The sequence below is a fragment of the Electrona antarctica genome (assembly GCF_951216825.1).
Source record: "Electrona antarctica genome assembly, chromosome: 9".
NCBI lineage: Eukaryota > Metazoa > Chordata > Actinopteri > Myctophiformes > Myctophidae > Electrona > Electrona antarctica.
Window position 1 is genome coordinate 11,085,414 of NC_136790.1, and position 288,358 is coordinate 11,373,771.

The 288,358-nt window shown below is 41.9% G+C and overlaps 12 protein-coding genes and 2 long non-coding RNA genes across 19 annotated transcripts; 6 read left to right on the plus strand and 8 right to left on the minus strand.

Annotated features, from left to right (window-relative positions):
- Window positions 1–9,059: 9,059 nt before the first annotated feature.
- LOC306929734 lies at window positions 9,060–240,807 on the minus strand. The gene is made up of 2 exons (XR_013790834.1): window positions 240,757–240,807; window positions 9,060–9,574 (listed from the first exon to the last, which is right to left on the minus strand). It is a non-coding gene; the product is annotated as an uncharacterized lncRNA (long non-coding RNA).
- Window positions 11,682–22,792, minus strand: apobec2a (apolipoprotein B mRNA editing enzyme, catalytic polypeptide-like 2a). Its single transcript, XM_079509635.1, has 4 exons — window positions 22,381–22,792; window positions 13,541–13,762; window positions 12,897–13,205; window positions 11,682–12,021 (listed from the first exon to the last, which is right to left on the minus strand). Exons 1-3 carry the CDS (start codon window positions 22,647–22,649, stop codon window positions 12,902–12,904), a joined length of 795 nt encoding a protein of 264 aa, XP_079365761.1. The 5' UTR covers window positions 22,650–22,792; the 3' UTR covers window positions 11,682–12,021; window positions 12,897–12,901.
- Window positions 34,577–38,636, plus strand: elf3 (E74-like factor 3 (ets domain transcription factor, epithelial-specific)). Of its 2 annotated transcripts, none has more exons than XM_079509869.1 (9): window positions 34,577–34,696; window positions 34,932–35,095; window positions 35,932–36,168; window positions 36,400–36,537; window positions 36,648–36,764; window positions 36,865–36,954; window positions 37,145–37,264; window positions 37,652–37,847; window positions 38,131–38,636. In XM_079509869.1, the coding sequence occupies exons 2-9, from the start codon at window positions 34,939–34,941 to the stop codon at window positions 38,240–38,242; spliced, it is 1,167 nt and encodes a 388-aa protein (XP_079365995.1). In that variant the 5' UTR covers window positions 34,577–34,696; window positions 34,932–34,938; the 3' UTR covers window positions 38,243–38,636. The 2 variants fall into 2 exon arrangements, with proteins under 2 accessions (XP_079365995.1, XP_079365996.1); XM_079509870.1 differs by having other exon boundaries at window positions 35,935–36,168.
- On the plus strand, window positions 82,285–85,130 carry gpr37l1a (G protein-coupled receptor 37 like 1a; the record flags this gene model as incomplete). Its single annotated transcript, XM_079510238.1, has 2 exons — window positions 82,285–82,776; window positions 84,045–85,130. Exons 1-2 carry the CDS (start codon window positions 82,546–82,548, stop codon window positions 85,128–85,130), a joined length of 1,317 nt encoding a protein of 438 aa, XP_079366364.1. The 5' UTR covers window positions 82,285–82,545.
- LOC306929400 (ADP-ribosylation factor-like protein 8A) lies at window positions 112,279–121,765 on the minus strand (the record flags this gene model as incomplete). 2 transcript variants are annotated; one of them, XM_079509920.1, is made up of 7 exons in its annotated part: window positions 121,632–121,765; window positions 119,741–119,821; window positions 119,003–119,076; window positions 117,858–117,951; window positions 114,982–115,049; window positions 114,638–114,708; window positions 112,279–114,134 (listed from the first exon to the last, which is right to left on the minus strand). In XM_079509920.1, exons 1-7 carry the CDS (start codon window positions 121,752–121,754, stop codon window positions 114,085–114,087), a joined length of 561 nt encoding a protein of 186 aa, XP_079366046.1. In that variant the 5' UTR covers window positions 121,755–121,765. The 2 variants fall into 2 exon arrangements, with proteins under 2 accessions (XP_079366046.1, XP_079366047.1); XM_079509921.1 differs by lacking the exons at window positions 112,279–114,134; window positions 114,982–115,049 and having other exon boundaries at window positions 114,655–114,708.
- Window positions 121,622–130,481, plus strand: cUnh6orf89 (chromosome Un C6orf89 homolog). 4 transcript variants are annotated; one of them, XM_079509917.1, is made up of 9 exons: window positions 121,622–121,713; window positions 123,165–123,220; window positions 123,661–123,916; window positions 125,880–126,045; window positions 126,517–126,665; window positions 126,774–126,928; window positions 127,483–127,618; window positions 128,499–128,622; window positions 129,371–130,481. In XM_079509917.1, the coding sequence occupies exons 3-9, from the start codon at window positions 123,728–123,730 to the stop codon at window positions 129,451–129,453; spliced, it is 1,002 nt and encodes a 333-aa protein (XP_079366043.1). In that variant the 5' UTR covers window positions 121,622–121,713; window positions 123,165–123,220; window positions 123,661–123,727; the 3' UTR covers window positions 129,454–130,481. The 4 variants fall into 4 exon arrangements, with proteins under 4 accessions (XP_079366043.1, XP_079366044.1, XP_079366045.1 ...); XM_079509918.1 differs by lacking the exon at window positions 121,622–121,713 and adding an exon at window positions 121,913–122,053; XM_079509919.1 differs by lacking the exon at window positions 121,622–121,713 and adding an exon at window positions 122,952–123,014.
- LOC306929213 (adenosine receptor A1-like) lies at window positions 131,429–132,768 on the minus strand (the record flags this gene model as incomplete). The annotated part of the gene is made up of 2 exons (XM_079509653.1): window positions 131,429–132,074; window positions 132,386–132,768. The coding sequence occupies 2 exons, from the start codon at window positions 132,766–132,768 to the stop codon at window positions 131,429–131,431; spliced, it is 1,029 nt and encodes a 342-aa protein (XP_079365779.1).
- Window positions 142,265–145,728, plus strand: LOC306929214 (adenosine receptor A1; the record flags this gene model as incomplete). The annotated part of the gene is made up of 2 exons (XM_079509654.1): window positions 142,265–142,620; window positions 145,077–145,728. 2 exons carry the CDS (start codon window positions 142,265–142,267, stop codon window positions 145,726–145,728), a joined length of 1,008 nt encoding a protein of 335 aa, XP_079365780.1.
- LOC306929790 lies at window positions 147,814–148,940 on the plus strand. The gene is made up of 2 exons (XR_013790842.1): window positions 147,814–148,187; window positions 148,315–148,940. It is a non-coding gene; the product is annotated as an uncharacterized lncRNA (long non-coding RNA).
- Window positions 150,618–154,537, plus strand: rplp2 (ribosomal protein, large P2). The gene is made up of 5 exons (XM_079509627.1): window positions 150,618–150,767; window positions 152,131–152,254; window positions 152,358–152,406; window positions 152,995–153,123; window positions 154,401–154,537. The coding sequence occupies exons 2-5, from the start codon at window positions 152,132–152,134 to the stop codon at window positions 154,475–154,477; spliced, it is 378 nt and encodes a 125-aa protein (XP_079365753.1). The 5' UTR covers window positions 150,618–150,767; window position 152,131; the 3' UTR covers window positions 154,478–154,537.
- On the minus strand, window positions 157,361–162,177 carry LOC306929344 (uncharacterized protein). The gene is made up of 6 exons (XM_079509790.1): window positions 162,055–162,177; window positions 160,808–161,382; window positions 160,018–160,119; window positions 159,168–159,229; window positions 158,699–158,956; window positions 157,361–158,168 (listed from the first exon to the last, which is right to left on the minus strand). Exons 2-6 carry the CDS (start codon window positions 161,370–161,372, stop codon window positions 158,124–158,126), a joined length of 1,032 nt encoding a protein of 343 aa, XP_079365916.1. The 5' UTR covers window positions 161,373–161,382; window positions 162,055–162,177; the 3' UTR covers window positions 157,361–158,123.
- On the minus strand, window positions 171,994–173,694 carry LOC306929215 (potassium voltage-gated channel subfamily A member 10-like; the record flags this gene model as incomplete). Its single annotated transcript, XM_079509655.1, has 1 exon — window positions 171,994–173,694. One exon carries the CDS (start codon window positions 173,692–173,694, stop codon window positions 171,994–171,996), a length of 1,701 nt encoding a protein of 566 aa, XP_079365781.1.
- On the minus strand, window positions 201,410–202,894 carry LOC306929721 (potassium voltage-gated channel subfamily A member 2-like; the record flags this gene model as incomplete). The annotated part of the gene is made up of 1 exon (XM_079510365.1): window positions 201,410–202,894. The coding sequence occupies one exon, from the start codon at window positions 202,892–202,894 to the stop codon at window positions 201,410–201,412; it is 1,485 nt and encodes a 494-aa protein (XP_079366491.1).
- LOC306929723 (potassium voltage-gated channel subfamily A member 3-like) lies at window positions 229,105–230,562 on the minus strand (the record flags this gene model as incomplete). The annotated part of the gene is made up of 1 exon (XM_079510367.1): window positions 229,105–230,562. The coding sequence occupies one exon, from the start codon at window positions 230,560–230,562 to the stop codon at window positions 229,105–229,107; it is 1,458 nt and encodes a 485-aa protein (XP_079366493.1).
- Window positions 240,808–288,358: the final 47,551 nt, after the last annotated feature.

A 288,358-nucleotide genomic window follows, 5' to 3' on the forward strand; every position in this document is an offset into this window, starting at 1 on the left:
AGAGTCCATGGCGGTCCATGGGGCTGGTCCTGGATGAAGAGCTGTGACATGTTTGTTGCTGTTACACTCGTTGCACCGAATGGTTGTTCTGCAGTTTTTAGCCACATGATGAGTTGAGGAGCAGCATCTGAAACAAACCCCATTCTCTTTGAGAAATGTTTTGCGTTCCTCCAGTGTCTTAGCTCTGAAGCCTCTGCATCGCATTAGTGGATGGGGTTTATTGTGAATTGGACACTGCCTGTTAATGTCCAAGTTACTGCTGGCAGTCTTTGTAAACTTGTTTACTGGATCTGGCATGATTTCTGTTTTGTGGGATGAAACTTGATCTCTAGAGTGTGTGTAACTTTTTACATAGCTGTCTGGTTTTACTGCCATGCCAGATGAACTGAGTTTGAAATTCGGATCATTACGAATATGGGCCTCTCTGCAAACAAAATCAGTGAAGAATGAAAATGGTGGAAATTGAAATTTTTTCAGCTTGTACAAACTACCTTGAGTCATCCATTTCTCTTGGAGCCCATATGGCAGTTTCTCCACTATAGGGTTGACACCCCGAGGTGTATCCAAGTAAGCGAGTCCAGTCAAATAGCCCTCAAATTTAGCTGACTTTTAGGGGCTCTTTGTTGTTAATCTTGGGGAAACTCTCAAGCTTGTCTAAAAGAGCCTTCTCAACGATCTCAGGACACCCATATGTCTCATCAAGGCGCGTCCACGCCATCCTGAGCCCAGCAGCAGGGTCACTAACATGAACGGCTCTGATTCTCCTGACCTGCTCTGATGACTCGGAGCCCAACCACCTTGTTAGAAGGTCAAGCTCTTCCCTGCAGGTGATTTTCAGTCCTGTTATGAAATTCACAAAGGTTGACTTCCAGCTCCAATAATTGTCTGGACGATCGTCGAAGATGGTCATCCCAGAGGTCACAATCTCGCGACGAGCCATGTAGATAGCAAAGTCATTTATGCCTGTGTTGTCAGGAACAGATGACTGTGGTGTCGTATTGTGTACTCTGGCATAAGCCGAAGCGGAACCCCATCATTAGTTGAATGACTATGAATTTGCTTACTGTCTTGTGGTGGAGGGGTGTGAGGGATATTATGTGGCTGATTGGGTGCAGTGTGACACTCAGATTGGGGCGGTGACAACTCAATAGAGTCAAGTCTGGAATGGCATTCAACATAGTCACTTCTGGACTCGCGGTGGATTGATGCAATGTTCAGTGAGTTGGGTTTTGCTTGAGATCCCAGTTCTAGAGCGGCTGATTCAAGAAACACAGCCTCAGCCACGGCAGCTGCACACTCTTGCTCTTGCTTTAGTGTGATTAGAGCAGCCTCCATTCGTGCCTCCTCAACTTTCAACTGAGCTTTTTTGACCATGAGCTCAGTTTCTTTTTTTAACAAAGGTGCTGCGAGCGTGCACTGCTTCGGCTCTGGCGCGTGCTTTAACTGCTGCTAGGCTCGCTGATGAATTGCTGGAGCCAGTAGAGCAACTAGCACGAGATCTTGTTGCGTACGAACTTGAAGATTGAACATCCTGTTCGTTGCCTGTGTCTGCCTCCTTGTCCATCTTGTGTATGCTGGACTCCAGTTATTGTATGAAGACGAAGCAGAGAGCCGCTGTCCTGTTTGCCAGAATAACTGTAATGGCCTCGCTGTGATGCTGTCTTTTCACTATTCTGTCCCCTGCGTGTGTGACTCCACGAAGTGACAGATAGCTAAACAGAAAGGTACTAGGCACTGAAAGACTTGATGAGACGCGGACGTAGAATTGGAGGTTGTTTACTTCACACTTCTTCATCAACTTGTTTACAATGCTTTTCCAGCAATTTGTGAAACTGAAAATAAATGCACAAAAAAGCTCTTAATAAACATAAATGTAATGCCTAAATCAGCTAGACAAGAACACTGCATTACAAATGACAAAGCAAGTAATAGCAAATGGCATGGTAGACAATTGACCATAATAATAATATGCATCATTACTTATTCTCAAAGATGAAACATGTAAGATAAACTCACAGACAAAGCTTCTCCAAGGCTCAAAACAGGTGGATGGCAAGGGATTCAATATTCTGTAACATCTGTAGAACATACTGTGTTTTTCTCAAAACAATGGCTGACCAGGAAGTAAAGGCCTTGTGACATGTGATCACAACTACCAATAAGAACACAGGGAAACTAGAACACATTAGCTGACAGCAGTCTTCAAAGCAACCACTAGATGATACTAAACACTCTTTTCCGTCAAGTGGCATGACAACTGTATTGATTTTACAGTGCATCCATACACACATCTTGTTTTTCAAGACGACTCGCCCGATAAAGCTGGCAGCATTCTTTAAAAGAAGTTAAACTTTTGTCCCCATAAACCTCATACAAAGTATAATTTCCTTGTTCCCACTGTAAATATAGTGAGTAGAATGATGATAATAACATGTCAAAGATGGATGGTGTAAAATGACCTACCGACTGCTTCCTTCTTATCTTCCCTTATCTCTTCTTCTCCATCATGGCTACCATTTCTCTCTCTCATGTCAAATCACTTTCCCTTACACCATCCATCTATATGTACCTTGCTGTTTCCGCCCACGTGCCACAGCACCAGCTTACATTTGTCATCGAGGGAAACCTGCTGGTCTGATGGAGTTGTCAAGACAACTGTGTTTCCAATGGTGACTGTACTAGCACCATGGTGACAAGAAACTCCAGCATGGCAGCTGTGGGTTCATTACCGGGAAGTTGTAATGGCACGGATCCGCTGAATGGCTCTAGGGGACAAACATCTTAACTAGAGAGAACTCTCAGGGCTAGCCATCTGTGTACATGAAAGAATCCATGCACTTGTGACGTGCTTGCATGCATTCACATAATACTACATTGTGTGTGTGTGTGTGTGTGTGTGTGTGTGTGTGTGTGTGTGTGTGTGTGTGTGTGTGTGTGTGTGTGTGTGTGTGTGTGTGTGTGTGTGTGTGCGCCAAATGTGTTATGTAAAACACCCACTTATATTCATTTGCGTCAAACATTGCTGACATCACTGCAAGATCAATGAAATCTCCATAGGCCTAGTAATTGCCAGAAGCAGAGAGACATAGTGGTTCCTAAACTTTTGAGCTCGAGATCCAAAAAATGTGTTTCGTGTCCCAATCACCCAAAGTCAAGGCATACACAGTGCTGCCTTGATCCCGCCTCTAGCTGCCGCTGATTGGCCAGGCCGTTTTGTGGCCGGGCATCAAGTCTGCCTGAGAGTTCCCAGATGGGAGCAGGAGGGGGGAACCCAGTGTACTCTCTGCTGCCCCATCTGGCGGAGTCAGGTTATGTGTCTGCACCATCATGACTTTACCTGACCTCACAGCAACATGACGCGACCACACTCAATGAACGACAGACACAGCTCCTGTTATGATTTTACTTTAAAAGATTATTAACGTTTTGTTGTTGTTGTCTTCTTTTGTGATGGAACTGGGGAGGGTGGGGTATATGTGGGGTTGTTTGTCTACCAACCTGTTAACACATGTCAACTCAATTTCATTATAACTAAGATATTCGCTAAAAATCTATTTTTTTTAATGACAGATGTACTGTAGTACTGCTTGTTTGAAGCATGTCTAGATGACTATGTCTTATCAGAATCAGAAAGTTGTAAATGGTGTTTAATTATCAAGATAGTAGCACACAGTAGCGCACAGTATAGATCAAAGTTTTATAATAACAAATTGTTTATATGGTGTGAAAGACTTAAACAAATACCCGTATATTTGTGGCAGTTGTCAGGTTTTCCTGAACAGATCATTGTCATTACAAGCAGGCGACAGTACAACTGTCATAAGATCCACAGAGGGAATATAATTTAGGCAGTATAAATCCGTATAAGAACAGATATCGAGGTACAGAATGAATACAAATGCAGTCTAATGGCAGAGCAGTTTTATTTCTATTTTATTTGTTTATTTATTCATATATTTTTGCTAAACGCTCGGTTGTCAGATAAGGCTTAATGTTTCTGGGAAGATATGAAAGTTTAGGGCATGAAATAGACAAATCCCCTAGAAAAGTTGACTTTTCCCCTTGATGACATTGGATTATTTTTGAGGGGCGCTAGCCCCTCCTATATACAGGTTTAATGTTTGTGTTTAGTTCAATGTTTGTTTTAAAAACGCCATCGACAATGAAGGGAAAATCTACGTCATCTTGTCCCTAACACAAACATTAAATGCCATTAACAATAAAGAGAATTGAATGTTTGTTTTGACACCGTTTGATCACCTATAATCAACATGAGTTAGACTTTAATATATTAGCGCCCCTCACTTCACACGGGTGTGATTCTTTTTCAACTAGAGCTTCGGGCCGCTACACGGCCCTCACACCTAAGTCGCAGTGTCACACCACCGAATCGACTCATACAGTACCATATATGGAAATCTCTATCTTGTCCATTTTTATGATCATATTGAGATCTCTCTATCTGTCGGACCTTGTCCCTTTTATGCCCATATACTGTATGTAGATCCCTGATGTCATCAGTATAGTCCCATATGTGCATGCTGCCTTTTGTGCCCATATATGGAGCTGACCGATTTGTTTGGGCCTGATGCCGTTGACGACACATGGAGGTTAGACAACACACTCCATATTTAAGCGCAGCTGCATTGGGAACTCCTTACATGGTTATGGCTGAGTTATGGTGACATGAGCGTCATCAGTGGACAAAGAAAGTACTGGGGACTTTTTTTACATTGCAGTTCTACGATGTACGATGATGTAGTGACATGAGCATGATGGCGTGGTCCACCAACCTGCCCTCCCAAAAGCCAATTTTAATATACTGTAAGATAGGATACCTCTAAACTATTATAAAATGTTAATATTGCAAGCAAATGCTACAATATGCATATACACTTGGATTGAACTCTCCTCCGATCAATCAGAAAATATTTAGCAATTACCATATCAAATTAGCAGATCAAATGCCACGATGATTTATTGTTCATTGTATCTAACACGTAAGACATGGGAGTAGCCTATTTAAAATACGCTTATGTGGTTGGGAGACATGTCGTGTGCGAGTGTGTCTGTGCGTGAGTGTGGCTTTATAAAGGGCCACACTCATTAGTAGTTCAACTGTTCGAGAGTCTAAGGAGATCCACAACCTCACTGACAGGCAGACTCTGTAGGTATACCCGCTAACCTAATTACTTTTACATTTCCATTTGTTTAATACTGTTTTGATTATGTTCTGGCTTGATTATGGCTTGATTATTATTATTTTTCTTTAATTTTATACAGTCAATTACTAAGCTTACTAAAATATACATAGTATGGTATATCTTCCAGCTCTAGTATAATTTATCGTTTTTCCTGATATTGGCTAAATTTAATGTCATAAGATTGAAATCTGGATACATGTGTATAATGAAACACACATGTATATAAACTATATGTTATTATTATAATGTATTTTTACCATTTAGATTTATGGTATCAATATACCCTTGCATATTGTGCATGGTTGTGTAATCTATTTGTTTTCTTATTTATTTATTCATGTATTCTTTACATTTTTCATTTTTTATTTTATTTTATTTTTTTATAGAAGATGCTTGTGCGGAATAAGCCACCTGTTCAGTTGCTTGCTGTCACGTTTCTGATTGTTTTCACCACTGGTAGCTGTCTGGAGAATGTAAGGTGAGTGGGCCGGCTCGTAACATGAGTATCATACAACATTTTGTATCTTTATTTGCTTTTTGCTTGGGAGTTACTCCTCCTTTCAATATATAGACCAAACTTACAGAAATAGGTTATGTTTGACTCCTGGACATTGACTGACTTATTTTAAACACTATGCTATAGTACTTCTGTAGACCTAATTCAACAGTATTATATGTGTAATTAAATACTTTTAGAAGGAATATTTGATTAACTCCTGTTCCACAGCCATGATGATACAATATTACCACTAAAATGACTCAGCATTTTCTCACTGGCTATTGGCAGATGTTTTAGCAAAGAATATTATTTTGGTAAAGAGATAAATTAGTGTATGTTGTTGGCTTAACTCCCAAAAAGAAAATGCATATCAAATTGCTTTTAAAAATGAGCCTCCAACATTTTGCTTGTGTATGTATTGCATATAGTGTTCAGTCATAGTAGGACATTGACATAACATATGCAATATTTGTTTACAGTTAATACAAACCCTGCTAACACTTATAGCTATATCTTGTGCCACCCCTATACCTATCCCTACATGTATTTGCCATTTTTTACTAAAAAACCTTTTAAAATAGTTCAAATAGCTGTTCTAAGCTCACAACGTATCGATGTAGATCGGCTAGTTGAACTTTTAAAATGTTTTTCAAAATAGTAAAAAATGGCACATAGGTTTAGGGATAAGGGGCCCTTAAAGGGATAGTTCAGATTTGTTTTTAACTTAAGCTGTATGAAATACTTGTCATTAATATAGTGGTTGCAACTGTATTAATTGATTGCCCGAGTCCCGTGGTGGGAGTTCTGTTCTGGTTTTGGTGAAATATTAAGTAGTTCCGGTTATTTTGTGGGGGTCACTGGGGCCACGCAGTAAAAGTATCCACAAAACTAACGTCATTTGTATTGTTGACTAGTATTGTTTCTAAAATATTATTGCAACTTTCGTTCATTTTTGACACGGAACTATGTTTTTTGTGTCCATATCACTACGCCCAAAAAAGAGTTGTGATAGAGGGGTCAAAGTTGAATGAAAGTTGCGCAAATATTTTAGAAATAGGTCAACTATACAAATTATGTTAGTTTTGTGATTCATTTACTTTTACTGTGTGGCCCTAGTGCCCCCCACAAAATGACCAGAACTACTTAACTCGGACTCGGACAATCAATTAATACAGTTGCAATCATTCATGCAATCATGCAATCACAAGTATTTCATACAGCTTAAGTTAAAAAAAATTAACTATCCCTTTAATGCCTTAATGTGCAATTGTGCATAATAAGTACTAATGTCATGGGTGTTTCCCCTAGTGATACACCTTTTTGAAAATTAAACGAATACATTGGCATTAAATTAATTTGACCTCTCACCAATTCTTTATAGGAACATGTTATCAATGAGCCAATATGTACCGGTATATATTTTGTTGTGTGTGTGTGTGTGTGTGTGTGTGTGTGTGTGTGTGTGTGTGTGTGTGTGTGTGTGTGTGTGTGTGTGTGTGTGTGTGTGTGTGTGTGTGTGTGTGTGTGTGTGTGTGTGTGTGTGTGTGTGTGTGTGTGTGTGTGTGTGTGTGTGTGTGTGTGTGCGCGACCGTGTGTGCGCGACCGTGTGTGCGTGCGTGCGTTTGTCTATTTGTATTAAATTCTCTCTCAGTCGCAGATCAGTAAGCGAACACCAGCTGATGCATGACCGTAGTCGCACCATTCAGGGTCTTAAGAGGCTCATCTGGTTGTCTGGTGCAATGGAAGGCCTCCACACTGCCCAGATCCGCTCGTCCTCCTTTCTCCCTCCGCCTCCACCCGTACAATCCCGTGCCTCCTTGCTCCCTCCACCTCCACCCATACAAGCCCGCTCCTCCTTGCCCTCTCCACCCATGGAAGCCCTAAACACCGCCCAGACCCGTGCCTCCTTGTTCCCTCCACCCGTTCTCTTCAACCTGGGTCTTGTTCCAGCTGTAGTTCCTGTTGCTGGAGGTGGAGGTGGTTCCCAGCCAGCCAGGGTGGAGAGCCAGCACAAGGTGGCAGTAGAGATGTTAATGAGAGACTTCTTTGATCCCTACCTGACACAAGTGCTAGAGAAGCATCAATAGAGCTTCCCGGGCGAGTTTCCAGAAGTATAAATCACATCCCTTTCCTCCATACAGGTCAGGATGCTATGCTCCGTGTTTAATCACTGAAATAACATCACACAAGTTGAAAGTTAATTTTGACATACAACTACTGTATGTTTACTGTTCTTACTGTAATTCTATTCTTGTTGATACAGTATAGGCAATGGCATACTGTATTATATTGAATATTGGTAAGCTAATCGATGACAAAATAAGACGATGATGTTTCCATAATAATATAACATTATCTTAGGAGTCCTGTTGTATTGAGGGAAACATGTTGGTGAGAAGACTTGTTATATGGAATAATGATTATCGGTTATTACTTAGCCCATGTGGAAAGGAATAATGCTGTAACTGTTGAATTAATTGATTCTGTGACATACTGAGTGTTGTAGTGACTACTACTGTTGGCCTACAGTGTGTGGTAGGCTATCTTTTAATTTTTTTCTTCCTTTTGTTATTTCAGGAAACATCTCTGACAAAATTGACTGTAGAGGGTATGTGTGTGAGTTATGCCGGAATGCCTACTGAGTGGCAAAAAACGACTTTCTGGCCATGACAGTCCATACAGAAAAGTCCTATTTGATTGCATTAAACAATGTTAAACTCACGTTGCCACTCACTTTGCCACTCGATTTGCCACTCACTTTATGCATGCGCATACCCTCTATTGTTATGATCTGAAGCACTGTCAGGCTGTCATGTGTGTGTGCGGGCGCATTCATGTGACAGTGTCCATGTCCTACTGTATGTGGGTAGGGTGGCCTGGAAGGGTGTATGACTCCTGGTCTGTATTTTTGTATATACAATATATACAACAGTGTTTTGCCAATTAAGCCCCAAAAAAGAGGTGATGTGATAGGCAGTTTTGCTGAACGCTCAGCCCAAAACATGATTTAGGATTCGGTCTCTATTGGACATAAGTCGGACGACACTGAGTCGGCTGAAGCAGACTTCAATCACAACGTTCCACTGAAAGTCTAATGATTAGCGAAGCACGCAGGCCCTCAAATGGGGTTTCGGGCTGTATTTGAATGTGACCCTGCCCCCTTTTTGGTAGAAACAGCCAGTTTCTGTTCTTTCATTTCAACCAGAAATCAGAAGATGGTATGGGCGGTCCTTGGCAAAACACTGTCGCAGACTGTACACGTCGGGCCCTGTAGCTTAGTCGCTTCTTTTGGTCTTGTTTTCATAGGCCTGGTTGCTTATTTCTCTCGCAAAATCTGGCAACACTGGAGGCCACAATCAATTGTTTTAAGAAAAACATGTTTAATTTCTGATGTCATGGAGCAATACTTCACTACCCACAATCTAGCAGATGTCTAGACTGGAGACACACAAGTAAATTGTTGCCAAAAGGTCAACTACAATATTTTACATTCACAACACTATTAACAATGTAAACACTATAATAAAAATGATTAAAATAAAAAAGAAGCAAGCTATTTGATCGTTTGGCTGGAATCATTGGAAAGCAGAGCATTTGAAGAGAGAGTGCTACAGTATATACTTTGCCATCTTGTTCAGTTGAACAATCATTTATTGATGTATTTATTATAATTGGATAGCATTATCAATTAACTATTTAGGTAACAGAACAAAAACAACTTTAAACACTCTAAACGATATGACGTATGTCCATTATAATACTTTTAATACTGAACCTGGATTGGGTAGTGGGGAGAAAAGATGCAAACAAGTATAAACAGAACACCATGACCGTGGTACTGTATATCTTATATAGTCTTGGACGGACCAACCTAGTGACTGAGCATCCTATAGTGGTGCAGTGTTGTTTTCGTCGACTAAAACTAAGACGAAAAATGTTCTACCTTTTTTCACTGACTAAAACTAAATGGAAACTAAATAAAAACTAAGCTCTGGTGACTAAAGCTAAGACTAAATATATTGACACTTTCGTCAACAAATAAAAACTAGACTAAAATGTTAGGAAGGGACTAGTGGACAAGATATCCAGTATAAGTCATTTTACACTTGGTTTGCATGCTGAAAATAGCAGATCTACAAGCTCACAACGCGTCGCGCTGCGACGCGTTGTGAGCTTGTAGATCGGCTATTTTCAGCAAGTGTAAAATCTGTCATTACAACAGCATCAAGGCCCGCCAAAATACATTTTAGTCGACTAAATCAACTGTAGATTTAGTCGACTAAAATCGCATGACACTTAGTCGACTAAAACTAGACTAACACTAAAACATTCCAGATGACTAAAATATGACTAAAACTAAATTAAGTTTCAGTCCAAAGACTATGACTAAACAAAAATAGAAATTTGCTGCCAAAAACAACACTGTAGTGGTGGCTAGACATAGCAGAAGCAAAATATGAACTATGATACCAAAAGAAAGCTCAGAGGAAATATGTTTTAAGGAACTTCATAATGAAGCCAGTATGGTACTTTTCTTGCGTACTTCTAACAATGTTAGAAGTATAGGGAGAGCAGACAGTATTTATCAAGCATGAACCATACATCCAACAAAAAAATACATGAAATCAGCTATAGGTTCATTAATAATCTTTATTAAAGGTGTATTAGAAACAATCAATTGTTGGATGTAACTTTAAAATGTCTTCTTTTTGATAGTGCAACCCTAATAATATATGTCATAATCTTAATATATTATGATATATTAGTGCACAAAAACAAATCCATTTCATGTAGTAAAAAAGGGGTTTATAGTCAATCAATTCAAAGAAAAGGCAAAACAAAGTTCCTTTCAATATGAATCACATTAGTGCAGTTTATGAAAATAACCATATATTCATGTGACAGAGAGAGAGAGAGTGCAGTTTTACAATTCACAGCTGACAAGCAGTGATTGTGTTTGCTATTAAAGTAGTTTAATTACACAGTAAAACAAACAAACAAAACAAACAGTGATGGTGGCACTCAGGAAAAACCAGCTCCGCTAGATCATACAGACAGCTGTACAGTGGCTTGAATTGATGATGTTGCCATGCTTATGTGCCGGTGTCTCACTCCAAAAATGGAATATCTGCTACTTTTGGTATGAGACATGGCACACAACCAACTATAAATCAGATATTAGAGCCTTAATGAAACAATTAAAGAAGGAAAGGAAAATGTTGTGCCAGAATCAGATGATGTACTTACTGTAACACATTTTCAACAATGTAACACATATTTTCAACAACACATATTTTCCAGGGAGCATGAATGTGCTTGGCAAGTTCCTGGGCAATCTTCCCATAATTTTCCAATATCTTATGTGCAAGTGGAAATTCTGGCCTACAGGTGCCACTTTAGAACAAAGGCCATTCTGTCACCAAAAAGCATTTAGGGCTATGGGCTATATTTTGCGCCATCCCTTAACCCGTATCCCTACATTTATTTGCCAGTTTTTACTATTTTAAAAAACCTTTACAAAAAAGTTCAAATAGCTGATCTCCAAGCTCACAACGTGTAGATGTAGATCGGCTAGTTGAACTATTTTAAAATGATTTTCAAAATAGTAAAAAATGGCAAATAAGTTTAGGGATAAGGGATAAGGGTGGCGCAAGATGGAGCCCATGCTCTTCCTCAGGGAGCATGACTGCACATACAATGTAATTTTGATTGATTGATTGAAATATTTATTAACAGTTTGCAGAATTACAGTACATTTCAAGCACAAACTCAATACAAAGGCTGTTAACTGTGAGTGGACGACCCAATTAAGCATTACACTTGTTTCCAATAGGGTCCACCATGTTAAATTCATCAAAAACATTTAGAGACGTACAAATAGACACTTCTATATAGACAAGGGACAGAACAGGAATTCATCATAATGGAGGTAAAAAGGGAAAAGAAACATATAATGGCAGGCAGTTCTTCAAATAGTTTATACGGCTATTCCAAAATATTTACAAGCTCACAACATGTTGCATCACGACGCGCTGTGAGCTTGTACATCTGCTATTTTTGACATTATCTGCAAAACGTTTAACAAAAATCTTCTCTTCTGGGGGTCCCTGGCACAAAATCTTATCAAATGAGGGTCCGTTTGGCTGCTGTTTATGTTACTAGTCTACATTTGAACGTACGCACTCCTGGTGCAATCGGCTCCAGAGCCTTTCCTGTATCTTGATTTGAAGGACAGTCCACAGATGAGGTCAAGCCAGCGCAGACACATACAAGACAGTGCAGGGATGATCTTCTACTGGGTTGTGGCCACCTTGATTCCTGTGTGGAGAGAAGTGAAGTTAACACTTCATAAACAGTGCACAAACTGAGTCACATTAGGCCTCATAGATATTCTCTTGCTTTGAGCTCGAAGACACTCTGAATATAGTTTGCATTCTGTTTATTAGACTTGATGTAACTATAGGAGCTAAATTAAATATTGGATACAATCTGAAGGAGTATTTAAAAATAATTATACATAAATTGGCCTCCTGTGGTGCTATGCATGGGATGTGCATGCAAAAGTTCACGGAAATCACACAATGTTCTAGATTTGCAGCATTTTGTTCAAAACAGTGCACTGGTGCGAACTTTGGAAGTCAATCTTAACTAATGAGGATAGAGTATGAAAATTGTGGTAACTTCACATCAAGAAAGGCACAAACTCAGTCTTTATGTCTTTGATGCTTTATATCAGATTTGCAGATCAAACAATACAGAAACCATGTGGGATTCAATATGGCTACATTTCTCCATCACTCCTGGCAACCTGGAAGGCAAACTGCCAACAGCAACATCTCCTGTCATGATATAGTATATAGGAAAACCATGGCATGATCATTATAGCAAGACCATACAGTATATAACAAAAATTCTGAAAGACCTGTTTCGTTTAATGGTTATAGAGAGACTACCAATTTGCGTGATGTGTGCGTGTGTGTCCTGCACACGCACGCCACACCACGCATGCACGCGCGCACACGCCACGCGCGCACACACACAGTGGAAACACACACACACACACACACACACACACACACACACACACACACACACACACACACACACACACACACACACACACACACACACAGTGGAAATAGAATGACTTAATTATTCTTAATTGACATTGTTGTGCCAGCACTCTCACTCACCATGGTCACTGAAGAATATCCGCCAGCTTCTCTTGGTACCAGTCATAGTTGTCCTGGCAGTCTTCCCAGAGGTTCAGGGGCTGGTCGTCGTTCTCCACAAACGACTCCCAGGTGTAGGAGTAGTCCAGGGGCTTCATCATCCGCAACTTGCAGCCCGCAGCGTGCATGGCCCTGAGCCCAGCTTGTATCTCTGGCTCCTCCCATTCAAAAAGCCGCGCAGCGAAGATGGACAGCTTCAGGTTCGTCCTGGTCTTCAAGACTTCAGTGATCTTGGCAGCACAGGCTGCGCAGGGACTGGAGGATACATACCTATAGAAAGAGGAACCATGTTTCTGTAAAGGCTATCTGTAAATAAAGGTTAACTAGCAATCCTTTGTTGCATCCTTGGTGTTCCTGCATGCACATTCATCTGCGTATAATCGTCCGTCTGTTAAACCACAATAGTTGCCGTCATGATTATCACCGGCACTGGTGAAGTAAAAATCCCACACATTTCTCCATAGATGTTTCAGAAAATCCTTATATTAAGAATGTTAAGCCTCAAAGCCTGGAATCAAGCTAACCAGCGTCCTGACAAAAAAGGTGAAGGACTGGTACATGACTGTGTCATATGTTAAGATTGAAAGAACTACTTCTCTCATTACCAGCAGACTGTGTATTTGAGTGCAGAGTTGTATTCAGGCAGAGTTTCCATAAAGAAGGCCTCCTCGGCATGACCGAATGCATGTTCATCTTCCATGTAGCCTTTCTTCATGTCCTCTACATCTCCTGTGTTCACCATGTAACACAAGAAGGTCTTGTTACGACCTGACGAGTACTCCACATTCTTGAACTGAAACTTGAAGAAGAACGGGTCGATGCGGTCCCTGTAAAACAAAACAAAACATAAAACAACAGTAATTAGTAAAAAATAACAGTATTATTACTAGTTTAGGCATGCCTCCCATGGTACTTGTTCGAGTTGTAACAATATGTAACATTGTTGTTAAATTAAATTGACATTGATATTTCTCTCAATTAAAAATAAGTTAATAATAATAATAATAATATCTCAAACTTATATAGCGCTTTTCTGAGTACCCAAAGACACTTTACATGGGGGCAGAGGAATAGCAACAAAATAAAAACAACTTTATTGGTTGGAGCTATATATTCAGGTTACATATCACAACTTTCAATTAGCTGATTATGAAATCCACAATATGTTTCTATTAATAATATGCTTTGTCTTGTCTTGTAAAATGTTTATGGCATTTTTGCGTTGTTTCACACTACAGTGGAGTGAGAGAAACGTTGCTTGATATGGCATAACACATTAGTAATCTCGCGTCACCAGGAGCCTGCATGGTCTGCGTTTCTAAATTGCTGTGTGATCCGGTCTAGACCGGATGCTAAAATATATGATACGTAGCTTGCAGAGTTAGTTCAGTCAGATATACTCGATGGGTTTCATGCTGTGCTCAAGGGCGCATACATATACTCAAGGGGTTAATATGCTGCATTACTATGTGGGTGTATTCAGTGTCTGCAGACCCACATGTCATTCGCTGATGTGGCAGTCAGCTGACCAATTGGGCGGGGTATTTAATATAAGCTCTCCTAGACTGCATGCTTCTTCCTGCCTTACTTCTGGTTCCTGGTTGTTGTGATGTTTGCTCCCACCACCACCCCAGCGGGCTCTGTTATTTCTGTTCCCCATAGGGGGTTGTTATTGTATATCTATCTCCCGGCCTGCTCTTAATGTTTAATAAGTAGCCTTGCCGAGCCATGAGGCCCATAGGGCAGGAGCCTATCTCCTGTTTCTGTAGCGTGAGTCAGCTTGATGTACAAGTACACCCCCTGGACATGACGCTAGTATGTCGCAGGGACTTACCCCCAATCCAACCCTTGATGCTGAGTGTCAAGCAGGGAGGCACTGCATGGGTCCCATTTTTAGAGTCTTTGGTATGACCCGGCCGGGGATTGAACCCCAACCTCCCAGTCTCAGGGCAGATACTCTAACCACAAGGCCACTGACCTGGTTAATGTCGTTAATGACGTTAATGAGCTGGTTAATGTTTAATGATGGTGTTTAATTGTGCCGAGCAGGGAGAAAAATGTAGCAGAGCCGAACGCCAAGATAAAATATTATGTGCACACTTGTATTCTCATTCTATAATAAATATTGGTTAAATCTATTCATGAGTTATCTGACTGAAATCTAAAAAGAAAAAAAAACGTATTCCTCTTTGTGGTTTCCGGCTTTTTGGACATTGCTTTGTTTTGGGTTCCCCTGTTTGTTTTTATGTTCGCCAGTTGCTACAAGTTGGAACTATTCCAAGACATACGTGTCAGATTCATATGGCGCAAGCACAAGGTTTTTTTTTATTGGGTAGGCCCTAAAATGACGATGCCCTCACGGGGAATTGCCGGCTGAATTTCCTGGCTGATGACTACAAATCAGTGACTACAACATGATGTAAGTTAATATCCGCTCCCTACTAGATCATAACCCGAAAAGGCATGCTTCCCAGGCTAGGTCATGAGCGAAATTCAAACCTTGATTCAAACCGTGATGAGGTCTCCAAAGCAAAGTGTATGGCGACAAACTTATTAAGCCACCGAGAGGCTAAAAGCGGAGAAATGTACTGCCAGACGCGCTGCATGCCAAGAACTCACTTCTCCAGTGTATTGCGTTTTGTTCATTTATTAGGCAAGGTATATTAAAACAATTGATTTAGCGACATCATACCAAAGTGCGTTGTGCGTTGTGCAAATAATATACAGATAGCAGCATGGTGTTGTCTTAGCGTTTGTAAAGCGGTCAGCAAAGTTGGACTTCCCCGTCGTTCACCCCCTCTCCTTCCATTCATGAAATGCCACCGGTGAACAGCTGACTTTACTACCTGTCTGACGTACCACCCAACACCACGTGACCATAGTAACCATGGCAACCCATCGAGCTGTCTAACCTGTCACCAACATTCCGGCCCCTGCAAAGTAAGATGAGGCCGGCGTTGTGTTTGGTAGCATCTGGTACTGTGAGGTTAAGTGCTTACAGATCAGCACACAGCAGAGCAGGGCAGAGCTAATTTTAGGATGTGGAGGAATTCCAGAGCTATATTCTTAGACCCCTGAATCTGTGACCCATATTGAATGTTACCAGGTCAGATCCAACACTTTAGTTTGTTTCTCCTATTATTCAGTTTTAACCACATCTAGAATATAGTATATACTTGCTGTCCGAAAGAAACACCTACCTCCATTTTTGAGGTTTTGTTTATTTTTCATTTCATTTTCATAAATCAATGCTATTGAACATCCTTTGCATCTGTGTGTTGGTTAAAAAATTACTGAACCAATGGAAAGTATTAAAAACTGCTAACTGCTAACGAAAACCTCCTAACTCCATTGGATCCTCAAACTGCCAGACCAGCTAACTCCAACTCTATTTATTTACTTATTTTTCATAAATCAGTGCTATTGAACACCCTTTACGTACCAATGAAACGTTTTTTTCATTTCCTGAAAAATGAATATTTTGGAGTTAGGTGGTTTCTTCCAGACAGCAGAGATATACACCAGTTGACCAGGTGGTGTATAGTTGGTCACCTCCTTTTTTCAAACCCTCGACTTTGATTGATTGATTGATTGAACCTATTTTTGATTCACCTATTTTTGCAGGAATCTTCGACTATTAGTGTTTGACTTGGCAGTGAAACACTATACAGTTATATTCCTGGTGCAGTAACCAGAGATATTTTTGATTGCAACTTCACTTTTGACTCCTATGGAATTATTATTATTATTATATCATGCATGGAATTTTAATCTCTGAATATCAGTTGAATTACTGTTATGTTGCTGCTATTACTGTTAATCCTTCACTGCCACAATAATTGTGTTTGGCCCTTTGGGACGGGTGGGTCGTGTGGCCCTTTGGGACGGGTGGGTCGTGTGGCATCCATACTGGAGGTGCCAGCCCTTTGGGACGGGTGGGTCATGTGGCCCCTTGGGACGGGTGGGTCGTGTGGCATCCATACTGGAGGTGCCAGCCCTTTGGGACGGGTGGGTCGTGTGGCATCCATACTGGAGGTGCCAGCCCTTTGGGACGGGTGGGTCGTGTGGCCCCTTGGGACGGGTGGGTCGTGTGGCATCCATACTGGAGGTGCCAGCTTGCCAGGACAATGAAGTACATCTGTTGCTAATTGTGTTGTCAACTAGCAAAAAAGACACAGGCTGCGTTTACAATGACAAGATTACCCCTTTTGCCTCTTTATCCTGTGACGGTTCCCTGTGTATTATATTATATAGTTAGGCTATATTACACTTAGGTTATCTGGTTAGGGTTTCTGAAACCTTCTGTATGTTTGCTTTGCTTATTATTATGTCTTCTCATTGGTTCCTAATTGGCGGGCACCTGGGCCCGGGTGCCAAAGCCTTATAAAAGCCTGCCTCCCCAGACCTCTCCCACTTCTGTTCTTCTTCTAATTTCTTGGTTAAAAGTGCGTCTCCCCTGTATTAAGTATTGTTGTGCTCCTTGGCAAACCTATATGCGGCTATGCCAAGGTCTTGTGCATTTGCACATCTGGTGCGGCTGCAGGAGTCTCACAATCTGCAGCAGAAAAACCGCAAGCACCCAGCAGATAAATGTCAGTTTGAATGAGACAGACCCCCCACCCCCCAGTGGATGAGTCCAAATTGTTCCTCGACATATTTGAGAAGTCACCATCGGGCAGGATTAGCCAGAGGCCTAACATCTACTTCCACTTGCTCTCTGGGTATGGCTAAGATAGCAGCCTGTGGTTCACTGGCATCCACACTACCAACTATCGAAAGAAGAATGCTGGACTGACTCAATGGCATAGCCATTAGCCTGTCACCTCTTTGTATGTGGGCAGCAAGTGCTTGGCACCTACAGGTGGTGACAGCATTGGACCAATGATATGAATGACTGTCATAGTCAACAGTCAGCTGGGTGAATGAGTTGCATCCGGTCCTCAACCTTGGCTGCAGCCAGGACCATTTGTCTGTGTAACCTAACCTGGATAAATATTTGATACACTCTTAACTAAGGCTACTACATAGGGATCCCCAGGGGGGTAATTGTTTCTCTGCATCGACCCCTCCGAGGGCCCTGGCGCTACACCAAATCAAAAGGCCCCATGCACATGCGCTCATGTGACTCCCATAGAGCATTGGTTCTCAACGTTTTTGGCCGGGGACCCGGAGATGCTTTGGCAGTGTCTCGGGACCCCTGCCCCGCCCCCTCCAGACCCCCAATATAAATTGACTGCTACAATAACCTTAATAATAGAGACAATACACCATCAATAAATACTGAAACCAGATAATCATTAGGAAAGGTGTATACAGTATGTGTACTATATGTAAACTCTTTATTTTTTTTATATATATTTTGGCGACCCCCAGAGGGGTCGCGACCCACGGGTTGAGAACCCCTGCCATAGAGTTAAGGCTGTTCCCCGACACTGGCTCTGCTATGTTTGAGTCTCCTCCCACCGAGTGGTTAAGAAACTGTTGGATGATCAAAATCCCTAGTGGGTTCCTGTGTTGCTTTACATTGAAATCGGTAACTATGAATTGACGGACGCAACAGCTGTACCTATTTGAAATAGTCTCGCACAGGGCCCTGCAAGCTGCGGGCCCTGGGGCTTAAACGCCAGTAAATTCAATTGTTAATCCGGGCCTGCCCACCCATATCAGAGCAGTGTGCTGGACAGCCCTCACAGAGTGTCTTGCTCATGGACATTATGTTATGAAGATGGAGGCGCCAGGGACCCAGAGACATGTTCTACACAGTACCAGGGACCCAGAGACATGTTCTACACAGTACCAGGGACCCAGAGACATGTTCTACACAGTACCAGGGACCCAGAGACATGTTCTACACAGTACCTTGTGAGCCACTCTCATAAAATACGTTACCAATCAAAATATTAGCTACAAGGCACAGAGAACACTTCTACAGGTGTAGCACTCAGAGATGCTCCACCCACGAACACAAGGGTGATTAAACCATTAAAACTCATTTTGAGATGTTTGCGTCAGCAATTCAACAGTGTAATGACCCATAACAGTACAACGCCCCTCAGCCGGGAAGGAACTCGAAGTCCGCGGCTCACCAGTCCGGCCAACAACCCCCTGCACCATGGAAAGCTAACTAGCTCATTTGTAGAAGTGAGTTGTGAGCAGATATAAGGACGCTACACTCTCCCCATGCACAATTCAAATCCAAAATGGAATAATGGGGGATTTTCACTGCTCTCCTCTCAGAACATTTATAGCTCAAGTTTCAAAACTGTGCCAGTTATCTTGCCCATCCAAGTGAGCTATACATATTGACTGACCCTCGGGTGTTTCAGATCACACGCACGCACGCACGCACGCACGCACGCACGCACGCACGCACGCACGCACGCACGCACGCACGCACGCACGCACGCACGCACGCAAACACAAACACAAACACTGTTCCCTGTTTACATATGGTATAGAATAGATGCAGATTGCATATTTACATGCTATCTCTTTTCATAGAACACTGTTGATGAAAGCTTGGTGTGCAAGAACTTCAGGGTCTGCAATGTTAACTTGCTACTAGTTGGTAACATAGCCCATGACCCCACGTCTATTTTATGGACAGAATGAAATTCCCTCAAATGTTGACCACCATGTCCCATCAAGCCTCAACATCGGGTCCATTTAATAAAGGGCGTTCTAACTTTAGCCTCTCTTTATCCAATGTGAATGGCCAACTTTAGCCTCTCTTTATCCAATGTGAATGGCCAATTACACATTTATAGCAGTGCAGTGGTTTCTTTCTTTTGGACACTACATGTTGCTGATACACTTTAGATAGGTGCATCACCGCCAAATCTAATTTCGTAACCATATTTGCAGCATAAACATATCTAATGACACACACACACACACACACACACACACACACACACACACACACACACACACACACACACACACACACACACACACACACACACACACACACACACACACACACACACAGGACAGTACATTGGAGAGACCAATTAGTCTAGCAGATGGGATGAAAATGAAATCATGGGGGATTTTCACTTCTCTCCTCTCTGAACATTTCATTATGACGTCAGCAGTCTCAGCCCTAGAGCTCAAGTTTCAAAACTGTGCCAGTTATCTTGCCCATCCAAGTGAGCTATACATACTGACTGTCCCTCGGGTGTTTCAGATCAAAACAATGTTGGATAAAAATGCCAAAAGTGTCCAAAAGTATGTAGTGCAGCTGTGTAATTGGACTGTGTAATTGCACCATTAACACATTTTGTCTGTGAGAGAAGAGATACTATAGTAACCGATTCAGTGATCTAACTCAGTGTTTCCCCAAACCTTTTAGCTTGGGACCCAAAGGGGAAATTTGGTGTCTCCCCGGAATGCAAACTTAGGAAAATACCGTACATATTGAATTAACCACTTAAACCCTATTTAAAAACAAAATAGCAGCTATACAAGCCACCCCCCCCCCCCCCCCCCCCCTGACTCCCGACCCATTGTTTGGGAAACACTCATCAAACTGTGTCAATGAAAAGGACAGTAAAAAAAAGCTTGCACCAAACAGCATTTTCAGTGCTTGGTTGAATCAGTGAGGTTCTCATGATACAAAAATTAACTACCCAGCCCATAATGGTGAAGCATTAGTATCACAACATACAATATAAACATGATTCTCTGTTCTTACTTTTTACTATTACATAGCAGAAGTCTTTCAGTATATGCATTTATCGCTATAGGACCTGCAGTACACCCTCCAGACCTCTAAGTGGTGACGTGTACAGTATGTTGCAGGCCGCCAGTAAGCGAAGAAAAAAGAGATGATGATGAGTCGGCACTACTTGAGACTGAAGCACATAGCCTAGTTCAGTTAGCATCATCATTTACAGGTTACTAGACCTGTACGTGCCCGTCAGCTACCGGCCTACTTAGAACGATGCAACTTGGGAACCTAATATTACCCGTTTTTGCGAACGCCAGTGAGCCTTTACAGACAGACAGAACATGTCTGTCTGTCTGTCTGTCTGTCTGTCTGTGTGTGTGTGTCATGCTGTAACACCACCTGCCCGCCACCAGAGGGCGCAGCTGTATCACACACAAAAACACACACAAAAACACGCACGCACGCACGCACGCACGCACGCACGCACGCACGCACGCACGCACGCACGCACGCACGCACGCACGCGAATGTGTGTGTGTGTGTGTCAGACTGCCACAACAGCTGCGTTCGCTTCTCGCGTTCACGCGTTTTACTTGTAACTATCTGTTTGTGTCCATTTTGTGCCCATACTGTATATATATGGAGATATCTGTAGTATGCAATATCTGTCGTCATAGCACCCATTTTAACTGTCCCACATGGAGATATCTGTATCTGTCTGTCTGCCTGTGTGTGAAGAGTGAAAACTGACTGTGAAAAGTGGACTGGTTAAGTAATCAATTGGCAGGTGTGGGTTTGCCATGGCAATCAATTGGCTGAGGCAGAGGCTGGAAATTGCACAGGTGAGGGGACTTAGGCTCATTAGGTCCACTGGCAGAGCCTGACCAGAACCTTTTGTGGCGGTTCTGGACAACGGTGTATGCCACCGACTCAAGGCCGGGCACTGCACTCCCTGCGGAGCATTTATAGTTAGATGTTGTTGTTATACTATTGTTCTGAAAGTCGTGTTAATGGATGACCCCTTAATTGTTTCTAAGCAATGTGAGGCGAAGCAGAGCAGAACCTGAACCCAGCAACAAACGACTATACAGTCCATGAGATAGTAGAGCCTCATCAACATTCCTATTTCACTGATTGCAAAAGCAAAGGTCATTCCAGAGCCGAGGGGCCCTGACAGAAAAAGCACGGTGACTCTTTGATTTCAGCCTTGACTCAGGAACAACCAGCTGGGTGATAAAAATGTAGGCCTAATAGGAGCCAGGCCATGACTTTAAAGTAAAATTTAAAAAATCAATTCTAAAACAGGCAGGCAATCAGTGTAGGAATTTTTAAATAGGAGTATTAAGTTCCCTTGTCTTTGGTTTTGGAAGTTTTCTGCAATGCAATCTATCAAGTACGTTTTGCTTAGCTTAAGACATTGCTAATGCTATGACATTGCTTTGGTAATCAGTAATAACTAATTGAAATGAGTGTTTGAAGAGCACTAAAAGTGAGGGTAAAATTGTTTCTGTCTGATCACAAACTGTAGAGAGATAAAGAATATTAACTAATTAAACCCTGGGGTCCCCCAGGGCCCTACACTCTGCAAATCTATTAACAGGAAATAGTCTGATATACAAGCTTGCAACGCATCGCATTACGCATTTTCAGCTTGAAGATTGGCTATTTTTGACTCAGAACAGGGATGCTCAACAGGGATCATGTTGAGCTTCTTTGCGGGAATCAAGCCTCGTGCTGCAAAACAGTCAACCAGTGAGTCCTCTCGTCACTCACCCGTAGACGATCTCCCATGGGGGAAGTTCTACTATCTCCACCGGTGCCGCTCCATTCTCCCCATTGGCCACGGCCTCGTTAGCTGTGTTCCCGTTGGTGCTCGCCCCGTCAGCCGCCAGGCTCTCCCCGGGCCCTGCTGCATCCTCCGTTTTAACTGCACCACCACTCACCTCCCTTTTCAACTCCTTCTTTACATTCTTGGGTACTTCTGGGACTTCTTTCTCTTTTCTCTCTTTTTTCCTTGTCGGCAGGCGGTTTCTGTCAGCCATGGCGAATGGGGGAACTTCAGTGAGAGTGAGAAGAAGGTGGATAAGGAGAAGAGAACAGAGGAGAGACGGGGAGAGCGAGGGCAGAGTAGGAGAGGTAGAGTGAGGGACAGCCACAGGGACGAGGATAGGGTAAAAGTCGGACGAAATGAGAGGTGATACCGACACACAGAGGCAGCTGCAGCGCCCAGACCAGCCAGGTCTATTAAAAGAACCCATGGGTAGGGGGCAGGGACCCCCTATCTCTCTCTCTCTGTGTGTGTGTGTGTGTGTGTGTGTGTGTGTGTGTGTGTGTGTGTGTGTGTGTGTGTGTGTGTGTGTGTGTGTGTGTGTGTGTGTGTGTGTGTGTGTGCGTGCGTGCGTGCGTGCGTGCGTGCGTGCGTGCGTGCGTGCGTGCGTGCGTGCGTGCGTGCGTGCGTGCGTGCGTGCGTGCGTGCGTGCGTGCGTGCGTGCGTGCGTGCGTGACGTGCGTGCGTGCGTGCGTGCGTGCGTGCGTGCGTGCGTGTTAATGTATGTCTGTATGCCTTATTTTTGAGAGGTGCCTCCGCTCCATTACGGAGCTATATCTGTCCGTCCGTCCGTATGGCTGTCTCTGTGTCTGTATGTATGTCTGAGCATGGACAGCTGCAACACCTAAAGTGGCCAGTAGAGTACAGCACAGAGTAAAGTGGCACAGAGTACACTACAGTACGAGCCCTGGGCCGTTCCTGTGGCTCTGGATGTTCCGGGGACCCCCGGGGACCCCCACATGGTAACTCTGTCATTTCTCGACCGTTTTGGACGTGCAGCAGCTCGCCGGAACCGGACCGGCTCCCTGGGCACGGTCCTGGTGGTCTGGATGTTCCGGGGACCCCCGGGGATCCCCACATGGTAACTCTGTCATTTCTCGACCGTTTCGGATGCGGGGCGGCTCGCCGGAACCGGGCCGGCACCATGCGTGCGTTCATGGTGGTCTGGATGTTCCGGGGGCGGGGACCCCCGCACAATACACTACAATACAGTACAGAGCACAGTAGAGTACGGTAACTATAACAATAAATGTATAGTTGCATCGCTCAGTTCACACATGTGTGATTTTGTTATGTTATTTGGAACAGTGTGACTGTTTCTGTGTCTGCGTCCCAATATTTTTGACAAGGTCATGGAAAAGCAACATTTAACAGATACTGGTGTTGTTTGACACATTGAGTAATGAGTTTGTGTTCGTTGCAAAATTATGGTCCTGAACCAGAACTGGTTGTGAGCCTGTTCTCTAATGGGTAGCAGCAGCTGCATTGGGTTCTGGTTATGATTAAAGGGCTAATGAATAGTGTCAGAGCACAGCTATGACCAATTGCTCATAATCACATTAAATAGACAGGTGACAGAGTAATGGGCTGCTATGTTGTTGCTGCACCATCATAGGATGAATGAATCAACAATCGAGAATCATTTGATTGACATTGAGATCATTTGAGAGATCACATTTGCCTTCACGTGTTGGAAACACTTATTTTACTTACTTACTGAGATTGTAATGCGCACAGTAAATCAGGGGTCGGCAAACATGAAGTGCCATGTTTTTAATGTCTTGATATTCAGTGCCATCAACTTTGCGTTTGATGATACCACATAAAAATAAATATTATTATACATATTTTGATTGTTAATATATAGACCTACATAACAATGCAAATTCTTCTTCTTCTTCTTCTTTCTCCTCCCAGAATTAGAATTATCTGCATTTCACTCATTTGCATACAGATGTGAGGGGACTTCATTTAATTGACTACATTTTTAAAAAGAAAAGGCCTCTCATCCACTTATGCCATGCATGAGTGCCAGCGATCACCCCTCCTGTGCCAAAGTTGGCACCTGCAGCCTAAGGTTGCCTACCCCTGCAGTACGTTATGGAATACAGATTTCGAGTGGCGGAGGATATAGGCTGTGAATATAAAGTGGCTGACGCCTAATGAGCTGTGAGCCGCTTGGGTCCTGCACATGGCGCTCAAGAGAAACGGGGGAAATTCAAATGCATGGAAGCAAGGAAGGGAGAGACATATGGTTTCAGTCATGCAGGCTTGGATGGAGTTGAGGTCAGCAGGCTTGTCAGTTGGGGCCACTGGGTTGACAGTGAGGTGACAGAGGGGATGTTTTCCTGCCTTTCAGGCCCTGGACGGTGGTGAAGGTTACAGAAATAGAACCCAAGAAGACCTATTCTTGATTGCATTATTCACACACCTCTACCAACCATCCGAACCCTCTTCCTAACATGAATCAGCATGGAGGGACACATAATACTCAAACCAAGTCCAGCCGTGGGGGTGGGGGGGGGGGGGGGGGGGTGTAACATGTCAGACCTCTGTGCCAAAAGGACTACAGTAGGGGGGGGGTAACATGTCAGACCTATGTGCCAAAAGGACTACAGTAGGGGGGGGGGGGGGGGGTAACATGTCAGACCTCTGTGCCAAAAGGACTACAGTAGGGCGGGGGGGGGGGGGGGTAACATGTCAGACCTCTGTGCCAAAAGGACTACAGTAGGGGGGGGGTAACATGTCAGACCTCTGTGCCAAAAGGACTACAGTAGGGGGGGGGGGGGGGGTAACATGCCAGACCTCTGTGCCAAAAGGACTACGCCGTGGTGGGGGGTAACATGCCAGACCTCTGTGCCAAAAGGACTACAGTAGGGGGGGGGGGGTAACATGTCAGACCTCTGTGCCAAAAGGACTACAGTAGGGGGGGGTAACATGTCAGACCTCTGTGCCAAAAGGACTACAGTAGGGGGGGGGGGGAACATGTCAGACCTCTGTGCCAAAAGGACTACAGCAGGGGGGGGGGGGGGGGGGTAACATGTCAGACCTCTGTGCCAAAAGGACTACAGTAGGGGGGGGGTAACATGTCAGACCTCTGTGCCAAAAGGACTACAGTAGGGGGGGGGGGGGGGGTAACATGTCAGACCTCTGTGCCAAAAGGACTACAGTAGGGGGGGGGGGGGGTAACATGTCAGACCTCTGTGCCAAAAGGACTACAGTAGGGGGGGGGGGGTAACATGTCAGACCTCTGTGCCAAAAGGACTACAGTAGGGGGGGGTAACATGTCAGACCTCTGTGCCAAAAGGACTACAGTAGGGGGGGGGGTAACATGTCAGACCTCTGTGCCAAAAGGACTACAGTAGGGGGGGGGGGGGGGGGGGGGGGGGGGTAACATGTCAGACCTCTGTGCCAAAAGGACTACAGTAGGGCGGGGGGGGGGGGGGGGTAACATGTCAGACCTCTGTGCCAAAAGGACTACAGTAGGGGGGGGTAACATGTCAGACCTCTGTGCCAAAAGGACTACAGTAGGGGGGGGGGGGGTAACATGCCAGACCTCTGTGCCAAAAGGACTACGCCGTGGGGGGGGGTAACATGCCAGACCTCTGTGCCAAAAGGACTACAGTAGGGGGGGGGGTGGGGGGGGGTAACATGTCAGACCTCTGTGCCAAAAGGACTACAGTAGGGGGGGGGGGGGGGGGGGGGGAACATGTCAGACCTCTGTGCCAAAAGGACTACAGTAGGGGGGGGGGGGGGGGTAACATGTCAGACCTCTGTGCCAAAAGGACTACAGTAGGGGGGGGTAACATGTCAGACCTCTGTGCCAAAAGGACTACAGTAGGGGGGGGGGGGGGTAACATGTCAGACCTCTGTGCCAAAAGGACTACAGTAGGGGGGGGGGGGGGTAACATGTCAGACCTCTGTGCCAAAAGGACTACAGTAGGGGGGGGTAACATGTCAGACCTCTGTGCCAAAAGGACTACAGTAGGGGGGGGGGGGGGTAACATGTCAGACCTCTGTGCCAAAAGGACTACAGTAGGGGGGGGGGGGGGGGTAACATGTCAGACCTCTGTGCCAAAAGGACTACAGTAGGGGGGGTAACATGTCAGACCTCTGCGCCAAAAGGACTACAGTAGGGGGGGTAACATGTCAGACCTCTGCGCCAAAAGGACTACAGTACATACTGTAGCACACATCCAGTGGTGGAAAGTAAATACATTTACTTAAGTAGGCTACTGTACTTCTTGTGCTTTTGAGATATTTGTTTACTTTACTTGAGTATTTTCAATTCGCAATACAAGATTTACCTCTACTTTTGAAAACTTTAGTTGTTACTTTGTAGATTTGGATTATTATTACAAAACATATATTAACCATAGTTTTGTACTAGGCTATAGTACATTTTGAATTCCAGACTTCTTTTTTTATGACTCAATGTTTATTCCTTCAATGAGTATTTCCATATTACAGCATTGATAGTTTTACTTTTGAGTTTTACATTTGAGTATGTATACTTTCTCCACCACAGCACACAACACTCACACAACAAGGGTTTTTTTCATTGCCCCACTAAGCCACCTGCGCTACTCTTTCTGTCTCTCCCTCCGTCTGTTTTTTTCTCTCTCTCCTGACCTCTCTTTGGGGTGCAGTATGTCACATATTGATATACTATATGCAGCGGCTGTAACAGGCAAATGGCATGTTCCATAGGGTTAGCTGTGGTGCTGTGAAACTGCCTGACTGAAAGTCTACATTTGGACCTTAAGCTTATTGCTCCACCAAGATCTCTAGATGTCTGGAGTAGGTTGACCTAGTATGACAGTTTGGAAGGGGATCGTTTTAGGTCATTGTGATTCTTTCCATGTCCACTAGTGGGCAGCAGTGCTATTTCAATCACATGATCTGTGTCTCCTGCTGTATCATGTAAAAGTACAAAGTAGGCTAATGTTTGCATACAGACTGATACAGCCTGCATCAGTCTGTGTATGTAAAGTAAGTAGCCTTGCCGAGCCATGAGGCCGGAGCCTATCTCCTGTTTCTGTAGCGTGAGGCAGCTTGATGTACAAGTACACCCCCTGGACATGACGCTAGTATGTCGCAGGGACTTAGCCCCAATCCAACCCTTGATGCTGAGTGTCAAGCAGGGAGGCACTGGTTCCCATTTTTAGAGTCTTTGGTATGACCCGGCCGGGGATCGAACCCCGACCTCCCAGTCTCAGGGCAGACACTCTAACACCAAGGCCACTGAGCTGGTATGTATCTGTGTATGTGCATAGGGTCAATTGTGAGATATCATACAGGAGTCTCACAATTGACCATATGCAGACAGCAAGGTGCTAACTATAGGTGCAACTTCCCATTGACAGCCCAGAAAAGTCCTATCTAAATGTATTAAACAACGTCAAACTCACCAACATTGCAGCTGTACGAAAAGCTTGAATTATCCTCTTTCAATCTGTAAAGTTTTTGTTTCATAAAAGTCCACTGTAGACAATGTTATGAGCTACTTCCTGTCAAGAAATTCCTTGCAGATGAGGAAGGTTTGGAAGCACTCGTTTTCAGTAAAGCACCTTGCTAGCAAGATGGATGCGGAGTATGTGTGTGTGTGTATATGTGTGTGTGTGTGTGTGTGTGTGTGTGTGTGTGTGTGTGTGTGTGTGTGTGTGTGTGAATATAGTCACTATAGTGGTAGCCTCGGAAACCCAGACGTTTATATTTACTATAGTGGTAACAGTTGAACCTCTTTGGTGCAATATAGTACTGCACCTATATCTTCTATCTTAAAGGTTCTATTTAGCAGCTTTGTCAATGAGGCTATGACTAAGCTGAAGAACCATTAGAACCGCTAAAGCACTGTTTCCCAAACAGTGGGTTGGGACCCATTTGTGAGTCACGGACCAATTTTTATGGGGCACGACACAAGTCAAAATCCCATTTTCTTTTTCCTACATTCAGAAAATTATTATATTTCAAAAGTTGTTGTTTTTTTTTTTTATAAAAGAATGTTAAATAAATTAATACATTTGAAAACAAACAAACAAACAAATCTAAGAAATTCCATAAATAAAAATCACACCCGTGTGAAGTGAGGGGCCCTCTTATCATCGTACATCATCATCTTTTGCCCAGACACAAATGACGTAAATCCTCCATTCATTGTCAATGGCATTTAATGTTTGTGTTAGGACAAGAATCGACACTATAGCTGAATATATAGGAGAGGCTAGGGCCCCTCAAAAAATAGTGAAAATAGCTGATCGTTTTGAGCTTGTAGATCTGGTATATTTACTCGTTAATTTGGGCAAACTTTTCATTTCTCTTTTGGGAACCACAGCTCTAAAGAACAATCCAGGGGCTGAACAGGTCCTTTGTATGACAGCCTGTAGACAGTCCTACTACAGTATACTGTACTGCTATGTATACATAGCATAGCACCATCCTAGACCACACCAAAGAGCTGTTGAACAGGGACGGCTGAAGAGCCCAAAACAACTGCTGTGTGTATGTTCTTGTTTACTGACAAAGCCATGACAGATCAACGTGTCATTGTATAGGAATCAGTGGCAGGATGCAGCTGGTATTCTCAGCAACAGTGCATGCATGATATCATTACTATACTTCGGGAGAGGTTGGGTAATACCGTATAACCCCCCCTTCTCTGTACCCCTCCAGCTAGTTTCTGTGTTTGCGTTGTTGATCTCTGTTTTTTTGTTTTCACCACCCCTCCCCCCTCCCTTCAGTATTTTCCTCCCCCACTCCTCTCAGTAACCTGCTGACCCTGCTCACCTCTCTCTCCTACACATATCATGTAGACCTTTATTTGCAGTGGGTTTCCGGAAGTGAAAATCCCTTCACTTTCCTCCATAGAGGATTTTGTTATCAGCTATAATGTCATAACAATCCAATGTATACTTTACCATGAGGCTCCTGGTTGTAAAACGATATATGCTCCCGTGGAATTTCCTGTTAATTTATGATGTCACAGATAAGACCCCCAATGCTGTAACATCCGGTGAATGTTACATCCGGGGAGGTTTTACGTTTTCCAATTATGTTTAGGAACAGAATCAAATGCGTTATGGTCATTCACCAGGAGCCTATTGGCTTGCTTCCAGGCCTTCTTCAAAGGATTTTCTGAAACGTCTATGGAGAAAATAATGGGATTTCCTATAAATATATACAGTATACACACACTTGAAAAGTATCCACACCCACAAACGTACTCTGTCTGTTTCGACTTCAAAATGCTGTGGAAAACCCCTAACTGAGCAGCAGCTCAGGTGTGGAGGAGTGGCAAACGGGAAGAAAGCACAAGAAAAGTGAGTGATGACATTTTCCATTTCTTCGGAAAGAGCAACAAGTCTGTGGGCTACGAAAGATGGAGCCGTGACAGAAAAGCCTGTCCGGCCACATTCCTACACCTGCACTTTCTCTAAACTCTGCAGCAATTAAGGGGAAAATGGGGAGGAGCCACGGAAACATTGTGAAATTTTGTGGTCACTGACATTGTGAAACTCACCTCGGAAGACCATGGCAGTTAAACGTGGTATGCTTCACGTCACACGTCCAGTCATCTACCCATGCCTTTCGGTGTGTAATAAAACACAGCGGAGACACATGTCTCACTCTCGTGACATGTCATTGTTTTCCAACATACTGTACCCCAGGGGTTCTCAACCCGTGGGTCGCGACCCCTCGGGGGGTCGCCAAATTATTTTAGGGGGTCCCCAAATTATTTAAAAAAAAAGAAAAAAAAGAGAGATTTTTTTTTAATTTTATTTTCACGATTTTTCAAAAATAGCAGACCTACAAGCTCGTAGCACGCCACTCGGTGGCGCGCTATGAGCTTGTAGATCTGCTATTTTTCAATAGCTAAATTATAACAATGCTTAAAACACCAAAAGGGGTTCCCGCCCAAAATGGTTTAAGGTTATTGTAGCAGTCAATTTATATTGGGGGTCGGGAGGGGGCGGGGTGGGGGTCCCGAGACATTGCCAAAGCATTTCCGGGGGTCCCCGGCCAAAAACGTTGAGAACCCCTGCTGTACCCTGTGATGTCAGAGGGTGGGAGATGTGCACAAACCCTAAGGTCAAAGTGAAAATTACACTGCATCATTTTGACTTTTAGAAGCCTGCACGTATGTGGCAGTCACTTTCATTCATTGCAGATAATACTGCCACTATATACGTTATGACTAGATATGAATGCAGTGTGTTGTTATTATTGTATAAAACAACACACACAATATGTATATATATATATTGGCCACATGACGTCTCACGCCGTCACGTCACTGCTCTAAACCAGGGGTTCTCAACGTTTTTGGCCGGGGACCCCCGGAAATGCTTTGGCAATGTCTCGGGACCCCCGCCCCGCCCCCTCCCGACCCCCAATATAAATTGACTGCTACAATAACCTTAAACCATTTCGGGCGGGAACCCCTTTTGGTGTTTTAAGCATTGTTATAATTTAGCTATTGAAAAATAGCAGATCTACAAGCTCATAGCGCGCCACCGAGTGGCGCGCTACGAGCTTGTAGGTCTGCTATTTTTGAAATAAATCTTTTTCTTTTTTTTTTTCTTTTTTTTTAATAATTTGGGGACCCCCTAAAATATTTTGGCGACCCCCCGAGGGGTCGCGACCCACGGGTTGAGAACCCCTGCTCTAAACAAACGCCCTAAAAGTCCATAGACATGGCTGGCTGACGATTTTTGTTAAAGGTGCTCTAAACAAACATTAAAATTGATTGATTGATTGATTGAAATATTTATTAACAGTTTGCAGAATATATATAACAGTACATTTCAAGCACAAAGTTTCGAATTGCAGCGTCCGTAGGTGCCCTTTGAGAGCGGTTTTGAAGGAGTCAAGGGATTTGCATGTCTTAATGACTGTTGGTAGGGCGTTCCACATTTGGGTGCATAGGAGCGAAAATAATTTAGTCCCTTGTGTGTGCCGAATCTGGGTTGTACATGGTTCGTTGCACTCCCTCTGGTGTTGTGGGTGTGGACTTCGTTAAAAGTACATAGACTTGGCCTGCAAACGAGTTTTGTTTAAAGGGCTCTAAACAAACTGCCATATGACGTAATTTCAAAAGCCATGCATTGGCTTTCCCTGTGGGAAAACACGTTTAAATGCAAATTTGCCAGGCAGCTTGACTGCTGTGCTGTCATTAGATATATGTGGGTTGGCCTGGGCCATGGCTCAGTGGTCCAGGCACCTTGGCTGGTAATCCAGTCTAGCAGTGTGCCGCGGGTTCGACTCCCAATCCCGATGGCCTTTACTGCATGTCTCCCCCCCCATCTCTCTCCCCATTTCCTGTCAGCCTACTGTCTGTCCCTCCATAAAAAATATAAAATAAAGACGAAAGCCATAAAAAAAAAAACATAAAAAAAAAAAAAAGATATATGTGGGTCGCATTATGAATGAGAATGGCAGAGATTAAGAGAGAGACAAAGATTACACAGAGACACTAGTCAACCACACACACATAGCAGAAGGTGAGGTGATTAAGGACATATTTTTTTTTACAGTTGCCCGCTGCCTATGTCTGCTGCCTGGTGGTGACAGTGAATCACACTGCTATTGGTTAGGGTCAAGTAAAGTCTGGTATCATAATGTAATACTGTAGTGGACTTAACGTGACCCCTGCTAACTTCATGGACATGTCCAGACTGAAACTGAATATGCATGCATCTTATAAAGGACATTTGGATCCAATTTCTCGAAACCATCAGATATGCACAGCTGTAGATGGTGCGCTGTACGCCGTAAAATCCCTAACCCTAACCGCAGGCGGAGTCTTAACCGGCAAAAGGGGGCTAAGGGGACGTCGGACTAAGGCATGCCCCCCAAAATCCTCAGTGTACTTGTGTGTTAGTCTAACCTCTTTTTTTGCATATATAATGGCATGCCCAAAATAGGGATGCTAAATTGAAAGTGGTTACAGGTTTATTTTGGTGTTTTATTTACATACATTGTACACTCTCCATTTTTTATTCTACAGTTCTATGGCTGCTGAATAGAATTTCAAATGAACAATGCAGTTCATTCAGGACCAGACGTAAACACAAATTAGTAATTACTGATAATTAGTTGTAAGGCTAGTGAATACGGCAGCATGCCAGCAGAGATCAGTTTAAGCGAACTAACAAGTTTGTCCACAAGTTTTTCCATGAGTGTATTCCAGCATGACTCTTGGCAGATTCCAGCATGTTTCTTGGCAGACTGTGGTCTTGTGGTCAGGCTGGTAAAGCGTGTACTATGGGATAAAGACAACTCATGGAATGTTAATCAACCATCTACATAAACATATCATCACTTAATGACGTGGCGTGTTTCCCTTCTTGAGGCTGAGGCCATCAACAACGATTCTCTGAGCAGCTCGGTCCTGAGCCAAAACCTCTCCAGCTTACTCATTTACGTGAGTACGCTGTTTTAGTCTAAAACAATTGATGTGCCATTTGAACACGGTAAAGTACAGTTCAATACAAGGTCTGCTAAGAGGATTTATAACCCAAGAAAGCACTATGGCTCATTTCCATTGGGGTCCTTCATATTTAATTAATCTGAATTCAATTGAACACTCACCTCCATCAAGGAGGTTAAATTTGTTTACCAGTTGAATTTAAGTAGGCCTACCACTCAGTTAAACTGACCCAACTTCACTCCAGGCAAATCCAAACTAAGGCCTAGCTGTCATGCACAGTATGCTATTGACAGAAGAAAAACAAACAAAACAAAGACTAGTCTGATGGTTTTAGCTGAACATATGTCATTTGGTCATTTGATCTGCCATGAGACTTCAAATGTATCCAAACCATGGTGTCTATTATCAAATCCGTGCTTTGCACTAATATATTTGGGTGTTGGCTATGTAAATAATTGAGCATGGCAGTTTGGCCATTCCTCCCTCGCCCTCCCAGAGTGGAATGAGAGATAAAGTTAGTGAGAAAGGCCTGCAGGGTGCAGCTCATGGTGTCAGGGTCAATGGTAAATATTGGCAGCGGAGATTCCATTCCAAAGAGATAAACACAAAGACCTGAATGTGTTTGTAAATGCATATGGTGTGTGCGTGCGTGCGTGCGTGCGTGCGTGCGTGCGTGCGTGCGTGCGTGCGTGCGCATGCCTAAAATTTCTAAAATTGTAGAAATGTGTACTTTCTACAAGTTATGGCAGATTTTTCGAAGCAGGCAATTCAAACATCTTAACGTAAATGTGTGTCACCTTTAAAAACTTGAGTTGCATTATTTTGTGGAAATCTGACTATAAGTAAATGCTCAGCATTGTTACAGTGTAATGTACTGTTTGTGTACTGTTGAGGTGGAACTATTTGTTACAGTGTAATGTACTGTTTGTGTACTGTTGAGGTGGAACTATTTGGTGCAATGAAATTTCCCAAGGACCTCAATGAAGTCATTTTAACAATGACACTATGTAGCTCAATGTTGATTAATGACATCATGGAGGGAAAACAAGAAACAACAAAAAAACCTGACCAGACAGTTGTGTGTGATAACAAGCTGTTGCTATTTATAGAAACGATGTAAAATTGTCCATATCTCCATATCTCACCCAGCTCTTATCCATCAGCCACCCATGTACCCTTTGACTACTGCTTGCCTTTTTTATTATTTTATAGGCGGGTGTGAGAGACAGAAGGAGGCAAACAAAGTGATGGAGAAATGGAGAGAGACTACGGAGCAAAAGACTTAAGAGACAAAAGAGAAGAGGGATTAGGCTGTGTGTGTGTGTGTGTGTGTGTGTGTGTGTGTGTGTGTGTGTGTGTGTGTGTGTGTGTGTGTGTGTGTGTGTGTATGTGTGTGTGTGTGTGTGTGTGTGTGTGTGTGTGTGTGTGTGTGTGTGTGTGTGTGTGTGTGTGTGTGTGTGTGTGTGCGTGTCTGAGTGAGAAGGGGTTAACACCGTTGTAGCGCATAATAGAGGGAAGGCTTGTTTTGTTCTACATAGATTCTCGGCAAAGGGGAAGGCGTGTCCACAGCTCCGGTGGAAAGCCCCATCTCACCTAAGCCCCCCCCACCCCCGCCCTCCCGCCCCCGCCGCTCCACCTTTGACTATAAGACATCCAGGCAGGTAAAAGTAGCAACAGGTGCATCTCTGCCTCTGACAGTGAGATAAGAGGGAGAGAAGACTGAAGGATTTACTCAGAAGAAACAGTGGAATCACAGAGTAGCGGACTCACACGTTGGATTATCTTGGACCTCTATTATTTGCCGCACAGCCTGCTGCTCATCGACTCATCAGGTACTGCATATCCACGAAATTGCATGAAGTGACACTGACACTGAGACATTATAGGGAAAATAACACGTGTTAGTAATTTACTCGACTTTAAATAAATTATTACCCATTCAAACCTGCTTCTCAATAGAACACAATGCACTTGGCCCGCATGTTTAGTTATACCATTATTACTTATTCTTATTCATACGTCGATGCTTATGCTGACCAATTACTCTTCTCTCTTCTTTTCGACCAGTGAATCCATGTCATCTCTGAGCCTGAGCAGCATCCTGACCCACGCCAACCTGACCATGTACCATAATGGCAGCCTGGAGTCCTCCCCGCAGCATCCTGCTGCTTCCACCTTGCTGCCCAGCATCGACACGCTGCACATGCCCAGCCTGAGCTACAGCGTGATGGGTAAGAATAACAGAATACTGAGGTGGAGGTGGTGGCTGACTGGAACAGCACTGCATTGTGTGTTCAGACTGCTCACTGTTGCATTTGCATGCTGCTGCTGGTACTTTTTTTTTTAAATTATAAATGTAAAGCCTCAACCGTAGGTCTACAAATTTCAACAGAACATCTTTTAGAATGTAATACACAGTCAGTATTGTTTCTACGGGGCTTAATTTGTTCAATTACAATTGATTGTAATAATAATAATAATAATAATAAAATAAACAAGTGTAACCTAAGAATCATGTCCTGTCTAGGGGCCATGTTTCTGCTTTTTGAATTCTGATGTTTTTTTTCCGAATCGTGTTTAGGGACTCACTAGTCTATCCAGCATGTGATAACAATGTGAAACTGCGATAGCAGTTTCAGTGCCGTCACTGCGGAACGTTGGCTCTCTAATCTCACAGCAAACATGGCGTTTTATTTCTAAACCACAGACAGAAAGGCCATTAGCTGTGCTGAACCTCGCTATGACCTCATTCAGACACTGTTGGCTCAATCATTCACCGCAGGGCCAATGTTTAACTCGACATACCCGCCCGGCAAACAGCCTGCCTTCTCATTGTTAAAAGAGCCCAGGCTTTGTTTGCCTGGTTTTCGTTGACCCAAAATAAGTGACAAGCCAGTCTACTTCTCAAGTGGTTTAACAGGTAGAGATCTAGTAAGATATACTTCAAAGACAAGTGTTTTGACCCAGACAAAACACAAACATTTACTACCACTGAAGAATTGACACAACTTCACTATACAGAAAAGACAAACAATCCACTTTCACTGACACACCGATTCTCTTCCAGCAGGCCAGTGGTACAAGCAGATCAACCCCCAGAGCTGGTCAGAGAGGAATGTTCTGGACTGGATCAGTGACCTCATTGAAAACACCAAGTTTGATGCAAGCACCCTGAGCGTGGCCTACTGTGCCGTGGACGGGCCCACTCTGTGCCAAATGAGCTATGACCAGATTCTGGCCGTCTTTGGAACGCAGCTCGGCTCACACCTCCACCAGAGTCTCCTGGACCTCAAGATAAAATATGGTACATAAAATGTGCTAATCGAGCACCTCTGGTTTTGCATTGCGTTGATATTATTGACTGAAACACCTTGATATACTTTTGACATTTTATGCAAATGCAGGTCTGTTTATTGAAAAAAATGCTTGTTGTAACTCTTCTTTCTGTCGATTCTTCCATTTATATAACTTACATTAACTTAATTTTATCATGCCTCATGTTTTTCCTCTTTTTTTTCTTTTTTTCCCTCTCCAGAGCTTCAGAGTCTCTCAGGGACAGACTTGAACGATGAGGCATGCCAACTCCTGGACAGCTTCTTGGAAAACTTGGACCTTCCTCTCGGTTCTCTCAGTGCGAACTTCCCTCGCCTCAGCACCGTCAAAGTTCACGAAGGTAGGTAGCCATACATACCAGCAGCAGCATTTCACTGAGCCCGTGGCTCTTCACGGATGACATCACGACATAGATACAGTAGTTAACGTTGATACTGTATCTGTCAACAGTAGACAACATCAAGAAGGAGTTTGAATACGAGACCGCTCTAGATCTATCATATATGGCCATGACTCCACTGCATATGGACTATCCCTCTGACAGTGAATACAGCTCGTCCTCCACTGGTGAGTGTTGCTTAGTTTATTATGCCACAATCTATATCATGTTCCTCTCTATTGTCTTGTCTTGTCTACTTTAAACAAACATTTGTCCCTCCCTCTCTAGGTGGTGTATTTAGCTTCCACAACCCAAGTTCTCCAGAGTCCAGGAGCAGTAGCGACTCAGACCCTGAGTTCTCCTACCCTCAGATTGCAAGTGAGTATACTATACAATCACCAAAACAACATGAAAAGAAGTTGAATGAAAGATTTATAGGTTTGCTGAGACCTTTTGTCTAGGCATATTGACTCATTCCTTAGCCAGCAATTAGTCCAACTCATTCACGTCGTCAAAGACTGCTTGTTATGTCTCCAAATTTATAAAATGTGAACTGCTCTGTTGACAGAAGTGCACATCAAGACGGAGAAAGGAGACCTGAGAACAAAGAGACCCAGGGGACGACCTCCTAAACTGGAGAGACACCATGGCAACAACTACTTCAGCCACCCAAAGAAAAGCAAACATGGTAAGCCCACAGTTTAGACTTTAAGTAGAGTTGTTGGACACAGGCCATAGCATGCTTATTCCTTTTCTTTTCTTTTTTTATTTACCCTTTACTTACTTACTTACTTTACACTCACAGTTAAATTAATATACTGAAGATCGTATAGTGCATGTGCTGTTTTAGTGGGTGTACACTTTGCATTCATTTTGCATGTCTTTTTTTTAATCAAAGTTACACATCACTCTCATGCCACATGCAGACTCTCACACTCTTTCACACGCACGCACGCACGCACGCACGCACGCACGCACGCACGCACACAAACAAACACTCGCAAGCATAAAAGCAAAACAAAACAGAACAAAAACACAACCGTTTTTTCTAACGCTGTCCCTGTGCTCTCTGCAGTACCCCGTGGAACCCACCTGTGGGAGTTCATCCGCGACATCCTGATCCACCCAGAGAGGAACCAGGGGATGATGAAGTGGGAGGACAGGCGCGAGGGGGTCTTCAAGTTCCTCAAGTCCGAGGCCGTGGCTCAGATGTGGGGCCAAAAAAAGAAAAACAGCAGCATGACGTATGAGAAACTCAGCCGTGCCATGAGGTGAGTTAGCCTACATGCTAACAGCTAACAGCTGCTTTAGCCTATACAGTATTAAAGGATATGAAAATAGGTAGCCTGCAAGAGTTTTTCTTTTGTGTCAATTTTTTAATTGACACCAGTTAATTAATTAATTCTTTCATGAAATTGACCAAAAGCAACAACAATGTATTTCAATAAATGTACTCATTATTATTATTATCTATCAACCAGTCATATGCGTATATGCATGAGCTTGAAACTCAATAAAGTATAGGCCTATAACCCAAACTACCTTTCTCCAAAGGTACTACTACAAGAGGGAGATTCTGGAGAGGGTGGATGGCAGGCGACTGGTCTACAAGTTTGGGAAGAACTCCAGTGGTTGGAAGCCAGATGAGATCGGCATGGCCATGTGAGGAGCTGTCAAGCACGGAACGGGGGTGACAGACTTGTCCGTTGTACAGTATATCTTCTAGGATGACAGCATGCACTGTACCTACCCCTCATGTTAAAGACACTTACTTCCCACGTAAAGGGGAGGTGTTGCAGAAAATGTAAGCCAGAGTTATTGGCTCCAGTAGGTTTTATGAACCAACCTTAATATTGTCCAGTGTTTTATTTTTGTATTTTTATTATTTTAACATCGATTCTCAGTACGAACCTCTCAGTATGAGCTACAGTGTGCGTGGTATACTGAGTCACTGGGATATTGCTTTCAAGTGTTATCACAGCCAACTAGCGACTAACAAAGTAAAGAGTTGTATCAATGTATTCGATTTTGGTGATACAACAATTTCGGAGATGATCCCAACAATATTATTCTGAAAGCATTTAGATTATGACTTTTTCCTGTCCATCTTTCACCTTTGGTATGTGGGGCATTGATGATTGTATTACAGCACTGCATACATTTTACGTTGTTATTGACGAATGTATTATTTTATTGTCATATTATTATTATTTTTATATTTATAGACAGGTGAAAACTGTCCACATAGCCCCCAAAAGTAACACTTAATTATTGTTGTTCTACACGTCATCTGCGATTGAGGTATCGTTATCTTTGTAGCAGTAGAAGGGAAAGAAAGAATGAAAGGATGAAGGCAATGTACAGTATAATATACTGTACATATTACGTTAAGACTTTTATAACATATTATGTTAAGACTTTTATAACATTGTATTGAAGTACACCACATTGTTTCTTTCTAATATGGAATGTGTTTACACGAGGTTCCATTTAAATTCAGAAGGGCTTATGTCACAGATCTTACATAATACTGTATCTGTTTTATTTTTATGAATCAGTAAGAAATCATGTGCACCTGTTCTGTATGATTGTTCACTTGCTATCAAGTGCAAGTGGGTCTCCTATCATCTATGGATCACCTAATATCATGTCTGAGAAGTAAATCTCACAATGTATCTTTTGGGATAGCCTATCCCTATTTATGTATGACATATTGTTCTATTTGTTTTTTTAAAATAAATACATTTTGACGGTACACCTGTATAATTGTATGTGGATCATTTCAAATGCCTATGTATGAGCATTCAAAATCCTTGTCACATTCTCAGCTAATAGGATATCGTTTTTGTTCACATAATGGTTCCACAGACTAATCCATCATTGTCAAAACATGGTAACATAAAAACAAAATCCTTTGTAATGGCTGAAAAAGACAAATATTGCGCTGCATTAAAGTAGATATCACTTCACATTGTTTTGAGAAAGATATCTCAATTATTCATTTCATTGTGTTAGACCTGCAGAAGATGTACGTGTGTCAAAAGTAATTTGAGATACAGACTACTACTTGTTTGTGTAGTATAATAACTTCTAGCTTTGCTAAACTCTTTCTTCATCAACAGTTCCCTTAAAAGTCATTTTAACATTATTATTGTATTTAGTAAAAGAAAATTCTAATCTTCCAATGAAAGTGTACAGGAATTTATATTCTTCGTTGTTCTAGCCATAAATCTAATGACACCAATAGTTACAGTATAGTAACTGCAAGGGTCTGGATGTAAATTCCAAGATATTTTGTAGTGTCACTGCATGTGGGCTCGCCTTGACATACAGGTACATCCTCCCAGAGGTAAGTGGAGCTCTCTATCTGACATTCTGACCCTCGGCAGGTTGATTGAGGGGCGGTTCATTCCCCCGTAGGCCCGTACATACTCAATCAGACTGAAATGATGGGCGACACCAACACTTAGCCGGAGATAAAAACTGACTGAGGCCAGGCTGCTTGGTCAGAGGCCCACTCTCCTGGGAGAGGAACACATCGTCGGGCATATGCTACACACACACACACACACACACACACACACACACACACACACACACACACACACACACACACACACACACACACACACACACACACACACACACACACACACACACACACACACACTTCACTGTTCTCAGCAAGATATTCATTGTTACTGAATATATTCTAATTAGCGTTGTCTCTCATTCTGTAGTCAACCTCTGGAGACTCATAAGGAGTAAAGGGACTCTGTGTTGTGAAATGCCCCATTGGGGAAGAAGATTTAAAGGTATATTCAGTGATTTCACTTAATTCAAATATCACTTATTTTTTCTTATTTTTTGGATAATCCTCCCTACTATAAAGTGTGCTGACCATATAAGGAGTTCCTCCCTGTCCCCAGTGAGCCCCTGGGGTCAAAAAACCCTAGTTTCGGTTTGGGCTTTGGGTGGCAAAGCCTTCATCCAATCAGGATGAGAGGGGCCTTCCACCAATCATGATCGAGTGGGGCGGGCCTTGGTGCACGTGCTGTTGGTCTGTTGTACTTCCCCGACTGTAGTGCGTGTGCACGTGCACATCTTGTTACCGGGGTGGACCAGGTTTTTTTCCAAATCACCAAAATCACTGAATGCTCCTTTAAGTTAGTTTGCATTACTCTTAACACTTGCTTTTCAAAATTCAAGCCTCTCTGCCCCTTGGTGTTGTGGCGAGTGTGACACGTTGCTCCACAAAAACTTTGTATTTTGAAGAATGTTGCCGCAATTTGTGTGCACCTTCTCAAAAGCGTTTTTGCTGTGTCAATCATTCTCCACTTATTCCATGAATTCATTAAATAATCTATACTCAAAAGAGTTACATTCCAGGCAGATACAACAAAAGATAGGCTGGCAATATTCAACATGACATCTCAGAGGGTTAGGTTTTGGACCACTGTTCATCTTCATCAGAACTTCCGATACATGCTAAATGATAGTTAACTTTAGCTATAGAGCATGACATGTATTTGTAGCTTAAAGGAGCATTCAGTGATTTGGGTGATTTGGAAAACCACCCAGTCCGCCCCGGTAACAAAACAGTGGGGGGAAGTGCAACAGGCCAACAGCATGTGCACCAAGGCCCGCCCCCACTCGATCATGATTGGAGGAAGGCCCAAAACTGAAACTAGGGTTTTTTGACCCCAGGGGCTCACTGTGGACAGGGAGGAACTCCTTATATGGTCAGCACACTCTATAGTAGGGAGGATTGTCCAGAAAAAAAGAAAAAACAAGTGATATTTGAATTAAGTCAAATCACTGAATATACCTTTAAGCAAATACTGGTTCATATATTATCAGTTTGCCATAGAAGTTCCCACGCTAGCTTTGCTGATACCACAGCAAGACAACACTGAAGTACAGTATGCATGTGATTGCAACACTTTTGATTGGCATTGCACTGATAATTATTGACAAGATACGGTGAGACACTTATGAAGCACTTACTGTAATGGACTCTTTATTTTATTTCGCTCATACATACAGTACGTTGCAATGAACAGCAACATGAGTTTGATATGGAAGGTACATTGTTCCCCTCATCACGCCCATATCCCCCCTCCAAACACAACAGTGGTCCCCAGGCTGATTCTCAACCAGGGTGGAGGGTCCCTGGTTCATAATCAGTTGAAAACCCCTGCTTGTACACTATTTTATTTTATTTTTCCTTACTCTTTACCTACTATAACTGCTGTTCCAACTATGGACGACTGCAGGATAATAAAGGTATAATTTAATTTAGAAAGGACCCTAGTTTAGCTAGACTGCTGATTGTCCATCACTTGTGCAGTTGTAATAACATATATCAATCAATCAGTCAATGTGTCAAACATTTGAGTGCAATGCAATTTATGGCCTTGGCTGGTTGGACGTGAGTGAGTCATTTTCCAATTAAAAAATAACTTACATGGTTAGATGATGTCTTTCTAATAACATCTCTCTCTCTCTCTCTCTCTCTCTCTCTCTCTCTCTCTCTCTCTGTGTGTGTGTGTGTGTGTGTGTGTGTGTGTGTGTGTGTGTGTGTGTGTGTGTGTGTGTGTGTGTGTGTGTGTGTGTGTGTGTGTGTGTGTGTGTGTGTGTGTGTGTGTGCGCGTGTGTGCACACGTGCGAGTGCATGCGATCGCACACCTGGATGAATTTGTGTGTGTGTGTGTGTGTGTGTGTGTGTAAGAGAGAGAGAGAGAGAGAGAGAGAGAGAGAGAGAGAGAGAGAGAGAGAGAGAGAGAGAGAGAGAGACTGCTGAAGTTCATATAACTGTTCCCAACCAATAGAGCGTATTGGCTTGTAAACACATAGGCATGGTGTCCACACAAAGGAAATTGACTGTCTCTGGGTTTACTGCTTTCTTGCTATTTGACAATGAATGGAGCAGCTTTGCAAAATGTGTTGCAAAATGCCAATGAACCGTTACATGAAGATCACTGATATGTAGGTGTTAAGACCAGATGAATTGGTGTGTTCATGACATGTATCTGTGTGTGTGCTTGTGTGTACATGTAAAAAGATTCTTAGAAGAGGCCCCCAAGTCCTTTTTTCATAAACATGGCCAAAATTTACCAATGCTTTGTCTTAGTAGCCTAAAACCTTGATCTTTAATTACAAGGCATTGCCAGCAATGTTAAGAAGCACAAATTCTCCTCCCATTCTGTCTGTAATAAGTTATTTATTTATAATATCACGTATCAAGGTATTGTCATTAACATATCTTGCTGTTTGTCTTGTCAGATGACTGCACAACTATACATTAAGAATTGATTTCTTTTCTCTGTTAGAAATTTGTGTCCTTGCAATCTTGCAAACCACTGGTCCAATCAGTGTCAAATTATGTTTTTACATTTTATACTTTTTGAAATATATAATATATAATATAATAATATACTTCACAGCACAGGTCACAGTGTCAATATGACGTCATCAACATGACGTCTCAGATCCACATGGAAGCCATGTTATTAGACCGGCTGTTTCATTTCTGGGCAATTATTGTCTTGCTTCTTTCATACTTGTAACTGAAGAAAGACTGGTTGATCATTTGTCCATTCATTTCATTCTGTAGCCTATATTGCCATATCTGCTAAAACCAATATCAAGGCAGGGAGCTATGTAAATCAGGGGTGGGCAACTTTGACGATGGAGAGGGCCACTATATTTCCACACTCACTCCCTAGGGCCATATATTACTGTCGTAGCAAAAATAGCCGATCTACAAGCTCAAAACGTAGATCGGCTATTTTTGCTATTTTCAAATTGGAATCCTGAAAATTAACATTTTTATGTCATTTCAAATGCCTTTAATTCTACTTGTGCTGAGCAATGAGCTACTAATTTAGACTGAAGTAATTCAAGCGGGTCATGTTTGCATGTTGTGGAATAGTAACAGCTGAAACCAATATTATATCAGTATTCTGACATTAACCTGAGGGCCACATTAAGTGAAGGTGGGGGCCGCATGTGGCCCCCGGGCCGCCAGTTGCCCACCCCTGATGTAAATGATCACATGATGTATGATTACTGTATGAAAACCATCTTGATTGATCGTTACATTTAATAATAATAATAATAATAATAATAATAATAATAATAATAATAATAATACAACTTTGTTTGTATAGCACCTTTCATGACATGAAATGCAGCTCAAAGTGCTTTACAAAGCAATGGAGAAAGAAAGAAAAGAAAAGCAAGGCATAAACATAAAAAAATAATAGCAGTAATGCAATACAGTGAGGACATGAATAACAAAAAAATGTAAAGATCAATTAAAAGTGTAGAAGTGGGTATTGAGCTGTGCTTTAAAAATGTCCACAGAGGCTGCCTGTCGAAGGTACAGTGGGAGTTTGTTCCACGCCGTCGGCCCGTAGAAGCAAAAAGCTGCTTCCCCATATTTTTTAGTTGCCATTTTTTTAGGCAAAGCGAGCAGGCTAGCAGTGGAAGACCTTAGAGGCGGTTTGGGACATATTTAGGCAGGCAGTCATGTAGGTAGGAAGGTGCGAGACCATTGAGAGCTTAATAAACAAGTCAAATAATTTTAAAATCAATCCTAAAAACAACCGGAAGCCAGTGCAGTGAAGCTAAAACTGGAGTAATATGTTCTCTCATCTTAGTTTTAGTTAAAACTCTGGCTGCCGCATTTTGGTCAGTTGTTTTCTTAGGCAGTCCAAAAAAAAAGTGCATTGCAGTAATCAAGCCGAGAAAAAACAAAGGCGTGGCCGCGTGGATTAGCGTTTTTGCATCGTCATCAATGACAAATAGGCTCTGATTCGTGCAATATTTCTAAGGTGAAAAAACGCAATCTTGGTAACATGATTATTGTGTGAATTAAAATTCAATTCAGAATCAATAATGACCCCCAAGTTCTTTACTGTACTGTTACTTTCTACAGTCAGGTTGCCAAGTCTGCTTATTAAGGGACCAAGAAGTCACGAAGTGACTTTGGTCACTTATTGCTTTTGTGTTTATTTTTCTTCTCCTTCTTCTTCTTCTTCTTCTTCTTCTCCTCCTCCTTCTTCCGCCAAAAATTGCAGTTCTGACTGAACGGTGCAGTCGGTTTTCGCAAAACGCGGTAATCTGGTAGAGGGCCATGCCAAACGGTGACTATGCGAAGCCCATGATGATTGGCCAAATGGTGGCGCTATAGCACTCAATTGAAAATTCAAACTTTGAACGTGCATATCTCATGAACCGTTTGACCGTTGGCAATGACACTTTGATACACATATGTGTTGTATACTTTAGGCAGAAAAGACAAAAGAATATCGTTAAAAAAAAGTATTTAAATGATGTGGATAAATACTAGTACTACTGTGCATCATCGGCATTACAATGCATGAGACACAATCGAAAGGGCTAAAAAGATGAACCATAAAGAGAACAAAATAGGTCAGAGGATTGATCCCTGAGGAACTCGAAATAATAGAGGAGCAGACAAGGACACAACAACATTGTTGACGTTATATAAGCTGTCAGTTTGAGCGGTAGGATTAAAACCATTTAAAAATATCCTCGGAGCACAGATCTCCACCAGGCCAGGTAGGTTATTGTGGGCCAGCAATGTCCAGCAATGTTTGCAGTTCACACACAATGTGTGTGTGTGTGTGTGTGTGTGTGTGTGTGTGTGTGTGCGCGTGTGTGTGTGTGCGACGCATGCGTGCGTGCATGCATGCGTGCATGCGTGTGTGTGTGCTTGCGAAACATATTTGTTTATATTTGTCTAGGCTATAGGCCTACATATATATGTTACAGTAGTGATCAAATTGTTATTCAGCTGTGTGGTCTCTGTGACAACACTCCACACATTCCAGACTCTTCTGCCTTCTGTCTCCCAAACTATGGAATGAACTCTCCATTGCAATTAGAACTGCAGACTCACTCCTAATCTTCCACCGTAGTCTGAAAACTCACGTAGACTCCATCTTAGCCTGTAGCACTTGCAGTAGCACTTGCCCTAGCCTCGACAACCTTGCAGGCGTATGCAAAGGCTATATGTAGTTTAGATGGTATGTTATGTATAGACAGATGCCAGGTCATTGTTGATCTGGCATCCTATAGTGTTTATAGTTTCAATGTTCGGATATTCTACTGTTAGACGTATCACAGATGTTCTTGGTTTACTTATGATCCTAGATTACTATTTATTTCTATGAATTTTATGTATTACGTTCATTGTGTTCTTGTTCTTGCGTATACTTACAGTCGCTCTGGTTTAAGAGTGTCTGCTAAATGCCTAAATTGTAAATATCTCATTCCAAGATTGGAGACATGGAGGATTAGTAAGTTAGGCCATAATGCCTTCATTGTTGTTTTTACCGGCACTCGGCCAACAGGACCATTGTTTGGTAACACATCGAAGTTCAATTCTGGCATTTATACTGTTTACTCTGGCAGACAGGGCTAGCTGGCATCAGCGTGGTAACCAACAGGTAAAGCCAGTTATAGGAGATGTCAGAAGATGATTAAATCTTTCTCCTTTATGCTTTTGGGCAAGATGGATGGTTTGGTGTATGGAAAACCACCCCGGTCGCATAATTCACATTAATTTGATTTCAAGAGAGATGTAGAGAGTTATTTTGGAGGAAGTGGGCTGACTGAAAGGACATGCATGGCTTACAAGTATCGAGTAAGCCTTGGACTTAGGCATTCATCTTCTGTCTGGAAAATATATCATTTTTGAGTGGTGCAACCAGGAACAGCTTTGTCCCTATGTCCCAACCTATGTGACTATGTCCCTGTGTCCCAATGTTTAGAGTGCCAATAGGGGGTGCTGTTGCACCACTCACTTCAGACTGGTCTGATTTTTGAGTGGTGTAAACCACTCCTACAACTGGCTTTGTTAGTTTACGTGTCTGTTCGTCCCAAAAAATGAGCATTAGTTTACGTGTCTGTTCGTACCAAAAAATTAGCATGGTTGCTATATGGTCACCCAGTTCACACGGGTGTGATTTCATTACGTCAGACATTACGTCAGACCACAGCTGATCAGTCTATATAAGACCTTACACCACTCAGTTCACACGGGTGTGATTTTTCCATAATAAATGAATGTTATGATAGAGTAGGAGCTAGAACCACAGATATTTGAGACAGAAAACCACAGAGTGAATGAAAGTAATGGTTCAGTGAATTTATGTCTTTAATGCCCTTAAGGGCCCCAGACGGAGATCACCGTCAAGTTCAAGTTCACGGTCAGTTGCCCGAGACGGAGATTGATAAATAGGACGGAGATTAATGATATCAAAACCGGTCGCATCGCTCCACAGCCTAGGAGCGCTTGTTGCCCAATCCTCGGTGTTGCACAACAGTGACACGTCATCGAAAATGTTCCCTGCCTGTTTAGCGGACGAAAACGAAAATCTTAAAACGTTCATAACTCGCGATCTAAATCATCCCGTCTAATTATGAAAAAATATCCTGTGCGCTCTGCGGTCCAGTCGCTAGTCGCGATAGATGTATTCTTACCTCGATCGACTCTAGAGTGGTGTGGCTATTGTTAGCTGCTACACAGACAACTTCCGGTCCGCCGGTAAAAGTGGTCCGGGCGCTATAAATGATGGGCACATTTTATGAATGGATTAAATAGGCCCGGGCCCTCAAGGTGTTAAATAGGCCCGGGCCCTCAAGGTGTTAAACGAAACCATGTTGAACCTACACTGTATGGTGTAACAATATAAGCCCTCTCTGAGCAGAGTGCACACACACACACACACACATACACACACACACACACACACGCACATGTGCACACACACGCACGTGCACACGTGCACACACACACACACACACACACACACACACACACACACACACACACACACACACACACACACACACACACACACACACACAATGGGGTGACAAAGTCTATTACACACCTTCCCACTAGATCAACATACCTGCTGAACAAGTAGATTTGGCCACATGCCAAAAGTGATTGTAGCACGTAGTTAACTGGAAACCTTATGGTCTTTGCCAGTAAATAGACACAGAGGGGAGGGGCTGGACTTTTCATGGATATGATCTCAGTGTTTTCTTTTTGCCTACATTGATAACAAGAGGCAGGCATAGGGAGAGAGATGGCCATCCACTGTGGCCTTCTTGGAGTCACTTATTAAGCTAACCCTTCTGAACTTTCATTTTCTCCATGTGAACAGAGTTCACGCACACAGACAGACGCACGCACGCACACGCGTACACACGGACAGACAGACAGACAGACGCACGCACGCACGCACGCACGCACGCACGCACGCACGCACGCACGCACGCACGCTAATACAGTATATCACCATGGTTGGTCATTGAACCAATTCATATACAAACTGTGGCTAGCTAACTACAATAATAATAATAATAATAATCTACTATACTACTATAAATGTGCAAAGTCTCTGTACGCCTGTTCATGATTTTTGCTGTGGTCAAATAAATGAGCCCCTGCAGTGCACCCGCAAATGGAAGGCAGTATCACCACCAATCAGAATGGTGTATGATATCAAAACTATAGCAAAAAGTGTCTTTCTTGTTCTTTTCGTCCACAACTACAGTAATTTATTGTTTTATTTTTTTGTCATCAAAGTTTTTTATTAATTTTACAATAAAGCACATGACTTACACAAAAAAATACACATGACTTACACAAAAGAAAGAGACAAGAAAAACAAACAAAAAAACAAAACAAATAGCAGTCAAAAAAGAAAACCCTCAATGGACAACACCCCTTTTCTGTTGTTGACAATAGTGATTATATCCGTAATGTATTACCAATTACAAATTGTTAATGCAACCATCCTTTAATATACAAATAAAAGTAGTCCCATATTTCATGGAACTTCCCTTTGACATTGTTCCTCCTGGCAACTAAGTAGTTTTATTTATTTTGTGTTTGTTTCTCTTAAAACCTCCCTCACGCCAGGTTTCGCTGGCACATTTTATACTACAACACTATCAAACTGAATCAGAAATCATAATAATAATATAATAAAATAATAAATATACATAAATGCAGTGACCATGCTGTACATGTTTGCCTTTAGTCAATTGACGGACAATCGCTGGCATGCCTATAGTTAGTTGTGTTGATTAGTGCGTCACGTGACACTAGCTTATCTCGATGAATTCGTTTTCCCACATATGACGTATAGCCAGACAATGATAACGGTTTCTCAAGAAGATCATTATGCTGCACCCTTCCATGTTATATGTTGTTTATCCAGGCCACGGTTATCAGACTGCCGGGAAAGTCTGATAACCTGATGTTTGAACCCTGTAACCTCAAGGGCAGGCCCGCGGGAAGTACTTTACACTAGCAGGGGCTGTACGTGTACCTGGGGGTGCGCGCGCATAGCGCGCGCCGCAAAAATGCGCGTGCACGCGCATCATGCACGCGCATTTTCGCGCATTTTCACACGCAAACGTGGCCTTTACTTTCCCTCTCCACACGCAAGTTATATATGAACGAACTGACACAGGCAATTAACCAGGATAAGGTGCCAATACTGTGATACAGCATATTTAAATCTCTTTTTTTTCTCTTTCTCTCCTGTTCGAGGGGGGGCTGTGCCTGCGGGGAGGGGGTGCTACAGCCCCCCCAGCACCCCTACTTCCCTCAGCCATGCTCAAGGGTCACAGCCATCTTCATGGAGTACACTATAAAGGACTATAAAAGGACTATAAACGTGTTGCAAGTATTGTGCACCAGAAATAGCAGATCTACAAGCTGACAATGCATTGCAGGCAGAGCGATTTCCGATGCCCGAAACCAGCTTGAAACTAAGTATAAATGACTCTTATTAAGGTAGTGTGAATCAGCTATGATTGATTTTTTTTGCTGCGAGAGTGAGGTCTAGCCAACACCAACTCTGGATTCCTGGATCGCTGCCCTCCACAAATTCCTATCCAAAAACAAAACTATGATTGATTTAAACACAAACCAGCTGTGACAATTACCCCAGCTAACATGTTTTCAATAAAATAGAATAAGTATACCAACAAAGGGCAGCAAATTATTGCAATAATAAGACTCAAAGCTCTGATAGCAGCGCGGCCTTGAGATCATGTTGCTCCTTACACCTCATCGTGTGATCTCTACATGGTTTGAAGTGACCAGCCGACCGACATTACCATCATTAGAGCCCCACGCACGCACTAGCTAGCGGGCTCGCTGCTTTTGATAACAAACAAGACCGACGGCAGATTAACCCACATTGACATCCGCATTGACATCCGCTTCCTCCTCTAGTCTAGTGAAGCTATAAACAGTACCATAAAATAGCCATAGTGACCCCCCCCCCCCCATCGCCCTCTCTTTGTTGAGAACAAGCGGTCCGTTGTTCAAAGAGTACATAAGGTCGGTTGAACGATTGCGCTCTAGACTTTTGGTTTTCTGATGAAGAGTGGACTTTATTTCATTAAGTAGGTCTACCCCCTTGCTCTTTTGCTAATCTATAGACACCCATATGTGGGTCGTGGACACATTTTTACAGGCCCGTTTATTATTACATTTTAAAAAAAACATTCCCAAAAAAAGCACCATTTTTCATGAATTAAATTGAATCTCGCCCAATGTAAAGTAGTGCACCTGAACTTGGTGTTATCTTACTGTTTAAAAACGGAATCTAAAAATAGCTCTTAACAGGACTAGTGACCATTGCCCTTATCTGACCATTTGTTTGTTTACTGTACAGTATATGAGGTGTATTTGCTCTGGTCATGACGGCATGTGTTAAAGTTACACCCTACTCCTGTATATGCTGCATGAACTCTGGACGTCTGTCATTGGCATTTTCTCACGTGTAGTTTGACGTTGATTTTTATTTTCCTGCGTTACTTCAAACAGCATATAGGCTGCTACACTACACTGTCAAATCCTCACTGCTGATGTAACTCTGAGAGGGTGTAATTGACCTCCATGAACCTGTAAGATTCCAAAACCGCAGTGGTGGATAAAGTACTCAACACCAGACGGGGAAATTGAATTATTTTAATGGGTACCCGACCCGTACTACCCGGTACCCAAGCATGTTCGGTTCGGTACCTGCTTGGACCTGAGGTTCGGGACCCGCCCCTATCCTCAGTACAGAGTCAAAGTATAGATACTCCTGGTCAAATATTACAAAGTGAAAGTTGCTCTGTCAAATTTGTACTTGAGTTGAAGTATTTAGTGCATGCTTTTAAAAAGTATTCAAAAGTAAACATTACAAAGTACATTTTCTTTTTAGCATCAATACATTGCTTTATTGACATTTATAACTTAATTTATAACCCCTCCACCCCACCCTGCAAAAAACAAAACAAAAACACATATTTCCATAAATCTTCAAAGATAATAGGCCTAGCAGTAATGTTTGAAAATAGCAGATCTACAAGCTCACAATGCATCGCAGTGCAACACATTGTTAGCTTGTAAATAGGGCTCAAGTGATTAATTCATAATGTACTTTTTCCCCTTCATAGAAATGTAATAATGCACAATATAATAAGTATCCCAAAATACTAATTCTGAAGTAAAGTAGGCTACATATACTCTACATATACTCTATATAGTTTACTCTTACACTTAAAAAGGTTGGAGAGCTGTGTATGGTTGGCATCGCTGTAAATTACGATTAGAGAATCAGGCGATGGCCATTTTATCAGGTGTTTAAAATCCTTGCCCCAAAATGTCTACTTGAATTTTAGCCAGTGTTTTTTGTGATTCAAGTGCCGTCCATAGCCTCTAGATCACCTCATAAATGGATCAATGGCAAAGCGCTAACTTGGATCCAACAGTCATAAAGTATGGATTGGACGACATGGTTCCTGGCAAATGCCATAAAGCAGCAACATGCCGCAATAAAATGGCCCCTGAGACACTGTTAAAAGTCATAGCCGAGGTGTGGCGGCTGTTATCTTCACGTATCTCTTACTGGAGGTAACCTCTTACTGGAAATGACGCAGATCAACACAAAAAGGGAGGGGGAGGTGGCAACATACTGTAGTGTACAGTAGAAGAACAACTGAGATACTGTAGGACAGCATAAAGATCATTCTTTTAAGTCTGTGTTTGACAGTGATTCTCCACCTTTTTTATTTCAAGAACTCCCAGTTTAATAGGCATTAGGCCAAAAAAAACCCATTTGATATGATTTTTTATCTCTGGCACTCCAATCTGCATTGAAAAATCCCCAGTGTTCATTTGTCATTTTATTTATTACGGACCCAGAAGTCCCCAGCTAAATGATTGCGTGTTAGGACCCAGAAAGGAACCTTTTGGTTCCTAACTAGAAACCGTTTAGCTGGGGAACCCCTGGAAAACCCTCATACAGTACTGTAGGTCCAGTATCCTCACTACTCCTCCCCACTAGGAGGCAGAGTATGGTGGTTTCTTGCCCCCATGCATGCCAACAAAGAAATGGAGTTAAAATGTTTTGCTTTAAGAAATATAAATATTCAAACATTGTCAAGATTTTTCAAAAAATAGCAGATCTACAAGTTCATAGCACTGCACAAGTGACGCTATGAACTTGGATATTATCTCCTATTTCTTTTTTTGAATAGCAGATATAATATGGTTAAAGTGGTTAAAAGGATTGTGACACAGAAGCCTTCCCGGTTATACTGTAAATACTGTTCCATGAATGAAGTCTAGTCATCTTATAAACAAAACAAGACATGTATCAATCTTGTCCAAAGACCGATTTTATGATGAACCCATTATAACCAACCATATTATATCTGCTATTCAAACAAATAAATATGAGATAATATAAAAGTTCATAGCGCGTCACTTGTGCAGTGCTATGAACTTGTAGATCTGCTGTTTGAATATTTATATTTCTTAAAGCAAAACTTTTTAACTCCATTTTTAATCTTTGCTTCTGGGGTCCCTGGAACATCACATTTTGAGATGGGGGTTGCGGCCAAATGCATCATTTTGGGGGTCCTTGAGATGAAAACGTTTTAGCACCACTGATAGGCCTATAGAAAATACGTTTTTCTGATCTAGACATTGGTTAAAGACAAGTGCACATTACTATACTTTGCAAGGATGCATCCTGATGGCTTAGCTATCAACTGCAGGTGTTGCGTAGGCCTGGAGTGTGTGTGCATGTGGTGTGCATGTGGTAGTGCAGGTGTTGCGTAGGCCTGTAGTGTGTGTGTGCATGTGCTTTGTTGTTCTGTGTATGAATGAACACACACAATGGAAACAGTTGCATCATTCTGGCAAGAACTGAAATACTCACCGGAAGGCATTTGTCAGTGAGTGACAATAGCAGCATCATCAGTGGATTGACAAAAGCTAATGACTTCAAGTCAGACAGTGTGATGGCATAATAATGGATGTAAAGACAAACTCTTCAAAGAGACGGGTTCGCAAAACGGACACCTTTAGGCAATCCTTGAAGCCTGATGATGGTGAAAGAAGGACATGAAGGCCGTCAAGTGTGGTGATAAGAATACAATATATTGTTTTTAACTTTTTACACTCACGTGCGCACACACACAGTCTACTGTCAACGTCATTCACAGGCCTCCTAAGACCTTTATTCAACCCTCGGCAACAGGTGAAAGGGCCAGAGGCGTATCTACAATAAGGCGAGGGCAGGCCTGTCCAAATCCATTTCTGGCCTGGCCAAAATCCATACAATGAGAAAAAAAGAAGACAAAAACAAGACCTGAGAACTATTAATGGACAGCTGATTGGCCGTTGCAACTTGCGGTAGAGCGCGACCCTCGGTCACCCATTGGAATGTAAATGCATGCCTTTCAGCCTTTGTATCCTACTCGTCTGGCAGGTATATCTCTTTGAAAACCTTTAGTGATACGATTGTGCGCGGGGAGACGACAATTAACACATGATCTTGCCTGCCCAAAACGTAATTCCTACGCCACTGAAATATAGTATGGTTTAAAATCAATTCTAAAACTGATTGAAGGGTATTTCCATACAAGAGGGCACCGACATTAAATGCAGCCAATTAAAATGTATCTGGACTAAAGTGCCACTCACAATGCGCACTATAACTATAAAGATATAACTCCACCATCCATTTGACTTGGAACGATTTTTTAAACTATATTGTTATAGTTATAGTGCTCAGTGTGAATGGCCCTTAACTCTAGTTCTAAGACTAACGCTTATACTTTAATATTTGACATGACGTTTTGACATTCTGAGTGGACTTAAGACCCAATTTAGTATGTGACATCACATTCACTGTATCATCAACCTACAGTAGTGCTGGGCAATATGAACAAATTTAATAGATACAGAGACCCGAAACCCCGATGACCTTGGGATACATCACTGAGGATACGTCCCAGGTGCATCCATGCAATGTATTTTTAGTTATAGTTCTTCTATTTATATAGTGACTCATGGGAATAGACTATGTGACAACCAGGTATAGTCTGGTGACCACCGGAGAGACGGGTGACAGCCGGAATGTAGACGGCACCCGGGTGAGCAGTATGGGTTAGCGCCCCAGCCTGTGTCCTCTGTGAGGAGGAAGCCCAACAACCCTCTGTGAGGCCTTTAGGAGGGCCATGCAAGCAGCAAGCGGAGCCGCAGCACCAGTGCCCTGCGGAACCATTGCCCACCACTCCTGAATTAACTGTCTGGTGCAAGGTCCTGGGCCTGGTGAGAGCAGGAGGGGACCTAGTGAGACGTAGGAGGGGCCCGGACAGGAGACAACCCACAGAGCCTATAGTCCTTCCATGCGCCAGAAGTGTACCTCCCAGCCCTGGCAGAGTAGTTCTGGAGTAGTTCCAACGGATTGTGGCCCTGGTTTTGCCCTAGTGGGACTGATTGAGGGTAGCTACTGGGACGTAAGTCGGGACTTGATCACCCCGGCTGGGTCGCCTGAGTGAGGGGTATGATGTTGAGAGACCCAAAATCCCGATGACCTTGGGATACATCACTGAGGATACGTCCCAGGTGCATCCATGCAATGTATTTTTAGTTAAATTTGATATCATAATACATTTGACCAAATACTTGATACAAATATTGTGACAATAATATATTTGATTTTTAACTTTTTCCCAAATTTCAGAAATAGCAAGCTCACATCATGTTGCACTACAACAAATTGTGAGCTTGTAGATTAGCTATTTTCAAAGTTTTTAAAGTATAAAATAAGTGATAAAATATGTGATATCCAAAATATCGAGCCTCATATTACGGTATCGATATTGCCAAGACCTCACCTTCAATACAGTGCAGTGGAAATTATGTATCGTGTAGTGTATTTTTAAAGTCATTCTGGTCATTCTTTATTTGCCTTCTAGTTTTTATTTGTTTGTTTTTTATTGTGGTTTGCTATGCATATTGTGTTGTTAATAATTACAGGTGAAAGACGAAAGACTGTGAGAAGAGGAATAACATGCAACCTGAAATGGCTTTGCATCAATATGACAAATCTATCAAGAATTCAATGTTTGAATTGTGATTTTAAATGCTGTAGGCTGAACGCTACAAGTCCTGTATAACTACAATAGAGAATGTAACGCAGATACATTCCTTCCCAAACTCTTGCACACTGGGCCACCGTATTATGTTTTGTTGTTGTCGAGCCAACAAATAATCCACCTAAGTAATTGAACCATACTTTAGAGAACAATGGAACCTATTATGACAAGACAAAAGTATTTCAGGTTTCCGCTTACTGATTGTGAACAACAGATGACAAGACAAGACCATCCAGGCTAGGACAATAATGTCTCACCTGCACCGCCAAGGTAGCCAATGGCAAATCATTTCATGCCAAGCTCTAATTGGTTCACTCTCATAACTTTGTCTGACCATCCCAGACAAGAGTCTCCCATGACCCAGCAATAGGATATATGCACACAGAACAACTCTTCCCTACTTCCTTCACAGTCTACACTAGTGGGGATCACTCTCAAAGTGTCCTCCCTCTCTCTCTCTCTCTCTCTCTCTCTCTCTAGGTCCTGCTCAGACGAGCCCTCCATCATTGCTTCCAGTCATCCCGGTTCTCCTGTCATCTGGCCAGCTCGTTGGTGCTTTCTTGAGCACATCCACATATGTTAATGTAGGACGTCCTCGTGGCCGGTGCCCGGTTCCCATAGCACTACTTTGCTGGCTGGCAGCTCTTGGTGTCTTTGGCAGTGTCCTGCTAGTCTCCTAGTGGGTTCCAAATAGCCCCTGTACGGGTGTGTAACTCTGAGAGTGGAGAAATGGAACCAGTTATGGGGGTCCTTGAAATGAAAACGTTTGAGAACCACTATGGAACAGAGCCATAATTAGTATCGTTAACACCTATGAAGGAAGTAGGGAAGGGGCGCGGAAGTAGGAATAGTTCTTTCCAAAATGGCTACTGTGCATACCTTATAGCATCTATTTTGTGATATCATTATAATATAGGCCAAGCCTATAGTGGTCATAAGTAGCTCATGACATCGCACTTATAGTCTTAGTGAAACTTAACTCAGACCAAACAGCCAAAACACACACCGACCTGTTCCATTCCTGGCATCAGGCCAAAAGAAAGACATTCAAAGTTCAAACATAAGGTCGTTTCACCGTGCAAGGTGAGGTTGAGCACAAAGGACATCACAGCTGCTAGCATTCACAAGCATGTAGCCTACATTCTATGTAGCCTACACAGGACAAACAAACACGCATGGACGCATGCACGCGCGTGCACACACACACACAAACACACACACAAATTCTATCAAGGACTGACATACTCACCGTAAAGCATTTTGTCTGATCAGTGATTGACATGGCATGCAGCGTCATAACAAAAGCTAATGACTTCACGTCAGGCAGTATGAGGACATAATGGATGTAAAGACAAACTCTTTAGAGAGACAGGTTTGCAAAACGGTCACCTTTAGGCAGTCCCTGAAGCCTGATGGATGGTGAAAGCAAGGCAGAAGACCATCATGTGTGATGATAAGAATATTGTTTACACACACACACACACACACACACACACACACACACACACACACACACACGCACACATGCACACTTATGCACGGATGCACACATTTGTGCGTGACTGTGTGCCGCACACACACACACACACACACACACACACACACACACACACACACACACACACACACACACACACACACACACACACACACACACACACACACACACATGACTCAGGGGCAGAGCTGGTTTGTGAGCTGGAAGGGGTCTGATGAGGCGTACATGGAGTACACCAGCTGATGTCCTGGGCTCACTTGACTCTCACATGTCACAGTTTGAAAACATGTACATCAATATTACACATTTTGATGGTTTGACTATTATCTAACATGTTGTAAATAGTACCACTGTATTCCTTATCCTTGAAAATGTGGTCTAGAACTGTAGCTATTGTAAAATAACGGCCATGGTCACCACGGGACAAATCTGCGATGGCCCTATAGCCAAAAATAATCCTTATGGCATGCTCTAACTGTGTGCCGAATTTCATACATTTATCGTAAAGTGCACGATTTTTGCCTGTAGGGCCTCCGCTATGGAGCAGTGCCCTGTAAGCCAGCTGTAGCTAATCAGCTTAATGGTAGTGGCTGCGTCCAGGACACCCCTCCTTGGTCTATATCAGTTCCCCATAGTGTCAAAACCTTATTTTTTGGGGCTTTATTGATACATTGTGACAGGAAATGTGGAGAGAGATGGGGGGTAACACGCAGCAAGGTCGTCGGGATTGGGAGTCGAACCCTGGGCACCTAGGATTACCAGCCTATAGGTGCCCAGACGGCTACGCCAGCCGCCCATGCCTATACTTCACAATTCTAAGCACGAGCAGTCCTAGCCAATCAGGCGATGGATGGTCTCCAGTCTACAAATCTCACTGCCTCTGAATGGGTCATTCTCTTTCAGATTGAGCATTGCACAGCCCACCTCCTATACTTACCCCACCTCCACCATGTTAAGGTCTCCGTTGTCCAGGAGTTCAGCAGGAAGGAGGTCCCATTTTCACCACCACCACAAGCATCTAGACTCCAGGAGGGGTTCTCTCTCTCCTACGTCAGGGGTTCTCAACGTTTTTGGCCGGGGACCCCCGGAAATGCTTTGGCAATGTCTCGGGACCCCCGCCCCGCCCCCTCCCGACCCCCAATATAAATTGACTGCTACAATAACCTTAAACCATTTTGGGCGGGAACCCCTTTTGGTGTTTTAAGCATTGTTATAATTTAGCTATTGAAAAATAGCAGATCTACAAGCTCATAGCGCGCCACCGAGTGGCGCGCTATGAGCTTGTAGGTCTGCTATTTTTGAAAAATCGTGAAAATAAATTTTTAAAAAACATATATTTTTTTTTTTGGAAAATATTTTGGGGACCCCCTAAAATAATTTGGCGACCCCCCCGAGGGGTCGCGACCCACGGGTTGAGAACCCCTGTCCTATGTCATCGTGGGCTCATCATCCTATGTGTTCATGCTGGCTGGGGGAGGGGGGGGGACGGGGGGGTAGGTACTGGGGATACTGCCCCCTACTGTAACATCATCAGGAGGCCTACCTCGCATGAAAATTACTAAACCTGGACTAGAATATGGTATCGAATATTCCCGGAAAATCTACTTCACCAAAAAAAAGAAAAACATATCAAGCTGATGCATATTAGACAAGCCAGATTCTCAGTTTCCACACCTGTGTCTCTGATGAAGCTGGCCTCTTTCACACTTTAAAGCCAATCCCAGTGTCACTCCTCCCAGATTCTGTCATCCTGGTAATCTTATTCCCCTCAGAGTCTGGTGGGAACCAAAGCAAAGGAAAGAGGAGACCAATACCCAGCAGCAGCACAGAATAGAGGGGACAACAATAGCACTACACCAGCAATTGTTTATCGTTTTTCCACAAAGGAGGAGGCATATAAGGGTTGCTTACCAGTGCTGGGAATGCATTACATAACATAGCAGCAAGAAAATCAAGTGGGGTTAGTGTGTGTGTGTGTGTGTGTGTGTGTGTGTGTGTGTGTGTGTGTGTGTGTGTGTGTGTGTGTGTGTGTGTGTGTGTGTGTGTGTGTGTGTGTGTGTGTGTGTGTGTGTGTGCGCACACGCGTGTGTGCGTTTGCATCTGTATTGTGTGTACTGTACATGTGCATGTGGGAGTATGTTTACTTTTGATTAGAAAATACTGACCAAAAAGCCACATTTTTATGTCAATATGTTGAAAATATAATTAAGTAGCCATTGTTTTCTATTCAGTACTTAATTTGGTTTAAACTAAAGCTTCACAGAGTAGCGTGTAGCGTTGACAGAGTAGCGAGTAGCGTTGACATACATTTGTCAATGTTTTATCATTAAACATAACAGTAAAATAAATGTTTCCATTTTCTTCCAAGTACCACCTGTACCTCTGCGTACCCCTACCCCCATTTCAGAAACACTGATCTACTTTTGGCTTTTTTCGGCTATAGGGCCATCGCAGATTTGTCCCGTGGTGACCATGGCCGTTATTTTACAATAGCTACAGTTCTAGACCACCTAGGATCTTGATTCTGGTGACTAATCATACATTTTCAAGGATAAGGAATACAGTGGTACTATTTACAACATGTTAGATAATAGTCAAACCATCAAAATGTGTAATATTGATGTACATGTTTTCAAACTGTGACATGTGAGAGTCAAGTGAGCCCAGGACATCAGCTGGCGAACTCCATGTACTCCTCACCAGACCCCTTCCAGCTCACAAACCAGCTCTGCCCCTGAGTCGTGTGTGTGTGTGTGTGTGTGTGTGTGTGTGTGTGTGTGTGTGTGTGTGTGTGTGTGTGTGTGTGTGTGTGTGTGTGTGTGTGTGTGTGTGTGTGTGTGTGTGTGTGTGTGTGTGTGTGTGCGTGTGCGTGTGTGCGTGTCTGTTTGATTGTGGTGAAACTTGTTTTCATAAAATATGTACTCTTTCCAACGAGCTGTCATTCCTGAGTGTCCAGGGGAAACCCTTGTTCTTCTTTGTATGCAAATCAATCCTAAGTGAATATTAACTCTCTCTGTGCAGCTATCAAGGTCACACAGGAGAACAACAGAAGCAATACTTGGTGTTAAAGCCTAAGTTACAGTTTGCAGTAGTGGACACTGAGGGGCAACTGTCCATGGCATGACCTTAAACTGCTCCTTTGTAACTAGCACCGCTAATTAATTCATTGTGTGTGTGTGTGTGTGCGTGTGCGTGCATGCGTGCGTGCGTGCGTGCGTGCGTGTGTGCGTCTGAGAGTATATATTAATAGAGACGGCACCGGATTTCTCCTCCCATCCACTTGCATTGAGTTGCTCAAAAGTGCAATACTATAATACATACATTGGTGCATTAAATGCATGCATTGAATTATTGCATTGATAATATTAATGCTGTTTGTCAGCATATAGGAAGCTTAATTGGGACGACATTATTTGAAAGCAAGAAAATAGGTTTTGTGGCCATCAGTGGTTGAGTTGTTGATAGTGTGTCTCTGTCTGGCCTTTGTTCCTGTCCCTTCAATGTGTTCCTATCCGCTTTCTACAGGATAAGATAAACCATTATTGATCCCCATGGAGGACCCCCACTGTCCCCAGAGGGACATTCATCCTATAGCAGCACCCGCAGTGAGAACATTATGCATTTCACACAACATCCATGATTGAAACAGTGGCGATGACGTCTTTCTCATGATGCAGCAGAGTGTCCTGATCTGATCTGGAGATGATATGAAGGCCAACGGGTTTGATCTGTCCTGATCTGATCTGGAGATGAAGGCCAACGGGTTTGCTAGGAGTACACTCGGTTCAACCCTTCAAATAAATATACTGTTGCGCCTAGAGTTTCCTTTGCGTTACCGTCCACGGCCAACAATTCCAATATGAACGCATATTCCCTCAACACGACCTGTAATGGCACAAACTGAGCAAGTCTGCACCATTGTAAGTAAAAAGAAAGAAAGAGTTTTGCTTTCTTTATATGAGTAATTGTCTTGTAATGTTCATTGTTGTTTTTTGTATATTTGTATTGTCATTTGTGTGGAAAAAGGAAAATCAATAAATACATTGTTGGAAAAAAAAGAAAGAAAGAAAGAAAGAAAGAAAGAAAGAAATAACTTAGCAGTAGGCTACATGTGGCCATTTCTTTATGGGTCCCTTTATTTTTTGTTTCCTACATTTAGTTTTTAATATTTAAAAACATGAAAAAAAGCAATATTTTTCATGAATTAAAAACAAAAACAAACATTATATGAATGAAAAAAACAAATGAAATAGTGATAATAGCCGATCTACAAGCTTGTAGATCTGCTATTTTCACTAGTTTGGGGCAAACATCTAGGGCTATATCTTGCGCCACCCTATCCCTAAAAATAAAACTTCTGGGAACTCAGATTACCCTATCCCTAATCTAATTTACTATTTTAAAAAAACCTTTTAAAATAGTTCAAATAGCCGATCTACAAGCTCACAATGTCTCGATGTAGTTCGGCTAGTTGAACTATTTTAAAATGTTTTTCAAAATAGTAAAAAATGGCAGGTATAAGGGATAAGGGTGGCGCAAGATGGAGCCCCAACTCTCTCTTTTGGATCACAGGCTAAAAGGTTTGGGAACCACTGATCTAGTTAAAACTACAGCGATCATCAGATGAGATGTGATGTGTGGAATGTGATAAAACTTGTTTAAATAAAAGTTCAAAAAGCCACAATGTACTTCCTGAGTGTCCAGGGGAAACCCCTGTCCTTCTTTGTATGCAAATCAATCCTATGTGAATATTAACTCTTTCTGAGCAGCTATCAAGGTCACACAGGAGAACAACAGAAGCAATAGAGGGTATGCGCGTGACATCATCGTACCTGGAAGTTATGCGGGAACGCCCACTGAGTGGCAAAAAACTACTTTCTGGCCTCGACAGCCCATTCATCCAAACAGAAAAGTCCTGTCTGATTGCATTAAACAATGTTAAACTCACCAACATTGCAGCAGTACGAAAAGCTTGAATTATCCTCTTTCTATCTGCAAAGTTTGTGTTTCATTAAAATCCACCATAGAAACCTTATGAGCTACTTTCTGTCAAGAAATGCCCTGCATTGAAGTGTCAGAGTTTGGAAGTGCTTGTTTTCAATAACACAACATTTTGCTGCCTCCTGCATTATGTGACATTTAGAAACAGGTGGTACGGCAGGACGGTTGAGTGATTTCCAACAAGCGCTTCCAAACTCCAACACTCCATGCTGCTCAATGTTTTGCCACTCAGTCTAGATGAGGGGGGTGTGTCCTGATGGGAAGATCATGCATGTGCACTGCATACTCTCTATAGCCTATGGTGTTAAACGTAAATTACAGTTTGCAGTGGTGGACAAAGTACTCTAGGTAGTACTTGAGGTACTCACTCAACTACAAGTAAAGGATGCTCAGTCAAATTTGTACTTAAATAAAGTAAGTTAAAGTAACTACTTATACTTTCTAGGAAAAGGAAAAAAAAACATTTGGGTGTGGGTGTAGGTAAGGGTCGGGACCTAGCTGGATATTGGCACTGGTTCCACTGAAAAAAATGACCCTTCATTTTTCCCATAGAGATTTACCAAAATAATTATATAAATTATTTTAAGCCTAGAATCAAGCCATTCAGGATCCTGATAATTCTTGACCATAAAACCTTTGCTTTTCTTTCTAATCCTGGTCTCTAAACTAGTAAACGACCTCCCCCAGGCCAGCCTGATGGAGGGGAAAGGAACTGGTCGGAATAACGTGTTCCTTCCACGCGCTACATCCGGCCGGGGAAACTCTCCCGTCAGTTGAAAAGAAGCAGCTTGGACTCCTCATGCATAGAAAGAAGCATGAGGTCAGTCCGCTGCCCCCCGAGGTTGGCAGAGGAAGTGTAGCGCCCTGGATTACATTAGATAATTGACACTGGGTGAAAAAGAAATGGGTTGCAAAATCATGGGATGAGAATTAAAATAAAATAAAAAAACCTTTGCTTCTGGGCTACATTTATTTGTTTAGCACAGGGGTGCCCAAAGGGTAGATCGCGATCAGTAGATCACAAAGGCTAGCTGTGCAGGTAGATCATATGACATGTCCCTAAAGAATATTTAATTTAAATATTTATATATTTTGTTTTCAAGTGTACAAACATCGGTAGCATTACAAATTAAATACAAAAAAAGAAAAAGAAAAAAACACTTAAACCCACCTAGCCGCAATTTGCCATTGACAGCCCATACAAAATTTGGAAGCGCTCGCTTTCAGTAAAGAAACATCCTGCTGCCTCCTGCATTATGTGCTCCAACACTTAGAAATAATAATCACAAACACTTTGCGGATAGAAAGAGGATAATTCAAGCTTTTCATACAGCTGCAATGTTGGTGAGTTTGACGTCATTTAATACAATCAGATAGGACTTTTCTATTTGGATGTATGGGCTGTCAATGGCAAATTGTGGCTAGTTGCCACCCTGCCATTAACTTAATGGCAAGATGACCGCGGTCGAAGGTCTGACTATTATATCTCCACACTGATAGGAATGCCTCAGGAGCCCTCAGTTAGAAGTACTGTAGCTAATGTGACCCATGGATGTATGGGTGGATAGATGGATGGACATTAGACATAGTGGGCTCATTTTATCCCATCAAATAGAAAGGTTTGCACTTTAGACTGAAGGCTCAACAAAAAAATAAAGCCAAGTGTGAGAGACCAGAATTACAGCCTACAATCAACAGACAAAGTGAAAAAGTGACATGGTGGGAAAACACTCCTGGTGACACTCCAAGCAGGCCAAGGAAGAACCTCCATCCCAAATCAATCAAATTGGCCTCTATTTTTTATAATTTTGGCTTCTAACTCCGAACCGTACGTACAATCAAAATCTTCCCCTCTAGATTGCTTAGATAGTGACGCAATTCAGCATATTGGCCCTGGTTATTTGTGATGCCCTGCCGGACTAGATTTCCCTCCCTCCTTTTGCTTTTGATGTGTTACTGTTAGATCATATCACACTAGGGACATCAAATTCCATCAACTCTTGACAAAAGTTGTGGTATTAGGGGCAGTACATTTTTCTTATGTTCTGTGCAGAGCAAAAGGCCTAATCTTTTACTCACGGGAAAATTCTACTCTTTGACACTGCTCCAAGAATCTCCAATTATCTATTCTACGGAGACCTTCGGCTCAGGGAGCAACGAAAAATGGTACTTCAATATGGTTGTAATGAATATCAGAAAAATTCCCCTTTGTACCCTATGAGGACCATAACCCACTCACCTGACATAGTGTATGAGGGGAGACAAAGCATCACATTCAGTGTCAGCTGCACACGTTGAGGTGTGTGCTGATAGCAGACTCTTTGAAATAACGTGACTAATGGTTCTATCATGGCAGGTCGATGAGATGTCGAAAGTATACAGTTGCCCCATGGTGGAAATTACAAGCACAAAGAAGACAACTTAAATACAAAGGCTGCTGTTGTGACTACACAATCAACTGTCAAATTGACAAAAGACCAGAAGATGCCAAAGGAACCATCTCATTTAGAACGGAAGGACACACACGCACACACGCACAGTCATGCACGTGCACGCACACACACACACACACACACACACACACACACACACACACGCACACACACGCACGCACGCACGCAGGCACACGCACTTAAAGGGCCACTTTGTAACTGTTTGTTTTGTGTTTTGTTTTGTTTTATTTTCCTTTTTTATTTTCTGTTAATTACCTTGTACTGACTGTATACTGTGCGACTGTATACTTGAGGACCCTCTCGAAAACGAGATATTGTATCTCAAGGGGTATTCCAAATAAAGAATTTCAATATATATACTTTACCCCTTTTGCAACCAGAGCTTATTTTAATGATGTTTAGGACACAAGGAACACTTTCTTGGGGTTTTTATGTGTGTAATATGTATTTTTTAGATATTTTAGTTATGAAGCCATGTTCATGAGGTCATGAACATGGTCTAACTTCCTTCCTGGACTACAAAGTCACACCTCCATGCAGCCTCCTCCCTCTCCACAAGGAGGGGAAGTGCACTGAAGCATTATGGGAAATGTCCCTTTAAACAACAAACTAAGAAACAAATCTATGGAAGACATCCAAGTGTGTTTGAATGTGTGTCCATGTTCATGGAGATGTTCAAATGCAATAATATTATTTGTAGTGGAATATTATGCCATGTTTGTGGCACTGCCCCTTTAATGGTAGTGCATAAAAGGGGTGACCAGGTTTGAGGCCTCATGTTCTAGAGTCTAGACTATGGGAGCATAGTGTTTGGGGCAGCGGCAAAGACACATCTCTTTAAATTAGATCGGGTACAGTCAAAATCGCTGAGAGTCTGCAGTGGAGCTTTCAAAACTACTCCTATTCCGGCCTTGCTGGTTGAAATGGGGGAGGCGCCGTTAAGTAACAGGAGGAAGAAGCTGGGACTTCACTACTGGGTCAAACTAAGTGGGTTCCAGTACAGCTCTGCAGCAACATGTATATTGGACGAGTGTTGGGAGTTTGTAGGAAAGGAGGAACCTTCTTTCACCGCATAAAGCAGCTGGCAATCAACAGTGGCTTGAAACAGGACAGTATTGTTTGGTCGGTACGGTCTCCTGTTCCCTTTTGGTTTCTCCCAGAGTTAGAGGTGGACCTGTCCCTGTTGGGCCGGAAAGATGAGCTCTCGAGTGATCTTGTGCATAGGCACCTAGGGCAGTTCAAGGAAGAGTGTGCAAGGATATTTACTGACGGGTCCAAGGACCCAGTATCTGGGAAAGCTGGATTCGGAATGTATGTGGAGGGGCACCAGATCCAGCATAGTGTCCGCATATCCGATAACATGTCAGTCTTCTCAGCAGAACTGTTGGCAATTTTATGGGCCATGTGGTGGATAGAGGAGGTCAAACCGGCAAGGAGCGTAATCTGCTCGGACTCTGCGGCTGCTCTGGTGGCTCTGAGAGGTGGGGTGTCAAAGGCCCGCTCCGACCTAATCTGGGAGGTTACCTGCGGTGTGTACAGGGCGGAGAAAATGGGCTGCCAAGTTGTCTTTCTGTGGGTGCCTGGGCACTCTGGGGTCGAAGGCGATGAAACATTGGACCTAGTGGCCAAGAGAGCGTTAAAAAAAGAAAGAATAGACCTGAAGGTCCGGCTAGGAAAGCTTGAATGCTTTAGTATATGCAGAGAGCAACTAGGAAGTCAGTGGCAAAAGGAGTGGGCAGAGGATGGAAGGGGGAGGCGGTATTATGCCATCCAACCATCGATCAAAAAAAATAAGACTAGCATGAATTCGGGGAGGAGGGACGACGTTGTTATGACCAGGCTGAGACTGAGCCACTGTGGTCTTGCCAGTTGCCTAAATATCATAGGTAAACATCCAGATGGGCTCTGTCAGTGTGGACAGGCAGAGACGGTATACCATGTGGTGTTCTCATGTGAGAGATATAGGAATGAGAGGCAGCAGATGTTTATGGAATTGGCAGACCAGGGCCTCGAAGTATTCTCCTTTTCAGTCTATTTTTACACTTTGGGCAAACTTCCAAAGTGTCGTGAATTTTCTACACTCCACTGATATTTATTCCAAAGAGTAGGGATAGTATACCCATCGTCTGTGGAGGGCAGCATTAGGCGCGATTCATACTCCTATTTTAGAGCCGAATAAAAGTGGGTTCGGCTCTGTAGAGCCTACAATGTGACGTCATTTGAGGTTCGGGGGGGGGGGGGGGGGGGGGGGGGGGGGGCGGGTACCGTCCTAAAGTCGGCTCTTCGGTGCTACTGAAAATTTCTGACAAGCCAAAATCATTTCGGCACTACAGCGGTAAAATAGGAGTATGAATCGGCCCTTACACTCGCCAGTGTACAGCCTGCCGGAAACCAAACGAAGAAGAAGAAGAAGAAGAAGAAGAAGAAGAGGCCTCATGTTTGGCCAGAAGCCTGATTTGAGTGTTTGTTGGGGACCTGGAGGCATGAGGTGTACGTACAGCCTAGTTGGTAAGAAAACCTCAAACAAATATTGATGCTTTGATGTATTATAGATGTATTAGATGTATCATGTGATCTATTGTAAGAGGACAACTAACCTACCTAACCTAACTTGCAACCTTTTTTTTCCCACTGTGCCATATTGTATTTGAGACTAGGTTTTACCAGATTGTTTGTTGGACCATGTGCCATAGTGGTGTTGAGAACATACAGTATAGGTGTATACTGGGCCTAGCCCCTTTCATGATATAGTTTATCTTTTCGTATTTGGGACGTCCCAAATACAGTGAAGGTAAACTAGGGTCCCGAAAGGGGCTATAGGCTACTTGGCCATTAATTATGAATGCATGGTTCAGATTTTGTTTTGTTTTGATTTTATTTTATTTGCTGTGTATGTTTAGTTCCAGTAGGCCCTGAAGCCTTCACCCTATATCAGGGGTTCTCAACGTTTTTGGCCGGGGACCCCCGGAAATGCTTTGGCAATGTCTCGGGACCCCCGCCCCGCCCCCTCCCGACCCCCAATATAAATTGACTGCTACAATAACCTTAAACCATTTTGGGCGGGAACCCCTTTTGGTGTTTTAAGCATTGTTATAATTTAGCTATTGAAAAATAGCAGATCTACAAGCTCGTAGCGCGCCACCGAGTGGCGCGCTACGAGCTTGTAGGTCTGCTATTTTTGAAAAATCGTGAAAATAAAATTTTAAAAAAAAAACGTTTTTTTTTCTTTTTTTGAAAATAATTTGGGGACCCCCTAAAATATTTTGGCGACCCCCCGAGGGGTCGCGACCCACGGGTTGAGAACCCCTGAACTAGGGTCCCGAAAGGGGCTATAGGCTACTTGGCCATTAATTATTAATGCATGGTTCAGATTTTGTTTTGTTTTGATTTTATTTGCCGTGTATGTTTAGTTCTGAGGACCCAGTAGGCCCTGAAGCCTTCACCCTATATCACCTGCCCTTGCGGGCTCAGTCTCACATTTAGGATCATGATTTCCCAGCTATAAACCCTTCTTCCCTTCTAGCTGCAATTTGCAACACTCGATCTTTTTATAATGGGATGAATCTAGAGTAGAGCCCTGCAAGCCCGCTGGGACCCGACCAGTTCCCGGCCTGGCCCGCCAAAATGGGCCGGGCTCGGGCCCATTCTGTACCTGACCAACGGGGCCCAGGGCCGTTATATTCACTTTCCGATGTGAATTTCACACAGACTGGACTTGCTTCTGCAGGCAGCATTCTCTGCTGTCCGCTCCATAGTGGCGTGACAACCTTCTCTGTCTCTCCATGCAGCATGCTCTGCTGTCCGCTCCATAGTGGCGTGACAACCTTCTCTGTCTCTCCATGCAGCATGCTCTGCTGTCCGCTCCATAGTGGTGTGACAACCTTCTCTGTCTCTCCATGCAGCATGCTCTGCTGTCCGCTCCATAGTGGCGTGACAACCTTCTCTGTCTCTCCATGCTACGGTGCTACTCTCATCCTCTCTCTCTCTTCTAATTAGGCTACTTATGCCACACACATGCGCGGTCGCGCGCGCACACACGAGTGCCGTTCTGTAGTCACAAACCAGTCACAATACAAGCAGATCAGATCATCTATTTGGATAAATCAAATAACTTTAATAACTTGACACTTTTGTTACATGAGTTTCTGCTTCTGTTCATTCTGAACCCGTACCAAATTGGAGAACCTTTCCTTGTTCAGTTACATTGTCCAGCTCATACATACAGATTACAGACCCCTTTTCCACCGGTTGGTTCCCAATGGGAACCGGTTCAGTTCTTTGTGGTTCTTAGTCCATGAGCCAGAGCCAAAATTGGAACGTTAATTATGAATTGAGTGGGCAAAACCATATAAGTAAATTAATACATGATAACCCTTCCACAGTAGTAGTTTTTTTTGCATATTTTCCTATATAATGCCTAATTTGTATATTTAAAAATAAAAAATTTATTGTATTACAATAAATCATTGTCTCCGTGTAAGTAATCAACTGGAGAAGTGTCATGGTGATAACAATCTAATATAGGTATGGTTTTGCACACTCAATTCATACATTAACGTTCCAATTTTGGAGCTCTGGCTCATGGACTAAGAAGCACAAAGAACTGAACCGGTTCCCATTGGAAACCAAGCGGTGGAAAAGGGCTCACAGTACTGTATAATATGGTTGTGCTATGGTTAATGTGTTTGTAGGATCCCTCACTTTAGGGTGGCGTAGTCATTTTATAAGTATTAAGTAAGTATATATATGATATACTTAACGCAGAAGGTTGACCTCTAAAAGGATCCAATTCACGTATTGTAGTGGAAGTGCAGTATATCAGCTAACTCATATTATGCCATGTTACACTAATATCTCTGCAGTGCACACCCCACTCCCTTAGAACAGGGGTTCTCAACCCGTGGGTCGCGACCCCTCGGGGGGTCGCCAAATTATTTTAGGGGGTCACCAAATTATTTAAAAAAAAAAAAAAAATAGCAGACCTACAAGCTCGTAGCGCGCCACTCGGTGGCGCGCTATGAGCTTGTAGATCTGCTATTTTTCAATAGCTAAATTATAACAATGCTTAAAACACCAAAAGGGGTTCCCGCCCAAAATCGTTTAAGGTTATTGTAGCAGTCAATTTATATTGGGGGTCGGGAGGGGGCGGGCGGGGGTCCCGGTCCCGAGACATTGCCAAAACATTTCCGGGGGTCCCCGGCCAAAAACGTTGACAACCCCTCCCTTAGAACAAAAAGGACACCTGTGTTGTACTGTATGTTACTAAAACTTGCATAATTTCAAACGTCATAATTGATGTGACATGAATGGGTGTTTGTATTCCAACAGTTTCTTATTTGCATTCATTTCACATTCAAATAGTTCAGAGTCATCTATTGGTCTCCACGAAATGAAAGTTTTTCAACCTGCATTTGGAATATATTGCGGACTAGATGCATGATATTTCAATGTTGCAGAAAGACCGATTACATATATGGTTATCATTTAAGAATAGCCAGAATTATTTTATGTAACCTTAAATCCTTTATGTACTGCGTAATATTATGATTCATGAATAAACCCTACTGCTGCAAAATAATAATTGAGGTTTTGATTATGGCTAGCATACTGTAACTGTACATTGTTTGATGTATATTGGGCGATAATCTACAGCCCCAATGTAGATTATAATGCAATATGAAATTGTAACTAGAAAAAGTTTCATATTCTCCTCAGAGCGCAGGTCTCTGCCAGGACAGCTAGGTTATTGTGGGGCAGCAATGTTTGGAATTCCCCAATCGGGATAGAATCTGAACGTGACAGCCGGAATGTAGACGCCAACCGGGTGAGCAGTATGGGTTAGCGCCCCAGCCTGTGTCCTCCATGAGGAGGAAGCCCAACAAACCTCGGTGAGGCCTTTATGAGGGCCATTATAATCCACCACTCCTGAATGAAGTGCCTGGTGCTGGGAGTCTGGTGCAACGCACAGGTCCTGGGCCTGGTGAGAGCAGGAGTGGACCTGGTGAGACGTAGGAGGGGCCCAGACAGGAGTCAACCCACAGAGCCTAGTCCTTCCACACGCCAGAATCTGGTTCTCCCAGTCCCGGCAGAGTAGTTCCAGAGCAACGGATTATGTGGCCTTGCTCATTCCCTGATGGACTGATCGAGGGTAGCTACTGGGACGTAAGTCGGGATTTGATCAACCCCGGCCGGGTCGCCTGAGTGAGGGGTATGATGTTGGTAGACCCGAAACCCCGTTGACCTCAGGATACATCACTGAGGATACATCCCAGGTGCATCCATGCAATGTATTTTTAGTTATGAACACATCATGTGTACCAATTTGCGTGCTGTTTGGACAAAACTTGTAGGAGTAATATAAAAAATGTGACTTTTTACACGATAAACATAAGTGAATGCCACTGTCTCCCATATTTGTCAATTATAAATGATAACACAGCCGTTCGCTTATCTATACCATGGAAAAGCCACCCTGTTGTTTGAATTCGCACTTGTCACACGCATCAGTCGTCCCATTCTCCCTCTTTCTCTCTACCTGCATCCTTTAGTCAAATTATCTTATCTGTTGGCTTATGACTTGTTGAGTCATTGATGTGACTGACAGTGACCACAATTCAAAGAGGTGCATAGTAAAGTCACAACTAGACTCTGAAAATAACAACAAAATAAACAAAGATATTTGATACTATTTTTGTTATCGTCACTAACATATCCATGGCTTTCGAGAGCCGTTCATTTGAAGGAAAGTTTACATAATGATATTACTGGTGTTTATCTACAGCACATGACCTGCATAAAATGTGGGAACACCTACCCAGCGGTTTGAATGACTAGAGAGCTTATATAATTGTAACGGGCTATGTCAACAGAAGGAGAGGCCATTAGCAGATCAGTGCATCAGATTTCACAAGACATTCACATCACAACAACATCAACATGCACAGTGCATGCACACCCTGTATGGTTTGTATTTTTACTCTACACCCTTTGGAATATTTTGTTACACATTTTCCCATAATTGTGAAATGTGTCCAACTATTACTTTACATGTGTCCATTGTCCAACTATAACTTTCAAACATGTTTGGGGCCATTTTAACGTCTACTCTGACTTTTGTGAACACCCCAGACAGTTATTAAAGGGTAAGACCACTTTTGTTGAGGTTTGGGTTGTGTAGTTACCTTGCCATGATGTAACTCCAAATGTGGACAAGAAATAAAAAATAATTGCTCCAGTGATTAGAAATTGATAATTCGAAATATGCTCCTCATTGACTTACATTGTACACTAAAACGGCTCTCAAAGTCACTCTTTTAGTACGTAAACAAACACAAACAAAGTTGATTCAGACAATATAGAGCATCACCAAAACTCATGTGGTTTTATTTTTTCATAAAAATGTTAACCTCCTGTTGATTTTACTATTTGAAGAACTGAATCCGGATCCACGGATCCAGTCCGGGTTTTCTTCCTAATAAAATGGACAAATCAACAGGAAGTTAACGTTATTATGAAAAAATAAAACCACATGAGTTTTGGTGATGCTCTATATTGTCTGAATCAACTTTGTTTGTGTTTGTTTACGTACTAAAAGAGTGACTTTGAGAGCCGTTTTAGTGTACAATGTAAGTCAATGAGGAGCATATTTCGAATTATCAATTTCTAATCACTGGAGCAATTATTTTGTATTTCTTGTCCACATTTGGAGTTACATCATGGCAAGGTAACTACACAACCCAAACCTCAACAAAAGTGGTCTTACCCTTTAAGTGATATTAATTTTATCAGACACGTCACCTTCCTATATAAACCCATTGTACCTTAAGACTCCATTTTGATCATTATTGATAAGCTGCAGCCCATGGTTCCAGGGCGGGGCAGACTGGTTTTCTCATGTATAAGAACAGTGGATGACATTGAATTACGGTAACTGTTCACAGGCATTCAACCAACAGGTTTGTGTGCAAGTAATGAACTAATCAATCAAGACAGAGAGAACAGATTCAGAATGGAACAAATGCCTGCATGCAGCCATGCACACGAACGACATGATACACCGATACATTCACAACTAATTGTAGGCTCATGGTTTCAGGAAAGGAATATGAGAACAAGAGATATGAGAACTATTTGAGTCCCCAAAAAATGTATAATTGATTGGTTAACTAGAATAACTACATGAATCCTAGCATCCCTAAATCTGTGATTGTTATAAAGGAGAACATTCACTGAAAATTGGCAAATATTCAGAGAAAAAACCTAGCATATGAACAAGCTCACCGTGTTTAGTCGATACACTTAATTGTTTTAGCTCATGCTCATTTGATTTAGCTATTTTGTCTCATCTGTTTAAGGAAATAGGTAGCTGATATATTGCACTTTTACCTTAGCACTAGGTATACTCTTGGTTGCTTGTTTTTGCAGAAAATGCACTAAAGACTTCTGGTGATTAGTAGTTTTTGTTCCCTACCTATGTTGAATACACTTATTGTAAGTCGCTTTGGATAAAAGCGTCTGCTAAATGACTGTAATGTAATGTAATGTAATGTTGTGAGATTGTACATTTTCAAAGATGACATTTGGTGTAAAGAGAAATAAGGAGAATAGTAGATCAGTGGTTCCCAAACTTTTCAGGTCGAGACCCAAAAGAGAGACAGACGTTTGCCCGGGACACAAACTAGCGAAAATAAACGATCTACAAGCGCACAACGCGTCGCTTCGTGCTGTGTTGCGAGCTTGTAGATCAGCTATTTTCACTACTTCTTAGTATTTTTTTATCTTTATCGTTTTTTCACATTATGTGGGCAGCAATGCTCTCCGCAATCTAAGACCAATCTACCCCACTGATCAGAGCTGATCAGTTCATGATCAGACATAAATGTCTGTTCATGAACATGAAGGTCTTGCAGCTACAGCTGTTTGTTTGTTTTAAAATGCATTAATTTATTTTTTATTTAAATAATTTTGTATTTTTAAATATATATATTTGAAAGAAAATAGGATTTTTAATCGAGTGACTCATAAAGATTTGAAGCCAAACTTGAAGAGTGAAAAGTGATGTAGACCCAACACTTCTTCTGTGTACATATGCATGTGATGTGTTTGTAGATCCGCTAGCTAGCCTATTATTGGCGTGACTTCGGCGTGAAGCAAACATCTGAACTTCTGTTAACAGCGTTGCTATATCAAATTATTCGGGTGCATGATTCATGTGAGAAGTTGGGAACCAACAGTTCCCGATCGTTAGGATGCATGGGCCTAGTTAGAAATGTGTTGCAGCTGTCTTTGATCATCACTTTTCCATACAGTATCAGATAGCAAAAGTGTTGAATAATACACATTGTCACAAACATCACCTCAGCAGAGCAGACCCAATAGTTTGAGCGCTGCATGTTTTCCATGACATTTAGTGAGTGTCAATCAGCAGGTGAACCATCTAACCATATTGCCACGCCAGATCTTATCTGTGCATGGCACATCTAGAAGGCACGCCATAGTGCACCTGCCACACAAGTGGAAATGCATTCCATGAGCTCTTTTGCCAGCTGCTTGTAAAGCTGCTGGACAACATGTTGATCGCCGCAACGTGAAGCTGTGCACTCAGGCAGAGGCTGAGGCACACAAACTGATTATAGATGTTCATAAACGACAGCTTGTTGCACCTACCGATTATTACAGAGTCATTTTTTTCCCCCTCCTCCTTCCTTTTTTCCAGATTTTAACAACGGCAGGCTGTAAGAATGGTTCTTTGCTGATTCACATAGCCTCTGGTGTTAATGCTGAAATAAAAATTCTCTATGGTTCTATGGTTTCTTAATCACTGTTCTGTGCCAGTTAATCCAAATTAAATTGTCCCCGGGGATTAAATGAAGTGTGAACAAAATAATAACAAAAGAAAAAAAAAAGTAATAATCCTGGGGGTTGAATTCAGGAGAATTCAGCTTCACCCAGTTGATGGATAGGCGTGGGGGGGGGGGGGGGGGGGGTTCTGGTTGTTAGGGGTTAATTGTCTTGCTCAGGGACGCCTACTTCAACAAGTATTACTGGATAAGCCTGGGGGTGTTCTGGTGACTTCTGATTATCCACTAAGCTACGGCCACCCCCCAATCATTTCATCGTGATAAAAACACAAAACTAGATGTTGTGACTAGTCTACATCCAGGTTGGAGCAACGCTAAGGCCTGGGTTTACTTTGGAAAGCACCAGCTGTTTATTTCAGCGGCACAATTTGGATTACTGTATTACTATACTTTTATACTACAGTGACATCACAATTCCTAGTACACAGACACAGAAGGTGAAATCGCAGTAACTCGAATAAAACACATATGCATACGCATATGCATGAATGCATACGCATGATGAATGCATGAATGCATACGCATTCATATTATTTGTTTTCTCAGAACTTTTTACTTTTGTCTGAATCACTCTGTTCTTTGTTCATTTTACTGTACACTTAACAATAAGCAGGATTCAGTTCAGAGTCTGAACTGAAATTAATGGAATTAATGAAATTAATCTGAGTTGAACTGAGCCCAAATGTTTGTCAGAGATGTCCTTAGCAGAGGTTAAAGAATATCAAACACAATCTGTCTTCCCTTTAGAATCTAAACTGTCCATGATGCGTCTCGAGCAGCGCTTTCTGGGTCAGCGCTATGATTGAGTGACGACAGAAGCCTCAGGTGAAAGCCACCCAATGAGCTTCTGTCACGGGACAAAGAGCCTACAAAGAAGGCAGATGGTTTATATAATGGATTTGCCGGAATGAAGACGAGGGAATCTTGTTAGGCCAGTTCGGGGGAAAGTAAGACGCAACAATAGGTGGTGAGAAATGGAGATGGGGGGTGGGGGTGAAGCGGAATGGATGGTGTTGGGAGGAGGGGTCCCATTGCGGTTAACAATGAAGCCCCATTGGTCAATTGTGGAGTTAAAAATACCAGCCATGGCCCGGGCGGCTAGTGTAGCGGTCCGTGCACGCCAGCCTGACGGTGTGTCACGGGTTCGACTCCTGATCCCGACGACCTTTGCCGCATGTCTCTCCCCATTTCCTGTCACCATACTGTACCCTATCCAATAAAGGCAGAAAAAGCCCAAAAATATATATTAAGAAGAAAAAATACCAGTCGTTCATTCTATTACATAATCATAAAAACAGTTTTGAAATTAACCACTCTAACATCCCTGTCTTGGGGCATCATTCTTATCTACAAGCTCACAACACATCACAACGTTGTAATCCTGTAGACTGGATCCTGGCCAGGTCAGCTCGGATCAAGAATTTGTCTACAGAGTTATAGAGGGTTCATGTGAAAACGGCAACACAATGGTACGTTCTTTCTAGTGATGGGAGATTAATCGGCAAACACATCGGTATCGGCCGATTTTGTTTTTGTTTTTAGATTAATCGGCATCGGTTCGATTAATCAATCAGACCGATTAATTCATCGGTCAGATTAATCGGTCTGTCTTTACAGATAAACAAGCCCAAAGTAACAGCTTGAACAGATCTACAAGCTCACAATATTAAATATAAAGGTATTAAAGTTAAATCTGACTTGCCTAAGCCTGCAGTGCAGATATGCTGTTACATGTAATTTTCAGAATGGACAAAATTTGTATAATTTTTCAATACAGAAAGAGATCATATCGACATCGGTAATATCGGTTATCGGCCATAACAGCAATTAATTATATCGGGTATCGATATCGGCCAAAATGTCTCATCGGCACATCCCTAGTTCTTTCCTATGAGCTTGTAGATTGGCTATTCTTAGCAAGAGACACTGATTTGAATCACCTTTCTATCCACCCGTATGTGTTCAAATCTGATTTGCAAATCCATTTTTTTCCCCAGACTTGATCAAACCAATCTGATTCCAATTAATAGGCTAAATGATTCTGAATCGGGAAGCCAGTCTAAACTTGAAGTAGATGTATTTACCACACACTTTGTTGTTGACATTTCTATTGTCTCCGATACATTTTTCAGTGGCTTAATATTATATTATATATACAAATTTGAAGATGCATAGGATGTCTTTCTGCTGCTTGGGTTCATGTGTGACTGACTGACTGACTGACTGAGGACATGACTGACTGACTGAGGACATGACTGAGGACATGAACCCATTCACCTCCAGTGGTGGAACATGAAGTAAGTAGAACATGAAGTGGAACATGAAGTAAGTAGAACTCAAATGTTCTACTTACTGTAAGTAAACGTATAAATACTGCAGTATAGAAATACTCCAGAATTCAAAATGCACTTGAGCAAAAGTACAAAAGTTCTGGCATCAAAATGTACTTCACAAGTAAAAGTACTCATTACTCATTTCAAGTTTTCAAATGTCTAAAAATCATTTGAAAATTCACAAAGTTCACAATGTGTCGCATCGCGATGCATTGTGAGCTTGTAGATCGTCAATTTTCAAATGGCTGAAATGTATATTGGGCCGAAGTGATTACTGTAATATTTTAATAATAATAATCAATTTACAAAGTAACTATTAACTAAAGCTTTTAAATAAATGTAGTGGAGCAAAATAAAATATTTGGATCCGAGATGTAGTGGAGTAGAAGTAAAAGTATTGGAAATTGGAAAGTACAAATACCTCAACATTTAATTTAAGTAAATCTAGTGTAAATGTTACTTTACACTGATGTCCTCACATGAACCCATGAATGGGAAAAGATGAGGTGACGAATGAGCAGTAACAGGTTGGGCTGGGAGGCTACATTTGTGTCTGCTACTGACCTCGTGTGGTGGTTTTGCTGTAACTACATTTGACTTATACACAAAAAATGATTCTGGGCTGTTGTACTGCAGCATTTCTATACTGTATGGTAAAATGGCACCAAAATAAAACAATGTGCTCTCAGATTATTATTGTCTCATTGATCCCCATAATTAAATGACAAAGTAAATGTATGGATTTCCTTCCCCCTATTCATCCCTGTGCAACTACGTGCAACTATACGTGTGATTTATATGTGGAGGAGCAGGATTCTGAAATCTATACACACATACCAAATTACATTAGACAAGAGAAGCTAATAAACCAGCTATGTGCGTGCACGACTGCACGTATGGTGACGCACATATGCACACACACACACACACACACACACACACACACACACACACACACACACACACACACACACTCACTCACTCACTCACTCACTCACTCACTCACTCACTCACTCACTCACTCACTCACTCACACGCACACACGATCACAGTGACATGTCACAGCCCCTTACAGTGAGGATTGCCCTGCAGTTATCCTGTACACTTTTCTTAGGCATAAGCCTACTGACAGTAAAAATGACTGAGCTAAAGTGAACTTCGCTGAGAAGAGCACAGGCAAATCATATCAAATTTAACTGAATTGAGCTAGTGGCTTTCACGCCCAATAACATCACATGCCAACGCCTACTGTTACCCGGGTGAATAAAAGAGATTACATAATCTATGAACAGTTTTGTATACAAGAGATGGGCGCTGAATCTTGCAGAAATCTCTTGAGAATCCCACGCGGTACTCCTATAGGAGATCCATGATCCAAAAGATACACGGCTAGGAAGCTGAACAATGGCCAAGCTCAGCGGACTGCACTCTGCACAAATCCCAAGATGTTACTTATACAGCTCGTTCGTTGGAAATATCGACACTCAATATGGCAGTCGTTGTCGTAATTTGCCATGATGGCGTATTATGTTGCTTGTTTATGGATTTAGCGCAGCCCATTTAGAAGTCGGCCGCATTGAATCGGGAGTATGGTCCTTTGGGGTAGTGAGATAATGGGGTCATATGTCATGGACTACCAGAATAGTGGTAGTAACGTTGTTATATTTTACGTAATACAAATTATAAATGTATAAACTTCACAGACATAATCTTGGATTGTGCTGTACTATAAAATGAATGTATGTCTATTTGAAGTTATTAGTGTTCTCTCCTCTAGAAAGAAGCTTCTTCCTGTAATATACAGTACAGAACCTCATGCTATCTAGATATTAAGTCATGTAAGTCAGGTGAACAGCATGTCAATGAGAGAAACGGCATACTGTACTGCACAGTCCTTCCACCAGATAGTAGAACATTGTGATTAAGTGGTATGATAACCCAAAGGGTCATTCAAATAGTTATTTTAATAGCTTAAGGCTGGACATTATGCATACACATGGTTGTCTATATGCTTTCACGTGTGTGTGTGTGTGTGTGTGTGTGTGTGTGTGTGTGTGTGTGTGTGTGTGTGTGTGTGTGTGTGTGTGTGTGTGTGTGTGTGCGTGCGTGTGTGTGTGTGGTGTGTGTGTGTGTGTGTGTGTGTGTGTGTGTGTGTGTGTGTGTGTGTGTGTGTGTGTGTGTGTGTGTGTGTGTGTGTGTGTGTGTGTGTGTGTGTGTGTGTGTATGAGGCTGCGCAACAGTGACACTTGGTTGTGCAAACAAAACAAACACAATTTTCGTGCTCAGACACAGCCAGCCAGGCAGGGACGGACACAGCCAGCCAGCCAGCCAGCCAGAGACACACATAGCTGTCTATAGGAGTGGTTGCACCACTCAAAAATAAAAAGATCAGTCAGGCCGCTCTCTGCACCTACAGTATAGCTGACCAGCTTGAATCTGCCCTGATTTGCCAACCTTTATGTCCTTCATTCAAAGTAGCTACTGATAGTTTTCTATGCATTAAATCCAGCCCTGCCTAAAACATACCAAGAAGAGACAACACATTATCAATGCCACATGACAACATACAACTCCATCTCCCAGAACTACAAAACACAACAACTACACATAATACAATCACAATCACATTCCTATTCCTACTATCACAATCCTGCTGTACTACAGTCACACGCGCTATATGGACAAAAGATTACCGAACATGATTTGTGTGAAGCTGCAGCACCCTGTACTGCTTACGTAATTAGATGAAGTAGTTAACTGTATGGCACCCCTTGGTAAATGTATTGAATACAGCGGTGCCTAGCAGCTAAGGCAGTTAGTGCACAGACCAATCTGCGCCAGTGACCACGAGGACCAGGCCTGCCGACACTGGGGATAAAGGGTACAGTTACTGTGGGGGGCCACAGACCCCACTGCGAGAGAGTCACTGTATTAGATTATTTGCTTGGGAGGAAAGACCATGGGGTCACCAAGGTCATCCTCCAGGGAGCATAAAGGTGTACAGCTTGTTGTTGCAAATGTGCAAGTACTCCCTCTTGTGGTGTAAACGTTAATTGTGAACTCCAGACAGCTCACTGGTAAAAGGTCAGATTTAGCATTTCATCATTCAGGTGAATGGGGGAAGTGAATTTCAATCACATTTGTAAGTTTAGCATGCAGCCTACAAAAAACAAATGTATTGCCTGAATCAATAGAAGACACAAAGGGGGAAAACAGAAAAGTACAACAATATCGTAATATCCTTCCCATTTATACAACTATAAGCACATGATACATTTTATATACATGGTACTTGAAATAAAGAAAAAAGTTAGGAGCCCAGATGTAAACATACTGACATTGCCAGCTTTAACTAGCTTAAACAGCTTCACTAGCAGGCCTAAAAACAAGTAGAAAAGGGCATACATTAGAATTGTACAAGATTTAAGCTGGGTACAATAAATTAGACATGAGATAAACAAACACCAAGCCCGTCCGTGCTGCTGCTTACAGCCGAAGTTAAATAGACCACAATAAGGTTCCACTGTGATTTTACCAGCTAGCCACCCATGAAGATCATACTGTATAATCATTACTAATTTACAGCTAAATTGTACAGGTTCATGATATCTGGCAGAGGCAGAACTTATTTCATTATTTTACTGTTACAACAAATGAAGGTAGTTGCTACCTAATTTGGGATAAAATATATTTTATATTCTCACCTTCACTAACTATCTACGAAAATATCCATAAGCTCCCATAAAAAACATTACCGCATTAAACCAAAAACGTGCAAATCTGTAGTAGAGCGCATAAACTGCCAAACACTCCTGGAAGGGGTCTTAGAATTATCATGTGACTGCCTAGGTCTACTGGCTGAAATGTTCATTCTGGTTGTCTGCCTATTAGATATTACATAATGAGATATCTTGATGTGAAAAGTTGATATTTTGGCTTGAGGGTGCTTAGGCTGATTTAGGGAGGACAGGCCACGAGGTCATTCAAATACTTTAGTTTGTGTTTAAGTGGAAAATTTGCTTTTCCTTTGGGTGGTGCTAAAGGAAAGGCCATGGGTCACCAAAATCAGTATGCATCCTTGCTGAGTGCATCGAGTAATGGCAATCTGCCCATTCGTTTTTCAGATATCTTGTGTGTTGGCCAGGCCTGTGTGAAAATGTTGGCTTAATGGTGGTAGGAAAGGAGAAGGATTCAAGAAAATACACGTGGGAGCTTTAAACCAGTGTGCGGATGTTTTTTACCTTCTTCTCCTTGATATTTGCCTTGATGTCCAGTAGCACCTGGCCTAATACAGGTACAAGATGTGCACACTGCACAACACAATCTCCTATGTGAACGGTACTAGAGGAAAGGTCATTGGGTCTCCAGTCCAACATCTGATTGGCCCTACCGCTCATCGTGAGAGCAACATGAAAGTGGACAGAAAACCCAAAGTTTTCTAGATATGGGAACAAAGTGTTGAACAGAACAGAAGGACAGATCGACCAACGTGGCCATAGAGCTACACACGTACCTCATATATAACAGTATCATCTCTTTCCCTTCTGCTAAAAATAATTTGACCCACTAATTTACACATGTAAACCTGTAATGTGACAAATAAACCTGATTCTGTGTGAAAAATACATCAAATCAACAATATGCCTCTCCAAACAAGATATGGGTAGTCAAAAATGCCATGCTTACGTGTAATAAAATGGAGTCATGGACCATGGGTGAACCAAGTGCTTCAATAGCAAGAACCAGCAATCAGATATACACTAGGGCCTAGTCACTAGGCCAGGGGTGCCCAAAAGGTAGATCGCGATCTACCAGTAGATCACAAAGGCTGTGCAGGTAGATCACATGACATGCCCCTAAAGAGTATTTCATTTAAATATATTGAAGAAAAAAAACGATCAAAATAAAGCATTTGTCTTATACTGTACAGAATGTAACACGAACTCTACTATTCCGAAGCCCCCTCAGGTACATATTTAAACTATTTTCAGCAATGGTATAATAATTGATTTGGTGGGTAGATCTTGCCGAGCTGGTCATTTTGAAAGTAGCTCTCAAGTCAAAAAGTGTGGGAACCCCTGCACTAGGCCTACCTTAACCAGATAAATTAAAAATATTCTAATGATCTTCTCAGCACATAAAATAAGTTTATCATAGTTCCAAGAAAGAACAGTACAGGTGTGTTAGGCTGTATTGCCATAATGTACCTGGCCATTTCTCTGATGAGCTGAAATGCTCTTCTCCACCTTTTAGGCTACAGAGAGGACAACAAGAAAGAACACGATGTATTTGTTATTGTAATAAAGCCATTTCTCTCGTTATTCATTTATCATAACACGGCTCCTGCTAGGCGCTTTCCGCTTTGATGTTTGCTGTGTACCTGCCATTCTCTGCTGCTCCTCTTGGATGTCTCCTTCCTTGTCCAGCAGAACCAGAACCAGTGGCCACTGCAGTTTACAGGCGTTTGTGCATTCTCTTTCTCTGTCTGTTAAGACAGAAATAAGAATACATCCAAATGATGCCATCTTGATCTTGATTTACCCCACATGTTTCTCTCAAAAGAACCGCCAAGTGGCGCTATAGACCTCAGTATACATGTACTGGATCGTTCCCCCAGAGAAAATAATCACTGAATAGATGGGCATTCCAGTTTGAGGCAGATTCAAAAGTTCTACAACTACATCAGAGCGAGCCATAGAGCAGTAGAAGAATAGAAGATGGTCAGTGCAGTGTCCCACCAGCATCCAGGCTATAGCTACAGATGAATCCCACATGTTCTATTTTTCTACTACACTTATCGTCAATACATTTCTTTAAAATAATAAGCGATATATAATACATCTTAACAGTAGGCTACAATTATGGTTCCAGTTTTGGCTTTGCTGTTTCTTTTTCTGAGAGTTACGGAACCCCGTCATGTGCAGCAGCCTGGTGTCCATGCAGCCATGAGGGACCAGACAGAGTCTGTGCGGGCTGCAAGCGCATTGGGCCCGGGGACTTGGGACTCTGATTCCCTTAAGGCTCCGGAGCCAGTTGGGCACCTCTCGGGCGACCCAAAAAGGATCCCTCGCGGAGCGAAGGATGGGAGCTCAAACAAATGGGACCAACATTCTCCAAACAGTTACCGACATCCCAGACCTCCACCCTACGACCCGGACAGTTACTTCACGACACCGAAGAGCGCGCACAGGCAACGGGGCATCTCGGGTTCAGTCTCTGGGGTCTTCTTGCATGATGGGAACTACTCGGACAAAGGCACGGTGTTTGTGCAGAACCCGCTGTACCCCGTGACTGACGGCTCGTACGGGGCTTATGCGGTGATGCTGCTCGCCCTCATCCTCTTCGCGGTTGGCATCGTGGGGAACCTCGCACTGATGTGTATCGTGTGGCATAATTATTACCTGAAGAGCGCATGGAACAGCATCCTCGCCAGCCTGGCGTTCTGGGATTTCCTAGTGCTGTTCTTCTGTCTGCCCGTGGTCATCTTCAATGAGCTCACCTCCAAACGCTTACTGGGAGACCTGTCCTGTCGCATCGTGCCCTACATGGAGGTGAGATTGATTGATTGATTGAATTGATTAATTAAATACTTGATTAGTCAGAAAGGTAAACGTTCCACGTTTTGTTTACTTTTCTGGCTTGACTAATAGAGTAGGCTACAGTCAGACATTGAGGCTAAAAGGAAGTTAGCAAAGTTACTATATTTACCCAGGGTATCTGGGCTAAGCTCAAGAACTTGTTTCCAGCCAGGCCCTGCTCATAGAACATTTCATGGTAGTGGTTCAATGCCTTGCTCAAGGGCACTATAGCGGTGGTAATTTGAACGTGTCGGACCGCTGATTCGAGCTGGCGACCTTCCGGTATCAAGACCGCTCCGCAATCCGTTCGGCCACCGCTGCCACGAAACACAAGTCCTAGGGACTTGTTGCCAATAAAAAACTCCACCACCTCTCTCATCCTCTTATGCAAGTAATTGACATTATATAAAGTCACAATAGGTCTACCAACTTTGTTGAGTCATTGTTTTTAAAATATAAGGTTTTCTTCATTTAGGCTACTGAAAAATGAACTATTTTGAGTTTTTTGACTTTTTGGAGATAATGTTATGTATCATGACATAAAGTTTAAAAAAATAAAAAATAAAAAACATGCTCCCTATAATGACAACAATATTTCAACTTCCAGCTGTGTTCATTCAATAGGCGAGTGTGGATTGTTTATAATAATTAAACTCTGTGCACTGTGCACCAATGCACAACCGTTTTTAAAACAGGCCTGGCAGCAGCCAGCCCTGTCTGTGTTTAGTTAGTTAACGTATTTGTATGCTAATTAAGACAGTTAATTGTTTAGAGGCGTGGGTTCAACTAATTGAGGTCATTGAGCATGCACTGAAGGAGGAGGGAGGGGGTCAGAAGACACTATAAAGATAGACTGTTCTTTTTGTCAACACTTAGTGCTACATGAGTCGCTAATTTAAATTGTAACCATGAGGTAAATTTATAGTTATTTCTTGGCAGCAATAGTTTTAACAGCTTTGTGTAGTCTACTGTGAAACTTTTTTAGATGAATGTACCCTTCTTCACTTCTTTATCCCTATCCTGATTTTCTGCTCTGACTGACCTCTCTCTATAACTATCTTCATTATTCCTTCCCTCTTATCATCATTACCACTTTTTCATATTTCCACCCTCACCTCCAGACATCCTGCATTATGTTAGCAAAAGTAGTAAAGTACTGCTTCTAATGTATTTCATATGGTTATTATTGTATGTCTAGTTTGGCTACTAGTAATAACCCCCACCCTTTGTTCCTTTACCAGGTGACCTCCTTGGGTGTTGCCACCTTCAGCCTGTGTGCCCTGAGTATAGATCGTTTCCATACTGCAACCACCCCAGGGTCACTACAAACACCCAGAGTTGAGCCATGCCAGTCCATCCTGGCCAAGCTCTCTGTCATCTGGATCGGCTCCATGGTCCTGGCTGCCCCTGAGTTACTCCTCTGGCAACTCACTCAGGAAGTTGTGAGCACTTCAATAATAACTCAAGATGGCAGTCCTCCTCTAACTCCCATCAGCTACCAGGCCACTCAACCAGGGAGTTCACCGGTTGCTAGCCTTGGAGCCCAAACAGGTGGCCTGTTAGTGGATATGTGTGTGCGCCAGCCCTCTATCGATCTGCCAGAGACTGTGTATTCTCTGGTGCTGACATACCACGAGGCCCGCATGTGGTGGTACTTTGGATGCTACTTCTGTCTGCCTCTACTCTTCACGCTAGCCTGCAACTTAGTGACGCGACACGTCATCGCCCAAGAGACTCTGCAGAAAGCAAGTAGTCTCAAGGTAGCAGGAGGACGAACGTCCTCCTCTTCCTCCTCCACTTCTTCCTCTTCCTCCTCTCCTAAAAAGAAGCAGCAAGCGAGGCGGGAGCAGCGGCTCAGTTCAACGGTGATGGCTCTGGCTGTCATTTACGCTGTTTGTAATCTGCCGGAGAATGCCTGGAACATCGCCCTGGCTTACATCTCCATCCCCGTCTCCACATCAACTGAGGCCCTCCTGGCTCTGATTGGACAGTTTTTATTGTTCGTGCGCAGCTCGTCTACACCAGTGTTGCTGCTGTGTCTGTGTCGTTCACTCGGCCAGGCGTTCATGGACTGCTGTTGCTGCTGCTGCGAGGAGTGTCTCCCAGATGGCGCATCATCTTCATCCTCCTCAGCCTCCACCACAGCAACCGCGGCATCCGCCTCTCCTTCCGCTCTCTCCTCTCCCGTATCCCTCTCCCCACCATCGCTCTCTCCCTCTTCCTGCAAGGAAGAGAAACTCGAAATCGTCTCAGGGACGACGCCAGCGATCTTCTATGACAAGGCGAAAGACACTTCCTCTGTGGTGGCAATTGGAACTCCCTGTTGAGGTCTCTCTGCTACAGCCAGGAGCCAGCAGAAAAACTCCCAATGCCTTCATTGTTCCAGTCTAAATGAACTGGAGGCGTGGAGTCATCATAACAGCAGCAACTCATCAGATCTTGAATTCTTTTTTTTTAGGAGGCCACAATAGATTCATTAAGTTGCAGAGACTGGTGGCCACAGACTGGCAGACTGGTGTTATGAACTGTCTGGTTTCTTGCTGTTGCTACATTTCAAAAATATATTTTTGATCATATGGGATCAATAGAAATTAAAGCTGTCTAAAGCAAGATGAATGAACAGTCTTCAGCAGTCTTTATGACTGTTTGAGTAAGACAAAAAAAACGTGTTATTTTAGCTGTGATTTATTCTCTGAATTCCTGGTGTGTTTTCTAACTTCCAGTCTTTGTATATTCTTTAGTGGGAACTGGGAATTAACCAATGAAAAGCATGATGCATCCTCTGACTGTGCCTGGGAGCTATGTCCTGTGACTCTCGCTAACCTCTTGAACTCTGTCTTGGAATGATCTGGGTGAAAAGAATGCCATTCAATGGTAACTGTCAATCCTTGTCATAACACCCACCATTGAAGAAAAAGTTGTTTATACTTGGTGTTAAGGTTCCTTGACTTGGTATTCAGCGGCTGAAGGTCACGGCGAAAAAGTCACTCGGAACAACAATTGGCCTTTGAGTTTCCCCAGCCACCATGGACACACAATGTATAAGCTTCCATGGAATTATTCACTTCTGCTACTGGGTATTTTCAGGATTCCTCAACTCCTTCTCCGTCATGATTTACAAAATGTGCCATGTATTTCCTGTCATCTGATATAGCACATTGTTTCATTGCCCAGTTCTTGGTACCCAAATAGAAACCAGTTCTTGGTACCCACTACACACATATAAAGTTCATTGTCTCCACCAGGCTGAAGGCATGGGGAGAGAGTATGTTTTGCACTCAGTCCGTGTGTGAGTCTGTCCGTCCGTCCGTCCGTCCGTCCATCCATCCGTCCGTCCGTCCATCCGTCCGTCTGTCTGTTACCAGCTAATCTTCGGCACCGTTAACCCGGTCGATGCCAAATTTTGCACACACATTCCCTGAACGATGAACCTCTGCCCCAAATTTTCCGGAACGGCCTGTTATAGCGCCACCAGGAGGCCGACTTTTGTAAAACACATCTTTTGATATTACTCCTCCAGATTCTGTCCAAAAATCCCGCAAATCGTTACACAGTATCTCTATAGTCATGTGTTCAAGACAGTTCTGTCCGATATTTCAGATTCCACATGTTTTTTTTCTTTCTTTCTTTCTTTCTTTCTTTCTTTCTTTCTTTCTTTCTTTCTATTTATTTTTTATAAAAAAAAATGTGTGTGGGGGGGTTGGTGACAAGATGACAGTGAAGTGAGAATTTAAGGACTTATAATAAATAAAAGTAAAATAAACAAAATATACTATATACTATAAAAACTGGTCAAACATTGTCCAAATTATCAAATAATATAAGGAATATACCGGTAGGCAAACATTTTGGAAATAGCCTGGGATCCCATTTTCGGGTTTCTGATCCGGTCAGTGGAAATACCATTACATAATCACATGACTAGAACCACCTCCAAAATTATTAATGTAGTTTAAAATGTTGAATGTTTGTCCATTTTCTATTCTAACTCGTAGCACGACTAGCGAGAATACATTAACCCATTTAGGCCTGACATCGAAATTTAAAAAATGTCTTCTAAATCATGACAGTTTTCTGGAATACCTATGTTTATGTCAGTGGTGCTCAATATTTCATGTAAAGGACCCCAAAAATGATATGTATTTGGCCGCCGGGTCGGCGGCCAAATACATATCATTTGGAAATATGTTGTTCCAGGGACAAAAACGTTCACTCTGAAAGAAGATATATTCAAAGATTTGCACCACATTTTCACGGCAGAGTGCCATGAGCTTGTAGATCTGCTATAGATAAAGCATAGATAATGCTTAAAACACCAAAAGGGGTTCCAGCCCAAAATGGGTTAATTGATTTGCATTATGTGGGGAATAAAAACATTGCGACCCAACCAGAACCAACCACCAGAATCACATTTCTTTTTTTGAAACCAGAACACACGGCTAGTTTTAAAACGAATACCAGGCTTTCCTCTGGTGACGCAAGGTTATCGATCTACAAGCTCTACTGTGCTTGTTGATCGGCTATATCAGAGTCAAACTAAATATAATTAATGCTTCAACTCCTACATTCCAAGTGCTTGTCAGGGTGGGCGGGTCCCCAGTTTAATTATGATTATTTGGGGGGGTCACGTCCTGAAAAGGTTGCGAACCACTGCATTATATTACATACAGTATTGTCCTACTAAACATCTATAAACCATGATGTGAGGGCCCCCTAAGTGCAGGGCACTTAGAATTGTCCCAAACCTTTCACCCCTATGCTATCCCTGCCTTGTCGCATTCCCATACTGCGACGGTCAGTGTTCATTTAAGTCTGAGAGTGTATAAAACAAAATGGACCAGTAATTACTTCCAGAATTAAATTAACACATTTGCTGTGCATTCTTTTTTATAATGTTTATGTCAAATATTCAATGTTTTATTAAGTAGTCTTTGGTGTCTGATATTTATCTGAACTCGCTGAAATATCATAAAGCAGTTTGCAGCTACAGTTAGTTTTATTATGTGTGACAAATGTGAAATCTCTCATTTGAAGTAAAAGCCTTAAAAAAGGCTTAGTTTCATGTTTATTTTATTTTATTAAATGGGGAAATTAAGGTTGTCCCATAAGGTCAGCTGACATGTGAAACATAAAAAGCACACATGCTAACTCTTTACATGTGACAAAAATTAACATGTGAATCTATCACTTTTTTTCCTTCTTTTTTCCCCCACAGGTGATATTTTATTTTTGTTTTTATTTATTGCAATTAGTACCAGTACCAAACTTAAATTGATTCTGCCTACATGCGGGGGGATTCTGCCAATGCTCTTCAATGGCCGTTTGTTGCCATTCAAGGATTTCCACAAGAAACCGCTCAGTTCCCATTGAAAAGCATTGGCAGAATCCGCCGGCATAGGCAGCAATAAAGTTCGGTGTGACCGCACCCTTTAGAACTCTAGAAAATACAGTATGTTTCACTAGCTCAGGATTCAAAGTAATGCAAACAATGAAATGTTGAAATGTTTGTATGTGTACAATGGGACATGCAAATGAAAGTGTCCCATTGTGAATATGTTGAGAATATGTTATGATGGAATTTAGGCTTCTAATGTAGTCTATGTAGGTGTGTAGCATAAATATATATAAGTTTAATAAGGACCAGTGATGCTTTGTATCCAGTTTTAGCAAATAAACAGTCAAAGATCAGTCTTGCTTCTCGGTTTGTTAGGGTCTTTTATTATTTTTATGGGTCTCTTAATTTTCTTATTCCTATATTTAGTTTTTAATTATTATTTCAAAACATTTTCAAAAAACACCCCGCCACCCCCAAAAAAAGGAAAATAATTCATGAATTAAATTTAGTTTGGGTCCCAGGGAGACATACAATTTCTCTTTTGGGTCACAGGCTAAAAACTTTGGAAACCACTGTGTTAGATAACTCATGGTTGATGGAAAACATGCATCTCTGAATGCACAAGCAAGTCCATATAAGTCAATGGGGACCACCACAGCTGCCCATGTACACCCACCCACACACGCACATTCTCACACACTCAGAATGCACACACACACACACACACACACAGGAATGGTGTGGAATCTACAGAGCATCATGGAAGCGCTCTAAGCAGTGTCCCTGCTCTCTGAGCTGAAATATTTGTCCTCCCACTTAGTTGTGCCTGGTGCTGCGCAAAGAAAGAAGCAGAGGGGGACAGCACCAATAAGGCCAGCTTTGTTCCCATGTCCCCCCTCTCTTCTACGCAAGCCGGAGCCCCGCCATTGCATTCAGTAGCCAAGCCCCCCTCCCCCAAGACAGTTGCCAAGTTACCCCCACAATCAATGTCCTTAGCAGTGACTGAGAGTGAAGAAAGAAGGGGAGGGTAGAAGCAGCGGAGGAGGAGGTGCACGCAGTGTGCACACACACTGACCAAAACAACCCCACTGCTCTCTCTCCCAAAACCTCACAGTTCCTCTTGGTTTCCCTGGCGATGGAGAGAGGGGAGGGTGAGCTTTGGTTGTTCTGTGTGGGCCTGAAACTCAAGACGCCGCCAGCCATTCGCCTCCCTCCCACCCTCATGCTTCCATGCACTACACACTTGTTGCACATGAATTCACACATAATGGTGTAAGAAAGGGAACAAAATGAGGATTCATTCATGCTCTCACTTGGTTTTGAGTCTAGACTCTAGACTACTTGTTTTTCTCATCAGAAGAAGTAGAAATCCTTAATTGGGAGGTTGAAGTGTGAAGTGCTCCTTTGAGTGGAAATGTATTCTTGCCAGAGAGGCATTGTTGATCCAACCCATTTGGGATTATTTTAGCCTTGCATATGTTTTGCTTTCAAACATGCTGGATGGTTCAACCAATATGCTGTGATAGGTTGATATTGTCTGCCACAAGAGTCCATTTTAGGCACTTTCTTATTTGTATTAAACATGCCATTATAAACATAATTCATGCAGATATGAATGATACACAAATTTATGCCAGTAAAAGCAACTCATATGTTTGGATGACATTAAAGGGAAATAAAACTCTTTGTAGATTGTTTACGTAACATTAACCAATTCAACCCTATACATTTTGGCAATTTGAAAATAGCCGATCTACAAGCCCACAATGCGTCGCAACGTGACGCATTGTGAGCTTGTAGATCGGCTATTTTCAATAGATTTCCTACACATCTTGAACTTGTGAAATGGGACATTCTGCAATATGAATACTTTTACTTTTAGTACTTTAAGAACATTTTGATGCCGATACTTTTGTACTTTTACTCAAGTACATTTTCAATTCCGTACTTTTACTTGTAACGAAGTAGGTCTAAATTGCAGTGTTACGGCCCTATGTGACCTCTTATGGTGTGTTAACCCTCTTGACTGATTCCTGTGATTTCTGTGCCCTATATGGTGATTGGAGGGTGGAGTCGAGTGGAGATTGGGAGTGGCTTGGTGTTTGGAGACACACCTGGGCCTCATCTCCTAATCAGCCAGCAGTATACAAACCTGTGATGAACACCACTTCAGCCCAATTTTGCCATCCATCACCTGTGCTGCTGAACCCTGTTTGTTTGTAGCTAGTACTGTCTGTAGGCTGAGTGCCAGATCCTTTTTTGCTGAGTGCTAAAGGTAAACTTTACTTACTGTGTGTTTAAAGTAAAGACAAGCTAAGCTTTGGTAGTTAAATCAATTGCAGTATTTCAAAACATTTCTTGAGTGTATCACTTTCAATAGGAAAGCATTGGTAGGGGTGTACTGCCATTTCCTTTGAGACATATTTGACTGTTTATATTTAGTTAGGGAGCCTAGATTGTAATTTTTGCTCTTTTCCTTTTCAGGTAGGGTGGGGAGTATTGTTTGTTGTTTTGGCCTTGGCCACCCTGAAGATATAGGCTTTCCCTATTTATACTTTGATATTTATGTTTCTGTAACCTCAATTTGTGCGTAATAAATGTAAAACTATTTTTTTGGTTAACTGTATGTGTTACTCCTTAAGCCTCCATATAAGATCGTAACATATTTGGGGGCTCGTCCGGGATCAGCAACCGTGTGTTGGTGTTCGGATGGAAATTGTGAGTGATCCAACTTTAGTGTAGGACAGCAGACTCGAACACTCTCAGGCATAGTGTTGTCTTGCTAAAGCTGAGCGCTTAAGGACTGGTGGTTAAAGGTGTCATCGTGTTGTCACCTGAACATGGACCTGCTCAGCCTGAACCTGACCGTGAAGACGCACCTCCCAGTGAAAGTCACCCCAAGCCTCATGTGGAGGCCGTGTGGTGACTGGGCTGTTCAAAGTGTGAGAGTCACCCCAGCCCTCAGTGGGTTCCTCTTGGGATCAAAATCCCACAATGAAGAAAGAGACTCTGGCCATGATGTTGCACTGCAAACCTTCATGTCTACGTGGGCTCCAGTCTGTATCTCCAGTGACCATCTACACCGACCACAACTCTGGTGTTTCTGGCTCGGATGTTCAACCATCAACCAATGATGGATGCGCTGGGCCTTGCCGGCAAAGGGCTACAACCTGGACAAGACACCTGAAGTGTGCTGACAATGTGGTGGACGACTCTTTGGTCCATGAGTGTGGGTGAGAATGAGATCCAATAGAACCAATGGTGGGTTCATATAAAATGCATTTACTGTATATATTGTGTATGTTACTGTAAATGCTATGGTGACAGTTACACTTATTTGCACAAGTAATCAGTTGGTAACTACTTTGAAAATGTGTTATCTCCTTGTTCTGTGTGGACAGTCTGGTGTGGCTGTACGTCCAGAACTTGGTGTTTGTGTGGAGTGGACACAGGATAACCTTGAATGACTTTGTGTTCATTGTTGCCAACTGTTCTGATCTGTGTATATTGAAGTGGTACTGTTTTTGTAAACCTAGGGGTTTATTTTTATGGGAGGGGGTGTTACGGCCCTATGTGGCCAAAAATGTTGACGTGCCAAAATCTGCCATTGACCCCCATTATACATTTCTCAAATTTGAAAGCACTATATTTCTAAAACATTTTAAAGATTCATTTTCAGGCAAACATGTCCACCGTAAGATGAACCCATTAAAGTTTGAATGGGGTTTCTAGGTGTAAGTATGTAGGACTAGTAGCATGCCAAAGTTTGTGCTATTGCCATAGAGAATGCATTGGGCGTTTAAGTTAAATAAATCAGGAACTACAAAACATTTCAAAGTAAAAAGTTCCAGCATGTGTCTTACTGTGGAGTAAGCTGAATTGTAAAAAGTGTGAATGTTTCTAGGTGAAAGTGATTTTGACGTGCCAAAATCTGCCATTGACCCCCATTATAAATTTCTCAAATTTGAAAGCACTATATTTCTAAAACTATGAAAAAACGAAATACTATTGTTCATGGTGTTGGAAGGTGTCGTTTTTCATGATTTTGGAGGATTTTAAAAATGGTGAATCATGAGAAAACAACATACTATAGTTCATGGTTTGGGAAGACATACTATAGTTTGTCCCCCAGTGTCCCCCCAGTGCCGCAACATAAGTACAGTGCAAGGAATGAGTGCATTCGCCATGTATTTGAAGGAAGCCTGATCTAACCACTCTTAGATTTTCTCCAGTTTATCCATGGCTCCTCAATTAGCCAGTGGCAGGTTTTATGACTAGCTTGTGGCTTCCTGTGAGGTTTAGGTTTAGCGTTGGAATTTAGGTTTACGTATTTAGTCTATTCTTTAAAACTATATATTTTTTTTGTTATTTGAGTTTTTACTGTTTCCATTTAAAAAAGAAAACCCCCAGGCTCTTCTGTATTTAACCGGGAGCCAGTGTAGAGGCCAGTGATGGTTCTTATCACATGGTTCTCGGACCACTAGTATCCATCCATTTTCATTTATGTATTTATTTATTACATTAACAACATGAACCCTAGAATCACTATTCTGAGGGGAAATGATTAGCAAACAAAAATCAGATCTACAAGCTCATTTTGGAGGATTTGAGAAAAATAAAAAAACATCACGAAAAAACAACATAGTCCATGGTCTCGGACAGCATACCATATGCCGTTTTTAAGTGGTGCAACCACTTCATTACGGAGCTTTGTGTGCCTGGCTGCCTGGGTCTGTCCAAGCACGAAAATAGCATTTGGTTCGTTTTCAAAATCAAGTGTCACTGTTGTGCAGCCTAACACTCACATACATATTAACTGTAACTGATGATTTCAGGTGTGACAGTACAGTAGAGGGACCCCCACACGGTAACTCTGTCATTTCTTGACCGTTTAGGACGCGGGGCAGCTCGCCAGAACCGGGCCGGCACCCTGGGCTAGTTCCTGCGGGTCTGGAAGTTTCGGGGACCCCCCGGGGACCCCCACACGGAGTTGCATCACTTCACGCGGGTGTGATTTTCATGATTTTGGAGGATTTGAAAAAATGATGAAAATCACTAAAAAGGGCATACTATAGTCCATGGTTTCGGACCGCATGCCGTTTTTCATGATTTTGCAGGATTTGAGAAAAGATTAAAAAGAATTACCTGTAAACTACAACAAAACAAACTAAGGCACTGGTGTGGTACTTCTGGTTTACCAGAACGGGGTTCAAGTCCCTGGAGTGCTCTGCTCAATTTGTTGTATTTACATGGTTTATTTAAATTTTCTGCTCATTGTGTTGCCTTTTCATAGATAACCCCCAGGTTCCCTACTGTGTTTGTACTCAAGTCTATTTATTACATAATGATTTCTGCCCATGGTCTCGGAGTGATTTTCGTCTTTTTTTCAAATCCTCATTTTTCATCATTTTTGACCATGGGCTATAGCCCATATCGGACAGAATACTATAGCACGCCATTTATCTACATTTTTGAGGATTTGAAAAAAAGACGAAAATCACTCGAGACAATGGACTATAGCCCATGGTCACACTTTTTCGTCACACTTTTTCGTCACATATAAACATATAAAGTTCATGGTTTCAGAATAAATACTATATTATGTCGTTTTTCATGATTTTGAAGGATTTAAAAAAATGATAAATCATGAAAAAAACGACAGTTCATGGTTTCGGACGGCATATTAGGTAGTATGTCGTTTTTCGTGATTTTGGAGGATTTGAAAATCATGAAATTGGCCTATAGATCATAGTTTCAGACCGCATACTATATAGTATGTTATTTTTTCATGATTTTGGGACACTATGTCAGAGCCAGGACTTGAACCTGCAGCCTCCTGATTCCCAGGCAGGCTCTGTACCCAGTGAGCCAGCATGCTGTTCACAAAAGGCCGAATAGATAATGACAGAAGAGCCAGAGACTTGTTTCCATTGTGGTTCATAAACATTTGGACGTCTAAGAGATAACCCTAACAGCAAAAGAAACAATAGACAAATCTCCTGTTATTTTATTTTTTGTATTTTATTTTTGTATCAATGTTGTTACTCAAAGGGAACAGCAGACTGCATTGTGGCAGGTAGCAAGTAGGTCAGTGACTTAGCACACTGGCTGCATGATCTGGTGGTTGTGCGTTCAAACCCCAGTCAAGTCTTTACTTGCCAAAATCTGCCATTGACCCCCATTCTGAATTTCTCAAATTTAAAAGCACTATATTTCTAAAACTATGAAACATTTCAAAGATTCCTTTTCAGGCAAACATGTCCACCGTAAGATGAACCTAAGTAGGCTAGAATGGGGTTGCTAGGTGTATGTATGTAGGACTAGTAGCATGCCAAAGTTTGTGCTATTGCCATAGAGAATGCATTGGGCGTTTAAGTTAAATAACTCAGAAACTACAAAACATTTCAAAGTAAAAAGTTCCAGCATGTGTCTCCACAATGAGCTGAATAATAAAAAGTGTGAATGGAGTTTCTAGGTGAAAGTGCTTTTTTGACGTGCCAATGTCTGCCATTGAGCCCCATTGTAAATGTCTCAAATTTGAACGCACTATATTTCTAAAACTATGAAACATTTCAAAGATTCCTTTTCAGGCAAACATGTCAACTGTAAGATGAACCTAAGTAGGCTAGCATGGGGTTGCTATGTGTAAGTATGTAGGACTAGTAGCATGCCAAAGTTTGTGCTATTGCCATAGAGAATGCATTGGGCGTTTAAGTTAAATAACTCAGGAACTACAAAACATTTCAAAGTAAAAAGTTCCAGCATGTGTCTCCACAGTAAGCTGAATAATAAAAAGTGTGAATGGAGTTTCTAGGTGAAAGTGATATTTTGACGTGCCAATGTCTGCCATTGAGCCCCATTGTAAATGTCTCAAATTTGAAAGCACTATATTTCTAAAACTATGAAACATTTCAAAGATTCCTTTTCAGGCAAACATGTCCACCGTAAGATGAACCTAAGTAGGCTAGAATTGGGTTGCTATGTGTAAGTATGTAGGACTAGTAGCATGCCAAAGTTTGTGCTATTGCCATAGAGAATGCATTGGGCGTTTAAGTTAAATAACTCAGAAACTACAAAACATTTCAAAGTAAAAAGTTCCAGCATGTGTCTCCACAGTAAGCTGAATAATAAAAAGTGTGAATGGAGTTTCTAGGTGAAAGTGATTTTTTGACGTGCCAATGTCTGCCATTGAGCCCCATTGTAAATGTCTCAAATTTGAAAGCACTATATTTCTAAAACTATGAAACATTTCAAAGATTCCTTTTCAGGCAAACATGTCCACCGTAAGATGAACCTAAGTAGGCTAGAATGGGGTTGCTATGTGTAAGTATGTAGGACTAGTAGCATGCCAAAGTTTGTGCTATTGCCATAGAGAATGCATTGGGCGTTTAAGTTAAATAACTCAGAAACTACAAAACATTTCAAAGTAAAAAGTTCCAGCATGTGTCTCCACAGTGAGCTGAATAATAAAAAGTGTGAATGGAGTTTCTAGGTGAAAGTGCTTTTTTGACGTGCCAATGTCTGCCATTGAGCCCCATTGTAAATGTCTCAAATTTGAAAGCACTATATTTCTAAAACTATGAAACATTTCAAAGATTCCTTTTCAGGCAGACATGTCCACCGTAAGATGAACCTAAGTAGGCTAGAATGGGGTTGCTATGTGTAAGTATGTAGGACTAGTAGCATGCCAAAGTTTGTGCTATTGCCATAGAGAATGCATTGGGCGTTTAAGTTAAATAACTCAGAAACTACAAAACATTTCAAAGTAAAAAGTTCCAGCATGTGTCTCCACAGTGAGCTGAATAATAAAAAGTGTGAATGGAGTTTCTAGGTGAAAGTGCTTTTTTGACGTGCCAATGTCTGCCATTGAGCCCCATTGTAAATGTCTCAAATTTGAAAGCACTATATTTCTAAAACTATGAAACATTTCAAAGATTCCTTTTCAGGCAAACATGTCCACCGTAAGATGAACCTAAGTAGGCTAGAATGGGGTTGCTATGTGTAAGTATGTAGGACTAGTAGCATGCCAAAGTTTGTGCTATTGCCATAGAGAATGCATTGGGCGTTTAAGTTAAATAACTCAGAAACTACAAAACATTTCAAAGTAAAAAGTTCCAGCATGTGTCTCCACAGTAAGCTGAATAATAAAAAGTGTGAATGGAGTTTCTAGGTGAAAGTGATTTTTTGACGTGCCAATGTCTGCCATTGAGCCCCATTGTAAATGTCTCAAATTTGAAAGCACTATATTTCTAAAACTATGAAACATTTCAAAGATTCCTTTTCAGGCAAACATGTCCACCGTAAGATGAACCTAAGTAGGCTAGAATGGGGTTGCTAGGTGTAAGTATGTAGGACTAGTAGCATGCCAAAGTTTGTGTTATTGCCATAGAGAATGCATTGGGCGTTTAAGTTAAATAACTCAGAAACTACAAAACATTTCAAAGTAAAAAGTTCCAGCATGTGTCTCCACAGTGAGCTGAATAATAAAAAGTGTGAATGGAGTTTCTAGGTGAAAGTGCTTTTTTGACTTGCCAATGTCTGCCATTGAGCCCCATTGTAAATGTCTCAAATTTGAAAGCACTATATTTCTAAAACTATGAAACATTTCAAAGATTCCTTTTCAGGCAAACATGTCCACCGTAAGATGAACCTAAGTAGGCTAGAATGGGGTTGCTATGTGTAAGTATGTAGGACTAGTAGCATGCCAAAGTTTGTGCTATTGCCATAGAGAATGCATTGGGCGTTTAAGTTAAATAACTCAGGAACTACAAAACATTTCAAAGTAAAAAGTTCCAGCATGTGTCTCCACAGTAAGCTGAATAATAAAAAGTGTGAATGGAGTTTCTAGGTGAAAGTGATTTTTTGACGTGCCAATGTCTGCCATTGAGCCCCATTGTAAATGTCTCAAATTTGAAAGCACTATATTTCTAAAACTATGAAACATTTCAAAGATTCCTTTTCAGGCAAACATGTCCACCGTAAGATGAACCTAAGTAGGCTAGAATTGGGTTGCTATGTGTAAGTATGTAGGACTAGTAGCATGCCAAAGTTTGTGCTATTGCCATAGAGAATGCATTGGGCGTTTAAGTTAAATAACTCAGGAACTACAAAACATTTCAAAGTAAAAAGTTCCAGCATGTGTCTCCACAGTAAGCTGAATAATAAAAAGTGTGAATGGAGTTTCTAGGTGAAAGTGCTTTTTTGACTTGCCAATGTCTGCCATTGAGCCCCATTGTAAATGTCTCAAATTTGAAAGCACTATATTTCTAAAACTATGAAACATTTCAAAGATTCCTTTTCAGGCAAACATGTCCACCGTAAGATGAACCTAAGTAGGCTAGAATTGGGTTGCTATGTGTAAGTATGTAGGACTAGTAGCATGCCAAAGTTTGTGCTATTGCCATAGAGAATGCATTGGGCGTTTAAGTTAAATAACTCAGAAACTACAAAACATTTCAAAGTAAAAAGTTCCAGCATGTGTCTCCACAGTGAGCTGAATAATAAAAAGTGTGAATGGAGTTTCTAGGTGAAAGTGCTTTTTTGACGTGCCAATGTCTGCCATTGAGCCCCATTGTAAATGTCTCAAATTTGAAAGCACTATATTTCTAAAACTATGAAACATTTCAAAGATTCCTTTTCAGGCAAACATATCCACCGTAAGATGAACCTAAGTAGGCTAGAATGGGGTTGCTATGTGTAAGTATGTAGGACTAGTAGCATGCCAAAGTTTGTGCTATTGCCATAGAGAATGCATTGGGCGTTTAAGTTAAATAACTCAGAAACTACAAAACATTTCAAAGTAAAAAGTTCCAGCATGTGTCTCCACAGTAAGCTGAATAATAAAAAGTGTGAATGGAGTTTCTAGGTGAAAGTGATTTTTTGACGTGCCAATGTCTGCCATTGAGCCCCATTGTAAATGTCTCAAATTTGAAAGCACTATATTTCTAAAACTATGAAACATTTCAAAGATTCCTTTTCAGGCAAACATGTCCACCGTAAGATGAACCTAAGTAGGCTAGAATTGGGTTGCTATGTGTAAGTATGTAGGACTAGTAGCATGCCAAAGTTTGTGCTATTGCCATAGAGAATGCATTGGGCGTTTAAGTTAAATAACTCAGGAACTACAAAACATTTCAAAGTAAAAAGTTCCAGCATGTGTCTCCACAGTAAGCTGAATAATAAAAAGTGTGAATGGAGTTTCTAGGTGAAAGTGCTTTTTTGACTTGCCAATGTCTGCCATTGAGCCCCATTGTAAATGTCTCAAATTTGAAAGCACTATATTTCTAAAACTATGAAACATTTCAAAGATTCCTTTTCAGGCAAACATGTCCACCGTAAGATGAACCTAAGTAGGCTAGAATTGGGTTGCTATGTGTAAGTATGTAGGACTAGTAGCATGCCAAAGTTTGTGCTATTGCCATAGAGAATGCATTGGGCGTTTAAGTTAAATAACTCAGAAACTACAAAACATTTCAAAGTAAAAAGTTCCAGCATGTGTCTCCACAGTGAGCTGAATAATAAAAAGTGTGAATGGAGTTTCTAGGTGAAAGTGCTTTTTTGACGTGCCAATGTCTGCCATTGAGCCCCATTGTAAATGTCTCAAATTTGAAAGCACTATATTTCTAAAACTATGAAACATTTCAAAGATTCCTTTTCAGGCAAACATATCCACCGTAAGATGAACCTAAGTAGGCTAGAATGGGGTTGCTATGTGTAAGTATGTAGGACTAGTAGCATGCCAAAGTTTGTGCTATTGCCATAGAGAATGCATTGGGCGTTTAAGTTAAATAACTCAGAAACTACAAAACATTTCAAAGTAAAAAGTTCCAGCATGTGTCTCCACAGTAAGCTGAATAATAAAAAGTGTGAATGGAGTTTCTAGGTGAAAGTGATTTTTTGACGTGCCAATGTCTGCCATTGAGCCCCATTGTAAATGTCTCAAATTTGAAAGCACTATATTTCTAAAACTATGAAACATTTCAAAGATTCCTTTTCAGGCAAACATGTCCACCATAAGATGAACCTAAGTAGGCTAGAATGGGGTTGCTAGGTGTAAGTATGTAGGACTAGTAGCATGCCAAAGTTTGTGTTATTGCCATAGAGAATGCATTGGGCGTTTAAGTTAAATAACTCAGAAACTACAAAACATTTCAAAGTAAAAAGTTCCAGCATGTGTCTCCACAGTGAGCTGAATAATAAAAAGTGTGAATGGAGTTTCTAGGTGAAAGTGCTTTTTTGACTTGCCAATGTCTGCCATTGAGCCCCATTGTAAATGTCTCAAATTTGAAAGCACTATATTTCTAAAACTATGAAACATTTCAAAGATTCCTTTTCAGGCAAACATGTCCACCGTAAGATGAACCTAAGTAGGCTAGAATGGGGTTGCTATGTGTAAGTATGTAGGACTAGTAGCATGCCAAAGTTTGTGCTATTGCCATAGAGAATGCATTGGGCGTTTAAGTTAAATAACTCAGGAACTACAAAACATTTCAAAGTAAAAAGTTCCAGCATGTGTCTCCACAGTAAGCTGAATAATAAAAAGTGTGAATGGAGTTTCTAGGTGAAAGTGATTTTTTGACGTGCCAATGTCTGCCATTGAGCCCCATTGTAAATGTCTCAAATTTGAAAGCACTATATTTCTAAAACTATGAAACATTTCAAAGATTCCTTTTCAGGCAAACATGTCCACCGTAAGATGAACCTAAGTAGGCTAGAATTGGGTTGCTATGTGTAAGTATGTAGGACTAGTAGCATGCCAAAGTTTGTGCTATTGCCATAGAGAATGCATTGGGCGTTTAAGTTAAATAACTCAGGAACTACAAAACATTTCAAAGTAAAAAGTTCCAGCATGTGTCTCCACAGTAAGCTGAATAATAAAAAGTGTGAATGGAGTTTCTAGGTGAAAGTGCTTTTTTGACTTGCCAATGTCTGCCATTGAGCCCCATTGTAAATGTCTCAAATTTGAAAGTACTATATTTCTAAAACTATGAAACATTTCAAAGATTCCTTTTCAGGCAAACATGTCCACCGTAAGATGAACCTAAGTAGGCTAGAATGGGGTTGCTAGGTGTAAGTATGTAGGACTAGTAGCATGCCAAAGTTTGTGTTATTGCCATAGAGAATGCATTGGGCGTTTAAGTTAAATAACTCAGAAACTACAAAACATTTCAAAGTAAAAAGTTCCAGCATGTGTCTCCACAGTGAGCTGAATAATAAAAAGTGTGAATGGAGTTTCTAGGTGAAAGTGCTTTTTTGACTTGCCAATGTCTGCCATTGAGCCCCATTGTAAATGTCTCAAATTTGAAAGCACTATATTTCTAAAACTATGAAACATTTCAAAGATTCCTTTTCAGGCAAACATGTCCACCGTAAGATGAACCTAAGTAGGCTAGAATTGGGTTGCTATGTGTAAGTATGTAGGACTAGTAGCATGCCAAAGTTTGTGCTATTGCCATAGAGAATGCATTAGGCGTTTAAGTTAAATAACTCAGAAACTACAAAACATTTCAAAGTAAAAAGTTCCAGCATGTGTCTCCACAGTAAGCTGAATAATAAAAAGTGTGAATGGAGTTTCTAGGTGAAAGTGCTTTTTTGACTTGCCAATGTCTGCCATTGAGCCCCATTGTAAATGTCTCAAATTTGAAAGCACTATATTTCTAAAACTATGAAACATTTCAAAGATTCCTTTTCAGGCAAACATGTCCACCGTAAGATGAACCTAAGTAGGCTAGAATTGGGTTGCTATGTGTAAGTATGTAGGACTAGTAGCATGCCAAAGTTTGTGCTATTGCCATAGAGAATGCATTAGGCGTTTAAGTTAAATAACTCAGAAACTACAAAACATTTCAAAGTAAAAAGTTCCAGCATGTGTCTCCACAGTAAGCTGAATAATAAAAAGTGTGAATGGAGTTTCTAGGTGAAAGTGCTTTTTTGACGTGCCAATGTCTGCCATTGAGCCCCATTGTAAATGTCTCAAATTTGAAAGCACTATATTTCTAAAACTATGAAACATTTCAAAGATTCCTTTTCAGGCAAACATGTCCACCGTAAGATGAACCTAAGTAGGCTAGAATGGGGTTGCTATGTGTAAGTATGTAGGACTAGTAGCATGCCAAAGTTTGTGCTATTGCCATAGAGAATGCATTGGGCGTTTAAGTTAAATAACTCAGAAACTACAAAACATTACAAAGTAAAAGGTTCCAGCATGTGTCTCCACAGTAAGCTGAATAATAAAAAGTGTGAATGGAGTTTCTCGGTGAAAGTGCTTTTTTTACGTACCAATGTCTGCCATTGAGCCCCATTATAAATGTCTCAAATTTGAAAGCACTATATTTCTAAAACTATGAAACATTTCAAAGATTCCTTTTCAGGCAAACATGTCCATCGTAAGATGAACCTAAGTAGGCTAGAATGGGGTTGCTAGGTGTAAGTATGTAGGACTAGTAGCATGCCAAAGTTTGTGTTATTGCCATAGAGAATGCATTGGGCGTTTAAGTTAAATAACTCAGAAACTACAAAACATTTCAAAGTAAAAAGTTCCAGCATGTGTCTCCACAGTGAGCTGAATAATAAAAAGTGTGAATGGAGTTTCTAGGTGAAAGTGCTTTTTTGACCTTGCCAATGTCTGCCATTGAGCCCCATTGTAAATGTCTCAAATTTGAAAGCACTATATTTCTAAAACTATGAAACATTTCAAAGATTCCTTTTCAGGCAAACATGTCCACCGTAAGATGAACCTAAGTAGGCTAGAATGGGGTTGCTATGTGTAAGTATGTAGGACTAGTAGCATGCCAAAGTTTGTGCTATTGCCATAGAGAATGCATTGGGCGTTTAAGTTAAATAACTCAGGAACTACAAAACATTTCAAAGTAAAAAGTTCCAGCATGTGTCTCCACAGTAAGCTGAATAATAAAAAGTGTGAATGGAGTTTCTAGGTGAAAGTGATTTTTTGACGTGCCAATGTCTGCCATTGAGCCCCATTGTAAATGTCTCAAATTTGAAAGCACTATATTTCTAAAACTATGAAACATTTCAAAGATTCCTTTTCAGGCAAACATGTCCACCGTAAGATGAACCTAAGTAGGCTAGAATTGGGTTGCTATGTGTAAGTATGTAGGACTAGTAGCATGCCAAAGTTTGTGCTATTGCCATAGAGAATGCATTAGGCGTTTAAGTTAAATAACTCAGAAACTACAAAACATTTCAAAGTAAAAAGTTCCAGCATGTGTCTCCACAGTAAGCTGAATAATAAAAAGTGTGAATGGAGTTTCTAGGTGAAAGTGATTTTTTGATGTGCCAATGTCTGCCATTGAGCCCCATTGTAAATGTCTCAAATTTGAAAGCACTATATTTCTAAAACTTTGAAACATTTCAATGATTCCTTTTCAGGCAAACATGTCCACCGTAAGATGAACCTAAGTAGGCTAGAATGGGGTTGCTATGTGTAAGTATGTAGGACTAGTAGCATGCCAAAGTTTGTGCTATTGCCATAGAGAATGCATTGGGCGTTTAAGTTAAATAACTCAGAAACTACAAAACATTTCAAAGTAAAAAGTTCCAGCATGTGTCTCCACAGTAAGCTGAATAATAAAAAGTGTGAATGGAGTTTCTAGGTGAAAGTGATTTTTTGACGTGCCAATGTCTGCCATTGAGCCCCATTGTAAATGTCTCAAATTTGAAAGCACTATATTTCTAAAACTATGAAACATTTCAAAGATTCCTTTTCAGGCAAACATGTCCGCCGTAAGATGAACCTAAGTAGGCTAGAATTGGGTTGCTATGTGTAAGTATGTAGGACTAGTAGCATGCCAAAGTTTGTGCTATTGCCATAGAGAATGCATTGGGCGTTTAAGTTAAATAACTCAGGAACTACAAAACATTTCAAAGTAAAAAGTTCCAGCATGTGTCTCCACAGTAAGCTGAATAATAAAAAGTGTGAATGGAGTTTCTAGGTGAAAGTGCTTTTTTGACGTGCCAATGTCTGCCATTGAGCCCCATTGTAAATGTCTCAAATTTGAAAGCACTATATTTCTAAAACTATGAAACATTTCAAAGATTCCTTTTCAGGCAAACATGTCCACCGTAAGATGAACCTAAGTAGGCTAGAATTGGGTTGCTATGTGTAAGTATGTAGGACTAGTAGCATGCCAAAGTTTGTGCTATTGCCATAGAGAATGCATTAGGCGTTTAAGTTAAATAACTCAGAAACTACAAAACATTTCAAAGTAAAAAGTTCCAGCATGTGTCTCCACAGTAAGCTGAATAATAAAAAGTGTGAATGGAGTTTCTAGGTGAAAGTGCTTTTTTGACGTGCCAATGTCTGCCATTGAGCCCCATTGTAAATGTCTCAAATTTGAAAGCACTATATTTCTAAAACTATGAAACATTTCAAAGATTCCTTTTCAGGCAGACATGTCCACCGTAAGATGAACCTAAGTAGGCTAGAATGGGGTTGCCATGTGTAAGTATGTAGGACGAGTAGCATGCCAAAGTTTGTGCTATTGCCATAGAGAATGCATTGGGCGTTTAAGTTAAATAACTCAGAAACTACAAAACATTTCAAAGTAAAAAGTTCCAGCATGTGTCTCCACAGTGAGCTGAATAATAAAAAGTGTGAATGGAGTTTCTAGGTGAAAGTGCTTTTTTGACGTGCCAATGTCTGCCATTGAGCCCCATTGTAAATGTCTCAAATTTGAAAGCACTATATTTCTAAAACTATGAAACATTTCAAAGATTCCTTTTCAGGCAAACATGTCCACCGTAAGATGAACCTAAGTAGGCTAGAATGGGGTTGCTATGTGTAAGTATGTAGGACTAGTAGCATGCCAAAGTTTGTGCTATTGCCATAGAGAATGCATTGGGCGTTTAAGTTAAATAACTCAGAAACTACAAAACATTACAAAGTAAAAGGTTCCAGCATGTGTCTCCACAGTAAGCTGAATAATAAAAAGTGTGAATGGAGTTTCTCGGTGAAAGTGCTTTTTTTACGTACCAATGTCTGCCATTGAGCCCCATTATAAATGTCTCAAATTTGAAAGCACTATATTTCTAAAACTATGAAACATTTCAAAGATTCCTTTTCAGGCAAACATGTCCACCGTAAGATGAACCTAAGTAGGCTAGAATGGGGTTGCTAGGTGTAAGTATGTAGGACTAGTAGCATGCCAAAGTTTGTGTTATTGCCATAGAGAATGCATTGGGCGTTTAAGTTAAATAACTCAGAAACTACAAAACATTTCAAAGTAAAAAGTTCCAGCATGTGTCTCCACAGTGAGCTGAATAATAAAAAGTGTGAATGGAGTTTCTAGGTGAAAGTGCTTTTTTGACGTGCCAATGTCTGCCATTGAGCCCCATTGTAAATGTCTCAAATTTGAAAGCACTATATTTCTAAAACTATGAAACATTTCAAAGATTCCTTTTCAGGCAAACATGTCCACCGTAAGATGAACCTAAGTAGGCTAGAATGGGGTTGCTATGTGTAAGTATGTAGGACTAGTAGCATGCCAAAGTTTGTGCTATTGCCATAGAGAATGCATTGGGCGTTTAAGTTAAATAACTCAGGAACTACAAAACATTTCAAAGTAAAAAGTTCCAGCATGTGTCTCCACAGTAAGCTGAATAATAAAAAGTGTGAATGGAGTTTCTAGGTGAAAGTGATTTTTTGACGTGCCAATGTCTGCCATTGAGCCCCATTGTAAATGTCTCAAATTTGAAAGCACTATATTTCTAAAACTATGAAACATTTCAAAGATTCCTTTTCAGGCAAACATGTCCACCGTAAGATGAACCTAAGTAGGCTAGAATTGGGTTGCTATGTGTAAGTATGTAGGACTAGTAGCATGCCAAAGTTTGTGCTATTGCCATAGAGAATGCATTGGGCGTTTAAGTTAAATAACTCAGAAACTACAAAACATTTCAAAGTAAAAAGTTCCAGCATGTGTCTCCACAGTAAGCTGAATAATAAAAAGTGTGAATGGAGTTTCTAGGTGAAAGTGATTTTTTGATGTGCCAATGTCTGCCATTGAGCCCCATTGTAAATGTCTCAAATTTGAAAGCACTATATTTCTAAAACTTTGAAACATTTCAATGATTCCTTTTCAGGCAAACATGTCCACCGTAAGATGAACCTAAGTAGGCTAGAATGGGGTTGCTATGTGTAAGTATGTAGGACTAGTAGCATGCCAAAGTTTGTGCTATTGCCATAGAGAATGCATTGGGCGTTTAAGTTAAATAACTCAGAAACTACAAAACATTTCAAAGTAAAAAGTTCCAGCATGTGTCTCCACAGTAAGCTGAATAATAAAAAGTGTGAATGGAGTTTCTAGGTGAAAGTGCTTTGTTGACGTGCCAATGTCTGCCATTGAGCCCCATTGTAAATGTCTCAAATTTGAAAGCACTATATTTCTAAAACTATGAAACATTTCAAAGATTCCTTTTCAGGCAAACATGTCCACCGTAAGATGAACCTAAGTAGGCTAGAATTGGGTTGCTATGTGTAAGTATGTAGGACTAGTAGCATGCCAAAGTTTGTGCTATTGCCATAGAGAATGCATTAGGCGTTTAAGTTAAATAACTCAGAAACTACAAAACATTTCAAAGTAAAAAGTTCCAGCATGTGTCTCCACAGTAAGCTGAATAATAAAAAGTGTGAATGGAGTTTCTAGGTGAAAGTGATTTTTTGATGTGCCAATGTCTGCCATTGAGCCCCATTGTAAATGTCTCAAATTTGAAAGCACTATATTTCTAAAACTTTGAAACATTTCAATGATTCCTTTTCAGGCAAACATGTCCACCGTAAGATGAACCTAAGTAGGCTAGAATGGGGTTGCTATGTGTAAGTATGTAGGACTAGTAGCATGCCAAAGTTTGTGCTATTGCCATAGAGAATGCATTGGGCGTTTAAGTTAAATAACTCAGAAACTACAAAACATTTCAAAGTAAAAAGTTCCAGCATGTGTCTCCACAGTAAGCTGAATAATAAAAAGTGTGAATGGAGTTTCTAGGTGAAAGTGATTTTTTGACGTGCCAATGTCTGCCATTGAGCCCCATTGTAAATTTCTCAAATTTGAAAGCACTATATTTCTAAAACTATGAAACATTTCAAAGATTCCTTTTCAGGCAAACATGTCCATCGTAAGATGAACCTAAGTAGGCTAGAATGGGGTTGCTAGGTGTAAGTATGTAGGACTAGTAGCATGCCAAAGTTTGTGCTATTGCCATAGAGAATGCATTGGGCGTTTAAGGTAAATAACTCAGAAACTACAAAACATTACAAAGTAAAAGGTTCCAGCATGTGTCTCCACAGTAAGCTGAATAATACAAAGTGTGAATGGAGTTTCTCGGTGAAAGTGCTTTTTTTACGTAACAATGTCTGCCATTGAGCCCCATTATAAATGTCTCAAACTTGAAAGCACTATATTTCTAAAACTATGAAACATTTCAAAGATTCCTTTTCAGGCAAACATGTCCACCGTAAGATGAACCTAAGTAGGCTAGAATGGGGTTGCTATGTGTAAGTATGTAGGACTAGTAGCATGCCAAAGTTTGTGCTATTGCCATAGAGAATGCATTGGGCGTTTAAGTTAAATAACTCAGAAACTACAAAACATTTCAAAGTAAAAAGTTCCAGCATGTGTCTCCACAGTAAGCTGAATAATACAAAGTGTGAATGGAGTTTCTAGGTGAAAGTGATTTTTTTACGTGCCAATATCTGCCATTGAGCCCCATTGTAAATGTCTCAAATTTGAAAGCACTATATTTCTAAAACTATGAAACATTTCAAAGATTCCTTTTCAGGCAAACATGTCCACCGTAAGATGAACCTAAGTAGGCTAGAATGGGGTTGCTATGTGTAAGTATGTAGGACTAGTAGCATGCCAAAGTTTGTGCTGTTGCCATAGAGAATGCATTGGGCGTTTAAGTTAAATAACTCAGAAACTACAAAACATTTCAAAGTAAAAAGTTTCAGCATGTGTCTCTACAGTAAGCTGAATAATAAAAAGTGTTAATGGAGTTTCTAGGTGAAAGTGCTTTTTTTACGTGCCAATGTCTGCCATTGAGCCCCATTGTAAATGTCTCAAATTTGAAAGCACTATATTTCTAAAACTATGAAACATTTCAAAGATTCCTTTGTCCACCGTAAGATGATCCTAAGTAGGCTAGAATGGGGTTGCTATGTGTTGCCAAAGTTATACATTTCTCATATTTGATTTACCGTTTACATATAGAACAGTAGAGGAGCGCTAATCACAGATTAACTAAATCACTAAAATCACTAAAATCACTAAAATCACTAAATCACTAAAATCACTAAAATCACAAAAAAATACTAAATCACAAATAATCACAAATAATCACAAAAAATCACTAAATCACTAAAATCAATAAAATCACTAATCACTAATCACTAAATACACATAATATGAAACCCCACTTAGGCAACCACGTAAAAAAGAGGACAGAAAATGGTACATATAGAACAGTAGAGGAGCGCTAATCACAGATTAACTAAATCACTAAAATCACTAAAATCACTAAAAATCACTAAAAATCACTAATCACTAAAAATCACTTAATCACTAAAAATCACTAAATCACTAAAATCACTAATCACTAAATCACTAATCACTAAATACACATAATATGAAACCCCACTTAGGCAACCCGTCCTATAGCAACCTGTCCTATAGCAACCCGTCCTATAGCAACCCGTCCTATAGCAACCTGTCCTATAGCAACCCGTCCTATAGCAACCTGTCCTATAGCAACCTGTCCTATAGCAACCCGTCCTATAGCAACCAGTCCTATAGCAACCCGTCCTATAGTCCTATAGCAACCCGTCCTATAGTCCTATAGCAACCCGTCCTATAGTCCTATAGCAACCCGTCCTATAGCAACCCGTCCTATAGTCCTATAGCAACCTGTCCTATAGCAAACGTCCTATAGCAACCCGTCCTATAGTCCTATAGCAACCTGTCCTATAGCAACCCGTCCTATAGCAACCCGTCCTATAGCAACCCGTCCTATAGTCCTATAGCAACCCGTCCTATAGCAACCCGTCCTATAGCAACCTGTCCTATAGCAACCCGTCCTATAGCAACCCGTCCTATAGAAACCTCTCCTATAGCAACCTGTCCTATAGCAACCTGTCCTATAGCAACCCGTCCTATAGCAACCTGTCCTATAGCAACCCGTCCTATAGCAACCCGTCCTATAGTCCTATAGCAACCTGTCCTATAGCAACCTGTCCTATAGTCCTATAGCAACCTGTCCTATAGCAACCCGTCCTATAGTCCTATAGCAACCTGTCCTATAGCAACCTGTCCTATAGTCCTATAGCAACCTGTCCTATAGCAACCTGTCCTATAGCAACCCGTCCTATAGTCCTATAGCAACCCGTCCTATCGTTTAGCGTTTTCCCATTTTTCAATTCTGAACAAAAAAAGGAAAAACTATCAAATTGCTGTTTGCTGGAATCAAATTAAACAAACAAAAATCACAAATATGTTTTTTATATGTTGGATTCAGATTCAAAGAAGGCCCATTAAGGCATTTTTTGCATTGTACAGTGGTGTTGATCCCTCCTCATCTGTCAATCAATCCTCATTGGAGTGTTGCTTTCCTGCATGGCACTTTATTTGTGTGGCAAGAGTTAGTAATCAACACGACAACATGGGGAATTTTATAGTGTAGTAGGAAGTGTGCACAGAAAGAGTACAAAAAATGGGTAATTGTAACCCTGTATTACAATCCTTATGGGTCTAGGGGTGGAAAAGGATGCAATAAGGTGGTAGGTGAAGTTTTGCTTTATTATAGGCCTTTTATTGGCTCTTTTAAAGGTCAACTTAACGTACAAAGTTACATGAATTTACATTTAGATTTAATAACAGACAATAAACCCTGGCACAAATCAATAAACAATCAAAATACTTATAATAACTTTTAAGTACACATTCACTTACCTAACATAAAATAAAAAGGACAATTGAGATCAATTATAATCTTACTACTCTAATCTAGCCTCTATCAAAAGTGACTGTTACAAAAAGATGGTGCCAGTAGTTCTACAAACAGATCACATAAAGTCAGACTGCTTAGCAGTAATCGGACCATCAGTCAGCCAAAGGCTGCCCTGAAACTGTGATACAGAATATGTATTAGTCCATTAACAGAAATCTGTTTTGATTAAAATTATTATTATTTTCCCCCTCCTGTCCGAGGGGGGGCTGTGCCTGGGCGGAGAGGGTGCTCCAGCCCCCCGAGCACCCCTACTTCCCTCAGCCATGGTGTGTAGTGTGTAGGTCAAGAACAAGGTGACACCAAACTTTTGGGCAACAGCCTTGAGACCACACACCCACCATCTCCATGGACAGTGTCTAACACACTGCCAACACACACAGCTGATAGCAGTTCTTAAATAGGGCCCAGGTGGACAGCTTTCTTCTGATGATTGGCCGAGCTTGATGAGAGGCGGCACGAAGCAGGTAGGTCTCCTCCCACACACAGGACCTGAGACTGAGAGCTGCAGTCAGTAACAAACTACATACTTGCATGTGTGTGTGTGTGTGTGTGTGTGTGTGTGTGTAACACAGGGGGACAAAACATCTTGGTAACGCAATAGTCTATACCTTTTGGGGACACCAAATAGTTCTGTTCAGAGTTCAGTTTGTGAAATTCTGGGGCCTGTGACCCCAAATATTTGTTCTGGAAACAAAAAAAACAGTATCATGTTAAGTTCTTTACATGAGGTATAATAATAATTATATATATATATATATATATATATATATATATATATATATAACACCCAGGATTCGACCTCAGGCCTCCCGCGTGAAAGTCCAACATCTTAACCACGACCAGGGGAGATATTAGACTTTTGAGGCCATCAGGCAGAGGCTCTGAACCACTCTGCTACACTCACCCCCCTTTTGACCTCCTCCCACGGGGAAACCCGATCCGGGTCACGGGTCGTGGCAGCGGTGGCCTAACGGATTGCGGAGCGGTCTTGAGCCACTCTGCTACATATATATATATATATATATATATATTCTATACTGTGTTCTTTCTCTATGAAGAATTATGCCTCATGTATGTAAATAACTTTTAATTGCCATTTAAATGTGCTATGTACTAAGCTCTTGATGCCAACTGAAAGATAGAATACTCATTGTTCAGATTAATCATCACAGCATGAGTACAGACAACTTCTTTATTGCAAAGATGCTAAACAACAGTGATGAGAGCACAAACCTTCACACTACAAACGGATGAGGATGCAACATTCACAATTGAAAGTGCTATGCTCAAATTGAAATGACTTCCAAATTGGCATTCACAAAGAAAACAATTGTAAAATTAGGTAAAAACAAGAAATGTATAACTGATTGTATGTGCTGTATGTTTTGTTTCCATGCTCTTCTATATGCATGGCTAATTTCTGATGTTTTGTACCATACCCATTTCTATGGTATCAGGCTCAGCAGGCCCAAGAAATATGGAGCAAAAGCACACACTTCCATCAAGTAGTGCCAAGAACTATTACCAAGACAACAGCCCAGTGACTAGCTTTCTCAAGTGAGAAATGCTAACAAACTGAGGATTACAAGTCCAATTCTCTGTGAACCCTGCGGAGACTACTGGGCTTTAATCCCAGAGGGGCCAGAGGTTCTAGATTCTTCCTCTTCCAGTGACACCAGAACACAGAAGCAGTCCAGTACGGAAGCCACAGTTCTGTCAATAAGACAGCAGGTGGTGGAACCGAAGCAGAGAACTCCTCGGCAGGTGGTTGTGCTATGGAACTTGGTTCTGACAGATGGCTCCCTTGCACAGTCAGTGCCCGGACCAGAGATGGACTGCAGCGGGGCACTTCCTTACTGAGCGCAGTTGATTTTGGTCTAGACACGGGAAGCATCAATAAAGCCCACAAGTAAACACTAGGGGGTTTCATTCTTTCAGTCCTAAACAAATAGCGCTTTCATTGATGGGACTGGCTGAAAGCTTGACACTGCTAAAGGCGAGGAAAACCAACATCTGATGGGGGGTCTTTCAAGAGACAATAAAACAAACAATTAATTCAAGATTAAGTAAAAGGGGGAAAAAGAAGAAATCTTTGGTGAGGAAATCGTTTGAAGTTTGAACCATTTGAAAAGTACATTTTCTGTGTCACTGCCCAGTTCTGTCTTCTGTCTCAAAGGATTTTGTAATTTTCTTGGTGGCAGTAGGCTACGCAAGCTTGGTCATTCAGTCTTTCATGAGCTTCCCTTTTGTGTGTTGAGAGTGTTCGAGTTAGAAAGAGGAGAGAGCTCAGAATTCACAAAGTGAGAAAAGAACAGGACAAAAAGCCACTTGCTTAGGCTTAGCCCAGGCTCTTGAAGATCATCTCAATGAAACATCTATATCGCCCTCTTCTGGTTTTGGAAGGCTAGTACTTTAATATAGTGCCAAGACTTGAATAATATACAGTGTGATTGTGGATAATGTATGTTTTGTTATATGAAAATCATTTAGGGTAATTCTGCTGAACTGACACCCGGCTAGGTAAGGCAGGATTTAATATCTAATAGAGAAATAGGACTCCTGAGTTATTAGGCCAGTCAATCTAAAGGTTTGAACCAAAATAAATTGCAATAGGTTTTTTATTATCCTTAGGGTCATCCAAATAACATTAACAATTCTCAATTAAATAATAGTGGATCATGGTAAATTCAGTGGTTGAAAGTTGGGGTACAATTAACAACTTATATAAGGCAACATTTCCAATTTTTCATTATGCTTTAAGTAGCATGTGTAGCATGTGACGTGTCAAACTAGGGGGTTTTCATGATTCTGAACCCATTCCAAGCATTAGTTTTGCACAAAAAACACTCCTTGGGCTAAATGAGGCCATAGCCACAAAATTAATGCTTAAAACTTAAGTGTCACAGGGTCATTAAAACAAGAGATAACTCAATGTGTGTGCTTCCTTTCCTTCACATCTCAACTGAATGTCACCTTTTGCTTTTATTAGTGAGTTCAGTCACAAAATGTACAATAGTTGTATTTATAAATGTACTGTACAGCCTGGTGCTAGTTTGAGAAGACTCCACCATAGCTTGCAAGAATACAGTAAGTCAGAAGAGAGTTGGCTGATAAGTTTACCGTCAAAGAGTCAAACTTTATCCGTTCTGAAGTACATGGCATAAAAAATACATACAGGTAGAAAACAAAATAATTCATAACAGTGCAAATTATACAGTATCTCTCATATTTTGTTTTTACAAGAACAGAACTGGATTGAAGGAGGAGAAAGAGGTAAGTGTAATTCTTTGAAAGGGGACTATTAATAGGAAATATGAGAGCATGGGGTACAAAACAACCCAAAAAGCCATTTCTGTCAGCCCCTACGGTATGTGGTAGGTTTACAGAACTAAAAAGGGATATGGCTATAGTGTCAACATTCAGACAAATCTAAATGTCCACCAGGTCACTTGGCACGGTCACTTGGCGATCAGAGGACGCATTTTAATGCAAGTACAACTTGCATTAATTAACATCAGACTGGAGCTGGACAGAGAAAAAGGCCTAAAGTCCAGGTATGAATGCATCCAATAAGTTTTACACATCTGACCACCCAAAGCAACAGGTGTTGTGTATTTGGCCACATCAGTGACAGACAGTGTAAATGTGATGCACCTCCCATCCACATACAGTAGGGGTGACGTGACATTGTCATTGGCTAGCAAAATGTGTGGGAGGGGCCTATTTATTAGCAAACTGAGGCAACCACACTTTGCAATTTTTCCAGAATTGCATCTTTCTAGTTTTAAATGTAATTTGTAAGTAATATCTTGGCACAATCTGGAGGAGATCAGATGCATGTTAAAGCTGAAATAAGTATATATTATTTTAATAATATTGAATCAAGTGACCATGTGTAACGTTAATGTAGCCTATTGAGTAGTACTGGCAATTCCACCGACATTCAGCACCAGAGTCTATGGCCATATTACCAGTTCATTGTTAACATTAAATGCTCTGTTCCACATAGGCATTTTTTTCCCCCTGTGAATCTCTTACTAACACCAGCAGTGTTCTTCTACTTGAACTTCTATACTTTATTTGACCAAAACAGACGTAAACCTTTAAAACAGTCACCAGACTCACCACACTAGTCAGCATGGCCAGTTTGTCAAAGCAGGCACGCATAGTAACCTTCTGTTGAAAGACTGGACAGGGTAGCCATTAGTAGACTGGTTGTGTCTCAAACCAGTCTCTGGTTCAGCAGGTGTGAGGTAGTAAACTCCCCAGGGAGTAAGGCATTTTCTAGGTTGCCTCAAATCCAAAATCGCTCCAGGGCGCTGGAAGTTCAGCTCCCTAAAGAATTCACAGAACTCACTGTGAAAAGCCACTGAGCGACTTTGCTCACTACCTCCAATGACTGGAAGCCACATATACCCTTCTGAAAGTGGGTGCATTCGTTTAAGGTCTCCCCGACAGACAACCGCTTATGCCATATATCATACTTTGATGTACGTCAGCGTCATATGGCAGAAAATAGCAAATCTGCAAGCGCACACCGCTTGTAGCTTGCAATGTTTGAACAATGACATGCCCACAATGTGTTGTTGTTATAGCTACATATGTATCTTGATGTATTGAGATCCTCTCATGTCACTGACTCAAAGTTCAATGACTCAGTAACCTAATCAGTGCCCGAAATTCAATTCACTGTGACTCACTACCTACGTAACTAGCGTTTGTCTACTTACTGCCGTCTAGAGCCAGACATGGCTTATTGCAGCCTTAGTATATCAGGTCAAATTGGGGCTGACAGAAAAAGGCTTGTAGGTTAAATGGAATCAGGGTTATGGGAAGCAACGGATAGGTGAAGAAGAGAGAGAACAGGTGAAGCAGGAGAAGAGAGGGTACAGAAGATGGTCTTTGGGGAGTGGTCAGGAGATCGGTCCTCATGTTCTCCTGGTCCGAGAATGCTGGATCAGCCACTGTAGTGTGATGTCTAACACACACACACACACACACACACACACACACACACACACACACACACACACACACACACACACACACACACACACACACACACACACACACACACACACACACACACACACACACACACACACACACACACACACACACACACACACACACACACACACACACACACACACACACACACACACACACACACACACACACACACACAGTGTAGGTGTAGTGTATGCATTGCTTCATGTTAATGTGGACAGCTTGTAATTAACAAAAACTAACGATCTAACTAAAATTGACATTTGACATTGACAATTTACATTTTTAAGAATATAAGTATATAAAAAACGAAAACACCAAAACTAATAAAAAACTATTTAGCATTTCAAAAAACAAACAAGCAAATCCGCTTTAAAACCTAATTAAAGCTAACTGAATTAGAAAAACATATTCATACTAAAAACTAAACTAAAATGAAAAATCCCAAACCGTTATAACCTTGGGACTCACCAATGTTGTCTTTCTCCTTACAGGAGATGGAGTAACAGCAAATCTCTCTGTCCTGGATAGCTGACAGGTTCCTGGAGGAGAGAGAGGAGGGGATACAGTAAGAGGAGGAAAAGGAAGGAAGATAAGATGAGAAGATAATAAGTTAATTGCATACAGATGTCTAATCGGGGCTACCGGTAGTTGAACCCGGGACACAGCGTTCATGTAATGACCTACCTGTTAGGATAGAAAATTAAGGCAGCAATATGAACGGTCCCAAGGAACATAATTAGGAAGCCTTACTTAGCAGTGACTGTAAATGAAAATAAATAACTGACATTTGAAATAATGTTCATTGTACTTACATGCGCTCAATTAGCTCCTTCTCATCCAAGGCACCGGATATGTCTCGCTTGTTCCCCAACACCAGTACCTGAGGAGAGGACCCACATGTTACAAAACTCAACAGCATCAGTTTAACTGTATTGGAGGTGAATAGCATGTGCGCACAGTGCATGCACGCGCACACACACACACACACACACACACACACACACACACACTTGGTTTTTTTTTTCATCACTTCTATTTGATGATCTCATCTCAAATCCATTGTGTCCATCACTCCACTCCTGTGCCTGTCCCCTCTCAGGGACAGGCACAGTCTCAGTCTGACTTTTACAACCCTGTGTCCCAGCAAAGCATTAACCTTGGAATATCTCTTTAGGAACACTGCACGCAGGCACGCACACACACACACACCATATGTATCTCTTTCTCCAATAAATCATTAGATGCAAGCCCTTCTTGTCTGCACTCACTATACATTCATTATTCATGTCTGGGCTTAGCCTAACCCTGTACGACAAAGTGTGTGTGTGTATCTTCCCCCTCAAGCTTTTTTCACAATATTTATTTAACTACATTGCAAAAGTAGCATTACTTTTCATGTAAGATTTCTGTGCAACAACTGTAAACATGGTTTCTTGTTTAGAACATAGCTTGTGTTAACATGTAAAAAAAAATATTTTTTGATGGCATCTTAGGATAGATGTAGACCTGAGAGTGCAGGAAAAAAATTGCCTTCCTTGATGTAGCATCTTGATGAGCATCAATGACCATCACCTGGGCACAGTCACAGACACACAGTTCCCCTCTGCAGGCTTCTACTACTGAGAAGTGACTGCATGGAGTCTGTCTCATTTCTCTCCAAAAGCACTTGAATATGATGGAATACACATTTGATATCACACACACCATCATTTACTAGCACCCCTATTTATTTATTTTAATTAAATTGATTAATACCGTCGGGATTCACGACGATAATCGTTGGGATTATCTTTTGTATTTTGCTAATATATTATAAAGTAGGTTGCCTTGCCTTGAGATGCCAGAGTGCAGGTGGAGCAGCGATCAATCACATATTTACTGCTCCAGCATAAGGATATCTGACTAGTTCAACCTCATGTTGATCTTTTTCAGAAATAGAAATCACGTGCTTCATTCAGCACAGTGTAAGGACCGACTGGCTCAAACCAGCAACCCTCTGTTCACTTAACCAACTTTGATGGCATGGGGTCCCCCCAGGGTCTATATTTGGCCCCTTCCTTTTTTTGTTATGTTATGTTTTGTTATGTTATTGACTATTTTCAGTGAACACGTTCTCTCCTCCGCTTTCGCCATACCCTAGCTGGGGTTGGCGAAAGGGCCTTTCTGTGTGGAGCAGAGGCGTATCTACAATAAGGCGAGGGCAGGCGTCCGCCTGTCCAAATCCATTTCTGGCCTGGCCAAAATCCATACAATGAGAAAAAAAGACGACAAAAACAAGACCTGAGAACTATTAATGGACAGCTGATTGGCCGTTGCGGTAGAGCGCAACCCTCAATCACCCATTGGAATGTAAATGCATGCCTTTCAGCCTTTGTATCCTACTCGTCTGGCAGGTATATCTCTTTGAAAACCTGGTGTGGAGTTTGCATGTTCTCCCCGTGTTCCTAGGTAGTAGGTAGCCGGTAGGTACCCTTACAAAAAATGATGCAGCCAGTAATCCTGGTCCCTATACCAGTGGCGTTTCCAGGAATTACATTTTGGGCAGGCAAGAATTACATTTTGGACAGGCAAGATGTGTTAATTGTCGTCTCCCCGCGCACAATCATAGCACTAAAGGTTTTCAAAGAGATATACCTGCCAAACGAATACAAAGGCTGAAAGGCATGCATTTACATTCCAATGGGTGATTGAGGGTCGCGCTCTATACCGCAACGGCCAATCAGCTGTCCACTAATAGTTCTCAGGTCTTGTTTTTGTCGTCTCTTTTTTCTCATTGTATGGATTTTGGCCAGGCAGAAAATGGATTTGGACAGGCGGACGCCTGCCCTCGCCTTATTGTAGATACGCCTCTGCTCTATACTGCATCGCCCCTGGTCAACCAGGGCGCCTGATGGAGAGGAAAGGAACTGGTTGGAATAACGTGCGCTACGTCCTACATGGGAAACTCCCCGCTGTCAGGTGATAAGAACCGGCCTGCTCACTCCACATGCATTGAAGGAAGCATAAGCTCAGTTTGGGGCTCTCCCCAGGTTGGCAGAGGGAGGGTATAGCGCCCAGGATTACAGTTTAGGCATGGGCTACAAAATCGTGGGATAAAATTTTAAAAACAAAAAGAAGATGCATTGGAAAATAAAAAATAAACTAATCCCAATGCTTAAGACTTCAGGTGAGGAGTAAAAAATAACACCCGTGTGAAGTGAGTGGTGCAACTCTGTGTGGGGGGGGGGGGGGGGGGGGGACCCCCACACAGGAACGCACCCAGGGTGCCGGCCCGGTTCCGGCGAGCCGCCCTGCGTCCGAAACGGTAGAGAAATGACAGTTACCATGTGGGGTAACTGTCATCCAGACCCCCAGGAACGCGCCCAGGGGGCCGGGCCGGTTCCGGCGTGCCGTCCCGGGTCCGAAACGGTTGAGAAATGACAGTTACCGTGTGGGGGTCCCTCTACTGTACCCTCTACTGTACTGTACTGTACTGTCACTGTACTGTAGCCTATCGGCACACCCGAAAATCATCATATATACAGTTAAAATGTGCGTGTGTGTTTGTGTGTGTGTTAGGTTGCGCACAGGTGGTGAAAAACAACCGTGCTGTTTTCGTGCTCAGACCCAGCCAGCCAGCCACCCAGCCACCCACCCACATAGCTCCGTAAGGGAGTGGTTGCACCACTCAAAGATGAGGAGTATTTACTGGAATGCCCTGAAGCTGAGGTTTGTCTAGAAGGTTGTGTAGCTCATTCTTGGAGGCCTCAATCTTCTCTGGGTCTGCTGCATCTACCATGTACCTGGGAAATTAAGTGAGACTTAGTTAATCAGAGAGAAAGAGAGAGAGACAGCGAGAGAGAGAGTTTGCTCGGCCTCCAGGACCAGGAGTTATTTAAGGACATATGTCATAATCCCAACTTTATGTTTCCTAACATGGTTATGATATCATCATCAAACATGTTAGTGGGTAATGTAGGGTAATTCCCATCTGGGCGCCATATTAACCCATTTTGGGCGGGAACCCCTTTTGATGTTAGCATTATGTTATGCACCGAGTGCCGCGCTACGAGCTTGTAGGTCTGCTATTTTTGAAAAATTGAAGAACGACTGACATAGAAACATAGCTTTTTCAGAAAACTGTCAGGATTTAGAAGACAGTTTAAGAATCTGATCTCAGGTCAAAATGGGTTAATGGTACCATCCCCTGCTGCTAATAGTTATAATGGGTAAATGCAGATTAATGGGGAGCAAAAAACTACCAATAATCCCTGAAAGAATCCAGGTGGATTTACGCAATTCACAATGCTACATAGTTCAAGTGTTAAAATCTGGGTTCAGCATAACAAGTTGTGAATGTCTTGTAAAGCAGGTATGGCTACTTTTGGAATTCTTAGACCAAAATGTCTTAAGAGGGCTGAAAGATGAGGGGAATGCTGCAATGTGTCCTCACTCCTCACTCACAAATTACTATTTTAGGTATAGGACTTTGGCTTGTGGCTAATTTATACTTTGTTGGTGTATGACTAGCACCAAAAATACCACATTTTCAACTAAAGACACAAGTGTTGCAGTTGAAAGGATGCTATTCTCAGCAGAGATTCAGAGAGCGACATAGGCACTAAGGCATAAGGCAAAACATTATTAGACATTAGACAAAGATAACATTAGGCATATCATAATGAAGGATATGGTTATGCTTACGAGTTAGTGATTTAACATAATCATTGGAAATTGATGGCTGGAGTGGTCCTATAGGAAGACTTGTGTGTGTGTGTGTGTGTGTGTGTGTGTGTGTGTGTGTGTGTGTGTGTGTGTGTGTGTGTGTGTGTGTGTGTGTGTGTGTGTACTCACACAATGGCACTGACTCCTCGACAGTATCTCTCCCACATACTCCTGAATCGAGGCTGACCCCCTATATCCCACAGCTGCAACAACAAAAATGTAATTATTGAAAAACATACTCTAGGCTCCACACTATCTGCTCTCTCCCTGGAGATTATGGGTGCAGTAGCTTCTAAAATACTATGAATACTAATGCAGAATACTAATATTAACTAACACACCTTTACAGCCAGGAAATAACTTAACTTAAACGTATAATACTAAATGTATGGTGTTCATAAATACATCTTAAGCATCATTAATACAAAGAAGAGTTTTGTAATGAAATGAGCAAAAATGTGACATTTTGAACATCAGAGAAGGAATTGTCCAACATGTCACATTGGCATTGTGCTACGCTGGACAGTTTTTAAGTCGCTTGACTCCTTATCAACATATTTGATTCCTCTGCAACAACCGTCCTTGGTTCTGGTGACTGCCCTCCTAATATGTTTTATTTATTTTTCATTCATTTATTGTATTTTTCTTTTTATTGTATGTTATATTTTTCATTTTCAAAACAAATTATAAAAAAAGAAATGAAAAGGTTATTGGGTAAAGTGAATCAAGCAACTTGGATGCTCACAAAAGCTTTGGTAGACTGTAAAATGTCCCAAACATGTTTGAAGTGAAATATCCCTTTAATAATACGTTAAGGATGTGGCAGGATGTGGCAGACAGTACACATAGGCCGGTGCTTGAACTAACCTTTATGGTAACATTTCCTTTTGTGATCTTCCTCATGTTGAAACCCACCGTGGGAATCATGTCTTCACTGAACTGACCTGACTGGTTAACAACAACAAAAGAATATACCAGGTGTTACGGCTGTGGAAAAAATAAAATATCCAGTAAAATAAAATAAAAAACACACATCACCCATTTTCAACCCATCTTCATATAATCGGTCCTCAGACTCATTATAATATGGTACAATTTTTGTCAACTCAGTTCAGAAATCCATCCACAATTAAGTGACATAATTTCTATTCCTGGAAAGTTTGCTATAATGGAAGCCATTTATAGCATATTTTCGGACTAGGTTGTTGTAATGACCATCCCTGGCAAGAGGAGTAGTGACGAAGCTGCTACGTCCTCCCTGGGGGCTCCTTACTGGCAGGTGAGCAGGTAGGGACAACAGCAGTGACAAGTTCAACACACACAAGTGTGTGGGCCCAGGGAGGAATTAATTGGCATATCGACTAAATTGGGAAGGGGGGGCAGAGCTATAAAATATACATGACTGACTGTATAAGTAACAAATTATACATTATTGGTAGTAATAAATAAAACACAATGCTGTCAAGGCCAGGGTTCACATGACAACACAGATCACTTGAGGACACACATCCACGGCCAAGAGTGGGAGGGGAAGAACTGCAGGAGCGTCTACAAAAGGCCCTTTTTAATACCGACATCAACATTTCTCAGTGTTGAACTGTGTCCAAGATTAGCAACTGACATCCTGTGTATAATATGCCTGACTGTGTCTCAGATTATATTTTACACCTGACTTTAAAAAGAAAAGACAACTAAAACAAACATTAAAATCAGACATCAGACAAACATTAAAATTCTGTAGCAAAAGGCAGATGAAAGGCCTGGGCCGTGGCTCAGCGGTCCAGGCACCTTGGCCGGTAGCCCAAGTCTGGCAGTGTGCCGCGGGTTCGACTCCCGATCCCGACGGCCCTTACTGCATGTCACCCCCCATCTCCTGTCAGCCTACTGTCTGTCCCTCTATAACAAATATAAAATAAAAAAGGCGAAAGCCACAAAAAAATTAAAGTTGATGAGGCGATGACAGTTAACTCCCATGTAGTAGTGCCCATGTAGCCTACAGGTGATGACAAAGAATACTGGACATCTCACCCCTGGTGAGTTGTCCGGACGTTCGGGGTGAGTTGCAAAAGGGGTGAGTTGTCTTGTTACCATGACGAAAAGCCTGAATGTCACCCAAAAGAGCTTCATTCATTGCATCAGTGGCTGCTGTCTCAATATAATAAGATAATAAGAACTGTATCAAATGGGCCCGTTGCCTAATACATATCATGGGGTCCATGCAATGAAAAGGGCTCACTGACTTAATAAACACACCACTGATCAGAGGCAGCAACGTCAAATGAGGACACAGCTTCACTTGTCATGGAATGTAGCGTTGAAACCACCACATGGCCATACTGTATTCTAGTTATAGGTCTTTATGCTTTTAACTACTGCCAACAGCAATGGAAAATCTAATCCCCGCCGCAACCACAACGAAACGAAAATTGTCTAAATGGACGTCATCATCGTGATGTCATTATGAAGTCACAATCACCATCATGGTGTGAGAGTATGGGTACACACACTGACTACACACATCTTTTAAACACCCCAGAATGTGCTTCAATGTCGTTTAAGCCTATTCAGTCGCTAACATACTGTCCGTTCACTTGTAGGCTCGCAGATGATCATTCACTATTTTGGGCAAGCGACACCGTCGTACTACATAGTATAAATGTCATTTTTTTAGGGGCGGAGCGCGGCATCTTGATCACAAGACCTGTGTGGAAGTCAGTCAATAAAATAACAATATGATCCCCAAGGGGAAAAAAATTACCGCTATCACGTTGACAAAGGTGGTCTTCCCGGAATACTGCAGCCCGACCAGTGTCAGCTCCATCTCCTCCTTCCAGAACAAGGTTTTAAACCAGTCCAGCAGCTTGCTAAACAAGGCGATCATCTTGACCCCGGTTGGAAGTGGACGTAGATCAGCTGACTGTCTCCTCCGTGGTGGCGGTGGTGGTGATGATGGTGATATTGGGGACAATGTGAAGATGTAGCTTCAGCTTTTCACGGGCACACACGACACACCACGACCGATCAGGCGGCGGGGTTCTGCTCGTTTATTAAACCTGCGAAAGATAAATACCTGGACACCTTTTAGTGTAAGGTTGTTGCTGTCCGTTGACTGGTCTTCATTGGGTGGGGTTGACATCCATGTACAGCTGATCACAAACAATGCATGATCCGTGGTCAAAGGTAGGGTCTACACATCCCATAGCTCGGAAGGACAGTCGTTTGTCTCTGGAGTGCTGTTAGTAGGCAACATGCAGCCACTAGATGTCGCTGCACCTCCCCATGCCACATAACTGGTTTTGGTATTATGACAGGTGGGCACTATACTAGTACGGACATCTGGAGAATGGTTGGACATCTGGGCACCATATTTTCTGGAAGGGGGAAAAAAACCGAAAGAAACCACGACCCCTAAGCCTAAATTGTCCAAGTGCCCACTCGTCCAAGTTGCCCAGTTGTCCAAGTGCCCACATATCCTATAGTGGCTAGTGCCCAGTTGGTTTTGGTCATGGTTTTGGTGCCCACCCAGTCTGCCCACTTGACCTGTTTCCGTTTCCCGGTTTACACATACTTACGTTACATTATTATACATCCATATATTAGCAAGTAATCAGTGAGGAGTTGACATGCATAAACCATAGGCATAAACTGCAATTAATGTGCATGTCCCTTTTGGTTTGCTACTTTGCTTCGGGGGGGGGGGGGGGGGGGGGGGTGTCTGTCTTGTCTAAACAAACATACATACTGCTATTGTAGTTGCTGACCCGCTGTCCACATGGTATTATTTATAGATTGGTACATGTTTTATCCTTGACATGTTTGATGTTATTCGTTTAAGGGTTTGCTGCTGTGTTCACTGTTTACCTACCTAACATTGGAAGTCGCCGGTTGCCTGACAACCATCTAGCCAATCACAGTGTGACAACACACCCCAGAATATGGGATGCGAGACTACTGTCAAATGTTTATTGAATATTTGCGCCCCCTGCTGTACGATGCTGTAACCTACTTTGAGAGACCTCAGTCTAACTTACCATTAGTGCTCGCAGATTACACAATCTACTTGATAGTAGTATTATACCGGTATTTCTTTATTATTCTTTCTTTCTTTAAAACAAATGGCATAAACTAATACGATATTATGGTATTTACATTTTTACTTTAAAAAATATTATTTGGAAGTGAATTTGACGAATGTGCTCATCGATAGATAGTCGGGAAAAGGGCAGGCTATAAGGAAGTAGGCACTATCATACATGGCGAATTAAGAGCTATTTTGTGTTTGTTTTCAAAGATAACATGAGGCGCAAGAAACATTGAAGACTTCAGTGGAGTGGATCCATACTTGAGGTAGACTGATTTGGTGATTGTATCTGTTATTTGTGTCGTTGGAAGGAGTAAACATGCTATGTAAACACCAGCTAGTGACATATTCGTACCTGTTTGTTTCTAGCTTTTAACACCACTATACCTGATTAAAACACTGTTTTTTAAATTTACAGTGTGACAGTTGATTGCTTTTTTTTTTTTAAATCAACTTGAATCTTGAATAGGTTAGGGTTAGAGATTCTTAAAATCAACTATAGCATTAAGTTTATGGAGACTCGCCATCTTGCTAACGTTAGCCAGCCACCTGCTTCAACATGAACTTAATTTAATCTAATGTTCAACTGCTTTTGGGTCGTTCAGTCTGTAATATAAATCTATGTAACATTAGCCTGTCTGAAGAGGACATTTTGAATCCTGACTTCATACCTCGTGTGTGTGTGTGTGTGTGTGTGTGTGTGTAGGTGACACTATGCATGTCCATGGTGGTTGAAGAGCACCAAGCCCATATTGACTGACACTATACATGCTATGGGGACAACCATGAGTGAGCCGTGCATCTACGACAAGCTGTCAGAGAGTATCGACATCCTCCGTCAGTCTGGCTATCGCTATGGCATGTCAGAGAGAGAGATTGAGAAGTTCATCAAGCAGGTGCTAGAGACCAACGAGCCGAGAAGAGACCCTCCTCAGTTCCCCATCCTGCGAGCTACCATCAAGGTTGACACTTCAGTCTGTCGAACAATTGTTGAGAATTTATATTCTGATGAGAGAGCACCATCGATATTCTTTCTCCTGCATTCACTGTAGTTTCGACAACTTCAAATGATCACTATGAACAAAGCAAGGAACTCTAAATCAAAAATCGCACACGTGTGAAGTGAGGGGCGCTCTTATCATCATACGTCTTCATACATCATCTCATTCTGGCCAATCACAATTTGCGTCCTCAGCTTCGTCTTCAATGTTTGTGTTTACACAATGTTTAAACACTCAAAGCTGGCCATTGATTGTCAATGGCATTCAATGTTTGTGTTTACACAAACATTCAATGCTGGCCATTCATTGTCAATGGCATTCAATGTTTGTGTTAAGACAATGTACTGTTTACACAAACCCTCACAGCTGTACATAGGAGGGGCAAGCACCCCTCACAAATTTAATTTCTTGAATCTAGAGTTGCAACACCAACCATTGACGGTCCATACATCCAAACAGAAAAGTAATATCTGATTGTATTATTAACGATTGTATGGAAACTAAAGCTTGAATTATCCTCTATTTACAAAGTTTTTATTTCATAAAAATCCACCACCATATATACCAATACGTTATGAGCTACTTTCTGTCAATAAATCAGGTGCAGGTGATTATTTTTCTAAGTGTCAGAGTTTGGAAGCACTCGTGGGAAATCACTCAACGGTCCTGCGCACCTCCTGGTTCGAAATTGCACGATGCACAGCAGGAGGACGTTGCGTTATTGAAAACGTGCATGAAATGTATTGACAGAAAGTAGTTCATAGCATGTCTACAGTGGATCTTTATGAAACAAACATTTGCAGATAGAAAAAGGATAATTCAAGATTTCCATACAGCTGCAATGTTGGTGAGTTTAATCTCGTTTAAATACAATCAGATAGGACTTTTCTGTTTGGAATGTACAGGCTGTCAATGGTTGGTGTTGCTCTAGATTCAAGAAATTAAAATTTTAATTTAGAGTTGCTTGCGGCTAGGAACAAACCGAATTATTGTGTTATTAGGCTGTGTCTAGTAAATCTTTCATTCTACAAGGCACAGTGGCGGCTAGCCAACCAGAACTCTATCAGCACTTTATCTTTTGAACTAATTGGATTGATAAATAATAAAATTGTATACGTTAAGTTGATCACATTTGTCACATAAAAAGACAACTAATCTATCAACATGGCTTCAGTGCTAGTGATTCAGTGCTCCTTACTCTTTTACCAGTAGTGGATAGTACAAAGTACATTTAATTAAGTACTGTACTTGAGTATTTGTATTTTTGGATACTTAAGTTGTGACTTTCACGCCACTACAGTTGACATTTCAAAGACAAATGTCCTTTTGACTCTACTACATTTCTGAGGAAATTAACCACTTAAGCCTTATTTCAGATGTAGTTTAAATGGCAGATCTACAAGCTTACAACATGTAATGATTTAGATCATACATGGGCAACTGGTGGCCCATGGGCCACATGCGGCCCCCACCTCCACTTAATGTGGCCCTCAGATTAATATTGGAATACCAATATTTATTTCAACTGTTACAATTCCAAAACATGCAAACATGACCGGCTTTAATTACTTCAGTCTAGATTAGTAGTCTTCTAGGTTTAATTTCAAACTAAATAAAAAAGGTTACTTTTCATTATTCCAAATCCAAAATGGCAAAAAATTATTCAGGGTTTCAATTCAAATATAACAAAAATAGCAGATCTACAAGCTTTTGAGCTAGTAGATCAGCTATTTTTGCTACGACAGTAATATGTGTGGCCCTCTGGAGTGAGTGTGGAAATATAGTGGCCCTCTCCATCGTCAAAGTTGCCCACCCCTGATTTAGATCTTCCATCTTCACTATTATTGCTATTTATTTATTTATTTATGTATCTTTGAAATGTTCTTAGAAATGTAATACAGTCTTTCTTTTTTTTACTCCACAGTTTGTTGTAGCTGTGGGCTTTCTGCTAGTGGTGGTGCTGGCCTTCACCTATCCACAGAACCCTCCCCATCTAGGTCTGGTCAACCTGGGGGGACACAACTGGTCCTCGCCTCTCAGTCACATACGCCTGCTGTCTCTGCCTATTGCAAAGAAGTACAACTTAAAAGGTTTAAATGTTGCGCGCGCGCACACACACACACACACACTCACACACACACTCACACACTCACACACACATTATCCACAGTGATAAATTAACATTGAGAGTTTGCAAATGGACCAGAGTTACACACCCTTGTAGTTCTACCCTTGTCAGGATTAATTTCCACTGACTGCAACATTCTTCCGCTAACCAAGAATCACCACTACAAGTCTGGATTCATTGTTGTTCTCAGAATGGACACGGTCAATATTGGCATTTGGCAATATTGTGCAAATGAGTGATTAGCTACATTATACTGTAGATTTGGATGATTTGAGACATGTGGACTTCCTGTGTTGACCCTGTTCTTACTATCATCCCCATACTGTCCAAATTATTTGAGATGATCTCATCCTAACTTATTGAATATGACTCCAATCACTCCATATTAACTTAAAAGTGACGCTTACTTTTATATCCTATTTCTCTCCTGCAGGCTTCCATGAGTGGTGGAGTGCCGGTGCTCTCCGTCAGAACCTAGTGAACTGTTCAGGCTGTGCTCAGGTCTCTTCTGTGCTGGAGGTCCCCGAGACCCTTAGAGATACTGTAGCCTTACGTAGGGGCCCCCAGCCTGTACTGCTGAAGGTAATGACAACACAATGCAGCTATGTTAACCAAGCACATTTGTTTTTTGCTTTACTTTAAAATGGCAAAATTTATATGCTCCTGTAACCATCCGGTCGGTCTGCCTAGGGCGGAAAGTCTCTTTGCCTGCAGCGACAGCAGCTGGAGGAACTCTACTCAGCCCATTCAGGCTCCATGTCCATTCTACTGGAGGAGGACGACGACAGCTTACTGGCCTATGAACAAGGCTTCCCTCAAGGGCCTGCAAACTTCACCCTGCTCTGGTAAATGTCCAAGCATGTTTATTGTCTCCACAAGCCGAAGGCATGGCATGGCGTGCGTGTGTGTGTGCGCGCACCTTGTAGTCTCCGCCTACAGGAAATACGTTGCCTGCGACCATGAGACCCGTTTCTGAATCGGTCTATAGGCACACTCAACAGAGCCAGAGGCCAAGGAAAAACCTTTGCCTTGCATTTTCCTGCCAGTTATAGCACCATCATGAGGCCATTTTTTGCTGAAAACATTTCTTTATATTACTCGTACAGATGTTATGCATACATCACGCAAATCGGTATACACTATCTCTATAGGCATGGGTTCAACACAGATCTGTTTGATTTTTCATATATTACTCCTACACATTTTGTCCAAACATCACAAACGCTATTATGGTGGAGACCTAGTTTTGTTCTCTATTGACACACAGCGTTTTAATGAGTTCATGTTGTCTATCAGTAATGAATTCCTCCAACAGGTTTGCAAAAAGTGGCTATTGTTTAATACAACTCACACAGTCTGTAATAGAATCATTTTACATTTGCTGTCTTTCTTTAACTAGGAGGTTTAGCTCTGCCACCAGAGAAAAGGTACTGAGGTGGCTGTTCCCTAAAGCAGAACTCTGTCCCCTGCTGGACAGTGCTGGTACTACACTACAGCGTTGCCTGGTTACCCACAGCACAAACACACAGAGTACGGTGAGTTTAGAATGTGTTTGCTTACTTTTCGGTTTACTCTTGTTGTGTCAGAGAGCGGTTTAAGATTTTTATGTGTGATGTGGAAGTGCAAGCTTGTGTGTCTGTGTCTGCTGCAGTGTTGACCAAGTTGAAACTTCTGACCACTTGCAGAACGGTGGTTTAAATTGTAACATTCTAAAACTGGACAGTCCACATCCAGGCTACTTCCTTGATGCACAAAGTCCAGACGGCACAATATCCATATTATATGGTAGGTAGCCAACTAGCAATGTCCTTCCAGGCTATGGAATTTCCGCAGTCGAGGGGCCTGTCCTCCTTGGAATGAGACTTGTGGGTGAAACACTATTTCATCCATGAGGTCCATTTGGGACCTCATTTCAATGATTTGGCGTCCCTTTGGGATATAGGAATGTAACAGTTGCAAGAGCAAGATAGACACAGCAATCATAATAATGGCCATGACCTATGATATGATACAATCTGAACCGTATTGCTTGGTATTTGGCACATCGAATCTCACCAGACTTAGGCCAAGTTTACACGGTAAAGAACAGTAAACGACAAAGTGCTGTTGCATTCTCACTTTTCATTTCAAGTGATTGAAAACGCTGTAGTCTGCATGTCAGGTGGTTACGTGGCGGTGAGACGTGCTGCCAGATAGACCAGTCACGTATGTGTAGAACATCAATGTAATCATAGACATAATGGATGTAATAGCATACAAACTACGTGAGCCATGACATCACACTTTTTGCCGTTTTCCCTGTATTGCATTTTCAAAGATTTCCACCCTGGAATGGGGTTTCGCTTTGTTGCTTGTTGCAAATCTCATGGTGAATGTTTGGTCTGAAGTTGGCTTCATGTTGTGTGTGTGTCCCAGGGGGTTGGTGTTCTGAGCTGGTTGGTGGTTGGAGAGGGGCTGCCCACAGTCCGTGTGCTCCCTGTCCACCGGTGTCAGAAACACTGCAGCTCCTTCAATCTTTGGCTAGGACCCGGAGACATGGGTAAGGACTTCACATATACACATACACTCAGTGCACCTTGTGCAATAGAAGAAAACACATCGCTGCTGTCGGGCAGAAACTAGCTATCAATTTGAATATAAATCCGTACTATTAAACACTCTTCTGACTAAGCCTCCTAACTGGGGGTCCGTACGCTTTTCCGTCCAGTCATTGGTCCGACATGCGGAAATTCACCGGATTAAGGTTGGCGAACATGCTTTAAGGTTGGCGACCGGATTAAGGTTGGCGAACATGCGTTAAGGTTGGCGAACATGCACTGCTCCGTGCTTGTGGTTATGGTTAGGTTAGGGTTTGAGGTAGGTTGTCGGACCAATGACTGGTCGGAACTTAGTACTGCACCCTCCTAACTCCATTCGATTCTAATGGTCAAAAACATCCTCCACTTGAGCTGTATTTGGGTAAAGTGATGTCTGACAATGAGGACCAGTTGTGTCCCCCCAGGTTGACCAAACCCAATGTCTGACAATGTATCTTTTATGAGGCAGTATTGTGTTCTAAAAACATGTTTGTTTTTTAATTTCCTGAAGTTAATATTTTGGGCATACCGTAGCTGGTTTCTGCCTTGCAGCAGAGATATACTGATAAATCTGTGATAGGCCAGTAGTATCTGCTACTAAAATCTGCCAGGCCAACCGATATATCGTTGGGGCTCTAGTAAAATACAATGGCAGTTACCCACACTATTACAAGCTAACCGTTTTGACCTTTTCTTCTTTGACCTGACTAGTGTATGCTGATTCCCGCTACTGGCAGATGGAGCTCTTCCCTGGGAGGGGCCAAAACATCATCTGTGATGGTTCAGCCACTTGAAGAGGCGTCCTTAATGTGGACAGTAAAGTTAAAAGGGAAAGGGGGGAGAGAGAGAGAGCAAGGACTTGGACATTCTTTACTCAGATGGAAGACCTCTCTCTCTCGGTCTGATCTTCACTGCTGCCAGTTGGCTAAAAGATGTGTAATTTCTTGTTCAGGTGTATTGTGACTTGTTTGACCGTATTGGGACTGGACACAAAATGTGAAACTTTAGAATGAAAGGTTTCCCCACTTGCATCACTAAATGCCCAAGTCTTAAAAATCTTAAAATTTGCTCTTTCTGGTTAACTTAATGGGAATTACCAAATCAATAATGTAATACTTAACAATTCTGGTTTAATATTTCCTTAACTACTCCAAGTCTGACAATATCTAGTTCACCGTTTCTCAACAAGTTGCATCAGGACCCAAAAGCGTGTCTTGAGCCGTTCTCACAGGGCCACGGACAAATAACTTTAATAGAGGAATATATTTTATTATTTAATATACTGTATTTGATCATGCCTTTTATGGTCTGTGCAAAACCGAGATCCTATTTTGAAAGCAGTTGATAATTATTGATCTAGGTAATGGAAAGCTAATTTCTTCACTCACATTTTGGTATATTGTACTTAATTTTGGAGATGGCTGGGATGTTTTACGAAGCGTTTGCATCGTGGAACAGGTGGACTTTGTGTCCCATTGAGAAGAATGGGAAAATAAGTCATCTGTGTTCTGGTAGTGCACAAAATAAATTCTACATTGGAAAATGGCTCATATGACATTGTGGCACTGCTCATGTAAAATACCTGTTTCACAATATGGTATGTCAGGTTTAAAGTTAATCAGATGAGTGTGTGTGTGTGTTAGCAGTTGAATACATGATTCTTTCATGATTGGCTGTTCTAGTGCCATAGCTTTTAAGGCGATCTCCGTTATTTCAAAGTTGGGTGCCTCTCAGCCTATACATTGTCAAAGTCCTTTGCTAATTGTCATTGCTTTTCTGTTTGTCATCCTTTTGCCTGTAAAAGCACTTTATTGAGCCAGTATTTAATTGTCATATTCATTTATTTGGTTCTTTCATATAATTTTGCCAATCACTCTTAATTTATCTGCATTTTAAATTACTTTGAAATTAAATTTGTAACTTATTGTGATCAACAAACTGCATTTGTTGTTTAAAGCTGAGAAACAATATTTGCAAGTCATAAAATCTAAGGCGTATTAAAGACACAAAACACAAGCAGATGTAAATTTATGTTTTAATAAAACCTTGTTTTTCTCTTAAGTTCAGGTAGATTGTGAGTAAACCACCCACAAAATGAATTGTGGTAGCTAGCTAGTAGTATACTAGATTGCCAAATTTTTTCAAACTAAAGCGTCAATGCAGGACATCTTGAAAGCATATTGTAAACTACAGTATAGCTGTGACGCAGTCGGTCACAGCGTTGGCTTACAACTAGGAGTGCAGGTAATTTGTAAGTGATCTATCGTCATAAAATATATAATATATCAATGTGTTATGGAATGACAAGATGCTAAATGACAAAACTAAATATTTTGATGAAATTACACTACAAAATAATCCTTTACAGGTCTTCACAGCCATTCAATAACGGATTGATTCTGAAATTACTCAAAGCAGTTATAAACCACTATTGTGCTTTATTTGATTACGGTATATATGAAAATAACTTCCAAGATAGTAGGGTCAAAACTTGCATAGCTGGAACTAGGTCACAGATACATGAAATGAAACTTGTTAAATGTCTAAGCTTTTAGAAGTGGAAGTTCCTTTTCCTGTCAGCAAGACCATTTGCGCAATACTGAGAGAGACATTGTGGTGAGACTGTAATATAAAATCATTACACATACTGTAATGCCCAAATGTAATTGTGGGGCAAAAGGAAAATCAGAACAGGGAGACCATTAAGCTTTATATTTTTTAAGCTCAATATACTGTAGTGCTAATGTAGGTTCGTCAAGAATGTTGGGTTCAGTCCTTTTTGACCACGCTGCTTGGATTGTTGTCTGTAGTCTGACTGCTCTGACTTCCTTGCTGGTCTTCTCCACATATAAAATACCGTTTCCATATCTTCTGGTAGGCCAACTTGACCTTTTTTATTTTGAATGGATACACCAGTGGGTTGACAGCTGAGTTAGCATGGGAGAGCAGGATGCCGGTGTAGAAGGCTGTGTTGGGTATGTTTGTTGTCTTCGAAAAGTAGCTCAGACAGTTCATGATGTGTAGAGGGAGCCAACCAAGGGCGAAAAGGGCCAATACTAGAGACAGAGATCCTGCTAGGCGTCTCTCTTTCTGTAGGTAGGCATGAGTCTGGGAACCCCTTCCTGGTCCTGATCGGAGATGCCTCCGGATGGTACAGAAGATGTAGCAGTACAGTAGGGTCATAACTAGTAAGGGTGTCAGCGTACAGAGGAAGAAGTTAAAGTAAACCAGATATGAGTATGGAATAACGGCTACGAACTCGCAGACAATAGTAGATGAGTTTACTGATAAAGACTTGGAGAGAGTTTCGTGATTGTACCATCCAAACATCGGGGTGAAACTCAGCAGTATGGCCACAAGCCAGCACACAGCTACCACCAGCCAACACCGTCTGTTTGTTATGGTTCTTTTGTACCTGTACAGAAGAGAATTGTTGGTATGTAATACAGTATGCGGTCCATAATATAACATGGCATGGTCATGAAAACAATTACAGTAAAAGCAGTTATTACCTCTTTTGTGTGTGTGTGTGTGTGTGTGTGTGTGTGTGTGTGTGTGTGTGTGTGTGTGTGTGTGTGTGTGTGTGTGTGTGTGTGTGTGTGTGTGTGTGTGTGTGTGTGTGTGTGTGTGTGTGTGTGTGTGTGTGTGCGCGCACAACAGGGTCCTGCACATCCACTGTTTTCATGGGTGAAACTGTGCATGCTGCAGATCAGAGATATAGCTCACCTGAGAGGCATGAAAACACGGAGGAAGCGATCCACAGCAATTGCCAGTAGAGACAAAACTGATGCCACTGTCAGGAGAATCACCACACAGTTGATGAAAAGACACGAGAGGAACGAGGTCTTTGGCCGCCCATTCACCACCAAAGCGATCGGTATGGTCACACAGCCCACCATAAAGTCAGCCACAGCCAGAGAGGCTATAAAGAAGTAGGTGGGCTGCCGTAGGTCTTCACTGGAACCAATTGCCCAGATCACCAACATGTTACCCAGACAGCAGCCTATGGCTATCAACACTTCCAGTGCTGTGTAGAGCACTGTTCCCACATCCACTGTGTCACCTATCACAGTGTTAGCACTAACAACAGTGGTGTTGATCACTGCCATGATGGGCATCCTGTGAAGTGAATAAGTTGAGTAGTGCAGTGCCTTTTATATTGGCTTGTCTATGAGGAAGTTACTGTAAGTAAAGTCTCAGTTTCATTCATTCTGAGGTCACATTGCTTGTGATTTGTGTGCAGGAGTTGATATGGAAATGTGTATTCTTTGTTATGTGTTTGGAGTGGACTGCATGTCATTTTTGTTTTGTTTATAAGTATTTGCATTTGTCATAATCATCATACAATGTTTCCGTTAGTTTCACGCTGCACATGACAAGACATGAGAAACTCAGATGTTGCTTTAAAAGATGCACATTTAGTAAATACAATAAGCGAGAACATTTCAAGATTATTTCTATTCTTATGCTAATCATCTGATCTCTTTCTGAATAATGTCCAAATGTCAATGACAAAATCTGTTTGGTATTTATAAGAAAACATGTCTCATAATAGCATTTCCAGCAAATTAAAAAGTATATTGTGATTAAACTGCTACAACATTGAGAGGCCAAGTTATAAACCACACAGACGGCCAAAAGTCTGTGCACGATAAACCGCAAAACAGATACTCTCACATCACACACTCATCTCTAAGCTCGGATTTCCTGTCAACAGACGCAACAGGACGCAACATAGCCAAAATAGTTTTCAAGCATCTTGAGGGCAGTAAAAAACATGCCAGGTTACTTTTTATTGATTTCTCCTCTGCGTTCAACACGATCCAGCCCCATGTTCTGGTTGAGAAATGAATGAACACCTTCAGTGTGGACCCATGTCTGGTAGGCTGGATCCTCGACTTTCTAACCAACAGATCTCAATGTGTAAGGGTGAATGACACAGTGTCTAGCCTTCTGCCCACCTCCACTGGTTCGCCACAGGGCTGTGTTCTTTCTGCGTTTTTGTTATTTTATACACTGATGACTGTCGCAGTAATCACGACAACCGCTTCATCATAAAGTACGCGGACGACTCAGTCATTGTCAGCCTTCTCGACAATGACGAGTTATAAATACCTGGGCACGATTATTGACAGCAAACTGAAATTTGATGTAAACACCAACATGCTGTGTAAGAAGGGCCAGCAACGCCTTTTTTGCCTAAGGAAACTAGCCAGGTTTAATGTCGACAGAGACCTGATGAAACTGTTTTACGTACATTCTATTATCTCCTTTTCTATCATCTGTTGGTTTGGCAACCTCGCCATTAAAGATAAAAATTCTCTTAGAAGTATTGTGAAAACTGCCTCCAAAATTACTGGCATTCAGTTGGAGAGCCTCGATCCTTTTTACAATAGACAGCTGCTCATGAAGGCCAGGGCCATTCGGCAGGATAATGCCCACCCACTCGAGTCAGAGTACAGGCTGTTGCCATCGGGCCGTCGTCTGGGTGCCCCCGTTGTCAAAAACAACAGATATAAGCACTCCTTTGTCCCTGCCTCGATTCATGCAGTCAATGCTGCCAGTAATCATGTAATGTGATGATGACGATGCTGAAACATGCACTTTATGCAGCACTTTATATCTTAGCACTTTTTTTGCCTTTCTTATTTTTTATCTTTATTCTATACCTGCACTAGATGCGACCAGACCTATGTTCATGCTATGGTGTCTCATGTCTGTTGTTGTCCTGTATTGTTTTGTATTGTTTGTATGTCTGAACCACTACTGTTGCTGTAAACACAATTGCCCTTCTGGGACATTAATAAAGACCTTGAACCTTGAACCTTGAAGATGGGAAATTGGTTATTCAGTATGTATTTATTTTCCTTTGCTTTGATTGAGTTATTTATTATGCATCATGCAAGTGTGGTTTTGATTATTAATTCAATTTGCATGAATTATTATTATTATTTGTTATTTTTTAGTGATTTGGTGTTGCACCATATTTTGTTTAACCCCATTTCCTATCCGCTGATTTGGCACCACAGAAGTAAGTACCGTAGGTAAGTAAGTAAAGACCTTCAGGCTCCATCGATAGCCTCATCAGCGAGGGAGGGATTTTCACCAACATGATCAGGGTAATAGCTTATTATTTCCAAAAGAAACATGCAGACTTGTGTTGTGTTGTGTTGTGTTGTGTTGTGTTGTGTTGTGTTGTGTTGTGTTGTGGTTGCTGAGGTTCGTTGTTGTGACAGGGTGGCTGTAGTGTATTGGTTCAAAACTGGCAAAGCATGTCTCTATGTAGGCTCTTTCTTTCTCTCTCTCTCTCTCTCTCTCTCTCTCTCAACTGTGAATTTCAACTGCTTTGCAATATAATAACTAGTCTTTGATCTTTGATTGGCCTACTTCCTGTTGCCCGTCCTCCCCCTGATTGAGTTGCAACAGTTGTGTAACTAGTGGCCTCTCATTTATTTCAACAGACAGATGTGTTGATGTATGCAATGGATCGAGTCCCCTCAGTGTGGGGGATAGTCACGACTCCCCAGCACTGCACAGCACATGTTCTTCTGTTTACAAACTTAGAACACGTCAACTTGACTTTCCAACTGACCCAGTAAGGCCTCATGGAAATGCAGGTTGTTAGACCGTTAGTTGAGGAGTGAAGTTTAGTTAAATAGAATTTCCTTTCTTTTTATTATTACTTGTGCAAGCAGAGCACGGAAGTACTGTAATCGGCTGTGTATGTCGGTCGTATGTCGGTGTTGTCCGTCGGCCAATCAGGGATTGGCTGATGACGCAACTACGTTTGTTGATCGGCTGGGTATGTATGTATGTATGTATGTATGTATGTATGTATTTGGTTAAAATGGGTAAGGTTTTAAAAAAGGCAAAAGCATGCTCTGTTGCACTGGCCTAAAAGTGGGTCCTCTAAAACTGCTTCAACTTCTGAGAATGTGTGTTTGGTTCATTAGCCACCAGATGGCATACCTTATAAGTATGTATGTATGTCTGTATGTCTGTATGTATGTATGTATGTATGTATGTATGTATGTATGTGTAGGTATGTTGTAACGGTTTCCTCAGTTTAGTTGATTGGGGTGCCACGTGTGCGTGTTACATGTGTACCTACCAGAGAGGAATGTATAGCCTCTCCTTTTTTTGTAGCCAGGTGGTGTCAAGGAAAATGAACAAAGGACTCAATAAAAGATAAAGAACCCTTAAATGTCTTGGAACAGTCTTTGTATTAAGTTAGAACCAGGGGTGGGTTTGGTTACAAGTTACAACTAGAAAGGTCGCAATTTAAAAAAATTGCAAAGTGTGGTTGCCGCAGTCGCTTACATAGGCCCCTCCCACTAACGTTGCTAGCCAATTACAATTTCAAGTCACACCTGTGATCATGTGTAAGTAATTCGGAGGGTATTTAAGAGATCTATTGTAGTCGATAGGTCTCGATAGGGCTCGCGCGAGTACATGAACCACTGTTCATGTTTTCTGCCCCCTCAATGTCGCAACTCTGTCTATACTCTATTGCTCTGTTGTAATCCAAACGTACACGCGTGTGGGTATAGGGATAGGGTGGCCTGGCTGGGTGTATGACTTGACTACCGCGGCCTGAATGATTCAGCCCTGCAGCCCTGGTGTGAGATATGATCTGGACAACAGATAACATTGACCACTTCTGTGTCTTAGTCATACTTCTCTCTCCTTTCTTTCGTAATCTTTTTTGTCATCAGACGGACAGCTTGGTCATATACTTCTCTCTTTGTTGACGTTTTGTTAACTCATCCTCCTGCCGTTAACCCAGTGGTGGAAAGTAACTAAGTACATTTACTCAAATAATGTACTTAAGTACAATTTTGAGGTATTTGTACTTTACTTGACTGTATTCCAATTTCCAATACATTTACATCTACTCCACTACATCTCAGAGCCAACATTTGTACTTTTACTCCACTACAATTATTTGAAAACTTTAGTTACTAGTTACTTTGGAGATTTACATTTTGATTAGAAAAACATACATTACTGTAACCACTTCAACCCTATATACATTTCGACCATTTGAAAATAGCTGATCTACAAGCTCACAATGTGTCGCGATGCGATGCATTGTGTGCGACCTCTCTTTTCTGTTCAAATATGAATATAAACTGGAAAGGTTGCAATTTTGAAAAAGTGCAAAGTGTGGTTGCCGCAGTCGCTTACATAGGCCCCTCCCACTAATGTTGCTAGCCAATTACAATGTCGCGTCAACCTTGTGATCATGCGTAAGTAATTCGGAGGGGATTTATCCCCCCAAAATCATGTTTTTGCAACAATCGGTTACACTTTTCGCATTTGCGGCGCCCCCTATGGATGAAAATGGAATTCCTTTTGGAACTTGGTTGATTGAACCACCCGGGACATGTGATTCAAATTTGGGATGGTTTGGACATTCCGTTCGTGATTTGTGGCATGTTTTGTAAAATAGGCCCCTCCTACTAACTTCGGACGACGATTACGGCCGAAGTATACGCACTACCACAATTCTACAGTTGGTCTTTTAATCGGATAGGTCCGGAGATCATGTGTGCCGATTCTTGTGAGATTTGGACAAAATCTGTAGGAGGAGGAGCCAAAAGTGTGTTTTGGAGAAAATTCAAATTTGCAGGATTTTTTTCCCTGACGAAAATGGGCGTGGCCTATATGTGGAAATGCATCATGACCCAAGGAAGGTAATAGACATTAGTTAGTATAGCAGTACTTGGGCGCTCTGCTTGCGCACAAGTAGGCCATGTATGGCCTACTTGTGCAAGGCGCAAGTTGGCACCTTGCATTTCTTTTATTTATTGGTTTTAACAAAATTAAGGACAATAAACACAGACATTACACAACAAGAACATAATAACAAACAAGAAAAGAAAAGAAAAACAGCTCAGGCACAACACTATTGTAAATAAAAAGATGGAATATACAAGGACATGGCAAGACAATGAACCATAATGGCAATAAGTGGCTATTGATAGACTCCCATTCAGGAAATGCATACATACTATATTAAAAAGACAGACAATACATCATAGGCACCAAATCATTACAGTGAGAGTGAGAGTAGACCCATGGATACTCCACTTCGAGACCCCTGCCCAGGCGACCACCCCCCCCCCCCCCCCCCCACCCACCCAAAGGGCGAACAAGCCCCCACCCCAAAGCAGAGCACCCACTAGGGAAGAATGCTGGCATATAAGAAATCTAAGGTTGGCACGGAAAACCTCCAAGTACTGTGGCAGACAATGTAGGTCCAATATTATCCCAAATGTTGTAGAAAGTGTCCAATTTAGAATGCAACATACATGTAATGTATTCACAAGGAATACAGTCCATTATAATGTTATGCCATGATTTCTTTGATGGAGCAACATCGGCACCTTGCATTTCTATTTTTTTCCCCCAGCTACTGTATATGACTTGTTTTCCCACAATGGACTGTGTATGTCGACTACCATATGATGATGATGAAAGCATGCACAGCATGCTTTACGACACAAAGTATAATAAAAGTGAGTTAGTGCCTTGTCACCGACCCACTAATGCAGGTTGGATTTAATCTCAGCTTCTGTAGCCTAGAGCTGTGATTGTGGTGCTAAAGCTACATTAAAAAAAAACCTACGGGGCTAATTAGAAGATGCATAGATTAATAAAGTCATGGTTTATGGCAGCCATCATATTTTTAAAGGCAGAGACTAGACCTTGTCAGCGGGATTGTTTGGAAACAGTTTGTGTCCAAGTTATACAGCAGGCACTTACTGCTGGAGTAGATGCATAAATTACTCTGGGATGTCTAACTGCTGTTCTTTATCTGGCAGCCTTCACATCCTACAGAACGTAAGATCAGGTCAGAACTCTATAGGGTTACCAGTTTAGCCTTTGTGTGACTCGGGAAGACTCCAGTATTCTGCGGTGACACCAAGGTCATGCTGAGTGTCCAGTGTCTGGGGAACCCCCCCAAATCATGCTGGGAGTGACTGGAGACCCCCCTGGCGGTCCCGACCCACAGGTTGAGAACCAGATGATCACTGTACTGGTAGGAGAGTCGACGTTACTATATTCCTTTCTGGCCGGTAATGCCGGTAAATGAAATCGGAGGCCGCCAATTGGGCTGCCCACCATTGTTCAGTGGCATCTAACTTGAGGGTCTGAAAGAAACGTTGTTATTGTTGATATTATTAATGCACTTATAGCCTAGCAAATTCTCTGAATTTCTCAAGGAATTTCATAGAGCTGTGATTCTCCATGTTGGTTTCAGAGCCATGCATTGAACAGTTCTGGTATAGGCCACTGACTTTAACCTGCCCTGCTGTTCTTATGAAAGGATAGACCCTAACACTTAGCAGCACCTGGACCGCCAACTCCCCAGATACCAGGCTATTAGCATGCATTCGAAGCCAACCACCCACATGATTGATGATGAGACTTGTGTGTGACAGGCCACCTACATCAACAGAAGCCCCACACTGTTGAAGCACAGCCTGAGTTTGCCCAGAAGGTGTCTCACCCTCCTCCGGCTTCCTGTGGCAGTGCCAAGGAAATAATCCCACACTCCTGCTGCAAGGATAGCTGTTATCGCCTACTAACATAGGAAGTGGAGGATCCATGTAGCTCTTTCAAGATGGTTAAGATGGTATCTGGCTGCTCCTGCTCTACCATTGAATCAAATCTAATCTGTTTTTGCTTCCCCCTCCAAATGGTCATGAAGTAACATCAAGAGGGCATTCTCTTTCGCACAGTCATATTGTTATCCCTCAGGCATGACTATACATTCTCTATCCAATTACAAATTAATAGCTCAAATTTGGATTTAGAACCTGAGAAGTGGGGGCACTTCCTCTGCCTTTGATTGTAGACAAAACATTCAGCTTGTTGCGCAAGCAAGTTTGGTGAAGCCAAATTACAAGTTGCAACTGGGGATAACCCACCAGCATAGTGGTAGCAGGGGTATTAGTAAGTGTATTTAACCTGGCACATCTTCCATGAACAAGTTGCTCATTACCATTCATAGCCACAGTATACCTCCACGAATACCGGAGAACTCGCCGGTTTACCAACTCATTATGTTAACATGCTGTCTTCATCAATATAATATGTCAACCCCACAGCTGTTATAGGCCTAGTTAATTTCCAAAGTGATCAAATTATTTTGTGCAATTAAATGATCAGCTAGATAATGATAAAAAGGTGAGTATGTGAATACCAATGATAGTAGACCTACCATTTCAGGATATTGTTTACTAATGAATTACATTGTTTTGGTACTTTGGTGTTTAAACTTTAGCCTTCCTACTTCATCTATAGTGTAAACTCAAAACAACTATCCCCTCTCTCTCTCTCTCTCTCTCTCTCTCTCTCTCTCTCAATTCAATGCAATTTCAATAAAGGTGTAGTAAAGCAGAAATGCATTAAACCACGGCAAGTCGGAAAACCGGTGAGTTCTCCGGTTACCCCCGGACGTGAGACAAAGAAGCAGAATACAATAGAAAGAGAAAAAACTGCTCCAGCCACTGTTTCTATTTCAACCAAATAAAATGAACTAAAATAGCACACACATGAATGAACACATGCATGCTGGGAGAGGTTTCCCCAAAATGTAAAGATTTTACATTAATGATCAGCAAAAATCGACCTTTTTGAGCTTGATCTACTTTCAAATAAAGAACAATGTACCTGCATTTAACTTATTTTAATTACCAATGTTTCGCCATGCTGTCTTCATTAACTCCTGTGATCTACTTTGCCATTTCAAATCAACAGCAAAGTTATGCACAATCAAGAAATTAATGGATGTTTGAATTGTTTAAATTGGCCCTTGGAGGCCTGTCCTGTACTACCACCTCTACTCTGCACAGAAAAATCCTCATTCCTCAGTGATAATTTTACTCAGAGAGCATACAAATGGAACATTTGGTTCCATTACAAATGGAACATTTGGTTCCATTTGTACGTTTAATTTGCTGCGTAAGATATCTAGAAGCTGAGATATCTTAGGAAATCCTCATTTTGAGGTGCAATTTACAAACGTCCAAGAAGGCCGCCATATTGGCATGGGACAATATAAATCGCCACAAAATCTCACAAACAAAATTAGATGTTTCCTACGGCTACTGAGGGTAGGTATTGATGGTGCATGATTAAAATAAAAGATAAGTCAATAAGGAATCAAGGATAGGTGAGCTTTCCTGCTGAATTCACACCACCATGCGGCAAGTGAATTTCTGCAGTGTGGGATTCATTCCGCTAAATGGGCGTGTGAAATAAGCGAGTTGGGTGCCAGCATGCAGGCTCCACTGCTCTGGGTGGCTCGAAGCCAACAGCTGTGCCTGTCAAAAGAGGAGAGTTCCCATGCAGTCACAGGCACATGACTTGATGATCATCTCTGGCAGCTTGTATGTACATTATATATACATTTTAGGCAAGAAATGGAGTTGCTATGTCTATTTATTTCATATCAACTGCTAGTTTAAAACCTTGTTATCAATATTCTTCCATATACTGTAGTAGTCTGTTTCTGTCATCTCAAGTGGTGCTGTGGAGACGTGTGTACTACGCCTAGTCCAAATCTACTTCAGAGTTCAGACCCTAGTGCACTTCTGGTTGGCTGCCGCTCTGTCACACCGCACAGCGGCAGCAGCTAAATCGAACTTTTATCAACTTTGTCATCCGCATTTAATTTGCCTGCTCCACCTCCTGCCACAGTGGGGAAAGTTGTGGTCGCGCCAGACTGGAAGGGACTGCAGTCATACTCATATACATGACGAGGAAAAAAGGAAAAAAGAAAAGAAAAAGAGATTGTGCAGGTGCTTGTCATAATCCCTATATACTGTATACCAAACCTTGATTTGTAGAGTGTCATTGACAGGTATTTCTTGTGAAAGCACCACTTTTAAGCTGCAGGAAGCCAAATGCTGATTTGGTGTCTGTAGTCTTCTTGGGTCAGTTTCCAAATGCAATAAGTCTTAAGTGACTTGCTGGCCTGCCCGGCCAATAAACCTTCACACACTTGTGGTGCATTCCCATTTTCAATTGACAGCTTATTAGCTTGAATTCAATAGACCTATATCTCATTCCCAATGCAATGCTTTTTGTATTACAAATCATGCAATACTTATTCTGCACGAGTCTGCAAGACGCACGAGTCTGCAAGACTAAAGCACACACACACACACACACACACACACACACACACACACACACACACACACACACACTTTTGCTTACTGAGTACTTTGAGTATTGCAGAAACGACCATCCCCGCCCCTTGATTTAATGACAGAGATAAATAGACAGAGAAGAGAGAGAGAGAGAGAGAGAGAGAGAGAGAGAGAGAGAGAGAGAGAAGGGAGAGGAGGAGGAGAGATCCGAGAGGTATCAACTCAGTCCAGCACCAGAACATGCATTCTTCTCTCCAGCAGCTCCCCTCTTCATCAGCAGCATGCACTAAGCCACTATTTCAATGCATCACGGAAGGAAACAGTTCTCTGCACAATTCAGGCAAGAACATTGATCATGTAGAGAAGGTAGAAAAATAAGCTTTTAAGAGAATATTCACTGACTGAGTCAAATCCGAAGGGACATCAGTGGAAATTGAAGATGACTTTGTCTCCTGGTGTTGTGCCATGGCAGCACGTGGACATGCTGTACATCTCCATAGAGACCGCCATCGCCCTGGCCTCTGTGTTGGGGAACGTGCTGGTGGTGCTGGTGGTGGCCGTGAACCGGGCTCTTCGGGACACCACTTTCTGCTTCATCGTGTCTTTGGCGGTGGCTGACATCGCCGTGGGAGTTCTGGTGATCCCTCTGGCTATCGTCATTAGCCTGGGACTGAACACTCAGTTCTACACGTGTCTCTTCGTCTCCTGCCTGCTCCTCATCATCACCCAGAGCTCTATCCTGTCCCTGCTGGCCATTGCCATCGACCGATACCTGCGGGTGAAGATTCCAACAAGGTGAGTTGGTCTGGCCTTTATTTCCTCGTTTCTCTCCACAGGTGGGATTTGGGTTAGAATCGGAAATCGCAAAATCCCTGTTCTGGAAACAAATCATGACCAATACACTGCAAAAATATTTCTGACTAACAGCTTTCCACTGCAGTGTTTTAAAACGCCTTCTTTCATCACAATGTAAGGGCTCAGAGTAGATCAAAACCAACTGTTCCTCTGAAATGTACTGTATATCTGACATGGCGCTATATATCTCTGCCAGGTTTAATGTAAATCGATGGATTGGACATCGAAAGCTTTTAAGCAAATTAAAATGTCTCAGTCTGGTAAAGTGACTGACTTGGATAGTTTGTTAGGGGATTGTGGCAGTCCTCCAAAATAACACTTTCTATATATTTAGTAGTAGTGTTGTGATGTGAAACAGTATGGCACATAAGGTATACGTTTCCAACCTAATGTAGGCCTCTGTCTGTGATTAACCGTGTTCAATTGGAATGGATGAACAACACTTTTTCCCTTTCTCTCCCAATGTAGTCATTATGCCAATTCCTGAATTCCCACACATTTTGGTGTTGTCTCCTAACTACCACTACTGACTCACCGGAGAGAACAGGAGCTCCTGGCATGACATCGTATGTGTGGAGAAACAAACTATTCCTCACCATTCAATACCCCTACTGACATTTTTGAGGGGCGCTAGCCCCTCCTATGTCCAGCTTTTAGTGGACATAGGACTAACACAAACTTTGTCCTAACACAAACATTAAATGCCATTGATAATGAATGGCCATTTTTACGTCATTGTCCCAACAAACATTAAATGCCATTGATAATGAATGGCCATTTTTACGTCATTGTCCCAACACAAACATTAAATGCCATTGATAATGAATGGCCATTTTTACGTCATTGTCCCAACACAAACATTAAATGCCATTGATAATGAATGGCCAGTTGAGTGTTTGTGTAAACACAAACATTAAAAGCTGGACAATTGTGACATAGGATGTGACTGGCCGGAATCGAATGAGATGTAAGATAATGTATGATGATAAGAGGGCCCCTCACTTCACACGGGTGTGATTTTTTTATATTACTCCTACAGATTTTGTCCAAACATTACGCAAATCGGTCCACGTTATCTGTATAGATCAAGACAGATCTGTCAGAGGCCAACAAATTCCATGCACCCTTTTCACTTTGGCCTGTTATAGCACCACCAAGAGGCCAATTCTTGCTAAACTAATTCTGCTATTACTCCTACAGATTTTGTCCAAACATCACGCAAAACAGTGTACATTATCTCTATAGTCAGACCTGTCCGGCATTTACATGTCATCCTGATTGGCTAAGATTGACTTCTACTACCTGGCCTGGTGGAGACAGCTTTCTGAAAGCTTGCATAACTTAAGAAGAAAGGCTGTTAATAATGCACATTGCCCTGTTGCACTACTGTATACTTTGTACCACGAGTGTAAAGTTGCCCGAACGGCCAAGGCTCCAAGAACAGTCAGAAATTGTAGTTAAGGGCTTTTATTTTCCCCAAACTCCTCCACCAAAAGGCCAGACAATAGTTCAGCACACTGTATTACAAGCAACAAAATAAAGAAAGGACAAAAAGATAAATAAATACTCCTTAACAAAACCCAAACAGGATGAGAGCTCTCTTTAGGCTGTACCTTGATCCCACAAGGCCCTGTAGCTCTCCCTCAGGGATGTTATCTGTGTCAAAGCCCACATCCAACTAACTTGTCTGTCCCTGCAAGCCTCCGTTAAATAGGAGCGGATCCTACCACAGGACACAGAATCAATTAGCAACATTTCTTCTTAATAAATACTTTCAAATAAATACTGCCATAAATAACACCTTGAATAAAAGTAACATTCTCAATAATACGTTACAATTAAACAAGTATAAATCAGCATGTAAACTCAATGACAATAATAAGACAGCATAAGAAACACCCCTCTCCTGCATAGCACTTGGCCCCTTCCTACTCAAGGGAAATGCCACCAGCAGTGCAGGAGAGACAATTATCATTTAAATTCCAACACACAATTTTAAAATAGTCCTTGCATGTTATAGAAAGCCGTTTCATGTGTCTTTGTATATAGGGCATGGGTTGCCCCGTGACAATGAGTATGATGACGATGACATCTCATAGAATTCTAAAAATCAATTATATATCTGACATTGGAATTATTTTGGCAAAATTTGATTAGAATGACTATACCATGTTCTCCAGATATCACTACACTACTGGAGATGATGATGGTTGACTACCGCCTGACCGCCTGACGAAAAAACACATGTTTAACTGTTGCAACAGAGTGTCATGGCTCTCCACTTAACTTTGTACCTGTGTGTAATTAGACTACTTTGCCTTCTGTGTTTTCACTTGCCTTTAGGCTCATATCGTCATGTTTCATTGATCCTCTTTTCTTCTGTCACTATTCACTAGGTATAGCATCATAGTGACCCAAACCAGGGCATGGGTGGCTGTTTGCCTATGCTGGATGCTCTCCTTTCTGGCAGGGCTAGTTCCTCTGCTTGGATGGCACAACCACGATGCCAGGATGGGAAACATCAGCGAGTCCAGCGACATTGTCTGCAAATTCACCTCTGTCATGAGCATGGACTACATGGTCTACTTCAATTTCTTTGGCTGGGTCGTGCTGCCTTTGACAATAATGATCACCCTGTATGTGGAGATCTTCAGGGTCATCCGGAGGCAACTCAACATGCGGGCAGAGGCTACGTGTGACGCAGACCGTTACTATCAGAAGGAGCTAAAGCTGGCCAAGTCACTAGCCTTGGTAGTCTTCCTCTTTGCTCTGTGTTGGCTGCCACTGCACATCATGAACTGCATCATATTCTTCTGCCCAGAATGTCACATGCCGAAGATCGCCATGTACGTGGGCATCTTCATGTCCCATGTGAACTCGGCTCTCAACCCGCTGGTTTACGCCTTTAGGATAAAACGGTTCCGGGTTACGTTAATTCAGATTACACGACGGTGCATGCTATGTAAACCCTATCCCACCAGCCTGACATGTACAGAGAAAACAGCTGTCAATGGGAGTCCATGTAGACAGGACTGCCAGTTGGTCTGATGGTGGACTGATTTTAACAGTCAAAGTACTTATTTCCTGTCCTGTACTTAAATCCTCTTTTTTTTTACATGATCAAATCCTTTTTTTAAGGTGTGTGTGTGCGTGTGCGTGTGCGTGTGTGTGTGTGTGTGTGTGTGTGTGTGTGTGTGTGTGTGTGTGTGTGTGTGTGTGTGTGTGTGTGTGTGTGTGTGTGTGTGTGTGTGTGTGTGTGTGTGCGTGCGTGCGTGTGCGTGCGCGTGCCACTTTAGGTCACTCAGTGGTATTGCAGCTGTTCATACTCCAAACATACTGTTCATAGGTAGGGACATAGGGACCAAAGCGACATAGGGACATACATACTCCAAACATACATACAGTATTGGGACATAGGGACACACGCGACCAGTCATTGGCGCGGCTACAAAAAATACCACTAAGCCAAAATTATTCTATGTTCCAATTCATATTGAATTATTTGTAGCTTGCATAAGAACATAATTGGCATAACAAACATTTCACAAAAAAGCTTGCTTAAGTGCAGAACAATAAACTTGCATTACCTGCCTATACGTAATATAGTGTTATCAGTTTATTATTTATGTTTGCAAATTTAACCTGTATTTTGTATGTCCTTTAGTCGTAATTACGTACTGCTGTTACATTAGTTTAACCACTTAAACCCCATCATCCGTATTGTGGGGAAAGTAAAATAGCCGATCGACAAGCACAACGTGACGATCGGCAACACAACACTATCTGCTCGTAATTCCGACGGCGCATTAGTCCGACAACGTGGCTTCGCCTGCGGTTAGGGTTAGGGACAGTGTTAGTAATGGGGCAAGCCGTCTGAATTATGACACTCAACTCAACGCAACACGTTGCTTTGTGAGCTTGTCAATCTGCTAATTTCCAAGTAAGCTTTCCCCACAATAACAGAAAACAAAAAATACACTAGTATGGAGCCCTGGGGGACTCCGCTCAACCATATGGGGTTTAAGTGGTTATGAGAAATCACACTTTTAAAAGAAAGCTGAGAAAGGGAGGATTTACTGGAGTAGGACCAATTCTGAATACAATTTAAAAACGTAATCAAATCACTACATCCCAATAAAGTAAACTAAACATCTGGAATCTCCAACATCAAAGTGGGTAAGATGTATGTGTTGTGTTTATCAGAGGTTGTGTAGGGCAGGGGTTCTCAACCCGTGGGTCGCGACCCCTCGGGGGGTCGCCAAATTATTTTAGGGGGTCCCCAAATTTTTTTTTTTTTAAAGATTTTTTTTTAATTTATTTTTTCACGATTTTTCAAAAATAGCAGACCTACAAGCTCGTAGCGCGCCACTCGGTGGCGCGCTATGAGCTTGTAGATCTGCTATTTTTCAATAGCTAAATTATAACAATGCTTAAAACACCAAAAGGGGTTCCCTCCCAAAATGGTTTAAGGTTATTGTAGCAGTCAATTTATATTGGGGGTCGGGAGGGGGCGGGGCGGGGGTCCCGAGACATTGCCAAAGCATTTCCGGGGGTCCCCGGCCAAAAACGTTGAGAACCCCTGGTGTAGGGCACCTCTTCATCAAACTGAACTGGTTTAGGCCATATATCGATGGATGTGACAGGGGGTTGAACAGGCTGCTAAGCCTGTATGTGAGTTACACACTGAGCAATTCGTATGTTTAAGTGATTTATATCTACCTAGCTCAGCTTCTGCTAAATCTTAAAGGCTATATATATGTTCATATGTTGCTTCCTCGTCGGTTTTACCTCGGTCTCATGTCAGTCCACCATTTGTGGAATTTTAGCATTTCTGTTTTTCTGGGTGCAATTTAGCATTGTGTAACATATAGCTTTTTAACTCCAGATATATTTGATTTGTGTGTTATGCACTCTTATAGTGTGTTGACGAACTGATCCGAGAGCTTCATTAGGTTGAAACTAAGACACAAGCCTCAGCCTGTAATACACCCTTCCCCCGGACCCCCTGTGTGTGTGTGTGTGTGTGTGTGTGTGTGTGTGTGTGTGTGTGTGTGTGTGTGTGTGTGTGTGTGTGTGTGTGTGTGTGCGTGTGTGTGCCCGTGTGTGCGCATCCTCGTGCACCTGTCTGTCTGTCTCTCTTTTTGCTCTTTCTTTCCCTCCCCCTACACACAGATATAAATTAATGTTTTACTGTCCATCTGTCACCACCTTCCCTCATCCTCACTGAGGGATTTGAAACTACTGAGTGTGCCCTAATCCTCAACCATCTTCTTAGTGAGGTTTGCGTTGTACGGTAATTAATCTACTGCCTACACAAGGTGGTTGTCTCGACCAGTGGACCTGTCTTAACTGGTACAAACATTGTGTAGACGAGGGGACAAAGTATGAGAGTTCCATTTGTGAATGGCTACAATTGTTTAAAGGAATTTTGAAGAAAGAAGAGGACACCAGAGGGACAATATCTTTAAGCCCACTGCATCACAGAACGGACACAGCAGCAACACGTGGTAAAGATTAGGACTAATTATGACATGCACTTCTCTCACTGACTCTTTACGAAAAGCATTTTAATATAAACTATTTATTGCAGGAAACTTACATATGGAAACTTGACTGAACACATTTGTTTTGCAGACACAGTCTGTTCTTTTAATGACCAAAGAAGACAAAAGCAACCAAGACATGGCCAACCAAGACATGGCCAACCAAGACGAAACCACCCCACTTGTGGTGACTCCTGTGGATGATGACATTGACTTGGACGAGGCATTGGAAGAATTTGGCAAGTTCAGAGAAGCACGGCGTACTCTGCCTTGGAACCAGTGGTCCAAGATGGAGAAAGCTAATTTTTACCTGGACAGATGCTTCCTGGGATTCCTGGGAATCTTTTTATTTCTAATGCTTTGTCATTGTATGTACACATTGTGGTGGGTGACAGGTTTGACGGTGATACCAGCCTTAGTTTCAGATGTCACTGCCATGTTGTATGGGCTCTTTGCTCAAGAAGGACAAGAAGATCTAAAGGAATTGTAGGCCAAATGCAAGTCACTCTTATGTGCTCGATCAACAATTTGGTTAATTTCTTTTAGGCATTCATAGTCTTATTTTTTAAATTGCTTTAGATGTGATGATTTTTATTGATGTCCAGTTGTCCACTGGAAATAATATCTATGTATTTGGCACCAATCAAATGCTGCATTGCTGATTGTAAGCTTAACTTACAAAGATTAGTTATTTAATAAACCATGTGATGAACTGGACCATGCTTGCCTATGAGAGGTCATTATGCACAGCATTAGTAGCCTAATACTAATCCGTCTATCTCTGGTTTGCTGCTGATGGGCTATTGGTCTCCTCACTGCTTTGTAAATTTTTAACATATCAGTACAAAATATGTTGTACTGTGAAGTTCAATGTTGCCATGAAAGACCACTCTGTTTCATGAATTAGAACTGTTAATGATTGATAAAAGCTTGATTTGTAAACAAGACAGCCTTTCCACATGGCCAGCTTGAAGATCGTTTATTTAGCATACTTCAAAGTAATGCCATAAGGTGGTTGCACACTGGTGCATTTTTTCGCTGCGTCTTGCAAATGCGAAAGTAGTAGGCAATCACTAGCTGTCAACCTGCCACCAGCACCCCACGAGACCCCACTAGACAGCTGCTCTGGTATAGTTAAGAGCCCCATTGACCCATTTCATAATCTGTCAATGTGGGTCAACCTGTCAAAATCTTTCCCATGTAGTCAAATGTGCACACGCACACTCGATGTCATGGATAACATGATGGATGTCATGCTTGGTAGCAGAGCACAGCACAGAGCACAGCACAACTGCACAAAGCATGTTACGTAGCTATATGTTTGGGAGTATAAATAGAAATGTCAACATTGAAAATGGCTTGTTATTGAAACAAAAGTGGATATGTGTATCAGGGCCTTTACAAAAGTAACATATCGTAATGTAGATATACGGTATAGCACTTTGTATGTAGTCTTTAAATTATGTATTCTAATGACTATGTAGGCTACATGTAATGTATTCATGTACGACGTACATGAATACATTACATGTAGCCTACATAGTCATTAGATTAGGTTAAGACGTGCCATACACGTACACGTACATTAACATTTCTAAACTCATATGTTAATCACAACTAATTATTAATAAATTAAATAGAACGTGTTGCACTGCATGCAGATCAGCTATTTACGGTGTAGAAATTTGGTGTATAGGGAAAATCAGTCAGTATTGAGGGTTTAAGTGGTTAAATGCTGAATACACATTAAGATGAATCCAATAAATACAAATGATAATGTGTAAACAAACAAAACAAAAAACAAATGTACACACTGATGATCATGAGCTGTCAAACAAGTCTAAGCTAAAAAATCTATGAAATCTATGAACAGTTTAATCTGCAGCACAATTTTATGTAATATGTATAGGTACTGTAGGTATGAAGGTACATGCTCTCTCTCTCTCTCTCTCTCTCCTCCTTGGCCTGAAAAACAATGACTGTTTGAACATAACAAGTATTAGTGAATGGTTTGTGTTGTGTTTTACCAGAGCATCTCTCGAGGTATGGTTGTGGTATGGTTGTGGCCAAAAACGAATTCCAAATGTGTTCATTACATCTAAATTGCCAGACAGAGCACCTTTTCATTCATCAAAATCTGTTCCTTGTATTAAGTCATTTTTGACAGTATTTTGCAGTTTGTTTGCTCCATTTTCATAAAAGCTTTATGGCCATTAATAACCACAAGGGGCGCTGTGTCTCACATTTCAAAGATGATCACTGGTAGGCTAATAATAATAATAAAACATTTTAAAGCAGGAATTTATTTTCTTCATTATACAGTAAATTGTTAACAAAATATGTATTGTGATTATAACAATATAGCCACGAATAAAATAAACGTTCTGTCGTCGTGACGTCGGCGGACTGAACGCCGATGTATTTCCGGTGCTACCCATATATGGTGAATGCCTGGTGACGCGGTTAATATATGGTGCTACCCGCCTGAGCTTCCTTCCCGAATTTTCCAGCGTGACCTACGTTTCGTGTCTGTAAAGACTTAAAGTAAGTAGATCATTATTGTGTTTAAAACCAACGAAATGCCGTTTATTTTAGAATTCGAATCCAACTTGAAACCATAGAATTTGTGTCCGTATTTATTAGTGGTCGTATCACGTCCACACAGTGAAAACACGGCATATGAATGCTCGACAAAGGGTGGATACGAGGAGCGCCATTTGCTCCTGTCATGTGTAGCCTGTTTTGTTGTGTACACGCTGAACGCCAGAGTAATGCATACATAATAACACTTATCAATGTCGCAACCCGTCAGTGATGTTACACAATAATGTAAAATCCCAAACTTGAATAGGCCTAGTCAATATTCAATTACAAAAGTCGTTGTTGAAAAGATTTAACTGCAGAAGCACACACATGTAGCCTACTAGCCCTGGTCCAGTGCGTCAGCGAGTCCAGACTCGCTCGCTGACGCACTGGACGGTCCAGTGCGTGTCTGGACCAGGGCTAGGAGGCCCACTAGCCTAAACGTTAGCCCAGGTCCACTTCGTTAGTGAGTTCTTCTCACTAACGCACTGGACCAGGGCTACCTAAACGTTATCCGATCTGCCTGCATCCTTACAGGATAGGTGGGCACTATAGGGACACTATGGACATAGTCTATTTTGTCCAAAATGATGAAAAAGTAAAGTATACATGATTAGAACATGCTTAAACATTCGACAATTAAGGTCTAATATACCTACAATTGCTACAAACCCTGGAGGCCTATATCCTTATCCAGTCATTTTGGGGCATAAACAAGACGTTGAAGGATACATTTACGTCTGATAGTGATAATGATGCACCATGCATGTTCACATCTTGTATACTTTATACATTTAGACCATTTTTTAATGGGCACCTCCATTTTACATTGAGATGCCCAGGCCAGAACTCCCCAGTGCCCACCTATCCTGGCTACAGGATGGGCATCTCAACGTAAATTTGGCTATTTTGTTCACAATGTAAAAAAATAAATAAAAAAATAACGAATCCACCTTGGCTTGATTAGAGGTGGTCTCCCTACTCTTCCGTTGAGGAAATGTAGACCCTGCTGTTGGTTATGACACCGACACACTGGTTGAAAATACTGTAATACTGCCCAAAGTTCATAAGAACATTATCCTCCCATGTTAATTCTGTATGTCAATCTGGGGATCCATCCAGGTTTGAATCCCCAGGTAGGACAAAAACTATGTACAGTAGGCCTATTCCTGTTTTAATGATTTTAAGTAGCCTATGTATGCCTAAACTTGGCATGCCGGACATACAGTATGTGTATAACTGTTGGACTTGGACTGAATGAAATTAGGGGTCCATTTAAGCTTTTTTATTTATTTTTATGTTTTCCTTCCTTTGATTCACACAGAATGCGTTACGTGGCCGCTTACCTCCTGTCTGTCCTGGGTGGCAACACCAACGTCACTGCAAAGGACATAAAGTCCATCCTGGGCAGTGTGGGAATCGAGGCCGATGATGAACGCTTGAACAAGGTATGGGAATGATGGAAATATCCTGATAATGCCTCCACAAGGCTATATTTGTCCACTGTTCATGCTGTTTTTATTTGAGTAAGAGATTTGACTCTCTTCACAGGTCATCAGTGAATTGAATGGAAAAGACATCAATGAAGTAATGAATTCCGGTAAGCATTATTCTTCTTAGACTAAATGTAGTTTCGGAAGGCCCATTTTGGCCACATTTTAATTAAATTGAATGTTTAACACCAGCTATGAAGATGATTAAAAATGTGCACAAAATGTACTGTAATTGGTACAAAATTTGTTGATGTACAATTTGTATTAATGCTAACATTAAATCCACACAATTATACAATACAGCATTTATAAACCCCATCCACAGCATTTATAAACCCCATCTACAGTTAGTTCCATAGTTCCGACATACTAACAGTCATTAGACCGACAACCTACCCCTAACCGCAAGCACGGCGCAACGCATGCCGGACCAACACATGTCTAGAGCGACGGGTGATTTCCGCATGTCGGACCTTTGGTGTGTCGGATATGCGCGCGCAACCCCCACAATCACAAGATGGAGCATTTAGAATCCCGTAACAAGTCAAACGTACATCCTCACACACTTAAAACAAAGAATGAGGGGGGAAAAATGAATGAGAAAGGCCTTAAACCTGCTTAGAATAAGATCAAACAATATTATAAGTATAAAGTAAGGAATCGAGTATTTGAACCTTTTATCTTTTCATCCACAGGCCTCTCCAAGTTAGCCTCCGTACCAGCAGGTGGTGGTGGTGGTGGTGGTGGTGGTGGTGCTGTAGCGGCTCCCGCTGCAGTTGCAGCTTCTGCGGGGGCCGGTGGAGCTGGGGCTGCACCTGCTGCTGGTAAGACTTAGTGGACCTTATGTACTGTAAAGCAATGTATTTGTGCGCAGATAAAGTAAGTAATGTAACTCTGTGAACCTGGACCTCACATTTTGTTTTACAAGGGCTGGTATGGTCGACTTTATTGGTGCGTTCACACGGATAGACGCAAAGACAGAGTATAATTTGGAGCAGCTACATGCATCATTGCATCGTCATGTCGCTGGCTTCCATTGACAATGAATGGTGGACTGCGTTGTTGCATCTGCCTGTGTGAACACAACATAAAGGGATTTATCGTTAGACGCGTGGCCGTGTGCCCACAATTCCTAATTGGGATAATTAAACCCAACCTCTCCATATAAGGAGAGCATTGCACCAGCTCCTTCTTGGGGCTGATAAGCAGGGTTCTGTTGCAGAGAGAGAGAGAGATGGTTTACACCTTCACAGCAGTCAGCATGAGAGGAAAAGGGTTAGGGTTGGTCGGGCGGGTAGAGAAGCAATTACCAATTCATTGCTTTATATGAAAGCTGCACTATACATTTAATTGAATACTTGATTAGACGGAAATGCAAGCAGCAACAGAGTACAGTCAGGCCCTTGGCACCTGCTTTGAATGCTATCAACTCTAAATCACCAGTAGGTTACTCAATCAAGACCACGCCACGTCGGACAATGGCTGACAACAACGTCTCCCCTCCAGTAGAGCCTACTGGCTCGATTTAATTGCATGGTCTTGTTAAGTAACCTACTGGTTGATAACATTCGATTCCGCAACACTCAGTCGAAAAGGATAACACCTCTTTGTGGTCTTGTTTGTATTCGGGTAATGAATTGAATCTTGACAGTCAGGTCAAAATTGGTGTCAGATCCTGTGTCTGTGACATCATCTTTGACACGATTTAAATGTCTCAATAGAAGAGGGGGAGACAAAATACAGTTATATTGTATTAACAAATCATTAAACAATCATACTTACAAATGCTGCTTTAATGAATTGCCATGTTTTTATTTTCTTCATAGTCAGTGTGCCATATAAACATTAAGTAAAATCATGGCACCACATCAAAATATAATATTTCCAACTGATTTTAATTGTCCATATAACAACCGTATTTGCATTTATTCTTTTTGAAATATTTTCAGTGAAAGGAATAGAATGCACCCGCACACTGTATATTTACTCAGTACAAGAGTATTTTTCTTTTAATAACCTGTGAAATATTTTTTAATTTAGAATTATGTGCAGTGAATTTATTTTTTATAAACCTAACCAAAAATCCTTTCTTCCTCTCCAGTGGAAGAGAAAAAGGAAGAGAAGAAAGATGAATCTGAAGAGTCTGATGAAGACATGGGCTTTGGACTCTTTGATTAATCAATCTATCTTTTCAATTTTGAAAATTGAATAAAAATGTAAAAGGTTTACAGAACAGAACACACTCTCCTGTCATTTTATAACCTTTACTGTTGGATTGAATGACTGACAGTGACTGTAGTTGATTTAATTGTTTCTGCATCCTTTAAAAGTGTTCATTGTCACGCTGTGTGTGTGACACACACACAGCGTGACAATGAACACACACTGTGTGTGTGTGTGTGTGTGTGTGTGTGTGTGTGTGTGTGTGTGAAGTAAAATAAGTATGATCTAATCAAACAATTGGTAGAATAGTACAACACAAAAAAGCTCTGAGATGCTACCCTTAACTAATCTGTCAAGTTTAATACCAATCGTATTAAAACTGAGTTATCAATTTTGACAGATGGGTGCCTCTCCGTAGGGTGTGTGCTTGAACTGGAGGAACGGGTATCGGGAACATGCAAACTGAGCTGGATAAATGACAGCAAACTGATTAGTCATATTGAAACAAATGGATGCCTTGTGTACAAATGTCAAGTAATGCCGGGAATGAACAATCCCCAATAAGATGTTGAAACCTGTTTTTGTTGCCAACTAAATATAGCTCAAACATTGCAACCTGTTATTATTGGGCAATCCATATACTGGCCTGTAGTGAGTACTGCTGACCTCAGCCTGCAGATTACACCATACATTAAAACATACATGATGATGATGCAAGAAATGCATGGTTCTAGCGTTATGAAAATAGTTCTGAGGTGTTATTGTATCAACCATCATGTTCTTAGTTTGATTGGGGCAGCAGATGTGTTGCATGACTGCCCTTTAGTTTTCAGTATCTGAACTGTTTAAATGAAAAATACCTCAAGATCTGCCAAATTGTTTTGCACCAAAGCAACCTGCTCAACAAAATTCTCAGTGTTAACAATTTTAGCTAACAGGTTTTTGTTTGAGTTGCCCTATTCAGCAAGAATCTTGTTTTTGTGAAACGTGTTTATTCCATGATGCCAACCACCACAACTTGTCTTGCGCGCGTGATGTTATTTTTCTCACTGTACTGTAGCCACAAACTTAAATTCATGTTCTTCTGAGTCAGTCTTTCTCCAGACAGGTATTGGCTAATTAGGCTTTATGTGACACGGCTACAGATATTACTCACCATCAGCGAGTCATTACTCATCAGATTTATTTTTCCATTCATCCAACTAGCCAACTAATATTAAATGGAAATCTGTCACCCAGCACTGCATAATTGTAAATGAAAATGTTTTCCTGATTTGACAGTAGGCCTACCTGCATTAACTGTTAAGTATCTTACCCTGTTTGCGATGTGACTTTGGGCTACTTGTGACCTCAAAAAACAAATGACCATACGATCATATTCACTAAGTTTCTACAATTAACACAAATGGCAAAAATAACCATTTGTAATGGTTTTAACTGTTCCTAACATAATGCCTCCAGCCCAGCATTTGTTTCATGAGGGGTGAGGGGCTATGGTCTTTGGTGGTCCTCTGCTGGACTCAGCCGAGTACTGCAAGGCCCACTGGTCATTAAGAGATTGTCCTAAAAGTCAACCACTTTCAACCTGGCATCCTTGTTATGGGCATGGCAATATAGGAAAACTTAAATAAATAAATACAATTTTCAAAAATAGCTTAAAGGAGAATTCCATACTAGAAGGCTTTCTTACCTTTATTTGTAGTTGTTACATCCCCACCAAAGAGGTCCAGGTGTTATTTTGTGCAAAAGTGCATTATTGGCTATTTCCCCTAATATAATCCCTCAATTGGGGTTGGGTTTTTGTGCTAATTCGCGTATTTCCATCAAAATAAGTAGTAAAGTGTGCCTCTTGGGATACTATTTACATTATGAAGAGAGGATATACAAAAAATATATTTTTTTGAGCGATGGAAATAAGCGAATTAGCACAACACCCCAATGCCCCATTCAATTCATTGATGGCTTATGGTAGGGGAAATAGCCAATAATGCGCTTTTGCACAAAATAACACCTGGACCTCTTTAGTGGGGACGTAACAACTACAAATAAAGGTAAGAAAGCCTTCTAGCATGGAATTCTCCTTTAACCTGTGAGCTTGTAAACCATCTATATTTGCTATTGGTTGTATAACAACTTCCAATTTGCACTGCACTAAATCAACCTATTTCTATATTATAATATATAACAGTAGGCTAATGTTAGCACAGTGTTCATGCTTATTTGCATTGCCTCTGCGCCGTTGCATTCATTTTTGTGGAGGCATGATATTCCACAACCCTGGCTTCACCTGAAGATTGAAGTTGACACGTGAATATGTTGTTTATAGGTCCACTGCACCCCTTTAGCCAACCAATTGAGATGAATTTCATTCATATGTTCTTCCTAGCCTGATCGTCAAACCTTCCATAGTCCACTTGCCAGAATGTGAACCCAGGCATGTTGAGTACACCAAAGTTTTATGTTAGAAATGTTGAGTATGGGTCCCCAGCATGTAGAAACTGCCGGATGCTAACTTGCATATGTTGAGCAATTTTCATAATTAGTGTAATATGTGACCATACCATTAACTACCTATAAGAGGGGAAAAAAATCTAAATTTCATCATGCTTTAAGTAGCATGTGACGTGTCAAACCATTGGGTTTTCATTTTTTGTTGCAAAACTAATGCTCAACATATGCAAGTTAGAATCCGGCAGTTTCTACATGCTGGGGACCCATACTCAACATTTCGAGCATAAAACCTTGGTTTACTCAACATGTCCGGGTTCACAATGAGGCTCTATGGGCTGGCAAGGTTTCATGCAAAAGTACTTTAGGAGATATCCTGCTAAAGGACAGACAAATAGAATTGGTTGAAAGCAGAACCCCATCTCCGTTGAATGAAGCAGACACATGCTATAAGTTTTAATTAGCATTGCAAATGCTACAAAATCGCTGATCCTTTATTTTTGATTGTTTGAATGCCTGCATTCATAATGATCACATTTCATAATAGCAATTAAGTTCTCCAACTTAAATAAAAAAGTAAACAAAGTGTATTGCTTATTGCAAGTGTATAGGTGTATAGCTTACATTTAACTAAATAGGTTGTAGTTACTTATTTGTTAAATGTTTAAATAAATGCAATAAATAAATAAATGTCATTGACGATGAACCTATTTACACCTGAAGCTGGTTCTAAAAATGCCTTAATTATCCTAAACAGTATTGTGAAAAATGATTAACATCAGATTGTTGTGCCTTCCTAGTCAGAGAAGATTACTGCACAGGCCTACCAGGGGGCTCAGGCCTACCAGGGGGCCTCAAGCCAGAACCTTGCCATGGGGGTGAGGCGGTTAGTGTTAGCAGTCAACATTTCCCAGTGCAAAGACACCCACTTGTCTGTTACTAATGCAACTGTTTCATGGTTGTGTTTCAACAATGAAAAGTTAGATGTCTTGTTAGGTAAACCTACACACAATCTTTCAAAAGGTGCCTCACAGTAAATAGTGAATGTCCATATCCTGTTCTTGCTCTCAATGTGTTGACAGTTCCTGAAAAAAGGAACTAATGATTGTAACATAACAAACTACAACTAAGTCTGAGAAGACCGCTTTACTTTAACTGTAGAAGATGTTTGTTATTGCATGGCCCCATGGTTATGTGTCGACGTCGTCTTGTTTCAGTCAGCATCATCACAATCGGACCATGGATGATCTGTACAGGCCTGTAAAGAAAAAATATAAAAAATATGCTTTTAAAGACATTTACAGTATAGTGTACTGTAAATTATCTGTGTGTGTGTGTGTGTGTGTGTGTGTGCGCGCGCGTGTGTGCGTGCGTGCGTGCGTAAGTTGCGTAAGTTGTTTCAACACAGGGTGTTGTGATGCGTCTAGTGCAGTAGCTAGAGGCAAGAGAGGCAAGAGGTCGGTTGGTTTAGACTAGAGGCAGTGATCATTCAGATGTATTCAGGAGCAAACCCTTTGTAAACAGTAAGAACTTAGGAATCAGAATCAATTCTGTGAGCCAATGAAGTGGTCTAAGAATGGGAGTAATGTTTTCAACTATTATTGTCCCCAATGAGCACTCTAACTGTTGCATTTTCAATGAGCTGGAGTCTTCTGCTCTATTTAAGTTCCTTAGTATGATGGTGTTCATTCTGAATATAGCCCACACAAGCTCACAAGGATGATGGATAAATCATGCTTTTCTACTGTCTTTTGGGGAAGTCCAGCCAAGCTGATGCTACGCACTCACCTGTTTATATTCAAAACGGTCTTCTAAGTAGCGGGTGCCCAAGCCAGTAATGTGACCTATATTCTGTCTTGACAGGGAAGCTACCCTGGCAGTGAAGTCGAGGGTAAAGGCCAGCTTGACGAGTTCTGGTGCAGTGGGGGGGACAGTGAGATGTTTGCTTTTGACCGGTGACATCTCTACATAGGTGTCTGCCAACTTCTGGAAAGAGGTGTAGGACATCCCCTGGAAGAAGTTACTCAGTGTAGGATTTTCTTTCAGCTAGATGGGAGAAGGAAATAGACTACTGTCAGTAGCTAAACTTGCAAACCGCAGAAAGAAACTTGAATATCCAGACCAAAATTGCAACTTATAGGACATATTGGGCATTGTGTGCTCAATACAAAATGTAAATTGCAGCAGCAATTTGCATACGAATGAGAAATCAATGATTTGATTGCTAATCTTTGAATTGATCTTATTTAATACCCACCTTGTGATCTATGGCATCCCCCTCTTCTTTTGTCAGGGAAATTATCCTTTTGATTACTTCCTCTGTGGTATAATGAAAGCAAAGGTTTAGGGTTGATTTATAGAGTTAGACTTCATCACATGACCCTTTCTACCAATGTCACTCAAGAAAATATCTACATTTTTATATACACCTGGTGCAAAGGGTTACACGACATTGAGCCTTTAACCGATTTGCTCTATTTGTTGCACGACAACAAAACATATAAGCTTTTGCTATTTCTTTTGGAAGACTTGCCAGGGTTAACGGTTAACAGACCATGTCAAAAAGGCATAGCTTTCTTTTATTAGTAAACCTCTAAACAAATGACTGGTGTGTGAAGCTAGTAAACATTAGACTCACTAATAGTGTTGACTCACTAATAGAGTAGCTGTAAGGGTTAAATATGGGTGGTTGTTGTTGGAGTAACAGACAGAGCCAAGAATTCCTTGGTGGGGCTACATTTAACATTCTGTTAATGTTCTGTCTGTCTTTTGGTGCGTAAAAACATTGCACACGTGAAATCCTGTCACACGCAAAGTCGGACAAAATCTCTTGAGTGAGAGAGGCCGTCTGGTAGCCAGTTCACCCACTGACTTGCCCAGTCCAGTTTTCTATTTTTCTTAGCTTTTTACAAATCTTCTCCCCAATTTCATTATACCAATGTGACGACACACATTTCTGTGTAATAATGATAATATTATTATTGTTGTTTTTGTGACATTGTAATTGGCTAGCAAAGTTTGTGGGAGGGACCTATATTAGCGATTGCGGCATTGTTATTAACGTAACAAATGAATTAAACATTAAATCCATATCTAATCAATATTACCATCAGTTAGAACTTCTTCTTTCTCTTTAACCTCATGGACAATCTTCTGCATTTCCTCTGACACCTTCTCATAATAGGAGTAGGTAGGCTCCACACTCACAACTGTAAAAACAAAACAACAACTTTTAGTTATTTGTATGTGCAAAGTTCTGAAAACACAGCATGTAGTATTTGTTTATATTAACACAGTATTTTAGAAGAAACAGTGTACCCTTGTAGTTCAACCTGTAATATATCTAGGCTACAACAAAGAGTCAACAAAACGTCATGAATCTGACCCTGATGGGTCCTCCATCTCACATATAATCAGTTAATAACTTTATTAATATTATGATCCCTGATCCCATTTAATTTTTTCATTCTGATGACCTTGAATGCAATGGTTGAGATCAATAATCAAGAAACAATTGAAAAACAAAAAAAGGTTATGAATAGGTTAAGACAGTGTTTCTCAAAGATGGAGATAATATAGCATCAAAAGCAGTATAACCACTTGCCGATATACAATCTCACAACACGTCACATTGCGACACTTTGTGAGCTTGTAGATCTGCTATTTAAGAAAATCTTGAAAGATTTTAGAAAAGTGTTGAATATTTTCTGATGGGGGTCTGCGGCCAAATACAAGTTCAGGTATCCTTGTATTGAAAAGGTTTGAGAACCACACTCTAACCCTCTTTAAGAAATCCTTATAGCAGCAACACTATAAAGAGACAACACTATTTGCATGGAACACTACTACCCTCTATTACAGCATGCTGTGTTGCCACTGTTTGCCTTTCAAACTTACGTCCAACTTCAGTGATGGGTGTCTGCTTGATTGACTTTCTTAGAGATCGTTTCTTTTTTGAGAACCTGCGCCTTATGGACTTCCTCCGACGTGAAGTGTCTGGGGTGGCAGGCTGGGGAAGGCCGGTGGCTGCAGTGTCAGTGACATCAGGCAGCTCAGGTCCACTCACAGGCTCCTCTTCTTTCTCCGAGAATAAACCCAAAAAGCGTTTCCACAACGAAGGCTTCTGCCTTTTCTTTTTCTTTTTCTTGGACTTTTTCACGGTTTCTTCTGGGGCTGTATCAGACTGGCTCGTTGGGGGTGTTTCAACTGCAGCAAATGTCTCAAAGTCCTCGGTTGGAAATGATGCCAAGTGAATGAAAGGGTCACTGGACGACCTGCGTATTCGTTTGTGCCTTTCAGGCATGGTCACCCACTTCTTCCTCCTCTCACGACTCTCGCCAATTGGCGACCCGTCATTGAGGCTGAGGCTTCGCTTGACATACACCTCCAGCAGACGGGTGGTGTCCTTGCGGGTCACAGAAATGAGCTGTCCATGAAGACGGCCCTCTGCTTGTGTTTCCATGGTGGCAAGACTATACATGAAGCAGATCAGAAGAAAAACAATGATTGGTCTAATCGTACGTATTAATACTCTAAGAATATGTCTGATAGGAAAGTGTGTCTTGTATGAATAACTATTGTATGAATGTATTTGTTTTTATTTTATATTTAACCACCCCACCTCCAACAAGTGACATTACGTTTTCACACTAACAGTCAAAGGATAGGAAAGGAAAATAATCTTTATGCATATGCATTTTGTCAATATCCATCAAAATCAATTAAGGCAGATCTATGTTTAAAGGCTTAGGCCATTTTAAGAGGTTACAATCTTTGTAGCAGTGCTATCAACTTGCTAACACAATTCTACAATTATCTATCTATCTATCTATCTATCTATCTATCTATCTATCTATCTATCTATCTATCTATCTATCTATCTATCTATCTATCTATCTATCTATCTATCTATCTATCTATCTATCTGTCTATCTGTCTGTCTATCTATCTATCTATCTATCTATCTATCTATCTATCTGTCTATCCATCTGTCTATCTGTCTCTCTCTCTCTCTCTCTCTCTCTCTCTCTCTCTCTCTCTCTCTCATTCCAGATGCGTACGCAGCAGCTCCTTGCCTATTTCCTTGTTGAATCTAAAACAGCATACATTACAACAAGCAGTCGAAGGAACAGAACTGAACTCACCCAAAATTGTTTCACCAACAATGTTTCTTGTAAATATTTCGATACGATTGGCGCGCAGTAGCCTAGGCGGTCTACCTTTATATAAAGGTGTTTAGTGCACAAGGTAGGCTGTATTACTTATGCAACGTTCACAACTTCACATTCCCACCCATGTTGGGACATATCGCTGAAGCCTCCGCCTTCTTTTACCTGCAGCCTATCGTTATGTCCATATGGAGCTATTGTACATTTTAGTGGGTGTGGCAGTCAGAGGACTTTGACAAACAAGACTAGCAGCGTGCAGCTCTGCATGTGATTCTTTAGAAAGCATGACGTAGCCTGCACTGCCGTTATTAACACATCATATATATTATGTCAGGTGCGCTCTTCAGAGAGAAAGAGAAAGAGAGAGATAGAGGGAGAGAGAGATTCGTATGGGGAGGGGGGGTACTTCCCCAAGTTTTAATTGTCAGGTGACTGAAACTAGATAACCACGCAAACAACTGTTCCAGGAAACCCTTCCAATTACCGTAGCTGTTCTTACCATAAAGCTCTGTGATGAATTCCTGTTCTATGATGAATTCCTGTTCTGTCCTTTGTCTATATAGAAGTGTCTATTTGTACCGTACGTCTCTAAATGTTTTTGATGATTTGAACATTGTGGACCCTATTGGAAACAAGTGTAATGTTTAATTGGGTCGTCCACTCACAGTTAACAGCCTTTGTATTGAGTTTGTGCTTGAAATGTACTGTAATTCTGCAAACTGTTAATTGAATATTTTTCAATCAATCAATCAATCAAACTCATAACAAGTAGGCTATAGCAGGAGTCAAGATTATTTCCTCTTTGCAAAAACAAGTTAACAAAACTTTAGTGATGTCATTCTTGATGAGACCACTTTTTTGTATATAACCTTACAAGGACATAATAGCTAATCTTAATCTACAATTAAGATTACTGTCCAGTGTCCACATTCATGATTTATGAGCCTCTTTGTGAAAATGGAAATTGAAACGAATTAAGACGCTAAAGGAACAGAATGTGGGAAAATCTTAAATCCTCAGAAATATTGCAGGGAAAAGTATAGAATTTACTTCAAGTTGGTAATAGTTGACACTGGCTGAATGAGCTTTCATTATACTGTACTCCTGAAAAGATACTGTACAATGTAAGGAGAAAGCCTGCTACTTTTGAAAAGAATCAAAAGATATGGGGTAGGTTCTTTGAGGTTCTACCTTCAATATCTCCTCTGGGTTGATTTTAGTTTTAGTTTTATTTATATTGTTATTTATTTATACCTTTCTGGGGTTGGGGTGGGTGGTGCAGTGGGAGGGGTTTGTTTTTGCTGTTTTTTGTTTTCTTTTTTTAGTTTGTCTTGTCTTGTTAAAAAAAAATCATGATTCTGTAATTCATTGTTTTAAATGATGATGTTTGTTTGCATTATCATTAAATAAAAAAATAAATAAAAAGTTGTAGTTAGTTACTACTCTATGGTTATCACTAGGGATGGAGCTCGATAACCGATACCCGATAAAATCCGATAACAAGTTTATTGAGTACCTGGTATCAATAAACTTTGGGCTTATCAAGCCTGTTATCAAGCATAGCTGCCCATGACGTCATGTATAAACAATACATGTGTCAGCACAAACATGTCGGTCTAAAAGTGTATCGATACCTGCCAATCAGGTAAACAGAATTACGCTTTTAAAGTGACAGTATACATATTAACCAGTTAACAGTTTCTTCAATATTATTTTCCAAAAGTAAAAAGGTCAATTGCCTTCTGTCTGTTAGAAAAGTACTGCATTAAAATATACTTGTTCTGTTCAGAAGTTGTCGTCTAACATCTTTCCACAAAATAATAGAAAATGCTCGATAGTGGGCTTGATAAGAACCCGGCTCGATAAGCCTAATCGATAAGGTGCTCGTTATCAATTAAAATTAACGAGCTCCATCCCCAGTTATCACTGATATCAGACTGGCCATTGATAGACCAGTGTAGTAACACATTATTGACACAAGGTGTCACACAAATCTACAATTTGAAAATGTTTACTAATTTTGAAGATGGTTGAAAATCTTTGTTGGGAAATGGGGGCATGCACAAAACAAATTAACGCGTGCACGCGCGCACACACACACACACACACACACACACACACACACACACACACACACACGCCTCAAGGCGTACCTATATTGATGTTAATTTTGTTATTTTCTGCCTATGGGAATGTGTTGAGGGAGTAATGTCTACTGTTATTAATGTTATTGGTTGTCTCACCTCTCTGTCCATGGTTTCCTGTCTCTGTTTATAGTCCTACTCCCCCCAAAAAAATCATTATCTAAAATAATGATTTAGTCATGTGAAATTTTAGAGCAGGGAAAATGTAGCCTACAGTATATCATTGTGCAGAGTGCTGGACAAAGTACCTAATTGCCACACGTGTAAAAGTCGTATCAGGTCAAGGTAAAGATATCCTGTGCCGGGGAAACCAGGCCCTGAAGATGAAAACCACATGTTTAAAATCGGATCCCGGGTGATGCTTCGGGTCACCCTTTTTCATTTTTCATGGGCATTAAACAGGGCAATTGCAGGACTCATGTTTCGTCCAGCCAGCAGGGGCAGATGCTGCAGCGGTCACTGCGCAGAACCTCTCATAAATCTCCTTGAATCATTAGCAGCTCTGATGTCCGATCCTGCGGCCATGTGATTACATCTGAAAGTTGTATGGGAAATGCTGACCGAATCATTCTGGAAATATAGAGGCATGATAAAGGAAGCATATTCACAGGGCACCTGACCAATGTAACATTTCATCCAAATGTGGCAAGGGAAATACCTTCCATTGCATATTGTTGCAATGGAAGGCGACTGTGGCTCAAGAGGTAGAGCAGGTCGTCCAATGATCCATGGGTCGGCGGTTCGAATCCTGGCTCCTCCTGTCTACATGTCGAAGTGTCCTTGGGCAAGACACTGAACCCCAAATTGCTCCCGATGTGCTGGTTGGTACCTTGCATGGCTTCCGCTGCAATCGGTGTATGAATGTGTGAGTGAATGGGTGAATGTAATGCACAATCTATGTAAAGCGCCTTGGATAAAGGCGCTATATAAATGCACCATTTACCATTTACCATTTACGTTGTTAATCATAACGGTCAGTTTGTTATGAAGAAGACTGGTCATCACAAAGGCCTCTTAAGCCGCTCTGAATTATTGAGGTAGACCAAAATGTCAGCTGAATAATTGAAGGGTTTGCAGTCACAAAGTGTGGTGGTTGCACATTGCGTTCTGTGAGGATCACAGGAGTTTCCCTGTGACATCGCCAACAGTGAAGCGAAGGAAAAATATTAAAAGTTAATGTATAAATGAGACGTAGCTTGCGGAGTTAGTTCAGACACTCAAGGGAGTTCATGCCGTGCTCAAAGGCGCATACTATACTCAAGGGGTTAACATGCTGCATTACTATGTGGGTGTATTCAGTGTGTGCAAGACCCTCATGTCATTCGCTGATGTGGCAGTCAGCTGACCAATTGGGCGGGCTACTTAAGCTCACTAGTCTGCATGCTCTTCCTGCCTTCCTTCTGCTATGGTTCCTGGTTGTTATGTGATGTTTGCTCCCACCACCACCCCAGCACCACCGGTGGGCTCTGCTATGTATGCTCCCCATGGGGGGGTTATTGTATATCTATCTCCCTGCTCTTAATGTTTTATGTTGTTGCTTAATCTTGCCGAGCAGGGAGAAATCCAGCAGAGCCGAACGCCAAGTCAAATATCATATGCACACTCATTACTCATTCTGTAATAAATATTGGTAAATCTATTCGTGAGTTGTCTGACTGAACTCAGTTGTGTCTCACACATCCATCCATATCCTCATGTTTAGGCTATTGAGGTGTAGTATACATGCACCTCAAATACAGAATATGAGCTATATTATCTTCACACTTGGAGATAACACAACATGGGAAACAAAACATATTCTCTCCCCAGTCCTTCGGCCTGGTGGAGACAATTACCATCTGAATGTGGTTATTAACTACTAGATGGTCAAACCATTACCTATTACTCAATTACACTGAGAATTAGCTCAATTAGGTTTTCGAGTCGCTCCAGTAGTGGCATATAAAATGGGCTTGCCTTGTTGGAACCCGATAAACCACACAGTGCGCAATGCATTTCCTACACATTTGAGTCAATATGTCAGTTAGTTAGTCATAGAAGAAGACCGCTTCTCGGCTCCCCAAAAACAGCAATGGCGGAGGTGCTCGCTTTGTTCATCCACCGCGATGTGTGCCGCAATGTGTCACTTTCTCCTGCCATCAAGAATCAAGAGAATTAAAGATTTATTTTTGGCTTATGTGCTTTTATTGATAGTTGCAGTGAAGTCGGACAGGAAAGAGGGAGAGAGAGAGGGGAGAGATATATGCAGCAAAGGTCGTCATGAACGGGACTCGAACACGCGATGCGCTGTCAGGCCAGAGCCTATATGTGGCATGCGCCTGGACCACTAGGCTAGCGGGCCCCCCAGAATCAAGAGAATTAAGAGCGAAGTGTTGGTGTGACATGGTCTGTAAGACTGTGTAACAACATCAATACAATTTACAATGTGATAATAATATGCCATGTCAGGAAAGCAGTCCCCAACAAGAAATATGTATCTACCAGTCATTAATTCTCTCCACTGCAGAGATCAGATGGAATATTAGCCACGCTTGGTGTAAGTTAGTTAATAGGGAAGCCATAAGAGTAATACAAAACCCAGGACGCAATATTCTTGGTCAGCAAAATTAAGGCATTGCGATCAATGGCCCGAGTAACACCATAGTTTGGTGTAATAGATGCATTCGAATCAAAATCGAACACAGAAATTGCTGTGTCACTTGGAGCTGGTGGACTTTATACGTACAGTACGTGAAGTAGGCCTCATTCGCTCAGTGGTCATTGTCAAACGTGTTAAGATAAGCCCTGGGTAATGCTGATCAATGTCTGATACCCCACTTAACTTAACTGTCCCTACTCTGCTTTCCTAAGATTCCTAAGTGCAGGTACAGTAGCTAGGAAGAAACAAGACACTTTTCAAGGGTTCAGACAGTATATGAACAGAGGCCGTTAAACTCCATGAGCCTTTGCCCTCTAGAAGGCATGCATTGCATTTCAGTACACAAGAAAACTGAAACTGTGTGCTGACAAAACAGTAACCCAATCTACTGATATGAGAGTTCAGCGTCTGTACTTCAGCGCAAGACCCAACTGTCACCCTTAAGACAACCGGTTTGTCACTCACTTGGAAAGCAATTGTAAGAATGGAGTCATACAACCTGGGTATTCAGATCCATTAACCACTTAAACCCAATACTTAATTGTAGATAAAATAGTGAATAGCCCATCTAGGACTACTACAAGCACGCTGCGGCACTTTGTGAGCTCATATGTCGTCTTTTGTTATGTTTGCCTATTTTTACTGAATGTTCACCTATAATGACATGCCAATAATATAGGGATACTAAGGTCGGTGTGGGTAAAGGATCGCAGCACGGTTTGCTGTGCCATAGTGGTCACGCAGGCCACTGTTCTGTTTGAATCCCTATCAAAGGCAGGATTTGATCTCTGAGGAACACCATGAATTATAAATGACAGACTCAAATTGGGTTTGACCTTGAGGGAGCCGCCAGTCAGTTTAACTGACAAAAAGCTATCAGGACGTGTTTGGGGTATCAGTACCAATCAGTGATCAGTGATCAGTGAGGCACAAGGGCAGACTATTTACCTGATTGCCAGTGACAAGGTCATCGGAAATGAAATGAAATGAAATGAAATGATTACTATATTTACCCAGGATATCTGGGCTAAGCTCAAGAACTTGTTTCCAGCCAGGCCCTGCTCATAGAACACATTTCATCATAGTGGTTCAATGCCTTGTTCAAGGGCGGTAATTTTAACGTGTCGGACCGCTGATTCGAACTGGCGACCTTCTGGTATCAAGACCGCTCCGCTATCCGTTCGGCCACCGCTGCCACGAACCATTGAACACACTGCAAAAAGACTCCTGTCAACCATCTCCAGAGAAAGTAATGGCCAAAACATTGTCAATGTCACAATGTCAATGTTACAGTTATTAATAACCAGGGAGTGTAACATAAATACATATAGACAATTAAAAGGGCTTAAAACAAATCTGGCCTGTGTTCAGACCAAGACAAAGTCATTATTGGAAATGTATTCATAAATATACTGTATGAGGGAGTAATAGAGCAAGGCCAAGAAAGATTATATTATAAATGATTAACTTGCTCTACATATTTAATTAGTTCCTTTTGCATTTCAAGCTATCCTAGACAGTCGAAAGCATTGTCAAGCACGTATATGTAGCATCAGAATACCTTTTGGTAATATTAATACATGCACAATTAAATGTCAATTTGTCAATGGTGCTTATTCAGCTGTTCAATTATTTTTCGAGTGTGTGTTATTGTGGATGAGTCAACATTCCTTTTTTTGGTCAACACTACTACAAGTATTCTTAATTTCCATTTGGGGATCGATAAAATTATCTATTCAATTCTATGTCCGTTTTTCTATATCGGCTATTTTTCAAATGATTTTTATGATAATCTCTCACACATATTAATTTTAGCCAATCCCAGTGCTAGCTATACTCGATTCCTCATTGGATACAAGGCTCGCTATGTTAGGAATCACACAGTGGTGGTTTGCTGTGCCAGTCTCTCGTGTACACAACCACAGATATAAAAATAAATCCTGTCTCCTCCTGTGAAATGACACAATCTCAGCTGAGAGATTTTAGTGGGGGAGAGTCTTTGAGAGAGGCAGGGAGGATCAGGTGTGAGACGCAGAGTGATAAAGACAGAAAGAGGAACATCGAGAGATGGAATGAAGGAGAGAAGAGGAAGTGTGCAGGCCAGGGTGCAGTGAGAAGGTGTTAATAACAGCTAACAGAGGGTGTAAATGGGTATTCAGTTTTGGAAGCATATACGTCAACACACAACAGTCATGGCTCCCTTCAGCATTTCCGTTGTATCGAACGTGTAGTTGAAAACCTTTCGTTGTGTGAGTTGTGTGGAAGCTTTTGACATGTTATATACATAATTATACGGTATACAAATTGAGGAATATGTCACACAATTAGGATACATACGTTTAATGAAAGGCACTCATTACAGAATGAATAAAACAGCAAATTATGCCTCTGTACATTGTAAAATATTGATACATACATTAACAGTGCTTATATACAGTATTTACTGTATATACTGTGCGCGCACGCGCGTGTGTGTGCGTGTGTGCGTGTGTGTGTGTGTGTGTGTGTGTGTGTGTGTGTGTGTGTGTGTGTGTGTGTGTGTGTGTGTCAAAATTAAGTGCTTGGATAACAATAAAGTGCTGAATACCCTGGCGACTAATCAATGTCACCTGTACAATCTATTGCATCTGAATTCAGGTATTGCTGTGTTCCATGAATAGAAATTACATTGTTCTTTTTTTTTTTTTTTTGGTATGTGTACTCACACAATATCATTGCATACAGTAGGATTAATAGAAAGGTATTGATTGAGTTACAGTTATATCCATTGTTGTTCATATATCAATTTTCTTCTTCTTATATGAAATACACTCATACTTCGAGCAAGCTTGACATGCATATAGAGTGGGTACCGATTCATATTCTCATGGCAGGACACTGACTGCAATATTTTGCAAATCCAACTGAAATATTGCCTGTCAATCAATCAAGTGGTATGGAATTAGAATTACGCCTACTATAGGATGAAAACTTTGTATCACATTTAGCGATGGTAAATATGTACTAATACTTTCAATTATTGATAATGAGATAGACCTTGTTTTGGCATACTATGCCATGCAACAGACATGAGATAACCAAAATAATGGATATTGAGTATTAAATATTGAAATCTTCAATACTTTATTAGCAAATTAGGGTTGTATCATATGCCTTATGTTGCACTTGTTGTATAGCATGTATCATGCTTATACAATCTAAAACACATGTATTCCTCACATAAAACAACTTGTAGTGATTGTGAGATGGACTTGCAATAATACAATGATGTGTTTTGTGAAGGATGTTTTTAATGTAGAATCTCAATCAGTTATCTGAGGAAGACTGATGATTCTTTTGAGTGAGTCTAATTAAACAACAATATTGTATAGGATGTGGTACTGTGCGTACAGTGTACTTGAATTTGATTGCCTAAAAGTCAAAACAAAACCATGTGGCTGAAAACACAGGTGTTAATTTCAGTGAGCTTAGTTTACTTTTATTTACTTTTATTTATCAAATCTACAGCATACAAGTACAGCATAATATACTAATAGGAACGTACTGTATACAATATGCATTGTTTTGTATTACGTTGTGCAATATGTGGTTTTGTGATTTATGTGTTGACTATATGCTAGATTAGACATATTGCAGACATATTAATGGGCTCGCTGTTTAGCCACACATTTTTACGCTGTATAACATGTGGGAATGCTTTGTGTTGGAACATAATGACTATAGATTTGCTGACAAAACAATATGTCCAGTCATGTCCTCTTGTCTTCCCCTAAAGGCACATTCTCCTCCTAGCTGTCCTTGAAATCCATGCCAAGTTCAAATTAGATTCTGCTGAATAGGCCCAAGTATAGACTAATAATGTATTGTAACATGAGCTTAGAATATGCATCCTGTTTTAATGAAGCCAATATACAAAATAGTTTTCTTTTCTCTGGACTAAAGACATTGCTACTAACTGTAGGCTACAGGGACAATCGTGTAAAGTATGTATCTTCCCAGTTTTCATATCTATATTGGCTCTAAAAGTCTACATAAGCAATGTCAATAGCTGTCTATTGTACTGCCTACATTATTGTGTTAATCTCAGACCTCGAGGCCATCTGGGGCAGATCTGCTTTCTGTCCTCAGTCAATACTAAACGTGGAGAAGCAGCAGCGTTCATTTATATGCACCATATCTGGAACAAACTCCCAGAAAGCTGCAGGTCTTTGACAACTCTCAGTTTTTTTAATTAAAGCTTAAGCTTTGCCTTTTATTGAAGCGTTTGTTTCATCGTAGTTTTACTTTGTTTTCATATATAACTTAGTTTAATTTACCATATTTTAATTTTACATTCCCTTATCTCTTTAATAAGTATTTTAAATTGTCTTTTAAATTGTCTTTAAACACATTTTTTTTCATGAGTTTCTTTTGCATTGTCATATTAAATGCATTAAGAACCTTTGTGTAAAGCACTCTGAATTGCCTTCTTGTTGAAATGTGCTATGCAACTTGCCTCTCTCTCTCGGTCATCCTCAGACGAGCCATCCAGCAGCATTTCCAGCAGTCACCTTGATCCTCCGTCCGTGCTCTGGCTAGTGCAGCAGTACTTCCCATCCCTTTATCACTCTTCAGTATGTCCACATAGTTTGCGGTGGGACACCATCGTAACCAATGTTTCCACAGCAAAGGTTTGCTGGCAGGGAGCTCCCAGTGTCTGTAGCAGTATAAGTGCCTCTTTCTCCTGGATGCTATCTTCTCATTCACCCTTTGGTGCATCGTGCATGCACCATTCTGGTGTAGCACCCATCCAGGTGCTTAAATTGTCTTTGCACTAAATAAAGGATCATATAATTTACCCACTTTTTACTAAATCCCATGAAAGGAGGCTTGCTTTAATTGACATAATAATATTTTCTGAGTTGTGTTAATTGCACTTTGACACATTCACATGCAAATCTTTCAGATGGACAACTTCTGTCTCGTTGTCTCATTAAATACTTGCTTACTAATACTGCACTTACTGTATATGCACAATGTTTGAAGTACAAAATAATGACTTGAGAGATTATAACTGATATGACTCAGTGAACCTTGTATATGACTGACTTGTCAATTTTGTCACGCCCTTGATATAAACGTCTCTCAGTTAAATCAAGGCATGCTATTTTTCTCATTCTGCCAGGTGCCATTACTTTTGTTTACAGAGGGTGTGCTTCCATACTTTAGATTTATAGCGTCTGTTGTCTTCTGGGCTGCCTCTGCGGCTGCATCCAGTATCTGCTTCTCCTCCTCTCCTCCCGTCGACCGGTGGTAGAAATAATTAAAGTTTGAAACAATAACAGGGACAGGCAGGGCAATGGTCAGGACGCCAGCAATGGCACAGAGAGTGCCTACCATTTTGCCCCCAATGGTGATAGGGCACATGTCACCGTATCCCACAGTGGTCATTGTCACCACGGCCCACCAGAAACCGTCCGGGATGCTGACAAACTGGGTCTGGGGCTCGTCCACCTCTGCAAAGTAGATGGCACTTGAGAATAGGATGACTCCTATGAAAAGGAAGAATATGAGCAGTCCAAGCTCCCTCATGCTGGCATGCAGGGTTTGTCCCAAGATCTGAAGCCCCTTTGAGTGTCGGGAGAGCTTGAAAATTCTGAACACTCGCACTAAGCGTATGATTCGCAAAATTGCCAGGGACATATTCTGACTAGAGTTCAGATCTTCATCGGGGGTAGTAGCCAACTCTGTTCCCAGGGTTACAAAATATGGGATTATGGAGACAATGTCAATACAATTCATCATGTTTTGGAAGAAAGCTCCCTTGCTGGGGCAGACTATGAAACGGACGCCAAGCTCAAAACAGAACCAAATGATGCAAATTGTTTCCACAATGAAAAATGGGTCTGTGAAATATGCCACCAGGTCTTTGACAGCTGGCTGAGAAGAAATGTCTTGCGTTCCATTGATGACTCGAGTTACAGTTACCATAAAGTCATTGTCCTCCCTGAACTCTGGTAGGGTTTCCAGGCAAAAGATGAAGATGGAAATAACAATGACAAACACAGAAACCAACGCCACTGACTTGGCTGCACTGGAGCTTTCTGGGTATTCAAACAAGAGCCAGAATTGCCGATGTAGATCATTAGTGGGCAAGAGGACCTCTGGCTCTTTGACAAACCCCTCATCCTCACGGAACTGTTCCATCGCTTCATGTCCTAACTCATAGAAAACTATTTCGTTAGCGAATACATCTAATGGTACATTGGCTGGCCTGCGGAGCTTCCCCCCAGACTGATAATAGTACAGGATACCATCAAAAGAGGGGCGGTTTCGGTCGAAAAAGTACTCGTTCTTCATGGGGTCAAAGTAAGTTATCCTTTTCATGGGGTCACCGAGCATCGTATATGGAAACTGATTAAGAGTACTCATCAGAGTCTCAAACATCAGGCCTGAAATATTGATGACAACTTTCTCATCTCTCTCTTCCATTCTTGGCTTTTCATACACATCATCATTCTCGCAACAATCCTTCGCCATCTTGCTGAAGACGCTGTCAGTGGGTGATGGCTCGCCGGTGATCAGAAGTTTCAGGTTGGAGATCAAACTGCTGCTGCTGGACTTCCCTTTTGGTGTCACTGTTGGGGGAGAGGAGGGTGATAACCCCTCCTGGTCCGACAGGCGTCCGCGCGGGCTCCTGCACGGTGACTGGTGTGGTGACGTCAGTCGATTGGTCACCAGATTCTGGTCAGGGGTCTCTGAGGTGGGGGAGGTTGGGTACCCGGAGTCGTTGGGGTCACCTATGTTGACACCGACATCATCCATGTTTTCAAAATTAACAAGCGGCACCTCCATCACCTGCCCTGGTGCTGGCCACAGCTCCGTCTGTCAGTTTGGCTCAGGAGACAGAGGTGCCACGTTGAAGATCCCCAGAGGGCCACCTTCCTCCTGGTTATCATTCAGACAACTGTACTGTAACTAATGGGTGATTTCAGGTGGATTTTCTTTCATCTGGAAAAAAAGGGGGAAAAAGGAGTCGTTATAGGCCTAGTAATATATATCACAAAATGGTGCAATATCCTTTTCTCTGTGGATAAGAAATATGTGATTTCCTGATCAGCATCAGTAGATAACGGTCATCTGTTACGTTGCTTTTTCAGTATTATTATTATTATTATTATTATTATTAGTATCATATACTTTCAATTCTCACCTGCGATCTGACCCAAACAACACAAATTCCACCAGCTAGGCTCTGAAAATGCTTACACTAATGTAGGCTACTGTGTGGATTGCATTATTAAATATTGTGTACTGAAGAAACTTTACTTAAAGTACAGAATATGTTCTTTATAAGAGATGTTTTTATAATGTTTAATTGTTTTGTCTATGAATGAAAACAGAACCATCTTTACACAGCTTGATTATCACATGTTGGTTTCATTAGTTTGGTATAGTATTGATCTTGTCATCCTGCATCTGTTCAGCGATACACCACACGTGTAACAGATCACAGATACAGGGTTATACTGTAGTCTTGTGTTCATCGTGTTAACGGTTAGTTCTAAGTAGCTGTTTATCTTTCCATTTGTCTGGTTTGGATCGGTAACTATATCCTGAAGCTTTTAAGCTTCAAACCCTGTCTACACTTGACACCAAGCATGGCCAAGGATAATCTCATGGCTCTATTTCAACTTGAATTGCAGGCATTACTAGCAGGTAACAAAACTAATATAAAATATAGAATCGATTTCACTAGGGTTTGTGCGATCACTGTATCCTCCACTGCCAGGATAAAGTGGTTAGATATAGGCAAAAAATAAGTTTATTGATTATGCCTTCTCAGAAATAGGGGATATTGATACAGGGAGAAGAATAAGAAAAAAAGACAGGGGAGAGGAACTGTGTGAGTGTATAGATTAATCTATTTCGGTCCACAGCCTTGCCAATAAAATCCCCTGTGATGTTAAAGCATATCAAAAGGGGTTTAAAGATTCCTAAAACAATTATTATTTATAAATAAAAGTACTGTGTACAGTACACATATATTAGACCTACCAATACAAATCTTTAATCTGTCTTGAATTTAAAAACACAAGTTCCACTTATCTAAGGAACACTTAAAAGTGCAACGCTGTATAGTTTAGCCTTTTCTCACAGTGAGCTGACATTGACAAACACAACAGATCCTGTGACATCACTCGATCCCTTATCAGATCCGGACAGATAAAACACAGGACAAACAGAGATACAGCGTAACCATATGTCATTTAAAAGAACATTGCAAAGTTTAAGTGTTTCACTTACCCGTGTCCCCAACCTATGTGTCTCTGCAGAAGTTGTTGTGCCCTTTCTGCCTTCCCCTGGTAGACGCACTCCGCTTCCCTCCCTTCCTTTGCCCTCTCTCCCTCATCCAGACTCACAATCAAGAGATCTGAGTGTCTCCGGCACTATTAAAGCTGCCACTGAGTAATCCAATACCCTGCACGAAACCAGAGATGGCATTATGGTGGTGCCCACACAACACCACACATGCACATGCATTCGTGCATTCAAAAACAAACGGGCATCTACATATCCAGCGCACGCGCACACACACGCACACACACACACACACACACACACACACACACACACACACACACACACACACACACACACACACACACACACACACACACACACACACACACACACACACACACACACACACACACACACACACACACACACACACACACACACACACACACACACACGCACGCACACACACACACACGTGTTGAGATGACAGGGGTCACCAGTTCTCCTTCCTCTTTGCTCCCTGCTCTCTCTCTGTGGGGCAATGCGGGTTGAGGTAGAATGCTGTGAGTGGAGGTAGGATAGTATTAGTGGAGGTAGCCCTATTGCAGGAGATCCCCACTCTGTGGGAGCCAATCGCTTTTTGACGCGGCAAGGGGAGAGTGAGACCCTCTCTTTCCCCACTTTCCTGCAGAGTAAGCATAGACATGCAAGCTCATCCAGTCCGACACCTTGGGGATTCTATACTGTATTCTACTGCCCCATGTTACCGTACCCGTCACAACAGCAAAGCACATCTGCCAAGGGGGCTGCGTACTGCTTGTGCCAGTTTTGCATGCCAAACATGCAGAATATCAAGGAAGAATGGATACAGATAGAATTCCTTGGGGATGATGAAAATAGAACTTTGTGCTGAAATGTTACCGTCTCAAAATGTCAAGTGGGTTGTAAATATTTTTTATCGTGTTGAACATTCTGACCTTGACACAGATCAGTATAAATTAATTTAAATTAATTACCGCTAATTAATTATTAGTACGGCTAAACATTTAGCCGTACATGCACTACTTGTGGTATACTGTAGCATGGTGGATACAGAGCTATGCGTGTGTGTACCGTATGTTTGCTCATCTTGGGAGATACAGTCAGGCAGCATTCAGGCAGCATTCAGTTGATAAATCCTTGACTATTTCCACAGAGGTTATTTTGTCTGGGCACACGTGTCCCCTAGAGGAGTTGGTATGGATTTCAAATAGAGAGACGAATCTATTCTTTTCCGAGAGAGTCATTCAAAGGTGGTGCGTCTTGGTGAGTGTGAGGGTGGTGAGTGTTTTTCCTTCCTATTGACCCTGCCAGCTTAAGTAGGCTACCTCTGTGTGTGCCAGACATTTGAGTTTTATCAAATTAACAAAATGGCTCTGACTACGTAGCACAATGCAAAGCAGTAAGCCAAAGAAAGAAAGGGGATTTTAATTTGCAGAGGCTGCACAGTCTAGTCCAACTCCATTCCTCTCATTCACATGTGCTAATTTCATTTGAGTATGAACATAAGGAAAAATACAACAAATATATGACTGCAAGATTGCAGTGAAGATGCAAAACTTCTAAGCAAAGTTATCTCGTACTCATTGGGAAGGGCAGCCAAACTGGCAACATCAGAGGAATATTGTGTTACATTACAGAGAACTGATTGCCTTTAATGTCAGTATTCATTCCCTCTACCTCTCACTTGGCTGCAGCCAGGAACTGGCTGTCTCCTAGTCCCCTGTAACATTGCGGCGTGAGCAGCACCACTGCAGGCACAGAGCGCATGGCTTCAAGGTCATAGCAGCAGTTCTAAATCTTTACAATCCCACCCCCTTTGATGTGCTCACCCCAGTGCCCCTCCCGCCACAGCTGGGCATGTCATTACGTGTCTAATTAAGTTATATGCAGGAGGCACAAGCGTAGATAAACATATACATAGTAAGCACATACACTCACTCATATACATGTGCGCACGCACGCACATGCACGCACACACACACACACACACACACACACACACACACACACACACACACACACACACACACACACACACTCATTCAAACACACAAACAATTCTGTGCTGAGTCATCACCCTTCTCCACAGTGAAACATACATTTATACTGTATATACACAATATACAGTATACTGTATAGTATACTGTACACATATACACCTGCAAGGCCAAACACACACACACACACACACACACACACACACACACACACACACACACACACACTCAAACACACAAACACCGCTGTGCTGAGTCATCGTCCTCCTCCACGCGGATGATGATCCTGCAAGGTCCTGGACGTGTCATTGAGAACGCAGTCGGCTGAAGCACGTCCTCCTGTCTGTCACACAGGCGGCCAACAGCAGAATATAAGACACACAGAGGAGACAGACACACAGAGGGGATGGGAGCCAGAGAGTGATTATCACGCAGTGATTTGCGTCAGTAAAAAGTGGGGGGGGAAAAAGAGAAGGCACACAAACGATGGAGATGCGGGCTACTTGTGCATCAGGCGCGTGAAGGCAGCTGCTGCAGTGCCCAGGGGGACTCGTGTCAGGGTATTGTACTGCTAATATCCTCCCCACCTATTCCTCCCTGCGGACAATCCCTCGTCCCTCCGTCCGTCCGTCTCTCCTTTCCTCCCTAAGGGTCACTGTCACCTTACCTCAACACTCTCTGATGATGTTGCACATATGCTCGGTCTGTCTGTCTGTCTGCCTGTCTGTCTGTGTCTCACACACTGTCTGTCTGTCTGTCTGTCTGTCTGTCTGTCTGTCTGTCTGTCTGTCTGTGTCTCACACACAGTGTTCAGGGTCTGGTGGTTATAAATGGTGTATTTATAGGCCTATAGAGCCTTTATCCAAGGCGCTTTACATAGATTGTGCATTACATTCACCCATTCACACACCGATGCCGGAGGAAATCATGCAAGGCACCAACCTGCACATCGGGAGCAATTAGGGGTTCAGAGTCTTGCTCAAGGACACTTCGACACTAACTCTGGGGGAGCCCGGGTTCGAACTGGGAACCTTGCGGTTTCCATCCGGTCACTCTACCCCTCAGCCACTGCTGCCCCGTTATCGGAAGGCGTTCCCATTTTTATTCCCATTAAGCTGTATAACTCTCAGTTAATTTGAGACAAACAAGACAGTCTATTAATAGACCGGCTTTCCTGTCCAAAATGTAGCAAACAATATATGTACCGGTATGTAATTTGTGAATGATAACGCACTATTCCTAAATCCTAGTGTCCAGTGCTGAAGCAGCAGAGGCTACATGCTTTAGTTTGTTGTCCTAATGCGGTGACAGTCCACGCCTCATTTGTCCACATGGAAATAGCCGTCTTTATAAATAATTCACCTATAAGAACAATGCTTCGCAAGAACAGTGATGTAACTAAGATATTCAATTCAATTCAATTCAAAGGAGCTTTATTGGCATGAGAAGACATACATTTACATTGTCAATTAAAGCAAGTTTCAAAATGAAAACGGGGAAAGTATATACAGTTGGAGGGGGCAAAGCATTGTGTAAACATAGATAAGTCACAAGATTCACCAAAAGAGACAAATGTTCAATTTCTTCTCATAAGCCTATACCTTACGAAAAACAGCAAAAATAGCTGATCTACAAGCTCCAAATGTGTCACATCACGACACGTTGTGAGCTTGAAGATTGGCTAGTATTTTAGCTATTATTAAAAAATAAAATATAGAGAAGTAATTGTCATAAAATATATATAAATATATATTTGAAGGTTGCATTTAAATCCACCACAAGGTGACTGGATTAGATTTCATCCACAATAGGGACACTGAAGAGACAGGAAGTCCCTTTGTTAACTGAACACACTATCTATAGCAATGATTGTATCAGAATATAGAGCAATTTAACACTTTGCTTTGTGTAGCACTGCCCCTTTAAGGGTAGTGCGTCAAAGTAAAGGGGTGACCAGGTTTGAGGCCTCATGTTTGGCCAGATGCTACTAACACATTTGCATTTTGCATTATCTATGTCGCTCTTTTTTGCATTGCATTCGATTGATGCCATCAAGTACATTTCGTTGTAGACTTGTGTTCAATGACAACATAAATCCATCCATCCATCCATCCATCCATCCATCCATCCATCCACAGCGACTCCTGTGGCTGTGGATAGATGAATGAGAGCCTTAACCCATTTTGACCTGAGATCAGATTCTAAAATTGTCTTCTAAATCAGTTTTCTGAAAAAGCTATGTTTCTATGTCAGTCGTTCTTCGATTTTTCAAAAATAGCAGACCTACAAGCTCATAGCGCGCCACTCGGTGGCGCGCTATGAGCTTGTAGATCTGCTATTTTTCAATAGCTAAAGCATAACATAATGCTAACACCAAAAGGGGTTCCCGCCCAAAATGGGGGAGCCTTGAGTATATTGACTGGTTAGGTTTTGGAATTTTGTTCTATTTTAGTCATTTTGCTATATTTTGTATAATGTAATTGATTTGTATTGAGGGGGAACCAGATGTAGCCTATTATGTGATATATTGTAGGATGACAACTAGCCTTCAGATTGTTTGTTGGGACATGTCATGTCATAGGACATAGCAGGCGTATACTGGGTCATTCATTAATAGTGCATCTTTTGGATTTTGTTTGCTGTGATTACTTTAATTACTTTATTTGTTTTTGGTTTTGTGTATTTGTATTGTTTTGATTTGATTGGTTTATTTGCTGTAGGCTATACGTTTAGTTCTGAGGACCCAGTAGGCCCTGAAGCCTTCACCCTATATCACCTGCCCTTGGGCTCAGTCCCTTCTGTATTTTAACTTGAATATTTTTGTCTACATAAACGTGACACTTTTGTTACATCTGACTCTGTTCATTCTGAGTCCGTACCAAATTGGGGAACCTTACCTTGTTAAATTACATTCTCCAGCATATACAGTATATGGTTATGTGATGGTTAGCCCATTTACGACTAAAGGTGGTTGCACACTGGACACGTTTTTCGGAAAACCGACGGAAAAACGCAGCTAAAAATCCGAAAACGCGTCCAGTGTGCAGGGACCTTAAGGCCTATTCTAAAAAGGCCTTCTAAATACAGAACTAAGTTTTCTGAAAAATTACAAAAATGTTATGCTGCTAATATACTGTACAACAATGACCCCAAAAGGGGTTCCCGTCCTGATTCGGTTTGTATAGGATCCCTCACTCCTATTTCAGTCTTTCTGCTGATTATGCAGTCATCTAGATATGGAACACGAGGTGACGATTTACACAAGTGTTTGTCCCTTGATCTGCACTGCGGTAGCCTACTACTTGCTTGCACCACCACAATCGGTCCTGGAGCTTAACTTCGGTAATTGCTCTTGAGCTGCGGCAAATCCAAAGAACAGAATCAGTGCTTCCATTCAGTGGACTGGAACCATTGGAAATGACCCAATTCCTATTTTGTCCAAGGTCAACGCTGCTTTCGGCTGCATGGTCATATTTCTATAGCAACACTTACTGTACCTGCTGCATATTAAACAGTACGGGAAACGAAATGCTAAGAGCTTGTGTTACAAATATGTGGAATAACCATTTAGAGATACTACTCAAACGGCAAAGGTTGAAAATGACAGGTAAACAGAAACCGTGAGCGCCTCATTTGGCACACGTGATCTAGTAATTCTATCTAAAAAGCCCTATGCTCATCCATTAGGGATGGAAGGATTTCAAAGTGCACGTCAGGTAGCAGGCAGGCCCAGACATTCCAGACTCGTAATCTTAGAGCATTAGCCACTGTAGAAGCACGCACCCGGTTGTTCCAGTCTAGTAATCATATATTGTAGAGGGAGGCCCCTCTGCATGTCCGTGAGCGCCATGCAAGGTTGGGTCAGGAGGGAACAAGGGCATGCATGGGAGACATAAATAGTGTGATTGTAGTGTTAGCTGAGGTGGCAATACGTAACATGTATCACACAGGGAATACCTTGCCCCCCTTATAGTGGATTTATTGGGAGGCCCCTGTGGGAGGCTGACCGCTGACGTACAGTACAGTAGGGTGATGCTGTATCAGTGATTCCCAAATGGTGTGCCGAGGCATGGTGAGACAAGTCCAGCTGTGGCTTGGAATATTGGAACAACCGCATTATTGCAATATACAGGTATACAACTAAAAGTGTATGAATTGTCTGACGTTTTTGAGGGGTGATAGCCCCGATATCCAGCTTTTGGTGTGTGTGCACAAACTTTGTCCTACACAAACATTAAAATGCCATTGACCATGAATGGACAATACTGAGTGTTTGTGTAAACACAAACATTGCGTAACACAAACATTGATGACGAAGGTGAAGACGCAAAATGTGATTGGTGGGAATGAGATGATGAGATGATGCTTTTATGCCCATAAATGGAGTTCTGGAGTTCTTTGTCAGACATTGTGATGTCAGAACAGGATATTTCTGTATGTCTCTCTGTATACCTTTATTCCTATATATGGAGTTCTTTGTCAGGCATGCCCAAATATGGAGTGAATATGGAGTCTATGCAGCTGTCAGAATGATGTCAGAAGTCGGTGGGAATATTCACACACAAAAATATAATGACAAATATTCAATACTTGCTTGGCCCACTTGGCAGTGCATGTGTTCAAGAAATGTGGCTTGGCTGGACAAAGAACTGCACTGAAATAGTCTAAGCAGAAGAACAGGAACTACCGCCCTAAATCCCTAAAGGAAGTTAACCACACAACACATCGTGTTCACATTGTGAACTGCTATTTTCACCAAATGTTCACCTATTTTCGCCTATTATGAGATGCTAGTGTTACAATTTACAATTTAGACATTTACTGTAGCATGATCTTATCCACAGCAGTGTTGTTTTTGTCGACTAAAACTAAGACGAAAAATGTTCGTCGACTACCTTTTTCCACTGACAAAAACTTAATGGAAACTAAATGAAAACTAAGCTATGATGACTAAAACTAAGACTAAATATATTGACAATTTCGTCAACACATAAAAACTAGACTAAAATGCTAGGAAGGGACTAGTGGACAAGAGATCCAGTATAAGTCATTTTACACTTGGTTTCATGCTGAAAATAGCCGATCTACAAGCTCACAATGCGTCGCGACACGTTGTGAGCTTGTAGATCAGCTATTTTCAGCAAGTGTAAAAACTGTCATTACGATGGCATCAAGGCCCACCAAAATACATTTTAGTCGACTAAATCAACTGTAGATTTAGTCGACTAAAATCTTATGACATTTAGTAAGGGCCCTATTAAGCAAGTGGAATCTAATTACATATAATTTTACAGTTTTTAAGACGTGGGGGCGGGTGCAATGTCATATTACAATTATGGGCCAGGTAAGAAGCGCTTTCGACACCCCGTGGTGTGAGCAAAACGGCCTTGAATTAGTCATGGGAGTGTTTAAGGGAGTTTTGAGGCTTACCCAATGAACATGTCCGTACTATTCTCTTTACGACACCAGCTGATGATGCGCCCTTTTCGGCAAGTGGTATTACATTTCTGCAGACTGGCACCATAGACATGACATGACTTTGTCACATTTGGGTTAATTATTCATATTGCACTGCACTGCATGCCTCCAAAGAACAGATCCACAAGCTGTCACAGCCATGATGTGCATAGCTTGTAGGCCTATGTCTCTATTTTGTTAAGTAACTTGCAGTTTTCATTGGAAAGTCATTACAGCGGCGCAGCCATATGCTAAGGGAGGGAGATATACGCACATCGTCACTTCATTTGTTTCTGTTCTAAGCATGAAAAACAGCTGTAAAAATCTTTATTCTAGTTGATTTGATTCATAAATGAATAACTAAGACTTTGAAATGGCACCTACCTATACCTTTCAGATCGGAATGGAACTGCGAGTAGATACGCAGCATTGGCTGGCAAATTGGCAATCCATGCGTAATGTTCCCAGAATCGTCTAACCCCCGAACATACAAGTTCGTTTGATATTGTTTAATTCGATAAAAATAGAACCATGTACCATACAGCGAATGAAAGCAAGATTCCTAAGGAATATGGGGATTTTTACATTTTAAAAAACGGTTGAGAAATGAGAGAACCATGAGTGTTTATAATATCAAATATTATAAGAATAATATGAAAGACAAACGGGCTGTGAAGAGCTCAGCTCACCATCCCGACAAGGAGGAAATATAGCCTATAGTGCATGCACGTATATGCACTGACTGTTGCACACACGCTCTTTATTTGTTTCTATTGAAAAACACCAGTAAAATAACGTTTATTTTATTTTATTTCATTCGAGTCACGACGAAGGAATGAGTTGAAATGCCATACGTGCGCCATGCGTATTGCTGCGGCCCCAATGTTATGGTCTTCGCTCGTAGCATATTATTGAAGAAGAATTGAGTCGGGTGTGATACAGCGTATGAAAGCAAACCTCCCAATGAGTATGGAGATGTTTTAATTTCTAAAAAAGGTTGAGAAATGAGCGATATATGACCCTTTATAATCTCAACGAGAAAGCCAGAAAACTCGCTGTTGCCATGTGTCATAGAAACAAGTAAATAGGTCTATAAACATACTCCCAAAAGAATCGCATATAACAGGGGTCTACAACCTATTTTAAATGAAGTGCCATGTTTTTATTTTCTAGATAGTGAGTCTGCCATATCAAGATTCCTTTTAATGACACCACATTAAAATTTCCAGCATATTTTGATTGTCCACAAATATAAAGTTCTTCCTTCTTTTTACATATTTTCTTGCACATTGTTAGAATGATCATTATAAATATATATCCCCCTGCAGTCAGAGTTCATTGTTTTAATGAATGAATGTGATGCATTGTGAGCTGGTAGATCTGCTATTTTCAAAAGTAATCTTTGAAAAAAGTGACAATTGTGGAATATTTTTGAAAAATGTTATTGAAACATTTAAAAACACAAATCTGTCATGGGGGTCACTGGCTTAGTTGGGCAAATGCATTAATCTGGGGGTCCTTGACATGGGAATGTCGCTGTGTGAGGATCACTGGTTTAAACAACATTAGGAGAAAAGCCCAAATAAGCACTTTAGAAACAAGAAAAGCAACCACAACTACCAATATTTACAAGCATCTTTGCAGAAAAAGAAGCCGCTTATAATAAACAGACATGGCAACACTCCAGCAGCACTCCAGAGCCGCTCAAGTGTAAAATGAAACAGTGCTTTTTGCTTTTAAGACGTGGTCAGACCCAGGCGGAATCGGTATGCGCTGAGTGTTTTTAGGTCAAGGGGCTTAATAGCAAATTAGCGCAAAGCGAAAATAATTAACATATGGACACTCCCCCAATGCTAAATTATGCAGGAACGTGGTATTCCATATGAGTGAGCGCTCACCACGGCTTCCATAATACGAAAAGGCGCAGAGCGAGGGCGAAATCTGTATTACCGCATGGGTTTTTCGTCTTGCTTAATAGGGCTATGACTAAAACTAAAATAGAAATTTGCTGCCAAAAACAACACTGAGAGAGACCTTCAATAAGAAAGGTATACATGTACAGTACATCAAATGCAGAGACTGTAGCGCCTCAATAAACTATAGGATCACAGGTAAACCAAGACACAATATTAATCTGTACATTGAAACTACCAGGTAACCACCATTAACCCAGCATCAGTCTAAATAACATGCTATCTAAATTACATTTTCTTTCTTTTCAAAATCTTTTTATTCAGGTTTTTGTAACAGTAGCCCAGGGGCAAGTATTAAACATAAAACATAAAATTAAAACTCAATCCCCTATTCCACCCTCCCCCCACCCACAATCCCAAGGATAGTCGGAAAAACAGTCTGGAGGAAATAAAATAAATATATCTATATACACATATACACAAAAATACATGCATACATAATTACAAAAAATAAAAATAAAAGATAATAAAAAGCAGATTTTTCATATCAGAGCAGATTTTGTTTCTGTTGTGGTTTGGCGTTGGCCGAGGCATAGGCACGGCACACTATGCAGTTTGTGTCTAAATTACATTTTAACTTTGTGGTCAAGAAACTAAAGACTAAAAAACAAGCCTAAGTAACAAGTTTTCATGTGGTTTAAATTGTACACTAGCTGTGGTCCTCTGTACTGTGCTAAACTGCCTCATTAAATGCCATGCACCAGTGCAACAGATAATTGTTGGCAAACATGATGCCAGTGTAGTGACAATTAAGTGACAATAATACCAATGCAGGCATATCATATTCTAATTTAGGTAAAAGGAATTCCATGCCAGATTTTTTTTAATCATTTATTTTGAGATTCTTTAAAGGGACATTAGACAAGATTACAACCAACTCGGACTTATACAATATGTATACATACAAATTAGGTACAAAACTAAAACAGTGGAACAACTACACACGCGCGGCACGCGCGCACGCACGCACACACACACACACACACACACACACACACACACACACACACACACACACACACACACACACACACACACACACACACACACACACACACACACACACACACACACACACACACACACACACACCCACCCACACTGGATAAGAGCATGCTACAGTGAATGCCTAAATTGTAACACTAGCATTCTGGGCATCTCATAATAGGTGAAAATAGGTGAACATTTGGTGAAAATAGCAGTTCACAACGTGAACACATTGTGTGGTTAACCTCCCAACCACACAGGGAGCAATTATGCCACCCGCCTCCTATGAAAAAGGTTCCATCACCACAGATGTCTGAGGTCATCCACTGCCTTCTGCTCATGTTAACAACAGTACCCGTGGAAAGTTTGGTTTGCATTCCATATTAACCAGTGTGATCCGATCTAGAGCCTGGCGTCTCGATCCAGTCATTTGCACGCACGCACGCACGCACGCACGCACGCACGCACGCACGCACGCACGCAATACAATAAAATACAAACTTTTTGAGGGGTGCTATACCCCTCCTATACCCCTCCTATATTCAGCTATAGTGTAGATTTTTGAGGGGCGCCAGCCCCTCCTATACACAGGTTTAATGTTTGTCTTTAGTTCAATGTTTGTTTTGTAAATGCCATTGACAATGAAGGGAACATTTACATCATAATGTGCCTCATTACGTCATATTGTCTCTTTATTGTTAATGGCGTTTAATGTTTGTGTTTGCACCGTTTGTTTTATATCACCACCTAATAAACATGAGTTTTGAGCTTAAATATATTAGCGCCCCTCACTTCACACAGGTGTGATTTATGTCCTAACACAAACATTATGCCATAATTGACAATGAATGGAGAATTTACATCATATGTAGATGAGCAAATCGGCTATTTTTCGTCTTACGGTATGTGTCTGAGAAAATTGGTATTTTTGTTAAATTCCCATTGACAATGAATGGAGAGTTTTCGTCATATGTGTCTGAGCAAATCGACATGTTACGTCATGATGATGTACGATGATAAGAGCGCCCCTCCTTTCACACCGATGTGATTTTTAAAGGACGCTATAGCACCGTCTATAAACAGCTTTTGTCCCCACACGTCTCAAGATTTGACATTGACAATGAAAGGGAAATTCAGGTCAAATGTCCACTAAATATTGTCCACACACGTCTCAATATTTGCCATTGACAATGAACGGAGAAATTACGTCAGAATTCCGCTAAATATGATTACATTAACCGCCATTGACATTGAATCATATGTAAACGAGCAAATCGGCTAACCAATCACATGTTGGTGGGAGTGCTTAGCCAATAAGGGACCACCTTATGTACCTTATGTAGCAATGTCAAATACAACACAAAATAGTTGTCATTTTACAAAATAATAAATAAGTCTTAATTCATCATATAGTGGGCAGTAAAACAATAAATAGGTCACATAGGCCACACACATTCTGTGCTCAAACACACAAAGCTGTGCATAGGAGGGGCTAGCGCCCCTCAAAAACAAATTGGATAGAGCAGATCATATAATTAATTCATTGCAGGATCTAAATGTCAGAGGTCCTTTGACGAATGACTGTAAGCTTCAGTTCTTGAGCGTTTCTCATGACCCTCTACCATAATGCCGAAACGGAAAACGACTGAAACTGCGTAAAATGGCAGAACTCCTGTGAAAACAATACTGTTCGGACTTGCGATCCCTAATAACTAAAACGGTGTTTGCACCGACCACACTACTACTACTACTACTACTACTACTACTAGCACCAAAAAACATCTCATGACATTTCACTATTACATTTACATTCAAGTGCAAAACTCTTCACTTCACTTCACTTTCAATGTTTTATTTGGTCTTCAGTTCATGTATATGTATATAAATAAAGATACTTTGCTTTGACCAAAAAAGATGTAGGCTGAAGCTAATAAGCTTATTTTGCCTACCCTTACCAACTACAAATAATATACATGACAAACAAAGAAAACAAAAACAAAGTAATAAGTCTCTGTAGGTAAACAGGAAAAAAAACGAGAGAGACATTTTTCTTTCTTCTTACTGTTGCGATAACAGTGATTATCAGATCATGATAATCATGTATTGTTGTACATGTATATAACATGATAAATGATATATAGATGTATGTATGTACATATACATATCATAATATGTATGCAGTCACTAATAGCAGTATAAGCAATTTTGCTATCACAGTCATTTAAGTTATGTACTGTATAGATAATGTGAAGTGCTCACAAATATTAGGGATTTTTGAAATACATACAATAAGGTGATAATGAAGAGTAAAAACAAAAGACAGAAGACAATAGTCAACTCAAACTTGGTTGTCTTCAGACCAATTCACACAGCAGGACGATCAATTTAAAAAGCCTTGTGGTTCTCGCTGTTCTCATGAGTATTGTTTCATTTGATTGCCATCTTTGATAAGATTATTTCGTAGGTATATGGCTACTTTTCTGTTTTATTGAGACAGGAGCCAGTTGGCCAAGCAAGCAAGTATTGAATAATACTACCTGTCGCTGTCGTGTACAGGTAGGTAGTAGGTACCGAGGCAGAAATCAAACCCAGGATGTTGTCATTATGTGTTCGGCGGCACATTGAGGCACCAGGGAACAGTCCTGTCTGTCTGTCTGCATGTGTCAGCGCTTTGTCAGCCATTGGTGTAATGAGCCAAAAACTTAAGTTCACTTATGTTGTGCAGCATGGGGCTCAATTTTCCCACTGCTGGTAGAGTCCTGTAAGTGACCTACCTGTCTGTCTGCCAGGTGCTCTTAAACTCTCTCAGATTTCACACTCAGGAGTAGGATTTGCTGGTCCTTTGCCACTTTCTTTATTTCAGCTGCTCTCTGTCTGACCTCGCCCTTTGACACCCATTCACACTTTGTTTGAAAGTCAAAGGATGAATGATAATGATAGTAAAAGAGAAGAGGACGAAAGCAGGGAAAGCCATATTTGCTTTCTTGTTTTATTTTTATTTTATTTTTTGTGGGGCACGTGTCGTGATCATCAGTCAAGTTGACACACTTCTTGTTTTAGTGGGTCATCATGACTTTCTTTCCGTTACAACACGGACACTGCTGGGCGGAGAGATACTTTAGATTGAGGATTCAGCTGTCCTCAAAGCTTTGGGCCTTATGATAAGGAATTAGGATGTACAGTAGGCTACCACTACACCCCACTGTACACATACCAGGGACGTGCACAGATAGACACTAGGTGGCGCTATAGGGCACCTGCCCTTTTGCTCTCTGGACAGCAATGTGTCCTTTTTGAAAGTTAGTTTTTTGTACAGTTTGTTCATTGTATTTTTGTTTTGTACAGTGTGTACAGTATGTGGGCCATGGTGACATCAATCAATTCTGGATTAAAAGCTTCTAATATAGTGTTTATGGTCCCAAATCTATAAATCTCACACACTATTATGACAGCCGGCAGTTCCATGCGCCACACAAGGTGACCTTTTTTCACTTTTTCACCTCAAGTATATATGTATATGTATACTGTCATTCCTGTGATCCCTGCCTATACTCTACTACTAATGTAATTATTACGTTCAAAAGAAGCTGAAGAGGACGTCGGGATATGGGAATGAAGTTTCTTGTTTATATAAGAAAAAAGATGGAAATACAGGCAGAAACTCACGACCAGCTAAAAGGTGGTACATGAAAAGTGCAGAAAATGAATCTTTAGGTATTATTTGTCATACGCGGTTTCTCTCGGCTACTGGCAGCTATTCTCCACATGCATCAACAACAAACTAAAGAAAACCCGGCATTTCTCTCACCGGATATCCGGCGCTAGATACAACTTAGCATCATGGGAAATGCAGTTTTAAGAATCACTTAGTAGTGAATACAAATAGAAATAACCATTCTAAATTAAATCAATATATACTGTAAATAAATCAATTCTCTTTAACTCAAAGTCATTTTAAACTGTAAATAGTAATAATATAAAATAAACAGCTTTCAACTATTATGCAATGAAATGTCACAAATTATTAACTAATGTAACCCAAATTAAGTTACAACAACTACTCCCTGACGAAAGCTTATTTCCAATTTTGCTTATAACATATTTGTGTTTTAGTCCCATGTGCTGATCCCTGATGAGGTCTATATAGTTCATTCCTTCAGCAACAACGTGTCATGGACTGGTCATGGAACAGGAATTAGTGACCAGCGTCAATGGCACAAAATTGTTGAAAAGCTGTGGTTGCTGCCATGTTAGTGAGGAGGTACTGTTAAAGATATTTTTTTTTGCGGCTTACGCCTTTTATTGGTTTTTGAAGGGACAGACAGTAGGCTGACAGGAAACGGGAGAGAGATGGGGGAAGACATGCAGTAAAGGCCGTGTCGGGCTCGGGAGTCGAACCCGCGGCACACTGCGACTGGATTACCAGTCGGGTGCCCAGACGGTTACGCCACCGCCTGGGCCAATGAGGAGGTACTGTTGAACATGGTTTCTGCCTTGTGTGGTCATGTGGCAGGCCAAAATGATCAGATCTACAAACACATAACACATCTCAGTGCCATGTTGTGAGCTGGCAGATCTGCTATTTTTATTTATTTATTAAGTATAAATTAACAATGATTTTGTTGCCCTGGAATGCAGTCTACTGTTTTTTGCAAGAATAGAGCATGTATAATATAATATATTCATATCACATCTCGGGGTGTTTGGATAAATAAATATTCTAATGACAATAACAAATCAATTTCCACCTTTATTTTGTCAGTAAATTAAGCAGTGAAGGTCTTCTACGCTTTATTATAACCTGGCTTCTGAAAGGGCTGCAATGAAACGTGGATTTATCAGTGAACACTGACATAATGAAGGGTTTAATAGGACCGTTTCTGCTGGCATGTGTATATTTGAATCGTTAGTAAACCTATTTTTCCTGCCATGCTTCAAATACCATAATTACTTCTTATCTCCGCCAGGCTGAAGGCAGGGGATGGAGAGAGAGAGAGTGTGTGTGTGTGTGTGTGTGTGTGTGTGTGTGTGTGTGTGTGTGTGTGTGTGTGTGTGTGTGTGTGTGTGTGTGTGTGTGTGTGTGTGTGTGTGTGTGTGTGTGCGTGTGCATGTGCGTGTGTGTGCGTGCGCGGGTGCGTGCATGCATGCTCAGCTAATATCAGAAATGGCTAGGCCTATCGCAATCAGTCAACCTTTTCATGCAGGCTGCCAGCAGTCCAAGGAACACACTAAATCCCACATTTGGCAAACTGCGTCATAGTGGTGCTACACCAGCTGGCTTTTTCCCTGTTGGGCTGTAAAGGTCCTTACAGACTGGAGTAGTATTTGTTTCATTTAATTTGCCAGAAAATATAATATTGCTGGGAAAGAGAAAGGTTACTAATTCCTCTCTCAACCAATTCACATGCATGACACAACTTTACATTCAGTAAGGGTGTCACAATCAAATCACCCACGTCATTTTCAAATCTAACATGCTCACTGTGATTTCAAGACAGCACTGCATATAAGTTTTGGTGCATGTGTTAATGAATGTTGGCACACAGTCTGTCAAAGGGACTACTAAAGACTGACTTGAGACAGCACGAACAGAGTTGGTTGTGCACGAACATATTGTGATTTGGGAGTTTGAGGGTATTTGTCAGTGTGTCACATTGATGAACGTATGTATACATTTTTTAAGTTTCTTTAACATCGGCTGGTGCCGGTGTACATATATGCATATCTGCCATTGCCTAATATAAAATAGCTCCAACTAGTGCTGGTTGTCTGGGTTAGAACCCGCTGCAGTGGTGCCCGGTGAGAATTTAACCGAGATGCCGAATTCTCTGACACAACGACGTCTGGCTTGTAGAAAATGGCTTGTAGAAAATGCTGCTAGCTAGCTCTAAACCTCTTCGGGTTATTCTAGTTTTACTGGATGCGTGTCATGATGACGATGCCAGCCAACTGTGTACGTATCACCATGACGATGCCACGCGTGTACACCCATATAAGAGGTTTCTACAATGACCTGATGTGACCTCCATATATGGAGCTCTAGGTGAAAGCCTTCAAATTCATTCCATAATCTGGAGGGACAGAAGCATTGTAGCCTAATTGGCTAGTTAGATCCCTTAAATCTGACAATGCTAGGGACCAGAACTAGCCAAGTGAGTACCTACTTGGCTAGTTCCGGTCCATAGCCTTCTCGGACGCATATCCCATATATAGCTTGGAGGGATGACTGCATTAATTAACAAAAATGTAATAGTTGTCACTAAACCAATTTGAAAATGTCCATGGCCTGCTGTCAGCACAAACACATCTTTAAACTGCTCTCCATCATTTATCATTTTCTTGAGAAGAGAGAGGATACACGTATGTAGAGCAGGAGACATAAGAAGAAAAGAATAAAAAGAACACAGGTCTAATAATAAAAGATACACTGTAGCCTACACACAACACGCAACATAACATAATCTCCTGGCAGAGCTAAATACAGAATAATAAATTGCACGCCGTAGAAATAGGATGAAAGTGTTCCTAGAAACAGTATTTCTTTCTTTGGAATCAGACCCTCTTCCCACACCTATTCAAGTGGATAGCTTGCTTTGATCATACATGAATAATTAATGAGCCAAGCAGTTGAACCTCCATCCACAATCTCTTCTCTTCATTGCCTCCACCTGACATGACTGCTCCACCCAGGAACTCAGTTATGTCACCATGGGCACCGGCTCACATTTCAAACATGATAATAAAGGCCTTAGCTGTTGCGTGAGTTGCACAGTACGTGTGTTCTATTCCCTTGCCTTTCAGAACAACGTTCTAACTGGCTCATTTCCTACAAGTGCATTTCACAGGGCCAAGACAGCGCACACAGATGCAGCAGTAACGGAGTTACTTGAGGTCTGTTTCTGTTACACTTAAGTAATACACATTTGACTATCTGTACTTTACTTGAGTATTACTTACAATATTTTTTGGATACTTGGATGACTTTCACAAATATTGTATTTTTTACTCCGTTCCAGGAAGGGAACAAGTACCTTATGCCGTAAATAATAGTGAAAATATCCGATCTACAATGTACTTTGAATACTATTTCAAAGCTCCAGTACTTTAACTCAATATGACAAGGCAATTTTAATTTGTAGTTGAGTAATAGCCTATTTGACCAAGAGTATTGATTGAAGTACTGGGGTTGAGTACTTTGTCCACCACTGCACACATGCACCCAATTGGATACACACTTTGACACACAGCAGGCCTTTGGTTTTGTAATTTGATGAAGAAACACCACCAGCATTGTTAACTTGTCGCCGTGGCTTCATCGTGGGGTCTGTACGTTTTCGTCAAAAGAATATTGCATACATTATCAATTAACAGGCAATCCTCACTGTGTCCCGCAGGCACACAGACGGACGTGCTGAACTCATGTGTACTTCATGGAACGACTACTTTGCTCACCAAAAATCCTGTAACTGATTTTCAAGTGGAAAAGTTGCCACAGTTTAAGTAGCAGCTCATGGGTCTATCATTCCTCTATTATAATATTATCAGTCTGATAAAAAAAGGACACTTATGGCCTGGGCCGTGGCTCAGCGGTCCAGGCACCTCGGCTGGTAATCCAGTCTGGCAGTGTGCCGCGGGTTCGACTCCCGATCCCGACGGCCCTTACTGCATGTCACCCCCCCCCATCTCTCTCCCCGTTTCCTGTCAGCCTATTGTCTGTCCCTCTATAAAAAATATAAAATAAAGGCGAAAGCCACAAAAAAAAAGTATTATAAAAAAGGACACTTATCTCAATGCAGGTCTGTATAACTATGTATAAATATGATATGATATAATCAACAAGCTATGTTAAAGGAATTTGAAAATAGCAGGTACCAGTGGTGATGAGGGAATGAGTTATTATCTGTGCTGCATTTCAAAGAAGAGGGTTTTGAAGCAGGGAAGATCGAGGCCTGCATGGGGACCAAGATGTTGATAAAATATTAACTCACAGGATATTTTAAACCTCTGACATTCTTTCTCTGGGTTAGCATATTGAAAATGGCTTCCATAACAGCATCAATATTTATAACAAGATGTGAATGAATCCAGCATTTATCAGGGATCTACCAACGTCAAGTGATCAAACTATAGATAAGAATCAGTGGCTGCCATAAAATATTTATCAGCCTATTGCCTTACTGTAAATGTCATGCTATGGGGTATTATGTAATGTTGTGTTACCGTTAGGCTACCTGGTCAGCAAATACAGAAGTGTTCTCTGTGTGTGTGTGTGTGTGCGTGCGTGCGTGCGTACGTGCGTGCGTGCGTGTGTGTGTGTGTGTGTGTGTGCTTGTGTGCTTGTCAGCCCCCACGAGCATTGGTTGTGCTGCCTGCAGGTTCACTTTCCCTTGTGAGATGGGATGCACGGTTGGCTGGGCTTTAACCCTCGCCATTTGTCACCTAGAAAGAGGTGGAGGAGGGAGGAGTATTTTAATGTGTTTGTGTTCATGTGTGTGTTGGGAGGTAGGGGGATGATCGGGTGTGTGTGTGCGTGTGTGTGTGTGTGTGTGTGCGTGTGTGTGTGCGCGCCTGTGTGTGTGTGTGTGTGTGTGTGTGTGTGTGTGTGTGCACGCCTGAGTGTGTGCGTGTGTGTCAGTGGGGCCGTGTATTGATCCTCTATATGACTACAGGGGGGACAATGGTCGACATGTGTCCTATTGTGTCCAGAAACCCAATGCCACCTTGCCAGTAGAATACATTGAATGGCTATAATTAGAAACCGGTATGCATGGAGACACCGGAATGCATGGAGTAAAAACGCATTGGACAGCAAGTTGGCAATCAGAAACCTATAGTATATTTTATTTATAACAAGTAAGTGAATGATTCCAGATTGCAAGAGGCATTGGAGAACATACTAACCCTTATGGCAATGCTGCAGAAACACCCATAGAGGGCAGTAAATCTTTCTTTCTCCCGTTCACCTTGTCCACCAACCAAGGTCCCAGTTTCTGTAGGAAAAAGAGAATACTTTATGTCCTTTTTGCCATGCACCACAGCCCAGCCTGAATATGTATAACACAGAGAAACTATCATTTGAATTGAACATATTTTTTAATTCAAAGCATCTACACTTTTATTTATTTAGCTTTAGCAAGATGAAAAATAGATACCTTCATTGGAAATTCATGTCTCTGGCTGTGTGGTGGTGTGGTGCTGTTCCAGGGAAGCCCTCTTGCATGATGAGCGACTGGTCCCACAGCGCAACATTGTCTAATAACAAGCCTGTGAGCATAGTGCCTGTGTGATTACTCAACCTTGCCCCTGTGGGCATAGTACCATGTCTCTGTGGGCATGGTATCATGTCTGACAAACAAACTCACACACTTGCGCGAGAACACACACACTGTACGCACCCGTATATAAACAAACACACACTGTACTGTAGACAAACATATTCCTCTCAAAAACACTGTTGTGGTGGCTACCAGCTGCCCCTCTGCCTGTCTGTGTTATCATGGCCTGTATCCTTGGAGATAGCCTATACCTGCAGCAGGCAGCAGCAGTGCAGTGAGTCTCACCCTGCAGGTTGCTCCCTGTCAGCCCCGGCCTGGTTCTGCTCCGGATTCAACAGAGCAGAACTGCACTGCACTGCATCATCGGATCAAAGACACACTAATGACTACAGCAGAGATACTGTAAAACCCCTGGGTGTTGTTGGTTTAACTGGAGAGCGTAAATGGGTTCATTTCTACACTCTCTTTGAATTGAGACTCAGTATTTGCAGTGTACAGTATAGAATAATAGCCCCCCCCCCCCACACACACACACACACACACACACACACACACACACACACACACACACACACACACACACACACACACCACCCCTCCTTACGGTAAATATGCTATAGATGCAAAAATCCTGGCAGTATCTATCTCTCTGCAGCAAAACGCTCTCCTTGAAGCCAGATTTCTACCTTGTCGTACGATGGTGTTGCCGATCTACAAACTACAAACCCACGGCGTGTCTTCGTCGTGCTTGAGCTGCTATGTTCAGTGCATGACGTGAATTATATAGCACTACAGTATGATGCCATCCCATCCCAGATGTACTATACAATACACACTGTATACCGCAGTGTACTGTGATTTACTACCAACTGGGTGCAGCGACACCAGTGTCTTTTAACGTGCTGTATAGAACATTTGAGCAAAACACGATCATCTCTTCTATTTTACCTAAACATGCACATGTGCACACGTTCCGGCGCATGCACAGACATGTGCACGTCACGTGTCCGTGACAGGTTACAGAGGGGCGCTGCAGTCACAGAAAGTGAGTCACAGAAAGTTAATCGTGAATGATTCATTAAGGATGATCTTAGCGGCCTGGACGGTTAGCTCAACCGTCTGGGCACCTAGGCTGCTGAGCCAGCCTGACGCCGTGCCGCGGGTTCGACTCCCGAGCCCGATGGCCTTTGCCACGTGTCTTCCCCCCCCATCTCTCTCCCCATTTCCTGTCAGACTACTTTCAACCTATCAATAAAGGCAGAAAAAAGCCATATGCCATATGAACCTTATTCCTGCTTCTCCTTTTCCCATCCTCCCTCCCTGCCTGTCTCCTCTTCTCCTGCTCCAATACTGTTATCTCTTCCTCAACACCAGAAAATAACAACTATAAATAGAACAGCCTGTCCTTTCTTTAAACTGCGGGGAGAATATACGGTAATGTGCACTTAAAGGCAAGGAAGAGAAAAGATACCATGGGGGCGTTAGAAAATGGCCTCCGCACATCACCCATGGCTACAAAGACTGCATGCCCTAAGAATAACCACGAAGCATCCTTTGATCGATTAATGGCATTTCAAACACAGCCTCTCAGCTTAAAATGATCCCTCAAACCATCGCTTGTGGTCTAAATGCCTCATGAGCAATAACATTATGGGAGTGAAAAGTAGTGATAGGCATTAACAAAACTAAACATGAAGTTGACACCTCAATGTGTTCTGAGGTACGGTAACACCATTTGGAACAGGAATATGCAAATATAAATCATGTTATTTTTAACCACAGTAGAGCAGCAAACAGGAACAAAGACCAACACCAGAAATAAAACACACAAAACACAGCTTGATTTGAATTACTATTGTCTTCATTGATATTGATATTTTATCATGGTTATGATCATTTGGAAGGATTATATGCATTTTAAGTACTTTTTTCTCCTTTTCCATAGATTGTTCTTTTGGTCTTGTAAAGTGCAGTTTAATACTACTTTTTTCACATACAGTATATAGCACATGGTTTTTGCTCTATAATAAATGTCTATATACATCATTTCCCTCCCATTTCATTTCATAGAAAGAAACTCCATTATCCACTGTACCAAGTTATGTTTTCAGGCCTCCTTGATATGGAGGAGGATTTTGTAACTGTACATATTATTTCAGTGGAAACCTACTACCAGGCCCTTAAATCAAATAATGAGTAACTCCCTTCACCCAACACACACATGCATACAAATCATGGCTGAGGGAAGTAGGGGTGCTGGGGGGGCTGGAGCACCCCCTCCCCCCAGGCACAGCCCCCCCTCGGACAGTAGGGGGGAAATAATAATAATTTTAATCAAAACAGATTTCTGTTACTAGGCTTAATAAATATGCTGTATCACAGTACCAGCACCTTATACTGGTTAATTGCCTGTGTCAGTTTTCTCATGCGTGTGGAGAGGGAAAGTAAAAGCCACTTTTCTGCGTGAAATTTTGCGGCTCACACGCGCGCACCCCCTACTGTACGTTCAGCACCTCCTAGCGTAAACATCTTCCCGCGGCCCTGATACAAATTGCATATTAATCAACTCATCACCTTACATGAGTCCACCTTTCATTTGAAAATGGAAAATATACGCACATGTGTATGACTATCACATGTTTGATGTTTCTTATAGAGAGCAAGTGGGTCATGACTATTAAGAGCTGTCCACATCAAGAATGATAACTGTAACCATAAATGCGTGGTTTCAAAAATAGTTCTAACTGAAGTGGATGGCATAGTAAAAAGAAAACTATAACAGCAACGACAGTGGTGAACAATATAGTTACAGTAGGATCCCTTTCAGAGCGATATTATGATGAAAGATAAACACCAATCAAAATCCATCTGAACTAACTGGGTGTGATGTTCAACACATCGCTCACATTTACAGAATTGTATGTGGATCACTACCGTTATAGTTATCTGTATAGCGATAGTTATCATTCACTGTGTGGTTGGCCCTTTACATCTCACAGTAGCCTACAATTCCAACATACTGTAACCATTTGGAGAGATCGCAGATATTCAATGTACAAACAGTATGTGTCAGCAGCACTCACATCTTACAGCAAATCACCCAGAACAGCAACTCCATTTCTTCAAATGTATTGGTGTTTAAGTAATTGATGTATTGATTCCTCCGTTATCTGCTCTTTCAGTTGACTAATTTTCTCTGCATAGATTTCTCAGCGTATTCACTGTTGTTGGGGCACCCTTTTTATGGTGAGAATCTGCTGGTGGGTCCCTCAAACTACATGGGTTGTTCTTTATTTTTTACATTTTTCTTAGAAGCTGTGGTGCTCCTTAAGAAGTTGTCTCTGTATTATGCATTGAATATAAAAAGTTTAACGACGTAAATCTGCAAGCACAACAATAAGACATTACACTGCTTGTGCTTATCGAAGGAACAATTGTTGAGTTTCAACCTTTTCAAATAAGCCGTTCCGAAATTAGCTGCTAAAGTAAAATTGTCTGTTGAAGTGCCCAATTCCAAACATAACAGATTAAACATGCTCTCTGCCAATGTGTCATGAGTATCTGTCCATTGTAAAAAATGAATGAATGAATACAAATAAAAAATGTGGAAAAAGTGGAGTAAATTAAATGCATTTGCATGCATAGACACATTTTTGGTTTAACCTAAATACACTGGCATGCAGGTGGTTGCACATTGTTGCATACTGTAGATGCAGCTGTACAACCATGGCTAAGACACTGACATTCAGTGGTGGTTCACGCTCTCACATACTGTTGTACGCACGCACGCACGCACGCACGCACGCACGCACGCACGCACGCACGCACGCACGCACACACACACACACACACACACACACACACACACACACACACACACACACACACACATGCACATAAAATGTAAACTACTACACCGTTGTGCACCTGCATTTTATGGTAATAAAGATCTGTGTCGGACAGTGTGGAGGTCTATACTGGTGGTGCTGTGGGGTCGAGAGATCATTTAGAATATCTTCTCACTCATTGTCAACACACAATACCCTCTGTCATATCACCAGCTCTACAAAAATGTTAAATATTGCTAAAATGCTCTTGAAAGATCAACCAGCCTCTACAGAAGCAGGGTTCCAGCCCCTTATAACTGCCAAGAGGTTTTTCTCCATTCCAACATCTTCCGTTTCTCTTGAGTTATAAGTGATATGTTGCTTGAGCTTATTTACTGAAATTCTCTAGAATTCTTTCAAAAACATTTGATGGGGTAGATGGCTTGGACAGAGACAACTACAGAAGCCTCATTGTAGTCATTTAAATGAGGCATCCTGAGCACATAATGGCAGCAGTTAAAGAGCCCCAACCTAAAATCTAAAGAGCAAATTTCTCAAGTAAAATCAAGCCAGTACATTATTCACTTCGACAGTTGCTACAGATCCTCCCCTGAACCTTTCTGATTACTTAAGACATCAATGAAACGATAAAGAAAGGCAGTGAGCTTCATTGGCATTAAGTAAGAGTCTAGCTATAATATGTGCTATGCAATGGCTAAAAAGTCACCTCCAATATCGACCCAAATGCTTTTGACTATTACTTTGACAGGGCTGACAGAATGTTTGATTCTCTGCTGGATGCTAGCCAAGAACTAGACCCTGAATTACATGACGGCTTTTACAACATTTACTCTCTTTCCAAATCAGGCACTGGCTCCTAATTTATAACAAGAGTGAAATTCTGGCTAGCAAGACTGTGCTTTTGGCACTCTACAGGAATAGTGCTTTGAACAAACAAGATTTTCATTAATAAACACCAAGAAAAAAACAAAACATGGCAATGATCTGCATTGTGTAAAGAATTTCCCTTCCTCTTATTGGTTAAACATTGCTTTTTTTATATCAGGTTAATTTTAAAGTATGTGTATACTGTACTGTATATAATATTGAAATAAATATTATCTACATTATTAACTGTAGACTTTCTTTTTTTTGTTTAGAGGCAGCTTCTTCTTTGACCTTAAATGCATGCGTCTAGGAATGTTCTGAGGTCATGCAACACTAGGAGATCAGCGTAAACCCATCTTGATAAAGGCAATAGAGGGGACGTGTTATTCTATACAACAAGTCTTTAAAAGTACTCTTTTTCGATTGCGAGCACATTATCGTATAACAGCCGCAGAAGACAGCAGTGCAAGTCTATTTCGGTCTGTAATGAGATCAATGTTAAATAACTACAGTATGAGTTAAGCGTTTACCTGTAATCACTGCTCAGCTGCAATCGTTCTACATGCCGGCAACCTGGCGAATTACATTAACGGCAATGACCTCTACATGGAATGTTGTGTTAACACTCACATCCTACAATTAATTGGATAAATGGCGAATACAATTATCCCCTAGGAAATCCAGTAACAATGCTTATGTTCTTGTAAGACCCTATAGGCATCCTTTTAGATTAGACTGTGATGGACTGAAGACTTTAAAGGGGGCAGTGTACCAACAGACACTCTACAGTGGTGTGCTGATTCGCTGAAGCATATGGCAGTCATGGAACTTCATGCAATAATCTACATGTACCTCTTACAGTACCTAATAGCTATGAAACTACGGTTATCTGTTCACTCACAATTATACCTACCTATCTATGTTAGTATGTGTGAAAACCGACAAAAAATAAATCAGGAAGTAACATTCACATTGTCCTCAAAGCTCTGAAGTAAGAACGCTTTAGTGTAAATGAAGGGGGGAAAGCTAGCATTGCCGTACATAATACATGTAAGACCAAAGCACAGATAAGTCTAGGGCCATTCTCAGTCATTCATCAGATACTGATGTCTACTGGGAGTAAAAGGTATCAAACCACACGCTTAGCGCTGATGTTTCATCCACCTCGATTCTCGTCTCTAGCAGGCTAGTTGACCACAGGCCAAAGCAGGGGTGTGGTCTTGCTTTATAGGCACACACGTCCTTTCATCTTTACGTTGATTAGCACAAAACAGTTTCATTGGCTCCAAGAAGCAGCATATGTACATGTAGCACGCAATAGGGCTCTTCAGAAGTGCAGGGGAGAGTGGTGGGATATGGAATAAGCACTTTGTTTTTGCTTTTTTTTGTTTTTCTCTAGAAGCAGAAAATAGAATCAGCTAGTATGTTTCTCCCATTTCTTTTTCATTAATTATTTTGTGGACTACTTTTGGCTAATATTTTCAATATTGGTTTTAAACAACCACTCAGACAAGCCAGCTCCATGCTAAAAGAAATTATATAATTTTAAAAAAGACATTTAGACTGTTAATAGTAATTAGTGAGTTGCCAGGGGGTTTAAGGGGTAACCTGGGAAGTGGGGTGGTGGGATGGTAGGGGGTGTGAGGCTGTGAGCATAGGTCTCTAAAATAATGTTTCTCCATCTCTCGTTACGTCAAATGAAGAAGACATTCTGGATTCTATTGCCTTGATATTCCAGCAGATATAGATAAATGACGTCCAGTTGCTCTTTCCACATGCCCCACGGTGATGGGGAGCAGAAAGGCAACCAGAGCAGATGACTACACATCTGTCAGCATTTTGGTGATGTTCACATAGTTTGTGTTGTCCAGCGTGCAGTTGGGCGCCTTAAGGTTCTCTTCCTGTAAGTCCTCGTTGCTGTTGTTCACCGCCTCCTGGATCTCCATATAGTCTGATTTGCTGATGGTGGAGCCATGACTCTTCAGCTCCTCTGCAGAGTCAGCCTTAGGGTCCTGCAGAAGACCAGCTTGCTCTTCGCCCTCTGTCTCACGGTGATAGAAGTAGTTGAAGTTGGAGACGATGACGGGCACGGGCAACGCGATGGTCAGCACACCGGCAATGGCGCAAAGGGAGCCCACAATCTTGCCGCCAATGGTGGTCGGCACCATGTCGCCATAGCCCACCGTTGTCATGGACACCACAGCCCACCAGAAGGCATGCGGGATGCTTTCAAAATGCGATTCAGGCTCATCAGCCTCAGCGAAGTAGACCGCACTGGAGAACAAGATAACCCCGATGAAGAGGAAGAATATGAGCAGGCCGAGCTCCCTCATACTCGCTTTAAGGGTCTGGCCCAGGATTTGAAGCCCCTTGGAGTGACGTGAGAGCTTGAAGATCCTAAACACTCTGACCAAACGGATGACCCTGAGAATGGCTAAGGACATGGCTTGTTGGCCTGCTGGGCCATCCTCTGGGTTCTCAGCGAGCTCTGTGCCAAGAGTTATAAAGTATGGGATGATAGCGACGATGTCAATATTGTTCATCATGTTGCCAAAAAAGCCTGATTTGCTAGGGCAGGCAAATAAGCGCACCAGGAACTCAAAGGAGAACCATATAATGCAAAGAGTCTCTAGGATAAAGAAGGGATCTGTGAAGTAGGTGGAGGTGTAGGTGATAATTGTGGTGTTGCGTTCAGGTGAAAATACCTCTGTGCGAATCTTGTGCCCGTCGCCATCGTCATTGCGGAAAACGGGAAGTGTCTCCAAACAGAAACTGACAATGGATATGAGAATGACCATGACAGAAATTATGGCAATAATCCTAGCAGGACCTGAGCTCTCTGGGTACTCAAAAAGCAGCCACACCTGTCTTTGAAACTCGTTGTCAGGGAGGGGCCTCTCTTCCTCCTTGACGAAACCCTCATCCTCTCTAAACAATTCGATGGCCTCTGCCCCAAGCTCGTAGAAACGGATCTCCTCAGAGAAAATATCGAGTGTAACATTAACCGGCCTCCTTAGCCGGCCCCCTGATTGGTAGTAGTACAATATGGCGTCGAAGCTTAGCCTGTTCCTGTCAAAGAAGTACTCGTTCCTCAGAGGGTCGAAGTACTGCATCCTCTTTTTGGGGTTGCCCAACAAGGTCTCTGGGAACTGGGAGAGGGTCTTGAGCTGTGTCTCGAAGCCTAACCCCGAAATGTTGATGAACACCCTCTCGCAGCACTCCAGGTCAGCTTCTGGGTCGTAGTCCTGGACATGCCCCGGGTGTGTGGCCGCCTCGTCTGAGGGGTCGCCAGTGGCAACAGTCATTCTGCAGGGAGAGGGGGCCTGCACTTTTCAGTGGGTCAGGGTCCTGCAGCCTGGAAAACTGTAGGGTGGGTCCAGGAGAGGGAGGGGGCTCAACGCCGTAAAGACCCGACGGCCACAGGATGTAACCTAGGATCTGGCTGCATGTATAAGACAGACAGACAAACGCAGACAACAAGGTCAGGTACATCTGAGATACATTCAAAACTCTGCTACTGCATTAGGTTATAAAACAGAATATCAGAAATGCATATAGTTGTAATGAGAGTGAGACAGTCGAGTGACTCGAGTATAGGCCTACATATTAAATCATTTCTGGGAATTCTGAAACTGCTGTATTGCAGCTGACTGGGGTAGATTAATAAGGAAATAGCCGGTGAGCTGTCTTGCATATAAATTGCCTCAATGCAGGTAAATATTGGAGGCAACCAGCAGAAAGACGTAAGTGGCTCATGAATTGGGACATGTGCAAACACTGAGCTGCTGCAATGGACAATATTCATTGAAATGAACAGGACCACCTTCTGCAGTGAAGCCATGCGTGAATATGTAATGCAGCAGGCGCCCATGCAGTTCATCATGTACACAGCATCCTACAATATCAAAGAAAGCCACTATACAGTTAAAAAACACAGATGTAAGATTGTCTTTAAAGAGGTATTCATTCTCAAACATGTTCAAAACGTACACATATTTCAATTTGTGAATTCACTTCAAAGTATATGTTTCTTGTCAGTCTGGGTATAGCCTACTACAGTCAAATGGTGCCTGTGCCTCTGAAATATTCAAAAACATCTATAAATTATTTATCCATAGGAGGCAGGTTTCAAGAAAGAAAGAAAAAAATACATCTGGCTTGCATCTCCACTATAGGCTACCAGAGAAACATACATTTTATAACACCGGCTAAACCTTATTTGAAACAACAAATGCAGGCTTTTGAGAGCATGAAAGTCGTCACGATACGTTTTACACAAAAATGCGTGCTGGCCAGAAGCCTAGGCTAGATCCATTTCCGTGAAATCAAAGATGATGGGTTAGGCTGGTATTTCCTATCGATTATTATCATCACGCCTACCTGCAGACATCTTCTTACTATCTTGGATGTTAGTTGATGTCCCTGCGGCTGGTATCAGTGACAATCAGCCCGCGTGTTCCAGTCTTTGATTCCGTAAAATGAAACAAAACAATTTCCAATTCAAGACAGCCGATCAATCCTATCCACCTAATCCTGTCTGTCTGCACTCTGCAGCATCTTTCCGTGCGCACCGGCGTTTCACAGCGGACACATTATGCGGGTGTGTCCTCGCTTTCCCCTCCCCGACTCCTTAGCAGGTTGCCGTGGTACTGAGATGGACAAAAGGGGAGGAGGGGAGGGGGTCTAGAATCGACTCGACCAAGGGGGGCTGGTGGTTCCCATAGCCAAAGATGCTGGGATCAGCAGAATGGGCTGCCCTCACTATTCGTAGCCGATATATGTCGTCGGTGCTCGGGCTGTGAAGCTGCAGACAGCCGCCGCAGGTAATCGTCCTGTTAAAGTGCTCAACACGTGCAAGAACGGAGGGGAAAGCGGAGAATGCGATCTGTAATAATAATATCCAATCCAAATCCCCTATATTTATAGCACATTTAACAGTGTTGAAACCAAAGTAAAGTATAGGCTACACAAGAAAAATACTAAAATACCAAGAGCAAAACAATAGGCCTACATTAGCAGATGCAATCTTAGCCGGCCTACTGACTAAATTGCAGATGAACGGGTTAGGCTATAAAGGCAAGCAAGATCAGTAGACCTAATTGCAGATAATATGTTACTTTCCCATGGTTTTCTTTCTTTCTTTCTTTCTTTCTTTCTTGCTTTCTTTCTTGCTTTCTTTCTTTCTTTCTTTCTTTTTTGTAATAATTGCATGAAACATTTCCTTTTTCTTTTCGTTTTTTTAGGCCATAACCCTGTCCTGTATCCAAATCCCCATAGGCAATAACATGAGGACTATTCAAAATTTGCAGAGTCCTGCTGCACTGCAGTCTAATTTTAGAAGAGAACAGCATCTTTTTGAAACGACATTGAGAGAGGATATAGATTATAGCCCACAATTTCACAGAGGCAGTCTTGCAGAACGCAACACCGCTGTAGGCTAGTTATCAGTTCATTGGCGGTATGTGTGGCATATGCATTTTGCTCTTGCTTTCTAATCAAAGTGGCCATTTCAAATCTGCAGTCGTGCATTGCTATGCATACAAAGTGACTGCTGGGGTTGTAGAAAGCAATAAAGGTTAGAGCTCCATCTGCACCACTACCTCCTTCAATGTAGGTTATAGTTTGTGGGTGTGGGTGTGTGTGTGTGTGTGTGTGTGTGTGTGTGTGTGTGTGTGTGTGTGTGTGTGTGTGTGTGTGTGTGTGTGTGTGTGTGTACGCGTGCGCGTGCGTGTGCGTGTGTGTGTGCGTGTGTGTGTGTGTGTGTGTGTGTGTGGACCAAAGGGTGCATAATATTCTCTGAATAGGATAGGCCTATTAGCAGCACAGCTGTTGATTTAACAAAACTGCCAAAGTCAAAATCACTGTTGATTGCAAAATATTATCAGCAATGTATGCTTTATTTTATAAAGTTATCTTCTGATTGTCAAATTCAAATTTGATAGCGGGTGAAATAAGTATAGGCTATATTTATTCATACATGTTAAATGCTGATGCTTGACATATCTGATGATGGAATAAATCTCATCAGGCAACGTATATTCAATTTCACAAGAGGATCTTCCCAGCTACAGACAGTAGGTATGCACATGCACATTTATTGTCCTCTTGTTGTGTTATTTTGTTGTTTGTATGCCTGGGGAATGTGTTTGTAGGGAAATTACCACTTAAATCAATACATCCTACTTAGGTGACTGCATGGTAGTATTTCCTTCCTCCTTCCCCTTTTCCCTGAAAAGGAGACAGACACTCGTTCCTGGCCGATACAGACAATAAGCTGACCTACTTACTTACTTATTTACTTATTTAATTACTACTGTATAATTACTTTGTATTTCCCTTCCACGCACCAAATAGGCCTCTCTTCGCCGAAAATAGCAGAATGTTCATCCCAGAAAAGGGACATTAGGGTTCATGTAGTTAATATGTATGTAATTCAATTATTAACTTATTCAGTATTGGTGTTATATGAGAAACCCTGAATGAGTCACACAGCCACCCCAAAATAGACGTCGCCCATGATGATTTATTGTGTGTGTGGATTTGCATGCGACTGTTCACGCCAAGCCTAGCCACAGCGGGACGTCTGGTCAATGTGATGTTACGAGGAGCTGTAAAATCCTCTTCACATGCACAAGTGGAGCGGCCGTCCATGCGTGGCCACTGCTGGCCAGTGAAAATGGCGGCATGGCTGCAACATGGCTGCATGCGTGACTGCCACAAAACAAAACAGTTCCATTCCATTCCATTCGTCTCTTTACATTTGTGTAACAGAAGTGGGATAATATAGAGGAAAACACAGCTGCCCTCCAGCCTCCAGTGTCCTGGTGTCTCAGTACCAGAAATACCGGTGAAGATGCTGGTCTCTCATAGTGGCAAGAAGGCGTTAACGCAGCCCAAGAACAGCCTACAGGCAGCAACACTCTAGCCTGGCTAATAAGCCAGACAGTGTGATTTGAGTCTGGCTTATTAGCCAGGCTAGCAACACTCTGTGCTGGGAATCACATTGTGGACTGCTGACTACTACGACCACCACCACTGTCCAAGCCTCGCCGCTAAGCAAATTGTAAAAGAGTGTTCTGCCATACTAATGGATAATGGCCTTACCAGAGCCTCGCAAGGAACTACCGGTATATGGTATCTTTTCATCGGTTTTTCAACCGATGAGGAGCAGCATGAGATTGGACACATCCGTCTCTGCCCCCACTGATTGCCCTGCAAAAAGAGCAGCCACAGAGCAGAAAGTGCAGAAGAAGTATATAGGGATAATCCAACTCTCCAACTGTCCCTGGGCCATCTCCATTGTCCTGTTGTGTTGTGCATAAAGGACAATAACTGAAATCTATGGATTGCAGACAGCTAAATGCCTTAACCCAGTGCTCAGTATTGACGATGCCCATGATGACTCAGACTGAGAAGGTCCCATGGAACCACTGTTTGGTCTACTTTTATGACCTCATGCAACAAATTTAGGAGGGGCCCTGGCCAGTCTGCTGGAAGCGTTTGAGGCCAATCACTCAGTCACCAGGCAGGCTTGTTTCCACCCGGGGCAATCCAATCTCCTGTGGAGGAATAAAACAGCGTTCTGGAAGCATGAGGTCAGTCCGTTGGCAGAGGGAGTGTAGAGCCCAGGATTACATTAGACAATTGACACTGGGTGAAAAAAATAATGGGTTACAAAAATCGTGGGCTAAAAATGTAGAAGGTCTTATAATCGGTGTCGTTTTATATTCTGGCCAATACTGTAATACAACAGCTTATTGATTTAATTCTCTATGATATTAGCAATAATATTTTGCTTTTGGAATGGGGTCAGGGTTGAACCTAACATAGGTGTGTGTGTGTGTGTGTGTGTGTGTGTGTGTGTGTGTGTGTGTGTGTGTGTGTGTGTGTGTGTGTGTGTGTGTGTGTGTGTGTGTGTGTGTGTGTGTGTGTGTGTGTGTGTGTGTGTGTGTGTGTGTGTGTGTGTGTGTGTGTGTTTGTGTGTGCGTGTGCATGTGCGTGTATGCGCGCGTGGTGGACCGAGGTTGTTCCTCCTTTCTCAATGGTTATTGTGAGTTGTTTCTTGCAAGAAACGTCATTATTAATAGATGCCGTGCAAAAATAGAATAAATACCCCATCCATTGTACTTTGCTGCTTCGGCTGCGGTCCAGAATGTGAACTATAGAAGCCCCCTCCCGCCTATAGTCATTAGTGTGGGTGCTGGAGGTGCATGTCCGTTCCATCGTGGCAGAAATGACCTTACATATCAACCAAAGGTCAGAGGGAATCCCTCTGACTGGATGGGAGGAGGGGAAAGCAGACATGATAGAGGAGGAGAAGTATGGGGGGGAGGATGGTGGACCAGGCCGACAGTTTGATTTGTGTGAGACCTCGACTACGTATACGTTTACTCCACGAGGACTGTCAGGGCCTTCCAACCCCCTTCCCTTCTGCCTGTCTGTGCTCCCGTCTGACAACCCGCATGCGCACAGCCTCTCGCTATAGCTGTCTCTTAATGGCTTTCCCAGGTTCCCTCCCTGACAGCATAGACATTATTTATGAGCCAGGGGCCCTTTACAAAGACTGTTAATGCATTCTCCGAAGCTCCGTTAACATTTTGCTTTAATTAAAAGTGAAGGTTCCCTGGGACTCTAAATGCTCTGTGTGTTTTAATCACATGCAGAGGTGGAGATCAGCACCGTGTTGGTGGTGTTGTAGTGACAGCAATGCATTTGTTCTTACATACAGGTGTTGATATCGGGAGAAACACAGTCCTTGTCATAATATGTTAGGCATGCAGGCAAAGGCACACAGAAAATAAACGTCATAGGATGAGGAAGGGTCTTTATTGGTGAGCCCTGCCTGTGGCTGTGGCAAAACAAAAACATGGTTAACCACTTAAAACAAAATGACTCTTTGGGTAAATGTTTGGGTTTTCTATGATGTTGGCAAGATATCTCCAGTAGTTTCCCACTACAGTAATTTCAGCAAATTTCTGATCTGCAAATTAAGCATTTGGAGTACTGTCCTTCACCCCAAATTGTCCTCATGGTGGTGCTGTAACAGCCATTCGTGTTTTGGCTTATAACTTGTGAACTGAAGGTTTCCCATATTGGCCCATATGTTTTCGATCCTGTCAATCCATCAGCAGTGTGTCTGTGAAAAGCTCATCTCTGACACTCCTAGTTGGCCAAGTGTTGCTATGAGAACACTTCACATTTTGGCCTATATTACTTTTTATTAACTATAGGTTGTGCAATCAAAATTTCTTGGATCATCACTCCCTACGACGTACATAATGTAGGCCCAGGCCATTTGTGCCAGACTAGATTTGACAACATTTCACGTTTCTTCAAAGCACACTTTCTGTTAGAAATGTTATCCAAAATTCACACTCATATACGACAAAGTATAGGTTTTAGTGGTGAACGCACACGCACACTCGTGAGTACACTCACTCGCACGCACACACGCACGCACGCACGCACGCACGCACGCAGCACACATCTATACACACACACACACACACACACTCACACACACAGGCAGACACGCACACAAGTCTGTGCTCATCTGTGATACAATCTAAAGAAACATATATTTGTTACTGGCTCTTCAGCCTATAATGACATAATGGCACTGACATTAGAGATAGCAAGTGTTACAATTGAACCCATATGGGTACATTTTTAATTTTTACATACATTTGAACTCTCCAGATGTTAGGCCTACTGTTTCATACAAATCCTACACTGGTCCATTTGCTTACATTATGTAGAGTGACTATTGGGATGTTCCAGTGTGGTTGCCCTGAGAGAGGGAAGGGAACCACATCCAATGCAACAATGCTTAATCTATAGCCTACTCGGCTACTATAGCCGATCTTCAAGTTCCGATGCAACACATTGTGAGCTGGTAGATTGTCTAATTTCGGTGCACGACTCCGTTATACCAGGGGTTCTCAACCCGTGGGTCGCGACCCCTCGGGGGGTCGCCAAATTATTTTGGGGGGTCCCCAAATTATCTTTTTTCTTTTTTTTTTGCAACTGAATGGCTGGAAAATGGAAATGAAGAGTTTACATAGTATACATAACATAGTATACATGCATACACCTTCCATAATGATTATATCTGGTTTCAGTATTTATTTATGGTGTATTGTCTCTATTATTATGGTTATTGAAGCAGTCAATTTATATTGGGGGTCGGGAGGGGGCGGGGAGGGGGTCCCGAGACATTGCCAAAGCATTTCCGGGGGTCCCCGGCCAAAAACGTTGAGAACCCCTGCGTTATACGACAAAGTACAAATTGGCCTTGAGGCAGGACCGGTTTGGAAAGCGGAGACACTGAAAGAGAGCTGAGGTAAGGTAATCTCCCTGCTGCTGCGGCTCCTGTGTCCTTCTCTGTGTCCCCTTTGAGCAATGTGTGTGTGTGTGTGTGTGTGTGTGTGTGGGGGGGGGAGAGATGTATAGAGTTGTGAGGGGCTGGAGGAGAAGGAGTGAGCCAGGGAAAAGACGATGGGAATGGAACAAAAAGAGCGAGTCATGTTCATCATACTGAGGTGTGATGTCCGCGCGCGTGTGTGCGTGCGTGCGTGCGTGCGTGCGTGCGTGCGTGCGTGCGTGCGTGCGTGCGTGCGTGCGTGCGTGCGTGTGCGCCCTCGGCTCCACGCGTGTGTGTGAGTGTGCTTGTGTGCATGAGTGCGTGGCTTATAGCCACTGGAATACTGCCAGACAACAGCAAAGGTGCAAGGACACAGGTCCACTGCAGTATTACTGCCAAGCCGCAACACTGTTGGCCAGGCAAGCTTGTATGCGCGGTAAAACAGAGTGTTAAAGAATATAAAAAAGCGACCCGTAACAGCATTATCCATATACCTGGCTTATGATTTTGTCTTGTGCAGTAGAATTTGATCTGCCTCCTGTTAACAATATATCTTTGTTTGACATATTATTTACAGTTAGTGACACATATTCAAATGCTCCCATCCATCACTGTAGGGATACTGTATACTGAAATATAGTCAATGGGATTAATCCTATTGGAGGAGTCTGTCCACTCAGATGAATGGATTATGCAGTCTGATATCGGTCAGAAGTTGCTTAGGTCGAACATTATGGCTTGACTCATGACATTTGAGAGAAATGGACTCATTTATAATTCATTTTCTGACTTCTATATATACCTTTCACAATGATCTCAACAAAAGGATCCAATTGATGGTTAGATTATATTCAGGAAGTATCCTTATGTTCACAGTGCTTCCTGATATAATATGAACTGTGTATTCAAAAGTGCAGCGCATGCACTGCATGCTGCTGATTCACAAAATGATTTAGTGTTTTTAAAATCACACCGAAGGAATGCACGAGAAGAAGATAGTTATGGCCATTTAAAGAAATTCAAAAGAAGAAACACATACGTGGGATTATGTCCAGTCCACTATTGTCTGTTTTAAGACTGTTATTACAGAGATGTATAAAAGTCGCACAGACAATGACAACAAAATAAAGGAATTCATAGAGATATCCAAAAGACTGAGCCATTTGCATAGGCTAGTTAATTTAACTCCATTGTGAATGCATACGGCTCCATTCTTACACGTAGTAGTAGTATTCTCAACGTTGAGAACCCCTGATGTACAGTTCTGTACATTGAGGTTTCTGGCCGAGAAGGTTCATTCATTATTATAGGCAACCATTAGAAATTGATTATATTTGCATCTTTGATGTATTTACAAACTGAACTCCCTGGGAAACTAGTGACCTCCAGGGAAGTCTGGATGGCAACCGAGGAAGGTCAGTGACGCTGGAGAGACAGCTGACCTCCAGGAAAGACTGGCAACAGGGGTTAGCAACCTCTGTTGCAGCACTCGCAAGAGGGCACCACGCAAGCTACAGAACGTACACATGAGCAATACCCCCAGAGTCTCCAGAGAGGAAGGGAGGAAGAGGGACTCGATGGGGCAGATTCAACGACAACAACTACCACTACGACAGTGACACAGACGCAGAGAAGGCTCCCTTGACTCAAATACACCAGAGTAAGGCCAAGTGTGGACAAGGACGGACACATGCACACCGCACAGACGAACAGTCTGGTGAGACGTAGGAGGACACTAGGCAGGAGGCATAGTCCTAGAGAGACCTCTCAGTGGGAGACAGGGTTGCTCAGTGCCTGCAGTCCCCCAAGAACACACAAGGCAGAGATAGCTTCCTGTTAGTTCTGGCAGGAGAGAAAGGACAGTGGGCGGGTCCGCAGGGGGGTGGCCAGCACTGGTTTGCTGCACCTGGCCGGCAGGTTGCTTACTTCCCTGTTGTCCGGGTGTGGCCCTCTCTCCCGGTGCTGGTTGAGCCTCTGTGATGGCTGCGCCCCTCTGTGGACCTCTATAGCTGGAAGCCTGGAGGAGAGGGGCAGTGACTTGGCCAATCACTGCTGACCCGCCAACTGGAGAGTGTAGTGGTTGAGGGTTGAAACACTCTAAGAAGGGTGGAGACCACCTGATGACCTCTCTTCCAGGCCAAGGCATCCATTAGAAATTGATTATATTCGCATCTTTGATGTATTTACAAACTATACATGTATGCATTGGAACATTGGATTACCCTGTGCTGTTGCTGTAATATATCCTCCGAGAAACGACATAAAACGACATAAAACTTTGCTTTCATCCCCATGCAGTGGTCAGAAGGTGTCGTGGAAAAGGTTTGGTGAAAGGCACATGTCTAATAGCTTACCTATCAATCTTATAATAACCTGTTTTACTCTATGCAATGTTTGCGAAAGAACACACTGCAGTGCAGGCTGCTGCCGTAGTGCAGTATAGATACAAGATAGACACATGGTGCAGGTATTGGAGGGTGACTTTGGAGCTTTTAGTGCAGTGCTTCTCAGAGTGGGGTCTGGGGACCCCTAGGGGTCCTCGAGGGAGTTCCAGGAGGTCCCCAGCAACATTTGTTAATAATAGATCTATAGCATCAAAATCATCAAAATAGCTTTATACTTTAGCTATTCTGAAATGGCAGATCTACAAGCTCATAATGTATTGTGAATGCGACGCTTTTAGATCTGCTTTTTTTTTAGTTAACATTTTCAATTTTCAAATGTTTTTTATATATTAGTAATGACATGTGTTATTTTACGGGGTCTCTGGCACACAATCCTTTCAGATGGGCGTCCAAGGCAAAATATATCAATTTGGGGGTGCTTGACTTGAAAATGTTAAATTGAGAACCGCTGTTTTTATATTGCTATTGATTCTAGTAAACAAGAAGGGTATAGAAACTGCAGCTGGATAGTTGGGTCATATGATACTTCCATGACCGCGGAGAGCAAAGGTCTGTTTCTCAGTGGATTTATCATCTATGAAGGTTAAAAAACAAATTGAGCATCAAAATCATCAAAATAGCTTTATACTTTAGCTATTCTGAAATGGCAGATCTACAAGCTCATAATGTATTGTGAATGCGACGCTTTTAGATCTGCTAATGTACCTCGCAAAAATGCGGGCAAAATTCATGAGAGCCCCAAATCCATATGGCCACCATCAACAACCTGTTAAGGCACAATAAGGCAAAATGACCTAAAATTCATTCTGCTTTAAGTAGCATGTGACATGTCAAACTAGGGCGTTTTCATGATTCTGAATCCATTCCAAGCATTAGTTTTGCACAAAAAATACTCCTTGGGCTAAAAATGGCCATATCCATCATTACAAATGTGATGAGGTCAGCACATTTGAGCACAATTGGGCACATTTGGGCAAGTGGCTACGGCCGTTTTTTTTTTTTGTGCAAAACTAATGCTCCTAGTGACCCCACTAGGACACAGCCTTTCCTTCACTCCCTGGACATCTGGGCGATTAGCTGGGCTAAAGCTCTGTTTCCTGGGTCATGTCCTCTCGTTAACTGTCCTGTTAACTGATACCTGTCGCGCCTCCTGATTCTATGAATCTCAATTGGAATGTATAGTGTAACAGGCAAACAAACACACATGCACTCGCACGCGTGCGCACGCATGGACGCACGCACACACTCATAATTAACTAACTTGGACAAATGACGTACAAACGTAAATGCTAAGGGAATAAAACAATAACTTTAACTTCAACTTTACTGTCATATCACAGGTTTAGAGGGGTAGAAGTGGATGAAATTATTGTTCATACTAGCTCCAATCATATCCGTCTGACTGGACTGTTTCTAGCTTCAGTTTCGATAGCTTCAGTCTTATATTAGAAGTCTTAGAATAGAGTTAGATTCAGAGAAAGAACAAGGAAAAGGTCAAATATTCAAATATTCCTGATATGAGTACAGTGAAATATACATGGTATACAAGCAGGCCAGATATTCCTGATTAGAGTATGATAATAAGAGATAGAATACATACATACATTCATTATAGGGTACATGGTTAGAAGAAATGACAAATTGTATTCAGCAGTTAAAATAGCAGCATAGCCATATGTATGGTTAAAATGGCAGCAGATATACAGTGCATGTACAGTATGTGTACTGTATGTGTTTAGGACATCACACATAGATCTTACAGACAATTGCACACAACAATTACCCAGAGCAATGTGTCTGTCAACATATCAGTATATCAAGGAGAGAGGTACTGTACAGTAGCTGTGTCATCTCCACTTAAAGGTATATTCAGTGATTTGACTTAATCTAAATATCACTTATTTTTTCTTTTTTTCTGGATAATCCTCCCTACTATAGAGTGTGCTGACCATATAAGGAGCTCCTCCCTGTCCCCAGTGAGCCCCTGGGGTCAAAAAACCCTAGTTTCAGTTTTGGTGGCGGGTGGCAAAGCCTTCATCCAATCAGGATGAGAGGGGCGTTCCTCCGATCATGATCGAGTGGGGGCGGGCCTTGGTGCACATGCTGTTGGCCTGTTGCACTTCCCCCCACTGTAGAGCGTGCATGTGCACATTTTGTTACCGGGGCGGACTGGGTGGTTTTCCAAATCACTCAAATCACTGAATGCTCCTTTAAGGCAGCTGTTGTACCCTGGCTGTTCTGCCTTCCTTTTCAGCAACCCAACCAGCTGTAAAGTAATGCCTCAGACATGGATCAAGGCTGTCTTCTGACTTCTGACTTCTCTTATCCATTCAGACATTGATGTATCTCTAAGTGTCTTGGAGACTCACCCAAATACTTGTTTGGAATTCTGTGTTCCTGAATGCCATTCTTGTTTCCATCGAGTTGTAATACTTTCTTTCACTTGGTACTCCACCACTTACGTCACAGACCTCAATGGCACAGAAGGGACTTAAAACAAAACACACATTACGGAATACAAAGGGCCTGCACAGTCGGGTAACATCTGTGGCTTTAGTGTAATGCGAATTTTGCAGCTTTAAAAAAATAATTGTAGTCATAATGCCGGTTATTTGAGCATGTTAGGCTTCACCGATGTTTTAACTTTTTCAACAAAGAGGGTATGAATTGATATTTCCATGGTCTACAGTTCAACAATTCCGTCATATTGGAAACGGTGTAAAAATAGGGTGACTTCATTGCGTTCAAAGTCAGTATTCTCGCTGCTACAAACAACTCTTTTGCTCAGCCTCATTCTGTTGCCATGGAGACCGTCTCCACAGGGACAGATAAGCAGAAGGAGTGGGAGGAGACGTGGTGGTGACATCACGTCCTCAGAGCCTCTTGTGCCTCTGGGATATTTCAGGTAATAAAGTTGCAGCATGATGACATAGCACTTTTCATTTACCCGCAGAATCAGTTGCATTTAGTGACATATTGCATGAATTATAAGTAAAAACTAAAACGCTGGTGCTAAAAAAGAAAACGTGTTTTCTGTGATTGATGTTATTTCTACACTTTCTAGCACCTGGCCTACAATCTCTCTATACTTTGTGGCTGGCTTTAGTATTTTCTGCCGTCGTGTGGGGGAGGGTATTATATGCTTTCATAATTCATCCGACAATGACCGACATCGTTTCTGGACTTTCCTTTGTCTGAGAGCCTTGAGCACCATGTCTTGATCCAGAAGGGTGAACTTTATGAATAGCCTCAAGAGTGTTATTATTTATGTATTTCAAAGAGCAGATGCATGGATGGCACTCAGAGAATGAATGGCAATATGTCTGATGCCTTCTATTTATGGATACACTGGGATGAAAATATCATCCGGGCTATGGGGGATTCATTGTGGTGTGAATAATTGGGTGTACACTGTTCCTTTGGTTGATCGTTCAAGTTCAAGGATATCATCCCCACTCAATTTGAAATGCTGGTCAGTATGATGAGGAGAGGTCAATGGTCTCCTTGACCCCCTGTTTACAGCATCCTGCTTTGGACGGAAAGGAGCTGTATGTCTATGCATGCATGAATACATGTGCATGTCTTCAAGCGGTGCACAGCAAAATCCATGCACTTTTTTAGGGGCGCTAGCGCCTCCTATATTCAGCTATAGTGTAGTATTTTCGTCTTACACAAACATTAAATTCCCATTGACAATGACTGGATGATGTACGATGATAAGAGCGCCCCTCACTTCACACAGGTGTGATTTAAAAAAAAATATATATATATATATATATATATATATATAAATAAAATACCACTAGGCCAGCAGTCTGGGCCTGTGCAAATGCTGGGTGCAAATCCTGTGTATCCACTTATTACAATTTACAATTTACAATTTAGGCATTTAGCAGACGCTCTTAATCCAGAGCGATTTACATTAGGCAGGAACAAAAGTATGGGAATACATCACATATATAAAATGCATTTATCAAGAAACATGCGTAAGCTAAGAACGTAACTAGAACATATCTATATAATGACACTATACATATTAACTATACATATATACTATACTATGCTATACATATGTAGGCTACTATGATGTGCTATGACTATATACAATGCAATTATTGTGCTGTCTACATGACATGCTATAAGTCTGTTTCTTAACTGTTATTAAGTCTGTTATTTAACTGGGTAGCCTGAAACTGGGTGCTGCCCTCAATATTGCCCTATACGGACTGTCTCTGGATGTCTACAAGACACTCCAACAAACTGCTTGTCCAGCTGGAATCGCTCCAGCAGAGGTCAGACGAGAAGCAGCAACGTTGGCCCTCACTCGAGTCGGAAGGCACATGAGTGAATTCCACCTCCTCCATAAGGTCGTCACAGAGACACACACAGCGCACGCTGACCCGGCCAATGATACACTGGACGGGCTTTGCTGCAACAGAGCTGAAGGTCTATAAGAAGAAGAAGCAAAATGCTGACCTGTCATTTTTGAGGGGCGCCAGCCCCTCCTATGTCCAGCTTTTAGTTTGCGTGTAAACACAACTTTGTGCTAACACAAACATTAAATGCCATTGATAATGAATGGCCAGTTTTGAGTGTTTGTGTAAACACAAACATTGTCCTAATTGTGATTGGTCAGAATGAGATGATGCCTTGGATAAAGGAGCTATGCACCATTTACCATTTACCATTTATCTATGATTGATGATGCATGATGATATGAAAGCCCATACAGCTTTTGACCCCACACGTCTCAATATTTGCCATTGATAATGAAAGGAGACATTTGGTCAAATGTCCGCCAAATATGACGTAAAAATATAGAAGTAAATTGAGAAATACAGAGTAGGCAACAGGCATTCTGATTGGCCTGCAGTAGTGTGAGATGATGCATGATGATGTACGATGATAAGAGCACCCCTCACTTCACACGGGTGTGATTCTTTTTTCTATAGTTAATCCCTTTTGAGCGGGAACCCCCTTATGTGTTTTAAACATTATGTTATATAATTTAGCTATTGAAAAATAGCAGATCTACAAGCTCATAGCGCGCCACCGAGTGGCACGCTACAAGCTTGTAGGTCTGCTATTTTTGAAAAATTGTTAAAATGTGGCGCAAATCATTGAATATATATTTCAGAGCGAACATTTTTAACTAAAATATTTGCTTCTGGGGGGTCCCTGCAGAACTACATATTTTGAGATGGGGGTCCGTGGCCCAATAGAGATAATTCTGGGGGTCCTTGACGAAAAAGCGTGACGAAAAAGCGTGACGGATTTAGAAGCCTTTTTTTAGTCCAAAATGGGTTAAATTACAAACGACAAAAAACAGGTCTTATAATCGGTGTCGTCTTATATTCTGGCCAATACTGTAATACAACAGCTTATTGATTTAATTCTCTATGATATTAGCAATAATATTTTGCTTTTGGGATGGGGTCAGGGTTGAACCTAACAGAACAGTGTGTGTGTGTGTGTGTGTGTGTGTGTGTGTGTGTGTGTGTGTGTGTGTGTGTGTGTGTGTGTGTGTGTGTGTGTGTGTGTGTGTGTGTGTGTGTGTGTGTGTGTGTGTGTGCACTGCTACTTTGTAACTACTATCATCAGTGTAGTAGGTGTAAGATGCATTTGCAACTTCTGTGGGCCACCTGACAGGCAGACAGCCCCTCGATTCTGTGAAGAGAAGAAGAGGGGCGGTGGATCCAACGGCCTTCCTTCCATCTGCTGTCGGAATAGCAATGGGTGGACTTCCGGGACCATGAGAACAACTACAGATAGCGCTTAAGTTAACACCAAGCAAGACTAAGAACTTTGTTTCCTCTGGTGATCCAGCCGGGAACAAACATGCCCACGGACTTGTTGTTGGAGGGTCTCTGCTGCCATATTTGGCAGAGCCGCCATTACTTGTGCCCATGGAGTGCTGAGTGACATGCGTGTTGTATCATGAGGACATAATCCATGGGTTTGTGAGTAACTGTAGCCAAGGCGTCCAGTCGGAGGCCTAACTAAGGTATCCAGTCGGATATCTTAGTGGCTGTGACCTTGAGGAGTCCCTCAAGATGGTAGAGAACCTGTGTGCCTTTGCGGGGCCCGTTATATGGAATCTATTTTCAGCTGCTGCATGGGCTGCTAATTAGGTATTTTGTTGGGGTGGGCGATCTACCTTAGATGAGAGATCTATCTTCTTCGTCTGCAATAGATGATCTGCTTCTAAGGTAGCCCATGCATTTCTTATGTGACATCATGCCGTGACATCACGCATGCTGTCCATTGACGTACAGTAACCTTTACTGCATCTAAAATATTTGTGTCCCTGTGTCTGCTTTCCCTGTGTGTGCACGGGCATACATAAATTGTTAAACTGTGTGTGTGCCTGCGTGTGTGCGTGCGTGCGTGTGGGTGGGTGGGGTGGGAGTGTCTAGAGTTGGGAGGTGTTGCTGATGTCATGCACATGCCTTTATCCTTTATCCAATATACTAAGCATTGCAGTTGTACTCATGCACCTCCCTCGCTATCAGGAACAGACTCCAGCAGCCAGACTGCATGCACCATGCAGGTGTCGCACGTTGCTGTTCCTGTTGAGCTCGGCTGGGGATGATTAATGGTGTAGGATAACTGGCGGACACGTTTTCGTTTTTACCCTAAAAATAGCATGAAGAAGGGACTATATTATTTGCAGTCGGGGGAGTCATGGGGGACAAAGCCACTCAGCAGTTCTCACTCTCAGCAGCAGCAACACCTGGAGCCTTATACTTCGTCGTACACGTTGTGAGCTTGTAGATCTGCTATTAATGGCGAGCGACACCATCATATAAGAAGTATAAATCGGGCTTACGTGGCGGTGACGTCATGTGGCTCAGAGAATGGAGCTCTGTGTTCCTCCAACTCTAAAAGAGAGCACACAGCCTGCAGCATGCATGGGACTGAGAGACCTTGCTGCTGGAGAGAGTGATACTGTTCCACTGCTGTAGAAGTGTGTAAAGATATACAAGTGTAATATAAAGTAATGAATGTGAATTATAATGTATGATTGTAATATAGTGTGTAATGTTTACATCATTCTTCTGTGCTCTTTCAAAGCTTTTCACCTGTGTGACTGAATGTGATTTTTGTCTCCACCAGGCCGAAGGCATGGGGAGAGAGTATGTTTTGCACTCCGTCCGTGTGTGTGTGTGTGTGTCCGTCCGTCCGTCCTTCCTTCCGTCCGTCTGTGTACAGCTAATCTCCGGCACCGTTAACCCGGCCGATACCAAACTTTGCACACACACTCCCTGGATGCCAACGATGAACCCCACATTTTCCAGAACGGCCAGTTATAGCGCCACCATAAGGCAGCTTTTCACATTTTTTACCTACAACTGCACCGATCTGCGTGAAACGTTACATGCACACTCCCTAGAGGCCAAGGACAAACCTTTGACCTGCATTTTCCGCATCTGCCTTTTATAGCGCCACCAGGAGGCCGACTTTTGTAAAACACATTTTTTGATATTACTCCTCCAGATTCTGTCCAAAAATCTCACAAATCGTTACACAGTATCTCTATGGTCATGTGCTCAAGTCGGATCTGTCCGATATTTCATATTCCATCCTAATTGGCTATAATTGGCTTTCACAGTTTGCAAGATTGCCCCGTTTTGAACAATAGCCTCAAATCATGAACGCAGCATGCAATTTACGTGAAGTCTTTCACACTTTTTCTTACTAGGCTGAGGAATATATCCCACCCTTTTCACATTGGCCTGTTATAGCGCCACCAACAGCTTGATTTTTTTCCAAACACATTTTTGGAACAAAATGCCTCAAATCATCCAATTGCCATCAAAGGCGTATGAAGAAATGGCAATCGGTACACATGATCTCTGTAGTCATGTGATCAAGACGAGTCTGTTGGCTGATTTGGCTAAGATTGCCTTCCAGTTTTCAGGAGTGGCCCGTTTTGTACAAAATGCTGCACATGTCCTGCTCATCCAGAATTCTATTCTCAGAGATGCTATGAGTGATCTGGCTCTGCATTTCCTCAACAAAATGAAGAAACTTGTTGCAAAAAAAACAACATCCTCCTAAACATTTTGCCAAACATCACACACACTCCTATCCTCCTGGTGGAGACCTGTGCCCGGAAGGGCACTTTTTCTAGTTAGTGTGTGTGTGTGTGTGTGTGTGTGTGTGTGTGTGTGTGTGTGTGTGTGTGTGTGTGTGTGTGTGTGTGTGTGTGTGTGTGTGTGTGTGTGTGTGTGTGTGTGTGTGTGTGTGTGTGTGTGTGTGTGTGTGTGTGTGTGCGTGCGTGCGTGCGTGCGTGCGTGTGTTTATGTACAGTATTGGGATCCAAAACTACGACAAGGATGTACCAGTCAGGATCTACATTATAAAGTAGACCTTGAATAATATTTTAGACTCCATAGCAGTAGTGGCCCATTTTGTGGTTCCCATAGAGATTTCCAAAAATATTCATATTATTTTAAGCCTGAAACCAAGCCATCCAGGATCCTGGTGAGTCAAATACATTTTTGAATATTTAATTATATTATTTTAATACAGTATGTGGGAATCCAGGTGAATGGTGCACCCACTGCACCTGACCTACATATAGTCACATGACCAGCATGAAGTATAAAAGTCTAGTTCCTCCCAGTAGAGACCTATTTTTACTCTGCTCCACCCAATGGTGTTACCCCTTCATGCAGGGTGCAGGAGAAATTATGGTAGGCAACAGCTCACCCTTTTGTTTGTTAGCCAAACGTTTTTTTGCACTTTTAATTTGTGTCAACGTCATTGTTTTATTTGGTCTTATTCAAATGTATTTATTTCAGTTTTCAGATGAAGTGACCATGGAAGTGCTCTGCTGTGTCCTGGACATACTGGTAAAACAGTATATGTCTCTGTATTTTAATGCATTTTGGAGTTTTGTAATAGCACTGTCCTTGTAACTGTGGTGCTGTTGTCCCCCACTCTTGCCTTTGCATTGTGCTGCTGTATAATTCACTGCAAAGCAAAGGTTTATATTCTTTTCCACTATTATTGTACCCTTTGTTTTATTTATTTGAGTTATCTGTTGAGTTTGTAGGGCAGTACAGTAGCTGTAGGCATAGATTTGTTTTCCACTGACATGTTTTATTTCTTTTCAAAATCTTTTTATTTCCGTTTTACAGTATGGGTGTCAAGTCACAGGTTCATAGAAAAAATACAAATAAAATATCAGATTTTAGTATCAGTGACTGAGGTAAACAAACGTAGCCTACTGTATGAATCACAGAGATCGTGGGCAGACATAATGAAAAGACTGTTATTGTGCAAAACATGCCCCTTCAAGACAAAAGAAAAACATTTTCTCCCCTTCAAGTCCCAATTTAGTAAAGCCAATTCCCAATTCCCCAGCCTCTCTACAAGTACTCCATCTCTGCTAACCCACTGACATGTTTTAATAAATTGTCTCTGTCCATTTGTTACAGCTTGTAAGTGTAACCCTGTTCAAGGCCGGGTCACACGGCTTCCTTAATTGTTGGGACCTTTTGGTTTTTATTGTTGTGTATGTTAACCCCTGGCACTGCATGTTTTTGTATTGATTTTGTTATTTTTCATGAGTTGTTTTGGTGTAGGAGAAAACTATCGCACAACTAGCAATCAGGCGTATGCACAGGTGCGTAGGCCAGTGGACATCAAAGAAAGCAATAAGGTACACCCGCACACTGTGTATCTGCTCGGCACAAGAGTATTGTCTTATTTAATGAAGCAGCGTTTCGGTCATGCCTGAGGAAGGTCCCTAGTGACCGAAACGTTGCTTCATTAAATAAGACAATACTCTTGTGCCGAGCAGATACACAGTGTGCGGGTGTACCTTATTGCTTTCTATGAGTTGTTTTGGTACCAGGCCTTTCTCTCTTTTCTTTCCCCATATCATTTTGGTAGTTACCGTGTGCACGGGCCGACCCGCCCTTCCCTATAGGATAGTTAACTATAACTTGTCACTTTATTCGATAGCCTCGTTGACATATTGCCCTGGCCCCTGACTGACATGTATTTTGTATAGCTACATTAAAATAAAGTTGTGTTCTAATTTTCCACAAAGTGCCTCTTGTAAATTGTTCATGTTAAGGAGAACTTGGTCACAGTTCAGTTGAACAGTTTAAGGTTTACACTTTAGGGGTTCCTCCTGCCCCCCTTAGGGGTTCCTCCTGCCCCCCTTAGGGGTTCCTCCTGCCCCCCTCAACAAGCGGGAGGTGGTGTCGTCAGGCATAGTTCCTCCTGCCCCCCCTCAACAAGCGGGAGGTGGTGTCGTCAGGCATAGTTCCTCCTGCCCCCCCTCAACAAGCGGGAGGTGGTGTCGTCAGGCATAGTTCCTCCTGCCCCCCCTCAACAAGCGGGAGGTGGTGTCGTCAGGCATAGTTCCTCCTGCCCCCCCTCAACAAGCGGGAGGTGGTGTCGTCAGGCATAGTTCCTCCTGCCCCCCTCAACAAGCGGGAGGTGGTGTCATCAGGCATAGTTCCTCCTTCCCCAACTCAACAAGCGGGAGGTGGTGTCATCAGGCATAGTTCCTCCTGCCCCCCCTCAACAAGCGGGAGGTGGTGTCGTCAGGCATAGTTCCTCCTGCCCCCCCTCAACAAGCGGGAGGTGGTGTCGTCAGGCATAGTTCCTCCTGCCCCCCCTCAACAAGCGGGAGGTGGTGTCGTCAGGCATAGTTCCTCCTGCCCCCCCTCAACAAGCGGGAGGTGGTGTCGTCAGGCATAGTTCCTCCTGCCCCCCTCAACAAGCGGGAGGTGGTGTCGTCAGGCATAGTTCCTCCTGCCCCCCTCAACAAGCGGGAGGTGGTGTCGTCAGGCATAGTTCCTCCTGCCCCCATCAACAAGCGGGAGGTGGTGTCATCAGGCATAGTTCCTCCTGCCCCCCCTCAACAAGCGGGAGGTGGTGTCGTCAGGCATAGTTCCTCCTGCCCCCCCTCAACAAGCGGGAGGTGGTGTCGTCAGGCATAGTTCCTCCTGCCCCCCCTCAACAAGCGGGAGGTGGTGTCGTCAGGCATAGTTCCTCCTGCCCCCCTCAACAAGCAGGAGGTGGTGTCGTCAGGCATAGTTCCTCCTGCCCCCCCTCAACAAGCGGGAGGTGGTGTCGTCAGGCATAGTTCCTCCTTCCCCCCCTCAACAAGCGGGAGGTGGTGTCGTCAGGCATAGTTCCTCCTGCCCCCCCTCAACAAGCGGGAGGTGGTGTCATCAGGCATAATTCCTCCTGCCCCCCCTCAACAAGCGGGAGGTGGTGTCATCAGGCATAGTTCCTCCTGCCCCCCCTCAACAAGCGGGAGGTGGTGTCGTCAGGCATAGTTCCTCCTGCCCCCCCTCAACAAGCGGGAGGTGGTGTCGTCAGGCATATTATTAGTACCAGTTACTACATATATTTAGTAGCCATTTTTGATGCTGTTTTCAAACTTATTTCGATACAGAATCAAATGTTTTATCATGATTTAGTCATGATTCACCAAGAGCTTGGATGGCTTGATTCCAGGCTTGAAAAGATTCATAAAATATTTCCGGAAATCTCTATAGGAAGAATGAATGGTCTTTCTATCTGTGGACGCACAAATGCCTGCCACTTCGCTCTATAGTGAACAGACAGGAAAGGTGTGCGAGAACAGATGACATGCAGCACAGAGCATCAGGTCCGATTTTAACCTCTTTATACACACACACACACACGCACACACACACACTGTTGTAGGACATAATGAATGATGCCGACAGATGTGTGATTACTTTTCCATGTGGATCAAGCAACATCCCGGCCTCTCAAACAACATTAGCTATTTCAGTATTCATAGTCAGATAAATCAATCCACTCAGTGTGTTTAGAAACAATGGGCAGCAATGGCATTCCTATTCCCTGTACATTTAGGACATATTTCTGAAACTAATCATGATGAATGTGAGTGTGCATTTAAATGCTACTTATTAACCCTGCAACAAATGGTACAGAAGCTCTGCTGAGACATTTTAACCTGGAGGAAACTCTTTATAGCATTACTTATGTTATGTGGTACTGTATGCAGTCTGCAGGTGAGCCCCTTTCCTGCTCATTTTTATAGTTGGTCACATTTTTCACATGGTAAAAGATTCAGGTCAGGGTTAGTGTTAGAATAACTCAGTTAGGGTGAGGGGCTATGGTTAGAGTTAATGAACGGTTTAGGACTGGAGTTGTGTTTAGGATTATGTCTATCTAGTCTTCTGTACATTGTTGTTATTTGCATGTTGTCGTGTGAAATGTCATTGTCCAGTGTGTGACACCTTAGCCATATTCTGCTCCTCTCATATAGTTTATCAAATGTGTGTCTTTGAATCACATTTTCTCATCTACAGTCATCACTCTCCAGCTTCACCAACAAAGAAACATGCGTTTGCTATATACTTCTCATTTGTCTTATACTACTTTTTGCAGTGCTACAAATCAATGACCTCTTATCATAAAACTGTAGTGTGCTGCAAAAGCTTATTACAAGTGGTGATCTCAATTATCTGTGCTTATAGTCTCTGCAAATTGTAAGCAATGCCATTATTATGCACTCTGGTGTACAAAGTGTAGGCTAATATGGCCCATGCCCAACGGGATGCTTTAGAGTTATGGGTCAGACAAATGCCTCTGAGCGATATCAAGGTATTTTCCTCGCCTGAATTATACACTGATTCTGTTGTCACGGAAACGGTCAGTGGTGTGACGTCGGGCCACGTCATAAAATCTGACGCAGATCCATCAGAAACTAACCAGGAGCGCCACGAAGTGAGCCGGTTCAGTAAAGATCATATATAAGATAAAGCAGTACAAAAGAGGTACCCAAACCAACATACTTGGGCTCAAGCATGTAGACTCCCTCCTACAAGCTTACACCCAGCCCTTTGACAGCTGCCTACGGCCTACCATATAGGAAATCGTCTCTACAGATTCAATACCGTGGTTTGTTTTCAGCCCATTGACCATTACTTTAGGAAGACAATATGGGAAAGCAGCCAGGGGACTGTATTTGGGTTCTAGACTATAATACATTATGACTTAATTCTACTATACTTAGAGACCGTAAGGAAACAGAGCACTATCACTTTAGAATGGGAAGATGCTCAAGATGGCAGCACAAACGAAACAAGACAAAGTTGTCAGCTAAACTGACCAGTCAAAGCATCTTTGTCTTCATATTTTTTAGTTTAGTTTAGTTTATTCGCACAATAACACAGTACAAAAAAAAGAGTAAATGTGTGTGCAGGTGAGAAAAGAAACCCATGGAGGGCTTATATGTGGTTCTCACCAAAGATAATATACAAATAGTAATATACAAATAGTAAGGAGACAATCATCATATCATGTGATAAGATCTGCCATTCATTGACTTGTAGTGAATGTTGTGAATCTTACCGTTTGAGGTGGTGGATGACACAAGCATTGGTACGTGGATGGGAAAACTATGTTTTTCTGTGACAATGGTGTCCTTGGGGACATAATTTAACACTCCATTGTGTATACTCACTATAATGTTCCTGACCATATACCCAGGCTATGTAAATGATCAAATGTAGGCTAAATTATATACTGAACTGAAATTTCATCATGATTTTTGTGTAGTTTACGGTACCATTTGGTCAAAGTTGTAAAAACTGGAACAAATATTGCAGGCCTAACATCTAATGCTCACCTTATCCAACACTGCATGGGCTCTGGTAATATCTCACTTGTTTCACTTGAGGGCAGCACTTAGCTGTTCAGAAATAACAAACAATAATCAACTCCTCTCCTATCCTCCTGTAGGCCTACAGTATACTACATTAGGAACATATGTTAAACGATTAATCTTCACATCCTTTTTATCCGAAGTCTCATGACAAATATCAGCTTTATAATACATAGTGCAGTGATATTGATAGATATGGTTCAGTCCCAGAGAAGGGACTTGGCTAATGTAAAATTAAATAAGTAAGGATGTCTCGCCCAGTTGTATTAACCTTTGTATCAGAGGCATCATTTCATGAAATAATCATTTCCACATTCAACCTCACAATGCATCACGATGCGACACATTGTGAGCTTTTAGTTATTATAAAACACTAGAGCGGTGCCCGTGGGGCCTCTACAGCGGTGCGCGTTGGGCACTGGCCTACTTGGAACGATACAAGTTGGAAATGGATGCCCCACCCCTGCAGATATTATGTCTGTGTCCCTTTTATGCCCATATATGAGTTCTTTGTCAGGCATGCCCAAATATGGAGTCTACACAGACGTCAGAATGATGTCAGAACAGGCCAGCTCCATATATGGACAATGGACAGGGGCCGTCCAGAGCCCGGGCAGAGGCCTTTTTGGGGCGGTTCTGGACAACCATGGGTCCAACCGACTCGACACCGGGCACTGCACTCCCTGTGGGGGTGTGGGATGCGTGTGTTGAATTAGAAGTCGGTGGGGCGAACAGTTCTGGAGTTACGTGGATTACACATGTACGTACAGACAGAGTTACACATGTACGTACAGACAGAGACTTGGTGCATTTATAGCTATCAATAGAAGATAGATATAAATGCTTGCCTAATGAAACACAAGTCTATAACATGGATGTGGACTCAGCTGCTGGCTGGTCCTAAAGAATAACTGCATTTGAGGTTAAATAAATGCAAATGCTTATATACCACCCCCTGCATGGGTGAGATGAGGCCCGTGTTAAATAGTGGGGATATAGCTTGATGCAGTATAGCCTACTGTAATTTGGTTAGCTTTGACACAGATATTGCCAGCCAACCACCATGTTTTTATAACATTTGTGATAGCCTATAGTCATTATGAGATATAGGGGTTAATTCATAATGTTGTTTATAGAGGTGCATGCGTAAAGTGAATGGTAAATCACGTGGCAAAGTGAATTGTACGTCGTTCAATCGTACAATCTGATGTATGGGCTGTCAAGGCCAGAAAGTAGTTTTTTGCCACTCAGTATAGGCGCTCCGTTCCCGCATAACTTGCATACCCTCTATTCCTGGAAATGTATTGCAGTTTAACCCTAACCCGGTCCCTAACCCTATAGTTTTTTTTTGTCTTTGAAAGTGTGGTGCACTTCTGACTTTCACTTGAAAGTATAGGCTAATCCAAAAATGAAAATACTCAAGTAAAGTACATGATACTACATTTTAGCCCCTCCTATGTCCAGTGAGTGTTTGTGTAAACACAAACATTGAAGACAAAAAATTTGTAAACACAAGCATTGTGAACATTGAAGACAGAAGTGTGTAAACACACAGACAAAGGTGAGGGACGCAAATTGTGATTGGCTGGAATGAGATGATGTAAAATGATGTATGATGATGATAAGAGCGCCCCTCACTTTATTTGAAGTATAGGCTCCAGTACGCAAGGAAATCTACTTTGGCTAGTTACTGTCCAAAACGGGCTGGAATGGTAGATTCCCTGAAAAAGAAACAGCTGAGGGGTTTTAATGAGAAAGGAGTTGAACACCCTGCCAGCTGTGTTGCAAACAAAGGTTTCCTCTACGCTTAACAGCCTACTTGTTATTACCCAGATAGCCTGTATTCTCTTGGCCGGAATAGGGGTCAATAGATTGGTATTGATTTGTTCATACTGAATTACCCTTAAGAGTTCCATAAATGCATTCAACATCAAGCGGTTGTAAATTATGGTTACATCAAGGGCTATTCACTGTAGTTACCCATGACGAATGTGAGTTAAATTACCCCCATTATTCCAAGGACGAAAATGTGGAGGAGAAACACATTTGGTTGGAAAGTCTATGCTAAAACCATGCCATGGAAACCTTTTGAAAGAAAGGGGGTTACCCAGGAAACCACCGTTGTCATGGAGACTGCATCACAGGGTGGGTTCATTAAAGGAGAAGGAGGGACCACACGTGTGCTGTTCTTTGATCCTCGCATAACACTTATTTATCATTAGCTGTGTTATAAATATTGCACTTTCTAAAGCATGGATCTGGACATTATTTCACTGTAATTTGCAGCAAGTGCGCATGGGTTTCAATGGCTATAGACATTTCATGAGACAAGAGATTAAAAGGGAATACAATATTTTAAGGCATTTATTGCCAGATGGACATGGTATAAAATGCCTTAGCAATTATTTTTTCCGTATCATCTCTTGAGATGCATGGATGAAAACCTTACAGAATTTCTTAAGCGAGTGCATGCAAATAAAAATACAATAAGGTAATGAGTCAGGGTCTCTTCATTTCCCTTTTTATTTGGTATTGAGGCTATAGGCAATTCTGCACGACTATCGCTCAGTTTATAACTGGTGAAGCTTTTTTCGCTTTGCATACATTAACCTGAATAATTAACCAACCATCACTGGAAGATTTACGTGTATGATAACAGTGTATGATATATTAGATATAATAACCTTTACAGGCATTTTGGCTATAGGCTTACAGTATATTGCCATTCATTATATGACTGGACAATGAAACAATGTCTTCCTCACAAAGCACAAGACAAATATGCTTCTTATACAGGTAGAATTATATGCTGCTATAGGCCTAGGCTATAGTATAGCCTATTATGCCACACGTGTTGTTATAGGCTAATCAAAATCACTGAACAAAACACCTTCTGACGCAAGCATGACCACGATATGGTATAGGCCTATCAGGCATCATGTGGCTCCACTCCACAGACAGATATGAACCGAGACATTATTACAATTTATAGCTATCAAAAATATGTCATAATAGAATTCCCTTCATGCTCCATAATAAACACAGAGGACAAATTTACACATCCGTGAAAATCTTCGTGATGTTCACGCAGTTTTGGGTGTTTTCGTTGGTGAAGTTTGGCTCCTTATTGAAGGCCTCCTCTATGACCATGTATTCTGACTTCATGCCCAGGGACGGCGAGCTGCAAGTCCTTTTCAGCTCGTCTCCTGCCGGGATGACATGATCGTCCTCCTCGCAGCTGCTGACATGCGAGTACTGTGTGCTCTCTTCTCCGTCCGTCTCCCTGTGGTAAAAGTAGTTGAAATTGGAGACAATCACGGGCACGGGCAAGGCAATTGTCAGCACGCCCGCTATCGCGCACATCGACCCCACGATCTTTCCCCCGATGGTCACCGGGTGCATGTCTCCGTATCCAACCGTGGTCATGGTGACCACGGCCCACCAGAACGCGTCCGGGATGCTGGTGAAACTCGACGTGGGGTCGTCCGCTTCTGCGAAGTAAACCGCGCTCGAGAACAAGATTACTCCAATGAAAAGGAAAAAGATCAGCAGGCCTAGTTCCCTCATGCTGGCCTTGAGGGTCTGACCTAAGATCTGAAGGCCCTTGGAGTGTCTCGAGAGTTTGAAGATGCGAAAGACTCGCACAAGTCGTATCACCCTGAGGATGGTGAGGGACATGGCTTGTTGCCCGCCATTTTTTTGCGTCTCGGCCAGCTCCGTTCCCAAAGTGATGAAATAGGGAATTATGGCGACAATATCAATAATGTTCATGATGTTTTTGGAGAATTTCGTCTTACTCGGGCACCCATAAAATCGTACCAGTAACTCGAAAGAGAACCAGATTATGCACAGTGTCTCTATCATAAAAAAGGGGTCCGTGAATGGGTTTGGTTGCTCGGGTGTCGTGCCATTTATCGCGGGAGGCACAGCGCGCTCCTTATCGTCCCGAAATTCTGGCAAGGTCTCCACACAGAACACCACAATTGAGATTATAATGACAAGCACCGACACTATGGCAATCCCCCTGGCGGGCCCAGAGCTGTCTGGATATTCAAACAATAACCAAACCTGCTTTTGGAACTCTTTCTCGGGCAGTATGCGCTCCTCGTCTTTTATGAAGCCTTCGTCCTCTCTGAATTGTTCCATCACTTCATCTCCGAGCTGATAAAAGCGTATCTCCTCGGAGAATATGTCAATGGGGACGTTAACAGGTCTCCGGATGCGCCCCCCGGACTGGTAGTAGTAGAGAATCGCGTCAAAGCTGGGCCGGTTTCGGTCAAAGAAGTACTCGTTCCTCAGCGGGTCAAAGTAGCGCATCCTTTTCCTGGGATCTCCCAGCAGTGTGTTTGGGAACTGGTTGAAAGTTTTCAGCTGAGTTTCGAAACGCAAGCCCGAGATGTTGATAACCACCCGCTCGTAGTAGCCCGGGATCCCCCCATGGCGTTCATATCGATCCACCGACAGGTGAGACGAGAGCACCGTTGACTCCTCAAACATGTTTTCCACTGTCATTATGACGCCCTTCTTCACCTCGGCATGGTCTTGACGTTCACTTCTGTTGTTGTCCCTGTTCCTGGCGGCCGAATAAGGCGACTCGATGAGACTGATGTGGTGGTCATCCATCCATTAACCTCGCCGCGGCGTCACCAGGTTTTCCACCGCCGCAGAGGAAAAGTCATCCATCCATACAGGTGGTAAGGAGAGGAGAGAGTGCGCGCCGCGCCGCGCCGTTCGCAGCCAAAGCCCTGCAGCTTTGGAGAGCTAAAGCCGCCGCTCAAGCAATGCTTACATCTCCTCACACCAACTTCCCAGAGTTATATTATGCGTATATCCACAGCGAAGGGTTACGGTCCCACAGAGCGCACGCTTATCCTTTTCTCTTATTTGTTCTCTCTTTACAAACAACACGTCGATCTGTGCATGGTCGATACCCGCCCACGGCGCGCATGTCTGACACACGTCTGACTACCACCGACTCACCCAATCGGAAAATAAATGGATGCTGACACTCTGACCCAGCTGGGAAGTGGGATACGCACAAGCTTCACGCCTTGTTGTTGTGTGTGACGCTGTGCTGGACGAAAACAACACGGTTAATGAAAACATTACACCACGTGTTCATTCACACCTGTTTGATGTGGCTGTGCCCCCCCCCTCCCCCCCCCAGGCCCCCAGAATGTCCTCTTATATCCACTTGATTTCGTTTTTGCCAGTTGACTATTAGACTACTGTCATTTTCAGTATTTTCTACACATTTTGTTCCTGTTTAAAAAAATCGTAAATCAAATCCACTATTACAACACCCAATACAACGGAAATAATAATATTGATAACAATATTTACAGATGCCTTAGTTTATAACAATAAGGTTTGATAGCTTTCATTCAAGTTCTCCACTTCAATAGTAGACTAGCCTATGTTCACCAAAGTATGACTGGAGCTGTCCATAGTGCTGAAAACACACATGCATTATTGTGACCTGCACTGCTACATCAATAATATGCACTTGTTAAAACATTGCCCCTTGTTAGTCGTTTGGTCCACAACAACTCATGTAGTACAACAGCAATCTGTGTTCATATTAAAATCGTAATTACGTTTTTGAGGCATTTGGACCTGCAGGCAAATGAGCATGACGCTGTTGTTGTCTGGCGAAGCTTAGGAAGAAACGCATGCATTTACAATAACTTTATGATGAAATAAATGAAAATAAAGGCTGCACACTGTAGCTCCATGTTGCAGATTTTAATGAAGCACCGCTATCTGCAGGTGTGCTTGATTAAAATCTACAAAGAGAAGCTATAAGTGTGCTTAGTGACGTTAATTTTCTGTTTTCAATAGTTTGTTGATGGGTTCAGCACCTAAGCGCCTAAGGGTTTACTTTATGTGCACAGGACAACACTCTGTTGTCCCTTAACTTAAGCAATTACGCTTAATATTCCTTCAAGGTTACTGTAATAACAGACTAAAGCACAACGAAAGTATGGTGGTGGACAAGACATGTGTGGTGGCAAAAATGCATATAAACACTATGGTATTGATTAATTTAATGTAGCCTAGTAGTTGATACTTAACACTCTAATTACCACCTGTTAATGGTTAACCACCACAAACTTATTAGAGACTGCCGACTCATGTAAACCTATTTCAAACTGTGTGAGTTAACTATAGAATAGAGTCCATTTAAGGAATGACCATCTCTTGTTACTCCTGAAACTCTGTACACTCCTGAAAGTACAGTATAAAATATGTGTGGGACATGTGTGTGGGGAGTGCTGGGGGAAGCTCTGGAGGGAGACACTATAGTCTCTCTCCGGTGTGATGACATATACAATAAAAGAATGGAGTTCGAATCCTGATGGTTGAGTCCTGCTTCTTTCTGATGTTGTTTACTTACTAATAGTAATATCAAAAGCTGCCATTACACATGTCACAGGCATGTTCTGAACTTATATAGCTCTGGGAGTTGGTCACATTATCTATGAAGGGAGATATAGGGGTTCATATAGCTCTGGGAGTTGGTCACATTATCTACGAAGGGAGATATAGGGGTTCAAGTGAGACTTTAATAGAGATTGATTTGACATTGATCTGTAAATGTAAAGCCACTGTGAAAGTGGAACACTGGATGTGGCTACAAAAAGGCCTTACCGAGACCACACTGTCACAACAAACTAAGTAGGTAAACAAATAAATAAATAAACAGATGATGCAACCGAAAACGTTAAAGATGGTTGACCTTACAGACAGTTGACCTGGCAGTCCAAAGCCCTGCAGGGCTGAGGGGAAAAAAAGCTCTTTGTAATTACGGTTCATGTGACAACCAACAGAAGTCATCCAATTTCACATATCAAGTTTCACATAAAAATGTAGACTGTCGGCACATTATATTGCTCTAGACCTATCTTTGATAATTCTACTATTGAAAATTACAACACTAATGAGTAAACCAAGACAATTCCAGTCACATGGAGCAACACATATCACACAACACAAGTTTTCATAATATGTATTTTATTAGGCAACCATAACAAACATCATGGCCAAGGTGTTTTCACTTTAACTTAACCCTTAAGTGTATGCTTTCACAGATGCGGCCACAACAGCGCAGCCTTACATTGTCAATGAATACCTCATAAGTAAAGAAGACAATGACAGGGAAAATACAAAGTGCATAATCTCTCTCTGTATAAGGAATCACAAGAAACAAGATAAAACAAGTGTTATGGAAAACAAAACGCCTGTGGTCTCGAGGCTACTGTTATGTGAGTAGACTAGAGGCTACTGTTATGTGAGTAGACTAGAAATGATTAAGATAGATGTCTAGAGATTATAATGTGCTCCTGACAATCTATTTTTTATGTGAAGTTTAGTAATTATTACCACCTGTTACAAAACATCTTTGTAAACCCACACTGCATGATGGCTGTGAAGTGTGAACATGGCAGCCTATACATTTACATATGAATACTTTATACAAAACTTCATTTATTTATTCAAATTTTAGTGTAGCCAATTCTCTTTGCCCCTTTTTCTCCCCAATTGTGCTCAACATTTGAGCACACAGTGTGGTGTGTGTGTGTGCATGAGCTTTCCTAATTTAGTTGGCCTCAGCGCACACATGCGCATGTGTGTGCGTGCGTGCGTGCGTGCGTGCGTGCGTGCGTGCATGCGTGCGTGCGTGCGTGTGTGTGTGTGAGAGTAAGAGAGAATAAAATCAGGCACATATCTATTCAAGCTGACAGTAATTGCTTCTCAATAATGTGCATGTGCCGAATACTTATAGGCCCGCTTTGTTCCCATGGTAACGAAACACAAAGATTAAGTTAAAGTCAAATTTAGTTTCTAATTATGATTCCAACTTCTGCAGATACATGGCCAGGAGAGAGTGATTGTTCACCCTCTAACTGGGAAGGAACTTCTTATCAGTCTATATAGAGCCAGCTTCATTATTTTCAGTTGAATGCAAGTGCACTTTTCATTTTTGTCATTATACTGATGGACCAACAGATGGACAGATATAAAAATGAAACTCCGTCTAAAGTCGATACTTTCATATTTAAACCAACAGAGCCTGTTAAATACATTTAGGCTATTAAGCCTGTCCACACTCTCTCCTTGGCTTTATCAATCTCTCTCTCTCTCTCTCTCTCTCTCTCTCTCTCTCTCTCTCTCTCTCTCTGTTCCCTTATGTCTTTAGCCTTTGTTTCATCCCATTCGTTCTTCAGTTAAATGCATTTCGCTGAACATAAATGTAATTTAAAATCCATTATTTCCCCGAGGCCTTCGTATAAACACCGCTCATGCTTGTAAACACAGAGGGACTGCATGATCCTGTCACGTGAGCTGATCCCAGGTTTACTGTATAATTCTGTTTTGAATTGCCTTCATGAGTTTTGATGAATCTTATACAAAAATCAATGTGTGTGTGTGTGTGTGCGTGCGTGCGTGCGTGCGTGCGTGCGTGCGTGCGTGCGTGCGTGCGTGCGTGCGTGCGTGCGTGCGTGCATGCGTGCGTGTTGGTTTGGCTTTGTGTGTGAGGCTTGAAAGAAGAAGACAAGTTGGGAGACAGAGAGAGAGAGAAAGAGAGAGAGAGAGAGAGAGAGAGAGAGAGAGAGAGAGAGAGAGTGATGGATAGACACCAAGCACCTTTTTTATGGCACTATTCCCTGGTGAATGCTGTCAATGTAAAAGCCAAGATGTCAGCCTGCCTGCAAATCAAGACCATTATTTGAACTGCCGTGGTCCCACTGAAGTGCTACAGGTGATTTATCCACCCTGTCTACACCATTCCAGGAATGTGTGCGCATATTGACCTTTCCTACACATGTCCATGTCCTCACATATGTTCATGAATACTTGATGGCCTTTAATTCCACAAGGTCTTTCGATGCGTTTTCTCCGTGCAAAACACCATATTGCCTGCCTAGAGGAGATCAAAATTCTGTATTCAAACCTCTGGAGCTGAAAGCAGCTGAAGGTACTTTTTCTTTTTATCACTTGGTAAAGAAACAAATGTAATAACATCATATTGATGAGGTCATATTGACTATGTCAGTCTTGTCCAAATATGGAGTGAATCAACTTTATTGTCACATCACAGTTTTACAGTAAACAAGTGGGTGAAATTCGTTTTTCTGCAAGCTCCTCGTTATTGTTGTGTTAAAGAGAAAAGAAAAGAGAAATGCACGCACGCACGCACGCACGCACGCACGCGCACACACACACACACACACACACACACACACACACACACACACACACACACACATTTAGATGGCTCACCCCCTATAGGAGCCATGCCATATACAAATATTTCTTAACTGTAGCAGAAATTGTAATTGACATTTCAAAAGTGATACAAATGCCACGACAATCCCACACTCATGGGACAAGCATATTTGCTATAATTCGCCCTCCCTCTGCATTCTTCACCAAACCAGAAGAATATCTGTATAAAGAAGAATTGATCAATGTTTCCATCAAAAGTGTCATCATTATTTCTGGTGCCTCTGAGAAATGAGGAGCAAGTCCTTTCTGTGGCACACACTGTCAGATCGATACAGGCAGAGAGTGTGTGTTAGGGAGGGAGGGAGAGAGAGAGAGAGAGAGAGAGAGAGAGGCCGGGGTCCATCAATCAATTATTGGCTGTGTAATCCCTGCTAGTACAGAATCATTAGGCATTCATTGTGGCTTTCATGAGTCAAGGTGAAGGCCAAGGTCATAAATAACACAACGCAACTTTTACTGACTACAGAAACCATTTGGAGCAGCAGCCACATGATGTTATTGGAAACTGGTTGTATTGTGCCAATTCTTCTATCATGCACAAGTCCTCTGTAATGAACCAATGTTGACACAGACAATCAGAGTGATTCAGAACTTCAGAAGCCTTGTTCGACAAATACCAAATGTGTGATGAATTGTTCTTGGTGCGTGTTAGAATAGAAACTCCAAACACATGCACAGCAGGCCTACTGTATATGCGTTTGCTTTGTGTTGCTGATGTTTACCATGTGTTTGTGGAACTTGGTTTAATGTAAGTTCTAGTGCTTTTTACTGAAGTGAATTTGGTTTAAGAATAGACTAATATGATATGAATGGATATGTTAACTTATTAATTACTTAATATGTGGCTAATTATTAGGTTTTATACCTGTATATAATTTATGTTGTTTGTATGTCTGGTCTCGTGGGGAAAGATGGTGGGTGGGTGGGGAGGATTGGGAAAGGAGTTGTGGGAGAAAATATAAAAACAAAGAGTTGTATTTTCTTTCTGTGAAACTTGCATAATATGATGTCATACTCTTTGAATAAAATTTGTTTAAAAAAAATATGTGGCTAATTCTTATTTAAATGAAATACAATATTAAATGTATAGTATTATTTAAAGGTCATATTTATAATTTGATGTTTATCTGGAACTTTTTTCTTTGTCTTTGTTTCCTTTGTAGAACCATAGCAACCATGTGTGAAACCCTATTCAACATTATCCGGCAACAATAAGCTGGATATTGATCCGAATCCTCGTTTCCTGGTTTGTGGCTCCAGTTGAACTGTAAATCCTAAGAGAGAAGTGCAGATATCTGACATGACATCCCATGTTAATGGGTGCAAAATGTCCCACAAGGTGATTGTTTGTCTTGGGTTATGTCACAGTTGTGACATATAAGGGATATGGAATCCACTTGAAACTGTATACTTTCAGGCCAGGTCAAAGTGTAAATAAATATTCAATAATGAAAGGATCACGAGAAGACGTACACTAAAATAGAAAACAACGTAGTTGAAATAATTGGTCATAAGTTCACCAACTAACTAGTGGGATTGTAAAAACGGCTGTGGTCATGTTTTGTACATATATATGAATATATTGCTGATGTTTAAGCAAGAGAGTGTTTTGAAAGCTGTCATTCCTCCAAGGAATCCTCACCACCATGGAAATGTGAGCAGTTGCTGCCACGGTAACGTGCAAAACAAACGTGACATACATATGGTTAGCTATAGGGACTGAAACACTCCATAACCTGCTGTGTGCTTTCATCTTATGGTACTGTAGTGTGCCACATCTAACACACACACACACACACACACACACACACACACACACACACACACACACACACACACACACACACACACACACACACACACACACACACACACACACACACACACACACACACACACACACACACACACACACACACACACACACAGTCCCGTGCTGTCACACATCAAATTAGACATGGGTTTATGCATACTATAAGCATCTTTTAACATAGATGATTACATTTACTGTCACAGTTAACAGTACCAGAGGCAAACGTGAACATTGAAGAATAGACACACACACGCACACGCACAGCCACGCACGCACGCACGCACGCACGCACGCACGCACGCACGCACGCACGCACGCACGCACGCACACACACACACACACACACACACACACACACACACACACACACACACACACACACACTGTGTGTTTCCTATTTGGCTTTCCATAGCCACTGGGCCTAGTTTGTCTCTCTGAGCCTGCGTAGATTGATTGGTCATGCCTGATGCCTGACACTAGTGCTTGTTTTGTTATTTGCTGTTTCTAGAATGCAGCAGATTTGTTTTTCTTCACCCCGGAAACTCGTGTCTTTATATTTATGATTAAATAAAAATGAGAAGCCTCTCTAAGAGTAGCCTAAATGTTAGCCTCACAATGCCAAACGTTTAATATTGCAAAGTTTTTGGAAGGAAGTCAGCAGTCCCTGGAGGAACTACAACAGTTGTATCCTGAAGAGTTCACCTTTACTGGGCCGGAAAACTCAACAACAGCATCCGCCCTTGATTATGGATTTAATACTATGTGATTGAAGACATCAATGGTCATAATTGTAATTTTTGTGCCCCATGTTGTCTGCTGCTATGCTATGGGGTGCTATCTTGCTTAATTTGGAATTTGGAAGCGAGTTGAAACTATAGCTGTTGTTGTGCACTCTGAAATATAGCCAGGCCTACTGTGAGAAGTACCGATTACCGAAGTACGTAGATAACTTACTAATATTTGGAAGCCTCGGTAATGTCCATACATCAGTTGTGAGGGGCCTGCATGCAGATTGTAGGAATACCCAATTCTAAACGACACCGCAGCAGCGACATGTGAAGGTCACAGGCAACAGGGAGGAGGCGGCGTGCGTTGGGTAAAAAGATCCAACCTCCTGGATTAGAGATCCCCTGAGACAAAGAGCTCTCTGGCCCCCCTGTATGACACACTGTCACCATAATGGATTGCTAAGGCTACGCAAAAAGACCCCTCTGGGCATTGGGCCGACATTTATTTCCGACCTGCAAGGAGTTAGTTGAGAGACGGCAGGCATGGGCCTGTGTGCTAATAAAGCCTCTCCAATTGATTGTGGGTTGAGCTTGGCCGTATATTCTGCCTGAAGTGGATGAGATGTGGAAAACAGGGCTGAATGATATTGACCATAATCATACAGTGGCAATTAATTGCTCTTACTGTATGTCATACTGCAGAGGTGGGAAACCCAGACTCAGTGAAATGCATGGTTAAATAAAATGTGTCCTTGAGAACCTTAACTTACTGCTCCCTGTCAGCAGGTTGGTGCCTCGTATTGTTTCCTCTGCCGCTGTGTGAATGTGGTTGGATGGGTGACATGAAATACGTTGTAAAGCGCTTTGAAGGGTTGGAAAGTCTGAAGGCACTATATATAAATGCTGCCCATTTTACCATTTGACCCTTTAAGACTATATATTTCTCAGCATCCATTCAGCATTCAATATTCAGTAACGATGCACATTCAAGCAACAAATCCTACATTATTGCATGCGGTAAAGGGAGTTATGGGAACTGTCTAAAGTAGTGGTTGTCTTGGAACCCCAGGGTATAGCAGCACTGCAGCAGTGGTTTTCATTCAAGCTGTAGACACACAGACTAATCATTCTACACCCTGTACTCCTGACACATGCAGTACAGAAGTAGTGGTGTTCTGAGTCCAAATGGCCATTGATTTTCTATGAAATATATAACCTTGCGCTTCGCTCAAGTATAGAGCGTCACAGTCCCGCCCCCTACCATGGACCAGGAAATGAATCCCAATGCATTTTTCCCATAGACATTTCTAAAAGTATTTATTTAAAGACGGTTACGCCGCGGACAAAGCCAACTCGAGTCGTGACAACTCATGACAACACAAACAATATTTTGGACCAAACAAATAATTACAAAGAAGAAAAACAACAAAAAAAGTGTTGTAACCTGCCGTTTTTTTCTTCTTTCTAATTATTTTTTTGGCCCCACAAATTGTGTTTGTTGTCATGATTTGTCACGACTCGAGTTGGCTTTGTCCGCGGCGTAAACGTCTTTAAATAAATACTTTCTGAAATGTCTATGAGGAAAATGAACGGAGAATCATTTCCTGGTCCATGGTAGGGGCGGGACTGCAACGCTCTATAGCCATGTTTGAAGTGGGTATCGCCGTTTGCAAGGAGCAGATGGACTGGCTAATGCTCCACAGTCTCCATGCTGAGCCACCGTGAGAGATTGGGGGGAACAGGTCACTAGAGAGTCTAGCAGGCTGGAGCAGACAGACACATAAACGAATCACCATGATGGAGAGGAGTGAGAACTCAATTAAAATGGCCATCATAATAAACAAAACCAGTAATTTGTTTGTGTTGCATTTGTTTTCTCAGCTGCTGATTCACTTGTCTTGTTTGTAGCTACGGAGATATGGATGTCAACAAGTCATTCGCCTCCAGTTATGAGCCAGTTAGGAGCTGCCCACTGCAATCGAATCGATTGCGTCAGAGCTCAGAGGGCATGACACGCAAACGAAAACATGTTAATAACACATTGACACAATAGATCTGAGGAGGAAGTAAGCATACTGTGCTAAAGAGAGGTCAAGGTTTTAGGTGACCTAAAAGCTTTGATACTTGGTCGCAATTACCCCTTTGACAAGCATCGTACAGGCATGTGATGATTGGAAGATGAAAGATTGTATGGCATTCCAAAATTAATAAAAGGGCAAACACAGAATACAGAATGTATACAATCAGGGCCGTGCAGAGAGCACTGAGGGGGCAGGTGCCCAAACCCCAGAAATGTAGTAGGCCTACAATGGATGTCTTAATGGAGCACAATATATATGTTCCAAAATATCTTGGTCCATGTCATTGGACAGTAAAATTAGCATTCAAATATATAATATTGATAAGGGCCACTGATGTTGGGTAGGCCATTAAAGACCTGTCTTTCTTTGCTGGTCTTTGGGAGTCCTATAGTGATAGCCTTGGTAGAAGAGGAAATTCAACATTTATGCATTAGGAAATTTCCTCCATGGTATTCCATGCTGGGAGGTGAGCTCCAGCTGATTATTCACAGCCTGCTTCCAATCACATACTCCAAGTAAACACACACACACACACACACACACACATCACGCACGCGTACACACACATGTAGTATAAAGGGAGGAGAAAATAGATAAGCTTAGGGACCTGCTATTTACCCGGCTTTCCTTCCCACCATTGCCCTCCGGGGACAAATTTATTCCATGGACATAAAACACTGACACAACATGCACATACAGTACATGCAAAGACAATTTTGCCTGACTTACGTACTTGTATACACATATGCATACATTAAAATACATTCATGTGCCTTTTATATATATCTCACACATACAGTTGGGTGCCACCGATATTGTCCCTTATCATTTGACCCATTTAGGCCTGACCTCAAAATTTTAAAAAATCCTTCTAAATCCTCCAGTTTTCTGAAATAAATATTTTCACGATTTTTCAAAAATAGCAGACCTACAAGCTCGTAGCGCGCCACTCGGTGGCGCGCTATGAGCTTGTAGATCTGCTATTTTTCAATAGCTAAATTATAACATAATGTTTAAAACACCAAAAGGGGTTCCCGCCCAAAATGGGTTAACTGTCCTTTTGCGCAGATCACGCAAACCTCAGCAAAAAGAAAAGGACAATATCGATGGCCTCCAACTGTAGTATTTGTCTTTACCAGTAAGAGATCTCACCTCTACTTATGTTTAACGATGTATTGAAACTTAATAAGATGAATGTGAAACAGGATGAGGAACCCAAGGTTCCAGGTACAATGTGAATGCTCTGATGGGGCTGGCTATAGATATATAGAATATATGGGGAGTGTGTCACAGCAGACTGGATTCCGAGCGGGCCCAGGCTTAGACGCATTTACCTTTTCCCCAAAAGCCTATACCCATGCAATAGAGGGTATGCGCATGCATAAAGTGAATGGCAGATCGAGTGGCAAATCGAGTGGCAAAGTGAGTGACAAAGTGAATGAATTGTTGTTTAAAGTCATTTAATGCAATCAAATAGGACTTTTCTGTTTGGATGTATGGGCTGCCAAGGCTAGAAAATATTGTTTTGCCACTCAGTAGGCATTCCCGCATAACTTCCGGGTATGATGATGATGTCACACGCATACCCTCTATAGACAGAGGCTGCCGTCACAGTCACAAACAAACACATCCAACATGGCAACACAGAGAGGAAATGAAACTGGCCACATATAGAGGGTATGCGCATGCTTAAAGTGAATGGCACATCGAGTGGCAAATCGAGTGGCAAAGCAACATGCAAAGTGAGTTTAACATTGTTTAACGTTGTTTAATGCAATCAGATAGGACTTTTCTGTTTAAATGTATGGGCTGTCAAGGCCAGAAAGTAGTTTTTTGCCACTCAGTATAGGCGTTCCTGCATAACTTCCTGGTTTGATGATGATGTCACGCGCATACCCTCTATAGGTGACGATAGTATACTACTGGACTTGAATCAGGACATGTGAGGATCAATTGCACCTTTTATAATGCAGTATACATTGTACTTAATAGGCTATACTGTGCTGCTAACTTGAAAAAAATGAAAAGAAAAAGAAAAATCTCTCTATAGAACTTTACCAACCTTTAAATTCTTTGTTTTCATGTTACTTGCTTTTAGATTATTATTAAAAAAAAAAGATTGTATACAGTTTGCGGGAGTTTGTTCATTTGTGGCTGATGACGGCCAGCATTTCCTTTCTTTATGTATGCAAGTACACATGGAATATGGCAAAGAAAATAAATCTGAATAGTGACAGCACCATTATGTGAATCTGTGTTATGGAGAGCATTTAGCCCACCTCAGGAACAACCAATGCCATTGAAATATTTACCAACAGAGCTGCTGTGAGGACCTGACTGGGGTAATAATAATCCAGGTCAACCGAGATGATGAGAGCTTGGGTACATCTGTGGGGAAAAGACCTCCCTCTATACATAGCACACAGTCTGAGGCACACACCAACCTCCATGACACTAATATAAGGCACATGTTGCTATAGCCCAGAGCTATATTATATTTCAGACGATATTATATTGGAGAGCATTATAGCATGGCATTAGAGTCGCTGAAAATGAAATCTCCAAGAGCTGTTTTTAATATTGCTTTACCCCCTATTGCAGGGATCACAGGTTATCAGGACGTAATATTTAATAATGAATACTCCATGAGTTATGGAATATTAAGCACAAAATATTACGTCCTGATATTATCCCTACACTTTATATCATCATGTGAAAGGTATAACTTCTCTGCTTGTAGTGATATAGGGTCACCATTAACACTTCAACCCCTTAAGCCCTGGAATAGCAAAAATAACGATCTACAAGCATATAAATTGTCGCGATGTGATGCATTGAGCTTGTAGATTCGCTATATTTGCTTCTTTTGAGATATTTTGCCATTGCTAGAGGTTTGAGCTCCACCTACGTTGCATAGCCGATCCGACCAATATGTCTTAACTTAGTTATAGTGTCAGGGGCTTTTTCAGAGTACCCGTTGAACACGTCTGTCTGTGTCCCTTTTGTGCCCATATGGAGATTATGTCTGATAGTATCTGTCTGTCTACCTGTGTCCCTTGTATTATGGAGATTCCTTGCCCATATATGGGCATATTGGTTGGATCGGTAGTTCTGGACAACCGCATTTCCGAACAACTCGGTGGTACCGCACACACCTCGAGTCGTTGCCGATGCGATGAGTTTGCAGTTGGTCCGTCCATCCCATATATATGCACATGACATGACAATATATGGGCATAGCAGTCGGATCTGTGGCTGTCACGGTATGAGACAGGTGTTGGACCGAAGTGCAAAACCACACAGGAAGGCAGGCAGATGAAGTTTAAATGAAGATTTATTTACCAACACAGGACATACATGGGCTGGACACACCATAACATAAACTATACACTAGCAGGGAACACAATGAACTGAGGGTTTTAAGTAGACACAGGGATAACGATACACAGGTGAACAGAACAAACAATCAACACTGGGATAGGCTGGGAGACTAACAGGACACAGGTGGAGAAAACTAGTAATCACAGGGAGGTGAGACAACACAGGAAACAGTAACTAGGGAAAACAGGAAACACTAGGACATGACTACATAATAAAGTATACAACAGACAGATATCATGACAGTACCTCCCCCCAAGGGATGGGTTCCAAACATCCCAAAAAACATTGTCAGAACAACAAGCAGGGTGGGTGGAGGGGAGTTGGAAAGGAGGGAAACAGGGGCACGAAACTAACATAAGACTGGTAGGACAAAAACACTAAAAAGACAGTTCTACAAGCACAAAACAAGTAGTAACAAAACACAGGACTGGCTCTTGGCAGGGCAAAACATGGAGTCACACAGAAAGGCAGCTGGGAAGACACAGACAAGCATACAGACAAACAGACAGACACAAACTGAGACAAACCCAAAGACAGGCAAATAAACTGACAAACGGACAGACAGGCAGACAAACATGCGGTCTGACACAACAGGTGGGTAAACAGATTAGGGGGACTAAAACACTGGGGAGCAGCCAAACGCACAAGTATACTGGCAGACAGACACGCAGACATACAAACCGGGAGACAGGTAGACAGAACGACAGGTAGAGTGGCCAAAGGACTATCCGGCGGACCAAAAGAACCACTCACAGGATTACATTGTTCAGGGCAAGGTTGAGGGGGCTGGGGACCCAAAGCTGCTGAAGCCCCTGGCAGAAAATTAACGGGGGGCAGTGACAACTGTTCAATCCAAGCAGGCTGAGCCTCAGTGGAGGCGAGCTGCAGCGGCGGGGCCTCAGTGGAGGCGAGCTGCAGCGGCGGGGCCTCAGTGGAGGCGAGCTGCAGCGGCGGGGCCTCAGTGGAGGCGAACTGCAGTGGCAGAGGCTCTGTGGCGCTGAGCTCTGGCAGTGTGTCGCTGTGTGCCAGCGACGGCATCTGAGGCGACGGTGGCCGCGACTGGGCGTCGCTGGCTGCGACTCGGCGTCGCTGGGCTCCTGGACTCTGGGCAGCTGGCGGGGGCGATGGCGACCCTGTCTTCTCCTGGCAGACCCAAGACAGGCAGGTTCAGAAAGCACCGGGTCAGGACAGGCAGGTTCCATACTCATGAATCCAAGTCTTACAGCAGGAGCAGGCTGGTCACTAGCCAACTGGAGGCTAGTAGGCTGGGTGCTAGCTGACAGGAGAGCAGGCTGGGATGCAGGGCAAGCTGGAGTGACAGGTGCAGGCATGGGTAGCAAAGATGCTAACAAAGTTCTTAATTGCCTGGCTGTTCCATCCACCAGTTGTGCAAACTGTGGATTATTTTTCATAAACTGAAAAGTCTCTTTCAAGGCCAACCTGAGAGCCATCTCTTGCTGCTTAACACACGTTGTTGCTTTAACTGCATTTACGTAGCTGTCAATGACTTCCAGATCCTCATCAATCCCCTGTAGTTCTGCTGGGTCCATGTTGGCTAGTGTATACTGTCACGGTATGAGACAGGTGTTGGACCGAAGTGCAGAACCACACAGGAAGGCAGGCAGATGAAGTTTAAATGAAGATTTATTTACCAACACAGGACATACATGGGCTGGACACACCATAACATAAACTATACACTAGCAGGGAACACAATGAACTGAGGGTTTTAAGTAGACACAGGGATAACGATACACAGGTGAACAGAACAAACAATCAACACTGGGATAGGCTGGGAGACTAACAGGACACAGGTGGAGAAAACTAGTAATCACAGGGAGGTGAGACAACACAGGAAACAGTAACTAGGGAAAACAGGAAACACTAGGACATGACTACATAATAAAGTATACAACAGACAGATATCATGACAGTGGCTCTGGCCAACCGGATGTCCATATGCCTATATATGGGCATATCTGGTTTGTTCATGGTTATGTCTGAGTCATAGCCATATGCCTACATGTGGGCGTGTAGAGACTGCCAACTCATGTAAACCTATTTCAAACTGTGTGAGTTAACTATAGAATAGAGTCCATTTTAAGGAATGACCATCTCTTGTTACTCCTGAAACTCTGTACACTCCTGAAAGTATAAAATATGTGTGGGACATGTGTGTGGAAAGTGCTGGGGGAAGCTCTGGGTGGCTGTAACGAAGACTCTGACTAGGACGTTGGGCTATATGACATATGACATGTTTAGTATGACAATCCCTATATTTGGGCCCGAGCCGACCTAGTGCTGATATCAGATAGATATGGTAGAACCATATATGGATAGATCTAACTGGCTTGGTCATCGTGACAAGCCTGGTCGGAGAATATATAGAGGGTCGGCTTCAGGGAGAAGGCAGAAGTCGAAGCATCCTGGTTTAAGTTCTAACCGGACACCACTGCGGGGGTCCTAACCTAAGTAATCAGCAATAGAGCCTTGAGCTATTTTCCCCCAGCACTTTCCACACACATGTCCCACACATATTTTATACTTTCAGGAGTGTACAGAGTTTCAGGAGTAACAAGAGATGGTCATTCCTTAAAATGGACTCTATTCTATAGTTAACTCACACAGTTTGAAATAGGTTTACATGAGTCGGCAGTCTCTAATGAGTTTGTCAGTGAAGAACAGGTGGTAATTAGAGTGTTAAGTATCAGCTACTAGTAGGCTACATTAAATGAATCAATACCATAGTGTTTATATGCATTTTTGCCACCACACTGCGTTATAGTGACATGCCTATATATGGGTGTATCGGTTTTGTTCTCATATACAATCCAGAGACCGCACATCCCCCCCCCCCCCCCCCCCACTGTTCATTTCAATGGCGGCTGCTCAGTGGCGTTTGAAGGACCTGGAAGAACTCTTTACTTCCGCATTTATTTTCTATATATGGGCGTATCAGGTTTATTTACAGTATATGGTTATGTCTGAGTCAGAGTGAGGAGGCCGTGGTCTGCCAGCCGGCCCTCCCAGAAGACGTGACCAAAATAGGGACGCTCGACGATCGAAATGGATACAATCTCTTGCCACAATGGCCTAACCATAACATTCATGGCAGCGGTGGCCGAACGGATTGCGGAGCGGTCTTGATACCGGAAGGTCGCCAGTTCGAATCAGCGGTCCGACACGTTAAAATTACCACCGCTGAAGTGCCCTTGAACAAGGCATTGAACCACTACGATGAAATGTTCTATGAGCAGGGCCTGGCTGGAAACAAGTTCTTGAGCTTAGCCCAGATACCCTGGGTAAATATAGTAATCATTTCATTTCATTTCATTTCTAACACAGGATTCCCAAAATGATCGAGGCAACGTGTCCCTTTCTTCTTTTGTTGGTATTGTCTGAACAATACATCTTATTGACTAATATAATCTAAACTAAAGCAAACAAAGCAGAACATGTGGGGATATATACTTCAAACACAAGTCTTCATTAGGCGCTTCACCTTTGAGGAGAATTTGGCAGCCCTCTGAGCGAAATCACAGATGGATCTGTCGAATAACTTGATTTATTTCCTGCTGTGATTCCTCTAATTACATAGCCTACTCTACCTATTAATGGCCAATTGTTTTTGGCTTTATCTGGAGTGCATGGGGCCAAGCCATTATTACCACTGTGTAATATATATACGACCGCTTTGAAACTCATTTGTGTAATCTGTTATATATAAAGTCCAAAGGGAAGCACGCACATCGCAACAAAAACGTATTCAGGTGCTGAGCAACAATTCACTGGAGGAAAGGGAGGGAAGTTTGGACACTGTAGCTCCCAGTAAAACGTTTCGACCGCTGTGGGTCTTCATCAGGTCTGAGATGTGAGATCACATAGTGGTTCAATATCCATAAATCCTTTTGGCTGCCATTTTGACTGCAATGTTTGTGCTCAGATGTGATGTGAAAAATAGGTCAATTGCAAACCCAGTGCAAATTTGGGTCAATAATCTTTAGTTGTTAATTTGGAACATTCCTCAGGGCCTCAGGGTTGATATAGTTTATAGCTACTAGAACATGTATATCAAACCAACAGATGGGCATCTCAGGCTAGAGACATATTTTATTATTATTTATTAACAGATTTATTTTTTGATGGTGGAAAAAAGTAGGCTACCGGTAGTCAAAACAAGTTGACCCCCCAAGGACCAAAAGTTGTCCCTATGGCCATGGCTTTACTTTAGCCTAATTTATGCTTTAATTTATATCTGAAAATCTGTTATTTTCGGTAAGCAACATGCTCATCTATCTATATGCACCAATAGTCCATGAGCCAGACCCCCCTAATTTGTTCGTTAATTACGAAATGGGTGGGCAAATTCTTGTTTGAATTTTTGACTAGCTGTACATCTCTACTTCACATTTTTGTATGATAACAATCGCAGACTAGCAGCTTAGTGGTAGTTATCATGCATTGAATACATGCACCCCTATATTGCCACATGCAAATTGTGACAACAAATATATGATCAACTTTTGAACCTTACTTTGTGCAGAGACCAATGAAACCACTTTTCTGCATAATTCAAATATGGGGAATTGATTGGAATGGTTATTTTACTTCCACAAAACTTCCATATATGCTTAAATGGGCTTTTAATGCAGTATTTTGCACACACATCTAAGAAATTTAAAATAAGGCTTGCAAATATCCCCATTTTGGAAGTGTGTGCTAAGAACCAACATGTTCCTAATGGCTATAGAAAACTGCTCACCATTCTAAGCTTTAATTTGAGTGGTAACATGTGTTTATACGTTTTGTAACTCTAGAGATATAATCAGAAACACTATTATAGTGTGATAACACAAGCCAGGGCCATAGCTATAGAATCAAATGGGTGGGCAAAACTGGTGTGATTTTATTGACTTGTTGTGCATCTCTACTTCACAGTTTGGCATGATAACCATTGAAGACACATAGCTTAGTGGTCGTTATCATGCATTGAATATGTGGACACCTATATTACCACACACATTCTTACAAAAATATATGATCAACGTTTGAGCCATTATTGTGTAGAGACCTATAATCACACCTTTCTGCATAATTCAAGTGGGTAATTGATTGGAATAGTCATTTTACTTATTCAATACTTTCATATATGCTTAAATGGCTTTTTAATGCAAGATTCTGCACACAAATGGAATAATTTGAAAATAAGTCTTTCCCAATTTGAAAGTATATGCTGAATGAGAAGGAGCATGTTCAGTATCTCCCTGGGGGTAAAACACACATACTATATAAATAGTTACTGTAGATTCAAGTCAATATTTCACCCTCAGGAAGATCCAACATGTCCTGTGACTATAGTGACTACAGTAGCCTGGGGAACTATAGCCTGGCTAATAAACCAGACTAATATCACACAACACTGTCGCGGTAATCCGCTGGTAGGCAACTTTTTTTTGCCAACGGCTGATTCGGTCTGGTTTATTAACCAGGCTAGGGGAACTAAGCGCTCAGTCCCAAGCCAAGATGAGGCAACACGCGTGAACATGTGTGCTGTACATTGAAATGTAACTCATGTTTGCTTCCCACAGACCCTAATAACCGTAATAACACCTATGCTTTCTATGGCATAGGCAGCTCCCGGCAGGATCTGCTGGGAGAATCTAGACGCAGCTGCGCGACATGAGTAATTAATTAGAGCGACAGAGAGAGAGAGGAGTGTGTGTCTGTACGTGTGTGCGTGTGTGCGTCAATTTATCAAAGGTGCAGACGATCAGAAATCAGCAGTGATCGACGTTATGCGCTACTGTATGCCGTATTGAAGTGGACTCGGACCCAGACTTTTTTTTCTCCCTGGAAATATAAACGTCTGTGTTTCCGAGGCTACTAAAAACAGTCACCGTCAAGACAATCTTCTTTCTTTGGTGTATCATGGTCAGATGTCCGGTCTATACAACAAGGCACAGCCAGGTGGTGATTTAAGCAATATTACACGAGAGGGGTGTGCTTCACTGTCATAATGGCACGTCTCACTCTGGGGTTTGGACTTGGATAGAGGATATATATGATTGTCATTCACTGAGTCCATGATGTTCCTCCTGACTTCATGATGTGCCTGTGGGAATGTTTGTATAGAGTCAATAATCATGCAGTCTCATGATCCACGGAACTAACATGATGTTAATATCCCAAGGCGTGAACACACGCCTTGGGCATTTGGAGAGGGAGTCTTCAACAACACCTGCAAGTCCCAAGCCTAGTTCAGCATGGCTGGGCCAGAAATGTCGAATGGATGAGGTTGACACTAACGCTTGCCCGCTTGCCCGGGGCAAGTAAAAAAAATGGTCGGGCAGGTGAAGGTTGCTACCGGCTTGCCCGATCGGGCAAGTGTGCATTTTGAGTGAACGTCTTAGTTTAGTTGGCTATATAAACATTTACACAACATGAGATATTGAACGTGGTCATTGCGCGCCGCCTCTGCATCTTCCCCTGCTTTCTATCTCTCTCCCAAGCAACCTCCTGCCGCCGCCACCACCACCACCACACACACTGTAGCTCTACTAGCACGCGTGAAGCTATGAGAGAGGTCTCTGCTCCAGCAAAATCTTGAGCCCCCCAAAACAGGCCAGCAGCCTGGGGAAAAGGTAAAAAATACTATGGACACAGTCACAGAGAGGAAAAAGTGACGACAGAAAAAGTAAATGGGTCAGAACGACGTCAGCGAAAGTTTCTCGAGGAGTGGACTGTCGCGTTTCCATGGCTGCTACTACAGCACCGTCCTTCTCTGCAAAGTTTTGCCGTGACTTCCCCAGCTTTCTGACCGGCATGTTCAGTCGGTAAACAATCTAAACATGGCATCATGACGACGCCACAACCCGCTTCGCGAGTCGCCAATAAAGCTCTGCCCGAGCAACACTATGCGGCGATGCTCCGTCGTACGGCGGTGTCGCGCCTCGAGTGTTGCATGCATGCTTCACAACGCTTGGGATGCGATGCGCCGTGAGCTTGTGTGTGGATCAGCTGTTTTCACGCACACACCACCGTTGTACCACAAAGTAAATCTCGCAGAACGTGCACAGTGCACACATCAATATACATTGCCTGCAAATTGTCAACAATACCATCACTGGTTGGTTTATTGTGTTTTCAGAACGTCGTTGTTTAATGGTTGCCAGTCATTCAATACTCATCTCATGCTGATACTGATAGTATGCTAATGGATGTGTGAAAGTGGAACCTCCAGTAATGAGGTGTCCTCCCAATGGAAGAACAACTATGAAGATAGCTACCTCTAATGTTAAAATAAACCTCATATTGTTAAAATAAAATATAGTATTTACATTACTTGATTGTTCACTGTAGCCTATTGTGACTGTGACTTAAAAAAACCATAATTTTCAAAGTTTTCAACTGGGAAAGGAAACGTTGCAAGCATGCAAGTAGAAAGTAAAAAATCACACCCGTGTGAACTGAGTGGTGTAAGGTCTTATATAGACTGATCAGCTGTGGTCTGACGTAATGTCTGTCGTAATGAAATCACACCCGTGTGAACTGGGTGACCATAGCAACCATGCTCATTTTTTGGTACGAACAGACAGACAGACAAACTAACAAAGCCAGTTGTAGGAGTGGTTTACACCACTCGATAACAAAGCCAGTTGTAGGAGTGGTTTACACCACTCAAAAATACGTTAAAATAAACAGTAATGCAAAATGTAGGCCTACGAATATATTTTGGGGGGCAAGTGGCCATGACCTTTACTTGCCCGACGGGCAAGTGCCTCTGAGACCTTAGTGTCAACCCCTGGGATCTCCAGCTCCTGATGTAGTGTTGCAGCTGCTGCAGTCGCAAATGCAAGCTCCCAGGATGCACGTGCTTGACATGGCTTGAAATGCACATCAATGTGCAAATTACAAACATGCAATAACCAACACCAAGAAGAGGACCTGATTATCACAGAGGTAGCCTTGACTGACTCGGAAATAAAGGACTGAATTTACCAGTGCTCCCATGGGCCAGTGCCCGTGGGAGCCTGGGCAGAGGACTTTTGTGGCGGTTCTGGACAACCGTGGGTCTGACCGACTCGACACCGGGCACTGCACTTATATTGTAAGGACCTCTTTAAAAACAACATTGCTGATAAACTGGCACTTCTTGTTTGTCTCTTCATCTCGAGCAAGAATGCCTGCTTGATTTGCTAACCCTACTGGCCGCCACATAGAACTGGCCATGGCTGAAGAAGTCCCTCATGCAGAAGACCCCAACACGGTGTAGTCAGTGTCTGGCCCTGAGACTTATTGAGTCATGCCGAAGCAGGGTCTCACTGGAAACTGTTGGCGGGGCAGAGTGAATGGATAGATGTCGGTTGGACACAGGGTGATGCGTGGACTGAGTGTGCATCCCGCATTGACACCAATCACAGATCTTGCAGCTTTAGGCGTGCATCTCGTGCTTTGTCTGACTCAGCTCTCTGTGCACGTTGTTGTGTGTCACGCATCCAGTTGCGGTAGGCTCGGGTACCTTTCGGCATAATTATTGGCATGTAAATAAGGTGATCTGTAACTGCCATCTATTAGCCAATGTATCATTCTGTTGAGCTGGTCAAGTCATGGTGATGTCAGCGGTATCACCTTTTATGCCCATCTTTGTCAGGCATGCCCAAATATGGGGTCTATGCAGATGTCAGAAGTCGGTGGGACGAACCCGTATTTAGGCATGCCCAAATATAGAGTTGCAGAGGCAGAGGCCTTGTGATGTCAGCTGTGGCCCGGGCAGAGGCCTTTTGTGGCAGTTCTGGACAACCATGGGTCCGACCAACTCGACACCGGGCACTGCACTCCCTGTGGGGGTGTGGAACGCGTGTGTCGAATTTGAAGTAGGTGGGGCGAACGGTTCTCGTGTTACATGGATTACAGACGTACAGCTGTACAGACACAGAGACTTTTATATTTACATTTATAGTTAGATGATACATTGGCTACTACCGGTATATGGACATTGAATATTCCCTCGTTTAAAACCTTTGACTTTGACATGTTAACAAAATGAAATAAGAATGTTGACTCTGTCAATACAATATTCAATCCAATATTTGGATTGAATATTGATTCGGGAAAGTTAGGCAAAATCAGGCATATTTTCCTATATAATACCTAATTTGCATATTTAAATATACAATTTCAGAAAACTTGTAATACAATAAATCATTGTTTGCATGTAATTAATCAACTAGGGAAGTTTCATGGTGATCACTAGTTCTTAATTTTTTTCATCCTATTCACCCATCATGTATATAGGTGAAAATAACAAAATGTGTGATAAATATGAAAAAGCTGCTCCTGTGGAAGTGTTATCATATATTAATTTACTTATATTGACCTTCTAAACAATTTAATATAGGTATGGTTTTGCCCACTCATTTCGTAATGAAAACTTGTCCGGCTCATGGACTACAAGTCTCTGTCTGTCTGTGTGTAATCCGCGTAACTCGAGAACCGTTCGCCCCAATGACTTCAAATTCGACACACATGTTCCACCGGACCCACGGTGGTCCCAAAAAGGCCTCTGCCCGTGCTCTGGACAGGGCCCCTGCCCAGGGTCCATATATGGAGGTGGCCTGTTCTGACGTTCTGCATATACAGTAGACTCCATATCCAGAGTTGCGATATTGAGGGGGCAGAAAGCCCATAGACTCCAATGCATTCCGTAAACTTCCGGTTATCCCCATGCTCAGTAGAAGTCTGTAGAAGAGCCGCCATTGGACTGGCCCCATGAAGTGAACGGAGTTTGCGTAACTCTGTCTTACTCTATGGCTCTGAGACATAATATCTGGGTGGGGCATGCATTTCCAACTTGCATCATTCCAAGTAGGCCAGTGCGGCACCGCTGTAGAGGCCCCATGGGCACCGCTCTAGTATTACAAATGTGTTAGAACACCACATGGCATGTGACTGCAGTGACAAAGTCATAGTACACTTCAATACCATTAAGACATTCCACCATACAATGGGGCGATGAGATTGTGTTGTTTAGTTATAACATCATCAGATGTTCACTTTATCAAATATTGGAGGAAGGATAATAACACTTAGCTCTGTGGTGGCGAAAATGCATATAAACACTATGGTATTGATTGATTAAATGTAGCCTACTAGTAGATGATACTTAACACTAATTACCACCTGTTCTTCACTGACAAACTCATTAGAGACTGCCGACTCATGTAAACCTATTTCAAACTGTGTGAGTTAACTATAGAATAGAGTCCATTTAAGGAATGACCATCTCTTGTTACTCCTGAAACTCTGTACACTCCTGAAAGTATAAAATATGTGTGGGACATGTGTGTGGGGGGTGCTGGGGGAAGCTCTGGAGGGAGACACTAGTCTCTCTCTGGTGTGATGACATATACAATAAAAGAATGGAGTTCGAATCCTGATGGTTGAGTCCTGCTTCTTCCTGATGTTGTTTACTTACTAATAGTAATATCAAAAGCTGCCAGAACAGCTCTAAAATGAAGACTAACCTATAGAAAAAGAGAGAAAACATAGGTAGACTAGTTGGTATGTAGCGTGCGAGCTGTGAGCTTGTAGATCGAGTATATAATCGGCAAAGACATATGGTGCAGAGGGACAAAAGGAGGAGACCAAATACAGACCACTGGGGGTCCGTGTTTAAATATAAGTATAGGGTTTAGTGGTTAAAAGTGTCTGTCTATTATGTCTATTATAGGATCTGACACATCATCTTAAAGATTAGATTAGCACCAGTTTATTTCTTTATGTGATGCCTGGTGTTCTCTGGTGACTTACTGTAAGCCTTGTCTGAAAAACTGGTGCAAGTGCATTCAAGAAAGAATGAAAATTAAGATGAATTAAGCTGTCAAATGATAAGCATCTTATAGGAATGAAGAAAAAACAACTTTGCTTCAGGAATAAACATTTATCCTGGCTTTTCTGAGGAGCACACAGGATCATGAATCTTACTCAAGCTGCAGAACATTACAAAAACCATTTGGCTTGTCATCGAACATGGTGTTTGTGCAAACGTGACAGAATATGATATGTGTATTTACTGGCAGAGGGCGTGGCTGGCTTGCCAAACATTCACAGTTTCACACTGAATTGAGGCTGACGATACTGACACAACACAAACACAACATCCTCAGCTTGCCCATTTAATGTGTCACATTTCATACCTCTCGCATTCTTCTCTCGTGCGAACCACACTGGACCCTGTGGCTGCGTCTGCCTCAGCATGAGGGAGAGGTCTCATTCCGGGCTCTCTGTGCAATTGCCTTAGCTCAATGATTTATGAAAAGAAGAACAATCTCTGCACAGATGGGACGTAGATATAAATATTCTGGCCCATCACAGGGAAGCCATTCTTCTGCTCTTGGTGCTACTGGCTCCAGGTGATCTATGACAACACACAGAAGATTAGAGTTTAGGGGCACGCACCTATAGTAAACGCTTCCATTACAGGCTGCAGAGGAGGAGAAGGCGACAAACAAAAGATGAACGTGTTTGTGTGCGGTTTACCCTAGTGCACACAAACACACGCACGCACGTATGCGCGCACGCACACAGTAGGTGTGTAGAATAATGAGTGAACACTGAACAGCAAACAACTACTTATTCCAGATTGTTTCTTTTCTGTTGTCGTTACACATGTGCATGTTGCTGATGTTAGTGAACTGTATGTGTGTGTGTGTGTGTGTGTGTGTGTGTGTGTGTGTGTGTGTGCGTGCGTGCGTGCGTGCGTGTGTGCGTGCGTGCGTGCGTGCGTGCGTGCGTGCGTGCGTGCGTGCGTGAAAAGCAAACTACTTATTCCAGATGGTGTCACTGTTGTTGTCCTTGTCCTTCCTGCTTTTGTAATAAATTCACTAAATTGTATTATACAATTTTTCAAAGACCTTCAACACCTGCTCCAATGAGTGTAGGCAGACTGTGGTACACATGGGTACTTTCATGTAAAGCTTCCTGGGACAATCAAAAGCCAACCTTTTTCATTTGTGAGGAATGGATGACAAGGGACTTTCTATTGGTTGCACACATGGATTGCTATGGATTTCCTTGCATTGTAACAGAATAATTAACCACTTAAACTGTAGTGTATAGGCCTATATAATCCATAGACTGTAAAAAGAATATCATCTGACAAACAGCAAAAGTAGCGGATCTATCAATGCCTTGCACTGTGAGAATAAGTCCTTTTTTTTGTTCGAAAATGTAGATTTTATTTTATTTACCACAAAATGTAATGTGGTTAAATAAGGCTCTTCATCCACTCATCCAAGTGTGAGTGCACTGCGCATGATATACAGCAATAGCCTTTATTGTGAAGATAATGGATAATGTGAATGATCCTGGTTTAGAAGACACATGGACATGTTCAAAACAACATGCACCGTTTGTGATGCACTTCAAAGTTATTGATTTATTGACTGATCTGACCATTAATACAACTGCACAAAGAATTGACAAGATACTTTGTACTCTTCAGTTTCTTCTCCTTCCTACATTCATTCAATATGGTTCTATGCAACATGAAAGGCATGCTCCAATCGACCGCTATGCTCCAATTTCACTATTGGTAATACCTAGAAATAAGGCGTATGACTATTGGTAATAATATGAAAACGTATAATGCATGGTTAAGAAAATGTCATATCCCATGTTCATTTTACAAATTGAACCCTATCGATGGCCAAATAAAATGATAAAAATGATTTATTTGAGTGTGTTAATTATTTAGCCAGATTAAATTACTCACGCCTTTGCACTTTACTTTGTGCAATAAGGCCTTTATTTTATTTTTAAGTATATTTATTGGTTTTAACAAATGTAAGGACAACAAACAGACATTACACAACAAGTACATAATAACAAACAACAAAAGAAAAGAAAAAAAAAGAAAAACAGCTCAGGCACAACACTATTATAAATAAAAAGATTGAATATACAAAGACATGGCAAGAACAATGAACCATAATGACAATAAGTGGCTTTTGAATTTTGATAGACTCCCATTCAGGAAATACATCCATACAGTATATAAATACATATATTAAAAAGGCAGACAATACAGTTATCATAGGCACCAAATCATTACAATAAGAGCAGACCCATGCATACTCCACTCAAAGGCGGCAACCCCCCCCTCACAGTAGGCCTTTATAAGTTCTCATGGCACCATGCTGTTATGGGAAGAAGCCTTTATTATTTCACAAGAAAAGGAATCTTAAGTAACTGATTATTTAGATTTATTTTTTCCAGCAGCCAGTATATGCATCTGTTGTTGTTGGCATCACATCAGAAAGGTCCTGGGAGGATTCATTTACTCTCATTCTGCTAATGAGCTGTCGGTCGGTCGGGCAAACCTTCACTTCTCCCCTGAGAATATGTACGTAGGCATCAAAACAGGATTTGTTATGCTACACAATCAATTCACAGTTCAGGGGAATCCAATAATTTAAGTTAAGTTAAAATAAGTTAAGTAGATCAGTAATAATGCTAGACCAGCTGAGACTATCTAATATTCCATTGCATGGTTGACACTCCCACAACTAAGTTGTAAACTATTTAATTATACTAATTATGCATTATTAATGTAACTTCTTTTTACACGCTTCCAACAGAAAGAATGTCTTGCACAGATCAAAAGGGGTGTTTTGATAGAATTATTTTGTATAGATTTCATCAACACTTTCACCGACCATATATCACAACCATTACCTTGTGCATCCACATGAGGGCAGCAAAATGATCTTAGGTTTAGGTCACTCACAGGCAGGTTTAGCATAATGGTATGGTAGAAGCGTATGGTAGTGAGCCATCTTGTTTCAATTCTACAGACATTCAACTGCAGCACGGCAGGACTGAAACAGAGGTCAACCAGATTTATTGAACATGACAGCCAAAGCATAATAATGCTATTTTATCCCCCTCTCGCAGTGGAGACTGACCCAACAACCTGAGCATGGATTAAGGAGCTTTAAACTGCATAGCACGTACACACAGCCCACACCTCAGACCCAGAGGTCTGACAACTGGCAAGGCAACCTTGTGCCAAACACACATGGTTATGGGGAAGTGAGGAATGATAAACAAGGAGACTTACGCCCAGGCGGTGGCGTAACCGTCTGGGCACCCGACTGGTAATCCAGTCGCAGTGTGCTGCGGGTTCGACTCCCGAGCCCGACACGGCCTTTACTGCATGTCTTCCCCCATCTCTCTCCCGTTTCCTGTCAGCCTACTGTCTGTCCCTTCAAAAACCAATAAAAGGCGTAAGCCGCAAAAAAAATATCTAAAAAAAACAAAACAAGGAGACTTACTAACTTAGGCCATAACCCTTTAAGATTAGTCATGGGTGATAAACACACAGGAACTAACTATGGGATTTCCCTTTCAAGATGACATATTCCATAATCCATACCATGACGCATACAGCTGGTGTGATGAAACATATCCTGCAATACATTCAGTCCTTAGGCTACCCTTAATGGTGCACCTACTCTATATGTTCCAGACTCCAGTGGAGTACAGTGTACAGTGTTAGGGTTAGGCCCTAACACTGTGCACGCACACACCGTTGGAGCACTGGGATGCCACTGAGAGAGAGTAATAAATAAGTGACTAACCGGTTTGTGAGAGCACGTCAGATCATTCAGAGGATGTTTAATTCTGTTGATATAGACTGGAGACATCTGGTGTCCAGATTGAGAAGTGTTTGGTGCTTGGGTGCAGGGCTTTCCATGGTGTAAGACAGTGGTTCCATGGTGTAAGACAGTGGTTCTGGGTGCAGGGCTTTCCATGGTGTAAGACAGTGGTTCTGGGTGCAGGGCTTTCCATGGTGTAAGACAGTGGTTCCATGGTGTAAGACAGTGGTTCTGGGTGCAGGGCTTTCCATGGTGTAAGACAGTGGTTCTGGGTGCAGGGCTTTCCATGGTGTAAGACAGTGGTTCTGGGTGCAGGGCTTTCCATGGTGTAAGACAGTGGTTCCATGGTGTAAGACAGTGGTTCTGGGTGCAGGGCTTTCCATGGTGTAAGACAGTGGTTCCATGGTGTAAGACAGTGGTTCTGGGTGCAGGGCTTTCCATGGTGTAAGACAGTGGTTCCATGGTGTAAGACAGTGGTTCTGGGTGCAGGGCTTTCCATGGTGTAAGACAGTGGTTCCATGGTGTAAGACAGTGGTTCCATGGTGTAAGACAGTGGTTCTGGGTGCAGGGCTTTCCATGGTGTAAGACAGTGGTTTCATGGTGTAAGACAGTGGTTCCATGGTGTAAGACAGTGGTTCTGGGTGCAGGGCTTTCCATGGTGTAAGACAGTGGTTCCATGGTGTAAGGCAGTGGTTCCATGGTGTAAGACAGTGGTTCCATGGTGTAAGGCAGTGGTTCCATGGTGTAAGACAGTGGTTCTATGGTGTAAGACAGTGGTTCCATGGTGTAAGACAGTGGTTCCATGGTGTAAGACAGTGGTTCCATGGTGTAAGACAGTGGTTCCATGGTGTAAGACAGTGGTTCCATGGTGTAAGACAGTGGTTCCATAAGACAGTGGTTAGTGGTTCCATGGTGTAAGGCAGTGGTTCCATGGTGTAAGACAGTGGTTCTATGGTGTAAGACAGTGGTTCCATGGTGTAAGACAGTGGTTCCATGGTGTAAGACAGTGGTTCCATGGTGTAATACAGTGGTTCCATGGTGTAAGACAGTGGTTCCATGGTGTAAGGCAGTGGTTCCATGGTGTAAGGCAGTGGTTCCATGGTGTAAGACAGTGGTTCCATGGTGTAAGACAGTGGTTCCATGGTGTAAGGCAGTGGTTCCATGGTGTAAGACAGTGGTTCCATGGTGTAAGGCAGTGGTTCCATGGTGTAAGACAGTGGTTCCATGGTGTAAGACAGTGGTTCCATGGTGTAAGACAGTGGTTCCATGGTGTAAGACAGTGGTTCCATGGTGTAAGACAGTGGTTCCATGGTGTAAGACAGTGGTTCCATAAGGCAGTGGTTCCATGGTGTAAGACAGTGGTTCCATAAGACAGTGGTTAGTGGTTCCATGGTGTAAGACAGTGGTTCCATGGTGTAAGACAGTGGTTCCATAAGGCAGTGGTTCCATGGTGTAAGACAGTGGTTCCATAAGACAGTGGTTCCATGGTGTAAGACAGTGGTTCCATGGTGTAAGGCAGTGGTTCCATGGTGTAAGACAGTGGTTCCATGGTGTAAGACAGTGGTTCCATGGTGTAAGACAGTGGTTCCATGGTGTAAGACAGTGGTTCCATGGTGTAAGGCAGTGGTTCCATGGTGTAAGACAGTGGTTCCATGGTGTAAGGCAGTGGTTCCATGGTGTAAGACAGTGGTTCCATGGTGTAAGACAGTGGTTCCATGGTGTAAGACAGTGGTTCCATGGTGTAAGACAGTGGTTCCATGGTGTAAGACAGTGGTTCCATAAGACAGTGGTTAGTGGTTCCATGGTGTAAGGCAGTGGTTCCATGGTGTAAGACAGTGGTTCTATGGTGTAAGACAGTGGTTCCATGGTGTAAGACAGTGGTTCCATGGTGTAAGACAGTGGTTCCATGGTGTAATACAGTGGTTCCATGGTGTAAGACAGTGGTTCCATGGTGTAAGGCAGTGGTTCCATGGTGTAAGGCAGTGGTTCCATGGTGTAAGACAGTGGTTCCATGGTGTAAGACAGTGGTTCCATGGTGTAAGGCAGTGGTTCCATGGTGTAAGACAGTGGTTCCATGGTGTAAGGCAGTGGTTCCATGGTGTAAGACAGTGGTTCCATGGTGTAAGACAGTGGTTCCATGGTGTAAGACAGTGGTTCCATGGTGTAAGACAGTGGTTCCATGGTGTAAGACAGTGGTTCCATAAGGCAGTGGTTCCATGGTGTAAGACAGTGGTTCCATAAGACAGTGGTTAGTGGTTCCATGGTGTAAGACAGTGGTTCCATGGTGTAAGACAGTGGTTCCATAAGGCAGTGGTTCCATGGTGTAAGACAGTGGTTCCATAAGACAGTGGTTCCATGGTGTAAGACAGTGGTTCCATGGTGTAAGGCAGTGGTTCCATGGTGTAAGACAGTGGTTCCATGGTGTAAGACAGTGGTTCCATGGTGTAAGACAGTGGCTCCATGGTGTTTTGTGGAGGAAAATGTAGGAAAAGAAAATTAGATTTTTACTTGAGTCGTGACCCGCATAAAAATTGGTCTGTGACCGACAAATGGGTCCTGACCCACTGTTTGGGAAACAGTGGACTGTAGTCCAGTGGACTGTATTGACTATATGCAGACTGTGGCCATGTTGCCATTGGAGTTTGGAAGCACTCCTTTTCTGTAAAGCAAGGTCAATTGGAAGACGTGAGAACTGTTTATGGCATACAATGCATTTTAGTGGCGGGACAACAGAGTAGTTTCAGATCCGATAAAGAGCATTTGGGCATTACAATGGCATACAGACTCAATATCATCATTCAGTATTGTGTCTATAAATGCAAACCACTTCCTCCATGGGCAGTATAGTACTATAAGATGTTAATGAATCACCTAGCCCTGTCAGACCTCATCATATCCAATTCATCATTCACAAAGCGGGTGTGTAAATAAGGAGAGAAAACCTAGTTCTTCTTTTTTTGGTGATCTCAAGTGCTCAGTGGAGCACTGCGGGGGGGTATGACAAAGTAGAAATCAGGCTAGACAGAGAGACAGAGAGACAGAGAGAGCGGAAGAAACCAAGGGAGAGAGGCAGAGACAGACTGATAAACAGAACGACGGACGGACGGACGGACGGACGGACGGACGGACGGACGGACGGACGGACGGACGGACGGACGGACGGACGGACGGACGGACGGACGGACGGACGGACAGACAGACAGACAGACAGACAGACAGACAGACAGACAGACAGACAGACAGACAGACAGACAGACAGACAGACAGACAGACAGACAGACAGACAGACAGACAGACAGACAGACAGACAGACAGACAGACAGACAGCTGATGTTACTCAGAGATGTCTGTCCCAGTCTTTGGAACACAGAGCTTTGTAACCTCTGGCAAGCCACTTCTAGGGGAAAACAAAACTAATTACACAGGAATTCCCCCCTCCCGTCTCCCAGTTGCCGAGGCAGAACAATGAACAAGAAGGTGAAAGGTATTGGGGAGTGGGAGAGGGTGGTGGTACTGGTGGTCTCCACGAGAGAAAGAGATGTACAGAGAAAGACGGGGCAGGATCGAGTCCCAAGATAGAACAGATAATTATAACTTCCTCTCCATATGCTAGTTGTGAGAAGAAGACAAAATGGTTCAATTTTTTTCCAGGCTCAGCTTGGTCTGTCTCCAACATCAGTGAATTCTCTTAAGGCCTATTCATAGTCAAGTTTTCGTTGAAGAGGTGACCACCGAAAACTACAACATGACGTCACACTCACACAACACATCTCTCTGTTTTTGAGGGGCGCTAGCCCCTCCTATATACAGGTTTAATGTTTGTTTTTAGTTCAATGTTTGTTTGACAATGAAGAGAAATGAATGTTTGTTTTTAGTTCAATGTTTGTTAAAAGTTATCAAAGTTAGCTCCTATTAGCTGCAGGTGTTGTCATCAACGTCAGAAGAATGGCGTCATGTCCTGTCTTTTGTGTCACGGGAATTTGTGTACAAAATAAAAGAAAGAAAATATGTCTTTCTTGGCCTGCGCAATAAAATATATCTCAATGGAACCCAACCATTCTTATTCCAACCTTGTGCTGTTGCTGATCCCAATTAGAAGAGAGGAGGAAAAACTCCCTCTAAAATGTTGGAGCTCATCAATTTCAGATGGAGGTCCATGTTTCACTCAGGGGAAATGTGTCCTTAGCAACGGCAGGATGTTTGATCACTTCCCCAGTTTCAAAGGTGGGAGGGTCACCTGATCCTCTGAGTGGAGCTTTAGGATAGAGAGGGAGGGCTGTGTGCTACTCTATGGCCTGGGGGCGCTTGTATAATAGGCACCCCTTCCACCCCAGGGGCCAACTCTCCCTCCCAGGCCCACAGACAGTGTCCCGCCTAGAGACAGATTTGATTTCAAGGGCCAATCTATCAATTGATGGGTGCTGGACAGGTAGTTGTGAGTGCAAGCTTTGAAGAGTGAGATCGAATTGAGCTCCTTTACTTGTCCTCACAAACCCACTGTTTTCTCACGCTTAAGCCCATATTGTGTTTGGTAAAAGTATTATTTAAAAAAGAAGAAATGTTTCTACACAGAGAGAGAGAGAGAGAGAGAGAGAGAGAGAGAGAGAGAGAGAGAGAGAGAGAGAGAGAGAGAGAGAGAGAGAGAGAGAGAGAGAGAGTTTATTGTCTTTCAAAAGAGAGGAGCAAATAAATTAAGTACGCTAATTGTTTGAATTCAGTCGTTTTCCGGAGCACAAATGTAAAGTTGTGTGTTGTTTTTTCTCTCATGGACAGAAATGATATAACATTACATTTTGAAATTGTTCAACTAGCTGATCTACATCGCCACGTTGTGAGCTTGTAGATCGGCTATTTGAGTTACTGTATTGAAAAATGTTTTTCAAAATGAAAAACAAAATAAAAAATAGTTTAGGGATAAGGGGTAGGGCACTGACGAAAATAGGGCCCTTGAACTTTTAGAAAGCCTCTGTCCAGATGACCTAGCAAGGATGTGAATTACTCAATTGATGGCAATTTCCAGGAAGAAATTCTGATATATAGGGGAACGTTCACAGAGAAACATCTATGAAATGTGTATGTCACATGCTGTCAGACTTTATTTTCCACTAATTCAGTATTCCTTCAGTACAAAACTGCGTAGTGGCACTGAATTGGTGCCTTAGGGCAGTAACAGTGGGAGGCCACCAACCCACTTATTGAGAGTGGCACACTGGACTATTACAAACGCTTTTATTGTGGCAGAGTGAAATGTTAGCAATAGCATTAGCTGGACTGACGTACATCTTCTGGCACTGACATCAGACAAGTACAGAAATCAATGACCGGGAGCCGTTATGAAATTGTACCATAGACAGACTCTTCACAATGGCACATGCACAAAACTACTGTGTAAAAATAATTCATAAATCATGAATTACAGTTTAAAGTAGCCAATGACAGCAGCACAGTGATGAGAGCAAGAAAATGGAATGCTGAACAATATGGAGGCTCCAGAGCTCACCCCAGTGGTTGTGAAATATTGCATCCTCCCAGCAGTAGTAGTATTTGTCAGCATGTCCTTGTGACAACAGCACTTCGCTGGCCCTCATCTGTCGGCAGCCAGGCCTCACAGAAGGACACAACCTCCCACGGACCCAAACAGAAACAGAACCCTCTCCAAACAAGAGAGAATGGATCCCTCGATCATCGCACACAGCTGTAAACACAGATGCGCTGTGAACCATGTCATAGAACAAGAGAAGGCAGGACAGGAAGTGGACCCCCTAATGATATCATCATACATGTGATTCCATAAGGGCCAATACAATTCATATTGGAAATTAGATTCACACTTGCGCTTCACATTTCTGCAAAATAGCTTTATGCAAAAAGCAACCTTAAAGGAGATTTACTAGTTGTTATGATTGCTACTGTAAACAGAGGGGGAATACAGAGAAAGAGAAAGAAACGAACACTGTGAACTACAGTAAAAGACTAAAAGTGATGCTCTTATAACAAGGATGAAAAGGAAAAAAGTAGGTTATTGATGTACCTCATTTAATAATATATCCACATCAAACCAAATGCAGTGTGTCCTTCTCTGTAATGGCTATACCATAGGTCCCTATATTTTTTATGTTCTGTGTGGACCCCAGGAAGATTAGCTGTTGCTTTGCACCAGCTAATAATACTCTAAACTGTAAACAATATGAACTCAACAGAAAGAAGGTCACTGAGAACCGGCGAGCAGCCTGTCAGAATAACAAAGGTCCAGACAGGCTCACATGAAAATTACATAGAGTTGGTGGTGGTGAGATTTTTTGAATTCTTCCATTCTATACGAAACTTAAGCCTGTGTAGAAATGTTCCTTTTCTGTCAGAGACAACACGCCCATTGTCCTCCGGGGCTGGAGAGCCTTTCCTGAAAGGCTATATCTGCCTTGTAGCCTCTGGCTAATCTGGACACTGACTGGGGAGGTCACAGGGAACACGTTTTGGGCTGCAGTGATCCATCAGATCACTGCTTTAATTCAGGTGTTCAATTTGCCTGAGATAATCTCAAGCTTACACAGGCCTACTACAACCACTCTGGAGCGTGCAACCTATTGAACAAACCCAACATCCCCTCTCTCCCGTCCACCCCCACTGCTTTTGTGTCAATAGTATAAATGTCAACAGTGGCTTTGAGATGGACACCTGTATTCCGGGGTGTGTGTTCAACTCAAGAATGAAACACCATATTATCTTATATCTTATATTCGTTTATTTGGGATGTATTTAGTTTGAAGGAGCAGGCACGTGTCAGTAAACATTATATCTTGTTTACAATATCCAGGATATTGCATAGATTGCATCCTCATGCATAGAAGGAAGCATGTGGTCAGTCCGCTGCCCCCCCAGGTTGGCAGAGGAAGTGTAGTGCCCATGATTACATTAGAATTAGATGGGTTGCAAAATCGTGGGATAAAAAATTAGAAGAAAAAAAAAATCCTGGATATTCCAACATTTCAATGCATTCCAATTATCATATCACCATATTATCAAGCATTATTTTTGTGCAAATTATATTTCATGCCATGATGAAAATTCAGAAAATGCTACTTACTTTCAGATACAGACATCATGATATTCAACACCCTGTCCTGAGTATGCGGTTCTAGTTGATTAGCCAGTCTGCACTGCATAATAATAATAATAATAATAATAATAATAAACTTTATTTATATAGCACCTTTCATACATAAAATGCCACCTAAAGTGCTTCACATAAAAAATAACATACTGTAAACACACCACAGCTAAACTGATGATCGCAGAGAAAGATGATGCTGCGCCTCTGGTTAATTAGATCCGAATGTTTCATAGAATCAAGATTAAGCCCTTATTTCCTGCAGCTGTCTCTTCAAGCTCCGGTTCTGATCCGACGGTGCTGATGAAGGCCAGATGTGGATGGGCCCATGGCGCACAAATTCCCTCTGGTCAGAACCGGTAATAATGCTCGTCTGCAGAGCCGGTTATCAGTAGAATAACACTTCAGATTTAATAATTGGATCATGTGACACCTTTGTGTTGTGTTGTTTTGCAATGTAAGGGGGATTATAGGAATATCTTTACATCTGTTTATTTCTGTGTTTTTTGTACCTAGTAATTATCCTGCATACATGATCCTAGACGTCTAGGACACCTGGATGTTTATCAGATGAATTGTCTGCGTGTTCTGGATTTGACTCTAGCTGTCACTTTCGAGTAATCTTAAACACCATGTTCCACCATATGCACTCGGTGCTGTAGATAAGAATGCCATCTAAATGTGAATTTAATAACATCATACGTGACTTATTCTATCTCCCACCTGTTCCCCTCTGACCATCAGGTTTAGTGGTTGAAACCAGAGGAAGATTCCTTCACATTTTCTTCCCCGAAACTCATTCTATCTTATCCCCTCTGGAGCTATACACTACAAGACACATAACTCTGTTTTATGTCATCTGGTGTATGTTTTTTTCCCCACTTGAATAACATATCTACCAAAACAGACTAGGAGCACATTCATAAGACAGCCCAACATCCCCAAGGCCCATTATGTAAGAGGTGATCTGGATGTCTCTGTCTGAGTCGCAGCTCTTGTCAGATAAAGTAAGATGCATACATTATGTTCTGACGTGCTGTATATCTGCATCCTGACCCTGCATGTAGTTCGCAGGTACTGGTATGTGGAAGTCTCGTAAAACTCAAATTCAAACAGATACTTTCCACAGTCAAAACATGGCTGTGCTCAGCCCACCTCCACCAGACAGAAATTTCCAAACCCTCCCCTCAACTTCTGTACTTACACAATATTTACACATGACCGCAAAAAACAACAGCTACTTTTGGTTTGGCAAGCCATTATGCAATTAGGAATGTGTTCTTAAGTGACCTCCCTGGTCAAAATGAGGTAAAGATGGAGACCGGGAAGCCCACTTCTGATCTCGGAGTGGGGTGAGGACGGTGGGGTGGGGATTGGCGGATGGGGGGTCTCACTGATGAAACAGAATCATCCCTGTATGATTTATGTTTCCTCTTCGGCTACACTCATTCCCAACCGTGTCTGAAGATGTCCAAGAACAGTGATAAACAGCATAAGGCCCAGTAGGCTCCCCCAAATGGCTTTTACAGCAGACCAGTAGACGGTTGGCCTCCAAATCCCCAAGCCTCCCCAGTGCCAAAGCAGGAAGACACCTCTGAAGTGTGCCTTTGTCTCTCGGGGGGAGATTCCGAAGTTTGATCACTCACAGTTAGGGTTCTGAAGGGGTCAGATACCACGCAAAAACCTTCAGGTGCTGTAAAGAAGCTTAGTAAGTGGCTCTTTGTAAAATGTTGACGCACTGGAAAAAGGAGGCGGCTCTTAAGCATTGGCTAAATTAAATGACTAGTACACTTCATCAGATTACATGATTTTGTCTAATCCTTTTTTATTAGAAATGCAGCAATGTTGAAATCTGATTTCTTTATTCAGTCTTTGTTTCCTTCTACGAGATTACTGAAATCTCAAAAAGGTGGGCATAATAAACTTCGGCTTCAGCCCTTCCCTTTTCGGTCAATTGTATCATGTCAACAATTGACAACAATCCCTTTTCTGTATGTAATAATGTTGGATAAACCATGACCGAGACAAATACACTATCTATCTATCTATCTATCTATCTTGACTCTTGAGAGAATAAGGTATTTCCTGAGAAACAGGGAGAGACAATTTGATAAGGTTTGGCTGCCCCTTGTCCATTACTTGAGTAGGAACAATTAATATGGGTGGGAGGGTTGAGGGTTTTCTTTCTCTTTTTTGTCCTGTTTTTTATTTTTCATTTTTTTCATTTTTTTTTCTATAAAAGAAAAATGTAATTCATATCACAATGTTTGTGTAACAATTAAAAATATAATCTGTTCTCAATAAAAACTTTTTTATTTGACAAAAAAAGTGGCTCTTTGTAAGAGTATCTGTTAAATGCCTAAATTGTAAATGGTGAGTTATGGAAGGCCCTTCCATCTTTTTCCCCTGAAAAAGTGTTGTGGGAAATTAGTGTACAGTATGTATTTGTTGATTGTTGATTCTGAGGACAGGGCGAAACGTTCATCGAATAAATAGTGTGACACCTTTTTAAGTCTGTTCTCAAAGGTCAGCGCCTCACCATGACCTTTGGTGTGCGTTACCGTTCCTGCTAGATACAGTATGTAAAACAGGAAAATGTGAAGTGCAAAAGAAAGGCTGTCAAGTTATGATAAAAAATAATAAGTAATAATAATCAAAGCACAGTCAACCCCTGTGTGGAATGGTCAGCATATTTTACTTCCAGATGGTCTCATTTGGATCCAGATGTTGGAGGCTGGTCATGATATAAAGGTAGACAGGCTGATTTCTTTTTTCCCTCCATTATTTAAGAGGAGAGGGCAAAAGAGTCAGAGAACAGTTTCAATACAATGACCTTGTGGGAAACGGGAAGAGTAGAGAGAAAGAGGATGGGCACGCGCGCGCGCACGCACGCACGCACGCACGCACGTCGCGCACACACACACACACACACACACACACACACACACACACACACACACACACACACACACACACACACACACACACACACACACACACACACACACACACACACACACACACACACACACACACACGCAGCCAAACACTAACACCATACATTTTCACCACCTGGATTAGTTTAAGTTCGCTCACCTCTAATCTCAAAACTGCTTTTGTAACATTAGTACTATTCACTTGCACAGCCTCATGGTGCTTATCACACCCCTACACCCAGTAACTCTATCTCCACAAAGTCTAGATGTTGACAATCTTGCCAGTTCAAAAGGTGAGGCAATTTCAGGACATGAGTTCCAGACCAGCATTTGCAGAAAAATACAAACACCTGGGCAAAGTCCATAGAGAAATGTCATGAATGAATGAATGAATCAATGAATGAATGAATGAATGAATGAATGAATGAATGAATGAATATATTCTTGAGCTATATGACAGCAAAAATAAATTGTTCTTCACAACACAACAGCAAAGATTGACATGGTCCAAGCTACTGTTAGCTCTAATATTCTATAGAATTATGAACAAAATATTTCAAATCCTATGGTGTGATCTCTGAAATTAATAGCTCAGATTGGGTGATCTCATGAACATCTGCTGTTGAAATGCAATTCCATAAGGCCGTTCTTTCAGTCTGTAAAAAAATGCATCTGGGAAAGAAGGGATGGAAACTTTTATTCTGCAATTTGTATGTTCTTTTGATGTAGCCTAATGCAATAAAATCAATCAATCAGCAAACCGGACCTGATATGAATGGGTGCATATCTTTGGTCCGACGTACTAACAGTCCAACACGCAACAGTCCGACACCCTAATAACCCTAACCACCCTAACCCTAACCACACGTGGAAGCCACAGGTGAGTTTTAACAGGGCACGTACTGTACTTACAGTATGTGCAGTGGCGTGCACAGACATTTAGAGGGGCAGGTGCTCAAGTGAAAAAAAGGGCACCTTGTGCAGCACGTGGAACCGGTCGTTTGCCTTAATAGTGTGAGAGTTACTGTGAGACTTTGGGGCCTAAATAATATATTAGAAGCTTTTTATCAAGAATTGATCAATGTCACCATGGTCCACATACTGTACAGTGTACACTGTACAAAATATATTTCCCCCCCCCCCCCCCTTTCTTTTTCAAAAGGGCACATTTCCAAAAGGGCAGGGGGTGCTCTAGCACCCCCTAGTGTCCATCTGTGCACGCCACTGAGTATGTGTCTTAACCGGCAACGCATGTCGGAGCCATGGGTGAGCCTTAACCGGCCATGTGTGTCGGACTATTGGTATATGTCAGACTAGCGTATGTCACCCATAATGAATATGACTCCACTATGAGAACATACTGTGGCCCTTTTCTAGCCTCTGTGGCCACTGGGGCGAGAACAGCTACTACTGTATAATACACCATGTAATATTTATAATGTAGTTGAGCACATTTAGTACTTAGTAGGGAAAAGAAAGTGTAGTTTTTAGGGGCAGCAGTGGCTCAGGAGATAGAGTGGCCCTCTTGGAACCGGAAGCTTCCAAGAGGACTGAGCAGGTGCTCAGTGTGTTTGCTCAGTACATTTGTGTTTAATTCCCTTCAGTGAAAAACTGAAAATATTGTAAATTGGTTGTGAAAACATCTTTACTGTACTTTTTCAATACTTTGTGTACTCGTACATAATATATTTTTTGATTCTCTTTGAATATTTAATTTTATTACATGTTTATTTTGTTTGTTGAGACACAATGAGGCAATTTGTGACAATAAGTTAAAAAATGAAGGACAGAATATAGTAACGTACAGTATAACTTGGACACAATCAACATCATAAAGGGGCACTCAGTAATCAGCATCAGCATCCAGTAGGCTACGTGTGCAATACGTAATGAGGAATAATACATTTAGTCATGATTGAAAACGTAAAATACAATGAAGCTTAGTAAACATACCTAAATGTCATCCACATGGAAGTGAGGGTGCTGTTCTCATAACCTCATGCGAACAAGGCCAGTAGCCAGTATAGTACGGGAAATAGTTGTACAGCGTTGTCATGTTTTGTCAGAATGTGTTCAGTAGCCCATTTATTTTCATGAAATGCTTCTCTTATAACGTCATTCATATTAGAGCTAACTCTTCACGGTCTAACAACACACGCAAAAAACAGAGATGCCAAAGTTCATGAGGTTAACAACATATTTTATTATATTAACAGTATCATTGTGATTAGACATCAATTCCAAAACATATCAGACAATGTACATTACCCAGGAAAATTTATTCAGTTTGATCAGAAGCAAGGATGAAACATTTTATGAATTAGTGACTAGAGTGGGGATATCAAAAGCAGAGTCAGGACCCCCCCCCCCCCCCCCCCCCCCCCCCCCCCGTGCGTATAGGGAGGCTACTGTAAAGTGGGACACATGATTAAGTTGATGTTCCATCTCTACTGTTGGCAGGCACTAGGACCTGCAGAACACCCTAGTATGCATGGAGGGACTCTCCTCACTTACTTTCAGACCAATCAATTTTCCAAACAAGTGCAAGACTTTGAGCGGACTCTGTGGGACACATGACAACGAATGGGATCTTACTGACTTCCCTTCCCAAGCACATCTTGTGGACTTGGATAAAAGTTGGAATATCAAAATATATCAAATATTTCTTACTCCTGTGGAGGGAAGAAGAGAGCAGTACTGTTGCAGAGAGGTAGGTGACTTTACTCATGGTTCACTCATTCTGGCAAAGCAAGGGAGCCACATGAATGTGTCCCTATACTGTATAAAGAACAACCACACTTTGACATGTTTTGCATGATGCATTTTAGAGAACAATGCAGGAATGAACTAAACTGTAATTGTTCTTGACTTCTGATCAGACCCAGATGCAGTTTTCCACAGATATTGCAGTTTGCTGTTCAGCATTATGTCCAATAACCACGGTATTCTTCTACTAGTATACTGTATATCACATTTCACGACAAGTCTTCTTTTAAAACCCTCATGAGAATGCATTGGCTATGGCTGATTGAGAACCAACTATCTCCCCTAGCTGTCTCCCCACTGGCTGCTGGACTGCTTCTGGCTCATTAGGTTACAATACAGCCTACAGTACATTGTTCCCCCTGTCTCTCAGGATGTGCTAGAGGAGACTCATCCCAGGAGGAATAGACACATTTGGTTAAGGTGCAGTAAAATCCCCAGTGTTCATGACATTGCCGAAATGTTATGTAATTAACACTGAGGATTTCACTGTGTAGTTTTGGTGATAAATTCAGATAAAGCCATATACCGGTAATGCAATATGCAATATACAACATATAATTAACATAATCTGTGTTCAGAGATATTTAGAATTTAGATATTTGATATTAAACTTCCAATATAATTCGCTTATTCACATTTCATGACATTTCATGACCTTAAACGTGACTTAAATACTGCAAGACTCTTTTTCTGTGCACAGATATTTGTCTTTACCTGCACCTGAGCACAGGGATGTGCGCACCAGTAAGCTCAAACTTGGAATCACTAATCACAAATTGCCATAGTAATTGTTCAAGGTTTTTTATGATCCTTAGGGTCATCGAAATAACATATTAAATATCATGTAAATTCAGGGGTTGAACGTTGGGGTACCATTGAAAACCTATATAGAGCACCGAAGTCCTGACGTCACTGTCAGTAGAGGGCGTCAGTCCCCAGGTTTGTGTACTTTTTATTTGCATTGTAATCTCCATATTGGGATTTTAGATCGCCTCATATAAGAACTGTGTTTGAAAAATAAACCGATCACCCCGGCCTTTTCACTCATATGGATATGAAGCATCGAATGAAGGTGGAACTGTACAAATATACCCAAAGAGTAACAAAATAAGCGTTAGAAACGACTACATTTCCGGGTAGGCAGGGTGGCTGCATCTGCCCGTCGCACAACAGAAACTGAATGTTAATTACATTTATTTTTATTTTTATTTTATTGATATTTAATGTTTCGTGGTTAGTACGAGTCGAGTCACCACCAGTTCAGCTTACGTCAATGAGGAATCTCAGGAACACAATGTGTTGACAGCTGGGCATGACGTATATTAGCAGCGACATTGCCTTCATATGTAGTTTCAAGGCTTTTGTGGCCACATTAATTCCATTTTCTCCAGAAACTGGCTGTATCAAATATGAATGGACATCATTAACGACGCACAGCCACTCCCCTGACAGAAAGGCCGGGGTGGTCGGTTTATTTTTCAAACACAGTTCTTATATGAAGCAACCTAAAATCGCCCTATGGAGATTTCACTGCACATAAAAAAATACATGAACCTGTGTATAGGCGCCCTCTACTGAAAGTGACGTCAGACTTCGATGCTCTATAAGGCAAGAATTTCAAATTTGAATTATGCTTTAAGTAGCATGCAACATGACAAACTAGGAGTTATTCATGATTCTGAATCAATTGCAAGCATTAGTTTTGAAAAACACTCCTTGTGCTAAAAACAGCCATAGCCGTCTTCACAAAATGTGATGAGGTCAGCACAAATGTGGGTGACAGGATGACATTTTTCAGGTTTCAGGTGACATGTTATTATGATTGCTGAATAACCCCTAGTATGTCACATCATGCTACTTAAAGCATAATTCAAATTAGATTTTTTTTTTGCCTTATAGGTTTTCAATGGTACCCCAACTTTCAACCCCTGAATTTACCATGATGAAAATTTTTTATTTGGATGACCCTAAGGATCATAAAAAACCTTGAACGATTACTATTGCAATTTATTTTGGGTCACGCACCCTTTTTAGCTTAGATTGACTGGCCTATGAACTATTCCCTGCTATACCTACACCTTAAGTTTAGCTCTGCACTATACCTGTCAAACACTTATCTCTGGGTAAGCCTGTAAGGAACCATGCCATGGCTCAGCTGGGAATGGCTCGGAGGATAATAATAAGATTAAGAATAATTGCTAACTGAGTCATTTGAGCTTTGGGGAAAACATTTGTATATGAGCGGAGAACATCAGCTAAAACCCTTAAATAGATTTCACCACACACACCTCGTCAATTCTACCTGTGTGAACTTGAATACTTGTGTGTTTTTGTCTTGTATCCTTAACAACGATTGGTCCCTTCATGCCTCCACTGGATGTCTAGCAGGTCCCATGCTCTGAGCTCTTAAGCTACAAAGGTGTCAGAACAGTCTTTTGACTTCAACCCCCCTCTCACACACACACACACACACACACACACACACACACACACACACACACACACACACACACACACACACACACACACACACACACACACACACACACACACACACACACACACACACACACACACACACACACACACACACACACACACACACAGTCACACACACACACACACACACCTATATCACTTTGCTTTCTTCAGCCTGACCTATGGGTTAACAGGAGAAACCAAAGTGGGAGCAATATGTACTCCAACAAAAATAAACAAGCATCGTTGACTGCCATAGGGACTTTGAAGAATCCCAACATTGGCACATTTGTGACTAATCCAGCATAATTTGATCCATATTGAGGAGGACTGATACTTAGTTTTGGATCAGAAAGCAACATTTAAATACCATTGTGGATTCTGCAAATGCCTCTCTGCTTACAATACCTAGCATTCAGCCATCGTAAATATTAGACGTCTACAGGATGTGATTGAAATTCTAATGAAAATAAGAATCTTTGTGAGATGAGTTTGAATCGTCCACGGTACGTGTACGTGCATCCGGTTTGGTCGGGCTTTTCATAAAATTTGCCCATGGTTCGTGAACTGCAACCCCAAGTGCAACAGTTGCTGCATTCTTGTCATTGGGCTGTTCAATGGAGAGCGGAACTGGGAAGAATTGTATGTTCCTCCGTACACTTTATGTCTCCTCACTGCCAGATGAATAGACGGAGATGTCAATGTCATTTGTATTGGAGGAGACACGTGGTTTTCTACTCTACAGCTGCCTCCAGCAGTGACAATTAAGGACATGGGAATTGGCATAATGATCAAATTGGAAGACAACAACGGAGAAAAAGATAAAATAATAATAACAAAATTAATTTTGTTATTTTCATTGAAAGCTATTAAGGGAGATGGAAAGAACCTCAGGTCCTACTGTATGTGACTAAAGGAGACTTCAGGAAACAATTTTAGTGTACGTACAGATGGACTTTCTTTATCTTCTATCATTCAAATCTATTTCCCATTGAAATCGTTTCAGGTGACATGTTATTCTGATTTTAACCTGCATATGATTTCTTATCCAATATGATTTCTTATCCAATCTTGATTTAGTATAGAATAAATTGTAAATCATGAGAAATTGACAGTGTGTTCATCTTCTTTTAGCTTTCCTGCTGTTGTCATAATCTCTGGCTCTCATAGTCTGGCGTACGATGTTGATTTGTACACACACAGAACTTTTATCCAGCCCAGCTGTTTGCTCTTCATGCCAAGAAATATGTTCCACAGGTGGATTGTCTACTATAGGTCAGATTTTTGGACAAACATAGGGTGGGCTATATCAACACAGGCCACTTCAGGTTTACATCTACAGTAACTGATCGTTGGTGTGGCTGTGGCTATAGGGAAAGCAATTTCTTTCGCCTTTCCAGTATAGATGAGAGACCAGCCAGATATGCAGAATTCAGTATGAATAACATCATGACACGCTACAAAAACCAAATGTTTAGATTTGGCCTTCTGGTGATCGAAAAACAATTGGCTTGGATGGGATACTTAGCCCCACCTCTGTGACGCAAACAAAATTATGTCAAAGTCTCTGTGGAGAGAATCGTATTTGGCTGCCATGAACCTTGTGACTTATTACTAAGATGACTAAATGACCACAAAGTTAAAAGATAGATATGAAATGCAATCAGCACAACTGCACAGTATGAAAATAATGGCAGCAAACCACTGTGAAAATATCACCTGGCAAAATAAGCAAAGAACATTATTCAATATAATTTGTGTGAGCAGGCATTTATTTTACATGCAGTGCCCTCTGCAGTACCACATCGGTAGATTCATGCAGGTTGTCAAAAGTTTTAAGTTCCTATTTCAATATTTAGCCAAACTGTGGACATTTGTATACAGTGCCACAGGCATAATGTAAATGTGAACATCTGTGTGGAGACGAGTAGTCATTTGCAAGACAGGCCTGTGCTTGTGATTATTTTCTGCTGCCATTCTCTACTGAAGTGGCTCAGGAGGTAGAGTGGCAGTGGTTAAGAACTGGACTGGTTCGATCCCCAGCTCTTCCTGGCTGTCAACTGTCCTTGAGCAAGGAGCCTGAACCACTCCCCAGGCACTGTTCAATAGTTGCTCACTGCTCCTAATAGTTAGGATGGGTTAAATACAGAGGACACATTTGGGTGATATAACCTACTTGGCCAATACCCCAGCAGCAACTCAATGGGACTCAATTTATTTATTTGTATTTGAAGTGCCTCTTCAGCAGAAAGAGTCAGAATTACTCTCGGGCCACACATGTTCAGTGTGGGAAGAAATTACACTTTCATTAATCACCTATAATTGACACTCCTCCATTTAGCTAAAAGGCAAGTGAACCATTTTTCACAACAGTAAAGCTATGCCATTTAAAACACTTCATTATGGATTACTCCTGAGAGAATGTTCCTGAAGCTCAGAGGATTTATTATTCGTTTCATAGTTTATTTAAGATACAAATCAAAATATAAATTTCTCTGAATGAAAATTATCGCAATAATATTTAGAAATGCAGAAGAAGGCTAACAGGGACACAGACATTTTTTGATAAAGCATTGTATTCACTGTACAGCAATAATAAGCAGACTCAAGGGCCCTTTGCAGCATGCCGGTATTGGGTGTGAATATCCTGTGGCATGCGTGCTTCCACCTCATAACTATCTTTTGAAACAGCACAGGGACCATTAACATGTCCCACAAGTATGGTTCCAGATACTGTAAGATAAATAATGTTTTCTAACTGACACCGTGGTCATAAACCTACATGTGAGCTGGCCCTTTGTCTTGTAAGTAATGCTGCAAGAGACACAGAAACACAAACACCGCAGTGCAAACTGATCCGACGGTCTCTATAATTTCAAGAGACACAGAAACACAAACACCGGTGCAAACTGATCGGACGGTCTCTATCATTTCAAGAGACACAGAAACACAAACACCGGTGCAAACTGATCGGACGGTCTCTATCATTTCAGCAAAAAGTTGCAAAACTTTGAGTCTTGCAGTACACAACTGAATGGCCAAATTTCAGGTACATAACGTATGGTTGGAAGAAATCTGGGTAATGATGATGTCACTGGAAGACGGTTTCTGAACTGACCACAGCCCTCCTATGAGACACAGACCGAGTAGATTATTAGTGAGGACCTATTATATGAAGATAGGTTGAAAAGTGGTGAAGTGGTCCTTTAAGAATTTTCCTCATTATTTTACTGTGCTGCAATAATGAACAAAGTACACCTGCCATGGGTGGATGAAAAGGATTTCCCTGGGTGAAAAGATAAATCAAAAGGGCTGTTCTCTTCTCGGTCCAAGTTATATTTGATCTGGCATCTTCTACTGATACTCTGTATATTGTCCTCCAATGATTGAATTGGCAATAGACCTGAAACGAAAATCACTCAGCATATAACCATGAGTCTGCTCTGGGTCTCTCAGGACCAATTGGTCCAACAACATCAACGTGATAACTGATAAAACGCTATCATGGATGATACTGTGTATGCGGTTCATTCAAGGTCACCAGACCAATAGTCCACAAACTGAGATTCCGCTTCAGTTCAGAGTGGACCACCAGGCAATGAAAAATGGATAGCACAACAAACCCTTAGTTGCTACTAGTGATGTGGAATTATTCTTGAGGGAATTTATTCAACTACATTGGAGATCTTCGGTGGCACTCCAGCAATTCAGATGTGTTTAGTGAAAATGTGCACCCAGGTCAACTGTGTTTCCTCCCAGCTCAAATATCAAACACAGCCATCAATGGCAAATTAAACTTCTCTAACCTTTGCTTGAGGTTAAACCAAAATAATTGAGTGATCATTTTTCAAGCAACAACGTTAAGACCAAGGACGTTTCCCCTAAGTTACAGGTCACTACAGGTTATTTAGTTGTTTGGATCTTCTAAAGGAGAGCATCTCTAACCCTCTAAATACATTAACCAATAATCAAATCAAGTAAGATTATGATGGTCACCTTGTTGCCTAAATATAGTTCACCTAATCCCGACCCGACCAATCCAAAGAATACATAAACAGAAAGTTATGTCAGAAGTTATGACAGAAAATATTCTTCGAATGAAGTGTTGTGTGACTATGAGTACTGTTTCGTGAACATTGTCAAATGGATGTTAAATGTCAAATATGAAATGCATTTTCAGGCATGTATGGACGGAGATTATTTCTGAAACACACTGGGGAGATCAGTTTCATTTTAAAATTTGTTTAGAAATGGAAACGTATTGGTGTCACAAAGAAGTCACAGAATTTGGATGTTTGTCCTACATGTGCACTCGCTGACCGTCGCTCAAGCTGTAAATCTTTCTGGTCGAGAAGAAGTTGCATAGTGTTGTGTTATCATGAGTCCAAGCTGCATCCAACAAAACCACATAATTTGATTCTGTCTTGAGGAGACATCTCTGAAAGGATTGTGTTCAATGTTAAGAAGAGCATAAACAATGAGCTTGCATGGTGTTCATGATGTTGCAACAATGGACAGTGATACTGTATTTCAATAGGTTCAATCTCTGGCACCAGCAACATTCTGTAGTGTAGGGGGATAAACCCACCTCAAAGGTAAAGACTCCAGTCTGTTTCCTGGACCAACAGCAATAACAGAAAAGGTCTACCACTGATAGATTTGTCCTCTCTGATGTACTCTCTGGCTTGAATTGGCTTTTGCCTGGACCCGGTCTGGTTTATAGCTCTCATTGCCAGACAGACTCACACATCTGCCTCAAATCTTTTTTTTTTTTGTACTTCTTTTTTTTCTGGGCAGAGCCCCAGTCTCTTAACCAGAGGTCATGCACTGTTTTTGATTCCCAACATCGTCCAATAAGATAAACTTCCTATAACTAGATGCAACATGACAGCTGTGAGGGGACTGTGTGCTTCAATTGCCTGCTATTATTTTTCCAAAATGCAGCCTTTGACCAGATGCCAAAAGACAAAATGAGGGCATTAAAATGTCTCTATAACTCCTGTACAAGCTGGGGCAAGTGGAACCCTTACAAACCCTAATGTCCTTGAATATCGTAAAGTAGAGAAATTATCATATTTACTTGAAATGCATTGTGTAAACAGTCTCAATGTCTTCAATTAGGTAATTTGTGTAAAATGATGTAATTAGACCCCCCCCCCCCCCCCATATTTTGCAACATTTAATTGTTTTCATACTGTGGTAACAAAGTAGGCTAGTAACAAGTTAAACCTCACGTCAAATTGATCAGCTTTGATCTCCAGTGCCTCATTAACTGCTCAGAAAGTTAGAATATTTAATCACATGTTGCACATGTAGTTGTAAGCAACTAGAGGTTCACCCGCCTTCGGTGCACTCACATCTAGCGCCAAGCGTCAAATAAATTAAAAATAAAATAAAATAAAAATATATAAAAGGCTTCCCATCATGCACCTGCAACCCAACATGCCTTGCACTGTGTCGATGCCATAGAGTATATAAAGGATAGAGACCGAACTGGAGCACTAGCCCCGCCCCCAAACTATTCATTTTGATGAAGTTGCTCAGTGGCGTTTTGAAGCACCCGGAAGACTGCCGGAAGTACCTCCTCCGGACCTCAAATTTGAGGTCCGGGGTGACGTATGGGTGACGTAGGGAGTGATGGTCCTACGTGTCCGTGCACCGGTCCCCTTGCAGTCCTTCCTCTTACCACTAGGGCCCAGAGCTTCAACGTTGGAGCGCCTCACTGGCCCCTTGGTCGATGCGCGTGTCACGTGGCCAATCGGAAACACAGCCGTCCACTTCCTGTTTCTGCGCCGTTTGAAAACCCTTATTTCTCGGAATGTAGGCTGCATATGCCCTGACTGAACAGAACGCGGACGTTCCCGGCTAATTTATGATGTTATGCATCAACGTTACAATATTAACGCTTCTGGAGTGAAATATGTATTAGACGGACAGAGTTAATAATGGCGGATTTCAGAAGCAAAAGCTGGGTTGAAAACGCAGCGGTGAAGTGAGTGAAGTGAGTAAACAGCACTTGCTCATGCAGCATGCTCCGCGTACGGACTTGGCGACCTGATCTGGTGCACATTTTGTGCGCTTCTGCCTGTCTCAATTGTAATATAAGATGGTGGTATGCTACTGTACTTTCTCATGGCCTCATAAGCAGATGAATCCTAACTTCCCTATTCTGGGGCGAACAACACATAGGGCTCCATCTTGCGCCCACCCTTATCCCTAAACCATTTTTTACTATTTTGAAAAACATTTTAAAATAGTTCAACTAGCCGATCTACATTGAGACATTGTGAGCTTGTAGATCGGCTATTTGAACTATTTGAAAGGGTTTTTTAGGCAAATTAGTTTAGGGATAATGGTTAAGGGGTGGCGCAAGATATAACCCCGGTCACCTAAAGTATATAGGGCTCAAGTTGTTAAATGACAACAAGGCTATAATGAGCGTTGATGGTTTGGCAGATGGTGGAAAGGTTTAGCATTCTTGTAGGTAATTGGTTCTAAAGAAAACAATGACATATAAAACAGTTATGGTTACGGTAAAATGCTACATTATAAACCACTTATCATGATTACCCTTTGGCTCTTTCTACAAACCAATTTGAGAATGGATTTTGATTGACACTGTTCACTGACCTCCCCCTGAACCCAAGGCTTGTGGTTGATTGTAAAGTCTATCACGTTCATTACACTGTGACGTTTCTCCCAGACTCTGCCACTTAACAAGTACTGTACTGGTTTAAATGTCTAAATGGCACACTATCTGTTAGGAATGAGGTGTGATAATAATGTGTCTCTGTGACAGGCTATCTCTCACACCAATTCATTACTCTGGACCAATGTGTCAGCTGCTGCTGTGTGTGTGCATACGTGCGTGCGTGTGTAAAAAGGAAATTCATATGTGTAAGAATCTATTTGAACAACGATCATGTATTTGTGCGCGAGCGCGTGTGTGTGTGTGCGTGTGCACGAGCGTGTGTGTGTGTGTGTGTGTGTGCGCTCTTTGTCAAACAAAGAGCACACTCCAACACAAACACACTGAACCGGGCCTGACACAAGGATCTGTATTCTGAGAGAGAACACAGTTCCCCCAGTGGGAGTATCAATAGAAGAGAAATTAGAAATGAACCAGCAGTTACCTCCTTGCATTGGACCATGGACAAGTATAGTTATAGCTGTGTAAATGGAATTGAGAGTGTGATCTATTTGAAAAAACAAAGAAAAAAATACATCTTTTCCAACAAAAAGTACGTACTGTAGTATACATAAGATAGATACAAACACAGACCACCTGCGTGCATGTATGGTGAAGCCAACCCACCTCCAGACTTTCTGTTATGGCTGTCAGCAGTTATTCAATCTAACTCTTTTATGGTGTATTGACAGCGGGAACAGAGAAGTATGTGAATATGTCAACATGGCATGACAAGTTGACCAAAATACAAAATGTTGGGTGCCCTGACGCCATTTTAATAATATGTGGTCTGTTTGAGGGATGAGTGTGTAACCCACCAGCTTGTTTTCCCCCTTTGCTTTGTTTCATATTTCTTTAGTTTATCCTGAAACTCCACATTTTGCAGTGGTACGTATTCTTTGTGGCTCACCAACCAACGTTGAAGCCTCAGAATGGAATAATACTGCATAAATGTCTATGGCAGTACCTACCGTTAACTCATGAAACCATGCAGAGTATGAGTTGTGTGTTTTTCCGTCTCAACTCATCTATTGCATGCCGTAAAGGTGCTACATAATGCATGTTTCAAGTCACTGTACTGTACTCTTAATATACTAATATACTACCAGAAAAAAAGTTGGGGGATGGGGGAGTGGGTGGGAGAGGATGAGCAAGCTAAGTGTATCTGTACATGTCTGTATTGTCTATTGTGCACTGTCTATTTGTGTAACGGCACTGTACTGTATGTAATGTTTTTTACCTGAGTACGGGACCCCCTCTAAAATGAGATGCCACATCTCAAGGGGCTATCCTTTCAATAAATTCTGACCAAATTCTGCATGGTTGTTCACATGTCACACAGATCCTGTTTGTGTATTCGATTGGATTGGGTGGCAAATATTGCAATGCTCGCAAATAAAAGATGGAAGGAGGCCATGCAGGCCACAAATTGCTGCTGAGTTGAAAAGAGGAGCACCAACTTCGCTAAAATGCAAAGGCAATACTATACCAACCACCAATGTTTATACTAACTGTACATCCCTTGCCTTCTACAGGGCTGCCATTCATTTGACCTGCTGTGTGAGTGTGAAGGCTGAAAGGCCTCCAGCGCACAGCTACGCTTCATCCCGGTGAGCAGTTTTGCATGACTGCCCACAGAAATGCAACGTGTCATTCAAAGCCCATCGGTGACCCTCAGATAAAGTCACCCACAGCTCCGTTCCTCTTTGAATGAAAGCTGGCCCCGACTGTCTCAGGTTACCACGAGGTCTGTGTGACTTTTACCATATGAATGAAACCAGAGGGGCTATTTTCTAGGGGGTGCAGATTGTTCCTGGTCTGCAGACTGTGGATCGTGTGCACGTCTCTGTGTCGCTTGTCAGTCAACCCAGACGAGCTTCATTAAACTGACTCCATTAGAGCTAATGAGTTGTAGGTCAGTGGTTGTGGGTGGCCTTCCTATTCAGGAGCAACAGACCAAATAAATGACTGGCATTGCTGATTCAGTTAATTTGCACTGACAGGAGAAGAAATGTCTGCTTTCGCCACAAACCTGGTAGAAAGCCCTGGCAGGCTCAGAGTATCACACGTTGTGATACTGTGTAGTGTTACTTTGCCAAACTATAAATTATAATCATGAAAATGCATTGTTCTTAAATCAAGCCAATTGATGTCATTGGGTTTTGGTGGGCATGGTAGTCAACAAAAACACTGGTCTTTTCTTTCCCACTTTCTTTTGGCAAGAAATGTTATAAGATTAACTTACTGTTGCATTTACCTTGGCAAACTATTTGTAGTGTAAACTATTTAGTATTTTTGGTTCTTGCTACACAGAGAGCCTGTACTATTTCACAAGTCAAGTCACATGTATTTGTATAGCATGAACATTTAAAAAGAACAAAAGTTATACATAGGGCTTAAATGGAAACAAGACTTTGGTGGTGCTATCCCTTTTGGACTGAGCTAGTGTTTTACTGTACTCTGTTGCTGTATACATTCTGTTTAATAAACTATTCAATCAATCAATCAAACCCAGTGCTTTTTATTCAAAATAACATAATAATTATGGAGGTTATTAACTATATCGATCACCTGAAATCTAACATCCCTTGCACAGTTTTGGGCTGCGTTCATGGACACAGAACATTTACCAACTTACAGTGGCTAATTCCTACTGGGAACATGCTGTCAATGCCAGGGACTGAACCAACAATCATGTGGTTATTAGTAAGCCCCTCAAGGCCAAACAGCTGCCCGTCTCGCTTTTGCCTCTCTGGTTTAGTTGTGATTGAGAAACCAGAGGCTTCATAAACTGTAGGAAGTCTTAGCTCTGTCGTGATGACAGATTAACAAATGGCCCTCAATAAAACATGCAGACAGATACAGTACATTTGACAAGCCATTTTTGCATGCCAGTTGGACTTGATTCATTTGATCACCTGTGCTTTTATTTTGTGCGGTATTGTATTTCTATTCATACTTTTATATGTATCAATTAAATAATTAACTATTATTTTAGGATATGTTCCATTTAGAGAGAGAGAGTTCATTCCAGCTTTGGGCTGAGGAATGGTGTGCCACGTACCTGACACACACACACACACACACACACACACACACACACACACACACACACACACACACACACACACACACACACACACACACACACACACACACACACACACACACACACACACACACACACACACACACACACACACACACACACACACACACACACACACACACACACACACACACACACACACACACACACACACACACACACACACACAGCTATACATAGGAGAGCTTAGACAAAGCACAAATCGTAACAGAGTCAGGGTGGCCTAAATGGTGAAGCGCCTTTCCTGTAATTGTGAAGGTCACAGGTTCAAGGCCCATGACAGCCAGAGACCACCTCACACTCCTCTACCTCCTCCAACTATTGTTTGTGCCCTGAACTATTCGGTAAAGGAAATGGGTGTGTGTGTGCTCCTAGTCCCACATCGCTTAACGTTCTTGCAAAATCAATCTTTCAGCTTTATGAATGGATAGTTGCATACACAGTATCTGCCTTACAAGGTGCCTGCAGGGTAAGTAGAAGAGTGTGTAAGATTTCATAAGGCTGTCATATTTATATGTGCGGGTGCATTTTACTGCGGAGATATCACAGCAAGATCCAGAGAATGTTTCCACTCCTTAACCTCCGGTCCATGTCATCTCAGTATGTCAGGCATGCATCACGTGTGCTGGACCCCAAAACACAAACTGTCCCTCCAACTCTATCAATCTCAGTACATTTACTTAAGTACTGTACTTAAGTACAATTTTGAGCTATTTGTACTTTACCTGAGTATTTCCAATACTTTTACTTCTACTCCACTACATTTATTTGAAAACCTTAGTTACTAGTTCATTTGTAGATTTTGATAATTATTACAAAACATACATTAACCACCAGTGTTGGCAAAGTTACTCTTTGCCAACACTACTAGTTACTACTAGTAACTAGTTACTAGTTACTTTAAAAATATATATTATTACTTTACTTTACTCCCTACCAAAAGTAACTAGTTACTTATTACTTTACTTATTTTACTTTTTTTTCCTCAACCCCAGTACCGTAATTGCATCTTTTGTGCCAAAAAGTCTTACTTTGCATTTTCAACATTAGCAGTCCCCCTGTCCCCCGTCACGCCCTCCCCCATTTTCTGCAGCCTACATTGTAAAATCCTCATTGTTTATTGTCTGCACCAGGCCTAAGGCATGGGGAGAGAGTATGTTTTGCACATCCGTGTGTGTGTGTGTGTGTGTGTGTGTGTGTGTGTGTGTGTGTGTGTGTGTGTGTGTGTGTGTGTGTGTGTGTGTCTGTGTGCGTGCGTCCGTCCGTCCGTCCGTCCGTTACCAGCTAATCTCCGGCACTGTTAACCCAGTCGGTGCCAAATTTTGCATGCACACTCCCTGGATGCCAACGAATTTTCCAGAACGGCCTGTTATAACGCCACCAGGATGCACATTTTTTTATATTACTCCTCCAGATTTTGTCTAAAAATCCCGCAAATCGTTACACACTATGGCTGAGCTCACACCTTTCATGCAATTCTCTGTGCTCGTTGGGTGTTGTGTCATGGCCGCCCAGCGGCCCAATGCATTTCCAATGGAGGTCACATGGTTTGACCCAACATTGTGTTGTGTGAGGGGGAGGGGCGCACGACTGCGCCCCTCCCCCTCACACAACACAATGTTGGGTCAAACCATGTGACCTCCATTGGCAATACATTGGGCGGCCATGACACAACACAACATGCATCCAACGAGCATCCAACGAGCACAGAATTGCATGAAAGGTGTGAGCTCAGCCTTTCTCTATAGTCATGTGTTCAAGACAGATCTGTCCGATATTTCATATTCCATCCTAATTGGCTGACATTGGCTTTCAAAGTTTGCAGGATTGGCCCGTTTTGAACAAAAAGCCTCAAATCATGAACGCAGCGTGCAATTTACGTGAAATCTTTCACAGACTTTCCTACTAGGCTGAGGAATATATCCCACCCTTTTCACATTGGCCTGTTATAGCGCCACCAACAGGTGGATATTTGCAAAATATTTTTTTGAACAAAATGCCTCAAATCATCCAATTGCCATCCAAGGAATAAGAAGAAATGGCAGCCTTTTTATATTGGCCTATTATAGCGCCACCAGGAGGCCACAACCTGACCTGCCCTGGTGGAGACCTGTGCCCCGAGGGGCACTTTATCTAGTTTAACTCTGAAAAGTGTACTGTATAGTGTACATGATTGGTCCATTTGGTTCCATTTGTAAACTCATTTGAATTAAATGAACACTTTGTGTATGAATTCATAAATTACAGACTAAATGAAAACTACACCTGGGCTCAATATGATAATGAAACGCAATCTATGAACACAGTCTCAAACTACCCCGTTTTTCCCGCATTCCGGACGGTTTAAGGCCCGCCCTTCTGCATCTGATAATTCACAGATTTCACACGTACAGGCAAGTGCGCATCGTTTTCGTATCCGCTGTAGAGTCTAGATCTAGACCGGATCAGAAGCCTGCAAAGCAACTCCATCCCAACCCAGTCTACCATTATAAATAAACACTCAAGCCCACAGTACCACTCCTGAAAATAGTAACTAGTCACTTTTGGAAAAAAGTTAACGTAATATTATTACTCTAACTAATTACTTTACTAGATACTGGAAAAAAGTAATAATATTTCTGAAAGTAACTAGTTTAATACTCTTGACAATACTGTTAATCACTTCAGCCCTATATACATTTTGGCCGTTTGAGAATAGTCGATCTAGTCGCACATTGTCAGCATGTAGATCTGCAATTTTCAAAAGATTTTCATACATTTGAAAACTTGTGAAATGGGACATTCTGCACAATGAGTAGGCTACTTTTACCTTTGGTACTTTAATAAGTACATTTTGATGTCCTTTTACTCAGTCAAGTACATTTAAAATTCTGGGCTTTTACTGGTAACAGGGTATTTCTACATTGCAGTATTGATACTTTTTACTTAAGTGAAACATTTGAGTCCTTTTCCCACCACTGATCAGTCTTGCTAAAAGTGTGTTTACAGTGGGTTTTATGAGACGTCTCAGACACACTCTCTCAACCTGTCTCTCAACAGGACAGGGGAACGCCAAGGCAGCGGAGAGCAGAGCAGAGCTGAGCTGTGTTGAATGGGGGCCGCCACCAGGCCAAATACCACGAGTCTGGAACACAATGTGTTCTGAGCACATACCCTAGGACCCTGCCAGAAAGGGGCCACGGTTCATGTGGAAACACTGTATATAGGTATGAGGCCAATCAATGAATTCACACCAGTAGTGTAGCCCCGATACTGATGTCATTTTGTATAACTGACATGACCAGCTTTGTTATGAGCTATATGAGATTCAATTAACTTTAAAGTTGGTGTAAGTTATATTATTTGGTAAAAAAAAAACAATATAAAGTTGAAGCTCTATATTAGTGTTTCTCAATGGGGGTACAGAGAAGTTTGTTGGTCATACTGACCATGATACTGTCATGATACTGTTGAGAAGGCTACATTCCAGCTACAGATGGTACATGGAAAAGTACCACTTTAATAGCACACTTCACAACGTTTCGACCCTCTAGTCTCTAGGGATCTTCTTCAGGTCAGTTTCAATCAAAAATTGACCTGAAGAAGTGTAGCTGGACTGGAGTGCAGGGTCTATCTTTCTCAATGTTAGCCTTTTTGGCCCAGCACCCAGATTGATGTGCGTATACTGTTATTTACGTTTGCACTGATATGATACTGACCATGATGCGGAACATGATACTGGCATGATACTGACCATGATACTGACTGATGTCAGTGTTTCTGAACAAACACGAGAATATATGGAAATATTTTCCAATATTTTAACAAACACAAACAAACAAAAACTTAAATAATACAAAGCTAAATCTGTGTTAATAACCAAGCTTTACAGGTTACAAAGGTGCATTTTACACTCGTATGTTGCAGTGCAGTGCCATTCATAGAGAGAGTGTATTCTTTACAGAACATAGAAATACAGGACAATATAAAAGTTTGACAGGAAGTTAACCCTAACCATACAGAAGTAAGAGCATCCGCTTTATAGCATTATAGCAACCTGTAACAACATTATTTGGTGTCTTAAGTGGTGGGTGGGTGGCTGACACTGCTGGTTCTGTATTTGTACATGTTGAACATACCATATAATAAACCATACATAAGATCGTAAACATGTAACATAGTTGCAGTGCCACAACAAGTGTCAACATGTGTTCTTCTGTTAAAAAACAAAACAGTTTTGAGACCATTCGAGATGTTGTTTCCTTATAAGCCAGTAAAACAGCTGGTGTGGTGCTAATGTGCTGCCGAGTCTTCATAATGTGAAGAAAAGACAATGCTATAATTTCTGAGTCCACTGTCACAACAGCATCACTCATCATAAGCCCAGGGATGAAACTGAAGTGCTGCATGGATGAAAAGGATCAAGCAAAGTATAAATCTTTATTGTATTTGTCTCACAGAGCTGCTGTTGGCTAACCTGACTCCGCCAGATGGGGCAGCAGAGAGTACACTGGGTTCCCCCCTCCTGCTCCCATCTGGGAACTCTCAGGCAGACTTGATGCCCGGCCACAAAACGGCCTGGCCAATCAGCGGCAGCTAGAGGCGGGATCAAGGCATACACAGTGCTGCCTTGATCCCGCCTCTAGCTGCTGCCCCATCTGGCGGAGTCAGGTTAGCTGTTGGCAGCAAACATTTTAAGTAACACCAACCATGCAGCCCTAAACAAACACTTACTGTACATTGTTACACGGCTTCATTCTTTAGCAATGCGTTTAGTATAGTATGCGATATGTTGGTATATTATCTAATCTCTGTGTACGTGTGTGCGGCGTGCGCGTGACTCATGCGTGGCGTGAGTGTGTGTACCCAATACCATGTAAAGTCGCGTCACCAGGCTTTTCCACCTCGGAGGAAAGCCTGTGTTACTAAATCGCTGTGTGATCCGGTCGGGAGCGGACGGTAACTTACGTCATGTTGTAGTCACTGGTTTGTAGTCATCAGGCAGGAAACCACAACTGGAATAAGAACTATACCCAAAATAATTCCCAGCCATCATACTGTAATTTTAGGCCTACCAGATGAAGCCGGTCGATTTGACATATTGCTCTAGAAATAAAGTCGGACAATAACAATTGTGGTAACTTCACATCAAGAAAGGCACAAACTCAGTCTTTATGTCTTTGACGCTTTATATCAGATTTGCAGATCAAACAATACAGAAACCATGTGGGATTCAATATGGCTACTTTTCTCCATCACCCCTGGCAACCTGGAAGTGAACCCATTTAACATG

Excerpts from the sequence above, each read along its gene's own strand:
- apobec2a (XM_079509635.1), bottom strand. The coding sequence starts at position 22,649 with ATGGCTGACAGAAACCGCCTGCCGACAAGGAAAAAAGAGAGAAAAGAG. Across the intron at positions 13,763-22,380 it reads CCATGGGAGATCGTCTACGG|GGACCGCATCGACCCGTTCT; the intron begins GTGAGTGACGAG and ends TTTGTTTTACAG. Across the intron at positions 13,206-13,540 it reads CTCAAATACACAGTCTGCTG|GTATGTATCCTCCAGTCCCT; the intron begins GTAATGAGAGAA and ends CTCTTTCTATAG.
- elf3 (XM_079509869.1), top strand. The coding sequence starts at position 34,939 with ATGTCATCTCTGAGCCTGAGCAGCATCCTGACCCACGCCAACCTGACC. Across the intron at positions 36,765-36,864 it reads ATACAGCTCGTCCTCCACTG|GTGGTGTATTTAGCTTCCAC; the intron begins GTGAGTGTTGCT and ends CTCCCTCTCTAG. Across the intron at positions 37,265-37,651 it reads CCCAAAGAAAAGCAAACATG|TACCCCGTGGAACCCACCTG; the intron begins GTAAGCCCACAG and ends TGCTCTCTGCAG.
- cUnh6orf89 (XM_079509917.1), top strand. The coding sequence starts at position 123,728 with ATGGGGACAACCATGAGTGAGCCGTGCATCTACGACAAGCTGTCAGAG. Across the intron at positions 126,929-127,482 it reads GCAAACTTCACCCTGCTCTG|GAGGTTTAGCTCTGCCACCA; the intron begins GTAAATGTCCAA and ends TTCTTTAACTAG. Across the intron at positions 127,619-128,498 it reads GCACAAACACACAGAGTACG|GGGGTTGGTGTTCTGAGCTG; the intron begins GTGAGTTTAGAA and ends TGTGTGTCCCAG.
- rplp2 (XM_079509627.1), top strand. The coding sequence starts at position 152,132 with ATGCGTTACGTGGCCGCTTACCTCCTGTCTGTCCTGGGTGGCAACACC. Across the intron at positions 152,255-152,357 it reads ATGATGAACGCTTGAACAAG|GTCATCAGTGAATTGAATGG; the intron begins GTATGGGAATGA and ends CTCTCTTCACAG. Across the intron at positions 153,124-154,400 it reads TGGGGCTGCACCTGCTGCTG|TGGAAGAGAAAAAGGAAGAG; the intron begins GTAAGACTTAGT and ends CTTCCTCTCCAG.
- LOC306929344 (XM_079509790.1), bottom strand. The coding sequence starts at position 161,372 with ATGGAAACACAAGCAGAGGGCCGTCTTCATGGACAGCTCATTTCTGTG. Across the intron at positions 160,120-160,807 it reads ACCCATCACTGAAGTTGGAC|TTGTGAGTGTGGAGCCTACC; the intron begins GTAAGTTTGAAA and ends TTGTTTTTACAG. Across the intron at positions 159,230-160,017 it reads AGAAGAAGTTCTAACTGATG|AGGAAGTAATCAAAAGGATA; the intron begins GTAATATTGATT and ends ATTATACCACAG.